The 288,358-nt window shown below is 41.6% G+C and overlaps 1 protein-coding gene and 1 non-coding gene across 2 annotated transcripts; both read right to left on the bottom strand.

The window, feature by feature from the left end:
• Window positions 1-40,929: 40,929 nt before the first annotated feature.
• CACHD1 (cache domain containing 1) lies at window positions 40,930-239,757 on the bottom strand. The gene is made up of 27 exons (XM_040627205.1): window positions 239,512-239,757; window positions 160,694-160,756; window positions 136,873-137,021; window positions 114,407-114,513; window positions 97,474-97,600; window positions 94,448-94,592; window positions 93,376-93,592; window positions 87,063-87,212; window positions 82,300-82,533; window positions 78,430-78,579; window positions 77,512-77,635; window positions 76,623-76,740; window positions 72,644-72,812; window positions 68,193-68,335; window positions 67,390-67,571; window positions 66,394-66,504; window positions 60,827-60,949; window positions 59,436-59,535; window positions 59,227-59,343; window positions 56,899-57,059; window positions 56,484-56,570; window positions 55,533-55,649; window positions 54,258-54,409; window positions 52,555-52,716; window positions 51,157-51,234; window positions 50,458-50,559; window positions 40,930-42,717 (listed from the first exon to the last, which is right to left on the bottom strand). The coding sequence occupies exons 1-27, from the start codon at window positions 239,755-239,757 to the stop codon at window positions 42,479-42,481; spliced, it is 3,873 nt and encodes a 1,290-aa protein (XP_040483139.1). The 3' UTR covers window positions 40,930-42,478.
• Window positions 239,758-244,666: 4,909 nt separating this feature from the next.
• Window positions 244,667-244,773, bottom strand: LOC121102110. The gene has a single exon (XR_005834204.1). It is a non-coding gene; the product is annotated as a U6 spliceosomal RNA (small nuclear RNA).
• Window positions 244,774-288,358: the final 43,585 nt, after the last annotated feature.

A 288,358-nucleotide genomic window follows, 5' to 3' on the forward strand; every position in this document is an offset into this window, starting at 1 on the left:
AACTGGATTTGGCAGCTAGGAAGCTCCTGGTGTCTTTGAATAGGAGCAACAGCAAGAAACTGGTAAAGAGGGGCGCCTGGGTGGCTCAGTCGGTGAAGCGTCTGGCTGCGGCTCAGGTCATGATCCCAGGGTCCTGGGATGGAGCCCTGTGCGGCCAGGTTCCCTGCTCAGCAGTGAGTCTGCCTGCTTTTCCCTCTGCTGCTGCTTGTGCTCCCTCTTTCTCATTCATATAATAAATAAAATTAATTAATTAAATAAATAAAATCTTTAAAAAAGAAAAGAAAGTGGTAAAGGGACAAGAGACAAATCTATGAAAAAGAACTGGTGAGATTACCTTTGTACCCTCTAATTTTCTCCATGAAGCAGAAAGAAGATCATCTTCTGATAGTGAGGAGATTGGGCAGGAAATTAGAAATTGTAGTCCACACAGGTGATTTGCATGTATAGAATTCTCACGACCACCCTTCCAGGGGGTACTATTATCCCCATGTTATACGTTAGGCAGCTGACGTAATGAAGTGAAGTCATGCAGCTAGTGTGAGGCAAATTTAGAACTCAAGCCCAGGTCTGTCACCAAATTCCCTGTGCTTCTTATTGCATTTAGTCACCAAGGGGAATGTGGAAGTATTGATGTAGTAATAATAGGTATAGTATTATAATTAATACTTCTGTATTAGTATATATCAGTGGTAGGAAGGATGAGTAAGATGAATCAGATGATGGTGGTGCTCATGGTAACAGAGAGATAAATGCTTTTGTTGCTTAAAATTTAATGACGAGCAATAGCCTCACGTCTAACTTTATGCCATAAAGCACAGTGACCCAAGTACCTGCAACTAAAGGGTGTTCCTTATACAACTGACTTTTCTGCGTTTCATTTCAGTCACCACAAAGAATCATTCATAGACTTTGCTTTTGTTATAATCTAAACATGTCTGTAAAATATTTATAAGCTCTAAATTTATATTTACTTTTATTTCCAGTTATGAAAGATATTTTGAAAATTATAAATATGTAAACTGTAAACATTTCCCTTGACCTTTGAACTGTATCAAATAATATAAAAAGAATTTTACATTTTGCCACTGAAGTTTGAATTCTTTCCACATCCTGAATTCAGAAGTCTATCACTTTCTAATACACTTAGCAAAAATGTAATTTTTAAAAATTGTAGCTATAAAGTTATAGAAAAAGCCATAAAACAGGTACATAAATATTTGAAAGATAATAAAGTATAACCCAGCTGCCTAGCAGGGAAATCAATCTTCTTAAATTGTAAAGTTTTGGGGTAGAATAAAGGGAGTTACCATTTCAGCAAGTGACATTTAAAAAATCATTTTCCTGAAAATCTTTTTAAAGTGCATATATAAGGGAGTACATATTTACTTCACAGGACAGGTGATACTCAACCTATCTTTTTGTGATGGTTCCAATAATAGAATATATTGACGACTATAGGATGATTTTCTCCTCATTAAATGGCTCCATAAAGCTATGCCTCCTTAATTCTTGTGTCTGATTGTTACAGATTTTTTTTTTTTTTGCCTCCTTTCCTTGTCAATGCACATTTCTTACTGCAGGCCCATTTATTCACAGACTCATTCATACCTGTTGTAACATTCAACTAGTCCATCCAACCCACACACACGTAAATAAAGGTAAAATTTGCACATGGCCATGCGTATCCACAATACTCCTTGGCTGGTTCCCATTCCATTTTCCAGCTGGCCTCCGGGTTGTGGCCTTTTTCCTTCCTGCTCTTGCCACTTCGACTTGATCGTGCTGCTATTCCACTCAGCTCTTCCTTCAAGGAGTGTATGAAGTAGAGTTGGCCATCAACCTCCAGCCAGCTGCTCTGTTTCTAGGTCTGCAGCATTCACACTGAGGCTGTTCTCCCTGCAGGAGGCTCCGAGTCAATAGCCAAAGCCCAGTGGGGTCCTACAGCTGGGCCATTTCTGCCTGACCCAGGATTTCTCTAGTGGGCAATCTTTGTTTGGGAACTCCTCAGCTGCCTGGGCAGACTTTCTCCAAGCTGCTCTGTGGCCCAGGGCTCTTCCTGCCTGACCTTCTCTCCTTTACAGGTGCCAGACCTGCCTTGTGGTTTGAAGGCTCTCCCCACCTACTCTTACTCCCCTCCTCTTTATCCTTCGCAGAGGTTTTCTCAATACCTCTTTTGCACATCTAATTTTGGTTTGGTATCTGCTACCCAGAGGACCCAACTGACACAGTTGGGAAAAAAAAAAAAAAAAGGTCCAAGAAAGCAGGCAGTAAAATTAGGTTTAGGGATTTAGGGATTGTTCACTCATGCTTGGCTGGCAAGTAGGACCTCATCCTGAGTGGACTGTAGGGAGCAGAAAGTTCCTGGCACAAGGAAGCCCCATGATTGCTGAAGATTTCACTTCTGGGGACTTGGGAATGCATCTTTGTAGAGGGGAACAGCTTTGCTAGTGTGATGATTTAGACATTTGAAAGATATAGGGAGAATAATGCCTACAAGTATGTGGTGGGCTGGTTATTTCAAAGTTCTATTGATGCCTTGCAGAGGGATAATGAGAAACTGAGAAAGCATGAAACAGTAAAAGGCACAGTTGTGAGAGACAGAGAGCCTGTTTGAGCACTTTCTTGGAAAGCGGGATTGAACACCATTGCGAGGACTCATAGGATGGGGCAAACTCACCGTAGGGTGGCTCTTTGAAACCTAGAAAAGGTGATAACTCAGGCTGAAGTTGAAATGCCCGAGTTGCCATGACAGATGGTAGAGGAAGGAATAAAAAGGCTATAGGAAGGAGTATGTGATAATGGCTTCATAACGTGAGACCAGAGACCCTACCAGAAGATTATGTTCCATAGCAGGGCCTGGAGAACACACTGTTCTCCAAGGCCATCAGCAATGTACTGGTGAGGGGGGCGCCAGCATCATTAGGAAGTCTAGAGGTAGCACTCCTTACAGGCCAGAGATAAAGCTGTCACAGATTTAAGCTCATTCATACCAATAGGGATGAAAGCACTTAAAAATATTAGAAGCCACATAACAAAACTTAACTGCCAGAAGCCGGGGGGGGGGGGCACCATTACTATAACCACCAGCAAAATTGAAACAGCTGTCAAGGGAGCATGACCCATAGAAAGCTGTGGAAATGGTTAAAAGAATCTGATGTCCTTAGTTGCAAAATAGGACAACCAATGAGGGTGCCATTTAACCTCTATAATCAGAAACAGGCAAGAACAGAGAAGCAGGAAGATAGGGGTAGGGGCCCCAATAAAAATTCATGCTCAGTTTCTGAACCTGAGGCAAATTTAAAATAATTAATTAGTATAATTTATTAATGGATATAATTATGGATATAATTTTTTAAATCCCTTGAGGTGACCACAAGGTGTCTCCCCTTTTTTTAATTCAACACTTTTCTGGTTTTATTGGGAAATAATTGACATACATCACTGTAGGAGGTTAAGGCATACAGCATGGTGGTTTGATTTACGTATATTATGATATGTCTGCCACAATAGGTTCAGCTAACATCCAATTTCTTATATAGATAGATAGATAGATAGATAGAAAGAAAGAAAGAAAGAAAGAAAGAAAGAAAGAAAGAAAGAAAGAAAGAAAGAAAAAGGAAGGAAGGAAGGAAGGGAGGAAGGAAAAATTTTTTTCTTTGTGATGAGAACACTTAGGATTTACTCTCTGGATAACTTTCATTTATATCCTCTAGCAACTTTAGCTATGGTCATCACGTCACACATCACATCTCTAGTGCTCGTTTATCTTGTAACTGGAAGTTTGTACCTTTTAATCACTTTCCTCCAATTCCCCCTCCCCCTCCGGTACCCACAAGTCTGATCTCTTTTTCCATGAGTTTGGTTTTTTTTTTTTTTTTCTTTTTAGAGTCCACATTTAAGTGAGATCAGACAGTATTATTTCACTTTGCATGATGTCTTCAAAGTCCATTGATGTTATCACAAATGGTAGGACTTCCTTGTTTTTTATGGATGAATCATATTCCATTGTATATGTGTGCATAATACCACAACTTCTTTATCCATTTATCTATTGATGGACATTTAAGTCATTTCCATGTCTTGGCTATTGTAAATAACGCTGCTGGGGGTGCAGATATCTTTTCAAGTTAGCGTTTTCATTTTCTTTGGATATATTCCCAGAGTGCGATTGCTGGATCATATAGTAGTTCTATTTTTAATTTTTTGAAGATCCTCCGTATTGTTTTCATAGTGGCTGCACCAATTCTGAGATGATTTTCAGACCGAGAATGCAGTAACCGAGAGATAGCTGTGTCCCAAGATGGAGGAACCCTACAAAACCAGGTCAAGAATTAACTGTAATGATTCCCCAGTCCTGCCCCAAAGGGACCTTCAGCCATTTCTGCAGGTGACTATGCACCGGACAAAAGAGGGAAACTGCATATATTGAGGACTTCCGGACAGACTTTCAGAGCTGACATTGATAACGGAAAACCTCAAGTGTCATCATGACCATCAGGGACTTTGGGACCCAGTTAATAAGTGTAGCCTGGGTCTACTGGGTTCATGACCCTAGCTGGTGGTCATTTCATTAATCCTCGGTGAAAAATTAGGATTAACATTCATGACAGTTTCACTCATTTGGGTCCCTGGCCAGTAGGATAAGAACCATCATATTGGGGAAGGCCAAGAGGAAGCTTCTGAAGCCACCACTTTCCCAAGCCATAATAGTAAATGAAAAATAATATTGCATCCTAAAAATGATGGCAGAGATTAGTTCTGTTGTGATAGTTAAATTTATGTGTCAGCTTGGCTAGGCCACAATGTCTAGATATTTGGCTAAACATTATTTTTGATATTTCTAGGAGAGTATTTTTGGATGAAATTTCCATTTAAACTGGTAGACTTAAGTAAAGCATAGGGTCGTGGGCTTCACTCAATCAGCTGAAAACCTGAATAGAACAAAAAGCTGATCTCCCCTGAATAAGAGGGAACTATGCTTCAGACTTCAACTGTAACATCTGCTCGTCCTGGTTCGCCAGCAGACTGCCTTTGGACTCAAATTATAACTCTTCCTGAGTCTCCAGCCTGCTGGTCTCTCTCATCAGATTTTTGGATTTGCCAAGCCTCCACAATAACATGAGCTGAATAAATATCTTTAAAAAAATGCTTTTGTTTTTTAAAAATAAATTTATTTATTAAAACACACACACACACACACACACAGCCCCTATCGATTCTGTTACTGTGGAGAATCCTACTAATACAATCACTATTGAAGATTTAAAGGATGCGTGTAGGGGTCCTTATCTTATCTCTGTTTAATTCACCAATCAGATACCTCTAAAGCCATACGGATCCCGCACGATGGTTATAGATTTCCGCAGACTCAGCCAGGTAGTAGCTCCACTGCAGTTACTACGTCGAGCAGGGTTCCGATGCTAGAGCAGGTCGGCAAGGCCTCAGCGAGGTAATATGCAAACATCGATCTGATGATTGTATTCTTTCCCATTTCAACCAGAAAAGAGGATCAGAAGGAAAAAAAGAAGAAAAAAAAAAAAGAGGACCAGGAACAGTTCACACTGACATGGAATGGATAACAAGATTCATTTATAATTTCACCCCAGGGCTGTGTTAACTCTCCACACTCTGTCATAAAATAGTTCAAAGAGTGGATCATCACATCAATCCAAAATATTAGTGACATGATGCTGATCTGGCAGGACACGCAAGAGCTGGTTTGTAGGCTGGAGGCCTCAGCGCATGAGCTTCAGAAGGTGGAAGATAAAACCTATGCAGCTGCAGGGACCTCCCACTTCAAGAAAGTTGTTAGAAGTTCATTGACTAGTGGCAGGTCAGGACATCTCCTCTAAAGTAAAAGACAAATTGCTACATCTTATATTTCCCGCTACAAAGAAAGCACAACACCTGGCGAACTTCTTTGGGTTCTGCACCTAAGAGTGGAACAATATTCCAGTCTATTGACCTGGTGACATGGAAACCTGCCAGCTTTGAGTAGAAACTGGAGTAGAAAAGAACCTGGCAAGACGTGTAGCTCAAACCGTAGCTCCAACAGTCGTGCCACTGGAAGACGAGAGATGAGGAAGTCCGCAGTGGAAGCATGTGGATGGACACATGGAAGTGGATATGAAGTATGAAGATTTTTGTATTATATGTTCATGCCCACCAAAAAGTATCTACATTGGGAAAGGCATTGAAAAAACAATTAGCCAAAATTACTTGGCTAATCAATGTTAGCCAGCCTTCATCACTGGTTATCCCAGAACTGACCCAGGGGGCACATGAATGAAATGACCATGGTGTCAAAAATGGCATCTATGTATGGGCCCCACAGCATGAATACCTACTCACAAAGACCAATCTAACTACTGCTGTTTCAGAATATCCAACCTACCGGTAGTAGAGACCAACAATGAGACCTGGTATAGCACGGTGATCAGTACCCACCCACTTGGTGTCATTGAGTTCTTCAGTCCTGGAAGAGCCAGCAGTTCATCCTCACAGTGATAGATACCTATTCCAGGTCTGGATTTTCCTTTTCTGCCTGAAGAGTTTCAGTTATCATCACTATTCAGCAGTTTATATAATGCTTGATTCATGGACATGAAATTCCATATTGCACAGCATCTGACCAGGAACCCCATGTTACAGTGAAATAGATCCATGATTGGGTCCTTGACCACAGAATCCAGTGATCCCTCACCATCCTAAAATAGCCAACCTAATAGAATGTTGGGACAGTTTACTAAAGCACAGCCGAAATACTATCTCAGAGGCAATACTCTGCAAGCATAGGATGACCTCATTCAGGATAAGTATATGCATTGAAAAAAGACTTCTAGATAGCACTGGATCTCCAAATGAAAGAATACCTGTGCACAGAAACTCAAAGATAGAAGCAGTTATGGCCCACTTACCCTCACTGCCAATGACCCACTGGAGGACATTTTGCTTCTTATCCCTACAACTCTAAGCTCAGAGTGGGTGAAGTTCTTATCTCCAAAAGGAGTACACTCTTGCAGGGTGACAACGAAGCTTCCATTTAACTCAAGCTACGGCTGCTGCTTAAGCATTTTGGACTCCTTGTATCCATAACCAGGAGGCAGAAGAGAAGTCACCATCTCTCCTCAGGTAATAGACCCAGAACAGCAGGAGGAGGTAAGGTTGCATTTCCACAAGGTGATCCATTTGGGTGCCTCTTAGTACTTCCTTGACCAATAATAATCATGAATAATCATGAATGGACACATGTAGCAATGTTAGACTGAGAAGGGATGATTACCAAGGAACTAGGTCCCTCAGGAATGAAGGTTTGGGTCATTCCACCAGGTAAGCCAACAGGTACCACAGGGGTGATAGTTAAGGATGAGGGGAATTTAGAAAGGACAGTGCAGGAGGGAAACAATACCAACCACTTGTAGTTTTTTTTTTTCTTTTAAGATTTTATTTATTTATTTGACAGAGACAGAGACAGCCAGTGAGAGAGGGAACACAAGCAGGGGGAGTGGGAGAGGAAGAAGCAGGCTCGCAGCAGGGGGAGGCTGATGTGGGGCTCGATCCCAGGACTCTGGGATCACATCCTGAGCCGAAGGCAGACGCTTAATGACTGAGCCACCCAGGCGCCCCCAACCACTTGTAGTTCTGAGGCCAACTATAGTCTCTGGAGATGTAGTTGGTTTTTGTTTTTTGGTTTTTTTCCCATTAACCGCCCTCTTTGAAGTGTCCTCTCAGGAAGAGAGACTCACAGGAACTGTGGAAGAGCTGATCCCAAGACATGTGTGGAGAAGTGTATCTGTGTGGCACAAAGGGTGGACTGTAGCAGCCATACAGGTATGACACTCAGACTTTCCTTCCAAAGAACTTGCTGTGAGGAGTATAGCGGGCTGACCGTCTCCAGCTGCTGCCTTTTGTGACCCGGCACATGCCCCCAAGCTGCTCCAGCTAATGACCGAGCACAGTGGTACTCCCCGAGCTGGGCTGTTTGTCCCCAGAGCATAACTGGTCCAGTAGGCAATCTTTCCTAGGGCACTTGCCACTGACCTTGCTGCCATGCAGTGCACAAGATTCCCCTTCCTTTCCTCTCTCTTTTCACAGAGGTCAGCCCTCTACTGTGGCCTGAGAGCCTGCCTCACCCACTTCTGCTTCCTCCCTCCTTTATCCTTCATAGGCATTTCCCTCAGTGAATTTCTTGCCTGTCTCACACTATTGTGGTATCTTGCTTCTTAGAGGACCCAAAATGAGACAAATTTTTTGAATTTTGGTATTTAGAATTCCCTATAAGCTTTGACATATGCTCGTTGTTTAGTTTAGTCTTCTGCCATTTTACATAATTTCCTCAGTTTCATCCCTTCAGTTTCCAAGTCCTGGCATATTTCCATGTTATGTTTGTCAATCCCTACCAGAATCTGGCGTTCGAGCACATTTTAAAGACCATATCTAATTAGCACAGTCCTGACAACAGTCTTATCACTAATTAGTGGTGGATTGCACTCCTTGGACAGTTACTGCTTTTGAAGCCAAACTAACAGGTGCTTCACATCATCAATGCATAAATTATCTGGTCTCATTTAGCAGACAGTTAAAAAAAAAACATATTAAACTACCCTTCACAGATTCTACACTCCTACCTCTCCTCTGAGCCAACTGAGGTATGGGTTTTCAAGTTAATTCCCCTCATTCCTTCCCAAATATATTGCTGAATAGAAATTCCTGGGATTCTCTAGTTAAAGGCTAAATTTCGTGTAGAATCATTAGCATTTGAACTGCCCACTCAAAAAGAGCGTTCCTACAACTGCCTCTGTTTTCAGCTAATTTTACATCCCTCCATTTTGCTGTATTCCAGTTCTCTTGCCAAGGCTTCCATTTCTTTTTTGGTTGTAATATTCCATTACCCCTTCTGCTTTTGCACTCAATTGTCCATTTACGGGCAGCATTTTGCTTTTCTTCATCCAGTAACAGAAACCCAACCTTTGAAGTTGTACTATTCTAGAATAGTTTTCACATGAGCACAGATCTTTTTCCTAATGTACTTTGCAGCTGGCGAACTTATTCCTTACACAGAAAAAGATTCCAAGATAAGGCATGATAAAGAAAACCCTAGTAAAGTAGGTTAGGGCTAATTTTGTACATACTGTTGAAAGTTTCCCAGGTACCCATAATTACAGGAACCTATATCTTTGATGCACATTTAATGCAATGATAAATATTTCACTTACAGAATGTCCATTCACAGAGCTCATCAAGTTTCCACTGAATTGAGTCTAACGTAGTACAAGCATATCTATGCCTGCTTCATACTGACCACCTTGGAGAGTCATATGCCTACAGGAGTTTTACAAATCAGCTCTGCTGTATTTGGGCAGAATTGTATATAACAACCCAGATAGGATGAAAAACTCCCAAGAAAGTTAATAACCAGTTAGCTCTAGTTTAACAAGGAGCACAGTCAGGAATTTCTTTCTTTCTTTCTTTCTTTTTTTTTAAGATTTTATTTATTTGTTTGACACAGAGAAACAGTGAGAGAGGGAACACAAACAAGGGGAGTGTGAGAGGGAGAAGCAGACTTCCCGCTGAGCAGGGAGCCCGATGCGGGGCTCGATCCCAGGACCCTGGGATCATGACCTGAGCCGAAGGCAGATGCTTAACAGCTGAGCCACCCAGGCGCCCCTGGGGAATTTCTTCTGTGAATATGGAAATCTCTCTGTTATGACTTAAATCCATTTTTTAAAAAAATATTTATTTATTTCTTATTTAGAGAGAGAGTGTGAGAGTAGGAGAAGTGGCAGAGGGAGAGAGAGAGAGAAGCAGGCTCCCCGCTGAGCTTGGAGCCTGATGGGGGGTTTGATCCCACGACCCCGAGATCATGACCTGAACTGAAATCAAGAGTTGGACACTTAACCAACTGAGCCACCCAGGTGCCCCCATTTTTAAATTATATATCTTACATAGAAGTTAAAAAACCTCATATGATTTTTTTTCTTTACAGAATGAGTCATATAGGTATCAAGTTGCAATTGTTTATTTCCTGTAGCAAATGTTTTTATGTAAATGACCACTTTCTATTTGAACCAAAGTACAACTCATTCATTCATTCAATAAATAAATATTTATTAATCTCAAATCATCTTTTTGGCAATATTTTAAATCACTTCTGTCCTTTGAAACTTCCCATGGACTCAGGGTTCCTTTGACGGACTTATCTTCCAATTACTCTGATTATTTTTAATGTCAAATTTGTCACCTTTCATCCAGTGACTACTCTCTCCTGTCAGGACTGTTTCTAACATTTATTGAGGTATTTATAAAAACATCTTGAGTTTTTGGGAGGCAACTGGCAAGCTCAGTTGGAAAAGCATGAGGCTCTTAATTTTGGGATTGTGAGTTTGAGCCCCATATTGGGTGTAGAGATTAGTAAAAATAAATAAACTTAAAAAAGCTTTAGTTTTTTGACAACAACAGGTCGTCTCAGGCTCTTCTTGCTCTCTCCTCCCCTAAGACCTAGTACCACATACTTTCCAAGGAGCCCTTCTTCCTTTACTGTACTGAAGAATTTTCTAAGGACAGAAACTATGAATACTAGGGGTTCACATTCTATTTTTCCTCATTACTAGTGAGAGTAGTTTGAACTAAGGCTGATAGGATAAGCAGGAGTTCGCCAGAGGAAGGAGAGAGGCAAGTGTGCTACAGGCAGCAAGGGGAAATCTAATAAGGCAAGACAACAATTAAACAAGGAGTAAAATAATGTATACTAGTTGAAACGAAAATGGATGTAAAGGCGCTACAGAAATATATAAGCCAACAGCTTACCTGGAAGTGGCAAGTGTTGTTAAGGAAAGGCTTTTTGAACAAAGTGACTTTGATTTAGGTAGTAGATATTACCAATATCCACTTCTCCCTTCCTTCCTGAGCATATGAAAAGCTTCACTTCCTGGATCCCCTTTAAATAATAGAGGCCATCTAGCTAGTATAGAGTGAGCAGAAGTAATGTGTATCATTTCCTGGCTGAGGCAGTTAGAAAATTCTCCACTAGCTTGCTCTTCCCATGACAAGGTGGCCAACAACATTCTAGATGGTGGAATCCCCACCATCTGGGTCCTTGAGTACCTAAGTGGAGCAGAACACCTCTTTATCAACCTACAACAGCCTTGGTGTGAGCAACAAATAATCTTTTAAGTACTGAGCCACTGAAATTTGGAGGCTGTATTATGACTAATGTAACCTCGTATCTTTCTTACTCCCCTTGGGGAAATTTGACCCTTCTTGGGTTGGCACCAGCAGAGAGAGCAATCGGGCATCAAGATATCGATTCACAAGTGAAGCTAACTCACAAAGCATCAGGAAAGTAAGGTTTTCTGTGTCTTAACCCAAGGTTCCTTCTAGGAAGTGATGCTTCCAGACAAAACAGTAGGTATGAGAAACACCTAGTCTGTTCATACTAACTATGATCCAACCTGTGCAATCTTCCATCCCCAGAAAGTTCTGGAGATAACTCCACCCTAATTATAGTTTAAGTCAGTTGAATGTGGCTCTTCTCACTATGGTATCATTAATATGGGCGATGGGGAGGGGGAGAAAAAGGAGGACTGTAACAGAAGCAAATGGAAATTGTCCCAAGGCAACTGAGCTTCAGCAGACTTCTTGTTCCATACTGTCAAATTCCCACTCTTAGTTTGTCTTCCTTGTGTGGTTGCAAAAATGTGAACACTTTATAATCTATTTATCTTGTCTAGCCCCAACATATTCTCCTAAGCCCACTAAACTAATATGTTCTAATTCTCTTAGTGTAACACACACATCATATATAGAAAAGTTCTGATATATTTAACTACCTAATTACAGCTTTTCAGCTTTTAAAATTCTTTTTTGACCACTGTTATAGATCATTTTGTTTGTTTAACATTTACCTTCCTCCCATTAAAATAGCAACTCCACAAAGGCAAGGACTCTAACTGCATTGGGCTCTGCTGCTATTTCCAGGGACCAGCACCAGGTCCTGAAACATGGTAGGTATGCAATACATAATTGTTGATGAATGCCTTATTTTATAAGGATCATTTGTTTGTAGCTATGATGAAAAGAATAGATTGGAATTCAATGAGACTAGAAGTGGAGAGTCCAGATGGAGGCCACTGGAGTTCTTCAAATGAGAGATGAAGATGATTCAGAGTGATGCAGTCACAGTGGGGTGGTAGGGGGGATGGAAAGAACTGAACAGATTTGAGACATATTTAGAAGACAGAGTAGAGAGGATTTGGTAATTGATTGGATATTAGGAGCAGCAGAGGGGAAAAAGTCAAGATTTTCACCATGGGCAATGAAATGATCAATGTCACCCTGAGGAGGAATAGGTTAGGAGGGCATAAGGTGGATAATATTGAGTCCAGTTATGGATTCTTACAAGGTACCCGAGTATCAGTGCCTAGTAAGCCGTCATGTCTATCAATTCTACAACTCAGGAGAGTGGCTTGTACGTGAAAAACAGGTTTGGGAAAAAGCATTTAGCCATAGAATTTTTCAATCATGTAAATATATGAAAGTAGAGTGTGAGAACAGGACTTAGAATAAAACCCTGAGGGTTACCCACATTTAAGACTTTTTGTAAAGGAAACAGAGCATGTTTATTGAATTGGCTGAACTTGGTAAAGTGCACTCAGCTTCATTTTTTCCCCCATTGCTCCTTTTAAACCATTCCACCCTAGACAATATCTTGGGCATCCTCCATTAATTTTTGTTAAATTCTCGGTATTCAAATAGTACTATTTTCATATGCTAAAATGTTCAGACCAATCTAAGTTATAACTTCCATCTAAAAGTGCCCACCAGTCTGAGCTTGCCTCTCCTTCAGCTCTAGCCTGACTCGGGTTCCCAGTCATGGAATGGAGGAAGGGTGTGGCCTGTTCTTTTGCTCTTTTTGTGCCGTATTTTCTTTATTCCTTCTGTGGCTCTTGGTCCCTTCTAGGTTACTGTAAGAAGGTGGAATAAGGAAAAAAAAGTGACAAAAGTATTTCTTTTGTAGTTGGCTGTCAAACGCCCTCTCCCATGACAGATGTTAAAATGTTCTTCCTGCTGCAGGGACGTCTGTGAACTCTCTAAAGGCACTCATTTATCCCTCATTTCCCCCCAACCATCTGGGGACCTCTACAGAATACTATTCCTTGACTCAGAAAATCCATTATCCAACTAACCTCTCACAATTCCCCTCAATGTTCATCTTTTTTTCTGCTGGGATAACCACCCCTCCACTTCTTGAGTTGGACCCTTGCAAGTTCATGCTGCCTTCTGGGATTAGTCAAGACAGGTAGGTTATGCTACAGCAGCTACTAAATCTCAGTAGAAATGTACTCTTACTCATGCCATGTGTCCACTGTGGCTTAGTAGGAGCTCTGCCTGTCATAGGCATTCAGGAACACGGAGTGATAAGGACTCCCTCTTGATTCATGCTCCCATGATCACCACGGCAAGAGGAAAAACCCATGGTGAATCCTGTGCTGACTCTTCAAGCTTCCACCCAGACGGGACACCTCTCTTCTGCCCATATTTCTTGGGCCAAAGCTGGGCATATTCCCAAGTCTGACTTGAAGGAGAATGAGGATGTACAATCCACATGCCCAAATGAAGAGAGCTGGAATATGTTTAAACAGCACTAATGACTACCACATCCTCACATGGTCCAGTTGGCCTGGAGGAAATATTCCAAACCCTGGTAGCATAGGCTGCTCCCACTGTCTTTCCCCATCCTTCCCACTCCCTCTGCTGACAGAGCCTTTCTGCTAGCCAGCTCCTGTTTTATCATGTAAACTCTCAAAGTCTTTGAAGCCTATGTCAGGCTCTCAAAAAACAAAAAACAAAACAAAACAACACAAAACCTAATAAAACTGTGCTTGGCTCCGGTATGAGCCTGGAAGTAGAATAAGGAGTTTTTGCACTTCAGTGACCATCTAGCGGAGAGTACGAGGCCAGTATTCATTTCTGGAAAGCATCCACCCTAAATTTCTCTCTCACTTACTGCCTCTCTCACTTGGCTTGAGATGAGGTATTGTGCCCCTCATCCTCTTTCACGGGAGGAGAAAAAATTGTTGCAGCACTCTCTGCTTGGCCAGCAACTCTCTTCCAAGAAATCCTTCTCCTCTAGGGAATCCCTAGATGAGGTAGGGGGCACAGAACAAGGTCTGTCCACTCTTAGAAAGTTATAATACTTGTCTTTTGAATAAGGGGCACATGTCATTTGGTTTAAGCTTTGGGTTTCAGCTGAAATTTGAGACATCAGGGAAAGTCCCATTTAGCATATTAACCCATCTGTAAGTGGACCGAAGAGATAGGAAGAAAACCAGGGGAATATATGGTTTTGGTAGCCAAAGATTGTTTCGGGAAGAAGTGCTCAACAGTTTTGAATCTGTTGAGAGGCCAAGAAAAATAAGGATGTAAAAATGTCCATTGGATTTGGGAGGCAATGTGATGACCTCACCGAGGCTGGCTTGAGAAGAAGGATGGGGAAGAAGTCACCTAAGAGTGGGGGAGTGAGAGGAAGTGAGAGGAAGGTGGGGAGATGGGGACAGTCCTCACAGCAAGTACACATCAAGAAGTGTGGCTGTGAAGGGAAGTGAGGGATAAGGAGGTGCTTGGGGAGAACATGAGCATAGGGCGAAGGTTTTTAAAATAAAAGATTGATCAAGTTTAAGTGCTAATAAAAAGGGAACTAGGGGCACCTGAGTGGCTGAGTTGGCTAAACCTTTGGACTTCAGTTCAGGTCATGATCTCAAGGTCCTGGGATAGAGCCCCTTGTTGGGCTCCTTGCTCAGTAGGGAGCCTGCTTCTCCCTCTGCCTCTGCCCCTCTCCCCGCTCATGCTTTCCTTCTCTCTCTCTCTCAAATAAATGAATAGAAATTTAAAAAAGAAAAAAGAAAGTAGTTGGGAATGGAGAATGAGAGATTAAGTGGATGATGAAACAGTTTTCAATCAGTAATTTTGCATCTTCAAAGGAAAATAAAGCCTCTTGAGGATGTTAAATTCATTGCAGAGATGCTGACATCCAGTGGGATGCTGTTCTATGCATTGGTGGTGGTGGTGGTAGGAGTGACAGCAAGAAATAGAATGCTTTTTCTGGGTGAATAATAATGGTTTTAGGGCAGCTGTAGCTTTTTACTCAACAGAATAAGTATGTTCATACGGCTCTAAAATGTTATAAACCTCTTTGTATCCTCAAGTACATACTTTTACTGCCTTGGTGGTGAACAAGAATCTTAACATGTTCCCCTGGTGCTATTGACATAGCTCATTAAAGTAAATTTTTAATTTATTTCATTGTTTATAATAGGAAAACCCCTAAGGGTACCAGTTAGTATGTGTAAAGAACTAATCTGCGAAGTGCTTTTATGTCTTCCAGCTCCCACTCAAGTACTTGGCTAGACCAACGACAATCCCTCCCTTCTGGATGTGTAAACCTTTTGATTTCTACACATTTCAAATTATTTAATTCCGGATGATTAAGAAAAAAAACCAACTTCCTATGGTATATGTAAAAAGGAAGTGTTTCCACAGCTCTATTTCAAACTTATTTCCAAATTTAGTTATGTGGATTACTAGGTTTTATTTGGAAGTGTTCATAGATCATAATTAAAAACCAGGTTACTTCCATCGCAGCCCGATATGCCTGCACCACAACCATCTAGTCCTTGCCTAGAAACAGTAGGCACTCAATCAGTGTCAGACTAAAGAACAAATGAAAAGATGGGTGGAGGAATGGATGAAAGTGCAATGAATATTATACACGCCACAGATCATATGGAATATCTCACTCGATCCCATTCCAACCTTGTTGTAAAGTGTCTTTTTTTTTTTTTTAAAGATTTTATTTATTTATTTGACAGAGAGAGAGACAGCCAGCGAGAGAGGGAACACAAGCAGGGGGAGTGGGAGAGGAAGAAGCAGGCTCCCAGCAGAACAGGGAGCCTGATGTGGGGCTGGATCCCAGAACCCTGGGATCACGCCCTGGGCAGAAGGCAGTCACTTAACAACTGAGCCACCCAGGCGCCCCTCGTTGTAAAATGTCCTGATGAGCAGTTGAGTCTGGAAAGCTCAAAGCTACATGTTCCAGACTTCCTCACAGCCCACTTTCCATACATAACCTCACTTTCACCGAGTCAATACATCTATGTAAAAATTGGGAGATGGAAGTGACCATTGTGCGATGGAAAGCACATGCCTGCCAATTCTCTCTGGAGGCTTTTAACTTTTCTACAGCAATGGAACTGATGTTCTAGTCTTGGTCCTTAACTCTGAGGGTATTTGGAAGTTAAGGATGTGCCTGGAAAACCTAAGATTGGGAATGTCCCAAAAAGAGTCCGACTGAGGCGATGTGGTCCTAGAGTCAGCTGTCATGGCTGCAGCTTCCCACTCTTGGCAGAGACAATAGCACTCATGACTGGACAGTTCTGCAGTGTTTTTCTGAGAGTCATTTGTGGAAGCTCAACCTAGAACCCCCTCCCCCAGAACTTCCAATAACTGGGCAATCAAGGAAGTCCATGAGTGGTATTCACCAGCTACGTTTCTGGTTTTCTGCTTTGGGGGCATATGGTATGACTGCTGTACCCCACCCTCTTGGAGTTGGGTTTGGTTGTGTAACTTGCTTGAGCTAAGGCAATGAGAACAAATTTTTTCTTTCTTTCTTCTACTGTCGCTAGTAGCAATGCTCAAGAAAGTGGTTGCTCCATTAGCTTGAAGTGAGGATGCCACAGAATGGAATCCCCAATCAACCCATTATGTTCACGTAGCATGAGTGAGACAGAAACCTTTGTTTTATAAAAAAGATTTGGGGGCTGTTGATTACGGAGACCCAGGCCATCCTGTTGATCCAGCAGGTCATCCCTTGCCTCTTGAACTAACTTCAGTGAATTCTGTTGTCTGTGATTGAGCCCCAAGCAATTATTTTCAGAAATATGATGCTGACATAAGGCTTAAAAACTAAACACTGTTAAGCTTATAAGGTCATTATTACAGGGGCGCCTGGGGGGCTCAGCCGTTACTCGTCTGCCTTCGGCTCAGGTCATGGTCCCAGGGTTCTGGGATCAGGCCCCACATCAGGCTCCCTGCTCGGCGGGAAGCCTGCTTCTCCCTCTCCCACTCCCCCTGCTTGTGTTCCCTCTCTCGCTGTCTCTCTCTGTCAAATAAATAAATAAAATCTTTAACAACAACAACAACAACAAAAAATATCATTATTACACCTCAAATAAGAGCAACGATCTTCTATGTCTTTTATTTCCCTATAGTACATGGAGCCTAGCAGTAGGACCGACATATTACACACCTCTGGGGGCATGAATCACAGTGTAGCGGTGCCCTGAGCCACACTGTGAATGACACTCCTGGACTTGGGCTATACCAAGGCCCAGCCAAGCAGAGAGCTTGGCGCATAGCAGAAAAATTATCTTATTTGGTTTGTCTCATAAGAAGGAAGTTAGGAAGTATACAAAACCAATAACCATATCATACAGTTTCACTAAATTGTTAATTAAATTAATATATATTAATAATGACAAAAAGACCCTGAGAGGAAAGGCTGATTACTTGGGACCACAAAACTTTTATTAAAATGCTCAATATAATTCTGATTTCTTTTTCTGAGGTTTTAAACTTAAATCCATCATACAAGAGAAGACAGATGGTGAATTTCTAGGATTCAGTCCAGTTATCTGTAGCAGAAAAATCCCAAATAACATTGGCTTATGCAAGACAGAAATTTATTCCTCTTTTACACAAAAGTTCACAAGGAAATAGTCCAAGGTAGAACAGCTTCATGAAACTGTCAGAGGCCTGGGCTCTTACCATCCTCAACCTGTGTCCTCCATGTTAGAGTAAAAAATGGCTCCTCTAGTCAAGTCACCATGTCTATGTTCCAGGAAGAAAGAAGGAGAAACAGGGGAGAAGAACCCTTCACTTTGAATTCATACCATACTTCTGACTACAAATCTTATTGGCCAGAATTTAGTCACAAGGTCAGATTCAGCTGTGAGACTAGGAAAAGAAACCTTTATTCTGGACAGCCCTGTGTATAACTAAAATTTGAAGTTTATGTTACTAATGAAGAAAGAAAGAACAGATTTGGGGGATGTTTAGCAATCTATATCATAAATGGTTAGTGTAGTAGGTCGAATAGTAGTCCTCCAAAAGTGATGTCAGAACCTCAGAATATGGCCTTATGTGGAAACAGTCTCTACAAATGTAATTAGTTAAGGACCTCGGGATGAAATCATCCTGAATTTAGGATGGGCCCTAAATCCAATGACTGGTGCCTTTGGAAGAGGGAAGGACCCAGAGACACACAACGGAAGGCCAAGTGAAGATGGAAGCAGAGAATGGAGTTAATGCTGCCACAAGCCAAGGAACACCAGGACCCACCAGAAGCTCAAGGAAGCTCACCGAAAGCTCAAAGGGTCCTCCCCTAGAACTTTCAGAGAATGAGTGGCCCTGCCAACACCCTCATTTTAGACATCTGACCCCCAGAACTGTGAGAGAATACATTTCTATTGTTTCAAGACCCGAAGCTTTTGGTAATTTGTTATGGCGGCCCTAGGAAACTAATATGAAATGTTGCTTGTAGCTGTTACTGAGGTCAAGGGCTTACACAGCATAGCAGTAATAATAATGGTAGTATATGTCGTTTGGGTTGTGGTTCTTGTAGTACTCCAGAAGCACGTTGGCTTTTGCTTTGGCAAACCGTCCATGGTTTGAGACCAGTACGTGATCTCTCATTAATCACATCACAGAACCATGATTTTTAGCCCCACACAGAAGAAAATAGAGATTTAGCACCTTCCCTGTAGCAAGCACTTAACATACATTTTTCTCATTTAATTCTTACAAATACCCGAGATGATCAGTATTTTACTTATTTAATAGATAGGGGCACAGGATGCTAAAGGTTAAGCACATGGTGGATATATAAATTGATATAGATATATAGTCAAGGGCAGAGTCAAGGCAGACCTGGGTACTGGCTGACTCTCAAGGACAGCTCTTTCCCAAAGCCGGCATTAGGCTGGGGAATATCTGACTCCCCTGCCTAACAGAACGCTTTGTGCCAAAGCCTGATTAATTTGCAGAGATGAAGCTTTCCAGTGACTTCGTGTTCACTTCCAGGCATGACTTCTCGTGTCAAAGCAACTCAACTCCAATAAACTCAACAAATCTTATGTGCTAGGCACTGAAGAGGGTATAATGATGGGTGAGACAATCCTTCGTCTCCGGTTGCTTACAATTTTAGCAGTGGCTAAGGACTGGAAGTCCACAGTAGAACCATATGAATGTCTTCATGCACTGGCTTTCGTATACGTTAAACATCAGAAGCAGCGGGACATACTTTAAGAAATCCAGATTCCTAGGTCCTAGCCTAGCCTATGGAATCAGAATACTTGAAGGTGGGCCCTAGAACCCTGCATTTTTTTTTAAAAGATTTTACTCATTCATTTGACACAGAGAGAGAGAGAGAGGGAGAGAGAGAGAGCATAAGCAGGGGGAGCTATGGGCAGAAGGAGAGGGAGAGAGAGAAGAAGGCTCCCTGCTGAGCAGGGAGCCCAACGTGGGGCTCGATCCCAGGACGCTGGGATCCTGACCTGAGCCGAAGGCAGACACTTAACCAACTGAGCCACCCAGGCGCCCAGAACCCTGCATTTTTTAAAAAGCTCTCTGGGCGATTCTTATCCAGCCGGTCCAGTCCCCATTCTAGGTAGAAATACTTTCCTTATATAGTGGCTTAAATATCAGTGATAAAATAAAAACACCAGCTACATGTAATATATATTATAATTTTCTCAGTAGTAATTGCATACTCTTTATATATCTGAGGAACTCTAATATAAGAGCACTATTTAGACAGTTCCTACGCACATGTCTAGCACCTGTCTGAAGAAGGAATAGTGTTTCTCATTTCTTTGACGAATATGAAAATAGATGATAAAGAGGTCGTATGATCTGATTTACACGCCATCAAAAGCATCAAGCAATAACCTAGCTCTGTGACATCTAGATATTTCTCATGGACCAAGTCCTGAGCTAAGGGAGTTTTTCACCTTACGCCACCCGTTGGGAATTCAGAATTTGGAGAGGCACAAAGATCGGTACATCAACTGCGTCTCAGTCGGATTCTCCACAGCTGAAGAAATTTGAATCACAAAGTTATAATTAGACTTGAAGCTCTTGCCCACTACAATCATATCTATTCACAATCCACTCCATTATGTCTTAACTTTCACTTGAATACGGGGAACCTCTTCACTCCCCAGGAGGGGAGGTTAGTTTTCTTTAAAGTTCTTTCCACTCCGCAGTGAGTGGAATGCTCTACAGATGCACTCTATTTAATAGGCACAACAGCTGCCAAACAGGGCTACTGGCAAACTTATCTAAATTTTTAATCATCATGGAAGATGAACACAGAGGGAAAGAACGATATAAATTCTCCCACTAGTGTAGTGATGAAAATATCCAAACAGCACTGCAAAGACCAATTTCCATTTTGTGGAAATAAGTTTTGCTGGGCACATGGTACCACTTTTTTCTCATAGTCAAAAAATACTTTCAAGGCGTATATATTCCTTTCGGTATTACAGGATATATATTCAGCTGGGTATTCTTATTAACAAAAATATCATTTTTCTTTTAAAAACCATGTTCCCATGAATGCAAAAACTGTTAAACCAAAGCAAGAATTTGATTTGGGAAAATAAGATATCGAAGGAAATATGTAATAGATGGATGCTGGAAAAAAAAAGTTCCTCCCATCACTAAGAAAAAGCAAGGACTTGTTAAATTATTGAAATAAACCTTTACTAACTTGATCTTTTACCATTTCACAAATGGGAAAAAATTCTGGTTAATCTCTTAATATTTGGGGGATGTTGTCCAGAGGTGGCCATTTCCACCTTCTGCAAACTTTGGTCACGCTACGTCTAGCGCCTAAAATAATCTATGGGCTCTCTTCCCAGAGTGCATGTGCTTCTGAGAGATGTAGAGAATAGGTGTGAAGACCACACACATTCTGGTTCTGGATTGTTTGGGTTCAAATCCTGACTCTGCCTCTCAGAAGCTGTGTGACACTAAACAGCATCCTTCACCTTCTCCGCCTCAGTTTCCTCCTCTATGGTAAGGACAATGATAGCATCCACCCTATTGGGTTACTGTAAGAATCAAATGATCTTCTGCCTGTGATGCCCTTAGAGCAGCGTCTGGCCCAGAGTGAGCACTCGGAAGTCTTAGCTGTTATTATTATCCTAACTTATTTGAGGGTTATTATCTTTTCCCTAGTGTACCAGAACAGGGGTCAGCATGTCATTGATGGGCTACTAAGGGGCGTGTATAAAATGCACCCTATAGTAATGAGGTAATTCAACAATAAATATTTACTACAAGCTAGCATCGTTCTAGGCACCTGGAATATATCCGTAAGCAAACATAAAAATCTTTGCCCTCATGGAGCTTAATTCCAATAGGGGAAGATAGAAAAGAAATAATAAATACGGTAAAGAAAGAAATTAGTATGTTATAAGATGACAAATGTTTGATAAGAAAAAGTAGAGCAGGATACAGGGAATTAAGAGTTCAGGAAGAGGGGACCAGGTACATTGAGAAGGTGACATTTGAGCAGACAGGAAGTGGATAAGCAGAGTTGACACTGCCGGGCTTCAGATGGAAAAATGGTCAGCAGAGGGACCAGCCAGTGTCAAGTCCCTGAGCTAGAGCACAGAGCATGCCTGGCACGTTCAAGCCACAGTGAGGCCAGTATGGCTGGAGGAGAGTGAGTGAGATGGGGAGTAACTGGCCATGAGTGATGTCAAAGGCTCTCCTGGGGGTAGGTTGGTAGCGTATGTGTGGGGAAATAGATTGTGTGGGGCCACACAGACGTGTCCGGACTTTGCTTTTCACTCAGTGTGATGGGAGTTCTCACGGGGTTTAAAGCTGAAGAGTGCTCTCATTGGGGCCATTTTACACACCCTGGCTGCCACACAGGAGATCAGTGGGGAAACAGGGAGACCAGTGAGTAGTTTGTTCGAGTAATCCAGAGAAGAAATGATGGTGACTTTGACTAGAGAGAGCAGAAGTGATGAGAAGCGATCACATCTGAATATGTTCTGAAAGCAGAGCCAACAGGATTTCCTGATGGATCAGAAATGGAACATGAGAGAAAGAGAAAGCAAAGGTGGCTCCCATATTTTTGGCCAGAAGATCAAGGAGACTTGATAATGAGGAATGACTCCTGGAGAAGTTTTAGGTAGCAGATGATTAGAAGTTCTGCATCATTATTTCATGGTTTTGCTANGGAAAGATTTGTCACCAATGGTTCACTTTCAAAGAAAGACACATGCCTGATTTCATCAAAAAAATCCACTATTACTGAATTTTTGACAAATGACCTGTAAACACACTAAATTAACCCATAGGTATCTTAGTTTATTGAAAAAATTGTTCAAAAATACGGTCGCTGTAGAAAAGTAACATTTTTATTACTTCTGAAAATCAGAAAACCTGATTAAAAAAAAAAAAACTTCCCCTGATTATAAACATAATGTATATTCAGTACAAAAAAATTAGAAAATATAATCAATTAGGAAGTAGGGAGAAGTAACCTATAGTTTTACCACCTAGAGAAAATTGCTGTTAACAATTTTGTACGGGGCGCCTGGGGGGCTCAGTCGGTTAAGTGTCTGCCTTTGGCTCAGGTCATGATCCCAGCAACCTGAGATCCAGCCCGCATTTGGCTCCCGCTCAGCGGGGAATCTGCTTCTCCCTCTCTCTCTACCGCTCTCCCTGCTCATTCTCCCTGCTTATTCTCTCTCTCTCGAATAAATAAATAAAATCTTAAAAAAATTTTTTTTCTGTAATGGCTTTTCTCTCACTCTGCCTCATAAATTCATCCACATAGTTACCCATAAGCACATATCTGCACACATATTACAACAATGGAGTCATATTTACATATAATTTTACATATTGCTTTGTTCCCCCGCCAATAAATATTTTTCTATGTTCTGTGGGCTCTGAACATTTTTAGATGGGTTCATCCTATCTCTTCACATGGATACCCATGATTTCCTTGTATTGATCACGTAATTTTCATCGTGAATGAAGATTCTGCTCCCCAGGACTGAGTCCTTGATCATCTCTTCTTCATTTCTAGTTACTCTTAACCACTCTCATGACTTTAATTGTCTGTGTGCTGACCACACTCCAATTTATGTTACGAACCGGAGCCTCTCTCTCCTCTCTACACTGTACACCCAATGTTTCTTTGTCACAGTCTTTTTTCACCTTGGTTGATGGCAACTCCATCCTTCTAGTTGCTCAGGCCAACACATTAACATCATCCTTTACTCTTCCCTTTCACGCTTCACATCCAACTGGTCAAGAAATTTTGTTGATTTGACCTTTCAAATATATCCAAGGTCTGGTCACTTCTCACCATCTTCACTGCCACCATCTCAGTCTGAGTGGCCATCATCTTTTGCTTGGATTATTAACCAGTTGTCCCAACGGCTCCCTTCTTCTACCCTTGCACTCTCTTGTGTGCCTTCAGCATGGATCCAGAGTTATCCTTTAAAATCCAATGAAGGCCATTTCACTCCTCTCCTCAGAACCCTCCAGTGGCTCTCCATTTCACTCACAGTAAAAGCCAAAGTCCTTAAAATAAGGCACAAGGCCCAACACAGTCTGCCCATCTACCACCTCCTACTTCTTACCTCTCTGTCCTTGTCACCCCCCTGCCTTGTGAGTCCTTCCCCTTCATTCACGAGCTCCAGCTGCACTGTCCCAGTCTTGCTCTCTATGAACAGCCACACGAGATCTTATCCTAGGGCCCTTCACTGGCTGGGCCTCTGCCAGGAAGGCTCTTCCCTCAGATGACCACATGACCCTCATCCCCTGCAAGTCTTAGATCAGACCTCACCTTCTCAATGAGTACCACTGGACCAACCCGTGCCAGCGATTTTTTTCCTCTACACTATGTTTTTATACCTATCTATTTTCTGGTTTTTAAAAAAAATTTTTCACTTTTCCCCACTAGACTATAAGCCCTCTAGTACCGAGATCTTTACTCTGTTCATAATTGTATCCAAATCCCTAGCACAGTGCCTGGCACATGGCAGGCTCACAAGTCTGTGTTCAATAAGTGAGCGCCGCTCTATTAAGCATGACATTTTTACAAGAAACTCTTTTCAGTTTCGCATTCGATATATTTTTAGTAGCGCTTATACTGATATTTCTCTGGGCAGTATTTATCCTGATTATATTTTTTCAGTTTCGATCACTCTAGGATAACATGTGAGTTAGGTACTGCTTTAAAATGTACCCAGGATTTTGTTTTTATTCAGGTATCATGAGACAACGCCATCAAGAGATGACTGCCATTTCAAAGATAATCTGATGGATGCTTACTGAACTTATCGTGGTAATTATTTTGCAACATGTATGTATATCAAATCATCACGTTGCCCACCTAAAGCTACTAAGAATGTTACTTGTCAATTATATCTCAATACAATATGGCGGAGGTGGGGTGGGGGGTGGAGATAGTTTGTTACTCACAGTTTCCAAGAGAGCGGGGCGTGCCATGCTGTGCAAGGTCACTTGGGGAATTACCAGGGTGGTCAGGAGGCCGAAGGAATACAGGGAAGAAATAAGCATGAGCCTTTAATTTGGTTTCTGTGGAAAAGGCAAGGAAAGGAAGGGTAAGTGGATTTAGGACTGGCTACTTTGAATAATTTCAGCAGCACTGGGCCACAGGGGTCATCCCTAGTTGTACCTGGCCTTGGGGGCTTAGGCCAGGAGGATAGTGTCCTAGACTACAGGAACCTCATAAAAGGAGGTGGGTGGAGGTAAGATCTCAGGATTGGTTGGTTTACATACGAAAAGTCATGTTTGGGGGCGCCTGGGTGGCTCAGTGGGTCCTGGGATCCAGCCTTGCATCAGGCTCCCTGCTCAATGGGGAGCCTGCTTCTCCCTCTCCTCCCTGCTTGTGCTCTCTTTAGCTATCTCCGTCTCTCTCTCTCTCAAATAAATAAATAATAAATAAAATTAAGTAAAAAATAAATCATTAAAAAAGAAAAGAAAAGAAAAGAGAATAAAAGTCCTGTTCACAGTCTTTAGGAATTGGCTAATCCTGGGAGTGGCAGTCTCTTCTTGGCTCCTCAAGACCTCAAGAAAGCAAAGCATCATAAAATACAGAAAATAAAAACTACAATTAACACAGGTAAATTTTTTTAAAAAAGGTTTTATTTTTAAGGAATCTCTACACCCAATGTGGGGCTCGAACTTACAACCCTAAGACCAAGAGTCGCATGCTCTATGGACTAAGCCAGCCAGGTGCACCAATATAGGTACATATTTCAAACTATAGCTCAAGATGTTTTTGGTTTCATTCTGGCTTTCTAATACGCTCTTCTCTTGCCTGGAACACCTGCCCTTTCCTTGTTCACATGACCATGACTCACCCTTCAGATCTGAACTTGAAGGTCATTTGTCAGGTGGGCTACATGCAAGAAGAACTTGTTCTTTTCCTTTATCACTCTATCTCCAGTGCTCAGCACAGTGCCTGGCATGTGGCAGAGGCTCCTTGAACATCTTCATGATTCTAGAGAGGAATTTAACACAAGTATTAACCCTCAACATATAAGGCTCTGTTTGAGTAAAAATTACAAGTCTATTTTCCAAAGAGTCAAAGATGAGCCATTTCAAATATTTGGATGGCTGGGATTCAGTTCCCTTTTTCTTGCTATTGACCCTACCAACTTTTCCCTTCCAGGTTACAGGCCTGTAGAAGCCATAGATGGGTGGGGGGAGCGTGGGGGGTTGGGGGGAGAAGAGTCTTAAATTGGCAATTGAATACATGAATAAACAGCCTGACACTGCAATTTGAAGGTAGTGCATTATACAATTTCCAGAACTTTGAAACCTCCTATTTCAATTTAGTAGGTCAGACAACTTCTTAAAGACTTCACACTGTTAGCGACATTCAGTAGTGCTATTAATACAAGTGCTTTCCCAGCTTTGAAACATATGCTCCTACTTCCAAAGTAAGATTTTGGAGTTGTTGGGAACTTTAGAAATTTGACCTGGTTTCATGATTTCAAAAAACCCCAAACTTTTACAAGTTACACTATTTATATACCGTACATATTTTGTCCTATTGCCTTGGGAAAAAAGACTCAATTCAAATGATTCTGCGCTTTCTTCCTCTAACTCACCATAATGGTTAAAATAGAGAATGGTCTGGAAGTTGCACACTGTGGCTGCTTTTAAATGACTGACCGAGGAATAATAAATTATGAGAAGTGCCATTGTATGACATCGTACATCAATCTGCATTCCTTTCCTTTGATGAGAAACTTTCTGTATTTTCCAAATGAAGCTCCTTGCCCCTAAGCAATTAAGGAGAGGTTTTCACCTACACCTAGCCTTTACTTACAAGTGAATTTGAACGCCAATAGAATTATTGTGGAATTTAATGAAAGATGACATTTCCCATGCCGCATATATTTAATATTTTTCCTATTGGTGAGAGGGGAATTTGACTCCAAAATGTCCTTTTCACCACCCCAGATATGCATTTTTGCCAAATATTAAATAGGAACATAGAGCAAGTGGGAGTAAAGGCACAGCTCTACCTCATTGATTCATTCTCCCAGGCTGCCAGTCAGGAAGGATGGGTCAAGCACCAGCCGAGTGCCCGGCGGGCTCAGTGATGGAAGTCTGAGTTGAGAAATGCAGTCCTGTCCTCACAGAAGAGCATCATTATGAAACTCTCTTGGTGGGCTTGCCTTCTCGCCTTATGCTCTCAAAGATCTTTGTATTAGACAGAGCTCCAGGTTTCAAGAAACAACAGCTAAGTTGATTGAGATTCAGCAAAAAAGGAAAAATTCTTATAAAGCATGTGGATATCTCATGGCATTGAAGGTACTGAGGACCTCAGGAAGGATGGGGAGTAGGACCAGCTTGGTGCCGGGAATGTGGCAACGCCTGGTTGTAGTCTCTCCCCTCTCTTCCTTTCTGCACAGAGTCAATGTTCTCTCTTCTCTGAAGACTACTTTTCTCTATCCTTAGTCCACAAAGCCGAAAAAATGGTCACCTCCCCAGCCCTCAAGTTTATATTTCTTCCATTCAAAAGGACTTGATTTGGGAATCTTTTTAACCTCCAAGTTTTCAGGAAATGTAATTTGATTGGACTAGTGTGGGGTAGATGCCAACTCATGGACCAACTGACTGTAGCCAAGGGGACAGGGTTTTTTGGTACATTCTTGGGTCCTTGGAGTCACCTCTAGAAACTTGTGGATTTGGAATAGGAGTTTGGGACATTTCCCAGACAGGTTGTCTGGCTGTACAAATAACCCAATGTGTGCTCAAAATAACAGTACAATTTTTTTTTCTTTTAGCCAAGAAAGCAGTAGTCACTGTTAAAAGTTTGGGAAATAAAGAAATACAGAGAAAAAATTTAAACATCTGTAACTGTGACATTAAAAAAACTACTGTTAGTTTTAGTATGTTTCCATTTTAGTATATTTACTTTAACTCTTTTGTCTCTGCCAACTAATCTCTATCTATCTATCTATCTATCTATCTATCTATCTATCTATCTACCTACCTACCTACCTACCTAGATAAATCTGGTGGGGCCCCTGGTGGCTCAGTCAGTTAAGGGTCTGCCTTCAGTTCAGGTCATGATGCCAGGGTCCTGGGATCAAGCCCTGCATCATTGGGCCCCCTGCTCATTGGGGAGCCTGCTTCTGCCTCTCCCTCTGCCCCCCTCCCTGCTCATGCTCTGTCTCTTGCGCTCTTTCAAATAAATAAATCTTAAAAAAATAAATCTGGTATTAAACACCCAATTTTGTATTTTTTTCAAAATTTAATACTATGACATTTTGTACATTTCTCCATGGAATTATATATTGTTGGAGTGCCTGGCTGGCTCAGTCAGAAGGGCACGCAACTCTGGGGCTCAGGGTTGGGAGTTTGAGCCCCATGTTGGGTATAGAGTTACTTAACATCTTAAAAAAAGAAATTATATATTCTTTAAGAACAATTTTAAATGACTGCAAGGTACTCTATTGCCACATTTCTTAATCAATTCTCTATGATTTTTTTCGCCTCTAATTTTTTACTTTTTAAAAAAAATGAGATAACACAATAGTAAATATCCTTGTAAATAAATCTTGATGTACTTCTGTAGTTATCACTTTTAGTCATTAAAAGGGAGACAATAACACAAGGTTTTAAAAATACCTGTAGATTAAGGGAAGTGTAGCAAAAGCTAATTGAACAACCAGGCTCATCAGCACTCCTGAGCGGCACCCGTTCCAGTATAGACAAGAGGAGGGTAGGATTGTGGGGTAAGAATCACCATCGACGCAAACACCCCCTTTTTTGTCTGTCACTGCTAAACTATTCCCAGTTTTTGCCAGCACTTGAAACTCTCCCCCGAGCCCCTCAACACCCCCACCTGTGCATGTGCGTTATACTCACACTGAGCCCCAGCTTTGCAGTAACAGTTACAACATTTACTATAGTTATGAGCTTGACATATTACCGACACAAGCTTGTGAGTTCCTGGAGGGCAAAGGCTGCGGATTCCTGTTCTCTTTATATCCAACATCTAGCACGGAGCCTGGTGCGCAGCATATAGTCAACGAATTTGTGAATCAACAGGCCGATGAATGATTAAGCAAATAAGTAACTTGACTGGTCAATTTCCTAACTTCCCACCAAACACAAGAATTTTTTCTATAGGCGTTTCGTGAATACCTCCAGTGTTGACGCTTATAGAGAAGATGTGGTGGAGTGAACGCCTGATGTATTTATTCACTAATCTAATAAAAAGCTAACCAGTGTCTGGTCCATGCTACCGGGGACTCCTACTTCTCTGGTGATTCTTACACAGCACACCTGGATTTCTGGAGATCCAGAGGTCTGAATAATGACTATGGCCTCCAAACATATTTTTCCCCCCATATAATGCTTAATATTAACACATTTCACAAATTGAAATCGAAATCTAAAAGCTGGCAGTCTACATGGGCATAATGTTAAACTCAGCTGCTCTGGTTTGCTTGGCTATTTATTTATTTATGAGAGCGAGTGCACGCGTGCACATGCACACACACACGTGTGAGTGGGAGATGGGGGCAAAGGGAGAGAGAGAATCTTAAGCAGGATCCTCTCTCAGCAGGGACCCCCCGGTGGGGCTCCATCTCGTCACCCTGAGATCATGACTAGAGTTGAAATCAAGAGTCAGACGGTTAACCGTCTGAGCCACCCACGCGCCCCCAGCTGCTCTAGTTTAGCTGGGAAGATTTATTAACTTCTTCAGGTTGTCAGATTTTTAATTCCCTTATCCAAGAAGCACCTCTGAATGTCTATCTTGAGCCTATAGGTTCTGGCAGGTATTTGACATTACGACCTCTGCAATAGGCTAAGTAACCTGGGGAGCTAGAAGTAGAGGAAGCAGAATAAATAGGGGATATGGTAGAAACCCCTCCTTGGGGACCGAGCTCTTGACGAAGAATCAAGAAACTGGATTTGAATTCCAGCCTTGCCATCATCTAGCTTTTTGCTAGCCTCCTGGATAAAACCTTTAGAAGTATCGATTTCCTGATCTATACAAATGAGGTGATTGCAGATGATGTCCAAGGTCCTTCTAGCCTTCTACTCCTAATATTCAATTATAAAAACATCATTTCTCAAGTCCGGGAGGTAAAAAGTACCCACATATTGGGGTGATGAAAGGTTTTGGAAATAGATCATGGTGACAGTTGCACAACCCTGTAGATATACTCCATACCACTGAATTCTACAGTTACTGTGGTTAAAATGGCAATTTTCATATGTATTTTATCATAATAAAATATTTTTTGAAAGAGTTTTTGAAGTCTATTTATTTGAGAGAGAGCAGGAGCATGACCGGAGAGAGGGGCAGAGGCTGAGCAGGGAGTCTGCTGTGCGGGGGCTCCATCCCAGGACCCTGAGATCACAACCTGAGCTGAAGGCAGATGCTGACCCACTTCGCCACCCAGACGCCCCTAAAAATGTTTTTCATATATAAAAACGTACAACAGTTTGGACCCCGTTCTCCGACATTGAAGTTCAGCCAGTCTATCCATTAATGGATGAGATTTCAGAGATCTTGAGGAGTGGGGGAGAAGAACCCATAGTTCAGCGTTGGCCTAAAACTTGGATGGTGCAAAGGTGCTTTGGCCTCCGTGCTTCCCTTAGCCTCCTGCCTGCCTCGATGCTATTTCACCGTCTGCCCCAGCCTCCCTCACGTCAAGGACTGGCTGAGTCTCCAGGCTGGCCACACCCTCCATCTCTAACCCAAAGGAGGAAACTACCACATCCCCTATCAATCTGGACCAACTTGTAAAAATGTTCTATTTTCTCTGCTTTTTCTTCCAACTGAGTTGGGTTGAAGTTCTTAAAACTAAAATTAACTAAGACATATTTGCAAAAAGCCAAAATAGTCTGAATTTCAGTTTGCTTCAAATTATTACTGCTGTAGCTGCTGCCATTCTTTCTAGATAACATTTATGCCTGCTATTTAATACCAGGAAATTTCCCCCAGTGCAATCATTCATTTAATACTCAGAACAACCTCCAAGTATTTTACCTTTTAAATCTTTTATCCATTCATTTGATGGGAAGTATGTCTTCCTTGTTAGGAATACCAGTCACCAGCACCCCCCCCCCTTCTCCAGCCTAGGTCCCATCTTTGCTGAAATTCCACATATGCATCCCCCCTCCCTGTAAGATCTTTGGAGGCCAGCAGAGAACAACCAGTCTCAGGCCACATCTTTCTCTCTCAAGAGCACATGCCCATTTGCTTTGTTTCTTTCCCGTTTCCAACTTTTCCATAATTAAAAAGCTGAACTGGTATCCTTTTCCTATTCATCTACTCTGCTTCCCATCTCTGTAAACTGACTCCTGAACATGAAACATACTGATCAGGTAGCACAGATGACTCATGATTTCCCTCCTCTGTCCCCTCCGTGGGGCTGGCCACACTGCACTCACAACACACGTTCTCCACGAACAAAACCTGTCCACCAGCCACATTGAACAAACTCCTCCTCCCACCGTGCTGTGTGTCACCAGAATCACCTGGCCATCCTCTCATGCAGTGTGAACTGAGTTTGGGTGACATCACCAAGGGGAGGATGGCAGAGATGGGAAAGACAGGAGCAGTGTGTTTCAGGAAGAATGCCTCAGTTTAACTTGAAGCAAAATGAAAATTTCAGACATGGTATCATGACAGACACAAAGCTAGACAATTTCATTCCTTTCATTTCTTGAGGTCAACTTACAGACATTGAGAGGCACTGATCCCAACTGTCCACTTTTCACAATGGATTCATCCACAGGAGCCCCGTCTTTCCATCACCCTAGTGCCCCTCACCGGTTTGCCTCCACCACCCTCAGAAGAACCACAGCTGTGGCTGAAATGGAAAGAATCGGAAAGCATCTCACTTTGCTTTGATTTTCGCTCCCACTGTAGAGCACTTCTGTTTGTCCTTCATCTTCATGGATTTCGTCCATGGACAACTTTGTCTCCGCAGATTTGCTTGGAATGCACTCCCTGGTGTCCGGCTTCTTCTGCTTAGTATATCATTAGTTCCTCTCCTCTTATTGCCCCAGAGTGTCTTCCTGTTATGCATTTAATTTCAAATTACTGTAAAATACAAACAGTATGCAATTACATTTGCCTGGCCAAAATTTGGAAGGCTATACATAAGAAGTCTAATATCCTTTGGCTAATGCCACCCCTTTCTCCCTCCACCTGGAGATAATTTGTTGGAATCTGTTGTGCTTTTTAAAAAATTCTTTTAACTTTGAGAGAGAGAGAGAGAGAGAGAGAGAGAGAGAGGACGAGCAGGGGAGGGGCAGAAGGAGAGGGAGAAGCCGGCTCCCCACTGAGCAGGGAGCCCGACATGGGGCTCGGTCCTGGGATGGTGACCTGAGCCTCACAGGCACCCTCTGTTGTGTTTTTAACAGCAGGTATAACAGTACGTGTACCTCTCTGCAACTTACTCTTTTTACTCAACAATAAGTCTTGTAGATACAACCATGCTCATGCACAGAGATCAACCTTATCTTCAAACGGTTGCATAGTATTTCATAACACACATATTCCACTCTTGAGTCATTACTGAGGTGCTTTACAATTTTCTTCCATTTCAGCAAACGCTTCTGTAAATATATTGGTCACGTTGCCTTGTGCACACGTGTTTCTATAGGATACATGTGGGGAAGTGAGATTAGAGAGTGCACACATTTAAATCTCAGACTCCCCAAAGTAGCTACACTGACGTACGCGCCCCCACAATGCTCAGAGTGTTACACAACTCTGACAGTGATGCAACCTGGGGGTGCAAAACTTTTATCTCATTTTAATTTGTATTTCATTAATTCTAGAAATGTTGAACATTTCTTCCTGCGATTACTGGCTACTTGTATCTTCTTTGAGCTGAAGAGGGACTGGCTTAAGTTTGTATTGGGTAATTTCTTCTTTGCTTCATAGTGTAATTAGGTTATTTGTTATTATTAATACATTAGTTTTAATACGCATTACTGTCAATGCCAAGCCTTTGTTCTATTTCAGCAATTAAGTTTTTTGGGGGGTTATTTTTGTAGTACAAAGATTTTAAATTACACCAACCTTTGAGTTAGGACGTTTGCTTTTTCAGCGGGCCCTAAGAAAGTCTTCCTTATGCCAAGGTCACGAGCACAGGATTTTACTTCCTTCTGATATTTTTATGGTTGACGGGTTGCTTTTGATGTGCTTATGGGACATTCTGATAAGGCAATTCCAACCTCTTCCAGTCTTTTAGCAAATTAACTTATTCCGGTAAGTTTGGGCATCTTGAGTTTTCAACTATCATTTTTGCTCTATTTCCAGTTCAGGGGGGAGAAATAAAAAATATGAAATCACCCCATTTTAGTATCTTTTCTTCCTTTCCGAATCCACCTCCAATCCTGGTCAGAAATCAGTTTATTCACTCAGCAAATATCTTTATGTGCCCACTCGAGAGAGGCACCAGGATGCAGCACGCAGACAGACAGACACCCCCCGACTGCCCCACGCTTCGTCTGGTGGGAAGGCAGACATACAACAAATAACTCTGTGTGACGACAGCAAAGGAGGAGACGTCTCACTTGGGGTGCTGTGAAAAACCCACATGCGGCTCAGCTCCAGCTGTGCTGGGGGATTGAGATAAAAGTAACTCGGAGCTTTTATCCCGTGCCCTGTAGTCAATCCAATGACCTTCCCAAGGCTCCTGTGAATTCCTCAGAGCTTTTGTGGCCTCTGGCCCTGAGGTTTCATTCACTCAGCTGCGTCACTGGCCTCTTACTGCGCGGTCTTGCAGTCCTCTTCTCTCTGCTCTGGCCTGGCCCATTGCCCTTGGTTCATTCCCCTTGAATTCCTCTGAGGTCACTCACTCAGGGCTCGTGTCCGTGAATCTGCAGCAAAGGCCAGGAGAGGTGCAGGTGCACGCGAGACAGCCAGACAAATCCATATCTGACCCTCCCTTAGCCTCCTTGCCACCAGGCGCCCGGCACGCTCTCCCCGATCACCTTTCTCTGTGGGTGCCAGGGCTTTAACGTCTGGTGTCTTCCTCCTGCCTCAAGACTCCCCACGTGTCCCCTGCTTCTTGCTTTCCAAGCCCCTCCAGAAGCACCCTCCACCCCAGCTCCTGAAGCAGATCGATTTCACAGGATGGAGAGTCTGATCCTTCTGCAGCTTGGAAAAACTGGCAGGGGATTCAGAGTCTCAGGCTGTTTTCCCCTGCAAGTGTAAGGTCCTGTATAAAGATGGGTTTTCCCAGGAAGGATCAGGCCACCCTCTCTGTTAGCAAGCAGAGGCAGCTAGAGCCAGTATCGGGTTTAAATCACGCACCCGGGGAGGCCCGTGCTGGTGGGTAGTCCCTGAGATGAAGCACTGAAGCTGAGATCTGAAGGAGAAGCAGGAGTTACCGAGGGCAGCGACGGGGCTGGGAGGGGCGGGCTTGGAGAGCAAGTGTTCCAGGCAGAGCGAGCAGAGCGTGCACGGTCCCTGAGGTGGGCTAGAGCAAGGCGTACTCGAGAAATGGAAGAGAAGACAGCTGGAATGAAGAGTCTGGGGGTACGCTGGAGTTAGGTTGACTTTATCCTAAGGGCAGAAGGAAGATGGGGCAATGGGAAATGGTTTAAGTGGGTTAAGCAAGTAGCAGGTTTTAATTTTACATTAAAAATAAGATCATTCTGCTACAATGAAATATTACTTCATACCCACTGGGATGACTGTAATTTTTTTTTTGAAAAAGGAAAATAAGTGTTGGCAAAGAAGCGGAGAAACTGGAACTCTTGTACATTGCTGGTGGGAATGTAAAACGGCACGGCCACTCTAGCAAACAGTCTGGCAGTTCTTGAAAATGTTTAACATAGAATCACCATGTGACCAAGCAATGCAACTCCTAGGGATTTATCCAAAAGAATTAAACATTAGTATTCAAACAAGCAGTTGTATACAAACACTCAAAGCAGCACTACATGCAATTGTCAAAAGGTGGAGACAGCCCAAACGTCATCAAGGGATGGATGAACAAAATGTGGTATATCCGTATAGTGGAGCGGTACTCAGCCGCAAAAAGGGATCAAGTACGGATAGAGATCAACACTTGATCTATAAGGAATCTCTTAGGCACCCCCCAGAAGCCAGACACACAAGGTCACCTACTGTATTTATATGAAATGTCCAGATTAGGGGCGTCTGGGTGGCTCAGTCGGTTAAGCCTCTGCCTTCAGCTTGGAGCCTGATCTCAGGACCCCGGGATGGAGCCCCGTATCAGGCTCTCTGCTCTGTGGGGGGTCTGCTTCTCCCTCTCCCTTTCCCTCTGTGCACACGCTCTCTCAAATAAAATCTTAAGGAAAAAAAAAAAAAAAAGAAACGTCCAGATTAGGTAAACCCATAGAAATCTACAGAAAGCCAATTGGTGGTTTCTAAGGGCTAAGGAACAGGGGGATTGGGGAATGACTGCTTCATGGGCATAAGGTCTCCCTCTGGGGTGGCAAAACTACTTCGTAACTAGATGGTTGCACAACATTTTGAATGCGCCAAACGCCACCGAATTGTATACTTCAAAATGGCTAATTTTATGGTACGTGGCATTTCTCTCAAAACTAAGATTAGGTGGACGTCTGCCTCGAGAGTGAACTGGGGGGGGGGCAGAAGGGAGAGGAGAAGAGCGGGGAAGCCGCTGTGGTCACCCAGGTGAGAAAGGACAGCAACGTGGAGCAGGGCGGGGCTGGTGGGGTGCCTGCTGTTGCACTTGCCTGCGAAGCACCCACAGGGCACATCTCACGGGCCACTGGTCAGGAGATGGAGATTTGGGGGAAAAAGAGATGGCGCGTGGAGGCTCTTAGCACAGCCTGGGCAAGAGGGTGCCTCTGTAGCTTCTGGCTGAAGTCCCAGCAAAGAAGGAGCCTGTGGTGGGTGGGGGCGTGGGGGGGGTGGAGTTTGCATCCGGGGCTCAGCAGGGGAGGCGGGTGAGGGCTTGAGTGAACACTGCAACGTTGTTAACAGTGGCCCAGAAAGGCAGGGGGAACATCTCACCGTCCTTGGAGGGGACAGCGAGGTGAAGGAAGGTTTGTACTTGTAGGTGAGGGGATGGTCGGTGTTTCAGGAGCACCGGCTGGGCAAGTGGAGCTGACGATGTGCATTTGTGATGCAAGCTGGGCTAGCATCTGGGAAGGAGTTGAACATTCCTTCCTCTGAGAACAGAGAGGGTGACGTCTGAGAGCCATTTGACGTGGAAGGTGTAAAAAGTTGTGGGATTTCTACCCCAAATGTCGGCGCAGAATGAAGGCAGCTGTAGAGAGGCTGTGGCAGGGCAGAGCACAGGATAGGGGGAAGAGGAGACGTTCTGGAACAGATTTTGAGGAGAATGTACTAGAGAATAAACTGGGTCTGGACAAAGGATTGCCAAGGAGCCCTGAAAGTCAGGGACATACTTTTGCAGGGGAGCCAAGCTTCTTGTTACGTAATTTTCTTTTTCCAAAAGCACTAGACTGAAGTAGGAACTCAGGCAGTAATCCTGGTGGGTATATTGTTACACAAAACACTTTCATCAAGCAGCACCCAGAAACAGAATGAGTAGCATGGAACAAACCCAAGGAGTCTGATGAGAAGGTCTGAAGCACTTCCATATTAACATGACTCCTTCTTCAAATCAGTGCCATTTAAAACTATATTGGATAACTAAACATTTAAATTACACAGNAGGAATTATTTTTGCACTTAGATGTATGTACACATCAAATTATTAAAATTGATTTTTATATCAGAGATAACATTAAACAATTGCTAAACATGGAACATTGTACTAATTATTAGTGTAATGCACTAAAAAACTATTGCACAAAAAACCAAAGTGAAGTTCACGGTCATGGAGAACAGACTGGTGGTAGTCTGAGTCTGGGGAGGGGGGCGGGGTGGGCAAAATGAAGGTGGTCGAAAGGCACAAATCTCCAGTTATAAGTCATGGGAATAGAATGTACTGTATGGTGACTATAGTTAATAATACTGTATCGTATATTTGAAAGTAGCTAGGAGGGTAGATCTTGAAAGCTCTCATCATGAGAAACCTGTAACCATGTACCATGATGCATGTCATCTGGACCTACTGTGATCATTTTGAATACATGCAAGGACTGAATCATTACCTTGTATACCTAAAATATGTTATGCCAATTATACCTTAATTAAGCGTCTGCCTTGGGCTCAGGGCGTGATCCTGGCGTCTGGGATCGAGCCCCACATCAGGCTCCTCCGCTGTGAGCCTGCTTCTTCCTCTCGCACTCCCCCTGCTTGTGTTACCTCTCTTGCTGGCTGTCTCTCTCTCTCCGTCAAATAAATAAATAAAATCTTAAAAAAAAAAAAGTACTAATAGAGCAAATATTTTGGAGAAATCTACTTCATTTACTACTTTAAATACTATAATATCCGTTGTAACTAATTATAGTTGAGTCTTGAACACTGGTTTGAACTGCATGGATCCCCTTATATTTTTTTTCGATAAAGTACAGTACTGTGTGTTATTTTCTCATGATTTCCTTAACATTTTTTTCTCTACCTTATATTATAGTAACGGAGTATGTGATACGTATACAAAATCCATGTTAATCAATTCTTTACGTTATTGTTGAGGCTTCTGGTCAACAAGAGGCTATTAAGAGTTAAGTTCTGGGGGGGCGCCTGGGTGGCACAGCGGTTAAGCGTCTGCCTTCGGCTCAGGGTGTGATCCCGGCGTTACGGGATGGAGTCCCACATCAGGCTCTTCCGCTATGAGCCTGCTTCTTCCTCTCCCACTCCCCCTGCTTGTGTTCCCTCTCTCGCTGGCTGTCTCTATCTCTGTCAAGTAAATAAATAAAATCTTTAAAAAAAAAAAAAAAAGAGTTAAGTTCTGGGGCACTTGGGTGGCTCAGTCAGTTAAGCGTCTGCCTTCGGCTCAGGTTATGATCTCAGGGTCCTGGGATCGAGTCCTGTATTGGGCTCCCTGCTCAGTGGAGAGTCTGCTTCTCCCTCTCCTTCTGCCTCTCCCCCACTCGTTCTCTAATAAATAAAAATCTTTAAAAAAAAAAGTTTTGGGGGAGTCTAATGACTGTGTGGGGAGTCGGGGCCCCTCACCTCTGTGATTTTCAAGGGTCAACTATAATTATGGCTGTAGCTGATACTCCAGACATTTAATCTTCTCAACACTGAAGGCCCTCCCTGCAAATTACAGGGTATGGTGCCATGAGCACGACAAAGAACAGTGAGAAATAGTCCTTGCTCTTAGGAAGCTAGGGTCCAGTTGAGGCTATAAAAAAGTTCATACGAAAATGCAGCTAACATCCACGCCAAGATTAACCAGAAGCTCACGACTGGTGCAGTGGAGTTTTAGAAAATTTGAACGGGCAGAGCTCATTTTTTATCAGGCACAGGAGTGGTAAGTAGGATTAAGGAACCTGGTCATGAAAGAAGTTGTATTTAAATTGAGATTTGCGGAGGTGAGACGAGCAGATATTTCTCTTAAGAGAACATAAAGTAGGTCAAAAAGCATGATTATTCAACCATGAGGAGATCCTACCATTTGTGACAATATGGAGGGGCCCTAAGGACATTATACTAAGTGAAATAAGCCAAAGAAATATAAATAGTGCATGGTATCACTAGATACCACGTAGAATTTTTTTTTTTTTTTTAAGATTAATTTCAGAGAGTGAGCAAGAGAGTACACGAGCAGGGGCAGAGGAAGAGGAAGAAGCAGGCTCCCCGCTGAGCAAGGAGCCCGATGTGGGACTCAATCCCAGGACCCTGGGATCATGAACTGAGCCAAAGCCAGATGCTTAACCAACTGAGCCACTCAGGCATCCCTATACATAGAATATTTTTTAAAAAAGGTCACACTGCTAGAAACAAAATAGAAAAGTGGCTGCCAGGGGCTACAGGGGTGGGAGAAACAGGGAGAGGTTGGTAAAAGGGTACAAACTTTCACTCTAAGATGAATAAGGTCTGAGGATCTAATGTAAAACATGGTGACTATAGTTGAAATTTGCTAAGAGTAGAAGAGATAAATCTCACCAAAAATAAATCAATGAAGAAAGCGTTAATGGGGGGAATCTTTTCATAATGAATACTGATATCAAATCACCATGATGTAGATTTTAAATATCTTACAATTTTAAAGATCTTATTTGAGAGAGAGAGAGAGAGAGAGAGAGGGAGAGAATATGAATGGGAGCAGGGGGAGGCAGAAAAAATGTCAAGCAGACTACGTGCTGAGTATGGAGCCTGAACCAGAGATCATGACCTGAGCAGAAACCAAGAGTTGGACGTTTAACAAACTGAGCCACCCAGGCACCCCAGTATCGTACAAATTTTTTAGGTCAATTAAACCTCAATAAAACTGGGGGAAAAATGAAACCACACACACATACACACACACAGCACGAACAAAGATATAGATCACATCAAGAAATGGGTTCTTGGGGGAGGAAAAGAGATTATTACAATGGTCGGTAGCCTTCCAAATCTCCATCCCATCCAACAAAATCTTATCTACTAGTATTTAACTTCTTGTAAGGGTGAATTTTCTCCGGAGGAGGGGGGCAGTCATGAGTTTTTAAAAAGGTTAGGAAACACTAACATAAAGGGGGAAGAGGCCCTAATTAGCTGTGTAGGACAACGAAGGAGGTTAGAGGAAAGCCTAAACAACTTCAAATGTCTACAGATCTATCTATATTGATGATAAACACCTTAGCTAATAGAGCATCTTATGCTTATCACAGCCATTGAAATAGATCTTCCGACTTAATATTCTTTACTGAGAAGTCAGACGAAATTCTGAATATGGCATTGTATTTCAGCCAGGAAAGTCGCACTCCTCTCTTCAGAAACAGACCGAAGATGGCACAGATAAGACTGGGCTAATCCATTTTGATTATTCTACCAGATTTTTTTTTTGGAAGAGTAATCATTAGAGCAGTCCATCACCACAGGGAAACCAGCTTAAGTCATCTTCCAGGATTTCTTCCTGCATACCAGTCCTTCTGACGTGCAAAATAAACCTGAGTAAATTTGACATTTTTTTCGTTTTCTTTTTAAAGATTTTTGTCAGAGAGAGAGAGAGAACACAAGCAGGGAGAGCAGCAGAGGGAGAGGGAGAAGCAAGCTCCCTGCTGAGCAGGGAGCCCGATGTGGGGATCGATCCCAGGACCCCAGGATTATGACCGGAGCCAAAGGCAGACGCTTAACCAACGGAGCCATCCAGGCATCCCTGACACTTTTCAAATGAAGATATTAATAAGGGTTGAGCATTCAAATTCAATCAAAAGGCAGAGGAAGAAAAACGACGCTTTCCAAAATGTCTAAAATAAATGTCAGAAAAGCAGATGAGCGCGTACCTGAGAGCTCGATGGGTCTGAACCCTGTTCTGTTTGGGCCACGAATAGGAATTCCCCTTTTCTAGCCACCAAGTGACCTGGAGCAGCTTCGGCTGCTGAAACTTGTTAACGCTGATGGGAGCGTCGGTTACAGGCATTAAGAGGACCTTAGGGAACGAGAAGGCATTGCTAGGACCTCCCTCCCGGATTCCAGCGGCCACTCGTGTTTAACAAGCAACATTACCTAAGGGGCAAGAGCCACCAATAGAGGTCGCCATGATAGAAATTTCCAAAAACGGAACCGTCCTTTAAAACAAGACCATGAACCACAAATGTCGAAACAACACTTGGGGGAGAAGACGAAAGGGAACTTCGGAGGATAAAACCTTGCAAATCTGTGTGCCATGTTCTCCAGGGGCTGTAAAGCAACAGTTCTGGTTCCTTTTCAGGTAGAAGCATTCGATTACTGTCCCCTGAAGTTCCGGACAGGGGAGATATTTATCACAAGAGACACAAGATGCATTTCTGTTCCTACATTTGAGTAGGCTTTAACGTTATTTTATTAAGCTCTGTTTTGTGATTCTTTTCTCGAAAACCCCAAGTTTCCCCCCATCAAGAAGCTAGTGTCATCACACAAAGGTCCTCAACTTCAGGAAACATACTGGTATCTCACGGAGAGGTTTAACTTTCTGGAAAGACAGGAAAGTCACCCCTTCTCTCCAGGAATTCGAGAACAACCATCTCTTTATTATTGACATGAACGCAGATGCTCAGTGAGGGGGGTGGGCCCCCACACATTTTTTAACATTGACTTTTAATTTTATCCCATTATTTTCTTAAATGTTTTGCATATTCCAGATGTCCAGAAACCCCCGAAGTGGACGGCAGCATCGAGGGGAGGCCTACTTTCAGTTTAGTGACTGATCTGCTCGTTACAAAGTGGATGTAATTTGCCTGGAGGCGCAAGAAGGCGGACGTTAACAATCACTATGAACACTAAAGCTGTCCGTTCATACAGTTTATTTCACTAGACTGCAAATTTATACACAGTAGGAAGGGGTTTCCTGATAGCACGCACATAGTTTACTTTCCGTACTGCTGAAGAACCAATTGTTTTTTTTTTTTTTACATTATGTCATTAATACCCTATCATTAAAACGTTATTCAGTGAATTTTTTTTCCAACTACATATAAACGGAGTTTTACCACACACACGGTGCAAGAATGTCTTTATAACATATTTGAATCACAAAATGTGAATCTAAAATACATCACTGTAATTAGAACACTACTTCAAAATTACAATGCCCCATGTTATATTAGCCAGATTTTATTAATCTCTGCATACGCCACGAAGCGGTCTGGTGGGTAACTTCTTGGATAACTGGCAGCAGCTTTGAACTAGGATATCCGAAGAAATCTTTAAGAACCAACCGTGAATCTTCAGAACATCTTCCTTTAGGTACTCACTGTTCTCACAATCAGAATGCGACGTTTAAAAATTTATAGTCTCTAACGCAAGGAGAAGAAATCCATCTCTCCCTTAGCTGAAAGGCCGGGGTTGTAATATTAAGTTTTGTAGAAATCTAAGAAAAGCATTGTACAGGGAGTGGAAAGGAGTTAGAAAGAAACATTAAACCTTCCGTAAGCATTTTGGATTCCTCTGTCCTCCCCACCTCTGTCAAACACAGAGAAAGAATACTGCATTACAAATAAAGAGTGTTCCCATAAAACGATCTTCTAAAGAAAAGGCATGTAAACAGGTTGGAGAGAGAGATTTCTTCATTTTCCCATCTTGTGGACTGGGGCAGTGGGATGGTGTCTGTTAAATAACAACTTCTTAGTCCAAGAACCATTCGTCACACACAAAAAGGCTAGGCATGACTGCTGAAAATTTCTCATGTGTTTCCTTTTCTTTCCCCCAAAGTTTGAGAATGTTTGAAAGTTCAATAAATAGTAGAAAAATAATCCTTTACTTAGAAATTTTGAGATGCATCATTTAGGGCCCAACAGGAGTTCCAGAGAGCAACTGCGGTGTCTAGGGACCGCCACGAAACCTGGCGGAGTCTTCGAAGCTCACGTTTCTCTCTGGATGTGCCTCGCGCCCCGTCTCCGGCTGGGCACATTTCTCTCTCTTCCAGTTAAGGACAGCCGAATGTTTCTGGCTCCTTGGAACATTCCTCTGGCTCAGCTTAACGAAGGTTCCCCATGTTTCATTTACAGGTTTCGTCTCTGTTTGGAGGTTTGCCTTCTATTCCATTCCCTTAGTACGATGGCAGGTTCATTAATCAGGCTTCCTTCCCCTGCGTTTCGGAGCCAGCCTTGCATTCTCCCGTGAGTTTGTTGTTGTCGCTCCTTTTGAAACACGTGAACGGGCAGGAAAGGTCAATCACTCTGGACAAAGCTCGCTCACACACACACACACACACACACACACACACACACACACACACAAGGGGCCTCTTGCAGTGGAGTCTCTGATGCTGGCTCTTCTTCCCCTCCAGAACATTCTGTACCTCCCAGATTCCATCTTCTCGCGGAGGTGAGGGGAGTGTTAGCATTCCGCGTCGACAGTGTGTACTGTCACGGCCGCCTGTAAGTGGTGGCTGTGGTGCAGCGTGGGGTGGTGGGGGCGGGGGTGGTGGAACTTGTGACTTAGTAGGGCGGCAGTCTGGGGTGGGGTGTCCAGATCCAAGTCCTCATCGTGGTTTCCCACGTCGACCCCCGCTGACAAGGGGTCATTGTTGCACGGGGGATTTTCACTGTCTTCCTGCGGGCTCATGGTACTGTAACCTAGAAAAGGAACAGAACAGGCAGCTGAGAGCTTCCAGACGCAGGGAGATGTGACATCAGATTTCTGGGGCACTGGGAGATGTTCCTATCTTTGTGTTACCGGGCTGTAAACGTCTGCAGGTTGCCAGCAGATGTTCAAGTGACTTATTTCTACAGACATCTTTTATGAGCTATTCTTTTTCCACAATTACACAATAAAACCATAACGGTTTTAGACACCTGAGAGAGCACAGATAAGAAAAAAAATATACAAGCAGACTTTTCCCAAATCCCCAAATCAACAAAACAAAAACTAAAATCACCGCACATCGTCTCTGATCCATAGATAACTACCACTGACATTTGGGAGCGATCCTCCTACACCTTTCCCGGAGATTAACATTAGGACTGTTAATTTTATTTTAAAGAAAAAAAAAGGCAGCTCCAACAACAACAAAAAGTCTTAACGGGACTTGGATCGAGTTGGGGGGAACAGGGCTTGGACAGGCCTGAATGTGACATTGCAACACAGTGAGAGCAAAAACAATGGCCGCCATCACCCACACACCTGCTCCACGGCAGATGCCAGTGTCCTGGGGCTCCCACACACCAACAAGGCATGTGGTTTAACATCCATTTTACAGGTGAGGGAGGGGACGATCAGAGAGGTTAATGAACTTGCCCAGAGTTCCACCCCATGAAATACTAACTCCACATAGACCCATGGCATCCAGCAAAGGAATCAACTATTCTCTGTGTAAGCTGGCTCCTCGTATTTAAAGATTAATTTCTTTCGGTATTCTAAGTAATACATGTTTCAAAAGAAAACGCCCTTGCTGATCAAAGGATTCCATTCCAAGAACCCTGGCATGTTTTTAAATATTGCAAAAATCCCCTTTAAAAATTTTGAGAAGTGGCAGCTCATTAATATTTCCACTGCATCTACCGTTAGCATCAATCAGCGCTCACCCGTGCGTAGCGCTAGTCACATTTGTGGCTGCAAAATTGATGTGCTTGCATACAGCCAAGCAGGAATAGTTCGTGGTTGAAAATGTATGCTCTGTGCAAAAATGAGAAAGGCAATTCTCTGTCCTCAATGAAACATTTCTCAAATGACAGAATTATTTAAGCCAGTCCAACTCAACGAATATTTATTGCGCACCTACTATGTACAAGACACTGTGTCAGGCATTGCAGGAGACACCAAGGTGAAAACCCGGTCCTTGTACAAGGTGCTTAATAGCTAGTGCTTGAAAAATAAAGCCAATACAAGCACGGATCTGCCCAACTATTCATTGATAGGAAACCATTATGGGGCCAGACGGGGGAGACGATGAAACCTGAGTAAGAGATGTTTCTCTTCCTTGAGGATTTCACAACCGAACACGAGACACATCTTTGTGAAGCTAGATTTATATAACCGCGGACAACGGTAAGTGCCATAGCTGAGGTAGAACCGAAATCTAGAACACCGAATAACTAATTCCGCTGGAAGAATGAGAAAGCTTCACGGAAAAACTCCTATTTTAGTTGGGCTTTAAAGGATGTGCAGGAGTTTGGTAGGTGGCTAGGAGGAAGGAGACAGAGGAGCACAGCCACAGGGGTGTGGAACCCCAAGGCCATTCCTGCACCATGTGGCTAGGGCGGGTGCTAGCAGACAGCTGGAGAACGTGGCAGGAGGGAGGTGGAAAAGGGAGTTACAGTCTTATTATAAAGGCCGTGTCAAAGCAGAGAAAATGGAGAAACAACAGAACATTTTAAGCAGACTGAAAAAAATAGCATGATAGTTTCTGTGTTTCAAAGAGAGTTCTGATGCCAGCTTTTTTTTATGAATAAAAAGGAGAGAGAGGGGGACAGTTCAGAGGTTATTCTGACAGCCCAGATGAGAGACGAGGAATTACAACTAGGGGTACAGGATTGGACAGATTTAAAAGTATCTCAGGAGCGGAAACAAGAGAAGTTGGTAAGCTCTTACAAGTGAGGGGGTGGTGGGGGTGCTGAAGGGCAGTTAAAGGGACTGTGCCTTGGAGTCAGGATGCTAAGACTCGGAGATCCCCAGTCTCAGGAATGAAGATGAGTTTTGTTTTAGACATCTTGACTTGAGAGTCTGTGGAGATGTCTAGCCAGAAACACAGGAGTGTTGACCATGAGAAGTCAGCACAGAAGAGGAGGAGTTCATGGACATTCAGGTCTACCATCACGGAGAGTCTTCTTGGTGCCAGGTTGGGGGGCGCTCACCAGAAAAAGGGGTAAAGGTGAGGCCCCAGCTCCTGAGAAGCCCTCAAGAAGGGAAAACAGGTGTTAAAACTGAGGCATACCGAAAGGAATACCAAAGCTGGTTAGCTTGGCTTAGGATACCTGAGGAGGACACTTAGGTAGCCCTCATGGGAGAGAAGGTGTTCATTAGGTAGAGAGGGGTGGAAAGGCACTGCAGGCCAGGGGGTAAGCAAATACAAAGACACAGTAGCCTGAAAATCTCTGGTGGGCTTGGGGGATGATAAAAAGCTCGGTATGGGGGAGAAAGACACAGGAGACACTGCTAGACATGAGGGCTCAGACCAGATCAAGAAGGCTGGTGGAGCTAGAGTTGGGATTTAGGATAACAGGCAAGGGGGTGGAGGAGTGGCAATGACATAAGGTGCTTGAAGAGGATCCCTTGTGGCAAGAAGGAGGCTGGACAGAAGGAAGGAGGGATCAGAGGCTCAGAGGATAGGAGGGTGGCGTACTGGCCCAGCAGATGATGAGGACCTGAAGGGACAGCAGCGGTGTTAAGAAGAGCAAGGGGCTGGCTTCAAGAGACCACTGGAGTGCAGAGTAGGCTGAATTTGGTGGCCAAATGGACTTGCCTGGTGAAGATGCCAGGCGGGTTGGCATCCTTGGATAAGACTGAGGTTTCTAGGTTCTGGGGCTGGGGGAACAGTGATGCCTTTCCTCAAGAGCAAGCATCAGGAGCCCTAGTGAGTTTCTCAGCTTGGGCAGTGCTCAGTGTGGAACGTAAGACCGGACGGCAGGCTCCGAAAGCCCAGGTAAAAAGTGCTGTGTGTGCTTATGCTGCCATGTGCTTTACCCGTAGGGAACTTGAGGAGAAACTACACTTTCGGCAAAATCTTGGTGTCTTTGTTGATTATTGTTGGCCAGCCTTTAGCGCTGGGCTGTCTTTATCTTGCCTCCAAGCATATCCTGAATGGCTTCCCATCTCTACTCATTTACAAGCACCCATGGTAACTGTTAACTCATTTGCACATTCGTGACAGGCCTTCTGCCGGGCTCCCCCTCCTACCCTCCCTCGTCTGGCTATTGTGCTTCATGCTTCAGCTTTTAAAGGTCTTCTCTGGGAAGCAGTCCAACCCCAGCCTTCAGCCCGCATGCGGTCGGATGCCCCTTCTGCGAGTTAAATGGCATTCTGTGCACATCTCTCTTAGATTTTTACTATATAATAAACTTCAGGGCTGTCTTGTCCATTAGCAAATTCTTATCTCTGTACTCGGAATACTCAACACAATGCCTCACAGAAAGCAGGCACCTCATTTTTCAAAATCACATTACTGTGCTCCCAAAGCAATGGCATTAATTTTTTGAGTTATCTGTGGTTTTCTCTGCTGTGACATTTCCCAGGCTCACCGAATAATGAAGACAATCCAGGACTCACTGGGCCCTGCCCAGGGCTTCCAACTTAAGAGTCCAGGGATGCCTTCAACCTGGCTGGTCACAGGCTCAGGTGGTTTTGATGGTAGAGCTGTTCCCAAAGCCACTCAGGGGCACCCCCATTTCTCCTGTTCTTGCTTTCTGATGGGAACCTCCCCAGCAGAGGCTCTTCCAAAGTGAACCACTTGCTCTGGGGACATTGCTCAACCCCTCTGTAACTTACTCAGGCTTCCTCTTATCTCAGTAATTAATGAAAATCTGGAGGGAGGGATAGCAAGCTGTGGAGAAGGAGGAAAAATCCAAACACATGCTCTCACTTAACAAATGGAGTGTTTACTTAGCACCAGGCAATTCTGTTGAGTGCTGGGAACAGTGATGAATAAGACAGACTCAGTCTGACTCATGGAGGGGGAAGCACTATTGAAAACACAAAGGGTATCAGCAAACACTTTCAAAGGAAAGATTACTACCCAAACCTATACACAGTCAAGTCTTTGCAAAGATGACCTCAAGCAAAAAGTAGGCTTCAGAAAGGAGGCCAGGCGTTAAGAACAGAAGAGTCAAGATTAGGCTGTGGCTCTTTAGTATCCTGCTTACATATTTAGCTGATGGTTCCTGAGAAACCTCTCTTGATGGTTAGGGATGTTAGGTCCTTCTGGGGGAAGGCGTGGGGGACGACGACTCACTCTCCACCTTGTGGTCACAGAGAGTAACTGCAGGAGAATATCTGTGCACCTTTAGAAAACGGTCTCACGGTGCACTGTGTACTTTTGACACATTTGACAAAAAGGCTCAGCATTTGCCTTTTAAGCTTTTTGGAATTTGCTTCACTAGGAGGAAATTTCTCTTTTACAAAGAAAAAATGTGGCTTAATATATATTTGCATAACGTTTCCAGTGAGATAGTAACCAACACACGAATTCACAAAGAACAAATATACACTGGTGGTTTTTAACTTAAAAATAAGCCAGTTGATGATTAGAACATGCTATTTTCAGGAGCGATAATGGGTGGAGCATATATAGATTAAAAGCATCAGTAGGGAGTAATTTTTTTAATCACTACTTGTGAGAGTAACAATAAATAGTCAAGTGCTGAAAAACAATCATTCTAAGTGGTCTTCGAATACTGACAAAATTCTTTGTCAATTTCAAGAACTATTCCTATTTTGAGTAGTTTTTTTAAGATTGAAAAATGAAAATAAAATTCCTTTGAAACACAAAACTCTCTTGGCCACATTAACTACCACAGACCCTTGAACAACAGGGGTTTGAACTATGTGGGTCCACTTAGAGGCCGGTTTTCCACAAATACAGGACAGTACTGTAAATGCATTTTTCTCTTACGATTTTTTTTAACATATTCTTTTCTCTAGCTTACTTTGTTATAAGAATATAGTATATAATATGTGTAACATACAAAAAGTGTCTTAATCCACTGTTTATGTTACTGATAAGGCTTCCGGTCAACAGTAGACTATTAGTTGTTAAGTATTTGGGGAGTCAGAAGTCTGATGCAGATTTTTCACTGTGCCAGGGGCGGGGGTCGGTGCCCCTTATGCCCACAATGTTCAAGAGTCAACTATATTTCTAAATAAAAATGCAGCTTGAAGTCTCCCAAGTTTGGCTTGGTCACGTTCGGTTTTAATTCTAGGAATATCACAATTCTAAACCATACCATGAAAGTCTAGTCTGTTCAGTACTTACATATTTATGTATTTTATTCTTTTGAGTTTCCCTTTCGTGTATCAGACGGAAGGACTCATGTGGAAACACGCTCATTGGATTGCAAAGAACCATGGGGCTGGGATTTTACCAGTTCAAGGGCCAGCGCCAATGCCACCTTCCCCCCAGGAGAAGTCCATGATTTACATGCAGATAAAAGTGAACTATCTCTCTATCTTCTTTGTTCTGGGCCTTTAAGGACGCTGTCATATTCAGCCTTTTATCAGTCTTACGAATACACGCATGCAGTTACAGTTTCCTGCTAGACTGTAAATTCCTTGAGGGCAGAGTGGGTATGGAGGTGGGGAGGTCAGCCCTGAGCTCAACATGCCGGCCATAGGGTATCGCATTTAATGCTTACAACGTCACCAGGGAGAAATTTCTCCTCCCATTTTTATCAGTAGGACACTAAGGTCCCAGGTAGCCTCACTAAGATATCATAACCTGCAAAGAGGGGGACGGGGGCTCCCAGGCACCTGTGCTTGACCCTATCTGGTAAGCTCCCCCACACAGAAACGAGGCCGCCCCTTCACCAGGTCCCTCCACGGGCGGAGCAAAGAGCAGGTGCCCAGTACATTCACCAAGTAACAGAACAGAGCTGAGGAAGACGCGCGCTGACGAAACGATTCAATTAGATTTCCTGGTCATAACGTGGACCTGCGGCTTATTCTTGGCATCACAGGGGCACGGGCACTGGATGCCGCCACTTTTAGTGACCCACCGTACAGGCTCAGGGATATGACAACATGCAGTTCAAGGCTACTGATTTTGTGGTGCATTTGGAATTAGGGGGCGTGCCAATGCCTTCCGTTTTTTTGGCACTGCATTCTGTCTGCATGAGAAACTATTTTTCATTCCTTCGGGATAACGGGGATCCAATTATTGTGAAAAATGAAAGCAAGCAAGCCCTTAGCTAGATTCCTCAGCTTTCAGAGACTGACACTGCACTCCTCCTTTTATCTAAGCTGTTGCTTCATATGCCATTTTCCTAAGACAATGGGAGAGCTAACCGAACATCGCAAATGTCACTCAGAATTCCAATTCCGTATGGAAGCGATTTCTATCCGGGGAGAGAGAGAGAGAGAGAGAGAGAGAGAGAAAGGATTCAGTATTTCTGCTGAATAAGAAATTATTTCTGTTGAACTTTAGTAGCCTCAAACCTGTTTTATTATTCAAAGGAGAAGAGGCACAGAACTGCCTGGCAGAATGAATTTATGCAGGTTCAAAGGTTTTTAGGGAAAAAAAAAAAGCAGAAAGTCAAAGAAACTGAAAAATTTACATTGTGCTTTGACTCTCCATAGAAACCTGAAGTTTCTACTGAGTTGGTGGGAACAATGTCATTCGAAGCCCAAATTAGGAGCCTCCAATTTACAAATCAGAGTTTTGGCTTCTCCTGTTTTCCAAAGGGAGCCTGAATCCCTGGCTCTCATATAAAAGGCAGCACTGGCTGCCTTGATGAGTACCCACTCCTGCATTTTTTTAGCACAGAGGTGGAAGCTCACTGATTGAAGACATCCTTCCCTGCCCTCCCCCCCGCCCCAGGGTAGATGTGGAGGAAGAAGAATTAAAATAATGCATTATCTATGCATTTAAAAAAGACCTGATTCTGGGAAGAAAAAAATTTCTGGAAAATTAAACCACCCTACGAAAAATAAAAAGATCTTCCAATTACAGGAAAGGCCCCACACTCCTGCCACTCCAACATGTCCGCTGTTCTCTATGACACCAAGCCATACGAACCCTGGCAAGGTAAGAAGCTGGGTGGTGGCCCCAAGTCTTCGGTACAGCTTGTGGACTTAACTGACAGCCCGCTCAGGCTTGGTGTCTCTTCCCAGTCCAGCCCCTACCCTTTCTGAGCATCTCAGAGCCACCATCTACAACCACTGTGACTCACTCTATACACCAGTCCCTTCGCTGCTCATATCCTTTGCCCCCAACTTTTCTTTCACCACCCTTTAGGCCCAGTGCAAATTGTTGTCTGCTTGGTGAAGCCTTCCCTGAACTTCCAGGCAAGGCTGGGGAATGCCAGAAGGAAGCATGGACTCCCGCCATGTCCCAAGTATATGTGACTGAGAGTGCCCTTGAGGATGCTGGTGTTTGCCAGCTAACAACACCAAGGATCAAGCGGAGTGGTAAGCAGGCTCCGTTTAGACAATGTGAATCCTTAGGCATGCAGAAGACCTAGAAAGCAATCTGTGCGCCCAGAGGTCCTCTCACTTATGCCTGGGAGTGCCGAGACATAATCAGAACTGCCCTTGGCCATGTCGGAATGTGTCTTGTGGAAAACTATGCCAGAGTAATTAATTTGAGCACAGAACAGGAGGGAGAAGTGTGGGTGTGAGCACCGGCCCACGGGAGCCCACCGGGTTCCTCAGAAGAAACTAGACCTTACCATGATCGCTTTCTGTTCCCGATCGACCCCAGTAGCGACGCCTCCTTTCTGGGCTGTGTGCGTGTCGTTCGATGACCGCAGCTATAAACCGAGTATTGCTGACTGCGGGAAGCAAGGACAGTTAGTCACTCTGATGTCACTATCTCTATTTTATCAAGTACATTTGTTCTGAGTAGGCTCATTCACACGTTGGGAGAGCTATTCTTTGGAGAGAGAGAATCAGTCATTTTTTTAATTGTGAGGATTAGCGGCAGTGAGAGGTCCCTAATTACAGCCTCCGACATGCATTAAGAAGATATATTCTATAGAGTCGAAGGCCAAGGTATGTATTTCTAATGGAACTCTATTTCGATAAAGAAACACTCCCCCCCGAGGTATTAAAACAACGCACACCCCGATGACTGCCTTTCTGAAATACTACTACGCTGGAAAGCACGGAGGAGGAGAAAGAAAACGCAGGGCGAGGGGTTTTAGGCCAAAGCAATTCATGCAAAAAGGAACATCATGAAATCTTTTAAGATTTTCCTAAAACAAAGCAAGCACCTACACTTATTCCTAAGGAAAATCAGGGAGGAAAAACTCCGGTCACGTCAAAGACTCTTACATTCTAATATAAGCCCAAAGGATATAAGAAAGAACGCTTATTCTGGGTTAGCCTCCTGCTGGCACATTCCACAATGAGGCAGCTTGAATACTCACTGATGCCTCTGTCCTCATGGCTGTCATCGTCCCTTTCATCTCTGTCATTCTCCAGGTTGGACATACGCACTGACATTTCTACCCATCATTAAAAAGAGAGAAACATGACTATTTAATCAAACACAATCACCCACTTTAATACCCTGTGGAGCGTCCGTTTGATGGCTGGGTGACAGCATTCCATCAAGAATGAGTCCAAACTTGGAAGACAATAAACTGATGTCCCATCTAAATATATATATAATATTTATTTTTTTTAAAGGAGGAGGGAGAGCAGGAATCAGAAAAGGGAGGACCACAAGTGAATAATCAAGAGAGACACCTGAAATTAACTTCTAAAGAAAGGAGAAAATAAGTTGATAGAGGCTAATGGATTTTTAATCCTCTACTAATGTACCTGAAACAGAAGGAAGGGGTCTAAAGCCATGGCTGACTGTACTGATAAAATGGGGTTACGAAACCCTATCAGAGGCCAGGCATAAGGTAACACCGGATGATAGTCACGTCCTGATCAAGGGGAAATCTTGGTACCCAAATCTTACCAAGGGGAAGGAACTTTGTGATTAGCCCTGTTACTCACGCAGGCCACATTACCCCAAGATCTTCCCTCCTTCCCCCTCATCAGGGTTGCAGCCACAGGGAAATATTCCAACATCAACCTGCCTGTACTGCTGCAAGGCTGAGCAAAGCAGCTCCCGACCAAGTCCAGCAAGAATGGTGAGCGAGCCTTATCCCCATAAAGGTCAGGTTAACATATCCCTGGGGACTTTTAGGGAGGCCGGGGACGGCCATTCAACGGTTTTGTCCTCGGAAGCGAGCACAGATACCATATTTAACTGTTGGTATGGAAACCACGATTGCAGATTATTCATGTTGTATCTGACTTCAATTACTTATACGATTCAAGGGATGTGATTATTGCTTTGAATTGTGTTCATTCACAGTATGTAATAACAGTGGCAACAGAACGGATTCACGGTCTTGCCACTCGTGGCCTGGGCAATCTTTGCTTCACCCGTCTGGAACAGCAGAGACAGTACATCGGAGCCGAGGGAAGCACAAAACTCCCCACTCAGCATCCCAGCTCCCCCGCCTGCCTTATTCCAGACGCGGGCCGAGGTAGGCTCATGCTGCGGAAGAGGAGAGAGCATCGAGGGATTTTCTGGGGAATCAAGACGAAGCTCGCAGGGTTTAGACACTCAAGAGTGAGCCACGGGCTAACGGAGGAAAGGGAGCTTTGGGGACTTGCGAATTCTACTCCATGGAAGCGGAAAATGCAGCGTGCTGTTCTTTTAAGCGCTTGGCAGCTTACGCCATCAGCTGCTACCCTTCCAGCCTCAGGAGGACACGAGGGAGGCTGCTGCCCCCTGGAGGAGTTTGGATTCAACTGGAACTCACCTTGGGCAGCCAGAGGAGACATGTGCTGATGACTCCGGCGATGAATCTGATGGCGGTAGGCGTACACAGCAAGGACCAGGACCATGATGCAGCCCATGATGCCTCCGGCCACGGGACCCACGGGGGCACTTTTAATCATGTTCAATGTGACCACCTCATCACCTTTGTTCAAATAAACAAACAGATGTCCCTTGTAATGATTTCTCAAGTGTGGCAGGAAGTGAGGATGGGGGTGAGATGGGAAGGAACAGAGCAAGGTGGGGTTTGGTGGAGACGAGGGCAGCTACCCTAAGTTTTGAAGGAATCAAAGAGAACCCACCAGAACATGGGAGTAGGGCCTTCCTTTAATCCCTGGTCCTCAATGTAAATGCTGGTTGCTCGGCACAGCAAGAGCACCCCTGGCAAGGACCACTAAAACCAGTGAGGAGATGAGAATCACTTAAATATGAGCTGTCCAGGTCCGAAAGCCGTGCTCCCTGGGTGTGGACTACTTTTGGAAGAGAAGCCATGTAGTACAGAGGGGAGGGCAACGCGAGCCTCTTAGCACAGATTTATTGTACCTGGTGTCCTTAATGCCAATGGATCCATCACATGACCTCTAAAAAGGATCACGTTTCAAAGCTTATGGGTTCCCTTTATTTTTATTTATTTATTTTTTTAAAGATTTTATTTATTTATTTGACAGAGAGAGAGACAGCCAGCGAGAGAGGGAACACAAGCAGGGGGAGTGGGAGAGGAAGAAGCAGGCTCATAGTGGAAGAGCCTGATGTGGGGCTCGATCCCATAACGCCGGGATCACACCATGAGCCGAAGGCAGACGCTTAACCGCTGTGCCACCCAAGCGCCCCTATGGGTTCCCTTTAAAACACGATTTGCAACCCCACGCAGGAGACTGCAGGCGGACATACAAAGGGATGTCTTAGAACAAGGTCACTTCAACTGTGTCCTCACCTGGGTCAGGAGTAACATGTGAGCTCAGGACCCTTCCTCACATAGGAGGAGCTCTTCTTCTATACACAGGTTAATGTGGGGAGATGTTAAAAAAAAAAATAAACGTTTAAGTAGCTCACCTGCCAGGTAAGCTTTAGGGCCTTGTGCCAGCTCCAGAAAGACATTGAGGAAATCTTAGCGGAGGTAGGCAGGTGCTATTTTTGAGGTCTTGGGGCCTGATCCCAGACATGTTCCTCCCTACAGGGGCCCTGTCCCCCACCCTAAGCTACCCAGACCGCATTAGATAGCTGTGGCTTCTGCTGACCCCAACACCTTAAGAACTGATTTGTAGCCACAAGACTTTGGCTTTGCAAATGTTGTAAGGGCAGGCTGCAGCAGGAGACCGACGTGCAGTGGTCACTCCACCCACCACTGGCCCTGTTCTCCTGACAGCTGGGACTCACATTCAAACCAACCCCACAGTTCAGCCACGCAGGAATCAGGCCTGATATTTCTCAGAACAAGCTTTACGGGAACGAATTCCAGGCCTGTAAAATTTGGCAGGAAACATGGCTGCTTACCCTGCACAGAATATCTAGCCAGCTTTGAAGGTAATTATCTGCCTTGGTTTTGTAACTAAAAACGACTGGCAAAGGAAACAGGAAAATAGGGTAGAGGATCATTTTTAAGAGTTGTATCCTAGTGTAGAGGCAAAAAAAAAAAAAAAAAAAGTATTCAAGAATCAAAATATTCCGAGTTCCCAACAAACATACCTATTGCTCCCATGTCATCCACATAAGGACTTTTGGCTCCCACGATCCCCCCGAAGCATTCCTTCTGGGGAGCACAGTAGGATTTGTCCAGGTGAGTCTTTCCATCGCTGTCCACCATGCACCATTCACAATCCAGCACACCAAAGCAGTCCCTGCCAGAAAGACGATGCTGAGCGTTGCAGGAAGCAGGGCCGGGCAGGACAGCATATGGACTTGGGCATCAGACAGCTCTCAAGAGCTCCATTACTTACTAGGGCCGTAAGTCCTTGAGCTTTAGTTTCCTTCCCTTATAAAAGAAGACTAGCAACAGTCTGCCAGGGGATAGCTGTTTTATGTCTCTCAACAGCTTGGAAAGGAGAGAAATAAAACTGTTCTCTCTGTGGATCATACCACAAAATCCACACATCACGGATTAGTACAGGATTATCTCAAGTCATCTTAAAAGACCAAATGGCCCCAAGGTTTGTTAGATTTTGGCCTGACCCCATGTGTAGGGTCATTTAAAAGAAAAAAAAAAAGAAGGAAGGAAACATGGTCAAATAAGTTGGGGGAAATAGTAGATAAGAAAAACAGCTTTCCTTACTGCCAATTTCTTAGAACTTTGAATATTTAAGTGCATGACTTTCTAAAAGGATACGTGCAGTGTTTCTCAAATTTAGCTGATTTTGAGTTACTGCCTGACACCCCAAATTCTTCTACCTGATACCCGACCGTTTCTTTGCTAAAACACGCACTAAACGTAGAACTGGCTGCCCCTTCCACCCTGACTAGCCCAGCACAGCCACTCTCCCCATGACGGCTGGTCCCAAACAATCCAGAGAGGAGGGACACGGAGTAGGGGACATGTAGTTGGTGGTTCTCAAAGCTACCATGAAACCTATCTGCTCTCTAAGAAAGCCGAACTGATGAGCTATGATGTGTCACACGCAGAGCTGGGTTCTGCTTCAGGAAGCCAAGAGTACTGCCCCCTCACCCTGGCTTCTTCGGGTCATGTCCCCTCTCATTCCTTTTATTCCAAGAGTAACTTTCCCATCCCCAGATGAGATGACCAACATGCAGTACCAATGCCAAGTAGCTACAACAAGTGGAAACTGGACAACATTAAACCTGCCGGGTAAAAGGCTCATAGGAATCACTTTTGGGTCTGAAAATATCAAGGAGAATGCTCAATACCAGTCGGAAAAGCTCAACGAGGCTGCTGGTCACCATTCCTTACTGGGTTCTACTCCCGCAGCCATCGTGTTGATGTAAAAGCAAGCACTGGGCAAGGCTTACCCACTCTCCATCCTCTGACTGCACCTGCTGTTGACACACTGGTGAAGGGCATCTTGCAGGCCAGGGTCAAGAGCTGTGTATGTCACTGGCTCCTGGTGGACCTCGCAGCTTGGGTTTCTAGGCAGGAGCAAGTCTGGAGGTTAGGACCAACACCACCCCCATTCCAAACTCATCCTGCCTCTGGCCCTTGATAGCATCAGACAGAGGAGGGTTTGAATCCTGGCCACTTAACAAGATGTAACCTTGGGCCAATCACTTAACCACTCTGAGCTTCAATTTGTTCATCTTTGTGTACAATAGAAATGATATATATGTGTATATAAATAAAGGAAGTCATAAATATCCCACAAAACAGGAATGTATATAATCGGAAAGTTATCTCCCTGACTTACCACTCTAAATCTTTCTTTTCTGAGGTAATCAATTTAACAGTTTAAGGAGGGTCCCTTTCGACATGTTTTTCTATGCTTAAACATACACCTGTGTATCAGTACACACAGGATTCCTTCATTTAAGTTCTACAGAAGGGATTTACCCCAATTTATCTAACTGTGTTCTTAAGATTTGTCACTAATATAAAGAATGCTAGATTAGGCGGAGGCGTGTGTGCACGAGAGGTACCCACAGATTGATCACAAGGTCAATTTGAAAACGAAGAGATTTAATGTGCATAAAGCATCTAATGCATGGCAGACTCTTAGCGAATGCCTGTAACAGTCTAACAGTTTTCGCATGGACCATATATAATTGTAAACATTTTCATAGCATTTAAATGTAAACCTGAAAGAGGACTTCATTTTAAGGCTTGAAATCTGACCCAGTGAACAGTTAAGTCATTAGAATGAATCACCTTCTTATACCACAACCCAAAACAAATCTATAAAGGAGGCTCCCAGTGTGCATGTGTACAACATAGAGATTACACACATTCTTGTAATATGTGTGTTTTACCGGTTCTCTGCATTGGTGAGGTTGCCGGTGCACTCGTTGACCTCTAGAGGGCACTCACAGGGACATTCGCATTCATTTTGTTCCATTCTGAAAGGCAAAAGGAAAATCACTATGCAGAGGGTCAATGACAAACTTTACATTGTACATGTACAAGAAGGAAAACAGAAGACATTGTGAGCTAATTAAAAGGGACAGTTAAAAAGAAAGTTAGGACCAAAGGTTTAAACATGTAATTGGTCTCAATCCATGACTCTTCGGCAAACCGCACAGCTGGAAATACCTCTATAACCAGGACCTTCTTCCTCTCCAGGACACACCCCTGTGCTGTTAATTTTGCAGATGCCCCTTCAAAATGACTGGCATCAGTTCAGATATTCAACAGTGGAGTAAAGAGAGGCCCCCATTGCATTTTTACCGGTGACAGTTGAGACAGAGCCGATCCACCATGCTACAAGCACAGAAGGCGAGAGAGTCGCACGTTTCATTGACGATGCCAACGAACGCGTTGGTTCCTGGGATTCTTGCCAGTCTGTACTTAGAACAGTGGCTGCCATGCACGAGGTTCGTCAAATCTCCCTAGAGACAATGGAGGTGTCAGAAGCGACAGACAACAATGCAAAGATTCAGTCCTACCATGGTGAAAACAACCCTTCAACAACCTGCTGAAAATAGCTTACTATGAAACTTTATTTCTGACTATAAAAGTAACATATAGCTACTGTTGAAAGCTGAAAAATAGAATTTTTTTCTTAATACCATCAGAGATCATTCCCAATTTCCATTTAACAGCTGTGTATATTTTGTTCTTTCATCTACGCTTATACAGATACAACTCTTATAGCTGTTTTTGTAAACTTTTTTTTCTTTTAACACATTACAACATATTATAACATGAAAATAAGTGCAAGAAACAATGAAAGACAACTTTGGGTAAGGAATAGTTTAAAATGCATTCAAAGGCAAACCTAATCCACCAGAAAACATGCATTCCCTGTCCCACCTTGGATAACAAACCTCTGTTCTTCTAGAATAATAAAATTTAAAAACCAGACTTGTTAAGAGTCCAGTTTCCTGCTTCCAGAATATTCAAATATTAAATAATATTTGAACAGAATATTTAAAGAACTAAAGCAAGCATCCCTTTCTTCATTCATTCTGTAACAAGAAAATGTGATTTCCAGCTTCTCGAAACGCCCGATTCATCTACCATACAGAAAACCAAAGATTCAAGAGCAGCACTGTGAAGTTGAATATGGTCTTTCTTTTCTGCATGTGTGTCCAATGTTGCAGGCCAACCATGTAATCCCGTGCTCATTTCCATGCCAGTCATCCCTTATATGTGTGTGCTGAGGATAAGCCGAACTCTGAGAATCATGGCACCAAATGGATTCTTAGAGGTCTAGATGAATTTTCCACTGCCTAGAAGATTGCTGCCTCTACTCTATCAGCAATCATGTAGGCCTATCGTCCTGTTAGCTCCACAGGCCAGAAATGTTCCAGTTCCATTAAGAAATTACTCTAATTCATCTTCCACTAAAATTTTGCGTTTCTGAACAATTTCTCCCAGAGTAGCCTGGCTTTGTCTGAAGGCTCAGGAACTCACTGTACAAATGGTAGAAGATACAGAGGAAATCAGACTTTCCTAGAAAGGCCTTACCTGGAAGCTTCCTTCTGATCACACCCAAGTGTGTCAACGTCTCCTTTAAGGAACGTGTTCCTTAGAATGGGGTGAAGTCAAAACAGAGTAATGACGAGTTCCTTTGCTTTGAAAGCACAATCCTATTCATCTATTCATTTTTTTTCAATTTTTATTTATTTGATAGAGACAGCGAGAGAGGGAACACAAGCAAGGGGAGCATGAGAGGGAGAAGCAGGCTTCCCGCTGAGCAGGGAGCCCGATGCAGGGCTCGATCCCAGGACCCTGGAATCACAACCCGAGCTGAAGGCAGATGCTTAATGGCTGAGCCACCCAGGCGCCCCCATCTATTCATTTTTTAAACTATTCTGTTCCCCAATTGTTTTTGCAACTGCTTTTTTGAGAGCTGGATGTTCAATCAACCCAATACATCTTTAAAATTTTTAATTACACATTTAATGATATAAATACCTATTCTAAATAAAGAGCTTCCTTCTTGTGAATAACTTTTTGAATGCTGGTACTGTCATTACCCGTTTTAATTCTCTCCCAGCTAAGATTATTTGCAAATTAATAAGAATATTCGTAAGATCTTTAACCGTGTCTAGGTAGTTTGCAGTTATCTCAAATCGAATACTAGAGTACTCTAAGCTACCAAAAAAAAAGAAGTTATTTTTAAATGATCTATGTGAGAGTTCCCATCTAACTGGGTGGATGACCAAGAAATGACCTAATTTGGCCTTAGGAATGTAAGGAGGCTGCATGATCTCTAGAAGACAGGAAGAGGGGAACACATGATGCCACACATATTTACATAAGAGTGTGGGAACAGACTGCAGCAGACATTTCAAAGGGCTTCGGCTGGGTGAGTCTTTAAACAAACAAAACCAAAACAAAACAAGTGTGAGACCTTAAAACACTCACTTCTCCATTCTGGGCTTTACACTCTGTACCGGACAAGCTGGGGAGCTGGACTGAGGGCCTGCCCGGTCATTCTGTAATCCTCAGCCAATGACACCGGCCAGCAGTCCTATCCAGCTATTAACTAGGACTCTGTTTCCTATTCCATGGTGGGATGGGATGTGAGGACGCGAGGGATCAACTTACCACAAGGCTGGTGTTGAATTTGTAAAACCTTTGGACTGTTCTGTCACTGAAGCTGTTGCACAGGTTTTTCTTTACAAAGTTGGGGTGGTTCAGGATATCGTTTGCTACCAAGGGCTCCTAGCAAGGCCAAGCAGACAGAAGACACAAGCCATGTAATTCATGAGCCACAGGCTGTGGGAGCATGGAGCTTTCAGCCTTGCAACAAGTACCTTGTGGGTAATATGCTGTTGTTCCACAGGTGCGTGTCCTTTGGGGTCAATGAGGGTTGGATGTGCCACCAGATAACCCCTGTCCTCCATTATGAAGCACCTGTGCCCAAAACAAGTGGCATCCATCAGTAATACACACTTTCTACACTCTCAGAGAGCATTTATCCCGCTAGCTCCGAAACAAGTTGCATCTATCTCAGTAAAAATTCAATGAAACAAATTCACTGAAGGTCAGCTGGCAGGCAGGCAGATAGGTAATTCTTTTTTTTTTTTTTTTAAGTGGGCTCCACACCCTGCATGGAGCCCAGAGTGGGGCTTGAACTCACAACCCTGAGCTCAAGACCTGAGCTGAGATCAACAGTCAGACACTTCCTGGAATGAACCACTCAGGTGCCCCAACAGATACACTATTCTTGAGCTGATAGATTACCTAGTGTACAGTTTACGATAACGAAGTGACATCTGACTCTGAGGCTACCTACTTAGTTCCTACAGAGTGTGTCCACTTAGTCCAAGGAAGATGGACTCAAAAATCTTTTGCAAGGATATGTAAGTGGCAAGTTTATTTGTTCTTCAGAGGAGGGAGACTCTGAAAGAAGTGGCCTTGGGTATTCATGGGCACAAACTTTAAACCAGCCATACAATTTCTTCTTTTGATGATAAATATATATAAAATACAACCTTCCGGGACATAAAAAAATATACTTGATGGAAACACTAAATAAGCAATGTTAGAAGTGCTCTAACCAAGACTACACGCTGCGCTATTTTACTCTGCATTCGTTGTAACAGTTTGCTATGAATGCTGCATTTCCCTATTAAGGGCCAATGAAATTCAGCAGCGATATGACGCAGGGGCCAAGAGAGCGAAATAAGAAAGCTATTTTAAAAAGCGGCCTGCATTAAATCAAGGGAATACCCTGGCTTTGATCAGACAAGTTCTTTTGAAATTAGGTGAAGACTTTTTTAGTTCCATGAGCCTCTTTCTGGGGAGATGTAAAAAGGAACAGTCCAAGTGCCTAAAATTCCCACAAAGACTTTGGCTTAATAACTAAGTTAATATCAAAAGTACCCTCCGGGCTTTCTAGCACCCAAGATCTGGGAAACCTCTAATTATTGACTCAGAGAGAAACAAGGGCTTTCAGAGAATTCTGTGCCACAGTTATTCTCCTTGTTATGAGACAAGTCTGTTTATCATGCCATTTATCATAAATGGCATGCGTCTTAGGAAAATGAAAGAACAAAAACCTTCGCAATTGAGCACCCAGGCCATGGACTGAATTTCTGGTCTTGACCATGACAGTGTGGTTGCCATTCGACCAGAGATACTAGACATCATTTTCTTCGTATTTTGCAGCTAGCTAGGAAATGGGTATCCCTGAAGGGCTTACCGGATTTTGTTGCCACCATCTTGGTTACAAACTGGTAATAAGTCCATCAGAACCTTGTAGAAGTATCTAAGTGTGAAGTCGATGCCCATTACAGCCACAGTATGCCCGGAAGATAGCTGTGTACTTCACGTGGAAAAGATCAGTGAGAAAAAGAGGCATGTCTTATTTAAAGGTAAAAGTTATGTTCAATCATAAGCACATTGTATGGGACTAGAAATACACGCCTACTGTTCCTTCCACATTTTTCACCCCTATAAAAATGATCAACTAAATGACTGATTTAGCATAATACGGAGATTTGCTGAGAGAAAAACTTAAGGCTAAAGGTAGAATTTTCTAGTAAGAATGGCCCAAAACACGGGCAGCTATGGAATATGGCTAGCCCTGACTTTAGATGTTCAGTGGCTGGACTACTCTTTGGCAAGAATATGGGAGTGGCAGGAAGAGGCATCAGTGGGAAATTGGATGCATGACTACTATGGTTCCTCCCAACAGGGAACCTCTAGACAAGGAACCTGAGCGATCCCTTTAATTATTTCCCTCATTTTATTGATAAGGAAGCTGGGATCTCATAAAGGTTAATTGACTGGTGTTAGGTCATACAAAACTCAGTAAAAAACTAGGTCTCATTTTCTATGACACTAATGTTGGCTCTAATCAAAACAAAGCTCAGATTCTAGAATGAAACTCACCTGGTTCACAGGCCAGCTCCTTCTCCAATCTAAAATGCTACCCTCAGAAAGACAAGCACCAATAGGATAAAGTTGGGTAGTACCACATGGTGCTTGCTAACCCTTTAGCTCTGGAATCAAGCAGATCTGGGGTCAAATTCTGGCCCCTCCAAGTTTCCATTGGTGTGGCTCCTCGGAGGCTACTTGACCCTTCCAAGGCCCAGTTTTCTTATGAATATCTACCTCACAAGGCTGTCACTGATCTTCAACGACCCCATGTGTTTATAGTGCTTAGAAGCAGCCTAACCTATCCAAAATACCCAATAAAAAGAAGTTATTCTAAAGAAAACCAACTTAAAGCTCAGACCTGGACAGAGAGTCAACTTACTGTTCTTCCAGAGAAATGTTAGCTATATAAGAAGCATGGGCTTCTCACTTGGAACCTTGGTTCTTTCTAATCTATAATCATGGGCATTTGGAGGGGTTTGGGTTATTTGGCCAAGAAGCTCCAGTACCTTGGTGGCTGGGAATCTGCAGGGTTTACCCAATGTGGGACATTACAGGGGCCCGTCATTACTATCATCCATCTGCCTGATTTCTTATAAAGTACCAACAGAAAAATGGAGCTGTTATTGACAAAAATCTTAAAAATAGTAACCGGAAATCTCAGAAGAAACTTCCCAAAGTAAAATCACCTTTTGGAAAATAAAAACTGGGGAGTGAAATTAGCTTTGTTATGTAGACAACTGTCCCCTTCTGGTTACTGTCAACATTGATACTAACTTATATCATTCCCAACCCTCAACCCCCACCCCAACAAAACTCCCCTGAAAACCACTTGAAGGGACCTTGACCCACAACGAAATTTCTGTCAGAGCTTTGCCGTCAACATTGTGTTTGGAAGGAGATGAAGGAGGACCATGTTGTGGGATTATCTCTGAGAGGCTACTCCCTCAATAAGAGCTTTCTATTGCCCTGCTTGACTTATTTTACTTAGCAGAATCCCCTCCAGGTCCATCCATGTTGATGCAAATGGTGGGTATTCATCCTTTCTGATGGCTGAGTAATATTCCAAGCAGAGAAGGACAATTATCATATATGGAACATAAGGAATAGTGTGGAGGACCACAGAGGGAAGGGAGGGAAAACTGCATGGGAAGAAATCAGAGAGGGAGACAAACCACGAGAGACTCTGGATTCCAGGAAACAAACTGAGTGTTACAGAAAGGGGGGCGGGAAGGGTAGCTGGGTGATGGCTATTAAGGAGAGCACTTGTGATGACTGGGTGTTGTATGTAAGTGATGAATCGCTGAACACTACATCACAAACTAATGACATACTATATGTTGGCTAATTGAATATTAAAAAAAAAAATTTCTAGTGTTACTGAAGCCACTTAAATTCTACCACGGAAGAAATCCAAGACTTGGTTACCTTACATGGGATTTGTGTTTTGTAGCAAATAATGTTTTACTGAAGTATCGGTCCAAAGAAGTCTAAACCTCTCTTACTTGTCCAGGAAAGAGTGAGAAGTCTAAACAGCAGGTGTCATTATGATAATATTTACCGAGTGTTCACAATTTATAGGTGCTTTGGTGGGCATGTGAGTACATCATTTCAATTGCTGCTCACAAAAACTTTATGAGGTATTATCATTTCCAGAAGACTGAAGCTTGGAAACATTAAGTATTTGGCCAAAGTCACACAGTGAATATCTAGAGGAGGCAAGACTGTAAGCTCGGTGTCTTCAACCTCAGAGCATAGGCCCCTAACCAGTATGTCACACGGCACCTCCTCAGAGATGCAGAACATTCAAGAGTTTCCAAGCCATGTTACGTGACCTATTCAATTTTCTGTGACAACGTCAGGAAGGAATTATAGTTCCCATTTTATAAATGGAAAATCAGGCTTAGAATGGCTAAAAGACTTAGACAAGATTGACCACCTTTTACTTATGATGGAGAGGCCAGTTCTGGCTCTTCCTGCAGCATGGTTGCTGACTCGGTGAAAAATGCAACTCAGGTTTTTCTGGGACAAGTTAATTTTGTTTTTAAACTCCCCCTGTATACCTGCCATCGGCTCCACTGTGATCGACATGCTGAAGGAGAGGCATGCATAGTGCCCATGTAAGTCTAGCATTCATATTTTTACCTGCATTTCAAAAATGTGCAGTTACCATAGCAACTCATAGAGAATACCGTAGAAAAATCAAACCAAGCCTACATTTCAAGGTACAAAGGACCATGCTGTTTGCAGCACTTCTGTGAGATTTTCACTGCCAAAGACTCATTTGACCAGTCCCTTAATCGCTGACTACTTCGTCATCTCTGCTGGCATTAACATTCTCCAGACAAGGCACACTCAGATTCTCAGGCTATTAATAATGCTCACGGAAGAATCCCAGGGCAGTTACCAGGACAAATGAATGCTGAGTTAGAAAAGCCCCTCCCCAAGCAATCAGCTATCACTTCTGAAAACCAAGGCTGAATGAGAGTGTTTCGTGACTAGGTGAACACTAGCTTAAGTTCTTTTTTCTGACCTATTAAAATGCCAGAGGGTTAAGGCAGAAATAGCATGATATTAAAAGTAATTGTCACTTATTTGGCACTCAACATTGTCAAGTACGGTGCTAAACGCTTCACGTGCATCATCTGTAATTCTCATTGTATCAGTTCAACATAGGCACCGTCACCTGTCTCATAAATGAGGCTTTGAGAACTCATGGAACATCGTCATAATACAGGTATTCAACATTTATCAAGCCCTCACCATGTGCCAGGTACCGTTCTAAGAGCTTCACGTATATTATTTAATGTAATCCCTAATCATTTGAGATAGGCCTTAATATCCCTCCTTCATAGGTGAGGGAATCAAGGCAAAAAGGAATGTGTGTACAGTCACAGAAGCAGTAAATGGCAAATATAATTTTTCAGAGTAGGATCACATCTTAGGAGGAAGTTACATTCTCAGGTTGGCGCATGAGACCAAAATCACTGGTGATCGCCTGAAAAAAGCACCTTTCACACAGCCCATCTATCAATACACCCACTAAATGAACAGTTGCTGTGTTGACAACCAGAAGTTGCATTCTAAACTATGCTGAGTGAAAAATACACAGCTCTGAATAATAAAAGTCTGCTCAGTTATAAGGCAAATGTTCAAATGATCGAGTCCACGGGACTGCATATTGATCAAGGCAAGAGCAGATATTTATTCCTGGGATACATTCTCACTAAGGGACCAGTGGACAGAATCCAGGATTGAAGCGGCCATTTTTCATTCTTGTTAAAGTCACAAAGCTAAACTTGTATAGGTTAAGCACGTTATAAAAAGTAGCCAAATAAGGGAACTGAACTGATGGTTTTTCTAACTTGAAATCCCATCATATTTCCCTCTTGCTTCATTTGGGCTGACACCATAAATATTTATAAATCAGCTACATGAACCTTCTTCCACTCATCCAAATTTTAACAAAAACTTGTACACAAATGTAAAAGAGCGTTAAAATCTGCACCTCCCGGTGGCCACGCCCCCCCCCCGGAGAAGTACTGCATAGAAGGGAAAGATAATAGCACTTGATAACGAGTGGCAGGTGGCAGAGCCTGATGGAACAAATACCAAGTTAAGACACACACACAGGCAGTCATTCTCTTCCTGCCACCCCCGCCCCCAAGATCTGAAGCCCAGCGCTGGCCCATTGTCATTAAAGACCAAGGTGACTGCCATCTCCTCAAAGAAACCACCTTTGTTTACTTTTTTCCCAACTGATGAGAATACATGGGAGAGATGTCAAGTCTCACTATGCAGACAATAGTAGGTATATGCCTGACAGATGGTCTGTTAATGAGAACACTGAAAAGTTCTGTTCTAAATGAGTATTTCCTTGTTTATATGTGACAGAGCCACGCAGATATCGTGCCCTGCAAAGCAATCACTATTTGGCTGGCGGCAGGCCCCTGCTTTCCACGGAGACACAGGTCATGATATTGAAATTCCAACACAGTACTGCCTCCCACTTCTTGCTCCCAATGAACTTGCGTTAGAAGAATTCTCCTGAATGTCAATCATTTGATAAATAATGAGCACCAGTGAAAAGCATAAAGTTAAGCAAGAAAAATCTGTCTCCCATAAATTTTAAGGCATCATTACGGGTACCAGCCAAAATATGGGCTTTCTTGGTTGCCAGGGAATAAAACACCTATTTGTATAATGAAGGGATTAAAACAACATGTGTGACTTGTCTTTCGGCCCAACATTTCACTGCCGTTTGTAGCTTAAATACTGAAACCTCAAAGGCCTGAAATATAAGGCACCCAAAATATATTTACAGTGATACTGACATTTAACAGCATTCTTGGAAAATCAATTTGCAAAGTGCCTTTTTAGTTTTCAAGAGACAGTAGAAGGACAAAATGACAATAACCACAAACTCCAATATAATTCTAAAAAGTTAGACCAAAATAAAAGAGGTAATAACATTGGGGTCTCAATACTGGTTTTTCTTCACTAAAAATGCTCCTTTGCTTAGGAAAATGCTCTCTGGTAGTAATTGTCAGGTTCTTGCTGGGATTTCTTTGACTGGTTAAGAGTGGGATTTCTACAAACTGCCCTACTGAACCTAACATCTTTTTCTCCTTCATAAGAAGAGGGCTAAGAGCTTTTCATCAACTCAACCACACGATAACCTTGTGAGGCAGGTATTATCCCCATTTTACAGATGACAGGAGGAAGCTCAGGGAATCCTAAATGACGCAGCTGCAGACGATACTCAGACTCCAGATAGCCTCCCATCAAAGGTCATGCTTTTGCCACTAATCCTTGGTTGTCTACTGGACTTTCAAGTTTTCAAAATATCCTTGACGTGTTTAAAAAAGGACTAAGAAATTAAAGTATTACCTGGATGAATGGATTGTGTGACTGATGGTTACCACATAGCCGGCTCCTCCAACATCTAAGTAAGGGCCAGTCAGAGAAATCAAACCTGGATTAGCTACCGCATGGAGATACCTAACGGAGACAAGAGAAAGTTGCATTATTTTAGGGTATGAAAAACTACTCTGTAAATGTCAGACAAGTGAACCTGTAACTCTAAAACATATTTATTATAAATTGTGCCTATGTTACATGAGAGTTCAAAAGGATTCCTATCTTTTATCGCTGACTGTAGCAACACCAGAGGTCAAGAAAATCTGAAATTCTTCTGTAAGAGACGCTCAACTCAGCATACATTTGAGCTTTTCGTAAGATCTATAGATGTTTTAGAGCCTAACATAAAAAGAAATCAATAAACGAAGTAGAAACAAATACAATCTGGCCCATGAAACTGCCCCCTGGACTGGTATGGACAGTACAAATGACAGCCGACTCATGACTGACTCGGTTACTAAGTAGCACAAGACCAGAAATCCTGTTTTTATGCCCACGTTGCCCCCTGTTATATCCCCTGACAAGCTTTTGTTTTTGAAAATCTGAGTAAAAATAAAGCCCAGAGGTGTAAAAAAAAAAAAAAAAAAAAAGGATTTATACTTGTTGATTTTTCATAGGTCACAGATGGGCTGTAATTTGATGCCATCACCATGTGCAGGGACGTTAAATATCCCCACTACGGCATACTACACGCAAGGCAGGACTCAAACAAAATGCTAGGGACTGAAACGGCCAAGTACAAAATATTTCGGTCTCAAAATTTCAACGAAGAGATAAAAACATCGTCGACAGAGGAAACCCACAAAGCTGTTGTTAATACTGCATTAAGGAAAAGATGCAAGAATATGTTTTCACTGCCATGAAAGTATCTTCTTTACTGTGACTGCCTGAAGTTGCTTTATGTACTTCTCATGTCTCTCCAGGATTTGGGGGTAACCTTTGATAATGGAATCCCCTAAAACTCACCATTGTCTCCTTGTGGGATCAAATGCTTTGTCCATGAGGGAACCAGGATAAATTCTAAGGACGCCATTGGGCGTTGCTATGTAACGGCGGACAATGTACGTGTTCAGGCTACTCATTTCCATTTGTGTCATCCATTCATCTGTGACGTGGCTGGTGGCCATTACTTCATTCCTGACAGAGAACTGGGAAACAAAGGAAGACATAGCGGGGATCCTTTAAGACTCACATGAAAAGAGAGTGGGCTGCTGGCAGGGCTTCCCAAAGCTCTCTTGCAGAGAAGCCAAGCCCAATTACTTCTTAAAAATCTTTCCACAGCAGATGGATACAGCCAAACTTGGTGAAAACAAAAGCTTACTGAAACACAGTCAGTGGATTTGTGATTTACTCAATTGTTCATCTGCGTTTAAGAGGAAAGATCCCATAGTGAAGCATTACACACACACACACGCACGCACGTGCACGCACACACTCACCCAGCTAAATCTCTGCTCCTTCAACTTCATTTTATCTCAACAGACCATAGGGGCACTTTACTTCTTTCTCCTGGGAAAAATGGGGCTGGGAAAGTTCTACCGATCTCTACATCACACCCTCCCTACCTAGAAAACCCCTAGTGCATCTAAGGCCTGAAAGAGATCCTTCATCTGGCCCACAGGGCTTCTTAATCCGTCAGAAGGGTCATCGCCAACCAGCCTCCTGGGGGCCACACACTGCCTTTCTGGCTCTCTAGCTGAGAGGCGCAGGCCCAGAGCTGGGCTTCCTACTTCAAAGGTTCCCTGAGAGCACCCCCTCCCAGCACTCACTTTGAGCCCCGGGTTAGCAATGAGGCGGGTGTTGTCGCTGAGATAGGCCGTGTAGTGCTCCACCATGCGCTTTGTCTCCGGCTGGCTGAGGTGTTCGTAGGGGGAGGAAAAGCTGCCAGCAGACAGCATGACAGTTGGACTTTCTGAAAGAGAAGCAAACAAAGCAGGCCTGAGAACGCGGAGACTTCATCTCAGGCCCAAACAAAAGCATCACTAAGGCTCTGCCAATCTGTTAGCCATGGTGGCTTAAAGCCTTCCATAAGGAAAGCAAAGGACTCAACACGAGAAGGAGTGAAGAAGGAAAAAAACGCTCATTCTCTCCCTTCAGGGGGTTTGCAGTCGTGAGTGGACCACAAGAGACACGTGTACAACAAATACACATGCCTAAAATGGCAAATACTCAAAGTATCTTGGATCTACATAGGATATCTTACACTTCCTAGGACTAAGGAGGCAGCATAGGCCATGGAGCCACACTGGGCTGAATCTGGGCTCCACCATCTCCTGGCCATGTGACATTGGGTGAGGTTGTAACATATGTGATGCTTTTGTCACCTGCAAAGTCAGAAATTATAGCACCAAACTTACAGCGTTATGGTGAGAAGTACATTGGTTAGTTTATGCAAGCAAATGAGTCGACAAATGTAAAGCATGTAGGATGGTGTTTGGCACATACCAAATGGCTTGAGTGTTAACTACTGTTGTTCATATTAGTACTGATATTTCAAAAGAATGAAAAATGGAAGAGTGGGGTCAATGCCAAAATAAAAAGAAATTATTCTTTCAGACAGGGATAGACAAACTTGGCATAAACAAAAAATTATAGAAATAGAATAGTTACTGTATATAATTTAATTGCTGGTCCTATCTAAGAGGAAAACTCAGTTCTCTAAGACAGAAATCCTCACAATGAATTATATTATGAAACAAAAACCCTACATTCCTGTCTGTGTAATTTCCCGCTGTTCAATTAGTTTTAGAAGCTTTCGGAAAGCACTGTCCACTGTCCTGTGTCTAATCTCATTTAAATCTATAGGTCATTTTTCATTCCTTTGGTTGGTTCTCATACTGCCTTGTTTCCTTGTGGCCTGGCTATCTCTGACTGTGCAGGACATTGTCCTTAAAAACAAATTTGTAGGAAGAGTTTAGTCCTAACAGGATGGGGGAGGTCCTTCCTCTAGAAAGGACTGTTATTGGATTCTGCCAGGCACCAAACTCCAGGATGAGGCAGGGTGGTAAGGCAGACAGAGTTCTCAATAAGACAATGGATCACTGACCTGAGTGCTGCACTGTGGGATGTAGATATTCAACTAAACCACGACTAGTTACTGTGTGAGGTTCCTTTGACCACTCAGACAACAGGAATCCCAACTCAAGGGCTTCTTCCGTTTCAATTCACACTTACCCTAAAGATATAGTTCTTTAGGACCTCTGCTAAAACATGTATGCACAGTGGGTGAAAGGGAGGGTTTTCTTGTGTCAGCCTCCACATTTTGGGGGCCTTGCATGTGATTTCTGCCTCTCCTCCTAACCCTAAGAAGCTACTGCCTAAAGCACAGTTTAATTTCCTAGTTGTTTCTTCGGTATTGGTAAACAGGTGCATTGCAAATGCGGCTTTAAATACCGGCTTTCTCCTCTGGACACTTATATTCTCCTAGACTTCAGTCCAGTTCCTAGCTATCATGTTAGTTCTTTGATACTTTTCAGAAAGTTTTTTTTTTCAAGTTTCCATCCATTTTTAGTTGTCCTCAGTAGGATAGGTCAGAATTACGTAGTCTGCCATTATCAGAAGAAAGTGTTTCCAGTGATGCTATGTCTGATTTAATTCTCATGATACCACATGGGACAGCCGGGGAGATTAGTATTATAGTCCTATCAAGGAGAAGAAAACCAGAAGCTTAAAAAGGTTTGGTTGCCTAGCAGCGTGCTATGGATTCATGTGCACATGCTCATGGGGCCTCCTGGGCACAGATACACCAGAGAGAGAGGATTTGTCCCTTGCAAAGAGCTTAGGAACCAGTAAGAGAGACTAGAAATTTTTAAGAAGAGGAAAACAACAAAATAAGAACAATATGATAATATAATAAATATCGAAAGGCAATCCATAATACTTCAGAGACAAGGGAGTAGGGCCAGAGGTTAAGGGGACAGACAGTTTGCGAGTGGGCCTTTCTTGTAGTGACAGAGACTGGGCATTTGAGCAAAGGCTGCTGTAGTACGTTGGACTGAAGGAGAGAAAAAACCAAGACAAAGGACCCAAAGCTTTATGTCTAGGAGGTAGACACATGAAGCTACACACATACATGTATACTTAACCACAACGGATGATGTACACTTAAAAAAATTCCTCCTTGTGTATCAAGACAGCCAATGTCCCTCCTTCAGTCCTCCTGATGGGGGTTCTGACATAGATTCAACACCTTACCTCAAAGTCCCCATCACCGATGAAATTAGATGGAAACCACTTATTTGCCATGGTCTCCCTTCTTTTTCATTCCCTTTCCGTTATAGTTCAAGTATCTTGCTTCGTTTTCATTACCAACTGTTACTAACCTGTCCTCGGTGACCCCTTCACGTTGTCCCGAGGAGGTCCTACTGCCAAGGTGAGGTTGGGTGGTATAGTGGAAAGACTGCCCAGTGAAAGTCAAACCCTGGCCTATGGCCTGTCTGTGTGACCCAGAATTAATCCATTAGTCCTATGTCAAGTATTTGAGTGGATAAACTTGACGTTTTGTGAGCCTCTCTGTGAGGCAGTACTGCCCAACTGGAATATGACGCAATCCTCAAGTACACTATAAAATTTTCCAGGAGACACATTCAGTAAAAACAGGTTAAGCTAATTTTCCTAGTGTATTTTATGAAATCCAATATACCCAAAACATCACTTTAACATGTAATCAACGTAAAAATTAAGTATTTTGCATTTAAAGTAAATCCCAACTTGGACTGGCCGCATTTCAAGTGCTCAACAGCCACGTAGCTAGTGGCTCCCATTATTGAACAGTGTAGCTAGAAGGGATTGTGCAAAGGAAATTGAAAAAAATCTAAGCTTGAGCTTTTTTCTCATCCAGCAATACTATTGCAATTCCCGGTCTCAAATTTCAAAACAGTGACCTCATTTTTATCCGTAGTTATGTTGAGCTTGTTCCCACAGCATTGGAGAGAGTCATGCCCATCTCGGCTATTCAGTGAGCATTTCTTAAAAATGTGAATTAAAGGGCATACGTGCTGTTTTGTGTAAAAGCAAAAGACAAAACCTCAAACCTACTTGTTTGAAAACAAACAAACATAAAAGCCAACCTTTTTTGACCGACCTCTCTGGCCTTCCTCAAGTTGTCTACACTGCTGCCACAGACGAGACGACTCAGTCTGGCCTGCTCTCCAGATCTCATAACCAGGCAGAAACTCTATAGGACGGAATTTAAAAGATGGAACCCAAACACAAGGGTCCTCGTGTGGCATCTGGAGACTGGTGACTTCTATCCGTGATCCTCTTCCTGCCTGCGCCCCCTCTACTCAGTTTGCCCGTTGTCTAATGAGTCTTAGTTTTTTGAACCCAGAGAATTTTCAACAGTGCAAAAGAGAGCGCCTGTTTTACAGTACTGTGAGGACCACTCAAATGCCTAGTATGTGCCTGGCACAGGGTGGCATGCAACTAAAGAGGTGGCGCCTTGGCGTGGGAGGAGCGTGAGTCACACTTCAGCCTTGCTACTATCCTCCTCTATAATAGGTTAATTCAAACGATGAATGCAAAATACATGGTTCCTACAAATGTAAATTCCCTTTTCCTTCCTTGGAGTTATTTGCCTATTTCCTAAGCTCTTTTTGAAGACAGGGACCTGTGGTAGACCCAGATATGCTATATAGGAATGCTACCCTTGGACCCCCTTTACTATATTCTCCACCTCTTACCCTGTAGCCCTGTATCCCCTTATCTCTGTGTATCTCTGTGTTTGTCTCTAACGGGCCGTACTGGTGACTCTCTGACTTCAGGCTCCTAAAACGTCTTTGCCTAGCATTAGCAGAAAGCTGAAAGATAAAAGGAACACGAAAGTCCAGCTCCCTCTCTTGAGTCTGGGCAACTTTCAGCACATTTATACTCCAAGGCTTTACACTCCGGGATTAGGCTGAGGCTGGAACTTCACCTAAAATCAGACTCTTGCTTGCTTTCTCCTCCTTCGCTATCCTATTCCCCTCCCTTCTTTCCTCGTTTCTTCTTAGAGCCCATCCTTAATAAACTAACACACAAATCCTCGTCTCATTATCCGCTGGAGAACCAGATCCAAGGCAAGGCCTCAAATCATTTTCACATCTGTATCCCCAACTGGCACTGCTGCCATTCAGTATCTGGGTTTTTGTGGTTTGGTTTGGTTTTTTAATTCAAATGGATATTTACAGTGAGTTGCTATGAGGCAGCCCACAAAGGAAGCTGAAAAGTGCAAGGGCTTTACCTAGAGTGGCCAGCTGTTTGAAGTGAAGGCAAGCACTAGGCTGGCCCAGGAGGTCCAGCCGGTGGTACAGCAGCTTGCTGCTGGGGACAGTGTTGAGGTTCTTCAGTTGTTTGACAGGTATTTCCGGTTGTATCACCACAATACAGAGAATAAAGGAAGTGTCTTGTACCTGGAAAAATCAATAAAAAATTTCTAACACAGAAAATAAAGGTTCCTAGGGATAGTGACTTTCTCTACATCATTTTCTGCTCTGTCTCTGTCCCACATAGAAAAATATTTGATGAGTGAAAGAAAGCCATGAAGATGGGGTGATAGAAACTACCTCTGGCAAAGGTTACATTTCCTAGTTTCTGTTTTCCTTTCTGATGAAGGGAAATTAATGTCTGTAACAGAAAATCATGTAGCTAATAAAGGGATTAGAAAGGAGTCCCTTTGGAACAGCAATCTTTTTGCTTCTCTAGGCTAACGAATCCAAACTGGAACATGGCATAGGAATACAGCACTTACTTCTGTTTGGGTTTGAAATGCATTTTCGACACAGAGTTGGTTTTGCAATGAGTATTCCGAGAACTGACTGTTTTGAAAGCCAGTTACGAATATACACATGCCTCTCATACAGAATCTGGTTTATCCATGTACTCCCGACTAATGCTCTCTCCTTTCCTGGTTGGAGACGAACAGGATCTCGGACTCATGAAAAGTACAAAGCCTGTCTGACTTGTCATTTCAGAGCACAGTAGGCAAACATGCTATAGCTTAGCCTAATTTACTAAGCTCATATGTACAAATAGGAATACTTCCAAGTTCACTTGGCTTGTAGAAAAAGACGCTTAAACAAAGTTATTGGGAAGAGTGTCCCCCAAAGAATTAAAAAAACCAAGGCAATCTACTTAATTCGACTTCCTTAACTGAAAAGTACAAGATAGCCAAACGTCTGTAAGTCCATTATATAAAGAAGACGGGCACATTCTAGTTAGAAGATGGCTGGTCAATAAAGGGAAAGTGTGATAACCAGCTAAGTTAAAACTAAAGGACAGTGAGAACTAAAGCAGCCCAAAGGATTTACGTCATGATCAAGGAGAAATTTTTAAGTAGGCAGGTTAGAGTTAAGTGTAATTTAGGGTTTATGAAGAGGGCTGCAGAATCCTTTTCAGCACAGGAGAAATCTGCATCTCTGTGGGACTGCTTCCAAGCACTGCTGCCAAGGGTACTAGGTTAGATTAGCAGATTTAATCCTTCCCCCACCCGCCTGCTCCTCCATTAGAAAATGGTAGTGCCCCCTAGTGGCATTTATGATTTCCCCTCTCCCTATTTCACGTAGTCATCCTTGGTTTCCTGAGTTACATGTTCCAAGGAACTAAAAGACAAAAACTTTGCCAGAGTGACCAGAATATAATTGTAGAACAGGATAATAGACCCTCACTTGGGTCTATTCTGTAGGAGAAAAATTAAGAGGTCCCCTAAGCGTCTAAAAGCAACACTTCAGAAGCAGTTCCGAGCTGGAAAGGAAAACGGATTTCAATACAGGTCTTTTTATCATGTTCTTAGGTGAAAAAAGAGTCTTTGCATTAAGGACCCAGAATATACCTAGAAGGGCTCTCCATGATTGGGGAGTGGATTTTTTTGTTTTTTTTTCACTGATTGCCCATGGGATTCATGTTTTGAAGCGAGCCATGCCTGTGTCACACAGGAACACTCTAATACCTTCTGAAGTCAATCCTTTCTTCTGCCTCAGCATGCAGCCTCCTCAAATGCTCAAAGACGGACTGGGGCGCACAGTGACAGAGCAGTAATCTCTTAACGCTGCTAACATAATCTCTCACGTTCTATTTAAATTAATTCAGTGAAATAATCCATCAGTATCTGCTGTATCTATGGATGCTAAGCAGTTTAAATCATCATTCTCAACATAAGCTGAATCTCTTTGAATTATATTTAGTAGAAGAATCCATTTTATTCCTGAAGACAAGAGGAGTATCTGCTCCCCTGCTCCCAAAAGTAACAAAAAGGAACTTAAAATTTTATTTGTTCATATTGCAGGGTAACCAGGCAAGCCTCTTTAACTTCTATCTCATTGTTTATTACCTCTTTAAGTTTTCACTGAATAGTGATGTTCTTGACCACTTTGGAACTCTGAGAAAGCTAACACTTCTACCTGAAGTGATGACACGATCAGAGCCAAATTTGGCTACACGGAATGGCCAGAATTTATTGATACCACTGAAGAAAACCTTAAGAATACTTCTTTCCAAAATGTTAGCATTGGGTTTATTCACTGTGCAAAAAAGGTCTTAAAAATACTCATATCTCCTGCTTTCTCTTTATTTTCTTAAGGATTTTATTTTTCAGTAATCTCCACACGTGGGGCTCGAACTCACAACCCTGAGATTGAGAGTCGCATGCTCCACCAACTGAGTCAGCCAGGTGCCCCATCCTTCTTTCTCTTTGAATGCCAACACATATTAAGGGAGATATTTTCTTGGGATGCAACTGAGTTGCTTTCAATCAGGACAGACTAGAGGTACACGACCTCCCAATTTCAAATACAAAATATTTTTCAAAGAAGTGTTCTGGCGTGTGGCTTACCCTTTCTGATGGGAAAATTAAGCAATTCATCCTTATCTTGAAATTTATAAAAATAAGGGTAGATGGTGCAATTATTCTTAAAAAAAAAAAATCCTGAAAATGAGCTAAAAGAGTTTCAAAATAGACTCCGACCGCTTGCAAATCTCTATTACCAAACAATAAAATATCAGAATTAGGCTTGTAAATTGTGAATTTCTCAAAAGATTTATTATTTTGTTTGCTTTTGTTTTCCTTGTAGAAATCAATGTCGTCAGAATGATGCTTTAAGAATGGAACAAGAAGAAGAAGAAAAGAATGGAACAAGAAGGTCGGAGGAGAGTCCTATCTAATTAGGGGCCTGTTGGCTTCTGCCAAGTCCTAACATCCCAATTCCTATCATTCCAGACACAGACACTGGATCGAGTTGTCGGTCCGCATCCACCACTGGACTGGGTGCTGAGGGCAGAGAAAGCATCATTCCTCTTGATCCTTCTTAGCTCACTGGAAATGTTCAGTAAGTCATTCTTAAAGGGATGAGTACGCAGCTCCATTTGGAATCAGTGGGTGAAACACCAGATATGGCCAAGTAAGGGAATCTCTAATAGGACTGCATTTTAAATTTAGTGATTAAAAGGTGATGATAAAAAAAATCAAAGTCCACTCAGCTTTTGGCCAATGATAGGACAAAGGGCCTCACAACAGCATCTCTTTTCAGCTGGGAAGAGGGAGTAAAGGGCAGGCACATGGATAACACGGGCAGTGTGCGCTCGAACCTTTGATGCTTGACGCCTGCTATCTGCATGAGGCTTGTCAAAGGGTGCTGAAGGAAGTGGGGGCTACAGGCGGTCACGAGACTGTCCATCTGCCGTTGGCGAATATGAATAATCCAGATTCTAATCTGAAAGTTTCTTTGCTTTGGAGAATGTCAGTAGAGGGCATTTATGCTTTCGCATTTCCTTTTCAACCCCTAACTTCCACAATCTGAGTTTAAAATGATAAAAACAACAACAAAGAAAACACCTCACTGGATATAATCTCAAGGTATATTGATAAGAGGACCGTCCATCAGTACAGTGCAACACCGTACAGCCAGTAAATGTGCATGCACACGCCCAGATAGAGATGCCTGTGTATGAACAAAAAGGTTCTGGAAACTGATAAAAGTGGCGGCTTCTGGGGAACGGCAGGTCAAGGGTGGGAGAGGGGGAAGGGCGAAGTTCACTTTTTCCTTTGTATCCTTTTATACGGTTTTACTTCTTCCACATGCACAAGGATTGGTTTTACACACAAAAGAGGAAAAAATCTCTTCTTTTTCCCCATCGTTTTAAAATTGATGAGCAACATTATCAGATCTAAGTTGCCCAGAATTCCCGCATAAATAGCAGCTCCTCAAGCGAAGCGTCCTGCAACTCACCATCTTCCAGGCATAGCTCACATTGTAGGCCTCCTTTCCAGTGGCTCTCAGCTTGTTTATATGCCAAGACAGGGATGAGTTCACAGGGACTGCGATGATCTGACTGCCCAGAGGGAGGCTGCGTTGGCAACAGAATGAAATACTTCAGGCAAAAGATAAAATTAAGCACTTAATTAAAGGCAGGGAAGAAGCTGTGAGTCAATGACCACCTCCTGATTTTGAAAAGCAATGAAGCTCATCGCTTTTGAAAGAGATAATGTGAAATTTTCAATTTTGTAAAAGCATGATGTCAGCTCAGCACTAAAATATTCCTTGCTCTCTACCCCCCCCCCAAATTCTAATTCTTTCCAGAGACAAACTTGTCTCGAATCACTGTCATTAATTTACAACCAATGAGCACAAAGACCCATTTCTCTATAGGTTACCATCTGCCAAAATAATGTATCACGGTTGGAAAAAATCCAATCTGTTTTTTATTTCAAAAGAAAACGTTGTATATGATTGTGCTGTCAACTTGGAATGGACACTATTTTGCCAAGCTAGTTTTTGGCATGCTGGAAAGCTGGTCCTCAACTTAACCTTTTATTTCGCCAACATTTTTCAATTTAGTACAACTGGAGTTTTTCTTAAACGAGGTAACATATATCCGATTTTATAATTAATGGCAATGTGAACACAGAATCTGACTTACATTTTCCCTAAGTAATAGTTTTAAGAGACCTTACCTGTTGTTATAAAAAGTAAATAGAATTTTAGCTACTATTCTTACGAAAAATTTAGAGTATACTTTTAATAACATTAATTTATATACTTGTTTTATATCCTATAATAAACATTCATATTTGACCTCAAAAGGTCCAAAATACTACAACTTTCACCTTTTCCTTACCTTAGGATATTTTGCCGAACCAACTCAAATTTTGGGATATTTTCATAATGAATGATGTCAGTATGAAGTGGGGGTTCTGATAGTAAATATGGCCTGGTGAGAGATGGGTGCATAAGTGTATACCCTGAAATAAAACAAAAATACACGCTATGGGAAACATGCTGGGAAGTGCGGATTCTAATACAAGTACCTATCATACATTTGAAATGCGGGATACTCTGGGATGACTGCCCCATACGCAACATCTCAGCATGTAACTCACCAGTCCAATAAAAACTGAACTGGTTTTATGTGTTCTTGCATAAAACTCTTGAGGTGTAGAAAGATGCCTTGAATTATGGAACAACTGTCCAATCAAGAATATCTTCGAGGTACTGGTCATTGGGTTTTGTTTTATAAAAATGTTCTAAGCTATTACATAAAACTTAATGCCAGTGAATTTAAAGATAATGATACAGAAAAATAAAATCCTTTAAAAAATAAAAAGCATCACATTTTACATGTCATTCAATCCTCAAGTCTAATTTCCTGATGTTTAAGTCACTGTTACCTACTCCTTAGCACAATATAGAAACAAATGCGGTTTTGTTTTGTTTTAAAGAGAGAGAGAATCTTAAGCATGCTCCGTGCCATCATGGAGCTCAATCTCATGACCCTGAGATCATGACCTGAGTCAAAATCAAGAATCGGATGCTTAACAGACTGAGCCAGCCCCGTGCCCTAGAAACAAATGCATCATTTTTAGATTCATTCTGCCATCTTTATGGTTTCCACTACAGACGAGCAGTTATAGGTCATACTATTTTTCTATAAATACTGTAATTTTCCTACTTTGTGGGTATCAGAATATCTACAGATAATTTTCTTCAGGTTACAAAAAAAGTCATTCTTTCCCATGACTAATTTTTAGCAGATTACCTTTGTCATCTATGAGAAAAGTATAGGAAGCCAAAGAATCTTGGTAATACGTCACGTCTTCAAGGATGTAAGCCAAGTTCACGTCCACACCTACAATTCCCAGAAGTAGGTTTCCAAAATAACAGGGTTTACTGACAGTCATTATCAAACCTATGGGTTAAAAACAGAACAATCCAAAGGATAGCAGAGAAGGCACCGGACAAAGGCTGGAGCTGTGCTCTTGTGAATCATGAAGGCTATGATCTGCCATCTCAGTTCTGCTTGGAAGAGGCGACCTGTGGGATTCAGGAGCCGACCACTAACTCTGCAGACAGTGTAAGTGAATAAGATTGCAGGGCATGGAGAGTCTTCCGTGGGGTTCAGATACCCCAGCTAATTTTGGAGGTTCAGATACCCCAGTTAATTTATACATTTTCCACTATTTCTTCACCTAAAAGGACAGGACTTTCCAGATCAGTGCAAAACATCAGCAGCACTTACTACCTGATTCTGTTTCCTCACTGGGGAAGACCCAATGGAATGTGAAAGATCACTGCTCAAGGACTCTGAAAATTTGGGTTCTAGCCTAGCTGTGCCCCTTTATGTATTATATTATACATAAGGCATGGACATAACTTCTCTGAGCCCCAGTTTCCACATCTGCTTAAAGTACGCAGTGCTAACTGCTTTACTGATTTTTAGGGGTAGTTAGATAAAAAAAAAAAAAAAAAGCTTTAAAAATATAAATGGCATTCTCAGCTCACAGGCCATACAAAAACCCTAGGATAATCAGGACAGGGAAAAGCAAAGGCAAAGAAAATGTACAAGAGGAGAGAGCGTGAGTAGTGGGGTCAGTACGTAGCCCTGAGCATCAGGACAGCCGGGCTCTCCTCCTAAGTTAAGTGGTGCCACCTCTCTGAACAGAGTCTCTTCATGTGTCAGAGACAGAATGATCCCTAGCAACCTGAGCAGTGCCACAGTCCCATGGTTCTAAATAAAACTCGAAACAAAAAGATGGATGGTTTCTCTCCATCTTACACTTATATTTTCCTGTGCTTCATGGTAGGTTCACACCTTAACAGCATATCAGAAAGCCATTCTTCTATCAACACCCAGGAAAGGGATTTGGATACCTGCAAATAGACTTCCACACAGAGAAACCCATATGAGGTCCACTCAAAGTATCATTCATCTTGTCGTGGTCGCAAAGGCCAATTAAATGTATCACTTGGTAGGAGGAAGTGCATACAACACCGAAAAACTCTGTGAGAAGTTATGCCCAGTTATAAGATAAGTTCTGGAGATATGTAATATACAGCATGGTGACTATAGTTAACAATACTGTATTGTATATTTGAAAGCTGCTAAGAGAATAGTTCTTAAGAGTTCTCATTTCAAGAAAAAAATTTTTTAACTATGTGAGGTGACGAATGTTAACCAAGCGCACTGTGGTGATTATTGCACAACATATACATGTATCAAATCATTATGTTGTATACCTAAAATGAATGCAATGTTTTATGTCAATTTTAAATCAATATCAGGAAATAAGAAAAGTTGTGCACTATTAGAATTTCAAAGGCATTCTTTAGGCAGTCAACAGAAGGTTTTAGAAATGTATTTTAAGGAGGTTTTTGCCCAGGTATCCCTGGACACATGGGTTATAAATGACGGAGCAGCTCTTGAGGGCTAGCACTGAGACAGAGGTCATAACCTGCATGCCATGCTCCCCTGGGCTTATGTCTAAGATTAAAGCCGTTTTCATAGAGCAGTGAAGTACAAAAGAAATACTCTGAGATCATATGCTCACTTAAGATTTCTTTGGCTATTTTGAGAACAAGCCTGAAAAAAGAAACACAATCTTACTTTTCAATTATCAACTCGGACAGAAGACTCTTCATTCCACTGTGGCAAATAAAGTATGCTAAGCTCTTGCTACACTTAATGAAATCCCTAAAACGCCCTCTCTACTGTAACCTATAGTACATAGATTTACTTGTTAAAAGAAGTATGTCCAGTCACCAATATTTTAATCTGTGGGGGTTCTGAATGAGAGCCACGTAAACATGGGATTCCCTAGACTCAGTATCCCCATGTTGTGGAGTTAGAGGAGATGCCACCCACTCGTTCTGGGGACTGAAAATACAAACATGAAAGGCACGCCCTAGAAGGGGAATGCGACAGACCGGTAAAGCAGTCCCTGAAATACACCACAGAGGATTCAGAAAAGAGGCCCTGAGGTCGACACTTTGGAAAGCATCAGCCAACAAGGAACCAAAGATTTGCCCACAATTTGATTGAAAGCCTTTGGGTAGCTCTTGGGGTGGTGGAGGTGAATTTCAGAAAAGGTCTTACTCTACCTGATATCACTAATGGTAACGGGATTTGACAGCATAAACCCCTGTGCTTGTACAGGACTCAGTTTCCACATCTGCCTTTATTCCTCTGACGTAGTAGTAACATGATTCATTGATCTGTCTTTTCTCTTATCAGACTTACATGCTTGTTGAGGGTAGGATGTGTGCCTTACCCATCATTGCCTGACACAAGCCTTGGCTGGCACTCAATACTGTGGGCTAGATGCATAAAAGGTCACTTGCATTTAAAGCTCGACATTTCCCTGTGAAAGGAAATAACCTTATCTAAAAGTGGGAGTTTCTATGCTATCCACATCTGTGGGCTCTGCCAGAATCAGGAAGGATAAAAAAACTGACGTGGAGCAGAGGCTACCATATTTCTTCCTTATGGAAAAAACCTAATTTTTTTTTTTTTTACCTAATTCTTAGAAAACATTTTTTTTAACCTAATTTTTAGAAAACACACTCTATAGGCCTATTACCTTTTATACATGAGTATTCTCTGGATATCTTTATTTGTGAGAGTTCCTAGTTTTGGGAACATAAAAATAGGATCTCATGAGGTGATGGCATCTGTCTGGCTAGTAATCAGCTTCCTCTTCCATCCTCTCTGAGAAGAAAGGGAAGCACGGTGGCGAAATGATAAACAAGAATATGAGAGGGACCAAAAAAGGCTGTACTTTTAGTGAGAATATATGTTGGCCAGCCATTATTCTAGATGCTTCCCCTATATTAGCGCATGTCATCTTCACAACTGCCTTGATGGAAATATTTTTCCCATTTTATAGACCAGGAAAGTTAATCACGTGAAGGTTAAACGCTTTACCCAACATCGTGTTATGAGTAACTTGTGATGTCAGGATGATGAAGAGGATGACAGTCATAATAAGAAGGAAAGGTAATAAACCAGTAAGAGCAGTAATTATTACTGGGAGGTATGCCAGGCACCGATAAGTCTTCTCATCCTAATAACCTGGAAGATATATTAGACGAAAGACATTCCTACATTTTGAACAGGTGACCAAGTGGGAATGAATGAATGAGATTAAATAAATTATCAAGGACAACAATTTAAGGGGTAGAGTGGGGCCTGAAAACCTCTCATGCCAAGCCTGTCTTGTCTGACCACAGCATGTTGCTTTACCTTTCAGGCTGAATCCTAAGCGTTTCTGAGATTTACCACCTGCTCTGCAAAGTCACTCTTTTGTTCCAATTCAACAACTTTTGGATATTGGGGAATCCTCAGTAAGCACCGCCCTCCCCCAATAAACAGACCCATTATGTTGACTAAGGGTAAGGCAATGTGGAAAAAACAGGGCTGGGGATTTCTGCTCTAAAGTACAGTGCTACCGGACTGCTGGCATAGGGCTGTGCCACCCTCTGACTAGAGACAGAGATGACTGCTACCCTTGCCTGTGCAGACCCTCTAATGCTCACAGGCAAGCATCAAACAACATTTAAAAGCTACTGTCTTGGTCGACTTAGGTCCATTTCTTTTCCCCTTTCTTTAGTAGAAAGTTTCCCCCAGACTCACCATCTCCCATCTCATCAGAGAAGGGAAGGCTAAAGACAGCCTCATCAATCATCCGGTTGGGAAGGTTGGTGTAGAACCTGCCGACTGTGGTCTCCAGGTTACTCAGCTGGTTCAGCACCATCATGCTCCCCTTAATCACAGGCAAGGCCGTCCGGTCCAGCACGCCATACTTCCCTGAGTTCTGTTCAGCCAGATCTCTCAGAAAAGCTAGCTCTTTCAAACCAGTCACCCCATCTACAATGGAAAGCCAAAGACACACAGTATAAATCAAAATGGTGCATCTCCATTCAATAACCTGGCCATTTAGATTTAATAAGGGCACAGATGCAGGCTTGCAATGGCAAAGGAGTCTTGCAGAGTCAACCGGGACCCGGGACACAGTTACCCATTTTTGCCGAGGAACAAAGCATGAGGCATAGTCTTTCCTCAAAAAGTCAAGAGGGCAAAGGGATTCTTCAAAAGGCAATGATGAAAACCACATGAGTAAAAATAAAAGAGCCCCATTTGGCAACGATATGTTCTCCCCTAAAAATTTAATTTTTCAGCATTTAATATTTGAAAGCAAAAGTAGTGATTAACAAGTCTGCATTTAAATTAGATGAAGTTGTAAGAGTTTTAAAAGATAGAGGTTTATCATTTCACTTCTTACCTCTTTGCCTATTAAACAATTGCCAAAGTCTCATGGAACTAAATGGAAGAATTCTGTATTGCATTTAGTGATGCCTCCAAACCCCGTGTCTTTAAGTTAATTACAAATGCTTTCATGATTGATACTGTTAGGACAGTACTGGATCTGATTTATTTAATGTGTATCTTCTATGTTTAGAGGGTTTTAAAAACTTCCTAAAAGATTTAGGCATACTGGGATGTATTGTTCTACAACATCTGTAATCTGTAGCAGAAAAATAAATTTAATAAACCTTTTTAAAAATTTTGGTTTGCTATTGTTGGAACACAGTCAGAAGGATTAGTAACTGATCCCACATGGGTGCCACTGTAAACAAATTCAAATGATTTCAGTCACTCCTGAGATTCTACCAATGAGTTTTAAATAGGCTTTGCCTCATGTTAACTATTTCGCCTTTAAACAAACAAACAAACAAACAAAAACTGAAGAGTTCATGGTTCACCTACTTCTTATGTGACTTTATCATTTCTAACTAAGGAGTGTGTATACTTCTCGCCTTGGAAGCCCATGTCTAAAGTCATGCAAGGATCTAATGGATTTAATTTCCTTCTTAACATACTGTATTTAGATAACTTGGATTTTGCTGCAGCAATGATGCTAAGAAGTTAGAACTAGGTTATTGTTCCCTTTCCTGGACAGAGTGGAGATAGGGGAGATGAGTGGTAGATTTTAGAGTGAAAAAGAAAAAAACTAAAAAAACAAAACACACACACACACACACACAAGGCATGATTGATCCTGGACTTATACCCTTGAGAAGCTCACAGAAGTGAATGATAAAAGGAGACAATTCAAGGCACTAAACACATTTCCTTTCTTTGTCATGTACTGTTTGACTCTCTCAAATGTAAAAGAAAAGTAACAAATGGGAACATCTAACTAGGCAAAGAAGACTAGCGTGGGATGGAAGGTTGTCAAAGATTGTGTATTTTACGTACTACACCAGGATACAAACAGCAAAGGTGACAGTGGAATGGTAGACGGGTAAGTATGGTAGATGGTTCTATCACCAATGTGGTCATCCTGGGACTACATTTCCCAGAACCCTTTGCCTCCATGTTTCTAGGTTAAAGGTGGCCAAAACTGAACTGCTACAGATGTGAGAGGTGAAACAGACACAGAGGGACCAGGATGTTCCATTTTGTCTTACCCTTCCCCAATCTGCATTTAGTTCCCTTTCTCACTGTTGGCTGGCATGCTCAACAAGGGCAAACCTAGGCTCATTCCCGATGTTTCAATGAGTCTACAGGGGTATAGCAGCCATGAAGAGCCAACAACCTCCCACAGACTTCTAAGCAGACCTCCTAAGGGGTCTTCAATGTTCTTAGCTTTCAGACATCCCCACAAGCTCCAACTCGTTCACCCATACAGAGCTGGTTACTAAATGCTGGGCTGTCAACTCCTCTTTCTGGATCTTTACTTTCTCAGTTTTCTCCTCAATTGTGTATTCTCTAATTCTGGTAATAAATTCATTACACCAAAATTCTCATAGTGGCTCTGCTTCCCTATCTGAGGCAGAGTAAGGGCATGTGTCAACCTTCATGAATGATGCTTTGAGACAGCATTTGGAGAGGGAAACCTGACAGTGAGGATCTTGTGTCTAGCTAGATTAAAGGGAGGAAAAAGAAGAGATATGGGTGGTTAGAGGGAAGTAACCAGAGGTTTTAGAAGACTGGAATCAGCAGCAGCACAGCAGGTGCAAAGATTCTCTAGTGGGAAGATTTAGGACCAGTGAAGAGCTGGGTGATAGTGAGGACGCTTCTTTAGTCAGCATCTGCCTGGGCAGACTTTCAAATCTAATGGAAAATAAGTGATCACTTCCTTTTATGTTTTCTTTCTGTCTCTCTCTCTTTTTTTTTTTTTTTTTGATTTATTCATTTGAGATAGAGAGATACAGAGAGAGAGAGAGAGAGAGAGAGCACGCATGGGCACGGGGAGAGGCAGAAGCACCCTTTTGTGTTTTCTTACCCCTGGGCTATTGCACTGAATTCATCAGCCTTGTCTATCTTTCTCATGAAGTCACAAGCTTCTTGAGGACAGGGACTTTGTATAGTACAGCTCCAAAACCTCAGTGCCCTATGTTACACTCTGTAGACTCAACAAACTTTATTTTCTTCCCTTCCTGAGTCAAAGAAGCTAAACCACTGGGGAAACGAGTAAATGACACCCAGAGATAAGAATGAAATGGTATGTGCCCCAGACAAAAACAGGCCATCCTTGCCCATCTCAGCTGTGCTCAGCCCTGTGCTCAATGCTCAGAACACAAAGAGAACTAAGACACGGTTCATGTCTGAGAAGCTCACACTCTTGTGTAAAGTGGAGGGAGGAGGAGGAGAGAAGAGCACATGAGCACAACATTCAGTGTCATGGATGACACATTTAACAGAAACAAGCACAGCACGCTGGGGGACAAGCAATACTGAAATACTGAACAGAATACTGAAACACTGAACACCGAACACTGGTCCTGAGCCAGAGTGCGCGAGGAGCACCTCCGCCTTTGAGGTGCACCGAGAAAGGAGATCACACAGATGTTAACTCCCTCCTTTGACCAGCTTTGAGGACAAGTTCTTGATTGGGTACTGTGTTAGGAAACTTTAACACATCTTATTTATTAGCACAGTAACTCCAGGTACATTTTATGATTTTCATTTTACAGATATAACTGAAGCCTTAAGAGATTAAGTAACTTGCCATAAGCCACACAGCTAAGAGATGGAGACTGGAACTCAACCTCTAGAACTCAACCTGAGTTCTTCCATGGAAAGTCCACAAAATATCTGGAAAAGAATCATGCTGACCCAAACACAGATTCCTGGACTCTGCCTAAGCAGATCTGAATAAAAATCCAATTGTACTGCCTGGGAGTCTGCATTTAAAAAATAATCTCCAAGTAATCCCTAGCACATTTAAATGAGAACCACTGTCCCTACAGCCACATGGTTCTGCATGGAAATCTGGAAGTAGATGGGACAAATAAAAGCCCAAAGGTGGGAAGAGCTCCTACTTTAAGACATGGCCTCTTTTTTTTTTTTTTAAAGATTTTATTTATTTATTCGACAGAGATAGAGACAGCCAGCGAGAGAGGGAACACAAGCTGGGGGAGTGAGAGAGGAAGAAGCAGGCTCCCAGCGGAGGAGCCTGATGTGGGGCTCGATCCCATAACGCCAGGATCACGCCCTGAGCCGAAGGCAGACGCTTAACCGCTGTGCCACCCAGGCGCCCCAAGACATGGCCTCTTAAAAACAAGAGAATGTGGTCACCCCGAACACTGAGGGTAAGGGGCCTGAAGGCGACGCTCTGGGGAAAGAGCCACATGCATTGACAGGTGAAGAGACAGGACATGGCAGAAAAGCTAGAGAACTGGGCCGTAGTCAGACAGGAGGACATGCTGGAGAGCAGAGGGAAAAAACCAAGTACTTACTTCCTCAGATTTGCCGATTTACTAAACCCTTCCACATACTGATTTAATAGCAACAAAATCAACCTTCAGGAGTACCTACAAAGTGACACACACTGTCCTGCGTGTTTACATCAGGGTTAATCTCTGCAACAGCCCTGGCACGTGGGTAATTCTTATCTCCATTACACGGTTAAGGACGCTGAGGTGGAGAAAGTAGCAGAAGAGGCTTTAGGTGGTGATTCTGCAGAGAAATGTGATATTCACTGGCTCGGGTATACAGAAGAATCTAGGTCAGTACTTTGGCTTCCTGAAGCTTAAATCAATGAGCTCAGTTAATAACCTCCATGCAGTATCAAAATCCAAGAATATGAAGGAGAACTGAAAAAAAAAATGGAGCAGTACAGAATCCTCTGCAAGACCACATCACTGGAGAAGGTTTAGAAATGAGCAGTTGGCTGGAGAGAGAGAGGAAGACAGAGTGACATCCTAACACATGCCCTGAATAGGAACGTTAGGAAGAGAAAGGCTTGGGCAGGAAGCTGCTTGGTGGCCTCTCTTCTTACACCCTTCTTCAAAGCGCACACTGTTAGGGTTCTTTTTTATTTTTTCTGAAAGCAGCATGCACTTAGAGAGAACTTTCATCTGAAAGAAAAATCTCGAAACACTACCTACCATTCATGAGGGCATAGGTGAGAATCATTACGGAGTTGTTTAGAAAGCTATTTTCTTCATTGATGACACGGAGAGTCGCCTTTTTATCTTCCTCCGAGGAGTCCTTTGATGTAATGCCAGCTGACAGGTAAATTATGACCATGTCCGTATCTAAACAAAAACATACAAATTGAACGTTACGTTGGATTCCGGCTAAAGGCAGCAGTTGCGTTTCCTTTTCATTTCCTTTGGACTTTCCCGCCTTGAGGACCTGCCTGGCCCAGCGTTCGGACTCCTTCCTATTTGATGCTGGGGCTTTCATCTCCCTGCCTCTGCGCCCCTTCTGTCCTGCCCTTTGTGGGCAACGAGGCCTCATTTACGCAGTGTCAGCTGAAGAGATGTTCCTAATAAATTTACCAGATAAAAGAAGGGGATTTCTTTTAGGCACTCGTGGTGTGGTAATTTAGCCATCCCGGATGAAGCGCTCTCTTGCCTCCCGAAACAGAAGATTTGGGACCTGATTTATCCTCTCCTCACTGACCGAGAGGCTTCACCAGAAGGGGGGGTGACTAGGCTTTAAAAAGGTGGTTCTTCCACGGGCTCTTAACACATGAAAGGTTATTGGTTCCTACACTAAGTAGCTCCAGAAACATTTTTGTTTTTAAAACTCATCAGTGTAGGGACGCCTGGGTGGCTCAGTCAGTTAAGTGTCTGCCTTCAGCTCAGGTCATGATCCCAGGGTCCTGGGATCAAGTCTCTTCTCGCTCTGCCTGCTGCTCCCTCTGCTTGTGCTCTGACAAATAAATAGAATATTTTTAAAAAATTAAAAAAAAAAAAAAAAAGCAACTCATCAGTGCAGAAGAACAGTAAAAACACAGACATGGGAGCCGGGTTGCCTGTGTTAAAATCCCAGCTCTGCTACTTTCAAGTTGTAGCCAAGTCTGGGTAATTTTAGGCAGATTTCTTAACCTCTCTACACCTATATTTTGTTGTCTACTAAATGGGGATAATGACAGTACTTACTCTGTAGGATTGCTGTGAGGACTAATTGGTTAATTTAAGTGAAGAGAGAATCCAAGGGTGATGGCAAGTAGAGAGTAAAAGAGAAAGAAGCCTCAACACACCCACCCACCCACCCACCCCTCATATTGGTCTGAAGCAGCACCTATGACTCGAGATTAACTACTTCCCATCCAGGGCTCATGAGCAGGGAGACCAAGAAGGTCATTTTAGCTCACTGCGAAGAACTTCCTTCAAGCGGATTTACTAGAAAATACGAGTAGTGCATTTCCTACCGCCAGAGATATGTAAGCAGAGGCTACTGTAACGGAGGGAGGGAAGTAAGCGAGCTGGACTTCGACACTGTCTTTCTAATCTGAGATTCTTCGGTTAACTACATATTTTTTAAAGATATCCTACATGGAAGTTTACCCCTCTACTGAGAACTAAATATTCATAGGTTACATGCTTCTTCCTTCAGGTCCTTATTGCTGTCATCGAGTTGAGGCTGCTTTATAGTTACCATGGTAGGCAACCTCCCGGTCGGTCCCCTGGTGAGTGTGAGCTGGATTTCATGACTTGCTTCTCGAGAACAGAATGCAGGAGAGGGAGTGGGGGGTTACGAAACAGATTCGGTTACACGAAGCCAGGGGCTTTCACTCTGTGCGTGCTCTCTCACTCTGCAGGAAGCCAGACAGTATGCTCTGAGCCACCCCCGTCAGAGGGCAGGCGCTGAGGCCCTCAGAATTGAGTTCCCCCAGCAACCAAGTGAGTGAACTTGGAAGCTGGTCCTTCCCAAGTTGAACTCTGAGAGAATATCAACTCTGGCTAACAACAGTCTGACTGTAACCTCATTAGGTTACCCTCTTAGCCAGAGGCACGCAACTATGCTATACCCAGATTCCAGACCTACAAACACTGAGACAATAAATGTTTAATGTTTTAAGCCACTGCGTGTTGGGAAATTTGTTACCCAGCAATAGGTGATGAATACAATTAGTTACCCTTTTAAAAAATATCCTAACAGTAATATGGATACGATGATTGAGTTTCCTTCGGTTTGTAAATTTCCATTTTAGACTTTGAAGCATCCTTTATAAAAACTGCGTGGTTAGTTTATGTTGTATCAATGTTGTGGACCACTGAACTGAGATTAATAAAACTGAATCAAAGAAATACAACATGAGTTGCTATCTCTTATTTACTACCATAATTTAACATACAAATAAGTTTTAAAGCCATTTGATGCTTGAATAATTTCCTAATACTAACTGTAAATTTAACTGCACTATTTATTCATCAGAAACTAAGTGAATGCTGATGCAAAAAAAAAAAATCCATAAGCTTAGAAATATCCATCTTAAACTGGAAGTCAATATTTTTCCAATGATGTAAATACTGTCCTGTAAATTATTCTGTTAGGATGCCAAACATCTCACTTAAGCTTCGGACTGCGAAAAAAACAAAAAACAAACAAACAAACAAACACTACTTGACTCCCTAGTCCAGGGAATAGATATACCACGAGGCTGATATGGAGTATGAGACAAACCATCCCCCATGGCAAAGGTACCGTGTATGTTAAATGCCTGGACACCCGTAAGACTGACCTGAAAGAGAGCCCTTTGAGTTTTCTTCCTCCTTCGCTTCAGGACACTAGATAAAATATGCTGTCATGGAGAGCTGGTGTTAAGGCACAGGCCCACATCTTGAAAGCCAGAGGGCTGGCAGTCCGCAGCCTCCCGTAGCAGCCAACCACTTTTTCTTCCCGTCCCAACAAGAAGTCACACATCCTGTAAGCATCCTCATCGTCTCTGCCCTGCCTGCCTCTCTCTGTGCCCTATCCTTTTTAGATTGCACATCTGCCAAATTTGGTGTGATTTATTATTATTTTTTTTACTTATTAGGATGTTTCCTCTCTAGTCATTCAGAGGAACTACACCTTGTGATTAGTAATGTTAGGGATGAGTAATGATTATAGGGGCTTGGGGCTGAGCGAAGACATAGCATGTAACAGGAAGCAAATGCAATAACTTCCATTTGATAAGTCCTTGTCTAAGACACTGGCATGTCTTGGGGTCAGTATCGGAGGGGAAAGAGCAACTGAAATTTGGGCTTTGCCCATGCCATTAGATCCCCACTCCTACTGAACTATCTTATTCCTTCTGTTCTAAAATGACTTACCCACCAAATCACCCCCAGAACAGGCAACTCAAATATGTCGATGGTATCAGTGATAGATCTATCATGGGACTGAAAAAGAGCCAGCGCTGGGTAAAACTGTTAGTCTCTTTAGAGCAAAGCAAATTTGTACAAAGCCACCATGATTTATGACATGTGGCTTTTGTTCATATGGCTACTAACCTGGGGCCGATACTTCACTTTCATGCCCAGGCTAATCCTTACAACAATCCTACAGGGTAGGTCTTACTCATTAGAATAAGAGCACCAGGTACACGGTAGATGCTAAATAATTATCTAGGGAGTGAACAGAAGTAAGGATGTAGAGTGCAGGCTCCTACGACGAGGGCATAGACCCCCCACTATACTGTAGCCAAGGCTAGCGTGGGCCTCAGCCATCTCGGCTTGAGGTCAACTCAGATGTCTGAGCTATCTTTTCTAGTTTAGCCAGAGCTAGAAGTCTTACAGGAAACTGAATATCATAACAACCATGGCTACTATTTATTTAATATTTATGATGGAATCCTGGATCTTATTATCACCCCCAGTTTGCAGAAGAGGAAATGAGGCCTGGAGAGATCAAATAATTTATACAAGTTCGCAAGTTTAGAAAAATTTCAGAGTAGGAATTTGAACCCACCTTGGTTAAAGTCCAAAACCCACATACTTAACCGCTATGCTAAACTGCTTGAGAGCACCTCAAACCTCTCCTTACTAAGCTGGACAATGCTAATTTCTGCTGTGTTTCCGTAGGCAATCTAATTTGAGTTTTTCTCTGGATTGCCAGAAGCTATAGTGAAAGGCCCATGAGCTACAATTTAGGAATATCTTACTTGGATTAAAAAGGACTCCTCTGAGCATTTAAAAAAACAGTGCCATCACAAGTTGTCCAAGTCTGTGATGGTCACTCTTCTTGCCATGTTTTTGTTTGCCAATGTTAAGAAAAACCAAAAACCCAGAGGAGAAATGCCTCCCATCAAAGCAGGCTTCTATAATGTGTAGCACAGGAAAGTCTGTAAGAAGAGGTTTAATGAGGTCTTAGTTTTAAAGCTGGAACAAATGTCAACATTTGAAAACCAAGGGGCTCACATAAAAATCCAGATTTCTGGCTTCTCTTAAAATAGAAGATCTGGCAATGCTGGGCAAGCCCTCCTACATGGCAATCACAGACTGCCCAGAACAACTGCCTCTCCGTGGAGTATGCACCCTCTAGTTGACCATGCTCCGCCAAACGATCCTCATTAACTTGCTTTGGGTTCCCTTGACTCACAATCACTGGCAGGTCACAGCCAGTCTAACATTTCTCTCCATTATTTGAATAGCATAATAAACAAAATTGGACTTAAACTCTAAAGGTAGGTTGATGACTGAGGAATCAAGTAGAAAAATCACTCCTGATGAGGAATGCTGACAGGTAAATGGCACTGACCAAGTAGCCAATCTGTCTTGAATACTCAGGAGGTCAGCCTTGTCCACTGGCCTTCTTGACTTGTGGACAACTTAACACTCAGCCATCCTGTAATATTGGTCTGTGGATAGCTGATGCTTGCCAAGGCTGGTAGGCAAAATTCTAAGATGACCCCAATGACCCGCACCCTTGTAGAAGATGTTCCTCTCGAGGGGGCCTGTAACTTGCTTCTAACCAACAGAATACGGCAAAGGGGATGGATATCACTCCTGTTATTGTGTCATGTGGACGGCAAAGATGGAGAGTTTTGCAGATATAATCGAGGTTTCTAATAAGTTAATCACAAGGGAGAGAAATCAGATTAACTCAAAAGGGAATGGGTCTGATCAGAACAAATGAGCCCTTCAAAAGAGGGTCCAAGCCTTCCCTGAAGTCAGGGGCTCAAAGAAGAGATACTCTCCTGCTGGCTTTGAAGAAGCAAGTGCATGTGAGTTTTACAGTTACAAGGAAATGAATTCTGCCAACAACTGAACTTGGAAGAGGACTCCAAACCTCAGAACAGACCACAGACCTGGGTGATGTCTAGACTGCAGCCTCATGCAACCCTAATTCCCTACCTAAAACCCAGGTAAGCTATGCCTGCACTCCTGACCCATGAAATGGTCTGCGTGGTAATCAATGTACATTGTTTTAAGCTGCTATTTAATTTGTGGTAATTTGTTATGTTCAAACACCAACAAATATACCATGCCATCATTAGTTGTAATAATTCTAGTAGCTTCCATCTTTTAAGGGCTCACCATGTGCCAGTCACTACGCTTTGCATTCATCAATGCTGTCTTAGTTTTAATGCAAACATACTGAAGAACTTGCAAATATATTTCCTAAGTTTCCCTCAATAGGATACATTCATTTAAAAAAAAAAAACCCTACAAATAGATATTCGAATATAAAAGGGAAAATGACATAGATTCCTTTCAGTAGTTTCAAAGCATGTGTCTTATTTAAAATATCCTTTCCTTCAGTTTAGCATGCATCCTAATTCCAGATTTTCTTTAATACATGAAAATTAAATTAGAGTGCCTTTGTACATTTGAAGGGCTGTGCTCGTCTAAATGACAGCTGGTTACAAGAAGGAAGGATCAAGGCAAGAATCCTGCAGCCTGTTTCTGTGTGCACATGCGCACCAACAGACTTCCCCTCTCAAGTCAATGAGGAGGCAAGGCCAACAATTAGCATTAAAAAGGATGCGGACATTCCCCCCGGGGAAATAAATGGGGCTATGTTCCTAATAAAGGGGCAGAAAGAAGATACTCTGGGAGTGAAGAAATCCTGCAGGCCAAGTATCTTTGATTGGAAAAGATGAGAAAAATCTAGTGAGACCCTAGTACTAGATGACCATGATGACATTACATGAAAATTTTATCCCAGGTCAATTTTATTTATTTTTTAAAAGATTTTATTTATTTATTTGACAGAGACAGCCAGCGAGAGAGGGAACACAAGCAGGGGGAGTGGGAGAGGAAGAAGCAGGCTCATAGCGGAGGAGCCCGATGTGGGGCTCGATCCCATAACGCCGGGATCACGCCCTGAGCCGAAGGCAGGCGCCTAACCGCTGTGCCACCCAGGCACCCCCCAGGTCAATTTTAACAAATCCCTCTAGACGCAGTTGTGTGACCGACTGCCGGGACTCCTCTCACTACCCTTTATCTATGGTTCAGAAGTCCTCTGAGAGAGTGTGCTTACTTGCTTGGAACTTTGTGTTATTGTTTGTGCTTCGAATCAGCTGAAATGCCTTTTGAAATCCCACCGCATGCTGGGTAGGACTGTCCAGAGACTTGACACTGCTAACAAAGGTGGACATTTTCCTTTTTGTCTCACTGGTGGCTGGAGACAGGAACGTCTTATAGCACTGGTCGAGCGAGCACGTCCTGACGGTGTCTGCCACAGTCAGCACAGAGATCTGGAGGAGAGAAAAGGAAACCTTGTTATCTTAACCTCTGAAGGCTTTTTTATATTCTTGAAGAGCCCAAAGACTGAGACGGCCCGCAGAACAGTTCCTGAGAGTTTAAAAATAAATGCCTGGAGGCATAACACTAGCAAATTTGAAAAGGATTAGTTCAGGATGGGAAAGGGGGAGGGACTCTAGAGTTTGTGTATTGTTCCCAGATGAAGTCAGCAGCATGGGGTTCATCTATAACACTAAGAATGACTATCTCATGCAGAGAAAAAGCTTAGCGAGTACTAACCATCCTGGTTTTCCAACTAGAGGTGGGGTGAGGGTAAAGGCACAGGGTGTGTGTGTTTTAAGCAACTATTTTAGTCAGTAAACCTTAGGAGTTGGAAAAGTCAAAATGACGAAGCAGAAAATGTCCACAGGCAATAGATTATCATTAGCTGTAAACACACCTGTCTCTGAGGTATCCTAGAGATTAGTAAACCTCGAGAAGCCTTCGCTTATCCGTCACCTCTCATAAATCTTGAGATGAAGTTCAGCCATCCACCAGCCTCCAGCCCTTGTCCTTCTCCTTCTCAGCGTAACTTCCAGTGTGAAAGTCACAGCTAATTGGAAGTCTTGACGGGAGCCATGAAGGAAGTACAAGACTTGGCTTGGTGGGGGTGGTTTTTAAAAGAGATTTGGAGCCAGAGTCGGCAGCTGCGTCTCCTCAAACACTAGAATAAAAACGAAACCACTCTCCTTTCCCCAAAGTCATTTTAAATATGGATTTAAAACAATGTACCATAAAATACAAGGTACTTTACAAAAGACATTCAAGGAAGAGCCAATGCCACGTGGGTCACAGGGGATACTGGTCACCTTGTCATGCTCGTCGATGGCACTGAGGATGACCCTGGCAGCGTCCTTGGCGATCTGAAGCTGGGTGTCCGTGACAGAGGCCCCGTGGTCCAGGATCACTACTATGTGCTTGGACTGCGGCCGGACCGTGGAGACGTAGATAGGTCTAGAAAGGGGGAGAAGCTCTCTGGGGTCAGTCCTGCTTTAGGTCAAAGGACCTCAACCCAATGCAGCTGTGAATACCACAGACCTGAAGGCATTTGGTGGCTATGTCTTTTTCCAGGGATGGCAGAAGGATGGAGAGATCAGCTGGCAAGGAGAAAGGGTACCGGCAAAGTGAAAACACAACCTTGAGACAACAGCATGTGTCTGTAGAACAGGGATTGGTACCTCAGTCTTCGAAAGATTATAGCAACTGGGAGGAGGTTAGAAGAAGCCAATCCTTTAGGAGGCACCTGGCTGGCTCAGTTGGTGGAGCATGTGACTCCTGATCTTGGGGTTGTGGGTTTGAGCCCCACATTGGCTACAGAGGTTACTTATAAAATAAAATCTTAAAAAAAAAAAAAAAGCAGCAAATTCTTTGGGAGCCTGGCCTTTTTGGCACACTTGAAAGCCAATGCTCGCGGCGGTGTGCGGTGATGCCACTCAAGGTTACCCAATATCCAGCTATAGAAAATGGAACTGGTGGCCTCTCAGGCTGCAGAGACGGCATACGAGGGAGAGGAAGGTCTACTTGCCAGTGCTGGGTCTGCAGCCGTACAGAGTGAGGCTTTGCTAAAACGGAGGCGGTCTGTAATCTGTGAGCATGCTGAGCAGCTTTGAATAGCAGGTTTGGTTTCTCTCTCCCCAGACAAAGGCTACTGCTTAAGAGGGCCCTTTCCTTTCTGTACTGAGGCAATTCACACAGGTCAGCCACCAAAAGGCCCCTTATCGGAGCATTTAAAACCATGCCATCAAATTTGTCCAAGCCTGTGATAGCCACTCTTCTTGCCAGGTTTTTGTTTGCCAACATTCAGAAAAAGGGGTGGAGGGAGGGTGGGGAAGGTCCAAAGGAGAAATGCCTCCCATGAAAAGGGGCCTTCTGCTCATGTGCCGAACAGGAAGGTTTGTGAGAAGGGGTTTAATGAGGTTTCTCTTCACAGTTTTAAAGCTGGAACAAATTAGGGGAAGCTTAAGAAAGCAAATCAGCCTCAAGAGAATTCTCTCCTTTACTGACACCCCTAAAACACTAGATTTTTCTATGAAAAGTTAGATGCCAGTTGACTCAAAAAAGCCTGGGCACGAATTAAGGAATTAAAGTACAACCCCCCCCCCCCCCCCCCCCCCGCAAATAAAACAAAACCCAAAAACAAAACAAAAAAACCAAACTCTCGAAATCTGGCCAAGTTTATACTTTTGTTCTCAAGCCAATAGTCCTACATTGACACTGAAGTTCCACTGTATTTTCACCAGTCAATACCATTAAGACAGCAGGGAAATGTAATAAAAAGAATCCAGGAGAGACGGTTACAGAAATGAAAGACAGAATGGAAAAGAATGAAATCTGACTATCCCAACACTGACAACCATGTCAAATATTGAACTTTTTAGGTCCTCCAGGCAAAGTGAATTAAAAAAAAAAAAAAAAGGCATATCTCCTTTCCAACTCAACCCACATCAATGGAAAGAAGAATACATGTCTCACACTGCCATAGTAAATTGTTAAGCTGTTACAGAGGAATGCAAAAATAGTAACATGAAATGTATAGTCTGTGAGCCGGTCCCCACAGCATGATTGGTATCCACCATTTCCTTTCTCACGTGCTCTGAAAACCCATTCTACACTTCAAAAGATGTGGAGAACTTGTAAAAAGGCCTCTGAGGAAAGCAGTTAGGGTAAGCAAAGAGATGGAAACAGCAGTGTAGGAGGGGAGGGACCTGGATTACTTAGCCAAGGGAAGATAGAGTTGAGGGTTGGTTTAATGTAGATTCAGGGTGGGTATGCACGAAACCTTCCAAGTGTAGCTGAGTATTGATTTGTGACAAGGTCCTCCTTGTCCTTTTGGACTTTCCCTTATAGATCATTCATTAATAGCAGCATGCCATCCAAACTATCTTCTTAGAAGTAAATGCAAATTAGATGATTCACGGTGTCTTTGGCCTCTCCCGAGATAAGCCAGACCAGACCCAAGATCATGGCTTCTGGTCCAGTTTCTAAGACACAAGTCTTCACCAGGATGTCTAGGGAGGGAACTGAAGAAATCATACCAACGACACAAAGGTCTTTCTAGGAAAGGCACAGAAGTAGTATTCTCCTTGGGGAAAATTTTAGACACAATTTAAAATAACGATAAAGAGAGGCTAAAGCGATGGTTACTCTGGACTCTAAAAAATGGCATGAAAACTGAACACCCTGCACTGGCTCCAGATTTTCTGGCATCAAACATCTGACACTGCAAAGGGAAACTGTAGGGATTCAAAAGGGAAGTATCTTTGCCTAAGGGGTTCTGTAAATTGATGAGTCTTGTCATACAAATTAGCTCACCATTACTGCCCTTCTGGCTAAGCGGTACAAACTCCAGTCAGTGAGAAGAGCGGGATGTTAACCATCTTCGAACCAATGTGTTCTGGGCAACCTTAAAACTTCTAGTAGCTGAGAATGCACGTATTCAAAAAAAAAAAAATGGCCAAGCGCGTAATCACAGAAAGGTAAGCTGGGAATCACAAAGCCCACTCTGAGAGATGCTACGAGTCTTTTAGGGTTGCACTTAGGAGAAGGTATTATCATTCCCGTCTCACCAAAGATGCCTGAAGCTCAAAACCACTGGGGTGCCTTCGACAATTTAATTTCTTTAGTAAGTACCTTGTTAGATAGAGAAAAACTCTGGGCTTTATCATTTGCCCTTCTTAGCAATTCCGTATCCATGCATGCTCGATGGTGAAATCGTTCCTGAGTAAGTTTGTGAAACCCCAGCTTGGAGGCAGAGTCATGTGTGTAAATGAGGAGTCTGTTTCATACAGATCACTCTTCAGCAGTAATTAAAACTTTAGCAAGCAAGTCAACGTACCTACTACGGTGCTCATAGCTGCCCTTACACCGGAACTTGTGTGCTGGGAAAACGGTGAAAATCCCTTCTTCCGAGCTGAAATACTGCCACTTAATTCCAGGGTTGGATTTCAGGTTGTCTGCAAGAACTGGAGGAGTGGGGAAAAGGAAATATAACCACCAAACCCACAGGTGCAGGCAGGCACAGCTCCTTAGGCATCTGTTTTGCATAAGCTGCTTGTAGTATGAAGAAATCCCACTAGGTCTTAGGCTGTAAATTTTCCACTGTCCCTTAAAAATACCCATGAATAGAAAAATGTAATGAATGTTTTAGTCAAGGGAAGCTATTACTCTTAACATTGTATGGTGACACTATATGTCCTGGATTATTTTTTCCAGCATGAATGATTCGTTTGCTCTCGTCTCTCCCCTCAGGAGGCTGGTTCCTGTTGGACCAGTTTGTACTTGCTGGCTCGGGGTATATTCTCTAATTGTGGAAAACAGTGACGTTAAGAGGCGGGTCTCCAAGAGGGACTAGACCTGTGACCTTGACCTTGCTCACACCACAGTGAGGAAATTAGCATGGATGGTACTTGAAAGGTCAGAACCACCATCATTCAGCAAGAGCTCATGGAATGATTCCAATGTGCCAGCAGTGGGACACGCGTGGGCTTTCCTTCATGGTTGCTCATTTAACCCATAAAACAACCGCAGGACGTAGGTGGTATTATTGTTCCCTACTTTGGAGTTTAGAAAATACGCTTGGAGAGCTTAAGTGACTTGTCTAAGGCTTCATCGGTAAATGACCAAATTGGGATTCAGGCCTGGCTGTCCTGGCTGCTGGATTCTTACCATCATGCACTATTGCCTCCCTTCCTATGTACACTGTGTATCTGCCCCTGAGCTGCAGCGGGAGGGGCTGCCGCCTTCTTGGGGGCAATCCTGTCCCCAAATCTCCACGAAGTCTTTCTTACCCTCTCCCACAAGCAGAGTTCTCTCCCTTCTCTGATGCCCTTCTACTCTGTTCCCCCACCGAATCCATTATGAACTATACACTTACTATGTGTCGTGTCCTGCTTTACATGCTGCAAGAAATACATAGCTGAGCAAAAGACAAGCCTTATTGTAATAACGGATATACCAGAAGACTTCCATAGTGAGAAATGGGACGGAAAGCAATTCAGGGGGAGGAGGGGTCTGAGCAAAGGCAAAAGGCATATGTGAGGTGCATTTGGTAAGAATGTACATAAAGCTCTGAACGCCACGTGGCCATCCCTGAGTCTGGCTCGGTGGTCGGCAAATGTCTGCCAGTGTTGCCAAGTAAAGAACTCTGGCTTTGCCGACCACGCAGGCCCTGCCGAGACCCACCCAACTCTGCTGCTGTCATGTGAAAGCAGCCCCAGACATCCCACGCGTGCGGGTGTGCCAATGACAGCTTATTTACAAACATCAGTGGCAAGTTGGATTTGGTCAGTGGGCCTTAAAACTTGAGCGTTCGAACTCTGAACACACTGTGAAATGCACTGCACGGGGTACTTAAAGCATGTCCACCGCCTCCTGCCTCAAGCAATTACCCTGCCAAACACACACGGAGAAAGGGTAGCGGATTTTAGCCTTGCAAAAATTGCAGGAGTAACAAAGTATGACCCCCAAGTTACAGACGAAGAACCCGGCTCAGACTTTTCTGGCCTCCCTGAGGTTTCACAGTGGACGGGAAGGCAGTCAAGCGTGTGTGACCACAACACCGGTCCCCGCTCCACTCTGCCAGGGAACCTTATCAAGGTCAACACCTGGACCTGGGCGACCACACTTTCTCCTGAGACCTATGGCTGATGTGATTTGCACGTCAACATGGAGGCGGCTTTTTCTCTGGGGGTCCGAAGCCTTAACCTTGATCTCATGTTAGCATGTTCTTCAGGCAGCCCTGCCAAGCCCGCAATAAAAAGGCAAACACTGCCTTTGGAAGTAAAGCTCAATGACCTCATTTAAAAGTAACATCTGTAACAATAAACAGGCTACAGTGAGACTATTAAAAGGGGAGCCAATGAGAGCAAGAATGTTTTAAAAATAAATCAGAATTCATACACTGCATGATACATTTAGTCTAACCACAAAGGATCATTTTGGTTCCTTATAATCATTCCAGCACGAGAGCATAAGTGTCAGGCAAGGTTCCTCAAACCCTCCTGCTGAGAACTCCTTTGGCATCTGATTAAATTTCATCCATTATTCGGTACTAGCAGAAGATGACGGATATGATGGTAATGAGGACCCCAGGGCCCAGAAGCAATCTATCATTGTGGTGTGCACCCCAAGCGGGCCCCTCTCTGACCTAGATGTGGAGGTGAAGGAGAGCCCGACTTTCCACACAGGCACAAGCAACCTAGAGGCGGCTTCCCCCATTCCTGAGTCAGTGAGGTGTTCGGGCCACTGGATAACTTGGGCTGGGGTCCTGCACGCTCACTCTTTCCTCAGTAATGCTGGACGCTGTCCAGGAAAAGGCTGGGCACACGTCCAACCTGTTGGCCCATGACGCACAGTGTTAGGCTTTAAGCTATCAACGTGTAGGGCCTGTATTTGTCTCAACTACTCTGCACGCCTACCTCAGACAGATACATGTGAAGATGGCAATACATGGTTTCTTCCTCATTGGAGCTCATCCCCAAGATGGAAGCCACCACACCCTCTGAAATCTTCCAGCATCTTACTTCTCACACCTTTTAGTTAGTGTTACTGCTGTTCTGGGCAACTTTTCACTCTTCCATCTCTAGATTCGGAGACCCTTGAGTGTGAGATCTGGGTCTGTGCCCTGGGCAGAGTGCTCAGTTCTCTTCAGGTCAAGGCGCAGGCTCCGTGAGAGCTGCAGGGTTAATGTCTATAGCACACGGGCTCGGAGGGTCTGTGCAGAAGTCCTCTTTCTCAACCATTTATGATACTTTAATAGATTATAAAATCTTACTCTCTTCTAATGCCAAATCCAATTAAAAATAAATATGGTGACTCAATATAGAGCAATGATTTTTTTTTTTTTAATTTGTCAGAGAAAGAGAGAGAGGGAGCGAGCACACAAGCAGGGGGAGCGGCAGGCAGAGGGAGAAGCACGGTCCCCACTGAGCAGGGAGACCAATGCTGGCTCCACCCCAGGACCCTGGGATCATGACCTGAGCCAAAGGCAGACCCTTAACTGACTGAGCCACCCAGGTGTCCCGAGAGCAATGACAATTCTAAACAGATTTTAAAATGATCGGCACTCTGTTCTCCCAGCACCACTGCCAATACAATAGGTACATAAATAGGTAAATGGAGAGAGAAAAAGCCTGCTTGTCTGATGGTTTCAGTGGACAATACATGTCAAAAACATATCAATTGTATATGTTACACGTGTGAAGTTTATGCATATCAGTTATGCCTCAATAAGGCTGAATTGAAAGAACAGTGAAAAGTTACTGAGCACCACCATATAAATTAGTTTTATACATGGTGTGTGTTTTTCATAATTACTTTATGAGTTTGTTATTATACCCACTTTATAGATGCAGAACTCACTTGCTCAAGGCCCAAGTCATGATTTGATCGAGGCGTGTCTGCCTCCAAAACCCGTGCTCTTTCCAGAACACTACAGTGCCTCCACAAAGTCACTAAATACATGTTGAATGAATTAGCAATCAATAGATAAAGAGCACACCAAGTATTTCTTAAGAGGCAGAATAAATATATAAATATGTTGGTCTCTTTCAAGCAAAATAATCAGTTGCATTAGTTTGTAAAGACACAATGTAAAGAAAGGCAATTAAGAGGACACTTGACAGAAAGAAAGGCTATCACAACTGAAATAAGACACAGGCTAAAGCGAGCGTTTAATCTTGCGAGAAAAAGATGCGTGGCTGAACTGCTAAAACAGGTACCCACCAGCTGAGTAGTCCAATGTCATGGGGCTCGCCATTGACCCCACAAGCTGGCTTAACTGGAAAATGGCACAGACACTATAGCTCAGAAGGCAGAGTCAAGTTAATTACAGCAGTCATGACTCTGAGTGACATCGAACCATAAATAGCATATTTTACATAAGTTTTTATGTGACTGCGACACTATATAGCTGAGACCTCTTAATTATTCTGTAGGTGTTTAACAGATTGGGGAGGTAGTTCACTGTCAATGTGAATAAACAAAAGAAAGCCAGTTGGACACAGGCCCGATGCTGTTCTGCACTTTCTATTTAATTCGGGTTGGCACTTCGGCGCTAGAAGGAAGACCCTGATAAATCAGAATGGGCTGGGAACAGGAAGCCATAGGTTGGGGTCTCATCTCTAAGACTGGCAAGTGCTCTGACCTTAAATGTACTCATTACACAGCATCCAAAGGCATCTAAAATGGAAACCAAATCCTGTCATTGCTTTGCTCAGAACCTTTCCAAGGTTTCCCACTGCACCACAGCTGGCATTAAATCCAGACTCGATAAGGCCCGGCACCACCGGGCCCCTTTCTTCTCTCCAACCTCACTTTTACCCTCTTTACCCCACTACGCTGTACGTCAAGGGCTACTTCTTTCAGTGCCAAGCTCTCCCATACAAGGTGATCCTTAGACCTGAAATAACTCTTTTCAACTTCTCAGACAGACCTTTCCTGACCACTCCTGATTATTATCCTAATAGCACCCAGTATTTTCCTTCATAGCAAAAACTGGTAATGGTCAGTGTATTGATTTTTGCGGCTAGATTTCATGTCTCTCGTGCAGCTTGCTGCAAGCTCCATGAGGGTGGGAGCCAAACCCAGAGCCAAATTCACCATGTTGCCAAAGCCTGGTGCGTGCCTGGTTTTGAGGAGGCACTGAGTCAGTAACTGCTAGAGGGCCAAGGCTCTTCACCTCTGTCCCCCATGAGATTTCGCCATTTCCTCAACTCTCATCTCCGAAGAATGGATTTGGACAAGGTATTTCTAAAGACCCTTTAGAAACCAAAGATAAATTAAAAGGGTAAAGAATGAAGTCAATAGGAAGGAAGGAAGCACAAAGATTTGCAACTAGAAAGAGCACATTACTAACTGGCTTTGATCAAGTTTATGCAAAAAAGGGGGGGAAAAGCAGGAGTATTCTTACTTCCTAGGAACTTAGAATAACAGTAGGTCAGCACTAAGAGATTATTCTTATTGACCCAAGACTAAACAAAATGTACAAACGGTACCAAGAAATGTTTAGACAGAATGACAGAAGACTTCATATTGGCTTTTAACAAAGGAGGAGGTACCTTGATCGTTCCTTGTATCTTTAAAGGCAAGCTCTGTTCCTCCTGGTCTCCTTCTGTGAGCCTTCAAAAAAATTACTATTTTTCTCTTACAGTTCCTATGCTAATTCTAACAAAGACAGACAACTTCACAATACCTATTGGCTTATTTTTCTTCAGCCACACACACCCATTGTAGTCGGAAAAGCAGGCTTAAAAATGTGCCTTCCAGGGCTGCCCAGCTGGCTCAGTTGGTAGAGTATGCAACTCCTGATCTTGGGGGCCATGACTTTGAGCCCCATGTTGGGGGTAGAGTTTACTTAAAAAAATGTGCCTTCCCCCTTTTCAGGCATTCTTTATTTCCCATTTATTTGAGTCTCAAGATTCACCTGCATAGGGTAGTATACTGTCTGTGGGAAATTCTAACATATGCGCCCAGATCCTCTGGCCCCCAAGTATTTCCCTTCCAATTTCACCAGCTACACCTGACCAGTTCTTAGATCATCAGCCCCTCTAGTCAAAACAAAACCATGTCCCCAAACTCCTTGCTTAAACCATCAGGGTGATGAGAAAGGGATGGATTACAAACTGCTTGTAGTTGGGCTGTGACTTTGGTTTTTTCTGACAGTATTATCCACCGAAAGCAGAAACACAAAGAAGATGCTCTGTAGTAGAAAGCTTGTTGCCTCCCACCTCAAGGAACTCTGGCCTTTCTGATGCCCTGCCCAACACCACTCAGCGAAACAGACAAAGCTCTCTACCTCCCACAGCTTGCCAAATATAAAATACAAGAGCTGTCCTAAAAACACAGAATGGCAGGCAGGCAGGCAGACACACACACACACACACACACACACACACACACTCCCCCAAAAGATCAGAAATTGCACAGCACCTCTCAGGAACATTCTGTGCAACAGCAATCATTTGGGAGGGGAATAAACATTTTGAGGACTCCAAACAAAATTTCTGGCATTATATTCTATATCGCGCCTTCTAAGTTCTACTCCTAGCTCACACCCAGAGCGTCATTTTGCCACACATTCTGAAGGAGCTGTATTTCATGGACCCTCAGGTACTGTTTATACTTTTCAGTAGTGGTATGCATATTGAGTATCTGACCATGTACAGGTACTTTGCTACATCTTTTATATATATTATCTCAGTTAATTTTTTTAAACAACCTTTTGCGGTAGGTTTTATTATTGAGGAACCCGAGCATAGAGAGGTTAATTTTCCCAAGTGTATGATGGCTAAGCAAGAGCCAAAATAGGTGGAACTTTACCAAAGAGATATTATTCCCATCTTATAACTAAGTTTCTTCTGACTCAGGAAGGGAAAAGTGACCTTAGCTCCGACCCTTGAATGGGATCGAGACCATGTAGCCCAGTAATTCTTCTACCGTAATAACCATGCTAGCTTAAAGTCCATTGTTGAACTTAGATTAACAACAGCTGACCCAGCTAATCCCACTGTATTTATTTCAGTCTAATACTGAGGAGAGAACATCCTTACATCTTAGGTTCTGCTCCAAGCTCGCGGCTCTTTATGTCCATTCTAGGTTATCTACATAATGCAAAAATAACCATTCCATTATGTCCTTGATTCCGTTAAGACAGCCTGGTCACGGGCTCAGAGAATTCAGGATAAACTTCTAGGGCAATCCAAAATGAGTACAGGATCTACTACTCTATCCTCTTCCTTTTAATAGACTGCTTGCAGAGGACCCAAAGTTCCAGGTGATCTCCATACATTCATGGAAGGGGTAAGAGAAATTTAACAGAGTTCTCAAAGCCTGGCTGACTATCACAATCAGGTTTTGAAACCTATAGATTTCCAAGCTTTACCAAGCCAATATTCTGAGTCACCAAGTCTGAGTTGGGGGTCAAAGAATAAGTATTTTTTGACAAAGCCCTCCAGAAGACTCTGATGATCAGCCACATTTGGGACAACTGGCCAAAGACATTTAACTCCATTGCCCCATCTGTTTCCTTAGTTTTACTTTCTTCTTAGACTGTTTCTCTATCTTCAGCATATAATCATTTTCAAGTTTCCCTAACTTAAAAAATGATTAGCAATAACAATAAAACTCTTCCTTTACCCTATCTCTTCCCTAAATAATCAGGGACCTTTCCCCTTTTTCTCAGCCAAGTAAGTTGGAAGAGTGGTCTACACTGATCCTCCACTTCTTGTCCTCTCATTATCCATCCTCTAGCCATTTTGCCTATGCCACGGCCACCTCACTCTAATCCCACTTTTGGATTACATTTAATAGTCTACCCTGGTTTTCTCCTTCTTCCAGGCCAACTATACTTCCATCCATTTTCCACAAAGCTCTCTTGCTCACGCTGCTTAAAGTCTCTCAGTTGGTTGACTTCAAGCTAAAACACAAATCAAAACAAAAACCGAACCAAAATCAAACTCCTCAGGGTCATATACAAGTAGTTAAAATCTGGCTTAATGCTCCCTTCATTTCCTGTTACTTACTGCCCTCTTCCACAATGATCCCGGATTGTGCTGGCTGCACTTTCACAGATTTCTAACTGGGAAATATACTTACCTCAGGCACATCACCTGGATAATTCCCATTGTCTTTTAAGACGCAGCTCAACCTCACAATCTGGGTCAAGTACCCCCACTTACCTTTATCATTACAGCACTCAGCACTGGATGGTAACAGTAGTTGTCTGTTGATTTTCTCCTTCCCTTCACTTCCCTCAATACATATATACATATAGGTTGTGAGTTCTGAGGGTAGAACTTCTGTCTTATCTTGGTGTCTGCCACTGTTATATAGAGGTTATCTGAGAGAAGCTCTTTATGAGAAAGTACAAGGAAGGAGTCATGGTTGGTTGGGTCTCAAACTTCGGTAACGTGTTAAACGAAGCTGCTGTTAACGGACATATAGAACATGGGTGGGGGAGGTGGTTTGGGTTGGAAGTGTCGAAGATTATGGGTTTGATCTGAGACGTAAAGGGTTTGAAGTAACAGCAGGCAGAATACAGGGATGGAGACATCTCTCTGTCCTAAGCAGTCTATAGTAGGGGAGGCCCAGTGGACTAGGAGTTAGGACATACTGTTTAGTCATCTCAATACCAACAATTTGTCATCCGACTTTAGGTAGATCAGTTAACTTCTCTGGACCTGTTTCTCATCTATAAAATAGAGTAGATACTTGTCTTTGGTATCCACGGTAAGACAAAAATATAAAATGGTTTATGAGGTGTTAAGAAGCAGATTGGTTTTCTTGTGTACAGTGTGTATTTGGACTCAGCATAGTTTCACGCAAACGAAGGATGACATTATTCACATGCAGTCTGTGTCACTCTATATACTGAGATATGTATGTATGCTAATTTGCTGTGAAGCTACAGAACCCAGCGCTACCTTGCAAGCAAATCACAACCACATTCTTTTCTTTCCTAAGGTCCTTCAAAAGTCTTCCATTATAAAAATGAAACAAAAGCACCCAAGAAAATTCTAGTTTCATTCATTCATCAGTAAGTATGTGCTGTGTACCTGCTATGGGCAGGGCACTAGCTTGGGAACTCGACATACGAAAAATTAATTAAAAGGAGCAGAGGGTCAAGTAGATGCCCAAACCATAAAAGCCTAAATTTCTAAGAATGTACCATAGACTAAAATAATAAGGAAGAGAGGTAGTTGTGCCAACACAACACAACAAAAGCTAGCCTCTTAGCTCCCCTGGAGGTGGCTGAGGACCCCATCTCAGCCTCACTTCTCCTACTGCTCAATCCTGCTTCCTTCCCTTTCCCTACAGGCTGCCAGTCTCCATCTCAAAGTGTGACCCTACAAACCCAACCAATACAACAGACAAAGAATTCTACCTGTGAGAGTCAGGAAAGATGACAAAGATGTTGGGCCCTGAGGAATGAGGACTATTTTATAAGTCAGAGGAGGGAGGTATTATATTCTAGGATAAAACAATAACATGAGCAAAAGCATAGAGGAGTGACAGAAATTGAGGATGTGAAGAAATTAAAGTGACCCTCTGAGGGGAGAGGGAAGAGGTAGAGAAGAAGACAGAGTTGAAAGGCCTCCATCTTTATCTTACAGGTGAGCCACCAGAGGTTTTTAAGAAATGGAGTTACAGAGCAGATATCTGCAAAATACCTACAGTGTGCAGGATGTATTGAAAAGAGAATAAAAGCAGAGAAACTTTTGGGAGGTTTCTATATTAATTCACCTTCTAGAAAGATCTATGAAGATCTAAGTTTATGACATTAACGGTGGAGAAAACAAAAAGGATTCAAGACACAACTCTGAGCTATGGAATCTGAGCCAAGTTGCCCCTTCAATGAAGATGAGACCTATGTCACAAGTCAGCATGACAAGCAGGAAGAAGGACACACAGAAATGCCTATTGAGGTGACTCGTACGTAGTAAATACTTAACAAATATTCACTCACCAACACTCTCATTTGATCACTGACTTAAGGGAAATTAAATCTGTTAAAACCTGGAGAAGTGCTGGGTGGAAAAAGGTGAGGAAGAATTCCCAGAGTAACCAGGATGGAAGTACTACTGATTGGGACAGTCAGCCCAGACTGCGAAGTTTAGAGAAAAGTTTGTTTTCTGTTTAATTTTTGAGGTAGCTACAGAATCATCACAGAGACATGTGTGTCTTGAAGTTGGTTACTCAATAAATAAACTCAAAGAGGCCACGGCTGGGGAGAGAGATCTGGAATTCCGCAGCATGTGGCAGGAGCTGAGGTGCTGGCTAAATTGAGAACATTTGGGGGGATAATGTTTAGAAGTGAGGAAGGTGGTTAAGAGAGGACATGTGGGGACGTCTACCTGAGGAAAAAGGAACTTAAGAAGAAAAATGAAAAGGTCTGAGCAGAGAAGTAAGAGGATAAATGGCATAGAACAATTTTATAGAAACCAAAGGATGACAGAGCTTCAAAAAAGACATTTACCCGTCAACTACTACACGGGGTCAGGAAAACTGTGGAGGGGTCACTTGGAATCCTTCCAGAGGGCAGTAATAGTGTGAAAAATTGGGACAATCTGAATGTTGAACTGGAGTAGACTAATTCAAGGATGTTATACAATCATAACCCCCAGGATCTAGAAGTGTATTTATTTACATATATACAAAGGAATGTTCAGGATACACGTGTTAACTACAAAGACAGAAAACAAAACCAGGGGCGCCTGGGTGGCACAGCGGTTAAGCGTCTGCCTTTGGCTCAGGGCGTGATCCCGGCGTTATGGGATCGAGCCCCACATCAGGCTCTTCCACTATGAGCCTGCTTCTTCCTCTCCCACTCCCCCTGCTTGTGTTCCCTCCCTCACTGCCTGTCTCTCTCTCTCAAATAAATAAAATCTTTACAAAAACAAAACAAAAACAGGCTATATCCATTATAATACGTAGTATGAGAGTGTGTGTGTATATCTATATCTATATGAGACTATATGTGACTGATAAAATCTTCTGAAATCAGTATAACAGGGTTGTTGTGACAAACTATAAAAAAGACTAGACTTTGAAGTACTTGCATTATAGGAACAGAACTTGAAGGGATACTTACTTAATTTTGTGTCTACGTGTGTACACACATACACAAATGTAAACTGAATCACATAGCCTCAATCCAGATTTCTAAGTGACTGAACAGTTTTTAGATGTTATATCAATAATTATCCATCTCTTATGACACTGATGCAGTCATGAAGCTGGAGCAAATAGGCATAAAAACAAACTAGAGACTCCTAGGTTGGTTGATTTTTATTCTTTTACTTTACGTTTTTAGGGAGAACATAGCATTCACTGCATTAGCACTAGCATATGGAACAGGTAATTTTCATGGCACTTTAAAGCAGAGAAAGAAACCTACAACACAGAGCCAATCTTTGTCATTCACAGAAGGAAGTGATGAAGCCATTGAAAGCAGCGGCAGTCTCCAGCCTCCAGTGCCCACCTGTACCTCCTGCAGCATTTACCGTTGTAACATGACTTACAGATGCCCCTGACACCCCGTGAATCCCGTTTCTCAATGTAGACTGCAACACTACCAAGATCGAAGTTTGCAACTTCAAATGATGTCTTTAAATCAAACACAATAAAGAAAGTCCAGGCACTTTTTCTTTTGGCAAGAAAGACTAACTCCCACTCCACTCACACCTCAATTGCATAACTCAAGAGAGCAAGAGGCAACTTTCCTTGGACTCTTCAAATAAATTCTCTTTAGGGACCAGGCTACACACAAGAAAATAGCTCAGCAGGAATTAAAAAAGAAAGAGAGAGAGAGAGAGAGAGGGAGAGAGGGAGGGAGGGAGAGAAACTAGGGATAAAAAGCAGGAAGGAACCTGAGCAAAACATTACCAGCACCATAATGTAACGTGTGCCTTGTCAAATGCTAGTTTCTTGAATGGAATCAAGGACAAGGATTCAATTTAGAAAGTTGAGATCTGGCAGGGTTGGGTTTAAGAAAAAGAATACACACATGTGTTGGATGGATGGACACATGACCTAGTTTTGGGTAAATGAAGCTAAGAATGGTTTACAATTTATGTGAGTCTGTTTCCAGCTAGTCTGAAAGGCAATCTGAAACTGTGTTATCAATTAGGGACCCATTGATGGATTATATACAGTCTGAAACAGCCTGAGGCTGGACATCTTACAGATGTAAATATCAGGCATGTGATAGCCCAAGAAGTACATTAATTCTGCTCTGAAAAGGGGCATGAGCTGGAGAGGAGGAAAAGGGGGAGCTCTGAGGTCACCCTGCACCATCTACCACTCCTCTTATATTACAAATGACTTCTCAAGAATGTGGACTTTGGGATGCAGCCACTGCTTGGTGGAATGTCACACAACTTCAAATACAAGCAAGTCCGTTCTCAAATACCTGAACATTGCCAAAAACTGCTTGTAAATCTAGCTATGTCGACTGTGCCGAGAACAACTCTTGTTAGGTAGGATGTTACACCTGAGACGTGCTTTTTAGACACAGCAAAATTCAAGATCTGATCTTTAACCATATACCTCTGCCCTCACCACCTCCTTCCTCCCCTCCTCCTGAGTTTTACAAACTCTCTCCCCCTTCACAAATAAGTACTGTAATAAAGTAGCATTTTGTCAGGATTCCCCATTATGTGTGCAGCTGAGTTCTACTCTAAAACCTCATTTTGGGTCGCCTGGGTGGCTCAGTCGTTAAGCGTCTCCCCTTGGCTCAGGGCATGATCCCGGTGTCCTGGGATCGAGCCCCGCATCAGGCTCCCTGCTGGGAGCCTGCTTCCTCCTCTCCCACTCCCCCTACTTGTGTTCCCTCTCTCGCTGGCTGTCTCTCTCTCTCTGGCTGTCTCTGTCAAATAAATAAATAAAATCTTTAAAAAAAAATAAAAAAATAAAACCTCATTATAGAGGATAAACTTAACGTAACTAAGAGGTCTTCAATGCCTCTTCCTCTGCCTCACTGATGATCTTGGCTGACGACCTTGCTTCCTAAGTCTCTGGGAAAACAAAATCACTAAGAACGGAATGTCTCTGCGTTCCCAACACTACATCGATCCTTATGGGCATCTGTGCACACTTGCTCTTCCTTTCCTCCCCTTATTAAGAATGAACACTGTGTTTTTGGACCCTTTCGTTGGAATCTCACCATCTCTTGCCTAATCAAGGAAAAGTCTCCAGTAATTGTCTCTCCTCTTGCTCTTGGGTCTTTAGCTTTCTGCTACTGGATCATTCCCTTTGGCACATAACCTTGCTGTAATTTCTCTCAATTTAAAAACACTCTCTGGACTCCACATGGCACTCCAGCTTTCCTTTCAGCAAACCTTAGGAGTTCATGTACTTACTGTTTCCAGCTCCTCTCGTCCATTCTTAAGAGCCTGAACTAGCCAGGATCAGCCTGTCATTCTACTGTTATGTCAAACAACCCTTGTCAAGTTCATCAATGACCTCCATGTTCCTAAGTCCAATGTCAGTTTTCTTAGCCTTCATCTTACTGGGCCTACTTAATCCAGTTGATCTTTTTGAAATACTTTTTTCCCTTGGCTTCAAGAAGATGGCTCTCTTGGTTCTCCTATCAGATTGACTTCCTTCTCAGATTCCTTCACTGCTTCCTCTTCATTTCAGTGACCTTTAAGTGGTAAAGTGTCCCAAGACTCAATCCTGGACCTCTTCTCTTTTTTACCCACAGCCATTTGCTAGGTGACCTTTTTGGGTCTCATGATTGAAGTATTACCTGTACACAATGCATCTCAAATTTCAACCTCTAGTCTGACCCATTCCCCAGACTTCTATAACCAACTGCCTAGGAGACATTTCCACGTGGATATCTATTATGCATCTCAAACTTCGCTTTTCTACTTCTCTTGACTCCCTGTCTGCCACCAGTATTCCCCATCACAGTAAACGGCAGCTCTGTCCTTCTCTTTGATAAGGCCAAATATCTTGAAGTCCTTCCCAGCTCTTCTCTTACTCTCACAAACGCTCCCACCCCCATTCAAACCATCAGCAAATCCTAATGGTCTACCTGCAAAACATATTCAGAATCCAACCACTTCTCACCACCTCCACTGTTACTACACTATTAACGCCATTGCCACCTGCCACCTGGATTTTGGAATAACCTCTTAAACGGTCTCCCTGCTTCCACCACTGCCTTGCTATAACCTATTCTTGCAACAGCAGTCCATAAACCTTTTAACTTAGGTCAAGTCTTGACTCTGCATAAGCCCTTTTTGCTCCTTGTCCCCAACCTCCCTTCCACCATGATCTCCCATCTCATTCACAGCAAAAGCTAAAGTCCTTATAAGGGCCAGTAAAGTAAGGCTCTTGTATCTGGACCCCAGCTGCCTCCCTGGTCTCATCTTCTACGATCAAACCTTGTTCACTGAATCACAGTTATAGTGCCCTTCTGGCTGTTACTGAGCACAATAAACCCTCTCCTAACTTAAACCCTTTGCCTGAGATACATTTCCTCCAGTTATTCTTACAGTTTTATGACCGCACTTATTCAGATCTCACTGATGAGCCCTTTTATAAAGTAATAAGACTCCTTCTTTTCCCCCTTCCCTCCCTCCCCTCCCCTCCCATCCCCAGCCAAAAGTACCACTATGTTTCATCTCTGTGCTACTTTTCCTCCATAACATTCATCATCATCAGACATGTATATTTACTTGTCCTTTTGTTTAAGATTTATGTCTCCGAGCTTGCAGAATATAAGTTTTCTGCTTTGTTTACAGCTGACCTAGGACAAAGGAAAGTGTTTACCACATAGAAAGTGCTCGATAGGTAAACAATATGCCTATTAACGATGGAGATAGATCTCAACAATACACTCATTATTAGGAACAATGAATAGATATAAGACAAGGCAATGAGGATGGAGCCCTGGCTGCAGCAGCTTCCATCCAGATCCTCAAAGGTCTGGCTCACTGAGATGAGGGATCCTGGCAGGACAGTATTGCTCTGCTTCCCAAGTGAGCAAGCACTACCCTCAGTGTGGCCCCAGCCTACACTTTCTTATTGTGCCAATCACACAGTCAGAAGGGGAATGGAGCTTTGTCTAGAACCGTGACACCGATTGAGGGTCTATTGTCAGATATGTATTACGAAAGGTACTATCTACCAGAAAGGAGTGAAATATATTGGAAAGTAGTCTCTAAGTCCTTCTTGCTTTATTTTCCCCTGGTTATAAAAGAAATGCATGCTTAGTTTTAAATTAAGAGAACTGGGGCACCTGGGTGGCTCAGTCTGTTAAGTGTCTGCCTTCGGCTCAGGTCATGATCCCAGGGTCCTGGGATCGAGCCCCACATCAGGCTTCCTGCTCAGGAGGGAGACTGCTTCTCCCTCTCCCTCTGCTGGTATGCACACACTCACGTTCTCTCTCTCTCTCAAATAAAATCTTCAAAAAAAGTAAGAAAACTGATTAAAAAATACCCCACTATTCCATCACTAAAAGATAACTACTAACATTTATGTGTGAGCCCTTCTAGATCTTATGTATACAAAGAAGTAACAGTCTATATTTTTTCCTTATTAACTCAAATAGCCAGAAGTTAACATATACTGTAAAAATTTTAACTACACAAAATGTATATTTCTGGGGCACATTTATATCTGATTCTATTCAAAGACTGCTATTTTGGGGTGACTGTGTGGCTCAGTCAGTTGGGCCTCTGACTCATGATTTCAGCTCAGGTCATGATCTCAGGGATCATGGGATCAAGTCCCATGTCGGGCTCTGTGCTCAGCGGGGAGTGTGCCTGGGATTCTCTCCTCTGCCCCTCCACCCATGTGCATGAGCTGTCTCTCTAATAAATAAATCTTTTTTAAAAAATTGCTATTTCAAGATCAAATCTTCAGACCCAGCAACATGTCTTGTGTTACTGAGCATAACTGAAGGAAAGAGGTAAACACTGCATTTGGGAACTAGAAAATTCAAGTTCTAGCTCTGTGCCAGCTATGAAATCTTCCGTAATTCATTTCCTCTGCCCATTCCAAGTACTTCCATACTCTTATTTTTTTATGAAAAATATTTCATTGGGCTTTTCTCATAGTTAACCTCACCTGCTCCACCTGGATGGCCTCCAGATTCTCTAAAACAACAACAACAACAACAAAAACATCCATTATATATTGGTCTATACAATAAGTACCTGGCATATTTAGGTTGACCATTTAGCCAGCAGCTAGAGTTTTTAATATCCTTAAGTGACATAAAGCTTACAGTTCTTTCTTTCCAGACTTACTAGATTATCTGGTTTGTGTATACAACTCCCCAAGGATACAATTCTCCCCACAGGCCATGACTGGATGGAGCTCTAAAAGTTAATATGCTGTTCCTTCAGCTTCTCTAGGGTTTTACATGTCTGCAAGAGATCTGGAATTTGGGAAATACAGTTCTTCATGTTTAAGACTGGATCCTTTATCTCTCCAGTAGTAAGGGAACTCTTAGGATCCTTCTGAGCCTCAGATTTTTCCTTGGTACAATCTAAGGATTGAAACTGGTAGGTGATCTCTAAAGGTATTTTCAGCTCTTAAAAGGGGAAGCCTTTAGGTTCTCAGGCCAATCAACCAACAAGTGTACATAACAAGACAAATAGGTTGAGAAATATAGACTAGAACACCAGGATAAGAAAGCAGAGATACTATGTCCCTTTGGAACTCCATAGAACTATATATATATATATATATGGTACACACACACACAATGTGTACTCCACAGAACTACACACACACACACACACACACACACACACACACACACACACACACAGGTATCCTAGTAGTTATTACTACTGCATATGATTAAGTTTTAACAAAACCGAGAACAAAGTTCAACTTCAATAAATAGCATCTTGGCCTGTTTATTAGTAGAAATGCTCCCTTATTCTTCTTCCCAAAACACCAAAACAAATTAAAAATTACAAATAGGGAATATAAATTCAATACTTGCTACTGCAAAGATAACTGGGTCTCTAAAATAATCTTCGAAATAACAAATGTAAAACTCCTAACAAATGAGATAATGGATTGAAAAGTCTAGCCATATGTATACTATATAGTAAATTCTCAATACAGGTCAGCTATTTTCTTTTTCCTTCCCCTCTTTTGAGCGTCAACTTCCCTGAAAAAATATCCAATTTTACGTATATGATATTCTCTCTTCAGATCTTAAGGGAAAATGTTTAAAGCAATACATTATTCAACTTGAATGTGGTGGAATATAGTTCACCTTTATAAACCAAGAGATTACTGACCTGAATTTAAATCTCGTCCTGGATTGAAGGCCCGACTATTAACAGTTGTAGAAAGTCGATCACAACTAATCGTTCTAGATACATTGGTATTAAAGTTCCCATCAAATCTGAAACAATAGAAGAGAATCAGCAATATTTATTTAGTGGTTATTAAATTAAAAAAAAACCCAAACCAACAAAATAGTTCATATTGCATATGAGGGCAACTCATAAACAATAAATTGTGATTTAGATTTTAAATGCTGAAAAAAATCACTTCAGAACAGTATGGGAAAAAAATATCTGTTTCTAGAAGGCTTTAGAAATCAAGTTCAGTTCTAAGGAGATAAAATAAATAAATAAATAACCATCCTTTGATCCAATTCTCGCTGCAGTGAATTTGAGTCAGGTACTATTGATAAAATCATACAGAAAACAGATTTGACAAAATTCAGACTTAAGCTCTGATGTTATATATGAAACAAGTCTTTAAATTATCTTTTTTTTTTTTTTTAAGATTTTATTTATTCGACAGAGATAGAGACAGCCAGCGAGAGAGGGAACACAAGCAGGGGGAGTGGGAGAGGGAGAAGCAGGTTCCCAGCAAAGGAGCCTGATGTGGGGCTCGATCCCAGAACGCCGGGATCACGCCCTGAGCCGAAGGCAGACGCTTAACCGCTGTGCCACCCAGGCGCCCCAAGTCTTTAAATTATCTTATCTGAACACCAGTGACCAAGAACAAAACTGGTGAGTAGTGAAGGAAAAAGGATGTTTGTGGAGTAGGAAATATCTAGACTTGATTCCCTGCTCTGTTACTATTAAACATGTGACTCTCGACAAACTCCAATTTTTCTGAGCCTCAATTTTCTTCTCTAAGGAAGAAAATTGAAAAAAAAAAAAGATAACAAAGTTCCTCTCATGGTATAGAACACACAGTTTGCACATTCTGTATTGTAATGTAAATAAGGTCAAGGTCTTTTTGATTCCCAATGGTAGTGCAACGCTAGGACTGGGGCTAGAACAACACTAGTACTCTGGCTAATTGCTGATAAATAAATGCTAGTATAATCAACAACTCATTTGCTAGAGCAAACAATAATCTGCAAGAAAATAAGAGGAAAATATACCATCTCAATCATATACAGCCCTATAAGTATTTTTTTTCCTACGAGTATTTTTAAGTGAACTTAATCCAGAAGTAACAAAAGCAAAAAATCTTAAATTTCTAAATAATCCATTTAGGATTTCATATACTGATAAGACTTCTGAAATTTCTAGGCATTCCCCATGAAATTAGCTCAATCTGAAATTAGGGTTTTTAAAATTTGTGTTAAAATGCATACCTCAGCTAATAAATGCCATTGATGAAATTCCATTTACCCAGGTAGAGAAGCTATATGATCTAGAAGAAACACTTCTAAAAATCAAGATCCACTTGATTATTCACATGAACTTTGATTATCTGCTGATCACATCTCATAATACATAAGAATTATTACATTGAACTGATTGTATAAGCAAGGGGACTAGATCTTCACATGGTGTGTTCGGTTCCAAAAAGAGAGTTAAGCAGCTTTGTTTGGAATACATATCGTCTCAAAGGAAGAGGTTACTGAATTTTAAGAGAACTTTAGTCCTGCCTTCAACCCAGGACAGAATTCTATCAACATTGTCAACTGTGCCTCCAAGACACAGTTGCTTCACTAACGTGGTTGCTCTTCCTTGGACCTGCTCCAATTTGTCTAGACAGGAGACTGGTGATTCAAAAGCCACAGATGGAGAGAAAAGAAGAAATTAATACACCAGCAGCTGCCTGTGTGCATGCGGGCAAAGCAACATAATCTCACTCTCCCTCTCTTGTAGCACGTGAACATCCGTGTAGCAAGAGTGGCACTATACAAGGAATTCACCTGCTCTCCTTGCTCTAGACAGCCACGTTAAACCTATTCCCTCACATGCTTTTTAATAAAAGACCAGAGAATATTTAGGCTCTGTGGGCTGGCTATACAGTCTCTATCACAACTGCTAAAGCCCCGCCACTGCAGTGCGCAAGCCGCCGAAGAGCATTCGCAAAGAATGAGTGCGGCTGTGTGCCAATAAACCTTAATTTTCAAAACAGCCAGTGTGCCAGGCTTGTTTCACCACCCCTGGCCCAGATCAGGGCAGTCCAAGAGAATGCTCTGAAATGATAAAAATGTATTATTTGTGCATCGTCTGATATGGTAGCTACCCGTGGCTATGGAACATTTGAAACGTAGCTGATGTAACTTAGACACCAAAATTTTTAAAAAGTGTTTAATTCCAGTGAACATACCGAATTTTCTATTTTATAATCTTATCTTAAATGTAAATCATCACTGAATAGTGGTTACCATATTGGACAAGTAAAATTCTCTAAGTTTCTCTGGATTATAAGTCTCTATTCACTTATTACTCTCCCACAAAGTCTTATCCTGATTGTGGATGATTTCTCATTCAGTGTCAAGTGCTTCCACCTTCTCTCAAAGCATGTGCCATAATTTTTAATTATGGCTCCATCTGAGTATTTTTCATGGGTGGATTCTTATCGTTATATGAATAGACAAGATCTCCTCGAGGGCAGGCACTGCTATGTATATATAACACTCAGCATTGCTCTTGTCAAATCAGGCACTCCTATTCACTGATCTTCTATCAGCATCCATGGTGCCGATGCCTACCCGTTCCGGGCTCCCCAGAAGACTCTGGAAGTCCAAGCAGAAGAGGACCATAACTCAGATGTAGTGTACCTCAGATGTAATTCCTGAAAGTCTAGCATATCAGAATCACCTGGGATGCATTTGGAATGCAGATTCCTAGGATCTATCCTAGAAGAGTCCAACTTAATGAGTCTGAGGGAAGGCCCAGGAATCTGACTTTGGCAGGCTCACCAGAAAGGAGAAACCCACCAATCCTGCCATGTAGATTCCTTTAGAAATAAAGCAGTAGATTGGTTTTCTGTGTAAACATAGGTACTTCAAAGTATGCCTCAAAAACAGTATGCCTCAAAGACAGAAGGTCTTCCAATTTGAATCAAGATAACAGAACTTGCGGGTATGCCTGCAACTCACATCTGCTCTGTGCTGTACAAATTATAAACCCCTTCTACTTTTTTTAAGGTTTTATTTATCTCTACACCCAACGTGGGGCTCAAACTCATGACCCTGAGATCAAGAGCGACGAGGTCTTTTGATGGTGCCAGCCAGGCGTCCCCTTTAAGCCCTACCCACTTCACAGCTGAGAAAAGTGACACCACGAAGAGAGGCTTGAACCCATCACCCAACTCCCTGTCCAAGGATGAGCCACACACCACACTGCTTACTTTAAGTGACACATAATGAAGAACTTGCTGAAAGGGGCAACTCAGGAGTTATTGATGATTTCTCCCGGGAGAAGTATAAGTTTGGTGAGAACCCCTGTCTCCTTGGATGGAGTCTCCAGGGCCAGGACCTAGGCTATCGGCCCACCCCTTGTGAAGTCTACAGCCCTGTGCTATACTCAAATAGATTCCCCAGGTCTTTGTGAAATGAAAGGTTGCTCCCGGGGAGCACAGCAAGAAAACTATTTATATAGGTTGCTTTCCTTTCTGTACTGAAAAGATCATCTTGGAGAGCATTAAGAAAAACGTTTTTATAACAATAAAACACGGATGGGACTCGTTAACAAAAGTGCTCAGTAAACATCTGTGAGTCATAAAAAGGTTTCACAATGTCGTATTTGTCACCAATAATTTACCCAACCTTTTCTTCCCATTATCTCCCAACCTATAGTTCTAACCAGATCAGTCTTTCACCTGTCCGAGCACAACTCCGATGTTCTCCAGTGTCTACTGTGCTCAACAAAGCCCAGCTTTTCTTCTCCTTCTCCCTGAACTTCTGTAAGTTCCTGCCCATGATGAGCCTCTCCTCCTCCAACCTGACTAGTGCCATTCAGTGTCTTAATTCCATGCCCATGTCTCATTTTCTTAAAAATTTACTTTGAGAGAGAGAGTGAGAGTGCACGTGCACCCATGAGCCACGGGAGAGGGAGAGAATCCCACGCAGGCTCCACGCCCAGCAAGGAACCCAACACAGGGCTTGATCCTACGTCCCCAAGATCACGACCTGAGCCACAATCAAGGTCAGACACTCAATTGACTGAGCCACCCAGGTGCCTCTTATTTTTTACATTGTTTTGTAATCAGGCTTACCACAGTGTCATCATAGTTGATGTCTGGTTTTAGAATTCCATTTATAGTAACAAAATACCAGTCGACAAAAATTTAATATAAATATAATGAGGGGTGCCTGGGTGGCTCTGTCTTTGCTTCAGGTGATGATCCTGGGGTCCTGGGATCGAGCCCCGTGCTGGGCTCCCTGCTCACCGGGGGCCCTGCTTCTCCTTCCCCCTGCCGCTCTCCCTGCTTGTGCACACACTCTGTCAAATAAATAAAATCTTAAAAAAAATTATAATGAGCAAATTATCTTACTTTTTTCACCTTTTGTATATACCAAATAAGGATGTGTCAAGTGAGAGATGAGACGCGAAAGATTTTGGTATAGATGCTTCCTGTGTAAACCCTGCCACACAGAAACTGAACTCCCAATTCTTTCATAAAGCCTTTCACGTATTTGAGAAGTCTTAGTTCCCTCAGTGGGACTGTAAGTCACTTGAGGATTTATATTTCTCTCTCAGGTGTAGCACACTGGCAATGTGTAGCATCCCATAAATTCTTACTGGTGACTAATGGATGAGGAAGGGCAGAGAGCTATGTCACTGGAAAGCTCTGGGTACTATACCCAGTCATATCCGCTCAACATCTATGATGAACAAAGCACTACCAGCATGGCAGAACAGGATTAGGTCATGGTCAGGAGGGAGAGGTACACGGATCTGGACTGCAGGTTGGGTTTAAATTACATTCTGCTGTGTAACTCCTGCACATAACTTAGGATTTCTAAGCCTCGGTTTTTCTCATCCACAAAATGGTGATAATAGTACCTATTTCATAAGGTTCTGTTAAGAATCAAGTCAGAAAATGGCTCTTAAGAGCCTGGTACACAGTAAGCATTTAATGAACAGTAGGAACCAGTACTGGATGTATTAGTAACAGTTACCAGCTACTAAGTGCTCATCACATGTTCTGAGTACTTTTCATGGATGAACTCATCTGATCTTCACAAAGCCTGAGAAAAGAACTAATATTATCATCACTTGAATGCCTGGAAACTGAGGCACAGAAATGTTAAATCAAGAAGCCCAAGGTTGACAGCTGGAAAGCAAACAGAACCAAGATGTGAACATATATTCCAGCTCTTGTTCATAATGAATATACTACCATGTATCCCAATAAATCAACAAATTACCATTAAACATTATCTAAAATAGCTGAAGTAGAATTCAGTTCTCTCCGAGGAAAAGAGTACTCTGAAAGATTGTAGGGCATAGGAGAAATCATTGCATTTCACTTAATAGAAAATGACATTAGCTGGGGCGCCTGGGTGGCTCAGGTCATGATCTCAGAATCCTGGGATGGAGCCCCGTGTTGGGTCCCTGCTCAGTGGGGAGTCTGCTTCTCCCTTTGCCTCCCTCCTCACTCGCTTGCACACACTCTCTCTCTCTCAACCCCAAATAAACATCTTAAAAAAAAAAAGAAGAAAGAAAAAGAAAGAAAGAAAGAAAGAAAGAAAGAAAGAAAGAAAGAAAGAAAGAAAGAAAAAATGACAGCAGCTAAACATGAGGCTTCACAATGCATAGCTACAGAGGAAGAGCTCTATGGACAAAGGGAAGTATGTGGAGGAAGAAGATTTTAAAGGCAGGTATTCTTTATTAATGGTTGATAACTTAAATGTTCACCACAGGCATAGCTGTGGAATTGGCCAGTAAGAGAATTACTTTTTATTATTTCATTCTAGAAAAGCCTCAAGTTGCCCTCCATTCAGCACTGACATCTGAGGGGCTTCGGGGAAGCGGCCGACAGGAGCGTATGCATGCACATTCTCTGCACAGACAGGAGATAGATCAGACCGCTGCCCGCTCGTGCCAGCTTTCTCCTTTTCCTGGTACCAAAGTTCTCCGCTCAAAGACCCTGGCATTCTGATCATCTGAGAACCCGGAACAAATGGCTTATATACAACAAAGATAACAAAAATAAGACAATACCAAGAAAGAAAAAACTGCACCAAATTCTGAAAATTCTCGCATGGGGCAATGAATATAGGGTGCAGAACAACATGAGGGACAATGGCCACAGCTTAGGTGTTACTGGAACGACGGGCGAGGTCTAATACTGAAACACAACCCAGGAAAGCCCCAACTGATGTGGTGCAAACACACAGCCTTCCAGAGATCAAACTTGATCCAAAAATAAAATGTTCACTTCTGAAGGAATCCAGAGGACAAGCCTGATGTTTTAGCATGAAATACCCACCTTCCAGGAGAACCTTAGCCAGAGGGGAATCCGACCTCGGTCTTGTTAGCTCAAGGACATGGCGGTTCTCAAAGTTTACTAGTGAATGATAAACAGATTGTTACCTCATTTCGAAATCCGATTTAATTCTTGCTCTGAGTAATATGGGTGCGGTGAATGCCGGTGGCTTCAAGTTAATTTACTCCTATCAAGCCCCCACACTCAGAGAACTGTCACCCACACTCCTTCCTCCTGCTAGATGGCATTCTTTAAGTGGTTAACAGTCTCACAATAATCTCAGTGGTCTCGAGTTCCTTCACATGTGCTGAACCTCAGCCGTGGGCAGCATGTACTCCCCTGCTGGGTTGACATGAAATGCCTACAAATAAACCTCACTCTGCTTCTGTCCCTGCCTACGCCACTGACGCGCCAGTCAGGTAAGGAAGCAGGTGTCAACCAGCGGCTTAGAGATACAGGAGAACAGTGCATCCGGAGCTGGTGAGCCAGCTAGGAGATGTAATTACAAGAGCAAAAACCCTGTGATTATCACTCCACCCTCCACTCACCCACACTCACTAATGTCGCTTCTCTTTTGGACTCCGGATTCCTTGCTTAGCTGTCCTCGTTATGCGAGCCACCTCCAAGCCCCAGGGAAACGGTTGCCTTGCCTAAGATGGGAATGTATTATATGTACGTGTGCCTCTTTTAAATACTATTTATAAAAAGAAACCTACTATTCACCCTGATGTGGGCACTCAGAGAAACAGAAAGTTCATGCTTATAAAACTTTATAAAAACATGTCAGGAGCCATTAGGGGTTACCTAAAAGATTTTCTCATTGAGAAGTATATCAGCTGCCAGTCACATTTATGTAATTCCAGATTTATGGAAAAGGTCAAGCACTGGTAAAATCATAGACTGTCACATAAAATGAGCAGGGCAATTCAACTTATCTTTATATAGGTGCTTTAAAAAAAAGGAATTATAAGAAGAAAACGATCCTATCTAAATCTCCTATAGACCCTCACTCTAAAAAAAGGAGATATTGGATTATGACTGCTTTCAGTACTTATTTTCGTAAGATAAAACCAGTGCCTGAAATTCAGTTTCAAATAACTCTATCTTTCCTACGCCCGTAAGTTTGGAAAAAAAACAAAAAACAAAAAAAAAGACTTCCTTCTGGATTTACTTTCATGAACAACTGATCGAAACCGCATCCCGAGGGAGAAAACAGAACTGTGACTCCCACTTTGATCTCTTCCCCATGGAGAAATTCACTCCCTGCCTGGCTTGCAAGATGTTCATTTGATTGACGTTTGCTCTGATGTGCAAACTGCTTTGAACTTCAGACATTTAATTCCCATCAGGCTGCAGTCATTTTTATTCTCCTTCAACAGGATTTACAAGCAGGAGATCAGCAAATGTAGAAGATAAAATAAATTTGCAGAAGCTTTGAATCTTACATCAAAACAGTGTTCAAGTGAGTTCCAATTGGATTTCATTCAGCCGCGATTCACAGTGTAAATCAACTTTTCAGTGGAGTCCCAGTTTAGAAAGAAAAAGACATAAAGGAGAGAGACACATACACCAGTTGGGGTTTACTTCCTGAATCTCTTTTTTTGGTCTTTGTTTAAATTTCCTATGGAAGGTGATTTGCCAGGTAAATCACTCAGAACCCTGGGTTTTCCTCAACATTTCCAGTGAAGCCTGCCCAATTTATCACTTAACACACAAAAACCACACCCACAGTGTGGATTCCCAGGGTGATGGTGAAATGTGGTATTGTTCGCGGACACATTTTTAAGGCAATAATTTAAAAAGCAAATCCCTGAGGATCTCTCAGAAGAGCAAGGCTTACGCTGCTAGTGGAGCCCATTAACAATGCCACTACGATGACAGCTAATGGGATAGGGGGATATTTTTTACTTGTTTGCTTGTTCTTAATCACTGCTAAAATGCCAAGACAGGTGCAAAAGATTAAAAAACATCCCACTATTCCCTCTGGAAGCAGAATCTGGTATTAGATCAGAAGCTGGTGTAGAACAAATGTGGGGAGAGTCCGATGAAGCTTACAACCCAAGGCTAGACCTTGCTGCTAGGGCTGTTGAACTACCAAGTTCCATTTTAGGAAGAGCACACATCTTTCTGGAAAGCACAGAAAGCAAAATAACCTTGACCGGTAGCTGTAGGAGCCTTTCAAAGAAGGCCTGGACACTGAGGAATGCTCACCTCTAGCAGACCCCCGGTCCTAGGAACAGCCTAACAGTGTCTGGTCTACTAGAATAGGGAGGGATCACTTCACCTCTAACCAACCAGGTTCCTGCTCATTCTTTCTGGGAAGTGTCTGCTCTCCAAATATTTGAGCAACACCAGTTGAAAAGAATTAAACAAGAACCCCCTTATCTTCCACTTAACCACCCATGAGAACAAAGTTAAACAAAGAGAGAGCGAAGATAAAAATCAAACATCTGCACTGGCAAATATTTAAACTCTACGAATGGCAGAGGAAAAGGGGTAAGAGTAGAATCACTTCAAAAAGGAACTATCACATTTATAAAGTAAATGATACTTGAACCCCCCCCCACACTGAGTTTACTTATTCAAACACCTAAATTAATGGGCAAACTGAAAAGCTGTCAAATAACGTGTAATCACGTTCCGAGAAATGGTTTTTCCTTCCATCTCTGCAGAGATTGGAGAGATAAGTCACATTCTTTTTGTTCTTATCAGTATTAAGGATTAAACCTTCAGGCTTCAGCAACTCAGCGGCAGCAGAAACAGGGCCAGTGTCAAACGCCCTTGGAAGGCAAGGCTTCCAGAGCAATAAAACTTCTCTATTAAAGTCTAAGTATCCTACAAACCAGCGCTATCTCCTTTTCAACATTTTCCCACCCCACAGATCACGGAGAGTAGACCCTGGTGTGATCTCGTGTCTCATGGGGTCGATTCAAAGTGGCAGTATTATTTACTTTGCGCTCTCACGGAAGCTTGGAAAACTGCACAGGTGACATCTAGGGGGATTGGAAGTGGATGCATGACCACATTAAGCATTTATCCTTGACCTCCTCATCACCAGGTTGTGGCAGGGATGCATGAAGAAGAAAGAAGGGTACCTGGAAAAAGGAAAGAACACAAGCAGGTGGACAGAGGCCTGGTGGGAGCTGACCCGCAGCCCATCCTGCCACCTGACCTCTAAGAAGGGTTTAACATACCGTAGTTATTTATTTATATACTTTTCTCCCTTGCTAAGAAGACACAAAGAGAGATCCTTTCCTGTGTGTATCCCCAGGGCCTGCGGCCTGGAGTCGGCTGTGAAGAGTAAGACTTTTAGTCAATAACTGAGGTGAATGAATAAACGCATGAAACTTAAGAGGGTGGAGACTTCCCGGGACTAGAGACCGGAAATTCGTGTGGTTTCTTCCTTCGTAAATGGCTGACAACTGTGAGTGGTAGGACACAGACATCAGAGAGAAGCACTAAGAACCTCAGACGTAGCAAATGACCTTGCAGATGAACTGGTTCGATCTCTGAGGCACATATGCAGTGGAGAGGCAAGAGGCCTGTCCAAATCTCCCTGGGCTGTGAAAGAAACATGAAATGTAAGATGTGGAATACTTAGGGCTGGGTCCTCAAAAACCATTATTGACATGGTATTACAAAGTTAATAAAGCTTTGCGCATACATCAGCATACTAGGCAAGTGGAGCCCCCAGAAAGAGATTATAGACAGAATGGTTTTTAAATCTTGGCATTCTTTGAAAACACTTTGATATTATTTGCACAATAAACATACGAAAAGCTCAAGGAAAGCTTCTGGTTCTCTGTGACTATAGGGTCTTTTTTTTTTTTTTTTAAAGATTTTATTTATTTATTTGACAGAGACAGCCAGCTAGAGAGGGAACACAAGAAGGGGGAGTGGAAGAGGAAGAAGCAGGCTCCTAGCGGAGGAGCCTGATGTGGGGCTCGATCCAAGAATGGTGGGATCACGCCCTGAGCCGAAAGCAGACGCTTAACGACTGCGCCACCCAGGCGCCCCATATAGGGTCTATTTCTTAAAGCTGGTATAGTCTACCAGCTTGTTTCTCTTAGAGACTAGTTTTTTGTTTTTTTTTTTTTAAAGAAGGAAAAAAGAAAAGACAATCATAGGATCAGCTCTCCCTAAAATCTGCAAAAGACCACTGGTGAAATTCAGAATTCTAAGCAGAGTGACAGGTCTCCCTTCCTTGAGTAAGGGGCACATGAGGAAAAGCCAGAGAGTAGGACTGTCAGCTGACCCAAATGCAGGTGTGCTTTCTGCCGTGAGGGTGTTTATCCGTAGTCTTTAAGGTACAGATACCTACTACCTGCACACACACGTGCACACACATGCACAGAAAGGACACAGGTTACTGCAGGAACATGGTTTTAAGACTGAGAAAGAAACTAACCCGACTATGGGAGGTTTATATTCAGCCAACTCAGAAATTTTAGAAGGTCATACAACACCTCAAGTGAAATTCTAAGAAGGAATACAATGTTCAGCGTTTCAATTGGCAGATAAGTCATTCCAATTTTACCACAGGTCAAAATACTTTGGCATTAAAAAAAACACAAAGATTTGAAATCAGGTATCCCAGATGACAAATCCTACTCCCTGAGCCTGGAAACAACCTCTCTGAGCCTACTTCGTCATGGGCAAAATGGAAAGGGGGGGGAGGGGAGGAGAGAGTACCTACCCCACCACAGTTGTTGAGAGGATCATTTGAATAATCTAGGTAAAATAACATTTACAGGGGCGCCTGGGTGGCACAGCGGTTAATCGTGTGCCTTCGGCTCAGGGCGTGATCCCGGCGTTACGGGATCGAGTCCCAGATCAGGCTCTTCCGCTATGAGCCTGCTTCTTCCTCTCCCACTCCCCCTGCTTGTGTTCCCTCTCTCACTGGCTGTCTCTCTCTGTCGAATAAATAAATAAAATCTTAAAAAAAAAATAACATTTACAGAAGTAAAGCCTAAGAAAGTATTCTATTGAAGTGTAAACATAGTAACTTTTACAGAAGTTAAATAATGTAACTTAGTTGGCCTACTGAAATGTAAAGCATTCTGTAAAATCTTTGCTGAATTTTGAGCTCTACTGAAGTCCTTCTGGCACTAATATCCATAAAGACTGGATCTGTAACATTTTACCTGCCTGCAGGTAATAATAAGTTTTAAAAGAACTAGAGATGAAAGTTTGAGATAAGGGAGAATAACTTGAAAGGCTAAGATCTGCCATATAGCACTTTGAGGGCAAAACCACAAAACACACCTTCTTGGGGAAAGAACGGGACCTGCAATAAAATTAAACTCCGTTGTCAAGGACCAAGCTTGTCACATTAGTTGACCTTGTGACATGGAAAGAACAAAAGAGCAAGAGTCATAAGTGCAAAAGCACCTGGCTAAGTCACAATGTTCTATTTTTCATAAAAAACATAAGAGCAGAATAATTCTTATTATAAGAAAATGTATACAGGGTTAAACACTTTGCATCGTTTTTTCACGTGCACTACCTTAAAATAGGACGGGGCCAAATAGGAGTTGCCCACATGTGGGTCAGCATTATGTCTAGAAACATCATTTTAAACAAAACTTAGCTATACATTAGCATAACATTAAAGCTATACGTTTCAACTTGGCCCCCTCTCCTGAACTGCCATGCATATAACATTGTTCTGTGTGTGTATGGGGGGGCGGGGATTGTGGGATGAAAATAAAATGATGCTACAGGCTAACCTCAACTTGCCAAACACCTCCCCAGGATGATCTGCGTGAACTTGAAATCAAATCAGCATGTTCATACTGAATGCACCTTCCTCTTAAAAAGTCTTCTTTTGCTAGGGTGCCTGGCTGGCCTAGCTGGGAGAACATGTTACACTCTTGATCTCATCGTGAGTTTAAGCTCTACATTGGGCATAGAGCCTCCTTTAAGCAAAAAATCATTTATTTTTACCTTTTATTATATTTCTATCCTCTGAGATGCTCAATTTAAAATTTATAACCATCTTTTAAAATCTTCTTCCCTACCCAATCTCCAACGAAATCTAGTTGGCAGATTTTATATACTCCCTCTCTAGGGGCTATGTACATTCTATGTAACCCACCACCGCCCAGGACATCCTTTACTCTCCTGCAATCCTTCCTTGAGGTGCCATTCCTTTTCTCCTGGATGACTAGGATGGCCCGATTTGACAAGCAACTTCCTCTCTACCACAACTACCGCAACCCTTTCTTTGCCAGCTAATTTGCCCAAATCTCAGACTGACCACAGCCTTTGTTTTAAAATCCACTGGTTACAGAGAACAATGTGTCCAGTTGGCCAAAGACTTTGAGCCCTGCACAGTACATCTCTATTCACCGCTGCACACTCAAGGCTGTATGATGCTTGCTCGTTTCCATCTGAAGCATCCTTCCCTAGATCTACCTGCAGGGGTTCTGCTGTTCAAGGGCCTAGCTACCACTTCTCCACCAAGACTGAGTGCTCAGAGGCCTCTGTTCATAATCGCTTTTTCTTCTAAAGGAGACTTTGGATTTTTCATGGCACTTGACACAGTCCGCTTAGCTTACTCTAATGTCCTATGAGCTCCTGAAAGTACAGACTGCTTTATACATGTTTGTCTATCAGACAGTATCTAGTACAATGTCTTGCACATTAACTGCCTTGAACAGGATCCAGACAAGTGGAGTTGAAAATGATATACATAGGTATTTGGAAATTTCATGTTTTTAAATTTACCCTGCATATAATCACTAATATTATATAATAATTATTCATATCCATTATTACTATATTAATGATTAATTCTGATAATGGAGATAACTAAGTCAAGATCAACCTACATTTCCTATCAGAGCTTCTAACAATGGAATAATACTCAGAAGAAAACAACTATCATAAATGGGCATAAAGGTACTTGAATTCCCGTCCAGAAGTGAAGTAGCTCAGTAATTCTATTATCATCATCACCACTCTTGGCACGCAAAAACTAAAGGCAAAATCAGATTTGCTACTATGCACTAACTCCTTCAGTAGATCTGTAATGGGGACCTGTTCATGTCCCTAAATTCAAATGTAAGAAGGATGAGAGTGAACATATAGTACAAATAGGACTTAGAACCTGACATCAACCAGTCTCACAGTTACTCAGAATCAACCTCAGCCACCTTTGGCTCCTCCCTCTTCTAACTCCCAAGATAGTGGGTGCCGATAGCCAAGTTCATGCCCCACTTGTTCTTTGCCTACTTAAATGCAATCAGACTAGGTCCTCCAGTTGTTACGTGGTTGATGGGTAAAAACCCCCTTAGAGGGGATCTTCATTTCATTCCTTTTCTCAAAAATCTTTAATTCTATCATTCAACCAACCATTATTTATTGAATGCCTACTGTGTATCAGACAGTAAAGATAAAGAAGCACAAGAAGAACTGTCCTTGGCTTCATTTAGTCTCTAAAGTCTTCTGAATAAAGTTCAAATCTTCAGCCCAGGGGCGCCTGGGTAGCGCAGTCGTTAAAGCGTCTGCCTTCGGCTCAGGGCGTGATCCCGGCGTTCCGGGATCGAGTCCCACATCGGGCTCCTCCTCTGGGAGCCTGCTTCTTCCTCTCACTCGCCTGCTGTGTTCCCTCTCTCGCTGGCTGTCTCTCTGTTACATAAATAAATAAAATCTTAAAAAAAAAAAAAAAATCTTCAGCCCAGCATTTGAGGCTCTCTATTTTCTGAAATTAACCAACTTCTCAGATGCCCCTTCCATCATTTGCTCCAGAAACAATATACTCTTCAGTGCTCTTGGCCATTTCTAGCCATGGGATTTTCTTCATATGGACTTTTCTCTCCTGGAAAGTTCTTCTTCCATATTCCTATATGTTCAAATCCCTTTCTTACTTCAGTACTCAGCTGAAATGCTTCTTCCATAAACCATTCCACAAATGTTTATTTTTTTTAAATGATTTAATGAATGAATAATTTAATCTCTGTAGGCCTTGCTACATAATACCATTCCCCCCCACCCCAGGTAGCTCTCAAAAAGATGAAGATAAATACTCCCATAAAATCTAGAATTTACAAATTTGGGCAGTAGAAAAATTTGCCTATAATGGCAAATGGCTCCAGTTAAAAACGAACCTTCTAAGAAGGCTGGGGGAAATTAACCTTGAGAGCTGGGTCTCTGGAGTATAGTTCAAACTGCTCCTTTTACAGCTGAGGAAACTGTGGACTTAAAAGGTCAAGTGAACTTTCTAAGATCACATGGCAAATTGGCAGAGCAAAGGCCCATTTAGTACTATGCAAATTGGCAGAGCAAAGGCCCATTAGTACTATGCTGCAATGATATAACCTGCATCACAACTGAACTTAAATGGAAAGGAAAACTGTCTTCACTGCTTAAGGTATTTCTTTTCCACCAGGGATAAGACTGAGAGGATTTTAAAAATTAAAAATTAAAGAAGCTTGCCTCCTTTTAAAAATGAAAGAAGGCTCATCTCTGAGTTCAGCTTTAAAAAAAAAAAAAAGGCAAACACAAACTTTGACCTGAAGCTAGTAAGTCCCGAAAGAATCCTAGGGATCCTAGTTTTGGAATCTGAACATTATGGGTCAGCATGTTAGCCATCAAAATTAAAAACAACTCTCTAACTTATTTCTGGCTCCCATGGTGTCAGCAATACTTGAACTTAATATGTGAGCATAGAAATCTGCATATATAAATCATACCACAAGATATACAACCAATTTACATGAAAAAAGACATTTAAAAAAATATTTTTTAATCTATCCATTTTTTAGAGAGAGAGAAGGAGAGAGAACACAAGCAGGGGGAGGAGAAGCAGGCTCCCCACTGAGCAGGGAGCCTAACGTGGTGCTCGCTGCCAGGACCCTGAGATCATGACCTGAGCCAAAGGCAGATGCTTAACTGACTGAGCCACCCAGGCACTTCTACGTGGAAAGACTTATGCAGCTGCCTGCACTCCTATCCAGGCAGCTATTAACATGAACATTAACTTCTTAAGAGAAACAGTCTAGTAGAACACAGCATAAAGTTTGAAGAGTGATCATCTGGCATCCTCCAATCTAAATGTGAGTGCTAATAAAAATTTAACTTCAATGGTAAGTTTTGCCACCCAATTTTCTATTCTTTCTCTAAGAGTGTGTGATGGTAAATTTAATGTGTTAATTTGGCTGGGCCAGGGTACCCAGATATTTGGTCAATCATTATTCTGGATATTTCTTTGAAGGGACTTTTTGGGATGACAGTGGACTTGTGGGTCCAATTACTTGAAGGCCCTAATAGAATAAAGACAGACCTCCCCAAGCAAGAAAGAATTCTGTTAGCAGATTGGAACTGCAACACTTCCTGGGCCTCCAGACTTCTGGGCTATCCTACAGATTTTTTATTTGCTTCTGCATAATCATGTGAGCCAATTCCTTAAAATAAATCTATCTTCCTCTCCCTCTTTTTCACATATGTCCCCTCTATTGGTTCTGTTACTCTAGAGAACCCTAAGACAGGGTTATAACAGTGGCTGTTCATGAAAAACACCATCAGGAGCCTGTGTTCTTGCATCAGGACCTATATGCTGGTTGCTTTGTCCATAACACAATACCGCCAAATAAGTTCGGTGGCAAGGCTTAACTCTTGAAATCATATTGTTCTAGTGGGTGGCAGCCAGGGATGCATTAAGTTTGGGTTCTCAGAAAATGAGATGAGTGTTCCCTGCCTTCCCTGGTGACTACATCAATCTCAGTGGATGCTCCGTCTCAAAGAACTCCTTGAAAAATAGCAGGAATCTAATCTGACAATGTTTCCCAGAGTTTCTTCTCTTTTTGGAATCAGTGAAGCTTTTAAAGTCTTCCCTGATGGATAGGAGAGAATTCTCTATAGAGCTCAAGTCTAGCTGCAGATGGCAGGCTTCTGAGGGGCTTGAAAACAATTGCTTACTGACTCTAACCACCAGAGTATCACTTTGCTCATCTCAAACCTGGCCTAGATGCCTTAAATTCCCACCACAATTAACCAATTCACAAGCATTAACTGAGTGAAGAAAACAGCACTGAACCCCACACAAAGACACACACAAAAATAAAAATCTAAGTTCATTTCCTCAGTATTTCCTTCTTAGTTTACCTTCACATTGTTCCCTTCTTCTAAAAACAACAAGAAAAAAACCAAAAAAGCCCCATAGGAATAAAAAAAACCCCGTAATAAAAAAAAAAAAAAAATAAGAACGCCACCAGGCAGAACACCTACAGAAGAAATTGGGGAAGGGAGGAAAGAAATGGATTAAGAGACATGGAAGATAAAATTACTGATTGGTTTATATAAAAGCCAAGGGTTAGTGGGTCCTGCTGAGTAAACAGTAGGTTCAGAGGTGCTCAACAGAACCCCATCTCTGTGGCAAGCCAGGTTTCAGGGACAGATATTCTAAATGTTATGCATAAAGGAGCTATATTCTTTAAACTTGACATTTTCTTAAGTAAAATTTATTAGTATTATACAGTCCTTTTAGACCAGGAGTTGCAAACTCACAGGTTAGTGTGGGCCAAGCAGGTGTTAAAGTCAGGGGAATGGGTTGGATGTAATCCACAGGGACTAGCAGGAACTGTGTGAAAGGGAGAATATGGGCCCTGTGCTCAAAGGGGAGTCATGCAAGCTGACTGCTGCCTAGTGGGAATGTGGGCACATTATTGCCAGATCTTCTGATTTCAGAGAAGACAGAAATTTGGATTTTTAAAATGCGTAATCTCCCCAAATTTAGATGTTGGCAACATATTTTAAAACTTATAAATTTAAAAACCTTTAAAATATCCTGTGGGGCCAAGATAAACACATCTGTTGACCGGATACAGTCCCCGACCGTAATTCTGTGTTTGTGTGTCTGTGTCCTCGTCGTCACGGGTGAGCCCACTCTTTTGTGCGCTCTTGTCAGCGACCCAACATAACACGAGGGCAGCTGTTCATTAAATATGCAAATGAACTCGTTGTCAAAATTGTTATTTTAAGTGATACCACTGAAAATGAGTTGTCTTAGATTAAGCCATAATCTAATTTTTTTCCATTTTAGAGGAGTTTGATTCTTCTGATCATTCCTTCAGCAAACACTGACAAAGAACCTAATCTCCATGCAGGGTCTTGCACAAAATAATTAACTTGTAGGACTCCTGAGTAGGAAAGAGTTGAGTGGTCTGAGAAGGAAAGTATCTAAATCATCTGAAAAATCAATTTTCTGCTGCTTTGCAGGTTCTCTCTGTTGTCATCATAGCATAAACCTTCAGAATCCCTAATAGGACATTTTAAAGCCCTTCTCTCTTCAGAACTGGGCATTTTATTAAAATAAGCATGATCAAGACTTTGTGAGAAAAGTAAATGGATTATAAATCAGTAACAATGAAATTCTAGGCTTGAAACAAAAACTGGATATTAGCCATTAGTTAAAATTAGTTGTCAAGATATTGCCCTAGTACTAACTCATCTATGATGTCTTTGGAGAAGCAGCCAGGTCAATGGGCCACAGGCAGGCAGCTAAAATGTTAGTACCAAACAGCCTGAGCACCACTGGGCCAGGGCTAGGTGTCAAAACATGTTTACAGAGCCCAGATGTTTAAGAATGGACAAAATCCAGATCTAAGACTGGGGTCCCTTATCTCAAGTTAATTGCTTATATTTCTTATAACAGCAGTATTAAGACATTTGCATGTGGCCAGATACAAGCCACAGGTGCCAGAGCCTGCTTTACAGAACTGTAAAATCTCACAATTTGGAAGGACTTTAGCAATGCCCTTGAGTCCATTTTTAATGACCTTTAGTTATTACCCTATCACCTTCATGATTTTGGTCACATTCATGTAATATTGTCATTTAAGTGAATTCACTTTTTAAGCATATTTATCACCATAAGAGAAAAAAGTGTATCTCTTGACCTAGAGGATAATATCCATACTTACCAAATAAAGAAGTTACAGCCTAAAAACATCTCCCTACAGTGACCCTGTGAGGTATGTATGATCCTTATTCTCAGCTCACTGATGAGGAGACTGAGGCTCAGAATTAAGTGACTCCCCAGGGTCAACTTATGAGTGAAAGAGGCTGGATTCAAAACCAAATCTGCTACCGTTTAGGGAAAAAAAAAAAAAAAAAAAGTTCATAGTTGTGTCCTCAAAGTGCTTCCCAAGACTGGGAGTTCTTCCTTTCTGCACTTAACTCCAACGTGAACTCCCTGAGATTGAAAATGTAGACCTTTTTGGAGGGGACGGAATATATACTGAGAACGTGTTCAATAAGATACCAAAACAGAAGGTGTTGAGAAAAGCGTTGTATGAGGGACTGGAATAAAGGCAGCAGAGGGTTCCCATCCCGGCTCACCCCAAAAACTTATTATTAACTCTTCCCATTTTTGATTCTTCATTAAGGTGGAGAGAGGGGCGCTTGGGTGGCTCAGTTGTTTAAGCATCTGGCTTCAGCTCAGGTCATGATGCCAAGGTCCTGGGATTGAGCCCTGCATCAGGCTCCTTGCTTAATGGGGAGTCTGCTTCTCCCTCTCCAGCTCCCCCTGCTTGTGCTCTTCCTCCAATAAATAAATAAATAAAAATTTTTTCTTTAAAAAGTGAGAGAGAGTCTCATAATTTTAGAAAGTGTTTGTGTCCAGCCAATTGCTAGAAAAGCATCAGCTCGGAGTCACTGCAAAAACTCCTAAACACGAACCCCTGGGTAAGTGAGCTCATTCAGAACCAGGAAGACTCTCAGAGAAGGGTAGTCATCTCCGCGACTCCCTGCTGTGAACAGTTTTTATTAGTTATCTCTTTAATATGCCACCAGAGGGAACCTGTTTTTTACTCATCTATAAATCTTCTGATTACCCAGCTTCATTTCCAAACTGCCCTGGTTTTAGAAGCTTCACCCCAAATGGAGCTGGTTCTGTCAATGACTCCCAGTGAGAAGATAGATTGCATGCCTCTCTCCAGAGTCCCCATGCAACATTCACTACCAATCTCTGAAGGAGGGAAGGGCCTCCTACTGACCTGCTTACTCAACATGTATCCTCCTGGGACAACAGAAGTCCCTTGGATGGTAAACTGAACTGAGAAATTCCTGAAGGGCAGACACTACACTTTATGTTTTATTGTATTCAGCAAAAGGTAGACCACTGAATTTTGCCAGATATCTACATGGCCTGCATCTCAGACCTCAACTCTTACCTCAGCATATTTAAATGGAAATCACAGTCTTTACCCCAAAACATTTTTTTGAAGATTTTATTTAGTTACTTTGACAGAGAGAGAGAGACAGCCAGCGAGAGATGGAACACAAGCAGGGGGAGAGGAAGAAGCAGGCTTCCAGCAGAGCAGGGAGCCCAACGTGGGGCTCAATTCCAGAACCCTGGGATCACGCCCTGAACCAAAGGAAGATGCTTAACGACTGAGCCACCCAGGAGCCCCTACCCCAAAACATTTTGATGGAAGTCCTCCCAAACTTTTAATGTGCGCATGTATGCGTGGCCATTTTCACAAGTCAGCAAATATTCTTTTACCATCTCATGACTACATCTTACCATCTCATGTTTGCGGATGTGATACAATCCCCTTGACTAATCAATCCCCTATTACTAGAAGTTGAAGGTATTGACAATATTTTCTATTCTAAAGGGCACCGCCATGACTTTCTTTACAGACTTCTCTTTCTAAACATGTCTTATTATTTTCTTGTGATATTCCCCCAAATGAGATCAAATAACATGCATACTTCTCAAGTTCACAAAATCTTTTGTGATGTCATCCACCTGATACATTTCTCTGCTTTGAGGAACCACAGTACCTTTCTGTGTCATATTTTGTGCCATTAATTATGTTCAGTATTTGCCCTCCACCCCCAAAGTTTTAATTTGTTGAGAGTAGACATCCCCTTACTCAATTCAGATTCTGACAAGTAGTAATTAAATACCATCGCCAGGTGCTGGGGTAAAAACGGATGAGGTGCAATCCCTGCCCAGAACAGCAGGGGAGGCAGAGTCACCACCAACAACCCATGATACATTAAGTTCTACACTGTAACAGAGGTGTTTGAAACTTACTATGGGAACAGAGATGAGGGGGCAAGTGAATCCCTCCAGGGGCAAAGGGAAATAAGGAGAGAGAGAGAGAAAAAAAAGAGGTATTAGGAAGCTATGGAGAGAGGCAAATGGTTGAGTTACTTCTTGAAACATTAACAGAAATTCACAAGGTGGACCAGTAATGGGATGAAGACATACAGGATAGATTTCCAAGTAGAGACCAGTCAATTTGAGCTTGTTTCGACTAGAGCAACAGTTCCACTTAGAAATTTATGAAAACCTTTTGAGGCAGGGTTTTTCACCATCTGCACTACTGACATTGTGAACCAGAGAATTCTTTGTTTGGGGGGGTCTGCCCTGTGCATTCCAGGACGCGGAATAGCATCCCTGCCCTCTCCTCACTAGATGCCAGTAACAACTGTTACCCACCTTCCAACTGTGACAACTGAAAATATTTCCAGACATTGCCAAACATCCAAAGGGAAAGGGGGACAAGGCGAAGGGTGGAAATCACTCCCCAGTCGAGAACCACTGTTGTAAGCATAATTCTAGCTTTAAGGATTTCTCTCTTACTGTGTATTAGTTCTTCTCCTTGTCTTGAAAATGACTTTTTCTTTGGTTCAAAACCCAACTGGGCCCTCATTCTCTTTTTAGATAAGAGATAAGTTGTCAAAAATATTCAATTACTGATGACCCAACTACAAAAAAGGGACATCTTCTTTGATTACGCCTGAGAAAAAATGAGAGGTTCACTATGATATGGAAGTGTGTGTGTGTGTGTGTGTGTGTGTATTAAGGTTAACATTTGTTCAGAAAATTATGAAGTATTTTTCACATTTGGTTTCACTGAATGCTCACAACACTCTGTGAAGTATTCATCATCGATTCCATTCTAGAGATGAAGACAGAGTGGCTAAGACATCAAATATCCAAGACCATCTGAGTGTTAGGGAGGATTCTATCGAGACAGGCTCAGTCTACATTGTATACATTTTCCCACTTAGTTTAGTAAACAACTAGTAGGAGCTTCTTTAGGCTGCAGGCAGAGTAAGCCAGAGAAAAAGGCTCATCTTCATATCACATAGAGAATAAAATGACTTAAGGATGCCCTGCTATTTACATAGCTCACCAAAAAGACTAGAGTAAGTAAAAAGAAATTGCTTCTGGAGGCAAAACATTTAACCACCAAAAACTATGTTTTATCTATCCGTTGCATGACTTTAAGAGCACTTAATGTGCAAAAAGGGGAGTAATACATACTAATTATAACATTTACACTCAATTTTTAAAGTACGTTCACAGCTTTTAGTCACTCTCAATAGCCCTAGAAAATTGGTCTAATAAAGATTATTATCCACCGATAGAAAATTGCACATAATTAATTAATTAAGGTCACACAGATAGTTAGAGACTAAGTAAAAATTAAGTTCTTTGTACCTCTAGGTAGGTATTCTTTCCACTACAAACAATTTCCGGCATCAAGTGACCCTACACCCCTCCAGACAGGACTATCACTAGGCTAATAAATAAAAATATCCTTAACTGTACACATACGAATTCTGTTGCAATATTATCTGAAGCCATACTTCCCATTAGTGTAGATGCTATCTTTAAAACTACCAAAGTGTGAAGAGGGAATTTTTGCTACTCTTTCCAAAGACAAAAAGCACTTCCTTAAATTAGGCAAATCGCCAGAATCAGTGAGACTGTTTTATTCATGACCCACTTGTTGACACAAGACAAAATGTTTGCAATTTTCTTAGCTTAATTCAACCTTGTACTCAGCTAATATTTGATACTTCTGAACCTGAATTCCAGCATGACGACAAAGTGAGCAGGGAGGGTCTAGGAATTTCCGGGACATACAACATTGAGTCCCACTTCTTTAAAACTTACTTCTCTATGTAAAGACAAAGGGCTTATTTAAGGTAGAAATACTATACACTTTGCAATAAACAAAGCACAGGCATTTGACTATGAATAGAAAGCAATTCAATTCCTGGTTTCAACAACACAAAAATATTTTAAAAGTCTTACTCCATCATGGAAGGTGGGATAGTGCAGCAGTCTTGAATTGCAGTGAGAGGGGAGGTTAGGTGAGCTGTATAGGACGCCTCCACGACTTGCTTGTTCCGGTTGACCACATCTAAGTACCGGTTGAACTTCTCTCGGATTTTTTTGGCTAGCTGCGAGACAAACAGTAAGCAAAATAAATCAAAAGCCCACCACAATAACCCACCGAGTTACTTCTAAGAAGCTCATCAATTTATATCATAGGCTGCATGTATTACACATTATACTAAATACTGCACGTATTTAATGACTACTACTTGTTGTAAAACCAACAATATACACCCAAGTCTCATTCTACTGTGTAAATTTAAAGGAAAACTGCAAAATATCCAGAAGCCCCAGAAGGGATAGTCAGAAGACAATAAAACAGTACCTGCTGTCTTATAATAGCTAATGGCACATTAAGACTTCTCGTGTATGAACTCACATAGAACAATACTGATCCGTAAAACGCTAGATAAAGGAAAACAAAGTCTATTGATATTATTGTCAGCCTGACGGCATTAGAACTTACACAGCAAAAACGATGATTGTAAGAAAACAACCCACTCTTCATGGTTCTGGATTCACACAGATTTTCAAGAGAAAAATATGTGAAGAAGGGAAAGGACAGACAGTATCTTCTGCTACACAATTCCAGGAAGACTGTGCATGGTGCACAGTGAATGGCAAATCCCTGGAGTTGTACAACGTAGACATCCACATAAAACAAAATATACAGTTAAAAATACACTCATGTTTGGTCTGTTACACCTTTAAGATGGACAAATGTCTTTCTTAACTGCTGCGAACAGAACACTTCATCATAATTTACTTTCATGTGGGAATAACAAAAGCAAATTGATAAGCATACTGCTTTTTCCTCCATTATTGCTATCAAGTATCACAGCTTAATTACAGATCTCCAAGGAAAACAGTGTTGTTTTTCTTCCCCTTAAACAAAATGTTACCCAAATGAAATGACTGATAGAATTATAGCTAATTGGTTTTGCAGAGCTATTCATTATCAGCACACTAGAGGAGAACTAATCATCTCCTCTGGGTCATGCAACTCACACGATCCAACAGCTTACAGGCTGAGAACATGGAGCCAAAGCAGGATATCTTCATTTGTTATTTTCAAGACAATTCCAAAATCTGATTTTGTTCCATTGATATTTGGGAGCTTTCAGAGTTTCACTTAAATAATGGAGGCTTCTCAGCCTTCCTCAACAATGCACAAACTATAAAGTGGAGAAAAATTTCCAGACATAACAAGAGTATCAGAGTAACATTTCACGTGATAAAGTGTTGTCCAAATTTATGTTAGCATTTTCAGAGGAAGAATTGTGTGTCCTTCAAATTAACAAATCCACCTGCCATTCTAATCTCTGAGCTAGAATTATTTTTAAAAATTTTATGTTTTTCTTACTGAGGTCTTCACAATAAAATGTATAGACATAGATTAATCTCCCATCTTAATTTAAACCACTGCTGATTTTGCCACGCTACCCACCCCCCGACATTTGGCAAAGTTTGGAGACAATTCTGGTGGTTAGAATGTGGTAAAAGTGCTACTGACATCTGGTAAGTGGAGGCCAGGGTGCTAAATAAACCGTGCTCAGTAAAGAGGCTATGTTTTTTACACACAAGTTCGCACTAATGTAATAATCCTTTTTTTCCCTAGACTCTTACAATGGATTAGTGTTGAGGATGAGAGAGAGAGTCCAGCTTAAAAACCTATATTCTCATAGTGTCCTGCATTCCCTCCCCATAACACACATTACACTTCAATGCTGTTATCTGTTTAATGTCTGGATACCCCGCTAGACCGGACGCCCTGTTAAGGGCAGGTACTACGCATGTTGTTTTTGTTCATCTCTAAATCTTCACCACCCGCCTGGCATTGCGAGCAGATAATAAATATTTAGTGAATTAATAAAGATGAAAAAAAATAAAACCCTAACCCCAGAGTCCTCAACCTTATCTTTTGGTCTAAGGATCAACAACCTCTTTAAAAACTTGGAATGCTTATTAAAAACAACAACAACAACAAGTATCTGGAAACTCCATCAAGAAGAGTAGGTTCTATCTTTTTTAGATTCCGAAATAGTAAATATCATTCATTTTCCACCTGTAATATCAAGAGTATAGCCCTTCCTTGCCCTTGGGGACAAATGTTCTGTAATAGTATAAAGATAAGGTGTGCCTGAGGGGCGCCTGTGTGGCTCCGTCAGTTAAGCATCCGCCTTCAGCTCAGGTCATGATCTCAGGGTACTGGGATGGAGCTCTGTGTCAGGCTTCCCTGGCCCTGTCCATTCCCCTCTGCTCGTGTTCTCTCTCTCTCTTGCTCTCTCTCTCAAGTAAATAAAATCTTAAAAAAAAAAAAAAAAAAAAAAAAAAAGATAAGGTGTGCTTGAAAGAACTGCAATTCTAAATAATATCTTCACAAACTCACTTCCAAAATTAAAATGGAATTCTGGTCGTTTGTCTTTCTCTCACGTATGTATAAACATACACACAAAAACATCTGATAAATACCCAGTATTACTTTTACATATCTGGAGAATTCTAACTTAAAACAAAGTCAGATCTAGTTAATCACAATATTCTAATTTGGCTCGCTGTCCATTTTTGTATGAGCTAAGAATGATTCTTAAATTTTTTTTAAAAAGATTTTATTTATTTGGGAAAGAGAGAGAGAGCACGAGCATGAGCAGGGGGTTGGGGGTGTGCAGCGGGAGAAGCTGTGATGTGGGACTCGATCCCAGGACCTCAGGATCATGACCAGAGCAGAAGGCAGATGCTTAACTGAGCCACCCAAGCGCCCCTGATTCTTACATTTTTAAATGTCTTTTTAAAAAAGGGATTTTGTGATAGCAACAACTATAGGAAATTCACATTGCAGTGCTCATAAAGTTTTAATGAAACAGTCATTTGTTTACCTAATTGTTTATGGCTGCTTTCATGCCAGTGTGATAAAGTTATTGCAACAGAGGCGATATAGCTTGCTTCGCTATAAGTAGAAGTCGGAAGCCCTAAACGTGTCCCAAAATAGAGCCATAATCCCCGTAGTTTTATAAAAATTTGCTGTAATTTTTTTAAACCCTCCCCCGTCCCTGACAAGTGGGGTCTATGTTCCCTCTCCACCGACTCCTCGAATCTGGGTAGGGTTATGATGGCTTCTACCAGTTAAGTACGGAGAAACTGACACTACATAACTTCTGAGGCTAGGTCAGAAAGGGCCATGCCACTTCCGCAGGTCTCTCGGAATGCTCTCAGCTACCACGCTGAACGACGTCCAAGACACATGGAAAAGCCACAGTTAAGTGCTTGGTTGGCAACTCCAGCTGCTCAAGCTTTCAAGTCATCTCAGCCCAGGTTCTGAATAGGAGTCAAGAAGCCTACGGATGAGTCTCCCCGATGAAGCCCCAGACATCACAGAACAGAGATAAGCCATCCTTGCTGTGCCTGACCTGAGCTCATGACCCACAGAATCCACAAGCATGAAGAAACTGCTGTTTATGCCACTGAGTTTGGGGTGTTTTCTAATGCACCAACAAATAACTGGAACACCCAAGATAGGTTAAATTCCGTCCCTAGATAAACGTATTGAAGCTAAGCTATCCAAAGCTGCTCAGATCCAGGTACTACCATCTGCATCCTCAGAATTATCAAGACTAGAACTTGTGGAACAGAAACCTGTGGCAAAGAAATTGCAGGGTTCTTCACAAAATTATATAGCTACTGTATAATGGTACTTACTACATACTACACACATGTTTAAAAATATGATAAACCACACAATCTGAGGAAAGAAACTCCCACTAATCAGCCAAGGCAGAGAGTCAGGGCACAAAGCCCCCACTCCTGGGCTGGCCATGAAATTAAGGAGCTCCCAGGAGAGGCGTGGGGCGGAGGGTGGGGGAGGAGAGGGGGAAAGGCACTGTCAGAAGTAGTGGGGGCAGGAGCAAGTTGGCAATGCCTGCCTAGTTAGGATGCGCCTCGAGCTGCATTTTTCATCAATGGAGGCAGTGACCTACACACAGAACCCAAACACACATGACAATTAAGAGAAGGTCTCAAATGCCAGCTCCTTCCACTTTGGATTCATGCCTCTCAGTCAGAAACTCCTGTCTTTCATGTAGTGATACCCCATCTTGCCTTATTAAAAAAAAAAAAATAATAGCCAGGACACCTGGGTGGCTCAGTCAGTGAAGTGTCTGCCTTCAGCTCAGGTCATGATCCCTGGGTCCTGGGATAGAGCCCCCGCATTGGGCTCCCTGCTCAGTGGGGAGCCTGGTTCTCCCTCTGCCTGCTGCTCCCCTTGCTTGTGCTTGCTTTCTAATAAATTAAAAAAGTCTTAAAAAAAAATAATAGCCAACATTTGTTGAGTGCTAACTACGTACCGGGCACTGTTCTAAGCACTTCACAAGCATGTATCAATTTAAGCTTTCAAAGAACCCTGTAAGGTACACATCTCCATTTCTCCCCCGCCCCCAGAAGCAGACACTAAAGGTTCAATAACTTGCTCAAAGTTATAAAGCCAGTAAGTAGTAGAGCTGGCACCCAAACCCGGTAGTAGTCTAACTTCAGAGCCTAAGCGTCAACCTCTATGTGACACTGTTTCTAACACACACAAACCAATAATTCCCTCCTTTTCAAACCCGTTTTAACAAATGCTGTGAAATTCTTGGCAGAGTACCGTAAGCCACGCACCATCTCATTACCTTAGAATAAAGATTAGCTTCTATAAATACTTACATTTAGAATTGTACATAATTCCTATGAAAATCAAGAATTTGAGGAGGTTTAGAATTGAATTCTACCATTGATGAAAAAGGGATAGGGCCAAAGTTGAAACAACGTATTCTCCAAAAACAATACCTATTATTACTGGACTACTGTGGTATAAGTTATATCAAACTCACTTAAATTGTTCCAATTACTCCAGGGTGTTTAACTTTGTTCATAACCTGGAAAGAGAACAGCATGGATATACTGCTCCTTTCCTTTAAGAAGTGACTTTCATAATTATTTTCCTTGGGATTTTCATCAATTAATTCATCTGCCATCATAGGGTAGAAAGATGCAACTGTTAATTCCCATTTTACAGGTGAAGAAACTGAGGCATGTGGAGCTTAAGGGTCCCTTGACTCCCATGTGAGGCTCCGGCCTCCCTTGACCCCACTGCCTGAGATGACCTCCCTGTGCCCTTCTGACAAGGACGGGGAGAGTGACTAACTAAGGAAACCTCAACTCCTGCTCCACTGCAGGGTATCTTCTCTCTCCCTCTAAAAGCAATCTCTTTCAGCATGCCAACCAAATCCAGGTTGCTTGGCGGGCATAACAGAATCCATCAGAGTAAAGATAGCCCAAAGAGAGATTAAATCCTGAATGTATGCGTTAACCTGAGGAGGACCCGCTACCAATACAGAACCTTCTGAGAGGCCAGACGGATTCTGGGTCTGCATCCTGCCATGATCCCTGCAGACAGGAGAAAACAAAGGACGCGCTTAACAAAAGCTACAGGTGGACCCACAATCCTCCTCAGTGTAATTAAAAACATTTTTCTTTCCACAGCTCAGCTTTCATCTTTTATCCTTCTTTATCCTCTCCCCTTCATCCCCTAAGGGGTTCCTGAATGCTGATGAGACGACGGGACTAAAACCATCTTGTCATCTTTTGGGTCAATTCTTTGGCTAGCCAACATCCAGCCATGGGTCAAATGATCAGTAGGTAGCATGCCGGTCCCCATGGGAACGGATTCTAATTTGTCATCATCTCCAGTGACAACGTTTCATCACAACATCAATGAATTTCTTTCTTGCTGAATTCCACCTCCCTTAATTTTCCCATAGACATTTCTGTCATTTGCATACTTCCCCAGAGCCCCCTTTTTTTTAAAGCTCTTTTTACCTTAGCTTTATCCTTCTAAAGACTGGGGGTGGGGTAGGCACACGGTTAGAAAAAGGTAAAAGAAAACAAAAATGCAAACGCACAGTACACGCTTTATTTATGTCTCTTTCCCAAAACTCCGGAAGGAGTTTTGAATGTTAGGGAAAGCTTTATTTAAAATGCTTAACAATGAAGCTGACAGGCACAGACAGGAAAGGTACCCTAGGGGACTGAAGATTCATAGCAAAATTCCTATTGAATGTAGAAGAGTTTAACATTTGACATTCAAAAACCTTTGTGCTGTGGTAAGTATTTAATAGCTGATCCCCTTTTCCTCCCATCCCAGCCTTATTACTCAGGAATTATTATTCCCCCCCCCCCCAGTTTCAGGATTCGGTTATTTAAATGTGACACAGAAATAATTTTAAGAATATGCAAGCAAACACATTTAACGTCACACTACGGCATTCCAAAGGTCAAGTAGAACACATTCTCACTGTTTCATGTTGCACACCGTAAACAGGATATATAAAATGCTGTACCCTCGCTATTAGTAACTGGTAATTCCTTTTAGTAATTATTAACAGTTGTAATAATCTAAACAGCTCACTCAATTATCAGCTAGGAATTTGGGCAAGTTGACTTCCCTTAGTCTCAGTTTCCTCATGAGTAAAATGGGAAGACACCCCCTTTTCAAGGGCTTATTGTAATGTTCAAATAGTGAACATATAAAGACCAAGATAAGTACAAGGAATTATTCTTATTGTTGTAGCCCAGTCTCCACACCAGGAAATATGCATGATGGTGACAGGGAGTAATGTGGGGTCTAGGTTTTCCACTGACCAAGCTCTATATAAAGGGAGAGGAGCTACCTGAACACTGACCATTTTATTCTTTTAACTCATCCTCATGCTTAATCCTCCATTGGAAACCTGGCCCAGTGTCGGCAGGGAGTTATTTCCCCCTGTTAGATTAAGAGCAAATGGCCCAAAGGGCTTAAGCTTTGGAGTCAAATAAATTTGAGTTAAATCCAGCTCTGTCATTTACCAAAGGGAACTAGGCAAATTATTTCTCTAAGCCTCAACTTAATTACCCCTACACTGGGAATAATAGCAGGTGTTTCATGATGTTGAGAACTAAAAGGGATAAGGTTTGTGAAGTATTCGGCAGACTAACACATACTGTAGGTAAGTGCCAAATAAATGGTGCTGATTGTTGTTTTACTGCTGCTGTTATTACTGCAGTGGTTACTGTTTGGGGGACTTTACGTATTGACACAGGCACTCTGAATGCAGAATCCTGAACATATTCTCGGCGATCAGAGGGGAGTCAGGCTGGAGGTGTTAACACTGGGCTAGGACCCTGGGAGGGCTGTCAGTGCCTTTGAAAGCACCATGTCCTGTAGGTTATATAGTTACAGTCTGAGATAACGCGGGATTTGTCTAGCATGTTCTCTTTCTAAATTTCAGAATCTAATGAGGACTTTACTCCTGTCTTTTGCCCCTTTCAAAGCATTTCACAGGACTCATCTTAACGTGTGCCTTCCAACAAGCCTGGGAGCTGGGCAGGGCAGGTACTTCTTGTCCCGTTGCAACAGTCAAGGAATCTAGGCTCAGCGGTGTGCCCACACTCACGCAGAGTGTAGGAAGTGGAGACCGTTTCTTCTAATCCCTAGCTCCATTTTCTCTGTGTGCTACAAACTCCCGAAATTGAAGGAAAAAAAATCAACTCTCCCAGATCCAACTACGTTCTACTCATTCTTTCTTTCAGTCCCAGCTCCATTTTTGCCTCTTTGAATCCTCCTCAGACTATTTTACAAAATGGCCTTGATCTTGTCATCTGGACCCCTCCTATCCTGCTTCATATCGTTCATTTTTCCTATTTAAGGATCCCATTTTCCCCAACAGATCAGTAGCATAAAAATTAGCATTTATGGATGGCTGGCCATGCGCGGGGCACTTTGAAAGTGCAACTGTACTTCGGGCCTTTTAACTCTCCCAACAGCTCTCAGTAATTGCCATATGCTATTTTTTTTTTAAAGATTTTATTTTTATTTTATTCGACAGAGATTGAGACAGCCAGCGAGAGAGGGAACACAAGCAGGGGGAGTGGGAGAGGAAGAAGCAGGCTCCTAGTGGAGGAGCCTGATGTGGGGCTCGATCCCATAACGCCGGGATCACGCCCTGAGCCGAAGGCAGACGCTTAACCGCTGTGCCACCCAGGCGCCCCGCCATATGCTATTTTTAATAGATGGTTCTGATATGCCCAAGGTCACACAGCTAATAAATAATTAGATCAAACCCATGTTCTTGAACTCTATACTATGTATTTTTATTTAACATAGCACCTAGCATCTAGAAAAGACTTAAAAGAGGTCAACACTGTATTCATTTGCCCTCACACACCATGATTTGCAATATTGGAGGAAAAACTCTGCTTCCCGTTCTAGGAAAGGGCAGATAACCTAGGACTACTGCTCCTAACTGGTTCAAGCCAAACTCTGGGCCTGTCTAGTTCCCTGTCTTGACCTGCCTCCTTGGTAGTATTAGCTACTCCGGAAGAAGTCTTAGCCAGAAACAGAACACAAGCTCAGAGAAGGTAACCTGATGGCCCATGGCCATGGTTGTGAGGCAGATGCTCATTGACCACTAGAGTTTGGGCTTTGTGTAATCCCGCAGAGCATGCCGCCTGGGCATGGCAGCAGGCGAGGACACAACACAAGACAGATGAAGACGTACAGATGGAACAGGGCCAGTCTGACTTTCCAATGGCCCAGAGGCTTTGGGGTTGTCTGACGGATGTGTGGGAATAGCACATCCAGGGGAGAAGCGGGGCAGCCGCTGACAGACAAACTGCAGGTGGACGGGGAAGATTTATGCGCAAGGCTGTCTGGGCTCCAGGGTCACATACCCTGATCCTGTGAGAGGTGGGGCCCCTGTGGCCGAGCTGGGGAGGAGTGCAATGGAAAAAACAGAAGGCAAGTGCTGACATGCCAGAGAACCAGAGGAGGCTGAGCTCTGGGAAACGGTGGAGAATGGCAGCTTCTCTCGAAGCAAAATGCAGGCTTGCTTTTAAGGTCAGAATGGGGTTTGCTTTGGGCAGCAGTTTGTGTTAGGTATTTCAGAAGAGGCATGGAAATACACACCCAAGCCTCCTGAAAGCCAAGGTTATCAACTCAAGGGCTCAATAGGCTCTTGCCCTGTTTTTCACCCCACTCTCCCCTTAACAACCAGATCATAACAAAAGAAACAAGGGGAAGGGCAGGCTTCAACCCACTTCTTCTCACTTCATTCTGTAATAGGAGCCCATGAGCGGAGGTTCCCCTTAAACCAAAATAAGCAAGTCCTCAGGCCTTCAAAGTTTACAGCCTGTTCCTTCAGGAGGAACAAGAAGTTCAGCTTAGTCTTGACCCTAGAAAGAATCAAGAGGCTGAGAAATGGGGATTGGGGGGAGTAGCAGGAGCTACAGCAGAGACTAACTGCTACCATTTAATTCACAACTTCTGAGATAAGTTTGCATGGGAAATTAATCAGGGAGGAAAAGGGGAGAAATATATTGGGTTTGTGAATTTAGGAATTTTCTGGTGACTTATGAAGGACACACAATCAGAAAAGGAAAGAAAACTCAGGCCCTTTACTCTTAGTTAGTAAAGCCCATATTTAGAGTACAAATATCTGTGCACAACTTATCAACACCAGGTGTAACTTTAGAAGCATTCCAAGTAACGGGAGGCCACGGCCACTAGAGAAACTGGGGATCAGCTGGGAGGGCTCTGAGCCCCTGAAAGTTTCCTATGCAAACAGTATCTCATCTCCAACCAACCCTGCAACATGGGCCAGAGCCTGGCACACTGTGGGGACTCAGGAAGTCTCTCCTGTATAAATGAAAGTCAAAACCTGGGCTAACCTCCAGTTGCAGGCCAACTGACCAGTGTTTTAGGGTTTCTTCACAGGCCCTTTGAGAGCAGATCGATCAAACACTTGCCGGCAAATGTCAATTAGCTCAGCAATGAAGCGGAAAGAGGACGCTGGCAGCGAAACAAAAATCTTCTACTACTAAACACTTCCTTACCCTTGACCTGGCAAGAACTTAATAAATCCATTTCTTGGGAAGACAATCTTGAGACACCATGGGGGGGGGGAGGGCGGAAGAGATGTTTCCATTTCCCCCTTTTGAATATTAACTTATCTTTCCAATGGAACATGCCATTTTATGACTTTATTAATACACAGTTCTAATGACAGTAGAGCTCAATACAGTAAGTAGGAGCTCTCTCCTAGTCCTCCATTAGAAGACGATAAGTCAGTGCAAGACACAGCCCAATGCACAGCGTATTTCATATTTGGACTAACAAACTCCCACAACACAACATAGATTCCCTTTAAAACTGAAGGGGAAAACACAGTACAAGAGAAAGCATTTTTTTTTTTTTGAAAGATCTTATTTATTTATGAGAGAGAGAGAGAGAGAGAAGCAGATTCCCTGCTGAGCAGGAAGCCTGATATGGGACTTCATCCCAGGACCTGGAGATCATGACCTGAGCCGAAGGCTGACGCTTAACCAACTGAGCCACCCAGGCACCCCAAGAGAAAGCATCTTTTTTTTTTTTTTTTTTTAAAGATTTTATTTATTTATTCGACAGAGAGAGACAGCCAGCGAGAGAGGGAACACAGCAGGGGGAGTGGGAGAGGAAGAAGCAGGCTCCCAGCGCAGGAGCCTGATGTGGGACTCGATCCCAGATCGCCAGGATCACGCCCTGAGCCGAAGGCAGACGCTTTTTAACGACTGCGCTACCCAGGCGCCCTGAGAAAGCATCTTAATAAATACTCGATTTCTTCAGCTGTTGAAGATTAGCCTTGACTATCCATCATCATCCAAGTCTTGAGTATGGTGTGACAACCTCAGGAAGGAAAGCACTCTCTCCTGGTCCTACCTTCCAACAATGAAGCCAGCTTGTAATATACTTATCTCGATAGAGAAGAGGTACTTCTTAGCTTCAGTTTCAAGATACTGGAGTAGTGGCAAAGCAGCCTCTGAGATCTAGGGGTCTTTACAATGTAGGTATAGAGCTCTAAGTACTAATACAGAGGTATGAGTTTATTGTTGTTGTTGTTATTGTTGTTTTAATTAGGAAACAACCACAACGCCCACATAGACCCATTTAGATGAGGTGCAAATCCTGGATGTTAGGGGGAAATGCTATTAAGACTTGCTAGAAACAACAAAAAAGTAATGTTTCCCACGTGGGTTCCAAACCAGAGGAATGAGGATATTTGCCTCAACCACAACACTTTTATTATATCCTTCTCTGAACTATTCTGTCTGTTCCCTTGCCAAGCCGCATCAGATCTCATTCTCCAACTCACAGTTGGATTTGGGAAGGTCTTCTCATCCCCTATCTGATGACAGGGAGGATTGCAAACAGAAGACCTGGGGCATGCCTGCTCTCCATCGGCTGTGTGTTTGCATAGGATTCACTGCTAACACCTTCCTCCAGAGGGAGGGTGCCTGACATGGGGATCAGAGGATGTGACAGTGACACTTCTCCATGGGTTTGAAGAACCTGCATGCACTTTGCAGCTATAAAAGGACTAAAGACTGCTTAAGTACCAACCAATGAAAATACCCATCAACAACTAGTCTTCTAATATTAAAAGAAAGTTGTAGCTCCTCCTAAGAGTCCATTTTTATCAATGTGTTACTTCATGGGTCCAGATTTGCAAAGGGTTTGGCTAATTCAGAAGCTCTTGATATTAGCAGTAATTAATTCCTTCACATCATTACCACACGTATTTCCTATCGCACCAAGGAATGTATTAGGGAAGAGGTGGTCCTTGCTCTTAAGTCTCACCAGCTTTTCAAATGCACGCTGAGTTTCCACGCATGCATTCTGACAGTGCAGATGATCGGAGGTATCTTTCTGTAGGAGTAGCAGTTTTGGGTGGATTTGGAGAAATCTTGGCTACTACCTTCTCCCCAGCATTTCTGAGTACTATCCGACCTAAGATACTGGAAACGTGTGTATAATGGACTTGTTTCCATTTTTAGTGGAATGTTCATTTCTCGAATTCTTCCTGGCTTATAGAATGAAGACGTACACTCAGTCCATTCCCTTCTAGTTAAATGCAGTTTGAGTAGGAAGCCCAGGCTCATACTTTTCAAGATTCTGCTTTACTGAAAGAAGGTATCTGCACACATATGGATTGCAGGGTTATGTGAAAAGCTGGAGCAGGGAGAGGCGCAGGTCACGGAGGTGTGGGGGGCGGGCGTGGGGGCCTCACATTTCTTTTCTCCATCCTGCCCCAAAGGCCTCACCCTCCCACTCCTGGCTGGGAACTATTCTCCAGCTAGTCTCCAGCAGTGCCTGCCGGCAACACTTCTCCCTGTCTTTGCTGATGGCGACACAGTACCCGGCCCCCTTCATTTGCTCCATCTCAAACACAGTGAACACAATGTGTGGGAATTAAGGGACTGGGGAAAAGGACTACTCTGGGTTTTTGCCAAAACAGCGACAAAAAAACCTAGAACTAGAATTTATAGGCGTTAAATATTAGTGTGTGGTGGAGGTGGGAGGTAAAGATATCCATTTTCTACCATTGGGGTAGGAGTACATATACAAATGTAAACATAAACACTGGGTTATAAATACTGTAAATGTGTGTAGAGAATACATATCTGTAAATAACAGATACTGCATCTTTGTGTTCGAAGAAAGCATATTATATGAAATGCGTGAGTACTCAGGAGAGGGGTGTGTGTGTGTGTGTGTGTGTGTGTGTGAGACCAGGATTATCTCCACTTACCTCAACACGAGACACATGCATTGGCTAACGTACAAGACACATATGCCTGCAGTCAGCCAGTCTACATTTGGTATAGGAATTAAACCTTTCATGCATGCACACAACCATATTTTAACTTTCAAATATAAGCAAGCATATGGCACATATGCTGCATATATATTTTCCTTAAAATATAAACAAGATAAATAGTTCAAATTCCAAATTGCTATTCATTAAATAGTGAGACAGAAAGCCACCTGGCTACTTTCACTCTCCTGGGCCATCTCCACACCCCCATCCCTCAAGAAGCTGGCTGAGCAGTTCCTGATTATTAATCAGTAATAATGACAGTATAGTAATCAGTATTCCTGATTACTGTGAGAGCTTCATACTGGGAGAGAACCCAGGAGTTCTGAGAGGTAGCAAAGGGTTTGCTACATTCTCCAGGGAAACTATACCAACAAAAGCTTTACCAACCATAGTTCCACACTAGGAATGCAAAAGAGTTAACCAAGTTCTACTCACGTGTAACAGGGCGCTCACTCTGTTAGACTTTAATCCTGAGTACTAACCCAACAGCTGCAGTTTTTCACTTACTCCATTAGCTACAAGTTCTTATTTAGGGGGTACTCATTTACAAAAAACACCAACAACAAAACAAAAAAATCCAAAGCCCAAAAGAAATTCCATAATGGCACACACTTATAACCAACCGTCTTAGGGTTATGTTCGTAACAGAATAATGATGAATTGTGAAAGAGAAAAAAAGAGTCAAAGGTTTCATTTACTTTTATATCTTGTTTATGTTCCTGCAGGATGATCCATTAGTAACATAATGCTCTTCCTCATAATGCTCAAGTTACATCCTTGTGATTTATTAGAGTTAAAAGGCTTGTCACTAACAGTCCAGAAGGCACCCCGTTCTGTGTTTTACCCGTGTCAACTGAGCATTTAAACTCAATCTTTTCCTCGTTTAGCAGCTAAGTATTTATCATAGTACTTAAAATGTTTAGACATACTCCTTTCTTACTTTGGTGATGTGTAATACTCTCAGGAAAGAATAAACCGCCTTCCTTTTAAAAAATTGAAGACCTATAGAAAACCGGCAGTGGAAAAAGTATAAAAGGCAATATCAGACCCCACTGAATAAAATCTTGGTCATATCACCAATTCAAGAATGACTTTGGGGAATTACTTAATAGCTGAGTCTCAATTTCCTCAAATCTAAAACGGGAAGAGGAACGGTATTTGTATCACAGGTTTGTGGTAAAAATTCAATGAGGTAATTCACATTAAGCAGCATTTGTTCAAAGAAAACAAACATCATGTCAAGTAAATAATCTTTCCCCAAACGTAACACCGTCTAGGTACATACCAGTTCTTGCACCCATCCCCCAGTTATTAGAATTCTAGGAAAAATACATAATCTGAACTGAAAGTACTGCCATACTAGATGGGATCGATAATCTACTCAGACCACTGTTCGGTCTCATAAATACAGTCAGTCAGTATTTTCCAAAGAGGGCATTTCTGTCCTCTAGGGCATCACCTGCAAGAGATTAGCGAGATATACCAAATATATGAACACATGTCTCCCGGGACTTAACTATGTCCTTGGGATAAGCTCTTTGTTTCTCTTCCTACAATACCAAGTATATAGTAAGTCCTCAACAAATGTTTGCTGAATTCATCAACTGCCTACTACTTATGAGAGGTATGCTCAGAATCTCCCCTCCAAGAGATCATACTCTAGTTTACCCATTCATTCCCAGTATCTATAAAGCACTACAGCATTATTCTGACATGGTTTCTGCACTTAGGAGTTTATTTTTAGAGGACCTACAAATACCGCAAGTTTTCTCTTTGCTTTAAGAACATTTAATATATTCTTATCTCTCCCAAAGTTTAAGGAGTATCTCCTAATCACAATATTTTTGCATTTCTTTTAAAACAAATTCAAACTCAACCTTGCATGATTATTTTTGAAAAGCAGAATGATGTAGCATCACCATTTGTAGAGCTTTTGTAAAGTGACAGACCACTTTAAAAAATAAAACTTCATGCTGAACTCTAATGTATCAAACAAGTAAGGTGAATTGTTAGAGGAAGAAAGGGAGAGAAAAAAAGCTAGAACTTCGTCCTTACATCCTACAACAGCCTCTGCTGTACCTCCCTCACACCTTAGTAAACAAAAGTTTGAAAATAGGCCGTGGAGGGATTGTATCTAAATTTACTTTAATTCATAATCTAGTTCTCTAACCTCTTAGGTGACCCTGGACAAGATATTTACCTGTGCATAATTTTCCTTGTCATCAAACCTTATAGAGCTGGTTTGGAGGATTATGAATTCATGTAGCAAATATTTACTGAGTACCTACCATATACTACATGTAGATACCTCTTCAAGGTACCGAGGGCACATCAAGGAATGAATTAGCTCTGCCCTCATAGAGCTCAGGTTCTATTAGGAAATATATCCTTCAACAAAAAAGAAATACATTCAACAAACAAGTGTGTGTGTGTGTGTGTGTGTGTGTGTGTGTATATGTATATATATAATCTCCTAGGTGATAAATTATAAGGAGACAAATAAAACAGAGATGGGGGTAAGAAGTAAAGAGGGGTGCAATTAATAAAATTTATAAAAGAGTGGCCCACGAGGGCCTCCCTGAGAAGGAACACTGAGCAAAGTCTGAAGGTTGTAAGGGGGGAAAACCATGTGGCTATATAAGATTTAATGACAGTACTTAACAATATATTTTCAATAAATGATGCTAATTATTATCATAACCAATACAATATAAAGAAAACACAAAACTAGGAAAATTCTGTTTTTGCCACTTTCCCACTTATAATGACCCCTCTGATACAGTTTTCTCATGTGGAAAATGGGATAAGGCTACCTGCACTTTTTATGATGTCATTAAGAAGATAAAATGAAAAAATATACATGGATGTACTAAAAAATAAAGAGCCACATAAATATTACAACTATCACATTCTCACACTTTTTCCTAAAATGAGAGACCACCATCCCATCTTATGGAACAAGGAATAAGGAGGCCAGGAAGAGAGGGTATCTAAGATAAAAATGAACTTCTCTTTTGCAAAGTCAGACTAAGAACAGTAGAGCTGAAACATACCTAGATTAATTTCCAATCAAGGAAACCTAAACAACCAGCTCAATTTGCCAGGACTCTGGTTTGAGAGAACAATCATCTGTTTGCTCTGAGCCTTGGCTGATTCATTATAAATTCTCCATCTGGGTGGCTTCACTAGCTTTCAACCTTTCTTTTACCCTCCTACAAATTCAGTGCCTTTTGTTCACTCATTCAACAAAAATTTCATGAACACTTAGACAATAAACACAGAGCCAAGTGTAGATTTCGGTAAGTGGGGAACTAAACCAGGGCTCAGCCTAAATAAATCCCCCCGGGACAGGTGGGGGAAAGGTTAGAGGCAAAGAATGGAATCCATGTACACCACCTCCAGGATTCCTCTACTCTGGGCAAGTCTGAGCCTTGAACATACTTAACTAGGTAATTATAAACAAAATGAGAGCCTTCAGGCTACTACCACACTAGGTTATGCTTGGCAGGGCAACCCAAAATAAATCCAGATTCTGGAAATATGAATATTGAGGTGCAGAGTATCTCTAGACACTTTTTTCAACAAATACTCGCTAAATGCCTACCTAGTACAGGGCACAGGGAGCCAGAGTTCAAAGACACGACTCCCAAGTGCTCAGCGCTTCTACGCCTCCTCTCATCTACCACTGTTCCTTTCTCCCTGTGGTTCAGTGCATAGGTTCAACAACATAACCAGGTTTGCTACAGTGAAGAGTTTCTCGTAACTCCCAAAGAGTAAAGTTTCCTAACCTTTCTGGCCTTATACCCATGGTCTCAGAGGTCCCAACTCTAAAATTCTGAAACGCCACACTACTTCCAACTGATTATTTACTTTTTGGCATATAACGTATCATTTCTCTAAGACTGACTACCTCTATTCATAATCTCTTTGAAGAAAGAACTATTCTGTGTTTGTTCTGCTACAGAGTATTTTTCTTCTTCTACAAATAAAGGGATATAATTTCGTGCATGGTCTAGATATTTCTTTTTACACGGATTCTAATCCATTGCTTTGACCTGGTCCAAATTCCTCATGACTGGGGACTTGAATTTATACTTAGGTACAGGAACAATTTGGAATATTAGCACCTGCTAAGTATTAAGTTCTAATAAAACCAATATGTTCCTTTACTGTACTCCAATGAATGGTATTTGGCAAAATAAAACATCAAATTTTAAATCTTGTAGGTAGAATTGTCAGGATCAAATAACAATTCACAAAAATAATTAAGAAAAACTACAGACTTGGGGCGCCTGGGTGGCACAGCGGTTAAGCGTCTGCCTTCGGCTCAGGGCGTGATCCCGATGTTGTGGGATCGAGCCCCACATCAGCCTCCTCCGTTATGAGCCTGCTTCTTTCTCTCCCACTCCCCCTGCTTGTGTTCCCTCTCTCCCTGGCTGTCTCTATCTCTGTCAAATAAATAAATAAAATCTTTAAAAAAAAAAAAAAAAGAAAAAAGAAAAACTACAGACTTCAACCAGAATGTATTTTAAATGCTAGAGTGTTTTGAAACACAAGGAACAGACTAGCAGTTTGCATCCAATCAACCTAATTGCCTAAAACAATCAACTCTCCTCACAGAAATATAATAGAATCCAAAGTTTTTCAGTCTCCAAAGTACAATCCAAATTTTTTGACAGAAGAAGAAAAACCAAAGTGTGACCAATTTTCACGAGTAAAGAATCAACAAAAATCAAGTTCAAATATTTGCAGATGTTAGAACCAGCAGCAGGGTTCTAAAGCAGCTATCATAACTATGCTCAAGGATACAAAGAAAAACATACTTGTGATGATTGAAAAGAAAATCCTGGAAAAATACTCTATCAGAAAGAAACAAATGGAAATCCTGGAGTTTAAAACCATGATACTTAAGTTTAAAAAAAATCCATCTGTGGAGTTCAACAGCACGTTGAGACGTTAGGAGTAAGCTTAAAGGTTGATCAATAAAAATGATCTTATCTGAAAGTCAGACGGGAAAATAATTTTTAAAAGGAGGCAGCATTATCTCAGAAACTTGTAAAATATCAAAAGATCTAGCATTTTTGTAATCAAAGTCCCAGCAGGAGAAAAGAGAACGAGGCAGAAAAAATATTTGAGGAAGTAATGATCAAAAAGTCCCCAAATTTGATAAGACCATATATTTATAGATTCAGAAAGCTCAACACACACCAGGGAGGTTAAATAAATATAAAGACTGGTATGTCTAGATAGTTATAGTCAAATTGCTGAAAACCAAAGATAGAAGGAAAAATTGTGAAAGCATCCAGGGGGTGTGGGTGCGGCAATGATATCACAGACAGTGACAACTTTTACAGAGTTCTCATCAGAAGTGAAGTCCAGTACACAGTGGAACATCATTTATGCATTAAAAGATTTTAAAAAGTAGTCTAGAATTCATTCTCAAGCAAAAATATCTTTTTGTCATAATTGTCAGATAAAAATGCCTCAACTATATTCTGTCTACAAAAGATACACTGTTACCAATGGAGACACTACAAGTAAATGCTTATGAAAAGACACTGTGCAAATAGTACGCATTGAAAGGCTGGAGTGGCTATATTAATAATCAGGTTAAACAAACTTCAAGGAAAGACCACTGTAACCAGACATAAACAACATTTTATAATGTAAAAAACAACTCATCAGGAAGACCAAACACTTTTTTTTTTTTAAATTTATTTATTTGACAGAGATAGAGACAGCCAGAGAGAGAGGGAACACAAGCAGGGGGAGTGGGAGAGGAAGAAGCAGGCTCATAGCAGAGGAGCCTGATGTGGGACTCGATCCCATAACGCCGGGATCACGCCCTGAGCCGAAGGCAGACGCTTAACCGCTGTGCCACCCAGGCGCCCCAGGAAGACCAAACAATTTTAAATGCATACATGCCCAATAATGAAGCCTCAATGGGCATAATTAAAGTAAAAAAATATACAACTCCACCAATACAGATATTAACAACCCTCTTAGCAACGACAGAATTAGACAAAATGATAATCAGCCCCAAAATAAATGATCTGAATTATCAATCTGCTTAATCTAATGGGTATGTAAAGAGCCTAACAGTCAGCAACTGCAGAATACACATTCTTTTCAAGTTTACATGGTATAGTCACCAAAATAAGTCATATGCTGGGCCACAAAACCCAAGTTTCAATAAATTAAGAGGGACTGAAATCATAGAAAATGTTCTCTGACCACAGTGAAATTAAATGAGGAATTAGTAACAGTAGCTAAGAAAACCCCAAATGTTTTGGAAGTTGGACAACACACTATAAAGTAACCCCTGGGTCAAAAAAGAAATTAGAAAATATTTTAAAATTGAGCTTTAAGAAAACCATGATCTCCAACCGTGTGAGATGACAAAAGCATGCTTAGAGAACAGTTTATAGTGTTAAATGCCACCATTTGAAAAACAGAAAGGTGTAAAAATCAATGACCTAAAATTCCAATTTAAGAAGACCAAAACTAACCTAAACACAAGGAAAAAAATAATAAAGAGCTTAAATCTGTGAAATAAAGAGTGGAGAAAATTAATGAGGCCAAGTTTTAAAAACCTGGTCATCACCAATTTACTATGCCATTTGTTCTCTCTCATTCTCTATCAGTCCAATTTATCCATTTAACAGATTTTTTTTTTCAAAGAACCAACATTTTTTTTTTTTTTTTTTTTTTACTGATTTTTCTTTATGTTCTTCTTTTAGCCTACAGGTATTAAAAGGATAAAATACTATAAACACTTTCATGACAACAAATTTGACAACTTAGATAAAAAAGACATTTCTTGAAAAAAATCCACTTACTAAAATGGATACAAGACAGAAAATCTGAGGAGAAAAAAAACTAAACCTCCCCCCCTTAGCCCCACCCACAAAACCCAAAAACCTATAGCTATTAAAGAAACTGATGATCAAAAACCTGCCCCCAGGGGCGCCTGGGTGGCACAGCTGTTAAGCGCCTGCCTTGGCTCAGGGCGTGATCCCGGCGTTATGGGATCGAGCCCCACATCAGGCTCCTCTGCTGGAAGCCTGCTTCTTCCTCTCCCACTCCCCCTGCTTGTGTTCCCTCTCTCGCTGGCTGTCTCTATCTGTCGAATAAATAAATAAAATCTTTAAATAAAAAAAAAAAAAAAACCTGCCCCCAAAGAGTGCTCCAAGTTCAGATGGCATTCCTGGTGTATTCTACCAAACGTCAAAGGAAGGAATACTACCAATGTTATATACTCTTTTTGAAAGTAAAGGACAAGGAAATGCTTCCAAACTAGTTTTATAAAGCAAATACCCTAAAACCACGAAGCGACAAGTGATAAGGGGGAAAAAAAATAAAGGAAAAGTAGAACAAGGTAAAGGAAAATCAGGAGTTTGGCAGGCAGGGTCGGCTGCATTTTAAAATATGGTGGTCACCTCTTTCAGCAAGTGACTTCTGAGGAGAGACTTGGAGCAGGTGAAGGCCGTTGGGGATGTTTGTCTGAACAGCACCAGTGCAAAGCCCTCAAAGGCAGGAATATGCCAAGAAACAGCAAGGAGGCAAAGTGGGGTCCAAGACAGGTAATTTTATCAACGGAATGGAAAGGATCAACTCCTTCATACTGATGCTAATCAAATACAATGAGGACCTGGATTTAGCAAAGTGGGCATCACTGATGACCTTGAAGAGAGCAGTTTTGTGGGACTTGTAGGGCTGGAGAAAGTTTCAGAGAGAATGGAAGAACTGGATCTAGGGAGTGTAGACACCTTGGGATGGTTTGTACTTCAAAGGGAAAGAAAAAAATGGGGCAGCACATGGAGACAGAAGCAGGGTCAAGGGTTTGTTTGTGCTTAAGACAGGAGAAGAGCATGTGTACATGCTGAAGAATCGGATCCTGAAGAGAGAAAAATGGACTAAGAAAGGAGTATTTGGCCCAAGGTCAGGTACACTGCACACATAGGTATTGCTCTTACCACGACTGCCCATTCCAAAAAAATTCTGAAGTCTTCTAAAATCAGCCACTGCCATCAATAGTTTATGAAATAGTGCATGATGAAAATAGGTTTGCTATCTCATTGAATAAATGATTAACCTAAATAATTACCAGAGCATTTGTGAAAAAGTTAGACCAAACACTTGAAACATGTCCAAGGTGCCTCTGGTTTCTTTAGTGATCCAATTAAGTGCTCCAAGAGGCTCTTTCTCCTTTTGTTTCTTCTTCATTGCTTTGTGTTTATGGACCATGTTTGGCTCTCTTTGGGGCACTTGATAAAAAATTTATTTTTCTTGATTCAGGTTCAATTTCATATAATGGCTTTATGTGCTCATACAACTTCATTTCTCAAAGTTTTAAAAAGCGGAGTCTATGGGAAATGCTCCACGTAAGAATGTGTGCATGGGATTTTTATTTTCCTGAGGCTGTTGCCATAGATTTTTGGCAGTGAAACTACAGATACTGAACTAATTAAAGATTTAAAACACATTGTTAGGCATTTAGAGCCATACTCTGAAGGTTTATTTAAAAGAAATAATTAGAAAAAGCAAAGTCTATACCATAGAGAGTTTTGTGGTAAGAGTCAAGAATCACAAAATGTTTTTTATTAGTTTTAAATACTTTGCTCCCCTAACCAGAAGATATTAACAACACATTAGATTCACTGCCAACTTAGATAGTATGCACAAGTCAGATCCAACTCTCAATAAGATTTGATTAGTAAGCTGGGAGGATAAGAACCCATGAGGCTCTAGTTTTCATTACCCCAAGGGAGGAATGAAGGCTAGAAAACTCAAGTCAGGATTCCATATCCTACAAAATACACCAAAACATGAAGTGGTCCACTAAAGGCTGTGAGCTAAAATGGAGTATAGAAGTCAATAATCTATGCTGAATAACTAGTCTGACTCACCAAACAAATCTGATAAGCAGTTATGATTGTTCTTATAATAACGATGACATGATAATTACCTCCACATACTGGATGCAAGAGGCATGAGATCTATTTGTTCAGGGTTCTTCCAGAGGGCAGACTGGAGAGATTTGAGGAAGGTTAAAAGTACATTCTGGGTCAACATAAGAGAACCTTTTGACAATCAGAGGGGAACTGCGTGATAGAACTGCGTGATAATTCTTCATTTGAATTACTCAGGAACAGAAAAAGAAGATTAGCAGAGGCTACTGTTTTGAACTGAAAATACAAATTTCAAAAATGAATTCTTACATATATATACACATATATAAAACTTTGTGTCAAACTCATTTTGAAAACTAACTCTCTAACGTAGCAGTCATGAGACTACATACGGGTAACTTATTTTATCTCCAGGAGCTTCAGTGTGCTCATCTGTATCAAGGATATCTTTCCTTCAAGGTTATTTGGAGAAAAAAGAAAATCAACGTGATAAGCACCAGTGTCCCATACGTGCTCAATCAGTTGCTGTAACTTTAAAAAAATTTTAAGGGCTTCCAAACTTGTGCACAGCTTGATAAATAAAGCAATGACATCAGTCCAGGAAAACAAAACAAGTTTCACATTTGAAAACAGCTGAAGGAAGAACTTGTATCTGTTACTTCAAGGAAAGCAACAAAGCTGATATCCCTGGGTCAGTTTCTTTAAAATGTTATCAAGTGGCCTTTGGTCTCCCAACGTTTCCTCAAACAGGCTTTGTGTAGAAATCTTCCCTCCCATAAAAACCCTTTTCATGACCTTAAAAGCACTTCTCAGCTTGCTGGAATAAAAATTAGACAGGAATTATTAAGATTAAGTCTTGATACAGCAAACCACATCACATTCACTGTAATTTGAGGCCATTAGTTTTTAAAATCTAAAGGTAAGAAGAAGAGTACAAACGTAAGTACGTACATCCTCTAAATTTAACCTGCAGAAACCAATAAAACATTTTAAGGTCTATACACAGGAAATGCTGAACTTCAAAATGAAACCACAGTAATTTATTATAAATAAATAACCATCCCATAAATAACTTCACTCCAATGACACTTGCAAGGCTTTTGCCTCTTGTATAGCACTTCTGAAGTTCAGATCAAGTCAAGCTGTTTTCCACGAATAAAATAAAGGCGGCATTGCCGCGTCTGAATTGTTGTGTGTTCTACTATTCGTTATCTTTTTTATTCCGTGGAAGCACTCTGGTTTTCAGCGTGGTTCTGTTTTTTACTTAAGTTTCCAACCAGGCTTCAAATTACCAGTTGACGGTCACATAATGTAATGAAGTTGGAGGATAGCTGAAATTAAAACCCAGAATCCTCTTTACCACCCTTCTTTTCAAGCACTGATAGATCAATTATTTATGACCAAGTTCACCAACACTTTGTTTTAATTTAGGAAGCCGTCCATCTGAAGGCAGCTATAAATAAATAGAATCTGGCCTCAGAACTTTTTGACCCCACACAGCACTGAAAGGAGACGGAAGGAAAGAAGCAAAAGAATACAAGAGGAAAGAAAAATTAAAGAACAAAAGAAGCCAATATCCACTGAGCTGCTTCTATGCCAGAATCTTCCACATAAAGGATTTCATTTGTTCTCAATTATCTTGACATTACTTCATTTAATTCTCACCATCTCATAAAGGAGATATTGTATTCACCTTATTTAAAACTGAGAGACAGCAGACCAAAAGGCCAACTTGCTTACTGGGGGTCGTGGAGTAAGCGAGAAAACCAGAATTTGACCTGGGTTGGTCTGATTCCAAAGCCTGAGCACTTCATCCCAATATCAGATGGAATGATTTCTAATATTTTTAAATTTGGGTCAGTTCAGGAATTTTCAAAACAACAAAAAGAAATTAAATTATACTTCCAAAGTATAACACAACTAGCAAAAAAAAAAAACCATCCACAGAACCATTATTTCAATGGCCTTCAAGAACTTCAAGTGCGAGGTTGTCACTGTGACGCTTAAGAGATGAGATTCTACACAGAGCGGCGGGAAACCTCACACGGAGATGGCCTGCAAAGAGTAATGAAGCCTTATCCAAAAGCAAGAAAAGAGAAGGTCAAGTACTAAATAACCTCTTACCTGCTGTACCTCGCTTTCTCCATTTGAGATTTTCTCAGTGTAAACAAAGGAGTTGAATATCCGCTGGAACAAAAAGAAAATGACCAAACGTTAGATCTTCTAAAGAAGGCAGCCATTTTCTAATGAGTGCGTGTGTGTGCGTGAAGAATTTGTTTACAACACAAACAGAATCAAGCAGAAAAAATTTAATTAAAATACTGTTATTCTACACAGAAATCCACATATCAGCCAAAGTTAATCACACTTATATAAGCAATACCCAGGCACTTCTGTAGTGAAATAAACCAGATGTTCCACCGTATTTTTCATTTTCAAAAATACATTTAATTATAGATTTCCGGAGCCCATGCCATTTTATCCAAGTGGTATAATCTGACAAAGTTGTGTTTCTCATTTAAATCCTGCACTCCCTGAATGCTGTAATTGTTTACAGACACTAAAATCTAATGTAATAAAGGTCTTTAAAAGGGATTCTTTCCATATTCTCTCATGTCCCTGGTCCCACCAGTACCTACCCAATATTATCTATCACCTTCATTACCCAAGCACTCCCTCAGGAGGGTAACATAATAGGGCTTGCCAAATATGTGCGGCCTTAAGATCCAGTTCTTACATGTCAGGAAATGGGACAGCCGTGCCAAGACATTAGTCCAAACTGTGACACACAAGCACACATTCTTCCACTACGCTCTGCCTAGCTAGTACCCACCCCCCCACACACATTGCCTGCATTTAAAACATCCCTGCAGACTTATGACTTTACCAAACCTTACCCATTCCTGAGCAATCACAAGAGATTAATACATAACAAACTAAAGAAATTAGAATCCAAGATACATATCTGTTAGAGACACAAAAAAAGAGCAGGGGCCCCGTCATTTATCCTTAAACTTTAAAGATACCACTGGAACTCTCCAGATGAGTAAGGAGTCAGACTTGGAGATGTCAGCCAAAACTTCCCTTTTCCCTTCCTAGCCTACTGCCAAGGACTTGTCAGCATCTGGGACAGCTTCCAGGACAGCCTAACACACCTGCATGGTTGTGGTGAGGAAGGCAAGTGCCAAGTTTACCAAGTGCTGTGCAAACGGGGAAAGATAAGGTTCTGGGGAAGAGGGCGGGGGAAGGGAGCGGGGGTGGGGAAGGATTGTGACAGAATGGGATGGAATTACAGTCTGGAAAATTCTAATTATGAATTATCATAATTTTACAATACACCAGTCATTCATCTAACAGATGTTAATTTTCCCTTTCTTCCTATAAAGGACTCTGCTGAGGGGCGCCTGGGTGGCGCAGTCGGTTAATGGGCCAACTCCTGGTTTCGGCTCAGGCCGTGATCTCGAGCCCTGCATCCGGCTCCGAGCTCAGCGCAGAGTCTGCTTAAGTTTCTTTCTCCCTCTCCCTTTACCCCTCCCCACCTCAAATAATTAAGTCTTTTAAAACATTGATAGGAAAGGCACAGGTTTTTAGTAATAGTGCCAGTGCTAATGATCAGGATCCTGGCTACTGTGTAGGGAATGCTTACTGTGGGTAGGCATTATTCTCAGCATGTTACTCTTTCGGACTTATTGGAAAACGTCTCCTCAATCACCTTTGTGACAGGCACTATTATCTCCATTATACAGAGGAGAAAACACGCAGATTTGTTCAGTGTCTAACGCCAGGCACACACGGTACCTTTGTGTGCATATCCTATACCCATCTTTACAAGGAAATCGCTGCAGCTCCAAATACGAGAAACGACCACCTAGGAAAGGTTAACGGTCTTTCCCAGAGTCGCTTGGCAAGTTTGGAACTGGAGCCCAGGCAGTGACTGCAGATCTGACGCTCCTAACTCCACGGTCTCGTGAGAATTTGCCACATGGCTGCCTGACACATATTTAAAACCAAAACAAACAGCAGCAGCAACAAAAACACACACACAAAACCCACTTCTGTTAGGAGCTAATACCCAACCATACTGCAGCTCAGCAGTCCCTTACGTGTCTTACCAAAACTCAAAAGACTCTAAAAATCAGAATCTCACATAACACACTGGTTAGCAAAACAGGGCATGATCTGAATTTATTAGGTTATAAACCCTAACTCCAACTGAAGTGCACGTACAGCCTTTTCTAAACCACGTAATGCACATGTTCATTAGACCCGATGCAGATGTATTAGTGAATGCACCTGATTATTGGGTTCTGTTCCAGATCTCACTGGCAGTGCGCTTTCATGAAGGAGCATCGGGATTCTGAATCCTAAGACCGATCCCATTGTGAAAAAGGGTTCAGGAACCTGCAGACCTCCATTCCTACCATCTTAAGTTCCCAATTTTCTGGTGAACACCTTAGTTTAATAGATTATATAACATTTTTGGAACCTGGGTTGCTTGCTATCTACTTCCCAGACCATATTCCATATTTTTAAATAATTTCATCTTTAAAACCTGCTCAGGACCATGAGAACACAGACTAAAAATGAACATTAATTCGTGTAGTGTCTCCAGATCTTGATGAGTGTGGTCAATTTCTTATTTCATTTCTGACAATCACCTTCCAGTTGATACATCATCTGGCCTGTCCTGGAAGGTGCCTGACGGACAAGGCATGAACAGCCCCAGGAAGCATGCCAGATCCACCTTGCTCAAGGCAACACCCACCAAGGGCCAAACTTTTTTTTTTTTTTTTTTTGGTTTAAAATAAAAGTGAATTCCTCACTAGTAATAAGGAATATGTTGGGACGTGTTCAGAAGGCCGTGTTTTAGTCCCTGTTTTACTCATTATTTTAACAGTTATTAATAATGATTACAAATACTCTCATGAAGATCTTTTTATGGCCTATAAGCATTTTTATGTTCTCTGCACTTAATAAATGTGGTGGATAAAAGAAAATTTAAAAAGAAGTTTTGGATACGAACAGTAGTGACTCTGTAGACTACCTACTTTATACAGCCCTCTAACCACCCCACAAAGGGAAATCACCTGCAAGGGTAATAGTTTGGGTCTATTACCAAAGCAAACAATTGTTGCCCCTCTCCTTCCCCACACAGGGGAAGGGTGTGAGGGGCCGGGAGAATTTATACACATAACTCCCAACTCAACAGGTCAGCCAGTCCTGTCTGGTGCAAGGTTAAAAGTTCAGGCTTGTGTGTGCACACAAGCTCTCAAGGTACAAAGCGAGTTTCCACTATGCTCTAGGTCGATGGACAGTAACTGTCTAGCTTAATATGCAGGGCCTGCTAAGCCCAGCTCTCAAAGGCTTAGGCTTGGTACTTTTAAAGTTTACAATTTCACAGAAATGATCACATTTGATCCCCACAGCAACCCTATGGGGCAGGCAGGGCAAAGATCTGAAACCAATTTTACAGCCCAAAAGCTACAGTTCAAGCATTAGAAAACATATTACAGGTTTAAAAAAAAAAAAATTCAAGTGCTGAGGTCTGAACCCAGATCTTGAGTTAAAAACAAGCACCGATTTTAGCAACGCTATTAAATGTATTCATTCACATCACCTTTTTGTTCAGGATAATCTAGGAATCCCAATACCTACATATAGATAAAAAGGCCTATTGGGGATTTTTTTCTACCATTTTAAGCAAGATATAATGTGCTGGCATAACAATATATGTATCCGATGCCAATATATATTTAACCAATGTCTGGAGTGATTCAGGGTCCCAGACAAAAAGTCTTATTTTTTTTATTACTTTCTCCTGCTATGTGAAGCTGTGAAAGGAATAGAATATAGGGTTCTGGGGCAGGGAGGAGGTGTTTTTAATTTGAGAGCCCGGCATTCCAAATGGTATACCTAGCTGACATTTTGGTGACCTCAGTGTAAAGAGTTTCTTGGTTGTTAGAGGGACTTGAACAATGAAAATGAAGAAGTTGTCCTAAAACAGGAAAACGGTGAGCAATCCCAAAAGGTCCTACTGGCCAGTCCTCTTGGATGATTTGCTCACAGTGACAGGGTTGGGGTATGGCTCTGCGGGGCGGGCATTCTGCAATCTATTTCCAAGTTGTCACTTTCTGTGATCCCAATTCCCTGGAGAACAAAAGGAATTCCAGAAATTTGAACTCTTAAAATTTGGGCACAACCTGGAGGAAGTCTGAAGGAACTCCCATGGTGTATGAATCCCTGGAAGTAAAGGCAAAAATAATGTCCACCCCCCACATATTACTCTTTCTCAATCTCAAATACTGTGAGTAAAAATATGTTTTATTGTACAGTGAAAAGATCATTAAAATGGGTGAGGAGTTTTACGTTATTTTAAGTAAAAATATTTCACTGAATTCTTTATCAATTGAATTTACTTCCACAACCAAAAGAAAACAAGATCTCTTATTTTTATGCTCATGAGAACAGAGTCCTCTGGACAAAAATGACCTTTCATTAATACACACACATTGGAAAACTAGCAGTATCTTCTAACCTTAATTATATGCATATCTCATGACCGAACACTTCCCAACTCTGGTATACACTGAGCAGAAATGTGTTCATATATTTATCAAAAGAGAAGCGGAAGAATGTTCGTTACAGCACTGATACTCCTACGAGCCCCAACCTGCAAAATATCCAAAAGCCTATCAGCAATAGAACAAACTGGTGTAGCCACACAAGGAAAGGTTCTGCGGTGGGAATGAACACCCAACTGCAACCTGCATCAACATGATGATACAGACAATATCGACTGAAAGCAGACAAACACTAGGATGCAAAGTGTCTAATTCCATTTACAGCAAATTCAAAACTGGGCAAAACTCATCTATTCTGTCAGAGTCAGGATAGCGGTTACCTTTTGTGAGAGAAGGAACGGAACAGGGCAGGAGGTGGCTTCCAGGATGGTGCAACGTTCCATTGCTTGATCTGGGTGCCGGTTACAAGGATATGCTCACTTTTACAAGAATTCACCAGACACCTCTGTGTACTTTTCTGTATGTATGTTATACTTCAAGTTTACTTTTAAACATACATTCTAGGCAGTCTCTTAAAATACACCCTCGTAAAATGTTTCCTACATTTTCAAAATTAGTTATGCATTAAAAAGGAAAAGAATCTATTAACTGGATTATTATAAATACCCAAAGAAGTGGTGACACCTAATCTGTAATCCAGATGAAATTGGGACTATACCAACTGCAGTCACCTAGCAATTCACAGATAAGGTCTCCTGAGCCTTGCCTGAGGCCACATATTAATTGCTCCCTCATATTCTAAGTATGTAACATTACTCAGTTCTTGAGCTTGCCATCCAGTGGCACTGTCCTAACCTGAATTTCCAGCAAGAAAAAAATAAGGGTGTCGTTATCTGAGTTTCATCCAGCCTGGATACTCTCAACTTTTTTTTTTTTTTTTTAAGATTTTTTATTTATTTATTTGACAGAGATAGAGACAGCCAGCGAGAGAGGGAACACAAGCAGGGGGAGTGGGAGAGGAAGAGCAGGTTCCCAGCAGAGGAGCCTGATGTGGGGCTCGATCCCATAACGCCGGGATCACGCCCTGAGCCGAAGGCAGGCGCTTAACCGCTGTGCCACCCAGGCGCCCCATGGACACTCTCAACTTCTAACACAATTTAATCCAATCTCCTCTTTGCATATTCTGTTCTTTTATTTTCCTAAGCCCTGCCTTCCTCCTCCTCCCCCAAAGAGAAGGTTTGACTTATGAAGTTAGAAATTAAAGAATTATGTTAACAACTGAATACAATCCCCCCCACCTCTACTGTGAGAGGGAAAAATGACATCCTGCTGTGTTTGTGTGTGTGTGTGTGTACACATGTGCATATATGGTGTGTAGCCTACTTCCCCCCCACCTCTTAAGGGCTACACCTTAGTCCTTCTCTGTCCCCACTTCACCCACTCCCCCTACCTGCCATCTCCTTCCCTTCCAAATGTATTTAACTGAGCCTACTTAACAGATGGCAAGAGAATCCCGCTTTGCTGGAACAGGAACAATTACATAGTGTTTAATAAGATGGTCACAGTCCAGACAGTTGGTTCCACCTTCACGCCTCCAACAGCTCTGCCAAATCTTAACTAGATATTTAAATGAATGGTTTAGCACAACAGCACAGTGAAGAAATAAATACCTCTACAAGCCTAGTGACATTGTGTTGGTCTCCCTCCCTGATCTTTGCTAAGAAAATGCAGGACTGAATTTTTATTCAAAGCTTTATTCTCTTGATGTTTACAGGTCTCTGTTGCAAGCCAATTTGGCTGACAGTTCACTAATAGCTTCATTCAGCTCTGGATCTCTTCCTAGGATTCTAGGAATTGTGGCCAAAGGGGAGGAAAATATAGATCACCACCGTTATCTCAAGAAGTTGACCAACATTAGCCATGAAAAGAGAAAGTCCTGTCATTACAACAAACTCCAACAATCTCTGGGCAGGGAAATTAATGGCAACTTAAGCGTTTCAGAAAAGAAAACATATGCATGACTTTATTTTCCCCTAAGCATACCTCATGCATGATCCTTTACGAGGTTTTTAAGGGATCCCTCCTGCTCAGATTAGACCCTGTCTGATTTTTACCAGACTATTTAGCCTCACATTGTTAAACATATGTAAGGTGCAGAAAAATGACCTTCTCTGTGGAGGCTCATTGTTCTGCATTCTAAGGTCACGAATCTGTTGCTACAAATCTCGGTCATTTTCTCAAATCTCTCAATTTGTTCATTCTGGATACAGGTGGCTCAAGAAAACAATTTACCGAGAGTATTGAAAAGGTTTCCACTAAAAAGCAAAATAAAAAATAACCTACATGTCCAGCAACAAAGTACTGATTAAATTACTCTTCATCCAATGAAATCTATTGTGCAGTTAATACAAGTATGTTTACAATGATTTTTGTTAATATTTGTAAAGCAACATTTAAATATACAAGTATTGCTCTAATTACATGTGCGTGTTGGTAGAGGGTACATTACACATAATAATGTTACCATGTGTATTATCAAGGACCTAGAATGGATTGAGGTGCTTTACAACATATTATTTAAAACTCACAACAACCCTTCATAGTAGTTACTATGTACTCATTTACAGATGAGGAAACTGAGTTTCTAAGAGACTTAACTTGCCCAAAATGGAACTTTAGTAAGTAGGTGGCCAAGTCTAGATGTAAAATTTGCCTCACCCTCAAGTTTATATATCATCCTCTAGGTAAATACCATCTAAATAGAGAAAACTTATACAAAAGCTAGAAATGACCCAAATAGCAACAAGACTTCCTCGTGAATAGTGAATCTAGAATATATTCTTTCCTCCCCATCCCACTCTTATCTCAAAATGGAGCATGTCCTTCCTTTATAATGGATAAGGACACTTTTCAGAGTTGCCACACTCATGAAAAGGGGCATACATTCAGTTACAACTCAACTCCAGAAAAGACTAGATCACCACCTTGAGAGCTTTCAGAGGGAAAAATAAATGCAAGGGCTGACGCTCGATCCTCACTATAAAAATCCGATCTGAAATACCATACTGACTCGGGAGAACAGGCTACTGCCGTTGCATGACAGAGGGCAATGTTAGGAACTGGAAACCACGGCAGAGGAAGAGGCCTAGATGGAGAATTTCAAACAAATCACTACACACAATAACGACCTTGTGGCAAATGGTGCCCCAAGTACACATGTCCTGACCCAACAGACTCATTTTAACATTGTATATATATAAAAAAAAAAATAATAGCTGTTTATAAAGTGCTTACTATCTGTCTGCCACTAGGTACTTCACATATATTACCTCGTTTAACCTCATAAACATGAAGAGGAATTTATAAAGACTGCACTAAAGACATTATGAATGTACTTCACACACTAAGACAGTTATTCAAACAGTCTTGTTACTCTATTATTGTTAGAGTAGTAAGAATATTTTCTGAATGATACTGAATGACAACTGGAGGTAAGGGCGAGATCAAAAATACCTGTGTAAAACTTAAGCCCTAAGCTCGTTCTGAATAGTTTCCCACTAATGGTCATCTTTCCCTTCTCTGAACTTCTGAAGCAAAGACTCTATATGACAATTAAAAAATAATTCACTGTAGAAAATGTGAAAATATGTAAAGGAAGAAGGGGGGGGGATCTATTGTCTGACTACTCAGTAAAAACCAACTACTATTTACATTTTACTTTATTCTCTTCCACTTAGGTTCTAACTTTGTTGAAAATTTTTGCTAATTGGTCCATGCCACGATTTCTTAGCACAGTGTGTTGTAACTAGCGAGCATAAGTAAGCATCTGCATGTTCATTAATCTGGGCATTAAATCACTCACATCAGTATTTTGGTTGGTTACTCAACCAGCTAACAAAAACGGAGGGAGGTACCCTTTCTTTTGAAGATAAAAAATATTCGCCCTTCTCTCAATTTATTAACAAAGCTTCCGCGCCCCCCCCACACACATCCTTTTTCCTTCCCTTTCTTTGGGCCCTAAGTGTGTGTACACACACACACACACACACACACACACACACACACACACACACGGCAGCCTGCATACTTCAAGTTTGCAAAAGAACTCAAATTATGAATTCCTTAGTCTAATGCCATTTAACTTAACACCCTTCAAACCAACATGAGCTCTGAATAGTAAAGCATGTGGGAGAGTCACAAGTCAGTGACAAGTGTCACCTTTACAAAGAGCTGCCTGTTTTGGTCCACTCTATCCCTCAAAAGAAATTACAGGGAAAAACGAACGGCCTGTAGTCTGCTTTAGCAGCGAAAATCTAAAGCAATAATCTCAGCAAGCGAAATTCCTCGTCTTGATCACTTGATTTCCTGTTGCAGCATTCAAAACCAGACGAGCGGGTGAGTAAATGTGAACCCGGGAGAACAAAGAAGGCAAAACAAGAAGGAAACACTTTGCCTCCAACGCAATCAAACCTCTGAAGGGTTACCGGATTGTTGTTGTTGTTGTTGTTGTTGTTGTTGTTGTTTTGGCTTTCAAAGAGACTAAGAGGGAAAAAGGCAAGTAAATCAGCTCCATGTGTTGGAAAGATTCAGCCTTTAGCCGATGTAACTTGACTATAAGTAATATTCAGGACAATGCACATGGCAACCTCTCAGAAATGGAAAGCTGAGTTGCCCAAACGCTTTGCAGATGGTGCCAAATTTCCACTCCCCTACTTCTACTCTCCTAACTCCTAATTCCTGCACTCTCCACCCCCTCGATCTCCATTAAGGCTTTTTTGTTTCACCTTAAAAGAAAAGAGGCGGGGGTTATTTAATGGCTGTGCATTTATTCTTGGAGCAGGCGGCACTTGAAGGGTATAGCCCTCAATATTCAAGTGTTCTGTGTGTGCACAAAGTCATTCAAATGCTCAGGTTTTAGGAATCCATCCGTTAAAGACAAAGGGAACTAGAAACCCTGTAATGCCTAACTTTCCAGACCTAAGCAACGATGTTTAATTAACAACTCAGGCAATCAATCATGTCCTTTCTGAAGGAGTCAGAAACCATGTAAAATATGGCCCCATATTCTCAAGGAGATCAGGGTCTAGTTGGAAGGAGAAGTTAAAAATAAAAAAAAAGAGTAGTCAACAATGCAACACAGACTTGGTTTGAACTTAGTATGTTTGGCACAGGCCCAAGGTGCTGGGGTGGGGGGTGAGGGAGGGACAAACTCCAAAGAGATGGGACTTGAGCTTGAGAGAGAACATTTCAGAGTGCTCCCAGGCAGGGTCTAGCCCTAAGTACTAATCACTTCAGGCCAGGCACTGTTCCACATGCTAGAGATACAAGAAGGAGTATAACAGACAAAATCCCTGCCCATGTGGACCCTACATTCTAGGTCCTTTGGCTTCAAGAAAACCCTTCTGAAGGGCTCACTATGCACTGGCCCTGTATACTTGAGAAGGGGTGTTCAAAGATAGAGACATGGCTTCTTTCCTGGAAAAGCTCATATTCTAAAGAGGGCCTCTGAAATCAGTCATTGTGATACAAAGACAGTTTCATAAGCGAAACTTTTTGCGAATGGAGCTGAACTGAAGGGAATCGGAATGACGGTGCTAGACTCTGGAGGCTTTTCAAGCCAGCAAGAGAAGTGGGATTTTATGCGTATGGTAGGCACTTAGTAAATATTTTTTGAATGAGTAAATGAATAAATGCATATTTGCCAAGAAATAAAGAGCTGTTAAAAGGATTTTTAGCTGGGAAGTGACATGATGAAATCGGTGATTTAAGAATGTTTATATTCCACATGCTCAGAACCAGGCACCCACTTTACTAACTTCTCACAAAGGAGAAAAGAAAATCTAGGCCATTTAGAAACCAGTTCCCATCCCAAGAGTCTGGGACAGCTCTAAGAGCCAGATGAACTGGATCATCCAGCATGACACTCGGACCCTGAACTGAAGTTTCCCATGTGTCTTATCTCCGTAGGGGGAGTGTTTCATTCAGTTGTGCAAATCCCAATAGCACTTACACAGAGTAATATCACGGAAGGAGACTGAAAAATACTGGTGCAAAAACATAATTTAAAAATAACTTAATGAAAAACAACTGTCGGGGTTTAAAGCACAGTGGCACTATCGCATTCAGAGAGGAAGAGGGGTTTTTCGACATTTCAAAATACACTACCTTGGAGGCCGTTGTGGCTGTTTTTCACATGAAGTGTTCATTTGTACCACACCCAAGTAGAGATAATTTTCATAAATGCAATGCTGGTACGATTTCTTATTTAAAGATGCTTTTTTAGTACAATCATGAAGCACAGGAACTATACATCAACACATCACGAAACCTGAATAACTAAGAATGGCGAGCTGCAGCTCGGTACAAACTAGTTCTGTGGCCTGGTGGAGTCACTGAGCCTTCCCCAGGCCTAATGTCCCTCACCTAGAAAATGAAAAGCAGATTATAGAAAACTCAGTGATCTAAAATTTCCATTCTACTCTTGTGCTAGAATTTTAATACCAATTTGAGAAGCCACTAATGCTAGCAATGTCTGCCATAGGAGAGAGGTTTCAAGAAAATTGCATTTGCTGATGAAATCTGACTTGAATTGTTAAAAAAAAAAAAATTATAAACCTATCTCTGAAACTTGAGACAGGAGCAGAGGCCAAGGAGTCGAAGGATTTTAAGATGAAAACTTAAATAGAGAAAACCAATCTTGAGAATGGTGAGTTTAAATGTGGATTTTAAGACATGAATCAAAGCAGTTAGCTTTTTCAGAATAAATGTGATGCTAATATGATTACATCAATATCTCCCAGGTCCTCCTGCCTGCATCGGTTCTTCAGGCTCTCCCAGCCAGGGTGCCTGTCATGCATATCGAATGCCATGGTAACAACCCTCGCCGGCGATGGCTCCCACACCACATGCCAGGATTCTCAATAATTATTAACTAACGTTTTCATGAATAATGGTTCTCCAGGCTCAGACTCACAATATAATTTTAATGACTAAATAAATGCTGGCTAGAAATGTTCTTCAAATTTTAGGGGGAAAAAATTAGGAATGTGAAAGGGAATTAAAAAAAAAATCCTGTAACCAACCGGGTGGTCTTGGAGAGGTTAATTTACCTCCATATTCTAAGTTGTAAAATGGAGGCGATCAAAACACCTACCTTGTCGGGTTTTTGTGAGGTTCGAATGATGTACAGCACTTATTCCTTGCATACAGTAAGAGCTCAATAAACAGTAACTTTCGAAAATCCTCCAAAGAGAACTATTCCCAGGAATAAGGAGTCATTTGAGATTACCCATGTCCCCATCCCAACGCCAGAAACTCTTCCACATCAGCTTTTCAAAAGCCTTCTGAGGTAACAAGATGGATTTAAAAAACGATTTCCAGGAAATGGCGTCCACATTAGCTCCCGGTGCCTTTACAAGGTTGGCTCCCAGTCTCAACCTCCTGGGGTCCTCAAGTTGATTTAGAAATCCACATGCAAGGTGGGTCCTTGGGAAAATGACTTTTTCCCTTGATTGTTGATGGTACCACCTAGTGGGAACATACCCCAAATCTCCAGTTGAGTCCAAGGCTTTGAACACATATGCCAAGGAGGTCAAAGGAGTAACCTGAAGTTGGAAAAAGTTGCACAGGTGCTGGCCTCTCCCAATCTAGTACTACAGGATTGCTCTATAGACAGGGTTCCTTCCATCCTGCAGGGCAATGCAAGTACTGGGGGAAGTAAGTAGTCCTAAAAATCCAACCGGCACCTACTATGCACAGAAGGGCTGCTGGAGAGAAGCAAATACACTAATTAGCCGTACCTTCAACAGAATCCATGGGCTCATCCAGCCCTACCTAAGAGGCAAAACGATTAAACCCCCTTCATTGCTGTCAAACAATACTTACTGTCCCATTGTACTGTAGGTATTTGTTTATAAACATTGGTAGTGACCTCACAGGGGGCAAAACCAACTGCTCACCTGGAGAGGAGCGTGGGGGCTAAGGTCTGGGCTGTGGAATCCTCCAGACCTCAACTACCTCAGCTGCGTGACGGGTGCAAGTTATTTAAACCTTCCTCTTGTAAATTTAAGCAACATACCTCCAACCCTGAAGAGACAGGACAGAGTGATAATCAGCATTTACTAGGTTTGCTGTTAGAATTAAATGGGACAGTGTCTGGCATACTGTTTTTGCCCAATTAAGCATAGCTGGTAGGAAAATGGTTATTTTCCCTGAATATCCAGCATAATTGCCAATAGATGTCCAATAAGTGTTTAATGGGTAAATAAAAGATTTGGTACAACTCATTGCTTTGACAGAAGACGAACCTAAGTCTCAAAGAAGGTATGTGATAGGTCACCGAGGGATAGAATCAAAATGCTGGCTTCTTCCAGCTTTCAGTCTCCCACTATGACATTTTTAACGTGCTGATTTCTCATGTAAGTTTAAAACTCTGGCTGTACTGCATACGTAACTAAAAACTAAACCCTATTTATTTACCCCAAAATGCCAGTTGGAACGGGAAAGAAAAATATGTTATCTAAAACTACTGAACAAGGACAAAACCAGAACATCAAATTATTCTCCCCAAGTAAATATTTAATTTGGCTTGAGTTCCTGGAAGGGAGCATGGTATAGTGGAAAGAGTATGGGTTCTGGAAGCAAGGCTGTCAAGACTCTGACCCTCAGCTCTAGTACGTACTGTGGGGTTGGAGGCATGTTGCTTCAAGTGTCCAGAGCCTCAATTTCCCCAGCTCTAAAAAAGGGTATTATAATGTCTACCTTGGGCAGGAACTGCTATTAGTTACTTCTTTGGGGGATGGTAAAAATGTTCTAAAATTAGATTATGTTGTTGGCTGCACAACTCTGGAAATACACTGAAAACCAATTAATTACACACTTTAAATGGGTGACTTATGGAATGCAAACTGTATCTCAATGATATCTGCCTTATCATCATAGCGATGAGGACTTACTATGCGAGGAATAGGACAAAGCACATACAAGGTGCTCAATACAGTTACGTAAATTGAATTTCCAGCACTAAGATAGTGGTTACCCAACTTGAGAGGCAGAACACAAATCCTGGTTTGCTTGGTAGGAAATGCAGATTCCTCGGCCCCACCTCCACAGATTATGAGTCCACAGGCCCAAGGGAGGCCAATACGTGTGAGAATCATCCAGGTAGTTCTCATGGAGATGGCCTACTCATCACAGTTTGGAAAGTTCTACACTCGGGAACCTTTCAAATCACAGTACTTCTACTGTGAGTCTCTCTGAAATGTCAGTATGGTCTTTTCTATACTGAATTACTGTATAATTCCAAATTTCTGTGGAGTATACTTTAAAGTATGATCCGGCTAAAAGAAATTTCTGTAAAAGGAAAAAACAAAAACAAAAAAACAGAAGGTGAGAGAAATACCCATTACTGCTGGCCACTTCCAGGGGGGCGGGGGGGGGGGAGGCTATTCCAAATCTTCAGACACCAACAGCTGCTCTCCACTTGCAGTCACAGTGCTCAGGATTAGAGATGGAAGCGGCTTTGGGTGGGGCTTCCTGAGGGGACAGGAGGAAGGAAAGCAGGAAAGCACTCTGATTTGTCATGTCTGTCTCACCACCACCCTAAAAGGTATGCGTTAGTATCCTTCTTTTATGAAGGATGAAACTAAGGCTCACCAGGACCAAGCAGCTTCCTCCCAAGTCATACATCCCACCCACAGCAGGATGGGGCTGCTGTTCCTTTGACTCTGGGCTTTCCTAGAGGCTAGGACTCGAATCTCGGACCAAGAGCTCTTGGTCCCCCAGACTTCTGGAGCAGCAAGTGAGCTTCCTTTGTCCTAGCTTTAGCATTGTCCAACTGAATGTTCTGGAAATGCTCACCTTCCCATGGTGGCCCAATTTTGTTTTCTGTTAGTGAACACAGACTGAGTTGATTCCAAGCTAAACTCTAGATGACTCGGCATTAAGACAGTCCTATCCTAAAAGCTCCCAGAGCCAGGGAGAAGAGGGAGGCATAAGCAGAAGTTGCAGGTAGTGGCCATCAGGAGGAAGGGATATCTAACCCAAATACAACACAAGTGACCTGGAGCCTCAGTCCCAGCATTCAACAGGAATTAGAGTCTCGTGTGCAGAGCAGGGGAGATAGCAGGAGGGTTGGTTGGTTTGCTTGCTTTTGACCTGGGATTCACATTGGTCAATAGCCCCAACTCTGTACTTTTATCTACTAATAAGACTTTGTACACAGTCACAGAGATAAAATGACAGAAAGGGGAAAAAAGGTATCTATCATATAGCTTTGAACTGTGCTCCATGAATAGAACACACCAGGCATAGATAGTATTCTCTAAAGTAATGCTTTAAAGAAATACTGAGACTGGCTTATACATGGCACAGTTAGACAGCATTTTCGTGCTAAGAGTTATTTTGCTAAATAAAACTATTTAAAATGGAACAGTGTTGGTAACTCTAGTTGTCATTTCTTCATTTATTAATACACAGCTTTAAAACTGGAGTCAGGCGAACAGCTCAGTCTCAAAGGTCCTTGAGCTCGTGTGCACAGTTGAAGCCTTGCTAACCAAGGGCTTGCATTATCTCTCAATGGCAACAACCACGATGCAGTGTCTGCCAGCCTTTGTTTTGGAGCTCTGTTCAGAACCCCAACTCCATGTAACTGCCTTCCCCCTGCCAGAGTCACCTCTCATTCACACCCCATCTCTCTACAAGACACTTATAATAAAAACAAATCCTCTTCCTGTTATCTTCTGTGGCTACTGCCTTCCTCCTCCTGACTTCCTCCTCCTCCTTCTGACATAGCTTTCAAAGTAAGAATAATACACTTCATTTTACAGAGGAGGACTCAGAGCTAGTAAGTGGCAGGGTGAGATCTGAACTCAGATGCGTCTGACTTCAAGGCCACGGCTCTTAATCATTTTCAGGTCCAAACTCTCCAGGTGCTTTCCAAGCACTTCAGACTAAAGGCCATCTCCTTGCCTGGTTCCAAAACCACTAACTAGGTCACGCATGCCCTTTACCTTCTCTCCTGCCCTCTTTCCAACCTCAATCTGCTCTAGACACACTGGCCTCCAGGATGCTACTCAGACTGGCTGGTCGCTTTCCAGCCACCGGTCCTTGGCACTTTCTTGTTCCCTTTTTCTGAAACATGTTGCTGGTGAATGGACTTGTTCCCTGCTTCCGGCTTCTGCTCAAATGCCATTCTGAACAAAACAGCAACCTCAGTAGCCCTGGTCATATCAGACATGTCCTATATTTTCTGCTATGCTGTCTCCCCATACTGGCATGTAGGACACGTGAGAGTAGGATTTTTGTTTTGTTCCCAGTGTCCTCCACACCTAGAACCACTCAATGAATTCATGAGAGGGACATACCAGGAGAGAAACCCCCTGCTGGAAATTCTCAACAGAGAGAATCATTCAAAGAGGGTGCTTCCTTTGCCTAGAACGGGCTTTGTCTCTAGTTTTCCTGGTCAGTTCATCATTAAGGCTCCTTGGAAAGTCTTTCCTGATCGCTATGCAGTGGGGGTATCACACTACTAACACTTAACCCACTGCAATTTGTTTACATATCCACCTCTCACCTCTGCTACCTTGTCAGGCTCTAGAAGACCAGGAATGGATTCTTGCTCATCTCTGAATGCCCAGCACAGAGTAGGCACGTCCTTGTTGACGACGTGGTATAACACGACCTTCTACTATGCCCCCCAGAAGCGGTCGGTATTTAGGTTAACAGTATGAGAGTCTGGTATTAACCGGAATCATGACGGAGAAGATTTTCTGGCCACAGAGAGTAGGATCACCAACCAAACCAGCCCATGGATAAACACGCTCCGCCTGTACTGGTGTAGCAAACATATTTCCTATGTTTGAGCAATAAAGAGATATCATGGGTAATAAGCAAATTAACAAGCAGAAACTCACTCTAAACACCTCTCTAGACAGGAGTTCTGCCAGAGTTTATGTGCATGTTGACCTTGTTTACCTTCCCCAGATAAGTTCAGGGTAGGCCTCTTTGCAATTGCTCTAGTTTCATGCCTGCACGTGCACACATCCCTACATGCCTTTTTATACCCTGCATTATACACTCACTTTCATCCTAGTCACTAACAAAAACAAAGGGATAGTAGAGGGTAGAGGTATTTGCTAGGCATCCCAAGCCCTGGGACTCCATTCATGGAAAATCAGAGGTTTGCCTGGATTCCTCCCTTCCTAATCTCTTCAACCCCAATTAAAAACTGGAAGAATCCATAAGTACTATGAAAATGCAGGCAGGCGAAAATTTTGCTTAATGTCTGTTGAATTGTATCAGACCTCAGCGCACTAGATTTCCCGTAGTTGTCGGATTTTTAGATCTCTGGAATATTTCCTTTCAAAGGGGTCTGGGGCAGCATTAAATAAGGGGGCTTTTCATTTTGTCCACAATGCATTAATTCCAAGTTTAAGGAATGAAGCCAGTAAAGAAACATTCCATGCAATGAACAGACTTGCTCTACGTTACACAAATAGTTGAATGTGATATACAATTAACTGCCAATAAGATTTCCTCAGACTTTTTTTGAAACAAATTCCTGCTAAAGAATGAGGCTTAGGGGGAAAGTATTTGTTTTATTTCATTCTTCCTTCCTTTAAAAAAAAAAAAAAAAGGATGTAATATTGACACATCTGAGCTCCTTCTTTCCACTTAACTACTCAAGGAAAGAGTTGACCCACTAACAATGATGGGGAAAAAACCCTGTACCACTTTTTTGCCATAACCAGTTAAATAAAACTAAAAGGTGTGTCTCAACAGCTTCACTATTTTTAATCTTGGTGTTTCCCTAATTTTTCCCCTAGATGTGTATACCTAGGGATTTTTAAGACCTTGTCAATGACTTTGATTTTCAAGTGTCATTGCTTAAAGCTAAGTTTTCACCTGTCATTTAAAAGTTGCTAGTCTTCAACCTCTGGGAAGGAATGTTGACATTCATTGTGGAGGAGAGACGGGGCAAAGTCAAAAGGCCCCAGGGAATACTAAATTGTTCTGGCGCCAGGAATCAGCACTGAAGCACCCAGTGTTCTTCCAATTAAACTACAGGGCAAAGTGCTGAATGTAATTTAAGTTTGAAAGTAAGAGTTCTGTGCTATCAGATCCTGACCACAAAGGACACAGCAATCTTTTACTGCCAGGCGCTGTGTTACTTCAGGGGACACCAAATGATCCTAATTATAGAATCCTATCAAAGTTAGTCTCAAAGGCATCTTTTCCTCTTTTTATTTTTATTCTAGCCAGTCAATCCTTATCATAAACAACAAGGATGAAAAAGTTGACTTGGGTAAAATCATGGAGGATCTAGAAAGCAAGACTGTGAAGAGTTAGAAGTATCAGGGACCCCCTGAAGTAAGGTTATACAGCAGAGGAATAAACTGATCTGATATAGACCTGAAGTAGGATAACCTGGCAGTGATAACCTGAAGTAGGATAACCCATCATCTGCAAACTGCAACATAATACACAGTTGAACATGAAGACTAGGGTCAAAGGCTGTTGTGGATTCAAATCCCAGCTCTGCCAATTAGTAGCTGAGTAGCCCAGAGCACATCACCTAACCCAAAGACTCTCCTCTCTGCCCAAGGTGTCCTACTTCATAGAACTATTGTTAGTATTAATAAGATAATTCATTTATCTCAGTAACACAGTCAGCATATGGTAAGTATTCAGTAAATGGTAACTTTTGTTGCTATTAAAATAAACCAAAAAGGGGTGGGGGAGATGGAAGGCTAGAATAAGGTGATGTTTCCAGAACAGAAAGACAGGAATGTTAGGGGCGCCTGGGTGGCGCAGTCGTTAAGCGTCTGCCTTCAGCTCAGGGCGTGATCCCAGTGTTCTAGGATCGAGCCCCACATCAGGATCCTCCACTGGGAGCCTGCTTCTTCCTCTCCCACTCCCCTTGTTTGTGTTCCCTCTCTCGCTGGCTGTCTCTGTCAAATAAATAAAATGTTTAAAAAAAAAAAAAGACAGGAATGTTAAAGGGGCATTTCTGAGCTCTCAGTTGTTGATCGGTTGTGAGGGTATTGACAGATGCATCAAAAACGCTGAAGAAGTTTGAAAGCTGGGTAATTATAATACTAGCAACAATAGATTCCATTTTTAGGGTGCTAGTTTTACCTAGTCAAAATGAAAAAAAGAAAAAAAAAGAGGCAATGTTCTCTACGGTAACTACAAAGGCAGAAAAAAAAATAAAAGCAAAGTTCCTGAAAGTTACCCCCATTCTTTTCAAACAGATAGGGTACAGACATTAAGCCCTTTCTTTTAGAAAAAGGGTTTCTCAAGAAAAATTCATGGAATTTAAAACATTTTTTGGAAATATATGAAGTTTACATTCTTTTTACAAAAGCATCAACACTATACACTCATGAATTCAAATCTCATTTTCCCATTTCAAAACTGATCATTGAGATAGCATGCAACTAGAATGGGATATAACCTAATGAAAGGTAGAAAGATATGGCAAAATACAGGTAAGATTTTTTTTTTTAAATGTCAGATGTCAGCATTATAGAATAAATCCAAGGGTCTATTTCATTCCCACACCATTAAACCAGAGGAATATCATCATTTTTTAGAATGTTTTTCAGTGCAAAAATATAGATGTGATTATAAATTCCAATGTCAAGAAAACTATTTTTGAATAGTAGTAACGATAATGCGTCTTTTCAGAAAGTCCACACACACACACACACACACACAAAGTTTAAAAGTACTCTAAATCTCATGACTCTACAGAAGTAAAGCACTAGTATTACCAAAGCAATAGACCTAGGAAAATTCTTTTTTTCCAATAAAGGAATTTTCTCTGGTCATTTGACTTTACTCTTAACTTTAAACAAAAAACTACAAGGGGATAGAGTGACTAACTTCCATAGAACTAGTAATTTATCCAAAGTAAATCTCTGCTGTAATATTATTCAGAAGGATCCTGTTTTGTAATATTATTCAGAAGGATCCTGTTTATATTAACTTCATTATTTAGGATGTCCCCATGCTGATCAAATATATAATGTCATCTTCATTAAACATAATTAAGATTCCCTAGGCAGACACACTTGAAATGGGGGGGAAATCTCAATTTTTTATACCACTGTAAGGTTTTCTAAAACTCATTCATATTTAATTTTTAAGGATGCTTTGCAGCACATTAAATATTTAACATTCAGAGGAATTTCAAACCAGAATGCTAAATGTCAACCTATTCCTCCAAAATACTTCTTATTTCATTTGCAGTAAATTAGCTGGACCTCCCTTCAGAAACAGAAAGCGGGGGGGAGGGGGGTGTCTTTAAACTTAAACTCACATTAGGACATTGAGATAGTAAAATCTACCTACATAAGTAGACCATGTAAGAGATGTGATTTTAGATATCAGGCTTATTGTAAGTATTACAGAATTCTATAGTGTGGCTCGCATTATAAATGGAGATAATCTTTGAGAAACTCATCCCCCTTCTCCTTTCCAGAATTCACTCTGCATCATGCCACATATATTAACATACAGAACGGATGTAATAAGTCAGCACTAGCAGGAGCAGACAGTAAGATTCCACAGCACTGGGCCAATTAACAATACAAAATGACAACTGGGGAAGACCACTCACTGTCAGACCCTAATTAAGAAGGGGACTTAGAAAACCCATTTTGGCTTTTGTAAGGAGTTAGTATTGTAAGGTCATAGACCATGTGGTCATCAGTACTCACCGATAAATGCCCCTCCCCACAACAAAAAGCATATAAAGTCTTTTTTAGGTTTGTATACTCAATTCCAATACTGTGATAGTAAAATCTGCTTTATTTTTGAACACAGAGAAAGGAAATGGTTTTAAGCTTTGATAACAAGGAGAACAGAAAACGTATCTTTTAAAAAAAAGGAAGAAAAGAAACTCTCCAAGGCCCGGAGAATCCATGAGACTGGATCATGTCAGGTCAAAATTCAGTTCTCCCAGACCTTAGGAAGTCGGAAACTGCCATGGCACAAAATGATCCCACAAGAGCACTGTGGGGAAGTGTGTTCCTACAGCTGCTACACAAAACGTGTGATCACGAGGCCTCCCGAGGAAAGGCCGACTCTCCCACCTACAGTCAGAAGGAAGGGGGGGACACTTGCTGCGATGGCTGAAACCAGGAAAAATCTATCAGCTCCATAATGTTTCAGTGCTAAGAAGTGAAGAGCACACTTGAGAAATGCCAACAAGAGTACTGTCTAGCTGGCACATGGGTTGACTACGACTTTTGGATAAGCTGGGTTTACAACAGTGTCTGCAGAGATTCAAGGGTAGACCGCGAAACTACTCCAATCCTTGCATGCAAAGAGATCTGCATCTGTCTCCCCGCACACACCCCACTCCTGCATGTTATGCCATTTAATAAGAATCGCACTACTTTTCTAACCAATTTTGCCAAAGTAAAAGAGAAAAAAAAAAAAAAAGCCAGCTCTGACTCCTTCTATTGATCTTCCCCCTCTACCCAACCAGAAAAATCAGGTGGGATCTACAGACTCCAAATTGCTTGCCACACACCACGATATACTAAGTGCATAGAAAAGTTCCATTACTTGATCCACTCATGACCCTCTAGCTAAATGACTCATGTGGTTGTCCTTTTCCTCCAGGTTTTATGAACAAACTGTAGTAATAAACTGAGGCCTATATGCTACCACCCAGAGATGTAAACCCAAACCAGAGGCTGTCAGAGAAAGAAGGGGTGTGGAAGAAACGGTCCCTACATCCGGGCTCCTGACAGCCACGAGGAAAAGAACGGGTTTCTGACTCACATGGAAAAAATAAATAAAACTGCAGAGCTTCTCCCATTAGCAGGAATGGGAAACTGCTTCACTTCATCAATTTTGAAACTTTAACTTAATTGCTTCTTTCCCTAATGCTCTCCTCCCACCCCCAGTCTCTCTAAACTTCAGAAGTCTAAAAGAATCCCTGTTACAGAGCAGTTGGCCTCCTCAGGACTTTTCAAATTCCAAAACAAGTCCTAGCAGGCTGGAACTTTCTTCTGGGAATAACATTGTTAATGTTATTAACTACCTTCGTTTGTGTCTCTCTGGAACTGCTTAAAAAAAAAAAAAAAGTCACTGGAGGGCCTCCTGGTCCTTCCTACAGACATGGGTAAGCTATGAATCATTTCTTACAGTTTACCAGTGAAAGATGAATGAAGAAGAAAGGAGCAGCTGAGAAAATACCCTTAACTCAGAATCCTGCACACACCTCAAGTATGGCTCAGGACCCCATGCCATGCAGGGAGTCCTAAAAACAGAAAGAGAACAGCTCACGCCGAGAAGGATGGCCACCACTGCAGTTATGCCCATTCTTACCAACCGACACATATGGGCCCTAAGGGACGTGGCTTGTCCAAAGCGAGAGGAGCGCTAACTTCTGACCCTAAACCCCAGAGAGACGCACAGTTCATACACCTAATAAAGCCGTGCTGGGGCGGGTTTTTATTTGGCCCTATTAATAGCACTTCATCCTGACTCAATTCTTTCCATTTTCTAGATCATCTGTCCACTTAAAAGCAATAGTAATTTTAAAAGTAAGCACACACCCGGAACAAAAACCAAAACCAAAAAATTGGTTGCTTACATTCCTAAGACTTCCATAACTTCATCAAAATTGAGTAGATGGTGTCCTCAGCCTCACCTACAGTTTTCTGAGATAGCAATATAATTAGCAATGGCCAGTGGTCTTCGTAGCCTTCCCCTGCTTCCCTCTGGCATACAGGTCTCTCCCACGTAACCTCACGGGCGGGCTGAAGCAAGCAGTGTTGGCATTACCTAATGAAAACCGAGAGTGTCCACGGAGCGATCTCACGAGTTAAAGCACACTTGCACATGGGAGATCAATTAGGTGGGGATGACCTTTATATTTAGGAAAGCACTGAAATGCCAGAGAGCCCCCTTAATGTCTGACCTACATCTGAAACTACGGAACAGCGGTAATTCTCAAGATTTAAACACTTCGGACTACTGTATTTGGTCATCAGGAGTACAGTGTGGCAGAGAAGAAGCCAGGATGAGGAATTAATCGAGCTGCGTTGAGAACCAGCGCATCAAAACCAGACAAGATTTTTCAGAGCATCTATTTGACACACTCATCTTGAAGAGGCGGCAAAGAATGTTCACATAGGTTATCAGTTTGGGAATCTTGGATAAATATCTGGATGACATTCTTTGACTATGTATTAATCATTGAGAGATTTTTCATGATCTCTGTCATTTTAAGCCCTTGGAGGATCATATTTTTATTCCCTCTGTCTCTGGTCGTGAATATTCATTTCTCAATGCCATTCTTGACAGGAGACCTAATACCAAACTTTGCTGGTCTAGATTTACAGGACTTTCAGAAGAGTTATAAAGCAGAACACAAACTAACGTTAGGATTTTATAATAGGATATTTGTTTTCCGCAAAGAGAAACGAGTGGGGAGACACTGCTGAGAATGTCCACTGGTGAGGGGACTATGGATCCAGGGGAATAAACACAGGGAAACGTAGTTAAGGCTCTTCATTCACGTAAAATTCTAATTCTGACTCTTCCCGCACTAGCAATGCAAACTTGGGTCTAGTTATTTGGCCATTCTTGCTCAATTTCCTCAGCTGAAAAATAGGAATAATATTCTCTCTCCCAAGGGATTGCTGTATTAAAAACAACAAAAATGAGGTATGGAAAAAAGTAGCCAGGAATATAATAAAAACAATAAATAAAGCTATAATCATCACCACCATGTGTCTTTGTTTCCAGAATTTTTCCTGCATTGAGCATGTTATTTTTGTAAGTTGAAAGCATGATTAAAAACATTTCAAGGATAATGGGGCGCATGGGTGGCTCAGTCGTTAAGCATCTGCCTTCGGCTCAGGGCGTGATCCCAGGGTGTTGGGATCGAACCCCACATGGGGCTCCCTGCTCAGTGGGAAGCCTGCTTCTCCCTCTCCCACTCCCACTCCCCCTGCTTGTGTTCCCTCTCTCACTGCCTCTCTCTCTGTCGAACAAATAAATAAAATCTTAAAAAAAAAAAATAAATAAAAACATTTCAAGGATAATGTTTTTGCTGCCATTCCATTGTTCTTACAAGATAGTCATCTCTGCAACCATCTTTTTTTTTTTTTTTTAAAGAACTACTCTTTGGATTTTGGTAATTAATTACTAGTGGTTATTACCCTCAAAAATCAGGTAGACTAGCAAATAGAGTGTACTTTGAAGTACTTTTTGCAAAGTTAGATGCTAAATAGTGTTATTATTCCTATCCCCCTCTGCCATGAGCTAGGAAACAGGCTGGGAACTGGGGAATGTCATGCAGTTAAGGGTTAAAAACCCAATGTATGATGCTATCTGGGATCTTGAACCATGAAGCATAAAAGCAGACATGGAGCCAAACAGGACAAAAAGCTACAACGGGCAATTTCTGGAAAAAGGTGAAAATCTTCTTGCATAGGAATTATTCACACAGCAGTCAATATTTGTTCTTATATTTCTCATTATTCAAAATAGTAAAATAGAGCTGCTCAAAGGCTGCTTCTCCTTTCAGCAAAAACAGCACAGATAGTTTCATTGAAAGTATGTAAAAACAAAAACAAAAAAGTCAGCAAAACCTTTACAAGCCTTTTCAAAGCCTGGCACCATTTACATCACAAAGTTTAACAATTACGAGAAGTTGGAATGCTCGTATTTCATTATGCTAGCAAAACCAAGAATAAAGCATAGAATAATTTCCAGATGGCGTCCCCTTTTTTGTTCAGATTATTCAACGTTGTTCTGAAAGTCATCTGAATACAGAGTTGTAACAATTCTCTTCAAGAATCTTGTTTTTGAATAAATCAAGATTCATACACCCTATTTATGGAGGTTCCTAGCCATTAGAAAGAGAACGAGAGAGAATAAAGCATGTTAAAGTCTCCTCTACAAACAGCAGGATCAATGACTGGATAAGGATATAGTTCGACCCCCAAGTGACCAAATTCTCTATGGACTATTGCTAACTTTTTCTAGTTATCAGATCTGTGTGTTCATGTATATAAATGTGCATTGTCTATATAAACTTCCATTTTAACAAGTGCACAGATTTACAGAATCCTGGGTTTAAAAAGCTTCAGAAAAATAAACTTGTGTAATTATGAAACAAAGGGCATTACAGATGAGCACCTATAGCATACCGAGCAAAGAGGGCACTGGAAGCAATCGATGAATTCCGCTGGGGCTCTAGCAGACCTCACATGGGTCCATAAAGCCTCTGTAAACCAAGGTTTGCCTCGGAGAAGTTAGTTCCAGGAGTTGCTCCTAAGTGTTCCTCCATACCAGGGCAGGCAGGACACCCAAACACAGAAGACCCACATCTACGTAAAGCAAACACATCTACGTAAAGCAAACACAGCTCCAAGTGGAAATGCTGCATTAAAACATTGTATTAAAAATAAACTCATCCAAAACTATGTTTTTATTATGGAAAAACCTATAAAAGACAGAAGAGTATAACAAATCTCCACAGACCCATTACCTAGTTTCAACCATTACCAACTCAGTTAATCTCGTTCATTCCTATGCCCACTTTTCCCAGCCTAAGTTATTTCTGAAACCAATTAAAGACACCCTATAATGTCATCCACAAATAGTTTATATAAAGCTAAATGATAAAGATGCTTTCTGTTTAAACAAAAAAAAAAGCACAACACCATGGTCACAGTGATAACGATTCATGAATATCATTAAATATCCGATCAGGTTCAAGTTCAAGCGTAGTCTTTTACAGATGCTCTGCTGGGAAGAAGAGGGGCAGCAGTGAAAGGCAGGACATCAGAGTAACTTATGCTTTTGTTTTAAAACTGTGCTAGCACTTAGGGCATCATAGCATGGTCTGGTTCCTTGGAGTCAAACCATTCCAAAGTTTACTAAGGGTCCTCTCTTTCTCTTGCCGCCCAGATGCCATGTTCATTCACTTGAAAAGGAGGCCATGCCAGCGTAAAACACAGGAAGCCATTTTCCTCACTCGTATTTTCATAATTAAGAGGAAACTATCAAATGAGTCCGAGTCTCTTGAATGTTACCTATGCCCCATTTCTTTTAATGTTTTCTTTTGAAAAAATTTCACTCTCACAAGCTGCAATTACAATGAGTTCCCATGTACCATTTACCTACCCCCCCCCACATCTGCATCTTTCATAACTTTTAAGAACCTGCACCAAGCTGTACATAAATTTTCATGACCTTCTTTTGGCAAAAGACTCTTAGGTATGAAACTAAAAACCTGAGCAAAAGCAACAACAAAAATATATCAGACTTCACCAAAATCAAAAACTTTTGGGCTTCAAAGGACACCATCAAAGTGAAAAGACAGTCTACATAATAAGAGAAAATATTTACAAATCGTACATAAGGGACTTGTACCTAGAACATATAAGGGAGTCTTACAACTCAATGAGAGAAATAATTTTAATATGCAAAGGTTTGTTGTTGTTTTGCAAAGAATCTTAATGGACATTTCTCGGAGATATACAAATGGTCAGTAAGCACATGAAAAGATGTTCAACGTTGTTAGTAATCAAAGACATAAAAATCAAAACCACAGTGAGATACCAATTAGCATCTACTAGGAGAGCTGGACAAAAAAGGTCAGATAACACAAAGTGTTGGTGAGGCTATGGAGGAATCAGAACCTTCATACACTGCCGGCCGGCATGTCAAATGGTAAATACACTGTGCAAAACAGTCCGGTAGGTCCTCAAATGATTACAGAAATACCAAACGCCTAGCAATTGCCCTCATACACAGATACCCAAGAGAAATGAAAACCTGTGTCCACAAAAAGACTTGTATGCAAACCTTACAGCCAGCAATATTCATGGTAGCCATAAGGTGGAAACCACCCCAATGCCCATCAACTGAAGAACGCATGAACAAAAATGTGGTGTATCTATGCAATGGCATATTATTTGGTCACAAGAAGGAATCAAGTACTGAGACATGCCACCCACGACAGACCTTCAAAATATTAGGCTAAGTGAAAGATTCCAGTCACAAAAGATCACATAAGATTCTATTATTAAGAAATGCTCAGAACAGGGAACTCTATAGAGAAAGTGGATTACTGGTTGCTTAGGGCTGGCGGAGGGGGCCAGAAGGAGAAGGGAGGAAGAACAGCAAGGGGATAGTTAAATGGTACAGGGTTTCTTTTTGTGGGGATAAAAAAGTTCCAAAATGGACTAGGATGATGGTTGCCAATATTAGTGAATGTACTAAAAGCCATTGAATTGCACACCTTAAAATGGGTGAATTCTTGGATATGTATCTCAATAAAGCAGTTTAAAAAAAATAAAACCCATAGATTCTTTTTTTTCTTTCTTTCTTTCTTTTTTTTTTTTTTTTAAAGATGCTGCACTACCGGCTTCCAGTCCTTAATTCTATTGTTTTTAGTCTTTCCCGGCTGCAGCCAGCACACATCACTTCCCAAAAAAAGGACAAGGGAAGTGCAGGTGGCTCTGGGAGATACCGGTGCTTTTCACAAGTTCTAAGGAGACAGCCAAAGGACAACATCAAAACTTTTCATTTACTACCTCTGAAATAAAGAAGTGTCTGGAGCACAAAACGCTTAATTCTTTATATCCTGTATCATCAGATATAATGAAAATGCTCTGCAGGGAAAAGACAATGCTTTCCCCAGTTGCATCAAAATCTCTGTTTAAAAGTTACAGATATCTGTAGGCTAAATAACAAATTTAAATTAAAACTTTAAAAGTTACATATATGATGGTACTCAATATGTACTAAATGTGTTAGATTTGCTTGACTGACAAACGAAAAGACTTGGAATAGAAAATCACCAACGGCTGCCTCAGAGTCTTGGACAAGAAGGCATCGTTGAACCTCGTGCTTTAAGAAATGGTCTACTAGAAAGGTCTGCTCCAAGGGTACAGTATCTTCTGGAAGCAAGAGCACACAATTAGAAATCAGAAATCTGGGTTCTCCTGTCTGCCCAGATTTTAAGTCACAAGATCTCCTTCCTCTCCTCCTCCTTGTCTTTCTGTGAACACTGGTGCCCCTGGAAAGAGAGATTCACTGCGAAGTGGTGCAAGGGAGCCTTCAGAGGTGCTGGAAATGTCCTTTACTCTGCCCTAGGTGGGTGGGTTACACAAGGATAAACATATATAAAATTTCATCAAGCTGTTGGTTTCAGATTTGTGCACTTGACTGTATCTTTTATCTCCATTAAAAATAAAATCAGGAAAAAAAACGGTTTCTGTAAAAACATTTCATAAATTGCCAGGTGTTATGTAACTGAAAGATACTATCATTTTAAGAGGTTGCTTAAAAAAAAAAAACAAACTTCTTTTTAAGTAAAGGTTTCTATGGTAGAACACATATTAAGTAAGGAATAAGTAGTCACACATTCTCCAACAGTCCTCAATTCAATGGTATTTACTGTGAAAGACTATGTTATAGGCACAGCAAGGGCACTAGAGATACAAAGCTACTATTCACTGCTCTTAAGTTGATTCGCTCCCACCCACGGTATTAATTTTATGGAACAAAACAAAACCCATCTCATGTAATGAGGAAATTAAGCCCACTTCCCCAACTAAGGCTCATTTGATTCTTGCCTAGATCACATTCTAAGATCTGTTACTGTACGGTAATTTTCAGGGTCAGCTCCAGGCAAAAATGGTAAAGCAGAAAGAACTACCTTTGGGTCCCCTATCTAGGTACGTGCAGCCTCAGGTTGGTTCCTTCCATCCCTCATGGTTACAGCTCCCACGTAACATTAACCCTGGGAACAGCATCAGCACTCCTGTCTTCCTTTCAGATCAAATTCCTGAGCAGGGTTTCATGTGTAGAATGCTAAGATAGCCCCAAAATTTCTGACCCCTGTTTGTATACACCCTGCATATTCTCAGAGACAGAGATTTTATTCCCATCATCAGGTTATATCATATGGTACAGCTGAGTTTCAAAAAGGGACATTAGCCAGTGGGCCTAACCGAATCACACCAACCCCTTCAGAGCACAGTTTTTCTCTGGCTAGTGCCAGAAGGGGAATCAGAAAGACATTCCAGCTGGTCTAGAAGGAAACAGCACCCATGTTGTCAACTGCACCTGGAAGCCACGTGGCAAGGTACTGAACAAACTTTGGGAACTCAAAGAGGTCCCCACAGCAGCTAGGGAGAAAATGGGGACCTTGGACTTACGACCACAAGAATTCTACCTATAACCAGTGATGCGGGATAACTCCCAAACCCACACAATCATTACAGCCCTAGCTAATACCTTAATTTCAGTCCAGTGAGAACCCAGCCATGCCAAGCCCAGAGTTCGTCCCTAAAGAAACTGCTAGCAATAAGCTGGTGTTCTTTTAAGCCACAAAGCTGGTGGTAATTTGTTACGCAGCATTAAGAAACTAACCAGGGGGTAGAGGACAGCCCCACCCGAATAGACGGACCTACCTTTGCATAGGGTTCCACGCATCTTTTTTTAACCTCGTTTTCTGTCTATGAAATGGAGCCAAGTCTCTACTGCACAGATTGGATGAGAAGTAGAGACTGTGTACATAAATTACTTGACACATAGTGAGCATACAGTAAATTGTAACCAATATGGTTTTACACCCAGTGACAAGATGGTTCTGAATATGTAGAAGTTAAACACTTTTTGAACAAAGGAATCCTGAAAAATCATTCCAAAGTCCTAACTCCTACAGAGTGCCATTAATAACAGTGGTTTCCACCATGGGGCTCCAGAAAGGCAGTGTTAAGATGCTTAATTAGGTTAGCAATAATTCAGCACAGGTAATGGGATATTGTGTGGGACTTAATTAGGTTAAACTACAACTCAAATGCAGTTGGCATTACATTCAGTAAGGCCCTCTCCAAGGGTAGGCAGCTTGTGTTCTAATCATGAAGACATACTCCAAAAAGAGGCACTGCAAATGTTTCTCTTATCTGTTTTAATCAACACCAGACCATCCGCCAATTAGCAAAGCAAATGTCAGAGGTGTGTCTGTGCGTGCATGCGTGTATGTGTGTGAAATGAGTGGCTTATAAACAGGCATTACAAATGTTAGAAATGGGCCTTCGCTGGTGGAATTAAAGATATATTTAAGTTGTAAGAATTGGCCAAAATATTTAGAGATACCCCTACCTACTCTTGCATGAACAAGAACGTAGCCTTCATAATTTGTTCCCTAAATGGCCCCAAGTCCAGCCACGATTGGAAGACTGCCAGTTGCTTGATGCCGGTTAAGGATAATAGAACGCTTCTCTGGAATGCTGCCGTGTCTACGAGCGCAGTTTTCATGCAAGGCATTGATCAGAGCAACCAAAAGATGAGAGCTGGGATGTCATCAAACATACAGGGCAATTTTGCACAAAACTACTTTGTGCCTGCTGGCTGATAATCAATGCCTGTATGTGTAGCAGGACTGTGTCTCAGCCGTGCTTTAGTTATAACAGTTGGCAAAGTTGTGGGACAGTAGCTAAACCTTACTCCCCTCAAATAATTTGGCTGCTATCAAAATCTACCTCTCAAAACCCCCTAGGAGTTGTGCATAACCAAATTGGCTTAGGTCAATTTGCAACAGGTGGCAATGATTGGCACCTGTTTGCAATACAAAAAAACAAAACAAAAGTATGCTTGTCATTAAGACTAAAATATCAAGTTTTGGGGTTTGCCCAGGAATGATACCAGTTTAGTACTCTATATCTGGTTAACTCGAGTTACTTGGAGCATCTGATTGACAGTTAATGGGAAATCACTGATAACTTTTTGCTAGGAGGGAAAAAAAAAAGTTAATTCAGACTTGAATGGGTTGGTCGGTATTTTTAAAATACTAGAAATAATAATGCACACCCTATTACGAAATTAGTCAATCCTTTTGTTTTAGAGATAAGGAAACTGAGGCCTGGAGCGGATGAATAATTTTTCTGAGGTGTTCCACATGTTTCCATTTCTGAACTCAACCCTTCTTGGAGTATCTGATGTGACTATCTCTTGTAGCAATTCCTGGCTGTGCCTCAAACAAAAAGCTCCACCGCCTCAACCTGCTGGCCCCAGGTTATTCAGCATCTGGAATTTTCCCACATTTCCATCGCTGCAGGCAAAAAGTTTATCAGGCACAAGAAGCTATTAGTGGCTCTTTGAGACTTTTGAGCAAATTCTTCCATTAAGTCTATTATCAAATAGGTCGCATGGGGTTAATGAGATTAAAAAAATTGTTCCTGCTAATGAGTAACCCCTCAAATGTAAAGCTTTAACTCAATTAAGTGATGCCTATCTCCAAAATTACCTCAAATAACTAAGAGAATGAGGGGGAAAATGGGGTCTTGTGAGGAGTAAAAAGATATTAATAGTGGGACCAGCAGGTAGAGGACAAGTCTTATTAGGGTGTGGGTCTGAATGCACCAGCTCAGGGTCCCAGCAAAGCCCTTATCTCTGCGGTTTTCAAACACAATAGGTTGTAGATAACCTTAAAGGAAGACAAAAGCTTCAACTCCCGAGGAATGAGGCAGTGAAGAAATAAATACCATGCTTGGCATGCTGGTGTTCTCTACCAAAAGTAAACAAGAACCGTCCCACACTCTTTCTGTTCCCAAACAGTAACTTCACCAGAAAAGTGGTACTCCACATTTGGGATCACAATACTAGTACATGGGGATATCTGTCTACCTATTTTCTCCCTATCCTGTAAGGCGAAAAAGTCGCGTGTGACTTAACCCATTTCAGAGAGGAGGAAGCCTGAGCTCAGGTGTCATGGTCACACAGCTACTTTGTCAAAGGCAGGCCACAACTGAGGCCCTCTGACACCAATCTCATGAAATCCTGTGTAAAATTTTGCATCATGACCTGCTTCCATCCCATTCATCATTCCCTAATAGGACCATGTTCCCATGCGTGAATTTAAAAACAAAAGTATTTCAAATTAACGTGGCTGAGAAGACCTGGACACACATGAAACACGGGAAGACTATCCTGGATATTGAAACCAGGTTTAAAGGTCATTGATTCTCTTTGGAGACAGAGCGCAGAAAGCTTTCTATCCCTCTGCGTGATGAGGGTAGACCTGCCACTGTTACTTTGGAGGAAAGAAGTTAAGCAAAGGTCACGAGCTGACAAATTACCACACTTAAGCCCTTCCTCTTCCCCCATAATGGATCCTCCTCACTGTAAGGAGATACAAACATTTTAAAACCACTAAACCAACCAACACCTCCCAGGATCCTCTCCTGAAGATTTCCTGGTTCAGTACGAGAAGCCTGGAAGACATCACATCCTGTTCAAAGAGGATCACAAGCTGTGCTACCACAGGATTCTACTTGCCTCCCCTCTTAAGATCTAATCATTTCCTTTGTTTCCCAAGGAATACAACCATTACAGCCACAGGACTGCCAGGTTCAATCAATGACAGAGTAGGCAGGGCAGCTACCCTGGGGTGGTCGAATGCACTTTTCTCCCCCATACGTTTAAACTGTGAAAGGTTAAGCTAATAGGAGAGAGGGGAGCAAAGAGCTACACTGTCCAGGCCCGTCCTCCTGATGAGAAGCAGCATGGTGATGATGATCACATCGTTCCTCTGCTCAAGACCTGCCCCCCATGGCTCTTCCTTCCTCTCACAATGGCCTCTGAGGCCCTACTGATCCCTCTCAGTCCTTTGGCTACCCTGGCCTCCTTGCTGTTCACCCCCAGCATAAGCCCTTTGCCAGGTTCTTCCCAGAGATCCACGTGGCAAACTCCCTTACCTCATACCTCCTTCAAGTCTTTGCTCAAGTATCAATTATTTTCTCAATAAGCCCCATAGTAAATTCTCCATTTAATGGCAATCTCAAAGGCTACCCCAGCCCACTACACACACTCTCTTGATCCTCCTTACCCTTTCCCCCTTTATTCCTCTTTTAATAGCACCAACTGGGCTCCAACATACAATTTCCTCCCAATATTGTCTATTGTCTTGCTTTCTCCTGTTGGAATGCAACTGGAATGCAAATTCCATGCAGAAAGGCATTTTTGGTAACAGATAAATTAGTAGGACCTCAGTGTGCCTAGCACATACTATGCACTCAGTAAATATATTTGCTGAATGAGTGAAATGTACCCATGTGGTAATAGCAACAACAGCAGGTACCATTTATTGAGCACTTACTACATCTCAGACATCTAGCAAGTGCTCTACCTGTATTACCTCATGGGATTCCCTTAAGCCTGAGATAGGTCGTAATAGTATCCCCAATTTACCTAGGACAAAACTGAGGCTTAAAGGAGTTACCCAAGGTCCCAGTGCTAATAAACAGAGAAATGAGATAAGAAAGCCAGGTCTCTGGGTTTACTCCAGTTAACCCCAATGCTATATTTTCCATTCCAGCTCTGCTACACAAGTTTTTGTGTTTTTGTTTTTGGTGGAACTCCACTAGTGTTTATTAGGGAGAAGCGTCTGAAATACGAAAAAGAATTGCCCTAGCAAGTTCAAAGAGAGACAAGTCTCTAGAAAAAAGTTTGGATGAAAATGTTTTCTGTATTAAAGAATGTCTTCCTGTGGCATTGCAGTAAGAATAACCAGAGGATAAAAACTTGGGTTCAAATCCAGGCTCATTCTCCTAATCAGCTCTCAGATCAATGTGGGGCTAATAACCTATAAAGCAGATAATGTTTATTGTGCAAGATTGTTTGAAGGATTAAATGAGATAATTCATGAAAGTGAAAAAATATATATGGCCTGTTATTTGGTCCTTTCTTCTTTCCAGTGTTAACAGCCTCACTGACAAAACCTTTGTTCTTAAGTGAGCAAACTTATTAAGCACCTAGTGTGTGCCAGGTGCCAAGCTGGATATCGTGGTTACAAATGCAGTAGGATGGTCTATTACACAGCAACACTCCCAGTGTGGAGATGCAGCAAATCAGCAAAGCAGCTATTTGGGAACCATGTGAGGAAGGACACAGCAGAATTATATACTGGACAACGAGACAATGCTGAAATGAACAGCTTTGGCTAAAATAAGAACAGAGAGATACTGATAATTGATTGCAGAATTACCACGGAAAATAAAAATATGAAAGGATAGGCATATTAATAATTGCGACTACCTCGCTGAAAGATCCCAGTTAATTTCGAATTAATCTGAAAATGTTTAGTGTCTATGTAATTTACATGCTACTTATCAAGAAAACGACTACTTGAACAATCATTTTCTCAAGTATCTGTAGCTTGTGAGAATCTTAGTAACTATCTCTTCTACCACTTCCTCTCCAATCCTATGAAGCCCACTCTCAATTACAAAAACTTCAAGATCTCAAAATCTCAAGCTTGACACACACTAAGTTCATGAAGTAGGACAAGGGAGGGGATGTGGAAATCAATACCCTCCTTAATTTTTTAAATTAAAACCAACAGTTGGAACCATGAATCCCAGCCACTTTTCCATAAACATAGATTACTGGGTTAGTTTAATTTCTGTACACCACTTCAGACTACCTGCATCCCCAAATAGTGTCGGATAACAGGCCTTTCTTCATACATTAATTTTACATTACCCTCTCTCCCAAGCAGCCAGGGAGCTAACAAGAAGTCCCCACGGCTCAATCGAAACAGAATTGGCATGCATTCAGGCAACACAACTACAGCTGTTGCATAATAGCATTTTTCATATGAGGAAGCCATATCACCACGAATACTAATAGTCAAAATGATTTAAGAAGGGGGAAGAATGCTTTGAGATATTTTGAACTTGCAAGGACAGAAACATTTTAGTTTTTAATTGCATAAGCTTATATTCCAAAGGTCCTGGACCAATGTCAAACCAAGCAGACTGGAAATGCATCTGGTTTGAGGAGACTCTTAGGGTAATTTAAATTCAGCCTCTCGCACAAATTGGGAGGATCTGTATTACTTCCTATCTGTTTTCATTATAACCTGAAAGTCTAACTTCCACAGCTCCCCAATTCTATTTTCTAACATGTACACCAAAGAAATTCTTTTTCAGAAGTATACTGTTCGATCAAGGTGAGCAGAAATAGTAATCATTAAAAAGTTTGTATTAATGAGTTCAGGGTTCATTAGAGAAATGAAGAAAAAGTTTAAGAATTTATACCACTCAGATTAATCTATATCCCTAATTTTTATCCTTTTGGGTCGTGTGTGTGTGTGTTCTTCCCAAATCATCCAGTATGGTGACAAAAATCACATGGATACCAATAGGTCAATGAAGAGACCTGTAGAGTCTGAACATGGGGGGATTAGCTTCATTATGGCCAAAAGAGAAACACATGAACTAGTCAACTTCATGTTCTTTATCATAATTACAGAATATTTAATTATAACTACTAAAAGTAAAGACTGTGTTAGAACAAATCGGACCAGATTATACCATTTACTTTACTATACAAGTAAAAATTGTACAAACTTCTATCTTGATTCCTCAAGGCATTTTACAAAGTATTTCTTACGTCATCCTTGACAACAAGATGGCGTACTGAGCTAGACTGTCAGACATGGAACTTAGATACATCATAAAAACATTAACTATCACCAGAGACTTCAAAGAATATAAATAGGGGCCATCACATAGCTTTGCTGGTGAGGTAAATGCCAATAATCCTACGGTCAACTGTGAATCTAGTTCTGCTGCCTATGAATACAATCCTCCCCCAACCCACAGTTCAGTTTTCAAAAACCTAGAAGAGGAAGAATTCCTTCCTTACAGTGCTAAACCTAAAAGGCTTTTATGTAAAACTACAAAAAAGAAAATTCACAGTCAAGCTGGCAAGAGTCATTTTTAGCTAGATAGCCATATGGACACCTCTTGAAAAAAGCCATATGGTTATATTTGTTATTTTTGGCCTCTTTACCTTTAACTTCTTTCTTGTATATAGAGTTATTACCACCAAGTGATAAATCACTTTGAATTTCCAAGGCTACAAAAGGCATTTACTGGCAACCATTTCAGGTTTCACTTTTAGCTGAAGACCCTGGAGAATTCTTAAGTGAAAGATGTTCACATTTTCCAAAAATGTTATTTTATTTAACCTAGGTCAAGACGTTAGATCTACACTTTATCTTGATAGCTGAAGTTCAAATGGTGAAAGTAAAACATGGGTAGAACTGAGTAATATACGGTATGAACGAACGTACCAGCTTAACTTTTTCTCCAATAGTTTCTAAGAGAAAGGATGGGAGAAGGCCTCCCCTAAAAAGATTACCTAGAAAAGACTGCAAACTTGGCAACCTACCTTGACCAGCACAAGGTTATTGCTGTTTTAAATTGAGCCAATGTTTAAAATATGGGAAATGCTGAAAATTCGGATTCTTGTAAAATGTGACATCTTTCAAAAAAACCGGAAGATCTGGCAACACTAGACTAACGTTCCCACGGTCAGCAACTGGCTCCACTGAGCAGCAACGGTTTCCTTCTGGTGGGTCATACAATGTTCAGTTTGCTACATGCATTTAAGACCCACTTCACTAACTTCAATTTTCTGACTGGCAACCTATCAAAAGACTAGAAATAAAGCACTGGTTCCTTCTTGGATTTCTTTCCATTCTCTACTGTTCCCTTTAAGGTAGCCCTCAAATGCCACCTTGCCTTTGAACCTTGCAAATTTATCAAATTCCCCCTTGTAGCATCTCCCCCAACAGTAGCTGCTCGGAAGCAGTAATAGTAACTTACTTTTGGCTTGTGTCTCTGTTCTCCATTGCACTTAGCACAGTGCTTTGTTTGAAGGAGATATTCAGTAAAATGTCTAGTAGTTATCTTACAGCTATTCAGCTTGCAAACAGGCTTTTACATATATGAGTATTTCAACTTTAAAGATTTTTATTTATCTGAGAGAGAGTGCAAGAACATCAGTGTGGGGTGGCGGGGGCGGGGGGAGAGGAGGATCAGAGGGAGAGGGAGAATCGGACTCCCAGCTGAGCAGGGAGCCCAATGCGGGGCTCAATCCCCAGACTCCGGGATCATGACCTGAGCTAAAGACAGACATTTAACCGACTGAGCCACCCAGCACCCCCAAGTGTTCCGACCTTAGAACAGTATTTCTCAATGAGGGCAATTATGTTGTCATACCCCCCCCCCACAGGTCATTTTTAGTTATCACACTGGTATGGGGGGGCGGGGAGGCACTGATGGCATCCAGTGGGCAGAAGCTAGAGATATTAAAGATCTAAAATGCGCCGGGCAGATCCCACCCTCCTCCAACGGTAGTGACCAGCACTTCTACCACCCCACCACGACCAGCCCACCTGTCATTAGTTTCAAGGTTAAGTAAGCCTGCCTTAGAACAATCGGATAAGAAATACTACAACACTGCAGGTCGAGAATCTCAGTGGCTTACTCAAGGTAAACCAGCTTGCAGTAGAGTCAAGATTTGAAAACGAGTGCCAGGAGCTCAGAATCTTGTAAGAGCAACTGATAATAGAAAAACAAACACCTCAAGGATGGAATTTGTGCCTGTCTGGCATGAACTTGTGGAAGAACGTTCACAGGCTAGAGACTAACATTCAACTAACAAAGTTGAAAGTCTTTGCTTTTGTAAAAAGATGGCCTGATGATGATAGTCTGGTAGACACTTGGTGAAAAACAACAACTTAATCCTATCTCATGTCAAGTTTACCACATATGTACATTGGAAAACAAGGTTCCACTCCCCAAAGAGACTTTTTATGTAAGTCATAACAAATATACAAAGTGACCCCTCATGCATCAGTACAGAATACAAACCGACTGAAAGAAGTTTCAAAACGAAATTCCTCTTCAGGAGGAAAAAAAAGAGGAAGGTACAGCAATTTGAAGTGCGGAAGTATTGAACTCAGCCCAAGATGGTCACACATCTACAGGCTGTTGTATTTTGTCTCAGTTACTGCTAGAGTCACCTCTCTCCATTCAGAGCAGGGGAGTGGTAGGAGGCATGAAGATCGAAAGAGCACAAATTGAATCATGTGCCTTTGAACCTCACGGCTTCCATTTGCTTTCTCAGGTGGCTCCTTCAGTTCCAAGATCTGGAAAAATGGAAGTGATCATGTCAACCTCAAAGAGTTATAGAAAATAATCATCAGGAACTGTCTCGCTATCTGCCAGTGACTGTGTCAAATGCTTTATCCCATTTGATCCTCTTTACACTACGAGGTGGTCGCCATTTATGGATGAGAAAACCGGGGTGACTTGTCCATGGTCACAGCCAGTAAACAGAGGAGTTAGGATTCAAACCAAAGCAATTTCTAGAGCTGTGGTTCATAACCACTTTAAAGCTGGCTAGCGTTATCAATCCAAAGCGCTATTTAGTGGTTTTAATTACTAGGAGGTTATTACTAGCGGACACAAACTTGAAGCCGAAGGAAATCCTGGGGTTTGTAGAGAATAATTTCCTAATGGTTAGAGCTTCCATCAATGAAGGAAGATGCTCCCTATTGCTGTTGCAGGAAGAGGCTGGGTGACCACATTGAAGGAGCAGTAAGCAGCTGGAGAATCTGACGAGCTTAAAGTCCATTCTAATCTTGCAGTTTTAGGATTCCTGGTCCCTTGATTTCTCAATAATCACCGGAACCTAATGGTTCTTTATTTCCCTAAGTAACCTCTGTTCCTTTCTCTGCTCTCTCTTCCATTTCTTTCTGTTTTCCTTTGCTCCTACCATGAATAGCATGGGAAGAGCCTGGGCTTTGCAGTATAAGAACTCTGGACGTGAACGTTCAATCTCCTGTATAATACCTAACCGGTACAGGGCAAGTTACTAAGACTTCCTCTCAATGAGGATCTCCTGATCCATAAGACGGAGGAAATAACATGACATGAGAAAAAAAATTGGAGTCTAGTGCCTTGCTCTGTGGAAGCTCAGCAAATATTAGTCTTCATTTGCAACGTCCTCTCAGCCATACTTACTACAACACTGTCATACTCGCCCTGCTCATGTGTCCTACAGAGATCTAAGTTACACCAAAAAAAAAGTGCAGTCCCAAAATATCTGTGCATTTTACCTACCACAGAGTTATAAGCAAAAGAAAAATGCCCTGCATCCTCTGGCTCGATATGGATTCTCCACGGCAAGGACCGGAACCATCACCAAACCCTAAGCCCTTCTTTGACATTCTAAATCACAACAGTACCCACAACCATATTAATTCCATAGATTTTTCCCCTCATAAGAACCTCCAGAAATAAAAAGTTATGAATGCATTGAACTTTCAAGGTCCCACAGCAATATCTCCTCTAGTTCATACAACAATCCTGCAGGAAGACTTATAAGGACATGTGGCATTGTCTGAATTTATCTGTATTTGACCAGTGGGCCAATCTCTCTGCCAATTTCTGCTTTTTATAGTTTAGAAACTACACAGAGTTGAATGACTACCACCAGAAAAATAGATCAAGACAGAAATTAACATAAGCAGAAAAGGAATTTGTTAGAAAGACATGAGAAACACAAGAGACAGAATCTCAGCAAGGTTAGATCTCTTTTCCATATTTTTTTTTTAAGATTTTATTTATTTATTTGACAGAGAGAGAGACAGCCAGTGAGAGAGGGAACACAAGTAGGGGGAGTGGGAGAGGAAGAAGCAGGCTCCAAGCGGAACAGGGAGCCCGATGTGGGGCTCAATCCCAGGACTCTGGGATCACGCCCTGAGCCAAAGGCAGACGCTTAACGACTGAGCCACCCAGGCACCCCTCTTTTCCATATTCTTAACATCACCAGCTGCCCCTCGTCTATTGCTACCTAAATGTTCACAGTCCCAGGCAGGAGTCTGATCACCTAGTCTCGGTAACACACCCATCACCCTAGCTGCTATGGAGCAGGGAGACAGTGCATCCACCCTTCCTTTAAAAAAAGGGGGGGGGGGGCTAGGATGCAGGACAGCCAAAAACAGCAATAAATGTCCCAAGATCTGCTGATCCTCCATCACAACCCTGTGGGAGCAATACTATGTACCTCTCCACTCGTTTTTGATAAGGTACTGACTTGCTCAGGTTCATGTAGCTGGTCAAGTGCCAGCACTAAGAAGCCAAGGCTCCTGGTTCCTGACTCCCGGCAAAAATGTGTTTAAAAAAGCGGATTGCAACAATATCCTAAATTGTCCCAAATACAGGCTTTTTAATGAATGTGCTAATCCCTCTTCACTCTTCTGTCATAAACAGGACCTTATGCATGTGGAACGTGTACTATCTGGGCTGTCAGGTTTTCAGCAACCTTTCTTTTTTCTTTTCTTTTCTTTCTTTTTTTTTTTTTTTAATTTAACTATAGTGGACACGGTGTTACTTTCAGGTCTGTGACCTAGTGATTTGACAAGTCAGCAACCCTTAAAAAGCTATTTTTCTGAAACCTACCATTTCTTTATAATCCTGAACTTAAAAATCTTTAACAGTAGTTGTGTAAGACTAAACACACCCAAGAGTTTGAGACTCAGTCTCTGACTTAAAAGCTTTCCTATTATTAGCAAAGAAAAGATACAAATGTCACTAACATTAAAATAGGTGTATATATTGGGCTTTGAAAAAAAAAGGTCTTCACAAGATTCACCTGATAGCCTTAACTTCACATATATGTATAACGTTGTAGTGTTTTTCTTCTATCCTTGTAGATTTAACAAAACTCCTCTACTTTAAAAAGCCCCCGAGGGCCGATTTCATGGTCAAAGAAAAATAAAGCCTTATAAAATAACTGAATAACTCAGTGTTTTACCTTAAGACCCTTTTCCTTCCTATTTAAGCCAAGAAAGATAAATGAACTAAAGCTGTTCATCTTCAGTTGATGCAAATCTACCTTTAATAGCACATGGCTGATGCCAAAGGAATAATTAGAGATGGCGTTCTTCCAGCAATTCCTTATTACCACCTGGGATTTGCTTTGCAATTACTCTCTCCTGGACATAGCCAAGGACCAGCGGACTTACGCTACCCAGTCTGAGAGAGTTCTAAAAAATGAAAACTCCACATTTGCTACAAAGGGCAGGTATCACAGGCATGAAAGGCGCCACGGTGGAGGAAGTTATAAGGCCTTTGCTAATGACTGTTTAAAGAGGTGACGAGCCCCAACCCTCAGGAATAAAAGCGAGAGTATTTATATTTACCATCCATACAGGTAACAAGGACAAAGAATGAACTTCATTAAATTCTGAGTCCCTCGAAGTTTCAGAGTCATCTCTGCAATGCCCTACTGCTTTCTCTCTCAAAATTAGCAAGGGAAAAAAAAAAAAGATCTTTTCCACAGTTTTTGCCTTCTGGGCAAGGATGGGTGGGGAGGAGGCGCCAATCATGAAAGGAGAAGAACCTTGTGAAAGAGACCGAAGAGGAGATGGCAGGGGTCACCAAAGGAAAGGCAAGTGGTTGGGAGTCCAGGGCTTTTTTCCAGGACTGAAAGAACCACCAGGGAGACAACTTCACTATGTTGAAGAAGCCATCTTGGGCTTATGAGTTTAAAAACCAAAAAAGCAATCTGTAGAAGTAAACCAGTTTTGGACCTGAATGTCCAGTCAGAACACGGACTACGGTTCTCTGCATGACTCACACTTGTCTTACCTAGCACACTATCTGACCAGTGAGAGAAGCAACAACTTGTCAACTTAGTAGGACCACATCTAAGTAAGAGCAGCAGCTGTTGAATGTCAATCACCAAAACAGGTGTTCTAGGATAGTCCCAACTCAGGTTATGTTCCTTGGCTGGCAGACCTATTACCTGGGAGGTAGGCATCATCATGCTCACTTTCCACATAAGGAAACTGAGGCTTAGGGAGATTAATTTGCTAATCTGAGGTCCCAAGAAAGACCACGTGCTCTCAAGTCCTCCGAGTCAAAATCCAGCACTCTTTCTTCTACAAAAGACTCTTGCTCACCCACCTCCACCCCAGTATGTGTGTTGCACTTTACACATGAGACAAGCAAGCTTCCATCGGCATCCTTACATAATTCCCATGAAACATGTTAGGAAGGCAATCGGACATTGTAAAGAGACGGAGGCCCCTACTTTAAGCGACTTGGCCAGGCATATATAAAGCAAGAACTCAGGTCTTCTGACTCTTGAAGGTACACGCTTTCCTATAAATATCACATTTTTTGACATATCAAAAGAGTTATTTTCTCTGTGCTATTTCCCATGGAGTTCAAGTTCCATTCTTGCTCCTAGCCCCTGAATGCGCACTCTTGTCTTATTTCTGGCTCATCTTCCTAATTCAACCTGAGTTTCCACATTCCGTATCTCCTGGCTGTCAGCAGATTCCTACTCCAGTTCCCCCATACTCCTGCCTCAACTCTCCCCCCGAGGCCTCCGAGCCTGTGCTCTCCATGTCTATGCAACGTGTTCCTTTACTCTGTGGGGTGAAAAAGAACAGCAACAAAAACTAAAAACATCACCTTTCATCTCAACATTACCTAGGCAGCCCATTACTTTAGTTCGATTGGCAGGTGCTGCGTGCAGTCTCAAACTCAAAAGCAAAGAGTAGGGCAGTGCCCGGCCCGAGGAGCTCCTAACCTAGTGGGACAGGCAGAAGCAGATCTAGCTACCAGTCACGCAAGCAGCTGATAAGGGGTACACAGAGGCACACAGAGTAGCGTACTGACAAATGGTTTCTGCCTAGAGAAATTTAGAGAAGGCTCTGACCCTGGAAGTCTGTTCCTATCTGATCCTTGCACATTGGGAACAGCCTTCAAAACGGGATTCGTGAAATACATACTGATTTACAGGCAATGAGCTTTCAACACTTAATTGCCTAGGACCTCAAAGTACTGAACATTTCATCTCACAAGAAGAGATGGTAGAGTTGTTTGGAACCCCATTTTATAGATGAGTACCTTGAAATCCTTAACAACGGTCAAAGAACAGAAAAGCAAATTCAGCTCCTATCAAAGGTTTTCAACCACTTTGGAACTGTACTTTCCCAACTGCTCTAACAAAACATTCTCTAATAGGGGAAGCTCTTCCCACAGAGAGCAGACAATTCAGGAAAATTTAAGCCACAATACTAAATAGCTTCACTCCATTTAAAATGTTTTCTGGGGGGCGCCTGGGTGGCTCAGTCGTTAAGCATCTGCCTTCGGCTCAGGGCGTGATCCCGGAGTTCTGGGATCGAGCCCCACGTCAGGACCTTCCGCTGGGAGCCTGCTTCTTTCTCTCCCACTCCCCCTGCTTGTGTTCCCTCTCTCGCTGGCTGTCTCTCACTGTTAAATAAATAAATAAAATCTTTAAAAAAAAAATGTTTTCTGGGTACCCATTGAGCTTCTTCTGTAAATAAGCACAGTGTGTACTGGACAAGAACACCACCGTGATACACCACTCAGGATAATGGACACCTCCTCTCTGTATCCTTCTTGACATATCACCTTCCACCAAGTAAAACAAAGCAGCAACAACAACAAAACACGTTTCTTCCCACTATGCCCACTTACATCCTGTCCGGCTTTGACTTCCGGCTCTGCATGTGACCCTGAGTAAAGTAATTTCATCTTCACCACGCATATCCTCCTCTGTATCAGTAACAGTACTTCTACCTCACTGGTGGCCGGCAAGAGTAAGCAAATTAATATACATACGCTGTTTAGAACACTGCCCAATGTATCATAAGCACTCACAGCACTGTACCACTTCATTAGTCTCATTTGGTGTAGTGGTTAAAAGTACCTGGGTTTAAATGCTGGCTCTTACATTCATTAACCATAATTAGAGGGTCAATCACAGCATCTACCTACTAGCAACATTGTCAGGATTACATAAGGTAATGCAGATAATATTTAGCACTGGGTAAGAGCTTGATAAAGGATAATTACATGACCTATCTGCATCCAGGAGGCGCTTCAGCCCCTGCAATTTTTTTTTTTAAATTCCTAGAACTCAGTACAAGGCACCAAGCACAGCCAAGAACAGCGTGAAGTGCTTTTTCCGTGTTAAATGAATGAGTGGCAGGCAGTTTAGTTAGGACAGGTGAAGCTGGATCACTGGTTCCTCCTTGGCTTTGTTTGTCTGCCAGAGAATCACTGCCACCTGGCACTTAGCGGGGACGAAGGAAATAATGACACAGCAGTGAAGCGCCGAAATTATCTGGCAGTGCCTCAATTCACTGCCGTGTTTTGGGTGGAAAAAACCCTCCCCATTTAAAAGAACGGCTTTTTCAAATCCTATCATTGCAGTAACCAGGGCAGCCCAAAGAGGGGAGGAGTGGGAGGGACTGGAGGTGGCGCCCCAGGTCACCGCCCTCCTGAGGAACGGTCCCGGTTGGCCAGGCAAAGCTCTGCGGACCCTCTGGAGCACCAAGCGAGGCCTCCGAGTAGAAGACAAAGGGCAGAGAGTGGAGGGGAGAAGCAGGATGGCCGGGAGTGCAGAGGGGACCCGACCAAGGAGCGGCACAAAGCCCAAGGGAGGGGACAAAGAGCCAGAACGCCGGACGCGGATTCCGCGTAGCAGTCAGGAAGCCTCGTCAGGGGGAGGGGCTCGGGTCAAAGACCCCGAGCCGGAGATGACCAGCACCAGGCGGGTCGCGGATGGGGCGCAGTCAGGAGGGGGCGGGGACCGGGTGGCAGGGGGCAGGGCTCGGTCCGAAGAAGTGAGCCGAAGCTTGGGGGCGGGGCGAGGGCAGGAGGGGGCGGGGCGAGGGCAGGAGGCAAGGCTGGGCCCCATCCAGGGGCAGGGAGGTCCCATCCCAGGGACATAACCTTGGGCACCTGGTGAGACTTCTGAGATAACTGACAGCCTTCCCCAGCTCCTCACTCTTGATATGCCCAGAGAAGTCTGTTTTTTCCACGACCACACCCTGCCTCTTAAACAGGATTTCAGTGTTAACAACGATTTTTACCCTTCTATTTAGGGAAAGCAAAATGAAACCAAGGAGAGGTACATATGCAGAAAATGGAAGAATTAAGGCAAACAGGGAAATCCGACAGTATAAAACTGGCAGAGACAGAAATCTGGTACACCCAGACAAGAGAGGTGGAGAACTACTAGAAAATTCATTAGCTCAATGACTATGTTCCTCAATATTCAGATGTAAGGAAACAAAGTTCTAATATATACCATTCGTTTCCTGTGGTAAGGAGGCAAAAATACCAGAGTAAAATGCATGTTTTCTTCATCTTTTAATTTTAACCTTTTAACACGCATTTCTATTATGCTTATCACCGCATCCCTGTTACCTCTAGGTTAGTTGTCAAAACTTGGCCTACATCTAAAAAATACACAGATTGACAGAACTGTAAGGATTGCCTCCAACCTCTTCATTGACAAAAGAAAGGGAGAGTGTCCTAGAGAAAGAATCAGGACACTGGTTAGAGCCTAAGTCTCCCAGCCAAGGATCTTTCCAACAGTACACAAGAAACGTTACCTATTAGACTAACAAACCTGTGGCTTAGTTGCATTTAATTCTCCAGAGAAGCTCTTCAGCTGCAAAATGCAACTGAAGCCTAAGTTTATGTATGTAGTGGGGACTGGTCAATAAAAACATTTCTAACTGAATGTCTCAATTTGTTTAACAGACGTTATATTTTTGATCCGCCCAACACAACTCAGCAGCTCTACCCACTACGCTACACAAAGGCACGTTTAGAAAATGTGGACTGAAAAAGTCATCTAGCGGGCAGTCTCTTTCTTCACATGCGAGAGCACATGCAGACAACTTAAAACTACAAAATTGCTCCTTGAATGAACAAAGATGATTCCTAAAGGCATCACTTAGTATCTTGGCTCCGTAAAAAATTTGTGTTGTCTTTTTGCTTTTCCACATAAATATATGCTGTATTTTCTCTAAAGTAAACCAGTGCTTTGACAGATTTTAGATTTTTCCCCTTAACTAAAGGCACTATTCAATTTCAATGTCCTTGGAGTGTTTTATCTGGGGATTAGACAACTGTACCAAAACACAGCTGTTCCAGTTTTTTCTCCTTTATTTTTCACATTAAAAAACTCCCACTATCAGCCAGTCCAATTAGTTACTCACTATCAAAAGCCGGCTTTGGTCTTTCATCTTCTGGAAAACTGGATCCAAGTGACAGGGTGTCATGGAAACTGTATCTCGGGTCATTTCCTGTTTCAATTGTTTAGCCACAAAAAAAGTTCAGCTCTATCAGATGGAAATTAATGAATACTTGCTGTTGCCTTTTGAAGAGCATGCAACTAAATAAAAAAGTAATTATCCTTTTTGACCAAGTTTTCCCAACACCAAGGAATACGGGGAGATCAGTGCACCCAAAATAAGAAAAGTACTTTGACTGATGCAATGAACCAAAGCCTTTTCCAGTTCAGTTTCCCGAAGTCAGTAGTCAGTTTTCAGGCTGTCACTTGGGTTTGGGAAAACTAACTTCAAGTTCAGTGGTTTTCAGAGTAGTTAACTTTGTTCTTTTTCCCTTCCACTTCCAAAAAATTTTCACCTCTCCTCACTTAATGTACTTCACTCTAATTTTGACATTCACTATACAGAGCTGGTATTCTCTTTACCCCCAAATCCCCTCATCATAAGGGAATGTGTAATAGAAACAAAACATGTAATATAATCTAAAGATTTCTTGCTGTACCTGTTCTCTGCAAACAACACACACACACACACACACACACACACACACACACACACACACGAGGGACAAGTAGAGCTTAAGGCCTACAAGCAATACCAGGCAAGCACATGTGTTTAGGAAATGAAGTCCTGGCTGGAATTCAGTAATAATGAGCCCCTTAGTGATCTAATGTACACCAGTGTACATTGTGGATGGAAACAGAGTGCCAGAGAGGACAATGGGGAACTCAACCTGTGTTTAATATGTTTCAGCTCTGTCTAAATAACTGTTGGCAAAAAACGTGGAAGCAATACAACAAATCAATTTTAGGGCTCAGGAGGATTTGCTCAAATAAGACAGCTATGAAGTATACATTACTGGATAAGTTCACAGCTCCATTGTGAGAAAGGCACCTACTTGCAATGCCTTCTATCCTGTTTAACTTGTTATAGGTCTTCTCTATTCAAAACGAGGAAGTATCTGTGCTTTTTCTTAAGATTTAAAACAGAACTGGGAAAACATCCAAAGACAAATTAACTTTATTATTAGCGTAAGCTAAGCCTTACAGGACTTACATCCATTGCTACGTGGACAATTTCTATAGAAAAAGAATGCTAAGAGGGGGGAGAAAAACACCATCTACCAAGGACACCTGAGTTCCAGACCTTTTTATCTGTCATTAAGTCACTATTTATTGAGTCCATGCCAGCAAAGAGGCAACCAGGCCAAACTTGTACACCATTTTGCTCCTGGAAGTTTCTTCACACGTGCTGCCCAGTTCTGCTCTCAAAACCTACACTTAATGCCTCTAAGAACTGGCTGTGTTTCATTAAAAATAAGATGGAGCTGAGGCCCCTGGGTGGCTCAGTTGGTGGAACATGCGACTCGATCTCGGGCTTTTAAGTTCGAGCCCCATGTTGGGTGTAGAGATTACTTAAAAATAAAGTCTAAAAAAAATAAGATGGAGCTGATGATTTCTAACTGGAAATCACTTATATTTCTTTTTGTCAGCCTTTGAGGAAAGTAGAATATCCATCTTTCCATACCTTTCAGGGAAAAGCTTTCTAAATTAGGAGAAAGGTACTGGTAGGCAATCTTTCAAAGTGTTTATTTATATTATGCTTATTATTTGGGTCTTTAAGCATACAAGACACCAGAAATAGAAATAATGTTACCAGAGGTAATTTTTGCCAGGAGCAGAAGTAATTTCTAGAAGCCATCCAGGTAGTATTTTCTCACCAAAACACAATTTAAAATATGGAATTAACTGCTGAAGGCATCAACACAAAAAGGCATAAGTCAGTTCAAAGAGGTAGTGAACCTAGATGAAAATAAATTCAAGAATACAGCTACCAACCAGACTTGAAGGCCTCTGGTCATGATGAGTGAAGTTGGTTTTATCCCAAGAGAAAGAATACATAAAATAAAGATGGAGCTGGGAGAAGGGGTTGTGAACTGTAGGAGAGGCAAGAAATATAATCAGTACATCAGGACAAATCATTTTTATATTCTGGTCATAACTCACTATTTTTCTTTTAATTTCTTTCCCCTAGAAAATGAAATGGTAGTGAGCATGTTGTACTTTCTACCTGATTTATTAAGATTCTCCATTTCCTTTCCCTCCATTTGTAAGTAGCAAGTCAATTACAGAAAAATTCTAATAAACTCTCTACATAGGGATAGGGTAATTCTCATAATTAGTGTAGAAAATCCTATTGGATTTTATGAAATTTCAATTATGGGTTTCATTTGGTTTGCATGCCCAATCAAGGATACTACTTAGAACATAGATATTTATCAGGCACCTTCAATGAAGATACAATGTTTAACACTTGTAGCCAACGAAAAGCATACCATTGTGAAACAGACACGTATGCCACTCATTGTACATCCCAAGTGCTCATACCCCAGCTCCTTTGAAGTTAGGTGGGGTCTTATGACCAAGTATTTATCCATTGGGTTGTGATTAGAAGTGACCTGTGACCACGGGTAGACAACCAGATGGCATGAGTCCTACCAGTAAAGTAACAAAAACTCATGGATGTCAAGTAGGGGAGCTGCCAAGCTGGATACGTACGCAGGATTTCATCCCTAAAGGCACTGCTGGAGCATTTCCAAGCTGCTCTGATAGTACGCGTATGTCAACGTGAAGAAAGGGAGCATCTGGAGTTTTTTAAGGTGCTGGCAGCTTACATGTTTACTGCCTTTCTCACCAGGAACTCACGTGAATGGTCACAAAAGTAGTACCAAGGAGAAAACCAGCAAAGAGGACTACTCTGGATTCCTGGCCATGACCTTCTTTGTCTTGGCACCCCCTCCTTGAGGAACATAATCATCGCTGAATCCTTTCCTATGCTGGGAATTAATGCCCCCAAAATAAAAAACTCAAATGTGTAAAACAGAACAAAACAAACCAGCCAAAGCCTACAAGAATGAGGGTTCTCCATGCCAATCTTGCCCTGTGAAGGCCAACCGGATACTAAAATCAAGAAAGAGGAAAGCCACATCGACACCTAAGAGACACTGACAAGAAATACATTTACACTGGGGCGTCTGGGTGGCTCGGTTGGTTAAGTGCCTAGCTCTTGTTTTTGGCTCATCATCTCAGGTTCGTGAGATTGAGCCCTGAGCCAGGCTTCCCACTCAGGGGGCAGTCTGCTTAAGATTCTCTCCCTCTCCCTCCCACCCTCATTCTTGCGCTGTCTCAAAAATAATCTTTAAAAAAAAAAAAAAGAAGAAAGAGAATATGTTTATATAGTGATGAAGGGATTTGCTCACGACCACAGCCTATCCTAGGCCAGAGATTTTTAGCTTTTTGTGCCACAGAGCCTGGGGCCAGCCAGTGCAGTGAAGCGTGTGGTCGTCTTTTGAGAATCAAGTGTTTGAATGCATAAAATGGGCAGAATTTTAAAGACCAACTATAAACATTTTTTTAAGAGTTATAGGATAACATGTCCTTCTTTATTAACACGTTTATCAAGAAGATCCCGCAGTGTGTCAAAACATTGTAATTTCAAAGGAGTGTGGATCATGTTATTTCACAGTTATTTGTGATACCTACACAAGTTATGGAAGATCTTTGATTTGTTTTGGTAACAAAGTCCCAGGTACTGCTAATACTATTTGGATTTTTTGTCTGTCATAAGGAAAAAATGCTAGGTTTCCATTAGAGGGGTTATAACTTTTTTCCTTCAAGTTTATGAATTCCGTGAATTCTGTGAAGCCCAGAAGAAACCCCGAGATGTACCTTCTCCTAGGACAACCATACTACAACATCAGGAGAGCATTCTATTGGGCGCTCAGGTTACGTGCACTGCAGTGCGCATGGCAGCGTCTCCATGGCTTCTCTTTTGATTATCTGGCATTTTTTGATTCTCACCAACTGTTTTGAACATGATGTCAACTGACTAAGAGTATTGTTCAGGTTGTTAAAATGCAATTTATTGGAGGTTTAGGTGCCTTCAAGTAAATGATCAAGAAAATGGGAGGGGCTCCTGGGTGAGTCAGTTAAGGTTAAGCAACCAACTCACGATTTCAGCTCAGGTCATGCTCTCATGGGTTGTGAGAATGAGCCCCATGCTCAGTGGGGAGTCTGCTTGGGATTCTCTCCCTCCACCCCTCTCCCTCCATTTGCACTTGGCTCAATCTCTCTTTAAAGTAAATAAATCTAGGGGGAAAAAATGGGATAAAAAAATCAGTCCATAAGGGTTTGGTCAAATCTTCTGACATCATAAACATCACCTCGTCCGGGAAAACGGACTTACAGTTGTACAAAAGGCAGCTGCTCAAACAATCTCTCCGGAGGTTTGTCATGACTTTCAGAAACATGAAGACACCTGGGGTTGCTGGGTCACTGCATCAGGATGCGGTCCAGTCCTGAGCTGGGCAGGAGTGCCTCCAGGAATGTATACCCTAAACTAATTGGGAAATCAGGTCGACTTAATAAGCCTCTGAAGGCTGGGCAAAACAAAATGGAAATCATTCACACTTTGTGAGGTATACCTCCATTCTGTGAGTTGCCGAGAGAGAAATGATCCATTTACATTCACATAAACCATTATCACCCTTTCTTCAATCAGCCTAGCATAGCTGTTGACGCCTTAACTCAGGAATATGCGACATAGTAGATAACCAAGCTCTAGCTCTCAGTTCGGCCACAGAAACAAAGGATCAGAGAATCAAGCAAGTGTTTGAAAGCAAGTAGTAAGTCTACAGGCAAGACTTGAGAACCAAGATGTTGAGGCTTGGGAATTCATCTTGTTTCACATTTCAAATACTAAGATGTAGTGTAATGCAGTACAAGTGCCACTCGACCAGAGTCCACACGGGGCTTTTCAGTTAGATCCCATCACCAATTATCTGAGCAAACGTGGGCCAGAAATCACATTTCCCCAAACGTTGGATTCCCCTTCTTTAAAAGGGGAAAATTAATCTCAAAAGTCACCTTCCCACACAAAAATAAAGATTCGGTAACTTTTGAAATCTCGAGAACGATTTAAGTATTTGAGAGAGCGTGTGTAAGTAGGCATGAGCAGGGGGAGGGGCAGAGGGAGAGGCAGAATCCCAAGCAGAGCCCCTGTGGAGCATGAAGTCCAACTTGGGGCTTGATCCCGTGACCCTGAGGTTATGACCTGAGTGGAAACCAAACGTTGGATACCTAACTGACTGAGGCACCCACGTGTCCCTCAAGAATGATTTAAAAAAAAGGGGGGGGGTATTACTGAAAAGATATAATCAACTACGGATGTAAATTGAATGTTTGGTGAAGCAAAGGGTAGTTTCAGACGGTGAGAAAATAAAGAAATGCAAATTCCCGCGTCCTGAAGCAGCACGCTGGGCCCGCACTGTATTTGGTTCCATACATTACAGGAGTTTAAAAGTTGTACTAGTTGGGCAACGGGGTACGGGGCGGGGGACTTGGAGGAAGGTGGTTGAAAGGTACAACCTTCCAGTTACAAGACACCTCAGTCCTAGGGGTGTAGTGTACAGCAATACTGCTGTATATACAGTACGTGCAGTCGTTCAGAGTGAACCCCAAGAGCTCTCATCCCAAGGGAAAATTGTTTTTTCTTTTTGTATCTCAGTGAGAGGATAAAAGTTAACTGAGCTTATGGTAATTAAGCTTATACAGTGCTGTAGGTCCATCAGAGCTCAATAAACACCCTCCCCTCAAAAAAACGTTGCCCTAGTCGTATCTTGATGCTCTTGGGAGTCCCCCAGGCGTTCTCTTTGGTAGCTCTCTGTGCCGCACCGAACCACTGGTTTAACTGCCCATCAGCTCCTTGAGCGTATACTGCTGTCTTGTTTAGAGCCATATTCCCCCAGCGTCAGAACCAGGCAAGGTTCATCTGAGACAAGAATGCCTGAAGACCTGTCAAAGGGTTGGGGATCTGGGCCCTGCTCATTCTTGGCCTCTGGTAAATTCCCCCTGCCCCTTTTTGCTGTCCCTGTGCATCCTGTCATTTTGATTATTTTTTCCCAAGGGGCTGACTCATTTAATAGGAGCAGAGGACTCTCCCGACTAGCAGGAGAGGAAGTCAGCATTTAATGTCTGCGATTCTAGGCTCTTTCCCAGGTATTTTTTTTTTCCTGAACCACCTGACTCCAAATAACTTCAGTTCTCATAACCATCACGTTAATTTTGCCAGACTTTGAAACCTCTTTATCTTCCTGGCTAAGGGTCTCCTTCCCTGCCCTTCCCTAGTCTCCTTGCCAAGCACTGCTGGCCGTAAGTGTGGAAATGAAATTTCAAAACTGGGAAGAAGTCTAGCCCACTGGCTCAGGAAGCAGATGTAGGGTCTGAGTCCTTTCCTCAGTTTACCCCAGAGCCTTCCAAAGCACTGTGGAGCACACAGGAGGAGCTAAAAAATGTTGGCTGAATGAATTTATGATTGAAGGAGCCCTGCTGACCCAAGCCCTTGCTGCATCATGGGCAGACAGAAAAGGACAAAAGCTCTGCCTTCATACCGAGTGCAGAAGCACTATAAACCCAGATTATAAATTGTTAACTCATAAGTAGCCAACGGCTGATAGCTCCTTGACTCTCAACATTTTGGGAGAAAGAGTAAACTTGCACGTGCACCTCCCCCCACACACACACACACGAGTTGAGGGGGAAGGGAGTACTAAATTTCCACCCTGCTTTGAAACATAAATCTTAAGACCCCTCAGGTTAAAAATGACAGCTAGAGTCCTTTAATCTTGAAAATGCTCTCTCCATGGAAACCTTAAGGACAGGAAACCACTTAGGCAAAGCCTTTTTTTTTTTTTTTTTTTTTTTGAGGGAACTTCTAAGGAAAGTCTAGGTTTTAAAGAAATTGAACTTCACGCACAACTATCCCGTAGGAAAGTAGTCCATGCCATGTGATTTCACTGACCCATAAATAAAGCCTTCCCAGTTCAGTTCAGCTGGAAGAGACAAATTCACTTTACGTAACAGATTCTTGCTCTCAACTCCCAGTGTACCATCTCCACCATTAAAATTCTTGTTAGGTAGAACAAGGATTCTATATGATGGTCCACTCCATTTTTACCCAAATCAGTGAATTTTGCAGGCTGCAATTTTCAATTATGAGAAGCACCTAAATGTGACGCTTCTGGCTATAAAAGACTGGAAAAATTCAAGTAAGCACATAATTCTAGGAAATTAGACCTGGAAGAGTGTCTAGTAAGTACAAGAGAAAACTATAGGGCAGAGAGGTTAAAGCAATTAGCTCAAGGCCCCACCAAACGTACAATATGGTTTCCTACCTTAATGACTGCTAGATTTCTCTAAACTCCCTAGCACACCACCTCTTAGATATTCCAGGCTGGCTACACTTCAAAATAGTAATTAGCTAAAAATCAATAAAAATATTTTCAATAAAAATAAGGTGAGGCAATTGTGCAAATTTTCACATCGTTTCTGGAATCTTGAGCCTATTAGGAGTGAAACAGTCCACAGATTTCAAAGGATGGGTCTAAAGTAGTTCAAACAAGCAGCAAACATCAAGTCACTTTCCCAACCACCCAAGCTCTAGGATGCACTGTCTGGGAGAGCAGCCAGGTTGGCAAACAAATCATTATAAAATGCAAAGGTATTAAGTGCCCTCTTGCCTTTGGCAGTACACTCAAAGCTATTCAAATGTATTACAGCAAAAGTAAAATACAGCTACCAAGGTCTCAGCCAACAAAGAGGGAGAGAAGTCCATGCGTAGTGTTTTGTTTGTTTTTCAATTTGTTCAGGTATTCCAACTTTTGTTCCATTTTCTTGTGAAAGAAAAACCTAGGAAGAAATGGAGAAGGGGGAGACCCAACCCTAAGCTTGTAGAAAAAGGAGGGGAAAAAGGAGAGAAAAAAAGAGTAGGTTGAGATGAAGAAATCTGAGGACTTCAGTGTTAGGGGCCCTTTGAAAATTCATTACAGCAACTCTGGTTCAAAAGGAGTCCAGAAAAAAAAAAAAAAAGCTAATTCCCTTAGGGCTAAGTCAAATAGGAAATTTTATTGCCTTTCTGCCTTTCCATCGCTCTCCCAATCAACAGGAGGGACAAAGTCCTTCCACCAGCTTTAATCTACGCAGACAGATCAAGTACGTGGGGAACACACTCTTGAGAAGAATAAGTCACCTGGAAGACAAGGAAGAACCGTCAAGCATATGAAGACACTAGGTGAACAATGACAGCAGCCACTTTATCTGTTTTAACAGAGGACCAAGAAGAAATAAATTTAGGATTATACAGGAGAGCTCTTCCTAACACATCAGGAAGAAATTCCAGAATATAGGATATTCACTGTATACTGTATCTGAGACTAGAATTTGGCATTCTGTTCTCAGGTTTTCTTCCTATTCTGTCCGGTGCAATGCCAACGGCCCCACATGACGATGGCAACATTTATATTCACATCCACTTCCAGTCTTTATTACTTCTACATATCCATTCCTTCCAAGCAGGGCAGGAGGGGTTCCCATACAAGCCTACTAGGGACAGAGGAATGAACTAAACAAACGTGTCTTCGACCACTGGATCTGTTGAAGATTTCCAGCTGACTGAACTACAGTAATGCCCACACCCACTCTCCCATATTCTCTAGAGCCCCCTACACAAAGAAGCAAGATTTATGCAGACAGCAAATATTAAGAAGCTCATTAAATGCTGAATCAATTAATGTAATTAACTGAAGTCTCAGGCAGAAGCTGACATGGATTTGAATTCAAGCTCTTCCACTTTTAACTTTCAAATCCTAGACAAGTTGTTTGCTCTTTCTGAAGTCAGTAACTGCTCTGCGTTAGAAATAAAACTCTACTCCTTGGCATATGCCTGGGACATAAAAGGTGCCCCACAAAAGTGCACGATTTTAAGTCCTACTACCAATAAAATGGTCCTTTTGTGGGGGTGGGGGTACTTTTTCCTCCTTTTCCCAGCAATTTAAGGAACCTCATAGTTTCACTGATAGGTAACAGGTAGTGAATAAAAGCGGCTCCTATTTGGTTAAATTCTAGATTGAAACTTACAGAATAAATTCAAATAAGTATAAATCCTTTGTCCAACAAGGCTTGGGATGTTGTTGTTTGGGAACTCAAGAATTGCGATCCTTTACAAGTAAATCCTCTCTGACAACTGCTCATGATATGGTCATTAATATAGCTCAACTTATCCACAGGTGTGAATAAAAAAAAAAAAAAACAACAATTCAAATTAAGAGAAACAAGGGGGAAGAAAAGATTATTGGAAAAGATGAGAAAATGTCCTGGGTCTTACCAGGCAAAACCAGAGTCACAGCACCACTTTAGAAACCCCTACCTGGTCTAAGAGAAAAGTTATCTAAAGCATTAACGAAGAGGATAAGGAGCCACCATTGTTGCAGGCTTAAAGTGATCCACTTTCACTAGAGCTTAGGGTAGTGGGGCTCTCATTGAAAATGCAAAATCCCCAGCTGGGGGTAAGAAGAAGAGAAAATGTTAAGATGCTCAGCTCTGGAGTGCCAAGACCAAGGGTCTCCACATTTCAGCGCTCAGCCTCCTCCCTCCCCTGGCTCCAACACTCCCTTCCTTTTATTCCAGCACAGGTCCTTTCCAGCTCGGCCTTTCGGTGTCAGGGAGACTTGGGAAGAGCCTCAGGAACTGCTGAGAAATGGAGAAATACACAAAGGCTCTCCTCCACAAAGGCCCCTTTCATAGAGGTAGTCGTGTCTATTAAAAACGTGCATACACTTCTCTAAGGAGATTAGGAGGACCACAAGCTCACTGAAATGGGTTGGCCCCCACGAAATGTGTTCAAACCTACTGCAGGGCGGAGGAACGGTGGGTGTGGCAGGAGGAGGGAAGACTTAAAATTAGTGGCAGGGGCCTCCCTTCTCCTTGATAAAGGGTGGGGGGGATGGACAAAACTATCCAAGAGGGCTGCTGCAGCCCCTGAGTGGAGCTAGTTGGTATCCATACAATCCCCTTCCGTCCCTTGCATTCTTGTATTGCCCAGCTATGGGCCATGACACATACACAGTATTCCTTCCCATACAGAAGTCACAAGAGGATGAGCATAATAATTCCTTGCATGGTAATATGCACTTTTCAAACTGCTCCTCAAATCTTTGGAAGTAGGAAGTACAAAACAGAAGCAATTTTCCAATAAAACTTATATGGTTACATATTCTGAGAAAATGCATCATCATATGTGAGGTGCCCGACTATAAATTTAAGTTATTAAACCACTCATAGGCCATCATTGGTTTAATGAATGATTAAGCTTTCACCTCATTCATTATTTCTTCATGATTACTTCTTCCTGGAGAATGAAACAGGTACACAAAGAACAAGTCCACCCATAGTCATAAATGGCAATTCCTTTTATTCACCTAGACATATAAAAGATAAAACAAGAAATCTTTCACTTAGAGGTTATTTCTGAACTCTTAGAATAGGTCAATGATTTTATGATTCACAAAGGGATTTTGATAAAACAACAGTTCTGTGAAGTATTATTCCCCACCCCACCCCGTTTACCATGTTATAGGTGAGGAAAGGGACTGAGGTGGAGCCTCGGGTATTTGCTTCCAAACTCATTTGTTCGTTTTTTTTTTGTTTGTTCATTCATTCATTCATTCATTCAATCATCCAGCACTCACGGAGGGTCTACACGTTTCCTGAGAACTATGCCAGGGATGGAGAATTCAGGGAAGCAGACTTGTTTCTACTTATAAGTAGCACCCAAGGGCAAGTACAGAGTTCTAAGGGGTTGGTCACAAGGGAGTGCTCAACCCATGTCTAGGTGTTAAGAAAACAATCTTCTAGAGAAGGCAATACCAGAGTTGAGCCCTCAAGGATAACCCCAGTGTTGTCTTCACACCACAATGCCTTGCATGACTTGCCAGTATTAAACTAGGTAGCTAGAAGTGGTCCTGAGGACAGCATTTGTTCCAGAAGACAAAGAACCACGCAGTACATCTAGAAGTCCCGGGGGCGGTGCTGTCTTCTCCACTTCCGTTAACCCTAAAGAGAAGGTACTATGGGGCTGTGTACTCTGTGAAAGGAGCTTATTGCTCCTGTGTGCCTTATGATGGACGATTTCAGAACAGAGGATGGTATCTCCAAGAAGGAATGTAATGAGCAGGAAAAACACTCCTGTGGATGAGCTTGGAGAGAGCTGGAGCCGGGATCCCCCTGGTGTTGTCTGAAGGCATTTGACGGACATAAAGACAAAGGCTGGGGAAGGGGACGCAGGCCAGAGATGCTGGTCAAAGGCCTGTTCTAACAAAATAGTGGGAGAGAACCCAGCCCCATGCCATCAAAATAGAGAGTTATCCTTCCCTGTATTTTTTCCTCAAGTTATAAAAAATGCTTTATTCCTCCAGCCAACCAAGAATCTGAGTGGCCTTTCACCAAGGATCAAACACCCCCGATGTACACAGGCTGTTTATACCCTACCTACAGAACATATTCAACCCTTTTCCCTCCCCCGAATAATAATGCTGCCCCGGTGAAAAACGTTTTGTTGTTTTGACTCCCAACTTCTAAAAAATCCTAGTCTTTTTAAATTCATGGGGAAATATTTGAGAGTTTCAGACTTTCAAGCCACCTTTAGTCAAGAAAGAAAACTAAGGCAAGACCTTGGAAGGAAAGGGAGTATAGGATTTCAACACAACAATGCTAATGTCTTACTGCTAATTTTCATAAATAAAACAAATGAGGGCATAGTCCTTGAAGAAAGGTACCTCATTTCCCACTGTTTTGGGTTACTATAGAGAGGACCTTCTCATTCGTGGACTGAACATTTACCGTTTGGACATTTATTCGGAAGCCAACTCCTGCTCAAGCCCTAAAGCAGAGTAACAAATTTAAGGCGTTACTATCTAGTCGTCTCAAACTGGCTCCATACAATAACCCTAAAAGTAAACCTATCTTATTTAAGCAAAGTCTTCCTAGATTCCATCTTTAAATTCTTACATGAGGATCCCACAGGGTAGAAGATTCACTGAAAATGGGCAGGAGCTTTCAGTCCTACATTTGAAAGAGAAAATGTGGCTCTGCACCTGTCCTCTCACCACTATTCTGCTGACCTCCCCTAAGAACAAGACGTTATCACGGAAAAGCAGGATATAAAACGCTTTTACATACATGCTTTATTGGGTCTTCACTGTAGTCCTCTGAGGTAGCTACAGTCCCCCTTCGCAGATCAAGAAATGGAGGCTTGGAAGCCTAGTCACTCCGCCTTACAGCTACTTCGTAATGGTTCTTGGAAGGCTAAGTATTTTTGAGACTCCCTGAATGAGGAACAGCGTGGGAGCAAAGCGCTGCACCCACCACAAAGGGTGCTGCCTTCCCTCAGATGTCTGAAGGGCACACACATCTTCTGAGAAGATGGAAACTCATCAGCTTGAGGAGAAAATGCCAAGTTTAAAGGGAGCTTGTTAGAGAGGGAGCTATCACAGATTATTAATTTAGCCTTCTCTCCCAGCAAGTGTTTGATGTAAATGGCAAGGGTTCGAAGGTCAAAGAGGAAGAAGTATGTGCTTTAATTTCTCCCCCCTAGAGGTGCATGAGTGTTTTCTATTAACAAAAACCCTGTAGCCAACAAATCCTGGGCTTGGATCAAACGACCCTCCATCTTTTAAGTTATAACATCACAGGGAGACATTTCAAGAGGAAACCGGGTCCAGTCAGACCTGCAGTACCAGAGAGAGGGCTGTTCTGCCCTTTGGGAATTTGAAAAGCATCTTCCCTTTCGCTGAAACTGCTTAGCCACAAAAATGTGCCCAAATAGTTATTCTTGATCTATAGGCAGGGGTGAAATTGGAAAAGGGGGTAAGAAAAAGTAGCAGCAGCCCTGGGCAGGGGCTGAGCTAGAACTATTTGTACCTAGAAGACCAACCCCTTTGGCCGAAGTTCTTAGGGACCGACATTGTAGCAACAAGCTTGATCCACTGGGCGATGTCTGAGTTAGATAACAGCCAGTACTTGACATGCGCTTGGCAGAGTATGCGGTACATAGTAAGTGCTCAATAAATGACATTACGCACTTCTTTCTCCATGCCCTTAATAACACAGGAGGGTCATCCTATTCATTTCTTATCCCCACATCCACCCAGGACCCTCGCTGCCGCTCCAAACCTAGAAGTGGGGGCTGAAGCATTAAATCCTGAGGACCCAGCAACACCGCTCTTCATAAAGGCTAACACTTTGGGAGACCTCTGGCATCAGGCGTTATACCAGACACACCCTCAGACCTTCTCTTAGAACCCTACAGCTATTAGGAGTGCACCCCCAGTGTTTAGGGTAAGGACCTTTGAGGCTAAGAATAGGAAGCTTAGATTAGAACCCTGGTTACTCTAAACAGGCTTTTGTGAGTTGGCCTGGGAACTGGGTCTGCTTTTATAACCCCTCTGGCTAATGTTGCTCCAAACAACAGACTTGGAAATGAGCTTTGGAAGCCAGAGTGTTTGTAAACTGAGGATAGCTGGAACTGTTCACATCTCTTGCCATCTTTGGGGAATGCCTCTGCACTACTTAAAAACAGCTTTTAGTTTGAAGCACACCCACAAAACCTACAAGAAGCTAAGCAGACCTTTCCTTACAGGACAGTCCTAGGAGACTGGAGAATGGAGTCTCAGCTCGGGGAGGGGAAAAATAAATAATAATCCAAGTTATAAATAAATAATAATCCAAGTTAAGAGTTGACAGGAAACACACAGAGGAAGAGTAAAGCATAGTAATGGTTTCCGGGCCACTTGTGAGTTTTCTAAAAATGTCATAAGGAAGAACGGTAGCTTGGGAGAGAGAAGCATGCGAAGAGTTAAGTCCTTAGGCAATCCTTGCCGGTCACGTGACCCCTCCACAGCCAGCCAGCAAAGTCTTGACCACTGCACAGGCATAATTTCCCTGAGCTCCCCCTGATCCCCCTGCTGTTCCCAGGCTGCTTTCACATCTCCCCAGGAGAGCGTCTGCTCCAGGAAAGCAGGCCTGTATTCTGTGGACTATCGTCAGCATCCTTGCGGATGCCTGGCAAGTAGTAGACATTATCTAGACGTGAAATGAATTTTTTCATCATTTACCTAATTTCCCTGGTTATTTTGTTTAGACACACAAGAATCCCCTCTGAAGTTTTAAAGGGGCTAGTTACATAGCGATACGAATGTTTTGAGGAAAAAAAGGCATTTATAGAATTCTAATAGGACAAAACTATGAAGAAACAGTCCAATGTCTGTCTATACAATCTTGATCTTAGCCCGACTAAAAGAACCAATGTTTAAAAAATCAAATAAATGGAAGATACCTAAAATGACGCTGTAGGACACACTGCTCGGTATTTTAAGCATGTTGAAAGAACAGAGGAACAATGGCAGTTATGTTACCAGGTTTCTCATTTCTCAATTCAGTGTCAGGGAAACGGCACCACATACCTTTACTTCCATAGTTTAGGAATACGCTAAAAGCAATTTCAACAAGAAATTCATTGTATTACATTCGAATTCTGTAACTCTTGAATCAAAGAGAAGACAAATTTTTGGAGGGTAAACTAAAAAAAGGATATTTTTCATACTTCACCTCCTTCATATTTTACTGTGTTGTAATGAGAGTCCCTAAACAATCTATTTGATAACTTTTTCTAAAAGAGATGGTAATTGTCCTTATGAGTAAAAAAAATTATGCACTGAAATCCAGTAAAATTTGTATTTGTTTATTGAAACTTAATAGGTATATTTTCAAATACCTAAATGAACTAAATGCAAGGGGCTTAATAACCACATCCTAGAGTAGCAATTTTCTTTTTTGCTTTTCTAAATGTCATCATGAAACAAATAAGAAATCATGGGTGGGCAAATAGAGATTGGTCAAAAACCTGAGATGAGCAAAACACAGATTCTAAATAATCTGTCACCAGATGCTTAGAAATAGGGTTCTGTCGGGGCACCTGGGTGGCTCAGTTGTTAAGCGTCTGCCTTCGGCTCGGGGCGTGATCCCAGGGTCCTGGGATTGAGCCCTGCATCGGGGCTCCCTGCTCCACTGGGAGCCTGCTTCTTCCTCTCCCACTCCCCCTGCTTGTGTTCCCTCTCTCGCTGGCTGTGTCTCTCTCTGTCAAATAGGTAAATAAAATCTTTAAAAAAAAAAATAGGGTTCTGTCCACAGAAGATAGGTAATTAATATGTATCCGTAATAACAGGTTTACAAAATGTAAACTCCACCAGCATGGATAATTCCAAACCCAAATCTCCTCACATAAACATAAAATTATATTCTGATACATAAAGTATCAGACCTGCCTCCTAAACTAATTGATTTGGATTCTTTTACTAACCAAAGAGATGAAATGGACGCAGATTATCATGCTGACATGAATCAAGTACATCCCATGTTTCACACAAGTGCTCAGTAAAAATTAAAAAGTGAGAGAGGAGAATCCAGCATAACTAGGGCACTAACCGAAAGGATCAAAACCATTCTCACATTCTACTGCCATTGGAATGATCAGTGAATGCAGTCAAGGTTTAGGTTAGCTCTCTGCCACCCACATCACTGGATTAGGTAGGAGTCAGGAGATACAGGTGGCATCAACCAACTCCCAGCTCTAGGAGTAGGTCCTGACCAGCACAAACTAATGGAATCCCATCCTCCTGCATTCCGCTATCAAGGCCCAATAGGGTAAGCCCAAGGCACCCTCCACATGAGTGCAGGAGGGAAGGGTCTTCTGAAGAGTAGGATGTGCTCCTGAGAGGCCTGGAATCCCAGCACTCATTTTCCTACACAGGCAAAACCAGCCTGAGGATAAGCTAACACCTAGAGGAGAGCAGAGCCTGGAAAGAAAGGGGGTAGAGAGAGGTAGCCAGGGCTCTAGATCTAACTGTGCCTGAAGCTCACTCTATCTGTAAACCTTTTTTCAGCTATTTAAGCCAACAAGCTCACTTTATCTTTTGAGGCTGTTTCAGTTGGGATGGGTTGTTACTTGCAATTCAAAACATCCTAACAGAATCAGAGGGGACGCGTCTATGATGTACATACATTGCCACCCTTACAACAATCCACAGTTGAAGCAGGTATGGTTTTTCTGCTAATAAAGTGAGAAAACGAGGCTACGGAGGAAAAAAAGACTTGTCAAAAGTTACATAGCTGGGGGCACCTGGCTGGTTCAGTTGGTAGAATATGTGACTCTTGATCTTGGGGTTGAGTTTGAGCCCCACATTGGGTGGAAAGATTACTCAATCTTTTTAAAAAATCTTTAAAGTTACAAAGCTGGTAAGCGAAGGTCTCAACTGCCTTTAATGATCACCTGGCAGAGAATATCTTTAAGTATGAACAAGATTACCACTGTTGTCTCCTATTTTTTATATGAAAAGTCTTCTTTCCTTGATTCTTTTTCTCGTTGCAGCTGTCCTACTCTTTTAATAATAGCCTTGGCCCAGTGGGCCTTTGGTGATATACATCATTAACGACTGCAATTTCATATTTAAATGTAATCACAAAGGCAAATGGGATGTTATCTTTCCCTGAAGAATAAATACCTTCATTTCTCTAACTGGTCTCCCTACCTCCATGTCTGCTCTCCCCCACCCCCACCACATACATACAACCAGGGCACCCAACAGCCAGACGGATATTTCTAAAGCTAAAGTCAACCACATCACTCACATGCCTAAAGTCCTCCATTGGCTTCCCGCTTCAGCCAGAATAAAATGAAAACTCACTGCTCTCCACAGTGATCTATCCTTTCTCCTCTTCCTCCACTCTTACCTTCCTTCTGTGCCTTCTTTCAGCCAGCCTCTCAAACACACCAAGTTTGTTGTTTTTGCCTCAGACCCTGTGCTTTCTACTCCTCCCCCCAGCTTCTCCCAAGCAGCCCCCAATACGTCCTCACCTCAGCTCAAATACCAGCTTCTCCAAGAGGCCACTTTTGAAACCCACATTAACCTACTTCAACTTCACAGAACTGATCAGGGTCCAATGTCCCCTTTATTTGATTTTTGCATATTTAAATATCTATCTTCCTCTTGTAGAAAGTAAGACCCTCAAAGGTAGGGACTTCGTTCTGTTCATCCCTGGGTCCCACAACTTGAGCAGTGCTGGAACATTACAGGAGTGTCATCAACAGTTACTAATCAATTGATTGACAATATCTAAGAACCTACATAGGCCACATTAACCAAAACTCCTCAATAGGGCTTTGTTACTAGCTGAAAACAAGAACTGCAAAATCCACAACTCTCTTTTAGAGATTTTTATCTATCCTGGATTATGGTTTATTCTTTCTAATCCTGGTCATTATTCTTTACGAAAGCATATCTTTTTTTTTTTAAGTGATCTTTTTCTCACAACAGATTTTGCCCCCCCTCAAGGAAAATAAAAAGTACATCTGAATTTAAAAAAACAAACAAACAAAAAAAAAAACAAAAAAACCCTCAAAACTCAACAGGCACACTGGAACTTTTGGAATGGAAATGTTCTAAAACTAGATGGTATCTACTGTGCAAATCTACAAAAGAAAACCAATAAATGTTTTTTTAAAAAGTCAACAATAAGGAAACAACCTAATTTTAAAATGGTCAAAACGGGGTGCCTGGGTGACTCAGTCAGTTAAGCATCTGCCTTCGGCTTGGGTCATGATCCCAGGGTTCTGGGACCTAGCCCCACGTCCCTGCTCAGCAGGGAGCCTGCTTCTCCCTCTCCCTCTGCTCCCCCTGCTTGTGCTCTCTGTCAAATAGATAAAATCTTAAAAAAAAAAAAAAAGTCAGAAGTCTTGGCATTTCACTAGTATATATATACATGTATATACATATACACACACATACACACACTAATGGCAAATAGGCACGTTGAAAAATGCTCAGCACCGTTATTCACTAGGGAAATGATTAAAACCACAATGACTTATTACTTCACGTTTTACAATGGCTAACGTTACAATGTCTGGCCCAATCGAGTTCTGGTGAAGATGGGGAACAACCATGCTGTTCATACATTGCTACTGGAATAACAAAAGGATATAGACCCAGGGGCACCTGGGTGGCTCAGTCCATTAAGCGTCTGCCTTTAGCTTGGGTCATGATCCTGGAATACAACCCCCAACCCTCCCTAACACCCCCGCCCCCACCCTCCCCACATCAGGCTCCCTGCTTCTCCCTCTGCCCCTCACCCCACGTGCACTCTCTCACTCTCAAATAAGTATCTTTTTTAAAAAATGATAAATGATACAGACCCTCTGGAGGGCAGACTAGCAGTTTCTTACGAAGTTTAAGATATGACATAGTAATCCCACCCCTAAAAATGTGAAAACATGTTCAAACAAGAACATCTATGTAAATGTCTATAGTACGAATGTTTATAGATTTATGACTTTAAGAAATCCAAATCTTTTCAATTGGTAAATGGATAAACAAACCAGCATGTTGGTACACACAATGGAATTCTACTCAATAAAAAGGAATGAACTATTCATATACACAGCATGGATGAATTTCAAATTATGCTAAATTTAAAAACCAAGCCTCAAAATGCAAATCATAATGCATTTATAGCACATCCTAGAAACGACGAAACTACAAGATGGGGAACATACCAGTGGTTTTCAGGGGTTCCAAGTGGAGTGAAGAGAACTGACCACAAAGGAGCAGAATCAGAGAATTGGGGGGGGGAGGGGTGATAAAAAGTATTCTGCATTTTGACAGCGCTGATAGTTGCTTGACTGTTCATTTATCCAAATTCGTGGAACTCTACACCACAGAATACATTTTCACACCCATCAGGATGGCTATTTTACAAAAAATAAGTTTTGGCAAGGATGTGGAGAAAGGAGAATTCTTGCGCATTGCTGTAAGAATGTAAGATGTCAGTGGGGTGCCTGGGTGGCTCAGTTCGTTAAGTGTCTGCTTCCAGCTCAGGTCATGATCTCAGGGTCCTGGGATTGAGCCCCACATCAGGCTCCCTGCTCAGCAGCAAGTCTGTTTCTCCCTCTCCCCCATGATCTCTCTCGCTCTCACTCTCTCTCAAACAAAAAAACAAACAAAAAAAACTTTAAAATACATAGAATGTCAGTTACTATGGAAAACAGTAGGACTATTACTCAAAAAATTAAACATAGAATTATCTGATCTAGCCATTCCACTCTGGGTATATACCCAAAAGAAATGAAAGCAGGGACTCACACATTTGTACACTCACATTCATAGAAGCATTATTTACAGTAGCCAAAAGGTGGAAGCAAGCTAAGTGTCCATCGATCGATGAATGGACAAACAAAAATGTAGCATACACATACAATGAGTAATTATTCAACCTTAAAAAGGAAGGAAATTCTGATTCATGTTATAACATGAATGAACCTTGAAGACATTATGGTAAATAAGTCAGTTACAAAAGGACAAATATTGTATGATTCCACCCCTTATGAGGTGCCTAGAGTAGTCTAATTCACGGAGAAAGAAATTAATAGTTATCAGGGGCTGTGGGGAGAAGATGTTTAATGGGTACAGAGTTTCAGTTGGGGAAGACGGAAAATTTTTCAGAGATGGATGGTGGTAATAGCCACACAACAACGTGAAAGTAGTTAATGCCCAGAACTGAACAATTACAATGGTTCAAATTGAAAATTTGATGTTATGTATATTTTACCACAGTTTTTTAAATAACATGAAAAAATATTTGAGGTACTGCAAAGGTTTGGTTATAAAATGTCAAGGCCACATGTTTTAAACCATGATCATTACTATCTGCAGGGAGGAAAAAAAAAAGACTATTTTACTGTATGTAACTAAATGAATGTAATGCAGTGTGGGGAAAGCACATTTGAATCATTACTGCAGAACCTCATTACTGTACCCAGTTGCCTCCAGAAGGGCTTTTGGCAGGGGGGGTTGTTTTGTTTTGGTTCTTTTGGCCACGAAATAACACGGGAAGCATGAGTATTTTTTAAGTTATAAAGAACTATGAAGCTACATTTACATTTTTCTCCATGATCTATCTGAATGAAGCTGTAGTCTCTTCTCTCTCCTCTCCCTCACCTGGAAGAAACAGATGGCCTACTGCAGATTTTCCCATTTCCAGACCTCTACAGATCCAGGGTCATTCACCCTGAATCCTCACCCTTCTAATGGGACCTTATCAGGAAAGTCATGACCAAAGAGTTAATGGGAAACAACTATACTTGAGTTAACTAGGAATAAGAATCCAAACGCTTCACTTGCGGCACCTTTCCGCATGCGTGCTGTCAGCCCCTGGCTTTTTTTCAGTTCTTCAAGAAGGCCACAGTCCTGCCTCTCAAGACCTGGATGTAGGCTTTTCCCTCTATTGGGAAGCTAGTCCCCGCCAACCCCTCCCTGCATTCTCATTCTTCCTTTGGCGGCTCCCAACTCCTCCCGATTGGCTCCTTCTTTTGTGAAGCTCCCCAAACCCTCCCCCCCGCACTGGCTCCTCCCTTTTTGCAAACCCCCTCAACTCCTCCTCTGAGGAGGTGCTGGAAGGGAGCCAGATTCTTTCCTATACTACCCAGTCCAGAGTTGTCACTCCCACTCACCCTTGTCCAGTATTTATTGAGTGACTCTAAGTACCAAGAAGCAATACATTGAAATCAAAACCACACTGAGATACCACCTTACGCCAGTTAGAATGGCAAAAATAGACAAGGCAAGAGACAACAATTGTTGGAGAGGATGTGGAGAAAGGGGATCCCTCCTACATTGTTGGTGGGAATGCAAGTTGATACAGCCACTCTGGAAAACAGTGTGGAGGTCCCTCAAAAAGTTAAAAATTGAGCTACCCTATGATCCAGCCATTGCACTACTGGGTGTTTACTCCAAAGATACAGACGTAGTGAAGAGAAGGGCCATATGCACTCCAATGTTCATAGCAGCAATGTCCACAATAGCTAAATCGTGGAAGGAGCCGAGATGCCCTTCAACAGATGACTGGATTAAGAAGCTGTGGTCCATATATACAATGGAATATTACTCAGCTATCAGAAACATGGACGGCACTGGAGGAGATAATGCTAAGTGAAATAAGTCAAGCAGAGAAAGACAACTATCATATGATTTCTCTCATCTATGGAAGATAAGAACTAGGATGATCAGTAGGGGAAGAAAGGGATAAAGAAAGGGGGGGTAATCAGAAGGGGGAATGAAGCATGAGAGACTATGGACTATGAGAAACAAACTGAGGGCCTCAGTGGGGAGGGGGGTGGGGGAATGGGATAGACCGGTGATGGGTAGTAAGGAGGGCACGTATTGCATGGTGCACTGGGTGTTATATGCAACTAATGAATGATGGAACTTTACATCGGAAACCGGGGATGTACTGTATGGTGACTAACATAATATAATAAAAAATCATTAAAAAAAAAAAAGAAGCAATACAAAGCTACCTGTAGGAGGTTAGGGGGCATGACAAACAATAAAGTAAACAAGGTAAGGAGACAGAGTGAGGAGAGGCAAAGCAGGGTACTATTAAAGGTGACCAGGAGACCTTCTAGCTATTCCCAGGCAGAGGGAACAAGTTCAAAGGCTCTGGGGCAGGTGTGTGCTTGGAATATTAGAGGAACAGTGTATGTGTGTGTGGGAAGGGAGGTAGTTGGGTGCGATGAGGGGAGGTACGGCCACAAAGATATCAGGGGCTAGGTCCCATGTGGTTGTAAAGGCCACTGTAATTTGGGATTTTACACTGAGTCAGACAGGAACTTTTCCCCCCAGAAAGATTTTCAAACATCTCCCTGGTAATCTTTCTAACAGCCTTGGTTTCCTTCTAATACTATACAAAAATTAATAGTTTATTTTTAGTTACATGATTATTTCTTTAATGTCTATTTCCCCTAGTAGATGGTATATTCCAGTACTTGGCATATAGTACATGCTCAATAAAGAGTTAAGGTAATTAGGGGCGCCTGGGTGGCTCAGGTCATGATCCCAGGGCCCTGGGATCGAACCCTGCATTGGGCTCCCTGCTTGGTGGGAAGCCTGCTTCTCCCTCTCACACTCCCCTTGTGTTCCCTCTCTCGCTGTCTGTCAAATAAATAAAATCTTAAAAAAAAAAAAAGTTAAGCTAATTAATTCTGGCCTCTAGGATAAAGTAGCCCTAAGCACATAATCCACAAATACACACATTTTTGTCTTTGTTATATTCCAATATACGTATCTCAACTTTCTCTCACAGGAAGAAATTAGACATCAGAACCAATCAATACTTAAGAGTCCTAATGTGCTTGATACTCTGCTAGACACTTTCACTAACCTGAAACATTTTAAATCTTTAGTAGCAAGTAAAGGCTCAAGACATTCCACTGTAAGCCTAAAGTAATGAAATTGACACATGAAGCAGTAGCAAAAGCTAAATTTGGAGTAAACATGAGAATGTTACAAAGTCTACTGTTGAAAGCTGGCCACTCAATTTCTATAGTCCAGACATTTTTTGAGTCCTCACCATGTGCCAGAAACAGTGCTAACCCATACCAGGACTATATGATGAATAAATCTGGGCAGCATTTCATTATGGGAGTTCATGCTCTAATAACTCACACCTGTACAAAGCTTTATTGTTTGCAACTCTTGCCCACATTTATTATCTCAATATACATGGATGCAAAAAAGTCCAGGCTTCCTTGATGGTCATATTAATTTACACTAACTCCAGGGATCTCAACCCATAACAAATATGATTGGTTCACTATCAGTACAAAGTCTGGTCCCCTGGCATGCATCCCCTAATGCTGCCCCAAGACTATAGAAGGGTAAATACCCCCATTTCATAGGAGGAACGATGAAGTCAACTCTGGATCCAAGAGTCAAGATTGCCAAAAACCTCAATTCTCCAGGCTTCCTCCAAAACCTCCTAGCGCATCAACCACCTAGTGACTTTCCTGTAGGGAGAAGAGAGAACAAGAAGCAAGGAGCAAAAAAAGAGGCTCTCTCCCATAGTGGCCAAGGGTAGGCCTCATTCAGAGGCGACACTGTCCAAGCAGAACACGGCACACACCTCACTTCAGCACCTCCTGTTTCTGGGCTGCCAGAAGAGGCCCTGGCTTTGGAAAAAGCCAACCCAATAAAAATGGATGAAATTAGGACAAAGGAGTCCAGTATTTGGGCAGGGGCACAGGGAGCAATCCAAATGGACAAAAACATCCCATAAAGTTTCATTTGAGTTAGGAAATAATTAAGGATGAACAAGAAAGCCAACAGGTCCTTCTATACCTCTTATTTCCTAGAGATTAAAGTGATGATCACAGAAAAACTTTTTTTTTTTTTTTTTTTTTTTTTTTTTAGAGATTTTATTTATTTATTTGACAGAGAGAGACAGCCAGCAAGAGAGGGAACACAAGCAGGGGGAGCGGGAGAGGAAGAAGCAGGCTCATAGCGGAGGAGCCTGATGTGGGGCTCGATCCCAGAACGCCGGGATCACGCCCTGAGCCGAAGGCAGACGCTTAACCACTGTGCCACCCAGGAGCCCCCACAGGAAAACCTTAAAGAATATTTAAATATATGCACGTATTCTACCAACCAGGCAATATATATACTCAAATCACTTATAAATATTGTAACATGTATATTAGGTGGTCTACTTCAAAATTTCTTCTTCAAATGTCTTTTTGTGGTTGGACACAGCACAGTTATTGTCAAGGCTTTATATGGCATCCCTGTGACTCTTTTTTCCTATATAGAATCCTCACTTTATTTTCAAGATACATGGGAATACGAAGACTATTTTAAGTTGGTTAATTATTTTATATACGGAGTCGGGGCAGACTGATGAATCTGTACTTCCCTGTATTTATGGATCATTAATTTCTAGCCATTCCTCTTTGAATTAAGATTTCTTAAAAGAGAAAGAAAGTTGGCCATTATATACCAGACTCAGTTTGTCTTGTTCCCTTAACATACGCCTTATCAGCTCTGCCACAGCTGAAGTGATTCCAAATTGCTTTATGACACACTTGGATTTTCTCCCACTAATAATTCCTCCTTCCTGCCCATGACTGGCAGGCTTCTTCCACACTGCAGTAATGTGGGACAGCTAATTATCTACCAATCCACCTTGCTATTCCGCACTTGGCAACTTTTATCTGCACAGGACAGCTGCACTCTCCACGTTTGAAGTAAAATGTCAGTCTCTGCTAACGCAACAAGACTTACATCACTAATGATGTCTCTACACTTTGAAGAAACAACTCAAAGCCTAATTAAAAATTCAGATTCATTCTCACTGGCTTGCTGATTTTCATTGCCCTTCCACCAGGCCTCGAAAGTATTTTTTTTTTTAATACTCCATGCAAAAATAAAACTTAAAAAAATATCCAAGGGGAATTAAAAGAAAAAAAAAAGTGTTACAGTCTTGGGCCTTGACAGAGTCTCTAAAATAATTGTTATGGTTGCAACAGAATCAAGACGTTATCACACACAACAGATAACAATTTATCCACTGGCTTCTTCTCTACAATTACAATAAAACACACAATTTCCAGGGAAATATGGACCATAAGTTACATTTCAGCAATCCATGCTGGTATTTAGGTGTCTATTTTTCTAACTATAATTAACTCAGAAATCATTTGACTATATAAATCTGAAGGAGGAGAAACGTCCTTTTGAACTGAGAACAAAGTGGACGTGGTAAAGAGGCATTCAAATGACATTTTGTTTCATTATCAAATCAAATACTTCTCCAAAGTAATACTATTTTTTCTTGGTGAAAATTGCAAAAGGAAAAAAAAAAAAACCAAACCCTTCATACTCCTAATGACTAGGGAGATGCAAGTCCTTAAAGTCCAAAATAGAACTTAGCCTGAAAATTACAGGTGGAATTTCCTTCTGTAGGCTTTACATAAACAAAAACCAAAAAACCAGTGTTCCTCCCTTCAAGTTTTGTTTTCTTTTTATGCTTTACCTTCTTAATAAAAAAATCACTCTGGTGGTGGTGGTGGTATAGTTCGCAATTATAAATAAACTGACCATTTAAAATTACTCTTAAATAGACTAACATTGTAGAAGTCTCAACATTTTTATTTCATCTGTAGCTCATGACTTTTAGATATTTAAATAACAACTTATCAAAACAAAAACAAAAACCCAGTCAGTGGTCAAAGTCAACTATCAGCTTTACATTCTCATCCATAAACCCCCCCCCCAAGAAATGTAAAGGTCCTTAAGTTTCCTTCCCATTTTAAGGCAAAATGGAGCTCCAACAGGATAATACTGTGTAAAGGGTCAAAAGGCAAGAGTCTTAGAACCAACACTTGAGTTCTAAGTCTACCACTTACTACTGGTGTGACCCCCAGAGAGCCACTTCCCTCACTGGTCCTCAGTTTCTCATCTGTAAAACAAGGGATGTGAAGGTGATGTGCTCTCTAGTCCTTCCCAGTCCTCGTGGCACCCAGTGATCTGAGGAGCTAAAAGGTCAGGGAGAAAAGGTGTGCCAAGGGCAGGCCTGCTGAACCTGGATTTGTACAACACCTGAGGGCAGACCACAAGACCCCAGTGGAAAGCCAGACAGCCGGCCTGCCTTCAAGCCAGAAGCAGGGAGACCACAAAGCAGGCCCTCTCTGAACTAGACTTGGGGAGGCAGAACAAAGCTACGGAGCAGACCCCAGCAGCTGGTGTCAGCTGGTGTCTTAATATTAAATCACTTCAGCTGAGCTTTCTAGGTACCGAGCTTTCTCCAGATTCCTAGTTCCTTTTCCCCCAGAGTACATCTCCAAATACAGAATACTCAGGCATGGGAAGCGGCAAGTTCCCAACTCAAACACTGCTAAGCTACCGCCCACCATGTTGAAACAAAGGGGAGGACCTATTTAAGAAAGTAGGCAGGCAGAGAGAGAAACTGTGTACTGGCCCTATTGTTTGAGCTCTCATCTAGTGACTGCCCAAACTGTTCAATCACTTAAGGCAATAGTTCTTGTCCAGCCAGTGTAACTGGGTGTTCTTTACTTCCCATATAAGAAGTACTGACTGACACGAAGGATCCAAGGATCCCACAACCTGACCTCTGTCTACTTCTCCGACCTCTTCCCACACCCTTCCGCCCCTCTGGCTTTCTGAACTCCAAACCTTAATGCCAGCTTTCCATTCCTCAAAGCTACCATCACAAAGGGGTCTTCTGGGAACTCTACTCTTTGACTAAGTGACTCATTCCTTCCATGTTTTCTGGAAAGCCTTCGAAGAATCCCACTCCATCCCCTAATGGGTTAACATCCCTGACATACTTTCCCCAGCATCTGGTAAACCCTCTCTCATTCACTGCATTGGAAATTAACTGATGGAGATCTCAGACATCACCTAGTGCCTGGCACCAAATACTCAGTAACTATTGACTTATGGTAACAGAGAGCTCATCTCCCAAAGCAGTCCAATTTAGAACTCTTATCAGAAAGTTTTCTTTTCTTGGGGTGCCTGGGTGGCTCAGTCATTAAGTGTCTGCCTTCGGCTCAGGGCATGATCCCGGGGTTCTGGGATCGAGCCCCGCATCAGGCTCCTCTGCTGGGAGCCTGCTTCTTCCTCTCCCACTCCCCGCTTGTGTTCCCTCTCTCACTGGCTGTCTCTATCAAATAAATAAAATAAAATCTTTAAAAAAGAAAGCAAGTTTTCTTTTCTTTTATGCAGAAACTTGTTTCCCCATAACCTTTACACCGAAGCACTGATTTTTTTACCTCCTGGAACCCACCAAGTCATGTCAATCCAGATACTGCAAATTGGTGGCCTCTGGCCTAATCCGGCCTGCAGACACGTTTGGTTTGGCCCACAGTTTCTGTGCATTTTTTTTTTTAATCTGAATTAGCTGCCAACACTTAAGAATCTATAGAGTTTCATCTAAAAACCAGATCTCCACCTCCTCCTGAAGAACAGTCACGTGGCATCACCGGACCCACGTTGCCAGTGGACAACAACTAAGGAGGAGAGTAGTAGCTGCCAGTTACAAGAGCCAATGCCATTCCTCACTGACCCACACCTGGCCTACCTCGCTCATTGGGTCTAACGGACCTCTGTTAGCCCCAGGTGTAATCTAGATCCCATCGTTCAGCACTTTCTATTCTGTCTTGACCCCAGAAACTGGTTTAGCCTCCCTGAAAAGACATGAGCTCTCAGAGGGGAAGCACTGGGTGTTCTAGGCCTCTCCTACACACTCCCAGCCTCCAATTCTGCACCAAGGCACCCAGTGAGTATCTGCTGACAGACTCTTCAGAAGACTAAAATATGTAGACAGTCCACCTTTCCCTCTTCAACCTTCTCCTCTCCCTCACTTACAGTTATCTTGAGTTGTCCCTTTCTCACTCCTGCCTCCTCTGGAAGGGGCAGAGAACAGGGGCGAGAAGATGTGGTCCATGATGCATCAGTCAAATACATATGCAGAGACTAGAAGCTGCTCACTACAAAAACAAGGATCCTCACAGCCTTGGGCAGAAAGCCAGACATGAAAATGGGGGCCAGACCACTTGTGTAAGGGAGGGAAGGGTCCCAGAGGCATCCCACCTCCCAAAAGAAGCTTAGGCATTACTTCTGGAAGCTGAGGAGGTTGCCGAGCAAAGGTACTATTTATGAAGACTTAGGGGGGCACAGTGATGGTTTTGCTCAAAAACTTAGGCAGGTCACCATAAAACACTTTAAGTATATACCCTTCAAATATTTGTCTTTATCTGTGGCTCGTAAATTCTATGTACTAGTATACCATTATGTATATTAGAAAACATTTTAAAATACAGAAATAAGGATGCAATTTTAAATGTTCTGTATGAAAAATATTATGGATGAAATTAGAGGAGATCTGGAATTTGCTTCGAAAATAATTGGGGAGTGGGTGGAGGCACGCGCAGAGAGAGAAGCAGCCTGACCAGGAGTTGCTAACTGTTTCAGCTGGGTAAGAGGCACATGGGCATCGCTAGGCTATTCTTTTGTTTTTTCCCCTCAATCTTTGTAATGAAAAGTTTAAAAGTCCATACTACTGATAACAGGGTAATATTTTCTTCATAATCCCCAAAGGATGGTTTTGCACCACATCCCTAGGTCTGTACACCCCACTTCAGCAAACCCTGGGACAAAGGACTGGCCTCATTGAAATCTACAGGTTCTGAAGATTTGATTTTGGCTTCATTCAGGCTCAGGAGCTGCGTGCATGTTTGTTGCCTTCCAGGTTCTGTGCCCTGGCACTAAAAAATGGCCCCATACTTCTGTTTACTGACTGTTCATATGTTAGACCTTGTGCTAGCCACTTATTTTAATATCTATTTCCCTTCGTTACCACAATGAATGAAGCATGAAGACACTAATGTTCAGAGCAACTTCACATGCTGGAAATTAGAGGTAATAACTTAGCTGAGTCAAAATTGTTGCTTCTGTTGTCCCTTCCTACTTGGAATTTCAGTTATTTTTTTTTACACCAGGTTCAAAGCAGATCCAAGATAAACCCCACTGCACATAATACCAAGATTCCAGAGTTCTGCAAGGTTCCTGTCTGCTCATCCACTTAAGCTCAAGGAAGGAACTCCTCAAGCAGCAACCAGAAATAGCACCCAGTTATAAAGTGTGAAACCATCTCCTTCCCCTCCCCCCCACACCTCCAGACTCGAGCATGATTGGCAGGAAAAACATAAGCACAGGCTCCAATGCCAACTAAGACAGGTATTAGTAGAGAGGAAGTGGAAAGAGTATTCAGCACCATAGGGATAGTCCACCAGAAGCCATTCAACATGCCTTTCCTTGGCTCACTCTTACCAAGTTCAACTCAAGAGTCATCCACCAACGGTCAATTTTCTTCTACTCCAAATACTCAATTTCAGAAGAAAGCAGGTGGCAATTTTCCCTGCTACGGCTTATATTATACATAAGGCATAGAATAAAACCACATTATCTGCAACTAGAGGTGATTCTTCCTACCATAAGACATTCAATATTCCTTAAGTACACAAATTATCCTAAAATATGCCATTCCTGGTACAATAGACAGGACTTGAGAAAATACAAATCTAACCTAAACATAACTGCAAACCAAGATGTTTGTGTCCAATAACCATAGAAGCTCCAGAGTGACGGCCAGCGAGCTAAGACGGGAGGCCATGTGAAGAGGTACAAGAGTCACAGCCACATCCCTACTCAGGGCTTTAAGGTCCACCAGCTCCTTCGTCCAGTGCCACCACAGGGTAGGAGAACTGTTCAGTGAACTCCCGATTTGGTCAGCCTTCATGTTTGGGGCAGACTTTCAGGACTGACCTGTGTTCACAGTTCACAGGAAACACTGAGAAAGGAGCAACCAACTTCCTGGATTTCCCCAGATGGGCTGGGGCAGCCCTCCTCTGTGCTCCCATAATGCCTTGCTCCTCTCTCTACCTCCACACCACCCACTGCATTCTACAGCCTCTGCCTCCTGCCAACCTCCTGGATCATAACGCCTCTTTTTGTATTGGTCTCCATCACCAGTTCTGAGCTTAAGGGCACAGACCAGACTTCATCCACCTTGAATTCCCACGGAAGTCTAGCCCTTCACAGCAGAGAAGCCCCCCTGCCCAAAGCTTGCTGAATGTCTGCAAAATGAACAACGCATTTAGGCAATGCTGTTCTGGTACATACAAAGGCCTTCCCTTTCACTTGCAGCTGCAGCCACTCATTTACAACTTTGCTCTAGATTTTCGGCCAGCACCTCAGCCCAGCTGAGCCCTTCGGTTCCTCCAGTCGCATCTGTCCTAGCTGTTGATCTGGCTTGAACTTGAGTTGAAGCTCTAGTTTGTTCTTCTCGTACCTCTTCTGTCCCACCTGGAAGGACCCTCCCCTACCCACCCCCACCCCACCATCCCTTCCAGGCCCCAAACAGCAGCTGTCTCACCAACCTGCTGGTGTGTCTGCCAAGTTCACAGTGACTACGCCCAGCCCAGCAGAGCTGTGTCAGAGCTAACATCAAGGCGGGCACACTGGCCAGGTGCCAGGCCCTTGCTGTTAAGAAGCCTGTATTGTCATATAATGTTAAATGGGCCTTATAAGTGCCTGGTGAAATGGTGGCCAGAGCCAGATAGAAACAAGCAGACATTGTTATTTAACCATTTTCCCTGTACAATCTTTCCCTCCTCCTCCAAATTATAAACTCCTCCAGGGGCTATGCCGAATACCTCCTTGTAAATCCCTTAAACACCTAGCATAGGGTTCTGTGCACAGTAAGCTTTCAATTAATAGTTCTCCATTTAAGAACCACCACATCCACCAACACTCCCAGCTTCATGTGAACAAATGCCTACACACGCACTATTTCCATTAAGTCCACAGAGCCAACCTCTAGGAGGAACCATCCTCCCCTGTCTTGCAGATAAAGATCGCCCAACTTGTGAGTGGCAGAGCCCAACCCAGGTCTCCAAATACCCAATGTCAAGTTCTTTCCACTCCACCATGCTGCTTAATCAAAACTTGTTGCAGGAGCGAATAGGCAGAAACAAGTCTCCCTTGCCACAGCCACTCTGCCCCCCACATCGCAATGCTGATGGCTTCACTCCACCAGACCCCTGAGGAGAGGATGATTAGGTTTTTGACTTTTACCCATGATGTCTGATGTCTGCTGCCAGGGGGATGCAGTACTCAGTGGCAGCTTTCCCAAGGCACAGGCAAAATTAGTGCAAATCGTTTAAAGATATTTTAAATTTTGTCCATTACTATAAATGAATGACAAAATAAAAACAAAACCAAAACCAAAAAAAAACCCAACCCAGGAGTAGGCAGCCTTCAGGAGAAAACCTTTCCAAGAAAATCTTTATGATAGAGAAGACAGTTTGAAAAGCTGTCTATCAGCAAGCACGACTATGCCACGGGAAACTACGGTGCTGAAAGGCGGCCTGATTTTTGTTTTTGTAAAATTACCCCTTGTAACCTCCCGTGAGCAGTACGTGCCGCCATTTGAAATACTGCAACAGGCCTCGTTTGAGGGCTACTTTGCAATTTCTCAAAATTAAAAATGGTTTCTGGAGAATTTCTGCAGAAGGGATTTAAAAGTCTGAGAATAGATTTTTTACACATAAACTGACCTGCAGAAAGTTTCTCATCAATGAGGTGCTCTCCTGAAAGGTCTGTGCTGTGCTCCAAATGCCAAGGTCAAATAATCCTTAACTAAATCGGAATATTTTTTTCTTGCAAAGAGACCTAACCTCTTCCCAAAACCGCTCTTATCGCATATCTTCTCCCCAAACCCTCATATCTGCATATGGAAGTCTGACCCCGCCCACCGTAACACCCACAACAAGGCTACCTACCCCTGAACGACAAAATAGCACAACAGCTATAAAATCCAACATTCCACAAGGGAGGACTCTATAATCTGCACTTTAAATACCTAAACCCACGTAATTTCAGACCCATTGAACAAATCCCAGAGGTTTACAGAGGAAAATGTGAGGCTCGAAATCTTTGTTCTAAGGGCCAAAAAAATCTAACCTGCCTTAGATTTTATTTTACAAGTATTTCTCCTCCCCAAAGCTGGCAGTCTAACAAAATTAAAAAGAGACTCTTTCCCAATTTTCCCAGATGGAGGCAAGTGGCAGATCAATGTACAGCTCAAGGAGAGGAATTTAAATACAGTATGTGCTTCTCCTTTCAAAAAAGGAGAGAAGCCACTTCACATTTTGCCAGACAAAACCCTGTCCCCAGGAGGCCAGTTTCCACAATGAGGTTGCAAAGGTGCTAGAAAGAGGCCAGTAGGGAGGAGATACAGGGCCATTTGGGCACAAACCCCCCACAGATCAGAGCTTTTTTTCTAAAGTGTCTCCTTTTCAACAGGGAAGCCTTTTAAAAGTACATTTGCTTTGGATCCCTACCTGAATGACAATGCGTTGGGATCCAATTTCACCTTTTGTCAAGGATTGGGTGAGAAACAGTAAAACTGCAGTCAGCATCTTAGAAAAAGCCAAGTCCTTAGCTGGGGGGTGAGGGGGCTTAAGATCCTTGTCCAGCCCTAGTGATGGGGTGAAGGTGACAAATGCCTCCTAATCTTACAAACAGTCCGAAATTCAAACATATCAGACGTCCTTTATTTAAAAAGGTGTCCATATGCAAAAACAGAATTGTTTGTGCTCTGAATTGAAACATTCACCACTGGGGGGGGGGGATCTTAGTTCCTTCCTAACATTTTAGTTCCATTTCCGCTAAAAGTCACTTCACTCCTAAGAACTCTGTCAACAATCATCAGAAAATGCATGCGGAAAAAAGGATAACAGAACCAGAACCTGAAAACTCTGCACAGAAAAGGACAACTAAATGATGGATCCTAAAAAGCTTGTCTATTGTTATGCAAATGAAGGAATATCCGACTCTATTGCACTTCATGGCCAGGCGTCTACAAATACAGAATTACCTTTCAAGCAAACCATCCACTCCTCAAGCTCATCTCAAAACAAAACAAAAAGCCCAACGTCTTTCACTACAGTGGAAAAGGTCTGCAGGAGTGGCTTTAGGAAAATTTTATCATCCTGAGAGAAGACTGGGTTGAGGGGGGAGGCGTGGTAGGGAGGAAGGTTTTAAAGGGGGGAAAAAAAGACGTCGGAAACCTGAATCCCAAAGTGACTCAAAACACCTCCCCCGGTGGGAGGTGGAAGGATGGTTGGTCACAGTAGAATCGAAATCAGAAACCTATTCCGAGAGCACATTCCTGGAAACTTCGCTCTTTCGAAGACCACATTTATCACCATTATTGTTGTTAGAATGCATAAGGGAATAAGGTTATTTTAGGGAAGGACGTGATAGCAAAGGTTTCAGACTCTTAAGGTCATCTCAACCTTTCCTAATCGACTGGGCCTTTTTGGCCAAGAAGATAAAATAATGGCAGGGCAGAATCTCCAGGTGGTTGCTGTTTAGCAGTTTTTACCACTGTTATTAGTAACACCTTCAGGATTCCTTCCTAGCCACGGGCAATCTTTCTGTTAGCCCCCTCCTCCATTCGGGAGGGCCAACATGGTAAACAATCTAGAGAAATGGAAATCTTATTCACTGTTTCCCCTTTTTCCTCCCCCCAAAAGGCACACACGAAACAAAAATCATATAGCGGAGAGTGCGCAAACGGCAAACAGCAACAGCGGAAAGCAATAAAAAAAAAAAAAAAGTCCCCCACACCGAACCAGAGTCGGGAATCTACCAGACCAGCCCCTCCCCCAATGCACCCTGGCCGGGAAAGGCAGCGCAGAGTCCACTCCCGAGGCCGTTCTCCGCCGGGACCCAGGTGGCCCGGGAGCAGCTGCGCACGCTGCGGTGCCTTCCTTCCCGGCGCCCATCCGTGCGCCTTGGTCTGGGGGACACAGGGAGGTAGTCAAGGGGNNNTGCAAAGGGTAGGAGCCGCTGCAGAAGAGAAAAGGAGAGGTACCTGTGTGCATGAAAGAGGAGTTGGGGGTGGGGGGAGGTCTGTGCAGAGGGCAGATGTGTCTGGCGGAAAAGGGGCTCCCTACATACCAGAGAGATCTGTACGTGGTCAGTGGGACCTGTACTGCAGAATGGGACCGGGCTCTGCGCATAGGAGAAAGGCAAGATGCCTGGCAAGTTCGGGGGAGGTGGAGGGGGCGCAAAAGGAGCCACTTACCTGCATGGTGACGACCCCCAGTTCCTCGGCCGCCAGCCTTCGCATCTGGCTCGCCAGCACTTGCGCCTCGTCCAGGATGGAGAAGTCGGCGTCGGCCACGGAGCACAGCAGCCAGCACGCGCCCAGGCAGAGCAGCCAGAGGGACGGCCGCCGCGCCCGGGCCCCGGCCGGGCCGGACGAGCCCCGGCAGCCGCGGGCCAGGGCGGCCGCCCCCGCCGTCTCCTCCTCCTCCGGCTCGCGGGCCATGCTGCCTCCCCCCACTCCCCGCCGACAGGCTCCAGGCGCCGGGAAGCGGGGAGGGAGCAATGGGAGGTGCGCCCAGGGCCCGCTCGGCGCACCCCGCAAAACTTTCTTGCCCTTCTTCAGACTCCTCCGCGAGCCGCGGCGGCTCCCAAACTTAGGGGGCGCCCGGCTACAGCGCGCGAGCGCGAGCGGCCACCATCGCCGGGCTCTGGCGGCGGGCGGGAGAGGAAGCGCCGCCCGAGCGCTCCCAGGGACGCCGGCGCGGCCCCCGCAGCGCGGGGCGGCGGGCGTCTCGGAAGGTGGCGGCGCCCGCACCCGGCGCGCGAGCCGCGGGGTTGACAGTCGGAGCGGCGAGCCGCCGAGCTTTCGCTTCCCCGGAGTCCGGCGCGGCGAGGCGGAGGCGGCGAGGGCGGGCGGCGGCACCGGCGGAGGAGGAGCGGCGCCCGAGCTGCGAGGCTGGGCAGCCACCCGAGCAAGGAGGGAGAGGGGGAGGTTTAAAAAAAAACAAAACAAAACACCAAAAAACACTGAGAGAAAGAAAGAAAGAAAGCGGTGGGGGGAAAGGGAGGCGTCTGGTGCCACCACGCTGCACTCCGGCTCCGTGCACTTCCCGGCGCGGCCGCAGCCGCGGCTGCGGTGATTTATGGAAGGAGGGAGAGAGGCGGGGAAATTCCCCCAGTCGCCCCTCCTCTCTTTCCCTCGCTCCCGCCTCAGAACCGGCCCCCCAGAGGCCGGGGGCCGGAGAGCCGGCTCTCTTCTCGGGTACCAGCCTTGCCGGTGGTGGGGTCACTCGGACCTTCTTGTGGCCGGGGACGGCCACCCACCCCAGCTCTCACTGCCATCGCCACTGCGACGGACTCCGGGATCCCGCCCGTTCCAGGTTCTATCCAATGTCCCTTTATGTCCTGGGACGCCGGCTTTCTGCCTGGCAGAGTTTGGGAAGGAGGAGACCGCCGTTTGTGTGTCCATTGCTTCTCTTCGGTGTTATTAATAACAATCACTCGACGGACCAACAGGTTTCTTTTATTAACCAGCTACTGTGTGCCCGGCACTGTGCTCTGGGGGTTGTATACGTTAGCCTTTAATCCCATCACATCCCTATGAGGTACATATCTTTATCCTAAATTTTTAGGTAACAGACTGAGGCTAAGAGAGATAGAATAAATTGCCGAAGGTCGCTCAGGGGACAAGAGGCAGATCCAGAATTTAAGCAAGTCTGATTCCAAGGATCTTGCTCTTAAATACGACTTAGTTCTTTCTGTCTCTCCTTGGAAATGAGCCATCTGATCCCATCAAAAGCAAATCAATACCCACAAAACTACCAACCGGGAGTTGGCCCCACACATCTGCGAAGCACGGGGAGGCAAGGTTAACCCTCCTACTTCCTCCTGGCTCAGGCTTTCTGAGAAATCACCTGTTGAAGCATCTGGAAAAAGTGGATGGTTGGGGTGGGGGAGGGGTATGCTAAGGCCGCCCTTCGTCCTTCCAAGTGTTGGCGTCGTTGCAGCTCCCACGTTCCTAGAGAACAGGGCCATGCCCCAGAAGGTGAAGGTGCTTGCCCAGGGACACCTAGCAGGGGGTGGTAGTAGAACTACACCTGGACTTAGTGCTCTTTTGCACTTTATAGTAAAACCTTCTGCTGTACTTCTTTGACTACACTGTATTAAAAACCCACCTCTTGTAAGTTTTCCCTGGCCCAGTCCCTCCTTGTGATTATTTCTCTATTCTGAATTTCCCAATCAGTGTGGTGTCCTATATATATATGGATATATATCCATATATATATATCCATATATATATATATGATATATATCCATATATATATATATATATATATATATATATATATATATATCTCATATATATCCATTTTGTGACACTCTTCACTCTATCCGCTCCTGAGACAGGGCCATCAGACTTTTGCTGCACCATCATTTAGTATCTGTGATGTTTGTTTTACGTAACTTGCACGTGCTAGAACTAAAGGAAGCTTGTTGAGGGCAGACACGAATCCACCTCTCCATCATGCACACTTAGCTCAGTACCAAGCACAAAGAAGGTGCTGTAAAAATGAAGCTTTAATTGATAGGATTAAAAAAGAACCTACCTGTTGTCTTCTATCCCAAGTTGAATTGACATTTGGCAGAGAAATGATCCTATAACTTGTTTTTAATTATATTATTGCACATGGCAATCAGTGAAACAAAACATTTCGGTCTGCGTGGTAAATGGAAGAGAAAAAAAACAAAAATAATGGCAGTTAGCATTATTAACGTTTTGTACTGGATTCTTCAAGGTTACTGTCACCAAACTTGTCACACATCTCTAAGCTATCCTTCTGAAACTCCTTCAAAATGCCTTTGTATATTGGTATTTCTTGGGGTCCTATTTCTTGAAATTCTAATCCTATGTCCCCTTTTTTCACTCCAAGTTTCTTTTTTGAGAACTCTCCTGTATACTCATGTCTTCTATTATCACCAAGACATCAGAGTTTTACACACTTCTAAACAAAGCTTGATCTTCCCTTTGAGCTGGATTTCCATTTTTCCAACAGTTCACTAGCTTCTCTAATAGCAATACCTAACTAAAACTCATTACTTCTTTCTCTCCTTCTCCACCTAAATCTGCATCTGATTGCATACCTGGGTGGATGTCACCTGCTCTTCAAGCTAGGCTTCTTACTCCCTGCCTCCACTCCAGCTCCCTGCCTATGTCTCATGCCCATCCCGGCACTCCATCTGTATCCCATTGGCTGACGTCACTTCTGTCACTTCCGTCCGTTCCTCGGGACAGCTGACCTGCATTAGAACCACAGTCTCCTCCCCAGTCTCCATGCAGTCCTTCTTATCCCCGTCATTCTGTTCTTCACACTGAAACCAAAGTCATACTTCTAAAAGTCAAGTCTGAACTTGTCACTCAGTAACCTAATCATTTCTGATGCCCCATCGCAGAGGAATAAAGTTGAGACAATAAAAAAGCTCTCTGTGCTCTGGTCTTTCTAGGTTTATTGAAGCCACTCTGCAGCATTTAACAAGCAGCATTGTGATTATCCAATTGAAAGTCTTGTTTACTACATCCTAATGTTTCTCATTAGGTCCACCACCACCTGTAGCCTTGAGGCACTCTTAAATGGCAAATCCTGAGCTCCATCCCAAATTTACTGAAGTGGAATTAGTGAAGGAGAGCTGGGTCCTACAGTATGCATTTCACAGACCTCCCCTCTCCTCCCACCAAAGGAATCTTTCGAACTGCTTGCTATTAGACTGCAAACAAAGCTCCCCAAGATGGTAACTGCAAACAAAGCTCCCCAAGATGGTAACTCATCCATCCTGGAGCTCTAATATTTAGCCCAGTGTCTACACCCAAGAGATTCTCAATACCCAGGAAGACTCATGCGATATCTCCTATGTTGCCAATGGAGAAAAGGCTCAGAGAAATAATGTCATTTGCCCAAGGTAATACAACTTTTAGGTGGTGGTACCAGTATGCAAACCTGGTCTTTAAACACCAAATAGCAAGCTCTGAGCTATTAGTCTGGTGTCAGAATGTTCACACATGTACCCTGGTATGTGATAGACCAATAAAAGCTTTTTGCCTGATAAACTACTAATCCTTAATGTCCCCAGCCCATATAAGTGAAATTGCCCCCCACTGACCCCTGCTTAGCATTAGTTGATTATCTTTCCAGGGAGGCAACTGATTGGACAAGGGTGGCCATGTGACATGAAGCTAGCCAATCTATCACATGCCAAGGCATGACAAAAAGATTAGCTGGATCAAACAAATTTTTATTCTCAAAATTTTTAGGAAATACTAAGAGGAAAAAGCAGTTAGAAATAGTAGTTGAAACTAAAAAGACATAAGGAGTCATGGGAGCCTTGAGTCCCATAATACATATTGCAGGAAATATATAGCCATATATACATACAGAATCATCTCTCTGTGTGTGAGTGTGTGTGTGTGTGTGAGTGTGTGTGTGTGTGTGTGTGTAAGCACATAGCCATATAGCATGGTAGCTAAGAGCATGGGTCTTGGGATCAGAAAACCTGGGTCCGGATCCCAACGATAATGCTTATTACCTATGTCATCTCTGTAAAGCTTAACTTCTCTTGACCTCAGTTTCTTCATCTATACAATACAAACAGTAGTACCCAAAGTTTTTGTGAAAAGGCACTCAGGATAGCACCTACTACATAGAACCACCAGAGGGATGCCTCGGTGGCTCAGCCGGCTAAGGATTTGTCTTTGGCTCAGGTCATAATCTCAGGGTCCTGGGATTGAGCCCCATGTCAAGCTCTCTGCTCAGTGGGAGTCTGCTTCTCCCTCTCACTCTCCCTCTGCATGCTGTCTTTCTCTTTATCTCTCTCTCTCAAATAAAAATAAAATCTCAAAAATAAATAAAATCTTAAAAAAAAAAAAAAGAACCACCCAATAAATAGTGGGTATGATTCTGTACACTGAATCTAGGAAGAAGCAAACATCACAAATGAATGAGGAAAGCCAACAGGAGAGAAAAGAGAGTGGATATATAGAACACATGGCTTATAAGAGACATCGGCAAGACCTAGAACTAACTTTCTGGTTCCAATTCCAGTCCGCATGTTCTATTAATAAGAGACCCCTTCCCTTTGTCTTGATATAACTCTAAGGATCAAGTTCAATCATCCATTCTATATAGTGAAGACACTAGTGACTATGCAGCTATTTGAACTTAAAAAAATGATGAAAAGACTGGCAGGTGGGCCACAGCTGTCCCTAGGAGACTGTAGACCACCATGAAACTTGCCTGATGGCTTTACCTTCTCATTAGAGTGCTCCTGTACTCCTTGCTTGTGACCAAGGTGGACACCTGTTCATTACTTTTTTCCTCCCCAGAAGTTCCAGCACTTAACGTGTGACCTTGTAATTGTCCATTTGCAAGTCTGTTTTCTCCATCTTAATGTTTCCCCTTGCGTAGGGGCCATGCTAATCTCCTCTGTACTGTTCCAATTTTCGTCTATGTGCTGCCAAAGTGAGCACTTACTGTTTCTCTAAGTGTGGTCTACAACCACCTACAACAGAATCGCCTATCAGGGACTGTGTTGGCCTCCCTCACTGTCACAGAATCTAGCATGATTCCAGACCAGAGTAGAAACTGGAACAAAGAATTGGGGAAAGAGTTTTTTCCCCGAAGATTTATCTATTTGAGACAGAGAGAGAGAGAGCACACGCACATGCATGGGGAAGGGGCAAGTGGAAAGGGAGGGAGAGAATCTCAAAGAGACTCCCCACTGAGCTCAGAGCCAGACTCAGGCTCAATCCCAGGACGCTGAGATCATGACCCCAGGCAAAACCAAGAGTCTGACGGTCAACAAACAGAGACACCCAGGCACCCCGAGGGGAAAGATTTTTAAGAAAATCTATAATCATTCACTCTGTGTAAAGAGGGGCACAACCATTTTGTTCCTTGACTGCTAAAAATGAACAGACCAAGATTCCTCATCAAACTGGTTGCTCTTCTATTTTGGGGAGGTACCAAGACACTTCAGTGATGGACCAGTTCATGGTACTCATTAGCTAAGATTCTCACCACAGAAAAACTCCATGTCAAACTGCTTTGAGGAACTCTTGGTCAGATTTCCAAAACCATGGCGTGGAGTTTCTAAGCCACCGCAATTCCCCTTTGCATGCTTTCAAGTGGAAACAAAGCCCAACTTCACAACAAATTCTCCACCTAATGCTGCTGGCAGGCCTCCCACTCAAAACAATAATTGGCTGCAAACTACACTGAACCCGTGAACTCAGGGAGCTCAGGAGAATAGGGTAGGTAACTCCAAGGGCAGATTCTAGCACTTGCTCCTTAACTTCCACAGGACTTCAGATCTCAGCAAGTATACTTTATTGCTAAATGAATGGAAACGGCTCATTGTCTAGACAGAATCCTAGCATGCAGAGCACCCCTGGTTTTCGTTTTCTTCCAAGTGACTTTAAAAATTGTCAGATTTCCCATTCCCCTTCAAATGGGGAGCTAGCAAAGACAGAATTATAGTAAGAGATATAAGTCTCGGAACCCTACCATGGGTTGGGCACTATATACAGCACAACATATTTCTTGAGTGCTGAGTATATTCCCATGTTTTTTTGAACTTCAGCTTCAAAACAGAGAAGACAAAATATTATGATTTCATACACAGGGAAACTGAGACTCAGAAAGGCTAAGTAAGTGGCCCAAGGTTATAGGCTAGTAAGCAGCAGAGCTGGAATGAAAACCCAGCTTGACTCAAATTCTGTTCTTTTGCCTCTCTGTCATGCGTCTTTCTCTAAATGAGAGAAAAAAAAAAAAAAAGGAAATAATACCTGGCACCAATAGATCCCTGCCAAAGATACATTCTAATTTCCAAGGGACAATTATTTTTTCCTGTTAATTTCAGCAAACATTTATTGAGAATTTGCTATGTACTAGTGGTTTCACTAGGGATACAAAGATGAGTAAGATGGGTTGTCCTTAAGAACTTCATAGTTATTGGGGAAGTCAGAGAATTTTAAAACAGAAAATATCACATTCAGCAAGAGACTCAGGGCCTTTGCACTTGCTGTTCCCTACGTACGAAATGTTCTTCTTCCAGATATCTGCATTTCACTGTCAAGAACTGCGAAAAGTCTGAGACTTACCCCATTGGCAAGCCAACAAGTCAGCCTACCCCGATCTCAAGGATGCTGGCAGAAGACACGAGGCTGTGGGGTTAGAGACAAAGGGCTTTATTACCCAGCAAGAGCAGTAGCCAGAGGGGGAGCATTTATGCCAGTTCTCCAAGCCCCAAGTCCCCCTGGCAACAAGGGAAGGGCCAGGAGACACCTGTACCCTTCGGGTTGCACTGAACAAGAGGAACCCCTAGCTTAGGTAACCCAAATCTTATTTATAATGAAATGCAAACAAAACTGCCCTTTGCTCCAGAGGGAGATATCTTCAATGTACTGGACAGAGGGAAAATTTTCCCTTTGCTTCAAATAGAGACACTATCACTACCTGACAAAGCTGGTCACTAAACAGACATCATTGAAAATACAATGTGGAATAATAGGGCACTTAGTACCTACTCACAGGGCATACAAAGATGCAAGAAATCCATGGACAATTGTCTCCCCACACCACCTTGTTCTAGTCTGGATTCAAATGGGAGGGGAGGCCTTCCCTCACCATTCCATTTAAGACTGTAACCCCTATATCCCTCCCTCCAGAACTCCCTATACCTTACCTCTCTATCGTACTTACACCGTCTAACATGGTGTGTGTTTGCTTACTTGCTTTGTTTATTTCCAGCTCCATGAAGGTGATGATTTCTTTTAAGAATTTATTTATTTATTTAGAGAGAGAGCAGACAGAGAGAGAGAGCACAGGAGAAGAGGGGAGGGGCAAAGGGAGAAGCAGAATCCCCACTGAGCATGGAGCCCGATGCAGGGCTCGATCCCAGGACCCTGGGATCATGAGCTGAGCCCAAGGGTGGCACCTGAGCCACCCAGGTGCCCTGGTGATGATTTTTTTTTTTTTGTCAACATATCCTTCGTGTCTGAAATAATACCAGGCACATAGTAAGTACTCAAGAAATAGTTACCGAATTAATGAATATAATATGGAATGCTCTAGAGAAAGAGGTTATACATCAGGTACAATGGAAGGAACATTTAATCTAACCTAGAAGGGAAGTCAGAGTAGGCTCCCTGGAGGTGATGTTGCCTGAGAAGTGTCACCAAGGATAGGTAGAGGTACTCAGGCCAAAAGAAAACATCCCTGGAAGAGAGAAAAGCATGTAAAATGTACAAAGACCAAAACAAAATATAAAGAAAGGAACTAGAAGTTGGGGATTTCTATAGCAGTAGGTGGGAAGGGGCAGTGGACAGTGCTGTTGGTGAAGACAGAGGCCTTGGTCCTGGCCAAGGATTGGGATAGTCTCCTGTGAGGGATGGGGAGCTACAAAAGGTTTTCAGGTAGAGAAGTCACATTTTAGAAAGATTACACTGTAGTTGCATGGAGGATGGAGTTGAGGCAGGGGCACTTCACTCAGATTCACTGACTGAACTAAATAGCAACTCGAAAGTATCTAAATATTTTTAATTAGGATGTCAAAATTTCTTAAGGAAAAGTGTGATATAGGTTTTTAGTTTAAAAAACAAGACAAAAAGAATATCCGAAGCTTTAACAGGATTCCTCACGGCTTTTTAAAAACATAATAATAATAATTTAAACTTATGGGAACAAAGAGCAAGAGTTGACTCTCCGCTAGTCATTTGTGTATACTGAAATCAGATGACTTTCTTTCCATGGGCTTGGTGATGCTCTGACTGGACATAATAAGCAGTACGGTTCTTTTCGTCTTACCAAAAGTTTAAATTTTTTCTAGAAACTATTTAAGAGTAATAGAATTATGTATAAACCAAATCAAAATAACTGTAGGGTGAGCATCTACTAGATGCAAGGGACTGCACTAGTGCACTGAGTTTATACTCTGGCCAGGAAGGCAAGACTTGGAAATATACAAAGTGAAATAGCAATGAGAGGTTTAAACCACAGATCAAGGCTACAGTAGAAGAAATGAGTTACACAAACACAGTAGTTTGCATAGTGAAGAGATGACTATATATGGAAATGATATTAATAGCTAACACTTTTGTGTGCTTACAAAGTTCTAAGCGTTATGCTCTGTGTTTTAAATGGAATTTTCTCATTTAATCCCTAAAGCTATGAGACACAATAATAACAGCTAACATTTGAGCTCTCACTAGGTTCCGGGCACTATTGTGTTTTTAATGGATTACTTTATTTTATTCTTGCAAAGACCCTACTTAGGAGGTATAATCATCCCCATATGACAGATTAGGAAACTGAGGTTTAGCAAGATTGGGTACTCTGACAAATGTTTCACCAGTATTATATGATGGTGTCATTATTTAAATCCAGGCCATCACTCCTAATTACAGTGCTCTCTTGCCTCAACATACCAGGTACATATTATTATCAAATCCATTTTGCCATGGAGGAAACTAATGTCAGAAAAGTGGAGCTATGAACACGTGTCTGCACAAAAGCCAAAACACAGGAACTTAACGATAACACATCTTGAATGATCAGAATCAATGTCATCCAGCTGGCTTGCACTTGGATTACTATATGAGTAACCTAGTGGTAAATGGAGCAAACCAGATTCAGATTTTTAAAATCTTTATCCTTCACTCATGCCAGGCACTTTGGTACATGCTAGAGAGCAAGGATGTGACAGGCACATCCCATACTCTTACGAGTTAACAGCCTGCTGGCAAAGACAGATACCGAACTAGCAACTGCAAGAAAAAGTGACTGCAAGCGAGGAATTTCACAAAGGGCAGACACTTTCAGATCGGTGCTCCTTTAGTACTCAAGTCCTCCCAAATTCTAGAGAATTTTAGGATGCCTACCAGAGTGGATGCATTACTGAGCATTTTACCCTATAGCCTCAGGGGCCAGGAATAGGGGAAAGAAAGGAACATACCTATTTGTATTTTATCCCCCTCTCAAATGCCCAAAAGAGCCCTTGCTAGCACTGTACTCAAAACTTGGCAATGGAAGCCTCAAAAACAAGCTCGAAGACCTCTCATTTCACCTGCCCCCAGTCCCTCTAGTTTCCCCTGATCCATGTAAGTCCACTCTTGACCCCAGACTCCCACCTTCAGGGTCCCAGAGTTTGCCATGTACGGTGGACCCACTATTTCCGGGTGTCACCTCAGCCACATTTGGATTATTCACTCTCTGGCACTAGGGTATCTTAAAGTTGGGTATCCTTGCCCTGAGCTCACAGCACTGACTGACTGGGCAGACCTGCTTCCTGCCTGACCTCAGGGGAGAGGATCACACATGTACAACCACGGGTGTCAAGGTTGAAATGAAAAAGTCATCCTTGACGTCTTCTTTTAATCTGGTTAAATCATTTCCTTTCTCCAACGTTTGTTTATCAATGATCCCACATGAGCTTCGGGATGAAATGGAAATTTTTAGCACACAAGGACTTGCGTGATACGGACCCGGACGTATCTCCCTGCTTCCCCCACTCCCTGCTTCCCCTACTGCCTGCACACCCCTACACCCACAGCCAGAACAAGCCACTGGAATCTCTGACTACAATCCCTCACTGTCTACCTTTCTGGAAATACCTTTGTTCTTTTGATTTCATCTGCTTGGAATATCTTTCCTTACCTTTCCACCTGGCTAAGGCTTTCTTACTTTTGGAGATTCGGTTGGAACCATCTCCCCCCTAGGAAACCTGTCTGATCACTCTGCCCTCTACCCTAGATTGAGGGAGATGCCTCTTCTTGGTGTTCCTTCAGCCTGTCAGTGATCACCTTTGTCACTCCACATCACAACCGTTAGCTCTTGACGGTCTTAGAGGGCAGTTGCTTCCTTGATGGGGAAAGCAACTTGCTTTTAGCCTTTTCTTACCTCTCAGCAGCCAATGGCACGTGGTGGGGAGTTAACGAACATTTATTGAATTAATGAACACTTGGATCTATCACTTTTCTACTTAGCCTTCTTACTGATTTGGAAACTATGTGGTGTTTGCAGAAATGTCACATTCTTATACGAACCAGGCAAATACTATAAATGCATTAACTGGCCATGTGGGACATGTGTCCTGTCTTAAGTGACCTCTGGTTTAGGCACATGAGCTCTTTGGAGATGAAGAAGAAACCTTGGCAGATTATCTACTTTCTCCTTCTGCCAATAGATGAACGTGTATCTTTTTTTCATATTTCTAAATAAATAGGTTTCACAACTTTCTCTGAAAGTACTGTGTCAGTAAGATTAATATTAAAAAATATATTAAACATCAAATTTACCTTCATCCTTCCTATTGAGTTCTCTGCCGAGTTTGTCTGCCCATCACCGTGAGAGCAGAAACACTATTGCTCGCATGTTCTGTTTACCACTTAGCACATGGTGGGTGTTTAATTAGTGTTAAAAGAGTAATCATCAGATACAGAAGGTGAAAGAAAAAGTTATGTATTTTTAATGAAAGAGAGTGACAATTATTTTCCTTTTGAAAATATGTTCAACCTCAATGTGATTTCTTATTTATATAACCTTGTCTTTTCCATGCCACATCAGCAACAGGAAAAAAGAAAGTTTATGTGATAGCCACAAACTATTTAGCTCACATCTTCTCTATTTTGGTCATTCACTCATTCATTCATTCAAAAAATAATCTAGGCCCACTCGGTGCCAGGCACTGTGGGTATTATTCCAATTCTACTTGAATCCTGAGAATTGCTTTAACTTCACTCCTCGATTTCCTTCTGAGACATCCAAATGGTAGCTGTTTGCCAGAATGAGGCTCTGAGTGTGGAGAACAAGCTTGTTGTATGGCACTGGCTTTGGAAACCCAGATCTTGATGAAGGTCTTCCCTCACCAGGTCCCGAAGCCCTCCTTGGAGGATTCCAAGTGCTGAAACTTGCTGCCTCTTTTTGTGGGTGACGACCTGCTGCTGGTCAGTAAAGAGCCCAAGGACAAGTTCCAGATGGTTCCAGATAGTTCTGCTGTTCTCTACCATTCCTCATTGCTGGTTGATATCCCATTCCCGGGCCAGGTTGCATCTGCTGCTATGAACCAGAGGGGCTTTGCCGTGAATTTAGCAACTGCTTCCACATCAGAATGAAAATTGGCTGGAAACAGTGCACCATCACACCGCTGCCCTCCCACATACTCTGCCTATGGGCTCCAGTGCTCAGAGCTACACCCAAAGCCCTGAGCTCTTTATAGGTGTCACATGCTCTGCCAGACTGTTGACACTCATCTTCAGTCAGTCTTTCCAAAAATTTAATGAGAGATACACTGTTATTATCCTTATTTTATAGACGAGAAAACTACTTGACAAAGCAGTACTCACACACAGACTGTCAGGGTCCAGGCACTAAACATGTCATCACTAAACTTCCAAGAGTCACTCTCTGAGCGAGATGGCTCTTTCAGCCAATAGTAACAGTCAATAGTAACAGTAAGAGCAGACAATAGTCATCATGAGTCTATGTGGTAGACTCCTGGTTGTCCCTGACTATTGAAGCTCCCCTTGCTTTTGTAATAATAAAATCCTTAGTGTTAGCTGGGTGAGAAAGGTACATTTTCCAGTGTTTCTTGTGATTCTCTACAGCCATGTGACAGTTCTGGCCAATGGGATGAAACCAAAGTGGAGCAGGAAATTTTTAAAAATGCTTTCAACTTTGTTGACAGTATCCTACATAAGAAATACATTTTATGTTATATAATGTTGTGTTTTGTTTTCCTGTGTTATCTATATCACCCAGACACTCATATATATTTCTGAGACAAAAGTTTGAAGTAAGAAATCCTTAACCTTTACTGTGTAGTAAACACTTTGATATCATCTATTCTATTTCGTTTTTAAAGTTATCCATTATATTGATTTTTATGACCCATTAGTGAGTCATGACCCACAGTTCAAAAAACGATTGCTCCACAGACAATGTATCTGTGCCTCTCTTTCCCTTTTTGTTTGTCCATTCTACCGTCCTGAGGCCTGAAACACAGATGCCTCCACTTTAGACCACGAGATCAAGGCCACACGCAAAGGAGTATCAAGATGAAAGACTGCTGGGTCTCTGATGTTATAAAATGTCATAAGAGCCCTAAATTACCTACATGGGCTTTTACGTGAGAGAGACACGAGCTCCTATCCTCTTTAAGCCACCGTTACTTTGAATCTTTTATCCCTCACGGCCAAAACGAATCCTAACTGATTGTGGTAATGAATTGAGTGTTGGCTTTCAGCCTCATTTCTCTCTGTCTCCCTGCTTTGCTTTTCATTACAAAGGGACTGGGTTCAGACAGTGGGGCATGCTGGTGAGGGACAAGAGGGCAGAGGGAAAATAAGCCAAGGTATTTCTGCTCAGGCTTTCTGCCTTAGATGGCATCTTCTCCAGCAACAGCTGTGCCTCCTCCATAGTTCCAGTTCCTGCTGGACGTGGTTTTGTCTTCTGTTGGGTGACCTCAGCTCTTGGTCTCCGGTAACACTGTCCTTTCTCGTTATCTCTGAGGCTGCTCCCTACGGTGGTCGATCTCTGTATTTCCTCACCTTCCCTCTTTGGCTTGCAGTTCTTCCACTCCCCATTTAACTAAGTCTCTGCACTAAATCTCAGTTCTAAGGACCTGAAATAGCTGCACTTTCCCTGACCGGCCCCTGACTCGCACACTAACATAGCATACAAAGTACTTTAGGTAAAATTTCCCACTTCCCCCTCATCCTGTAAGATAGGCACTGTTCACCCCTCCCACGCACCCCACCCCTCACTGTCCCCTTGCAAATGATGAAACTAGGCCCAGAAACATTATATGACCTGCCAAGATCACATGGTAAGTGGAGGGGTGTCCAAGCCCAAAGCCACTACCTACATATCCAACATTCGAGGAACTTAATATTCTTTTGGATTTTTCTGACTTTCAAAAAGTAATCACATCGTAGCATGTAAGTTTTCAAAGGTCTAGACACAAAAGCTATTTGTATGACATCACTCCATCGTACCCAAGCAGGTGGTCTCCATTCTCCAAGCACCTCCCCAAGGCAGGCCAATGTCCTTTAACTTCTCTCTGTTTTAGAAAAAGGTTCCAGCCTTCCTCAAAGTCGCTTCCCAGCCCAGGTTAGGGGAGGGCTCTCTGTCACCTTCACATCAAAGTCTTAATTACTATTCAAGGGCTGCATTTACTCATTCATAAAATGTTTATTGAGTGCTTAGTATATGCCTAAGGGCTAGGGTCTGGGGCAGAGCGAACGTGAATGAGACTCTGAATGAGACTCAGTTCCTGGCTTAAAGAGCTCATTGTCTAGGAGGAGAGACAGGTATATAAAATAATGAAAGCAGGGGCGCCTGGGTGGCACAGCGGTTAAGCGTCTGCCTTCGGCTCAGGGCGTGATCCCGGTGTTATGGGATCGAGCCCCACATCAGGCTCCTCCGCTGGGAGCCTGCTTCTTCCTCTCCCACTTCCCCTGCTGTGTTCCCTCTCTCGCTGGCTGTCTCTATCTCTGTCAAATAAATAAATAAAATCTTTAAAAAAAAATAATGAAAGCAGACACATAAGAAATTTTTAAATGAAATCCAGCACAATAGCAGCATAGTGGAGGTGTGGATCTTGAGCTCGTTCTTGAAGAATAAGTAGGAGTTTGAGAGGTGAAAGAGGTTGAAGGAGCATTTCGGGCTGAAGGAACCAACATAGGCAGAGGTTCAAAAGCATGAATCATTTCATGTGCTTCAAATGTGTGTATGTAGCCTACACTTTAATATGAACCTAGGTATTTTATATTTGCCTAAGTGTATGTATGTATGTATACATGTGTGTGTGTAATTTATATTTATATTTACCTACAGTCTACACACACACTACACACCTGTTATTTTATATAAACATTATATATATTATGTGCTTGCATATAAATATATACAGACATGTATACGTTTAATATTTGTACTATATATGTAAGTATAGACATATCTTTTTTTTCTTTTCCTTTTTGCCATTATATTAACCTAACACTGCATTAAAGATAAAGACAAACAGAAGAATTAATGCATTATTAAAATAAGGAAATCTAACTGCCTGGATTATATCTGTAACTGTATTCACCGCAATACAAATACCCAAGGAAAAACTATTGAAATACAAACCACAGACACATAGCTTTGTACAAGGACATTCCTTCATAGGGAAAAGCTTAAATGTATCTTGTAGGCTCAAGTTCCATTAAAGAACATGTCCTATACTTGCTATGTTTCAGCCAAAAGTAAGATGTGAGTAATAAAGGATATTTTTGACTGGGCTAGAGTTAGTTCACATTTATCACTTTGCAAAATGACAGTCTGTCCAAAATTCTTTTTTGCTCAGGGCAGTATGTCTCCGGGGGGGAAAAAAGGGAATTTACTTAATACGATGCTGCCCAGAATTCTTGAAGAACCTTTTGCTAACCTACTGAATTCCCACCTGATGCTCACCTGGGCCCCCATTATGGCAGTGTTTTGGGGCTGGGGGGAGGGCTTCACATGCTGCCCTCCCATCAGCTGAGCCAGACACGGAGAGACTATGACATGGGCAACACTGGGGTAGCTTTGGCATTACATTATTTTTTACATATTGTCTTACCTCTCCGATTAGCTTTGAAATTCCCCAAGGACAAGCAACCTCTCAAAAACTCAGTTCGTTAGGAACAATTATATTGTTTTCTAAAGTAATACCTCCTAGCAGGTTTTCCCTTTTGGTTTTTCAGTTTTCTTTTGCCATTTTGGTCTCAGGAAAGGGAGCATATAAATCACCTTGGGAAGGAGGAGAAAATAATGTACATGAAGTCCCTTTCAGAGAGGAGGAAAAGAGAAATAATCCTTTTGACACCAAGAAGTAAGGCCTTGGAGGAGAGGAGAGAAGAGTAAGGAGGGGAGGGGAGATGTGTGTCTGGTTGTCATCTCTGGCCTAAAACCCCAGTGGGGAAGGTTGGAGAAGTAACTAGAGAATAAACAGAGAGGTTTGACCCAAGTAGCCCTGCATTGATCAGAGTACCAGGAAGCTGCAAATAAAGGGATAGCCAGGTGCACGAAGACAGATCTCCCTAGTTTCATAAGAAGCCCAGGTTGCAAAAGAGAGTTCCTGGGTTTGCTGTAGATACAGAGAAGCCTGGGGAAGACAGTAGGGGCATGAGCCATGTCTACCAGCTCCCCAAAAGAGGTTGTAGGATGGACCTGCCACTAGGAATCAGAAAGCCCGTGGTTCTGCCTGGGTAGAATTGCTAATGCCTAGATTGGAGAGGAAAGTCCCAAGAAGGTGAAATTGGGGAACCTGCTAGAGCTGGCAGCAAGATGTCACCAGCACCAGAGACAAGAACATGTGAGGACAACAGCAGCTGAGGACATCACTGATGTTTCTTTAGCTGCAAAAGGTAGCAGGGCATGCCAGCTGGATGACAGGGATAACAGCAGAGCAACCACACTGTATCAGAGGAGGACAGAGACCCAGACGACAGGCTAGGTCAGGGAGCCCCCCTATCACCAGGGGAACAGGCAAGTCTTCCAGCTAAGACCACGCTTGAGAAAGTTGAGCAGTTACCCTCAACAGAGCAAGTTTAAACCAAAGAAACAGATTTAACTGAAAGAGATATTGTTGATTGATGCATTTAAGCATATTTTTCCTTTTACCCAATGGGATGTGGGCTACTGAGGAATTTTAAATTCATCAGAGACAATCAAAAAGTTACAGGTTTCTCGAATATTCTTTTTGTGCTGTGAAATATTTGAATTGGCTATATTTACTAGTGGGGATTGGCTCAGAGGACCTTACACATAGTAGGCATGCAATAATATTTTAGTAATTGACTTGAGTGGATAAATAGGAATCCATTATTAATTTTGCCCAAGTAATCATTAGATGTATTATCACATTTACTATCCATAGCTAATGGAAAGTTTCCATAGCTTCTTAAGTAACCAAATTTTAATGTCCGAAGATAATGAATTATTGCTTATGTCCAAACTTGAACCTACAAATGAACAAATTCTGCATTTTCTTATGCATCAATTCCATTTCAAAGATCTGTTTTACTTGTGTTTACTGCACTTGTCAACCACTCCCATCCACTTCCTAATAAGGTACGGAGACTTGGACCAGATGGAGAAAAAAAAATTTTGTTTTTGCAACCTCGAAGTATCCTTTAGATGTGTCTCTGTCATGATCTGCCTGTCATCAACAGACCATCTTAATCTGCCAACCATTTACTTATCCACACCAACCAGCCTGAAGTATTGAGGTTAAGTACTTTTTACTGGAATGATCAGTCGTAACAAAATTATCATACAGAAGCCACTTCACAGTCCACGGAACTCTTCTAACATTTCGTCTCTTCTAATTTTAACAACTCCAAATCTCTCTATAACCACTCTAATCAAGCGTTAGTAGGTACTACTCCACTGATAATGCTCTTGTCAAGGTGGTCAGTGACCCCCATCTTACAAAATCCAGTGGGGAGTGCTCACTCCTTATCTTACTGACCTCTCCACACTACTCACAACACTTTCTGAAGGCATTTTCTTCACTTCGTTTTGGGTCATCTGTATCTTCCTAACGTAGTGGCTTCTCCTATCAGTATCCTTTACTTCTTGAAAAGAAGGGTTGAAAGTCTCCACATTTCAGTCCTTGGCTTTTCTTTATTTTCACTTTCTCAAGGAGCTTATTCAGTGCTATGTCTTTTGATACCATGCTGGCAAGTACCAAATTCATTTCTCCAGTTCTATCCTCTTCAGTCTTGAATATCCAAGCTTGCTTGGCATTTCTGCTTGGATGTTCAAAAGGCATCATAAACTTAATATGTCCACCTTAGCCAGCCCTCCCAAATGTGTATTTTTCAGTTTCCTTCCTGTTTTTCTAGTTTTTTGCTAAACGACTATCTTGACTCTACTTCTTTTATGGGCCAAGATTCTGCCTTAACCACAGGTTCTGACTCTAACCTTAAATTGATCTATGATCTTGTCCTGCTTCAAGCTGCTCTAGACCGTTGTCTTGCTTTGCTCATGGGCTTCCAGGTTCTGCCCTTTATTTGTTCCTTTGTTGTGGGAAGTAGCTTCAACTTTCCTCAACCACACCAGCTCTTTGCCCTACGTCCAAGGCGCTGGTTGTCAGCAATTCTACTATCTACCTAACAGCTTACTTTTCTTTTTTCCTTAAATGTTTTTTAAGATTGTATTTATTTATTTGACAGAGAGAGAGACAGCCAGTGAGAGAGGGAACACAAGCAGAGGAAGTGGGAGAGGAAGAAGCAGGCTCCCAGCAGAGCAGGGAGCCTGATGCAGGGCTCGATCCCAGGACCCTGGGATCACGCCCTCAGCCGAAGGCAGACTCTTAATGACTGAGCCACGCAGACGTCCCTAAAGTGTCCAAATCTTAAGTGTTTAACTCTGTGAATTTTTACAGACACTAACTCTCATGTAGCCACCATCCATGTCAAGATCTAGAACATTTCTAACACCCTAGGAGGCTCCCTCATGCTCTTTCCCAGTTTCTACTCCTCCCTACTAGCAGCAATCCTGACTTCTATCACCATGAATTAGTTTTGTCTGCTTTTGAACTTCACATAAATGGAATCATACTGTCTACAGTGTTTGTGTTAGGTTTTGATGGCTAATCATTATATCTGTGAGATTCATCTGTGGTGAACAGACCCTACAGTGACTCCCAATATTCCCCATCTAAATCCTGTGCCAAAAAGATGTCTTTCTTTTTTATTTTTTTTAAAGATTTTATTTATTTATTTGACAGAAAGAGAGACAGCGAAAGAGGGAGCACAAGCAGGAGGAGTGGGAGAGGAAGAAGCAGGCTCCCAGCGGAAGAGCCCGACGTGGGGCTCGATCCCAGAACTCCGGGATCATGCCCTGCCAAAAACATTTCTAAATGGCAGAGATCATTCTGGCTGGCACAATCAGAGTTGTGACACTGGGCTTCAGTCTTGAATGCTGACAAAGGTCTGCAGGGGCAGATCAGAGCAGGACAACTTGATTTGGGTAGGGCAGGCCAGTTGGTCAAGGGACTACATAGCCACAGTTCTGGCTGAGGGGCAGAAAGCAGCACGTGAGTCCAGAAAGACATCCCCTCGTCCCTAGAGATGTGGCTAATGGCATACTGTAGGAGGCAGGTCTACGTAGTATTCCACAGAGAGCCTCTCTTCTCCAGCTATTTCAGTGATTCCAGTTTCTGGTTTTTAGAATCCAGCATTTCTTTTCATTAATTTTTATTTGTGAGACTTTAAGTTCTTTATTTGCCATATTTAGTTATATTTATCTTCTTGTCCTTCTTGTCCAGAACATAATGTTTTTCTAAGAAATTACCATTATTCTGGTATCCACTAATGACATATTTCAGTCACATCCAGCCAAGAAGGAAGCAAATGTCCTCATAAGCATACTCTCTGCTATATTGTTTCTCTCATACTCTTTGCCTTCTGCCTTCACAAATTTCCTCCCAGATTCATTTATTTCTGATTGGCATGCACAGTTGTCAACAAATGTTGTCTTAAAAATAGATTTCTGTATTTTCTAGGAGTGCCTTGGGACTGGGGATGCAGCATCAAAGGTATGTTTTCAACACAATCTGCTACTGAGGGAACCGTGATACACAGCGAGCTTTTCAGAAATCTGGGGAAAAAATCTTTCTAATGGCAAAACTGACTTACAATACAGAAATAATAAAAAACGTGCTGAGAAATATTTTTGCATTCATCAACAGTTTAATCAAGTATCTTCTTCTTCTTCTCTTTTTTTTTTTTTAAGATTTTACTTATGTAGAGAGAGAGAGTGAACAGGAGCAGGGAGAGAGGCAGAAGGAGAGGAAGAGAGAATCTCAAGCAGACTCTGCCCTGAGCAAGGAGCTCGATACAGGGCTACTTCTCATGACCCTGAGATCATAACTTGAGTCGAAATCAAGAGTTGGACACTTAACCAACTGAGCCACCCAGGCACCCCGAATCAAGTATCTTCTAATTTATCCTAGTCCTAAGATGATCAGAATACTCAGATCAGTTCCAATGGAGAACTGGATTGAGCTGGACAAATTCTAACTTTCTGGAGAAAGAAAATTTTAGGAAAAATAGCAAAAGTTAGAAGGGAATAGAACTATGTTTTCTGGCCCAGATATGATTAACCAGACCCCGCTTTTAGCATCTGTGGGTTGTAGATACTTTTACCTTACTTGTATAAATGTACCCGTAGTCCATATGGTAGCATGTGGTACACCTTTATGCCTCTCCATGAATATCTCTCTTTCCTGTTCTCCTGCCTTCTCTACTCTCTTGATCTCATCTCCTCTACCCCTGACAGTATCCCTTGGACCTTAAGCTCCTACTTCTACAATCTGCCACATGCTGACTCTCTTCACTAATCCCTTCTGCCTTCCCTGCTTCATTCCTGGCTTTTCCTAAACCAGACTCCCGAAAGGAATTTATATATTCGATGGCTTCAGTGTGTGTTGTCAGTTCTTGTTTCAGGCCAGGACTTATCTGGGTGGGGTGTGAGTTTAAGGGCTGTGCAATGTGAAGGGGAAGTCTACTTTTACTCTGAAAATGTGGACAGACTGATCTAAAGATTCATTTCCATCAGACGTATCTGGTCACCAGTTAGAGAAAGTTATAAAGGAAAATAATTGGAAAGAAAATAAACTTTGAAAGATAGCCAGAGCAGGTGGATGACATTCATCTTTTATTATCACAGGCCCACTTTAATCGTTAGCAATCCCTTGTTTTTCTGTCACCCCATCCATCCTAGGGTCAATCCCATGGGTAGACAAACTTGCAAGCTCTTTACCTCACTTTTTATAATGGCATGCCAAATACTGCTACTTGCCATCAGTCCTCTGCGGCAGCCAGACCATTAGATTTAACCATCTCCTGAATAGTCATGCATGTTCCAACTCTGTTTTTATTCGCCTCTTGCTGGGATTCCCTCTCCCTCTTCTCCATCTCTCCAAATCCTTTCCATTTTTAAAAACTTGTTTGAATCCAAGTTTTCTGCAAATCCTGCCCCGACCACCCAGCAAAAATGAGCTCTTCATCCTCTAACATTGCTTGTATAATTTGGCAATTAAAATTTTTCAATGCAATAAATATTTATTGAGTGTTTACCATGTGCAAATTACCATATAAGGTACCATATGGGACTCCAAGATAAATAAAACCCTTTTTCTGTAAATAGAGTATAAAACAAGTACTCAAAGTTATAACCAAATGCAGAACATGCTATGTACTATGAGGCATGGTAGACAGAGCTGTAGGGGTTTGGAGGAAGGAGGCGAGAAAGGAGCTAACATTTGCTGAAAGGGTATTACAGGTTAGACCAATAATGCTGGATGCTTTATGTTGTCATTTATAATAAACCCATTTTATAAAGGTGGAAGATAGGGTTCAGAAAAGTTAAAAAAAAGTAACCGAGATTGTATAGTTGATTAAGTGGTAGTGTAGAGTCAGAATTTGAATCCAGGGGACACCTAGGTGGCTCGGTTGGTTAAGCATCTGCCTTTGGGTCGGATCATGATCCCAGGGATCAAGTCCCACATTGGGCTCCTTGCTTGGGGGGGACCTGCTTCTCTCTCTGCCTGCTGTTCCCCCTGCTTGTGCTCTCTCTCTCTCTCTGACAAATAAATAATAAAATGTTTTAAAAAAGGAAAAAAAAAAGAATTCAAATCCAGGCCTCTTTGGCTTCTAAGTCCCATTCTTTCCACTACCTCTTATTTAGTTATAAATTTAAGAAAGTTTTCATGAAGAAGGAAGCATTTGAGATGAGGCTTGAATCACAGGCAAAATTAGATAAATGAGAGGGAAGTACATTCCCCAATGCTTAAACTTCATCAGCAAAGTGCAGAGCCAAGAAAGAACAGGATGGATTTGGGTAATAGTCTAGTTAGACTGGCTCATAGAATATGTGGAATGGGCTAATAATACAGTAATAACTGTCTTTTATCATGTCAGACACCATTTTACATACTGTGAGATGATATATTAGTTAACTTTTAGTGCTTTACATATCACCCCCAAAACAATGTGGCTTCAATTAGCTCACAGCTCTGTGGGTTGGCAGTTTGGCTGTGCTCCACTGGGAGGGTTCTCACCTGGGTTCACTCATGCAGTTTGTAGTTAGCGCATGAATTGGCTGGAGCTTGATGGTCTAGGATGGCCTCAATTATGTCTAGGGATTGGCAGTCAGTTGGAGGGCAAGCTGGGGAGCTGTAGTTCTCCTCATGGCCGGTCCGGAAAGCTTGCTTGAGTTCATTTACAGGGTAATCCTAGGTCTTCAAGCATGAAGAGTGGAATCCTCAAGGCCTGTGGAAGCCACAGCTCATCAATTGCACAAGGTCTGTTACACATATTCAACTGACCAAAACAAGTCACAAGGCCAGACCAAGTTCAAGGGGTAGGGAAATAAGGAACCATGAAGGATTGTTATCTACAATCTGTCTCAGATGAATATTCTTATCCCCATTTTTATAGATTTTTTTAAAAGGAGGCTTGAAGAGATTAGACAATTTTCCTAAGGTTGCATGTGAAAGCCAGAAATGGCATCCAAGCTTGTCATAGCATAAAGCACAAGCTGAAAATGTATGTAGTAGCTGTATGACAGAGTCTAACGTGACTGACAAGGTGAGGCGTTTTCATGGAGTTCAGAAAGACAGCAAACTGCCACTGATAGGTTTTGAGTAGGAAAGCAAGCAAAATAGTTATGCTTTAGGAAGATTTCTCTGGCAATGGATAGATTGGTGAAGGACAAGTTAGGGTGACGCCAGCACAGGAATTCATATAATGGTCAAAGTGAGAAGAAAGTAGTTTTCAGAACTAGGGGGGCTGCTAGTCGAATGGTAAAGCTGAAAATAAACGTGTCTCCTCTTGGAAAAGAAGGAATGAGTTCAAGAGACATTGTGGAGTTAAGATTTATAGGATCTGGCAATTGACTGATATGACGGAGGAATGAGTGAAGAGAAAGAGGTGCCTCCAAAGTTACAATCCTAAGTGTCAGGGGAAAAAGTGATGCGGTTAACAGAGTTAAAGAAGATCAGGAGAAAGAATTGGATTAGGGATTAATGAGGAGTCTGGTTTGGAACTTGCTCAGTTAAAGTGTTAGCAGAAGAGCCACAGAAAAATGCTTAACAGGCGCCTGGCAGAGGAGGATTAGAGCTGGGGAGAGACTATTTCCGCAGGGCAGGTTTGGAAGTTACCCGCCACGAGGTCGGGTAGGAGCTGTAACAGCAGGTGAATTTGCCACAGGGAGAGATGGCCAAGAGATGAGGTAGCTGGACTAAAAAGATTCTAATGTTATCCACTTTCAGAGGCTATCCAGAGAAAACAAGACCAAATACAGAGTAGAAGAATGGTCGAAGAAGTAGATAGAGGACAAAGGCAAGAGAGAGTTTCAAGAGATTAAGGAAAGAAAGAATGTCAAGGTGGAAGAGGTGATCTGCATACAAATGCTACCAAAATCTGATCGCGGTTCTGCGGCGGGTGGTTTGTATTATGATGATCGGAGCTGGAGGAGTGTGGGGTAGATAAGGGACTGGTGATTGGATCTAAGAGAGAAATTCTTAATATTTTGGGGGTTGGGATCCTTTTGAGAATCTGATTAAAGCTATGTATCCTTCCACCAAGAAAATCTATTTCCATAAAATACTTCAAATTCAGAGGCACCTGGGTGGCTTGGTTGGTTAAGCATCTGCCTTTGGCTCAGGTCATGATCCCAGGTCCTGAAATCGAGACCCGCGACCCGCGTAGGGCTCCTTGCTCAGCGGGGAGCCTGCTTCTCCCTCTCCCTCTGCCTGTTGCTCCCCCCGCCTGTGCTCTCTCTGTTAAATAAATAAATAAAATCTTAAAAAATACTTCACATTCAATTTTGGGAGGTTTATAAAGTCACACATAATTTCAGGCTGTTTATAAAATCAGTGGGCTACAATCGAGCAAGAAATAGATTTCAGATTTTGAACACCTGATCTAAACAGTTTTATTCACATGAAAGGGAGAATAGGAATTAATTGATTTGAAGAAATACTGGTATTAAACATAGTGCCTAACTCCTCTACATAGACATATGTGCAAGTCACAAAAGGGCACATGTGAGGGGTGGGGAGAGAGAAATAGAGAGAGAGAATGAATTATGGTCAAATTAAAATAAGAGTAATAATAATAACTACCATTTATTAAGGTTCTGCTATATATCAGATATTATATATACAATATTTTAATACTCACACAAATCTTCTAAGGTGGAAATTATTACCCCAGAAGAGAAAATTGAGATTTAGAGCAATTAAATGGCAAACTCAAAGGGGTCACTGGCTGAAATGGGATTCAGCATAAGCTCTTTTTGTCTCCAAACCCATGCTTTCCCCAATATGCCACACTACTCAGGAACATAGATTAACAACAAACAAACAAACAAATAAACAACCCAAAATAACAAAAACTCCCATTTTCCTAAAATGTTAGGAAAAGAAAACAATTTGTCTTAGGCATTATCTAATACAACCCTATAATGAAAGCAAGTTTAAAATGCCAAAAGAAAACATGTGCCAAGGGAATGTTAACTGAAAATACCATCAGAATCATAGAAGAACCTAATGTATGTTGGGAAGTCCGCCAGTAAACTTTACCCTTTATTCTTGATGAAAACTTTTTAAAAACTGGGTTTGGAAAGTTTATGAAAGAGGCTGCGCAATCACTATGACAACTCTCAAATGCAGCAACTTGACAAAGGTTTACTTCTTGTTGGCATCACACTTGGCATAGTATGTGTGTGGTGTGCTGAGAAGGGGGATGGGCAGGGCTCTTTTCCACTTAGTCATTCAAGAGACCACTTCTATCTGGGGGTCCACCTTCCATAGGGCCTCAGACTCCTCTGCTGAGTCTTTTGTGTTAGCCAGCTGGCAAGCCAAGGGAGAGAATAAGAGGGGATCCCACTAGCTCTGCTCACATTCCATTGGCTGGAGTGAGTCACATGGCTCAAGCCAGATGCAAGAGAACTGGGAAATGTAGTTCAGTTGTGTGCCAAGAAGAAGGAAACTGATCTAGGTTTGTGCCATTGAGCTTCTTAATATACATGATACATATTTAAAACTAAGATCAACATTTATAGTTATTGTAGATCTGACAGAGTTATTTCCTCAGGCATGAATATAAGAACAAATTCTGTTTCTAGTCCTACACAACATACCATGAGATACTGATAATAATTGTTTAAGAAGAAAAGAAAACAAGAAATGAAAATACAGGAAAAAGGAAATAAACATACCTATAGATGACATATTTTTTATCCGTGGAATTCAAACAAAATTATAGTAAATTACAAATTATTCACAAATAATCTCATCATACATTTAGAGTATAAACTACACATCTGTATCAGATCAAATCTAATGCACCTTTCATTTGTCCTGGATGGCCTCTTTCTGATGATGATGCCCCTGCTTCCTGCCTGTGCCACCTTTGCTAAACTCCCTAAGAATCAAGTCGTAGCCCCGACTTGCCGGTGCCACACTCCACACAAAGCATTACTGCCTTTACTCACCACTTACAGACATGGATGTAATACTGCTTGGTAGTGTGCACGTTAACTTCCAAATAAGCTCCCACCACAGGGTTGGATGACACAACTCAGAAGTGCAAGAGAATTACTTTCCTGTGGGATAAACCTTGACCAATAGGGTATGAGAGTCCAAAGCGATCCATGCAAGTAACTTTCTCCTCTCTGCCCCTGTGAACTATCTGTATAGTTCCTCTTTGGCTTTCTGGAAAGATCCTCCATACTAAGCAACACCCTTTGCAGCTCATTGTTAAGTAGCTCACTGTATTGCATTGCCTCTGTCCTTACTTCATTTATATTTTTTTTCCTTTATTCTCTGGGCCTGTACCTCCCAAAATTTCAGCATTTTATCCTTATCTAAGGCTTTGTTTCCTAGAGGACCTTGTCAAAGCTTGTGTTCATTCACAAATAAATCATATTACTATATGCTAGTGACCCATCTAGAAAATAAGATGAAAAATTAGTATCTTTCAAAATAATAATTAAATATTGCTTTGGCTCAGATAGATATACTTAAAAGGAATTATGCAAACACTCTGGAGAAGTAAATGAAGAAATAATAAAGGACCTTGGGAAAATGGAAAGAATTTGAGAAAGAATTCTTTCTAAGGTAATATATATTTAATGGAACATCACTTCAACTTCCCATGAGATACTTTATGTAACAAGATAAATGGAGTGTGACAATTCCACTGGAAAAAATGAAAAGTCAGAAATATATTCATGTAAATGATATAAACTCTATTAGATTAAAAACCACCTTATCGGGGTGCATAGTTGGCTCAGTCAGAAGAAAATGTGACTCTTGATCCCAGAGTTGTGAGTTTGAACCCCATGTTGGGTGCAGAGATTACTAAAAATAAATTTTAAAAAAACTTATAATAAAAAATATTATCATCTAGGGGCGCCTGGGTGGCACAGTGGTTAAGCGTCTGCCTTCGGCTCAGGGCGTGATCCCGGCGTTATGGGATCGAGCCCCACATCAGGCTCTTCTGCTATGAGCCTGCTTCTTCCTCTCCTGCTCCCCCTACTTGTGTTCCCTCTGTTGCTGGCTGTCTCTATCTCTGTCAAATAAATAAATAAAATCTTTAAAAAAAATATATCATCTAAAAAAAAAACCCCACCTTGGGGAGCCTGGGTGGCTCAGTCATTAAGCATCTGCCTTCGGCTCAGGACGTGATCCCGGCATTCTGGGATCGAGTCCCACATCAGGCTCCCTGCTCCACTGGGAGCCTGCTTCTTCCTCTCCCACTCCCCCTGCCTGTGTTTCCTCTCTCACTGGCTGTCTCTCTCTAGGTCAAATAAATAAAATAAAAATCTTTAAAAAAAAACAAACCCACCTTATCAGTATGATGATAAAATCGTTTTTGGTTCTTTACTATTCATAAAGTTCTTTCACATATGTTTTCTCATTTATTTTTCACAATAACACTATTAGATAATTTGGAAAGGACTAGTGTTATCTGTACTTTAGAGATTTTTATTTACTTTTTGAATTTAGTTATAGGTGGTCTTGTTCCAGAAAAAAGTTGAGATGCTTCATCTCACAGTTGAGAGGTTTGAAGTTTGGACAGCTCTCAAATAAAGGAGTAGTAAAGGGATACTGGAACTCCCACTCAAGCATTTTGACTCCAGAGCCCATGTTTTTTCCCACTATACTTGACAGGATTCTGTTACAATATGACAATGAATCAAAATACATGGATTTACTTTAAAAGCACAACATTTTTAATGGAATGGAACAGATTCCAGAAACAAATTTAAATTCTTATAAGAATTTAGCATAATTTAGCATTATTTTCATGGTCCTATGTGTTCATATCTTATAAAATTACCTCAAATTATTTTAGGAAGTGGGAAAAATATAAACAAAGAATGAAAAAAAAGAATGAATGAAGTAAAGAATATGCCAAAAGAAAATATGTGCCAAGGGAATGTTGAAATAATATAATACTTAGGGGGAGAATACTTAGACACATTTTGTTGGCATAATCAACCATAGTATAGTACTGAAAATTAACTCAATCACCCATACTTCACACTCAATATTGCAAAAAAAATATTTCCAGGAAAGTTAAAATATTAGCTTGCTTCATAGTAGGCTCTTAAGAAATACTTACTAATTGAATAAAAATCTCAAAAATGACAAGTTCCTGATGGGTTCATAGGTGAATTCTAAATCCAATAATTTATAAAAAGGATTGTATTCCATGACCAAGTGGGATTTATTCCATGTATGCAAAGCTGGTTCAATATTCAAAAATCAATGAATGTAATCCATCATATCAACAGGCTAATAAAGAAAAAACATATGATCATATCAATAGATGAAGAAAAAGCATTTGACAAAATCCAACAACCATTCATGATAAAAAAAAAAATTCTCAGTAAATTAGGAATATAGGGGACTTTACTCAACTCGATAAAGAATATCTGAAAAAAACCTGCAGCTAACATCATACTTGTGAGAAATTTGAAGCTTTCCCATTAAGATCAGGAATAAGGCAAGGATGTCCTTCTTCACTACTCCTTTTCAACACTGTGCTGGAAATCCTAGCTAATGCAATAAGAAAAGAAAGGAAATAAAAAATACATTGATTGGGAAGGAAGAAATAAAACTGTCTTTGTTCACAGATAACATAATTGTCTATGTAGAAAATTCCAAAGAATCAGAAAAACCCCCCAAAAACAAAAACAAAAAAAAAACCCTCCCTGGCACTATAAGCAATGATAGTAAGGCTGAAGGATGCAAGGTTAAGATACAAAAGTCAATCATGTTCTTATATATCAGTAAATGGGACAAGTAGAATTTGGAATTAAAAACACAATCTCATTTACATTAGGATCCCCAAAATGAAACACTTAGATATAAATCTAACACAATACATATGAGACATATATAAAGAAAACTACAAAATTCTGATAAAGCATATCAAGGAGGAACGAAATAAATAGAAAGATATTCCATATTCATGGATAGAAGGTGGCTTTTTAGGGCAGCAAAACTACTCTGTAAGATACTATTATGATGAATACATGTTATTATAAATTTGTCCAAACCTATAGAATGGACAACACCAAGAGTGAATCTTAACATAAACTGTGGACTTTGGGTGATAATGATGTGTCAGTGGAGGTTCATCAATTATAACAAATGTTCCACTCTTGCAGGGGATATTGATAAAGGGAGAGGTTATGGCTATGGAGGCAGGGGGTATATGGGAAATCCATGTGCTTTCCGTCCAGTTTTGCTGTGAACCCAAAATTACTCTGCAACAAAAAATAAAATTAAAAAATAATTTTAAAGAATTAAAAAGGAAAGGAGGCTATACATCATTCCCAAATGTGAAAGAGGGATTCATGCAGGTGATCAGAGACAAGGTGGATTTGAATGTATGTGCATTTTAAACATTTGCACAACAAAATGTCTTTGGCTTTCAGTCTATCTCCCCCTTACTAAATTCTCTCCAACAGCAGAGGAATTGCTAAACTGATTGGTTAGAGTCTAGGACAGGCGCTGGGCGGTGCTTACCAGTAAGTCATGTTACTGTGTACACCTGCAGTCATACATCTAATACTTGCTCCCAGCCCACTTTCCCTCATTTTCTTTTCTATGTCTTTTATGTAACAGGAGGGTTTGCCTTTGCTGGACACATCGGGTTCTTTTCTAACTTGCTGCATCCATATGCTAAGCTTTCAGTCTCATACCGCCTTCTTGTTTTAGGCACACTGTGTTGAAGCCTGGCCCTTAGTGGCCGACCTAGCTATTTCCTTCCACCACTTCCTGCTTCCAAGATTATATAAAGTATAGGAACTTTTCTTTTTTCTTTCTTTCTTTTTCTTTCTTTCTTTCTTTCTTTCTTCCTTCCTTCCTTCCTTCCTTCCTTCCTTCCTTTTTTTTTTTTTTTTTCCTTTTTGAGGAGTCATGACTTCATCTCTTCTGCCCTCTCTTTTCCCAGGTGGAAACCAAAGCTCTGCTCTGACTCAAAGTTATGCAGCTGTGCAGACACTTATTCAAAAATGGATGTATGAAGGGAATAAGATGAGTTCTAGGGGCGCCTGGGTGGCTCAGTTGTTAAGTGTCTGCCTTCGGCTCAGGGCGTGATCCCGGCGTTCTGGGATCGAGCCCCACATCGGGCTCCTCCACTGGGAGCCTGCTTCTTCCTCTCCCACTCCCCCTGCTTGTGTTCCCTCTCTTGCTGGCTGTCTCTCTCTCTGTCAAATAAATAAATAAATAAATAAAATCTTTAAAAAAAAAAAAAAGACGAGTTCTATGTGTGGAGACTGCCTCCACAGCCACATCTGTTCTACCCATCCCCTCTGGCCACAGCCCTTCTCCCTGACCAAAAGAGTGGGCACATGACTCATGCTTGAACAATAATATGTGTTGGGTACTGTTCTAGGTGTTTTCACAAATTAACTCATTTAATCTTCACAAAAACCCTATGAAAGAGGTATAGAGAGATTAACTATCTTTCCCCATGTGACACAACTAATAAGTGAATGAATGTTCTGGGGTCTAAAATTGGTAGCTTTGTTCTCAATTTCTCCTGATTTCAATGACTCAAGCTGGACCATTCAGAGTTCATTCTTGGGATTTTTCTAACTTGTGCTGGGGTAGGAAATACTGTTATGTCTCCAAGACCCTGTGATGTGAATCTAAAGCCATTTGTGTCTGCCATAGAACACAATGAAGTTAAGAATTGGAGACAAGCAGGGATGCCTGGGTGGCTCAATTGGATAAGTGTCTGCCTTGGGTTTAGGTCATGATCCCAAGGTCCTGGGATCAAGTCCCACATCAGGCTCCTTGCTCAGTGGGGAGACTTTCTCCCTCTGACTTCTGCTCTTCCTGCTTGTGCTCATGCTCTCTCTCTGTCTGACAAGTAAATAAATAAAACTTAAAAAAAAAAAAAAGAATTGGAGACAAGCAGAATTGCTTGATAGGTCCCTAGAAACGTCAAGAACAGCTTCTAGTTATCTTCAGCTTTTTTTAGTTTCATTAGTACATGAAACGCATCAATTCACTTTTCTGCTTATGCTTTTCCAAGCTGTGTTTCTGTCATTTGCAACCTAAATGGTTTTGACTATGAGAGAAATTGGAAACCTGATTCACCAGGTTCATGTGACAAAGTAAGCAAGGTCATTAAAATGGGAATAAGGTAGGCTTAATAGTCCCTGTTAGAGAAATTGCTAACAGAAGATCTCAGGTAATGTTAATTAGTCATAGGTTCACAGAAACAAATTTAACAGAAGGCCTACTAAAGTTTTGATCTGTATAACCCCAAACACACAAGCTCTGGTAAACAGAGGCTTAATGTAAGCCATTGTACTATAGAGTCACATCCTCCCATCCATTCCCAGATCCAAATAAGCTTCCAGACCCTCAGAATTTCTAGGACCTTACTAAAACCTCCTCTGTGCCTGCTATGAATCTCCTTTCCTCAAAATGATATGTAGCCTATGTGACTATGCATTTAGGAGAGAGAAATACCCACATTTGGAATTGAGGGGTAGAATACTATTGGATTTGGGCTCCAAACGCTCACTACTTTGTGGCTACCTACAAATACCACCATGGGTATTATGAGATCAGATGGTCTGAAGCTGAGTTCTAATCAGAGTTCACCTCATAGATGGTCCAGTGCAACTTGAATCCATTTATAAGGTAATTTCCCTAGTCCCTGATCTTGAATGAATATCCCTGGCTATTGAACCCTACATTGGATCCTTGACCTATGAAATAGCAATCATGAGAGGAAAAGCCAAGTAGAAATGTTAGAGATTATCCTCCATAACAAAGTAAAAAATCAAAGTGATATGAATCTCTTGGAGAGTTGCAAAGGGTAGTGACACATTAAAAGACAAAAATTAGCCCTTTGTCACTGGGCTAAAAGTTGATTACACGTTTTTGGCTTCTCTAAAATCATTCACTCATTTTATTTTTTTACTTAGATCCTGAATTTTGAAGCCACGTTAATTTCTCTTCACTTGTTTTTGATATTGTTTTAGTGTGTTACTTATGTTTGGTATTTGTTTATGAGCTAATGGTTTTAAGATTTCTCTTTTTTTAAACTATATTTAAAAAGCTGAACATGCACAATAAAAGTCTTCTTACTCCAACACATAAACAGAAGCTACCCAAGAGAAAATGTTAGGGAAAATAATTGTCTTGAATATTTAATGACATGAGTCAATAGGGACAATGACAGCTGGCTCACAGGGCTTAAGCAGCACACATTTCTTACCTTCTGAGTTGTATATCAGTGAACCTTTGCCTGCTAGTCGGTTTCATCCTGAGGACTGTTTAGAGATAAAGTTTTGAGATAAGTGCTTAATATAGAATGTGAAGGGAAGAAAATCCTGTCAAATATTTCAGGTTTTGGGAAATCTTACTTATTTAGTTAGTCTATTCATCCAGGTAAGAAATCTATGTTTTAAAACTGTCATTTTAAAAAATGATTTTGTGGATTTTATAAAATTCTAACCAAAATCTTAATTTTACTTTTAAGAACTTATCCAAATAATTCTAGAAATTGTCTATAAAATGGAAGAGATATAAATAACAAGGCAGTTATTGAAAAACATGACTGTTTAGTGGAACATTACCCACTACCAGTTACAGTGAAATAATTAAAGTGGTATAGTATTAATTCAGAAACAAATAAAGAGACAGAAAAATGTGCTCCACAAAACAGAAAGGACAAAACCTCAGAAAAGGAACTAAATGAAACTGAGATAAGCAATATGCCTGATAGAGTTTAAAGTAATGATCATAAGATGCTCACTGGACTGGAGAGAAGAGTAGAAGAACTCAGTGAAAACTTCAACAAAGAGGTAGAAAGTATTTTAAAAAGAACCAATCAGAGTTGAAGAATACAATAACTGAAATAAAAAATACACTAGAGGGAATTAACAATAGATTAATGGATGCAGAAGAATGGATCAGTGATCTGGAAGACAGGGTAATGGAAAGCACCCAGGCTGAACAGCAAAAAGAAAAAAAAGTTTAAAAAAAATGAGGATAGGTTAAGAATCTCTTGGACAACGTCAAGTAAAGAGAGAGAAAGGGACAGATAATTTATTTGAAGAAATAGTAGCTAAAAACTTCCCTAACCTGGGGAAGGAAATAGGCATCCAGGTTTAGGAAGCAAAAAGAGTTCCAAACAAGATGAAACCAAGGAAGTTCATACCACCACACATAATAATTAGAATGTTAAAATTTAAAAATAAAATATAAATGGTTACTTTTCTTTATCTTTTCATCTTTCTTCTCTCTTGCTGCAAAACAGAAACAAAAAGTTATATACAAGGGAAAAACCCACAAGTTTAGCAGCTGATTTTTCAGCAGAAACTTTGTAACCCAGAAGAGAGTGACATAATATATCCCAAGCTGAAAGTAAACAAAACAAAACAAAACAAAACAAAACCCAAACACCTACAACCAAGAATACTCTATCCGGCTAGGTTATCATTCAGAATCAAAGGAGAGAAAAAGAATTTCCTGCACAAACAAAAGTCAAAGGAGTTCATCACCGCTAAACTGGTCTTACAAGAAATGCTAACATTACTTTTTTAGGTGGAAAAGAAAGTGAAATGAAAATGAAAGCAAATGAAAATGAAAACTCAATGGTCCAAAATTTTGGGACACATCAAAAGCAGTACTAAGAGGGAAATTTATAACCTCAAGAAACAAGAAAAATCTCCAATAAATCGTCTAACCTTATAACTAAAGGAACTGGAAAAAGAAAAACACACAAAGCCGAAGGTTAATAGAAGGAAGGAAATAATAAAAATCAGAGCAGAAATAAATGAAATAGAGACAAAAAAAAAAATCAATAGAAAAGATCAATGAAACCAAGAGCTGGTTCTGTGAAAAGATAAACAAAACTGATAAACCTTTAGCCAGAGTGATCAAGAAAAAAAGAGAGAGGACACAAATAAGTAAAATCAGAAATGAAAGAGGCTAGGTAACAACCAACATCTCAGAAATACAAAGGATTATAAGAGAACACTATGAAAAATTATATGCCAACAAATTGGATAACACAGAAGAAATGGATAAGTTCCTGGAAACAAACAATCTTCCAAAACTGAATTGGGAAGAAATAAAAAATCTGAAAAGATCCATTAATAGTAACAAAATTGAATCAGTAATCAAAACTCTCCCAACAAAAGCCCAGGATTAAATGGATTCACAGGTGAATTCTACCAAACATTTAAAGAAGAGTTAATACTTATTCTCCTCGAACTATTCCAAAAAAAATAGAAGAAGGAAAGCTTCCAAATATGTTCTAAGAGGCCAGCATTACCCTGATACTAAAATCAAAGACACCACAAAAAAGAAAACTATAGGCCAATTACCCTGATGAACATAGATGCAAAAACCCTCAACAATATATTAGTGAACCAAAACCAACAATACATTGAAATAGTTATTCACCACGATTGAGTAGGATTTATTCCTGTGACGCAAGGGTAGTTCAATATTTGCAAATCAATCAATGTGATATATCACATCAACAAGAGAAAGGATAAAAAGCATATGATCACCTCATAGATACAGAAAAAGCATTTGACAAAATCCAATATCTGTTCATGATAAAAACCCTCAACAAAGTGGGTTGGGAGGGAACATATCTCAATGTAATAAAGGCCATATATGAAAAATCCACAGCTAACCTCATACTCAATGTTAAAAAAAAACAGAGCTTTTCCACTAAGATAAGGAATAAGACAAGATGTCCACTCTTACTACTTCTATTCAACACAGTACTGGAAGTCCTCGCCACAGCAATCAGATAAGAAAAAGAAATAAAATGTATCTAAATTGGTAAGGAAGAAATTGAACTATCACTATTTGTAGATGACATGATACTATATATAGAAACCCATAAAGAAAACCCACCAAAAAAACTATTTGAACTAATAGATGAATTCAGTAAAGTGGCAGGATAAAAAATTAGTACATAGAAAACTGTTGCCTTTCTATATACTAATAATGAAGTAGCAGAAAGAGAAATTAAGAGAACAATTTCATTTACAATTGCAACAACAACAAAAGAAATAAAATAACTAGGAATAAACTTAACCAAGGAGGTGAAAGACGTGTTACTCTGAAAACTATCAAACATTGATGAAAGAAATTGAAGATGATACAAATAAATGATAAAATGTTCCATGTTCATGGATTGGAAGAATTGATATTGTTAAAATGTCCACACTACCCAAAGCAATCAACAGATTCAATGAAATCCCAATCCAAATACCACCAGCATTTTTTCACAGAACTAAAATAAATAATCCTAAAACTCGTATGGAACCACAAAAGACCCTTAATAGCCAAAGAAATCTTGAGAAAGAAGAACAAAGCTAGAGCTATGACAATCCCAAATTTCAAGATATACTGCACAGCTATAGTAATCAAAACAGTATGACATTGGCACAAAAATAGATACATAGAGGAGCCTGGCTGGTTCAGTCAGAAGAGCATGAAACTCTTTTTTTTTTTTTTTTAAAGATTTTATTTTTATTTATTCGACAGGATAGAGACAGCCAGCGAGAGAGGGAACACAAGCAGGGGGAGTGGAAGAGGAAGAAGCAGGCTCATAGCAGAGGAGCCTGATGTGGGGCTCGATCCCAGGACCCCGGGATCACGCCCTGAGCCGAAGGCAGATGCTTAACCACTGTGCCACCCAGGCGCCCCTGAGCATGCAACTCTTGATCTCAGGATTATGAATTCAAGCCTCATGTTGGATGTAGAGCTTACTTTACAAAAGGAAAGAAAGAAAGAAAGAAAGAAAGAAAGAAAGAAAGAAAGAAAGAAAGAAAGAGAAAGAAAGTAAAAGAAAAAGAAAAAAGGAAGAAGAAAGGAAGGAAAGAAAAGAAAGAAAGAAAGAAAGAAAGAAAGAAAGAAAGAAAGAAAGAAAGAAGAAAGAAAAGTATATACATAGATCAATAGAACAGAATAGAGAGCCCAGAAATAAACCAACACTAATATGGTCAACTAATATATGACAAAGGAGGTAAGAATATAAAATGGGGGAAAGATAGGCTTTTCAATAATGGTGCTGGGAAAACTGGACAGCTATATGCAAAAGAATGAAACTCAACCATATTTTTATGCCATACACAAAAAATACACTCAAATGGCTTAAAGATCTAAATGTAATACCTGAAACCTCAAAACTCCTGGATGAAAACACAGGTAGTAATTTCTCTGACATCAGCCTTAGCAATATTTCTCTAGATATGTCTCCTTAGGCAAGGGAAACAAAGATAAACTATTGGGACCATACCAAAATAAAAATCTCTCTCTCTCTTTTTAAGATTTTTATTTATTTATTTGACAGAGAGGCAGTGAGAGAGGAAACACAAGCAGGGGGAGTGGGAGAGGGAGAAGCGGGCTCCCCGTCAAGCAGGGAGCCCGATGCGGGGCTTGATCCCAGAACACTGGGATCATGACCTGAGCTGAAGGCAGACGCTTAACGACTGAGCCACCCAGGCTCCCCAAAATAAAAATCTCTTGTATAATGAAGGAAACTATTAATAAAACAAAAAAGGCAACTGCTGAATGGGAGAAGATATTAACAAATTATGTATTTGATAAGTGGTTAATATCCAAAATATCTGAAGAATGTATACAATTTAATACAAAAAAATCCCCACCAAATAATCTGATTAAAAGATAGAGGATCTGAATAGACGTCTTTTCCAAAGACAACATACAAGTGACCAACAGACACATGAAAAAAAGCTCAATATCACTAATCATCAGGGAAATGCAAATTGAAACCACAATGAGATATGACTTCATACATGTCAGAATGGCTAGAATCAGATAGACAAGAAATAATAAGTGTGTGTGAGAATGTGGAGAAAAGAAAACCTGTGCACTGTTGGTGGGAATGCAAATTAGTGCAGCCACTGTGGAAAACAGTATGAAGGCTCCTCAAAAGATTAAAAATAGAAATACCATATGATCTAGTAATTCCACTTCTGGGTATTTAACCAAAGAAAACAAAAACACTAAATTGAGAAGATATATGCATCCCTATGTTTATTGCAGTATTATTTATAATAGCCAAGATATGGAAGGAACCCAAGTGTACATTGATAGATGAACAGAGAAAGATGTAGTGTGTGTATGTATGTACACACACACACACACACACACACACACACACACACACGATGGGATATTACTCAGCCATAAAAAGGATGAGATCTTGCCATTTGCCACAACATGGATGAACCTAGAGTTTATTACACTAAGTGAAATAAGTCAGACAAAGAAATACAAATACTATACAATTTCACTTATATGTGGAATCTAAAAAGAAAATAAATTAATAAACAAACAAAAAGCAGGCGCAGACTTAAATACAGAGAACAAATGTGTGGTTACCAGAGGGGACATAGGTAAGGGATGCGCAAAATGCATGAAGGGGAGTGGGAGATACAGGTTTTCAGTTATGGAATGAATAAGTTATAGGGATAAAAGGTACAGCATAGGGAAAATAGTTAATGGTGTTGTAATAGTGTTCAACGGTGACAAATCATAGTTGTGATGAACATAGCATAATGTATAGAGTTGTTGAATCACTATGTTGTACATTTGAAACTAATGTAACATTGGGTGTCAACTATACTTAAATTAAAAAAAAATAGAAAGTCAATTAAATAGAATAAAAAACCCAAGAAGCTGAAACTGGAACGTATCAAAAGTTAATACATAAAGAAAAATAGGAAGTAGAGTGTTATAGAAATTGGCTACTCTGCAAAAAAACCCTACCATTCTTACCTCATGCTATTTATCAAAATAAATTAAAGTTATATTACATTTAACTATCTTAAACAAACACAAGATTATTTTAATGTATAGTGTTTTAGTCTCAGAAAAAAATTGAATATACTGAACTAAAAAACAATGGAGAATTAAAAAACAAATTGAAAAAACAAAATGATGCTTATTTTATAAATCAAAAGCAATCATAAATATAATTTAAAAACTAAAAACAAACTGGGGAATGCAGTTTCTAAAAACATGGCAGCTAAAAGATCAGTGTCCATAGATTTACAGAACTAATGGATGGTGATTGAAAAAAATGCGTGAAGTCCCAATTAAAAGATGGGACCAAAACATCAACAGTCAGTTCACAGACATATATACATACACGCAAAAAAATAAAAAAGACAAATGCTTAACAGTATATAAAAATATTTAATGTTATGAATTATGGCAGAGATGGCTAACAGACCATCAGAATTTATGCTCCTTTTCCACAGCAGCTTTTTAGTTAGGAATTACATTTCTTAGCCACCCTTGCAGGACCATATGCAGGACCATATGACTGGTCTTTGTCAATGGAATGTTAGTGAAAAGTGTTGTGTGTCCCTTTTAGAGGAAGGCTTTTAAGTATTGGATTGAGGCTTTTTCACATTCTCTATTCCTCTTCCACCTTCTGGATTTTGACTTAGCTGAAATTATGTGGCATTTTCAGCTCTATAATGTAAGGTGGTTTCTTTTCTCCCACAAAATTCATAAAATAGGGAGTTCTCTAAACAGAGGAGGGTTCAGAAAGTGGGTATAAAACAAGTAATGCTACTAGGTGAGTATTAAGTTTTAAGTGAGCATTAAGACTATACTCTGAAAAGCAAGGAAGAAGACATGGGATATTGGAAGCTGTGAATCCATTTTAGATAGAATTATGTTTCTGTATGCAGACAAAAAAAGTAATGGTGATTTAAACAGGACAGAGATTTATTGCTTCCCCACATATAAGAAATTCAAAGACAGGCAATGTAGTACGAATATGATGTGTACACATTATCATTTAAGACCTAGTCACTTATCTTTCTGTTCTACAATCCTAGCATTTTGTTCCCTTACTCAAGGTCACATAATGATTCGAGATGGATAGTGGGATGCCAGCTGCCATAGCTACAGCTTGAGGAAGGAGAAAATGCAGAGAGAAAAAGCCTGCTGAGTCAGTTCCTTAGAAAGCTTTGTGACGAATAGCAAACTATACTTCTGGTTCCATTTCATAGGTCAGAATTGCTGCATAGTCACACCAAAATATGAGGAAATGTGTTTTATAGCAGGCGACAAAATATCCAGTTAAAACTTGGGATTCTCTTCCAAAGGGAAATGAGGATGATAGGCAGCTGGCAGATCTCCCATGGGGCCCATCCTACAGAATGGTGAAGGGAAGTTCTAAGATAGCCATTGCCAGCAACTCTAGGAAAAGCTAGGCCCCACTGAAAGGGATGTAGCTCTTTGAGGGAAATATGGGGGTTCTGTGCTTTAGATGATATGATTGAGAGGGCAGAACAACTTGAAAATCTGTAAGGACTTTTTTTGTTTGTTTTTTTTGAGAGAATGAATGAGAAAGTTATAGTAACTACAAACTCCAGGAAAAACAAAAGTTGTACAATAAAATTATGTTGAAATATAAAATAATAGTATAAGAAAACAGAGTTCACTGAATACTTTTAAGGAAGTATATTCTTTTTTTTAAGTGTCCAGGGCTCAGATGGGGGCCATGTAAAGAAAGACGTAATCCTAGCATACTTCTTGAACCAATGTGAGAAAAAATGTTTACATAGGTATAAATATGAAAACTCTACATATTGGTTTTTAACATTTACAGTCAATCTTCAGACAAGATATGGATCAGCTGTAGCTGTAAAGCAGAATAACTGTTAATATTACAATGTAAAAGTATAACTGACAGAAGGTGAAAAGTGGGAGCCAGGGGGGAAACAAAGTAAAGGGTTTTTTCATTTCGCATTTACAGAGCTGAGTCAAGATACTGATTAATGTTGATAGAAAGTAGGATTTTAAATATTTTTAAAGTTGTAATGATAACCAATAAATGAACTAAAAATAATACATTGGGAGAAGGAGGGAACAGACAAAGCATCATGTGTTCCCAGAAACTGGGTCTTTAAAGTTAATAATTTCAATGAAGTTACATTTTTAATAAAAATAATGTTTTAACTGGTAATTAAGTACCAAATAAATTCCATGAACATGTCAGGGAAGCAAAAAAAGAATTTTCATAAATTTACATGTTAATTAAAAATAATTTATCTGTATTACAAATGGGTACATTTTCACTGATATTATTTTTCAATGGTTCTAACATAATAAACATTATTACAGATCTTATTTAATTTGTGATGTGATTACGTCCCAATAATCCCATTATAAGTTGGATATACTGTAAGTTGAAAACATATTTAATACGCCTAACCTACTGAACATCATAGCTTAACCCAGCATACTTTAAACATCCTCAGAAACTTACATTAGCCTAGAGTTGGGCAAAATCATCAAATGCAAAGCCTATTTTACAATCAAGTATTGAATATCTCAAGTAATTTATTGCATACTGTACTGAAAGTGAAAAACGAAATGGATGTATGGGTACAGAAGGGTTGTAAGTGTATTGGTTGTTTATTCTTCTGGTCAAGTGGCTGACTGAGAGCAGTGGCTCAGTGCTGCTGCCCAACATAAGAGAGTATCAGACCACATATCACTAGCCCAGGAAAAGACCAAAATTTAAAGGACAGTTTTTATTGAATATGTATTGGTTTTGCATTATCATAAAGTAAAAAAATAATAAGTGGAACCACCATAAGTTGGGGACTGTCTATACTAGCTAGAAGGTAGACCTCTATAAGCTTTAAAAATATATGAATTGGACATATTTAGTTTTTAATTTGCTTGCTGTCTTAGAATTTTGAAGATATTTCAGTAGCTTTGGATGGTTCCCTTCTATTCAGGAAGGGAATCTTTCCAGAAAGATTAAGATAATGATTTTTCTTTATATATAAATTTGCTGATAATAAGAGAGGACTTCAAAGTAATTCTGCCAACCCTACAGCAACTCTCAATTTGAGATTACTGTTTTCATTAAGAGGTTGTGAAGTCTCTAAATATTTGTGAACACCAATGTGGACTTTGTGAGATTGTGGGGTCCAGAATTTCTCTGAGGCAGCACTATTATTTACCTTCTTTTCATTTGTTTCTCTTCCCAGGTCCACCTTGATCAATATAAAATGCAGACTTGAAAATAATGCATTAAAAGATGGAATTGGGAGCTGGTAGAAAAGATAAAGCATGACCTTTGTCAGAATTCTTTCCTTTCTTTGGGGGTACAGATGAGTGGTAAGTTGGGGAGGGTGAGTTATTTTCAGGGTGATGACGAGACTCAATATTTTGTACATCCCCTGATAGAGAAATCCTTGTACTTTTCTGAACCAGTGCCAGCAGGGCATCTACTCAAAGCTGCTGAAAAGTAAAAAAAAAATTGATACAGAGACTAACAAAATAAAGCACAAAGAATTCCCGATTTTCCTGTACTTCAAATTTTATTTCCCTGGAAGCTATGTATCCATGTATTAATGGTTTCTATGTAGTACAATAGAAGGTGACTTTCTTTTCTTTTTTAAATTTGCATTTTCTAATTTTTCCATGATAATTATATAAGATACCTATGAAAATAAAAAGGGGGAGAGAATGCTAAATATAAAAATGAAAATCATTTGAATGTATTTCCTTATTTTCTTCATTTTATTTTCTTCGTCTTGTTGTCGTCCTTTTGATATCCCTGCTACAAGGCAATCTATAAACCAGCTGAGCCACAAGTCAAGATTTCAGGCTTTGTGCTACATACTACTTTGGCTATTCTCAATTCTGAAATATGTGAAGAAGTTCAGGTTATTCTTTATCACACTGAAAGGTTCTACTAACAGGAAAAATATTTCAGATATCTATGTTATATTTTTAAAAAGCAGGAGGTAAATTATATGGACAAGTCTATACTCATAAGAAAAGTCATGAAAAAGAAATATACCAATATGTAAATAACTTTAGTTTTTAACATAATGCCTGAAAAAGCACACAAGTTGTCCAGTTTGTAGGTGGTCAATTAATGTTAGTTGAATTTCAATTTGTAATCTTACTTTTAAGGCATCTCTCCTAAGGACATACTCCAAAGGCGTGGCAATTTATACAAAAATGTATTCAGCATACCCTTAAATGCATGAAAAATTGGAAATGAGCTAAATATTTAAAAAAAATAGGAATATGGTAAGTAAACACATTTGGAAGCAATCTAGTTGGTGTTTAGTCTCTGGGTGGTAACAATTTTGCCTTTCATAAATTGTACAAAAGTCTCCCATTTTCTAAGACAATGTTTGACAAGAGCCATAAAAAATGACACATGGATATGCACATAGAACATTCGTTGAAAAAAAGAAAAGAAAAATATGTACACAATGATTGCAAATATGAAGCAATCTATATCCAGATTAAGGTTAATTAATAATTTACAAGAGATGAAAACAAAGGTTTTTTTTTTTTTTTTTTTTTTTTAAGATTTTATTTATTTATTTGACAGACAGAGAGACAGCGAGAGAGGGAACACAAGCAGGGGAAGTGGGAGAGGGAGAAGCAGGCTTCCCGCTGAGCAGGGAGCCTGATGTGGGGCTCAATCCCAGGACCCTGGGATCATGACCTGAGCCAAAGGCAGACGCTTAACAACTGAGCCACCCAGGTGCCCCCAAAACAAAGTTTTAATACTAAGTGGATTCCTTTTGTCCCTTGCAACCTGTGAAAGCATCTACATGTATACTAATAATTTTTATATGTATCAACAAAGGAACATTTATTGAAGCCATTCTAAATAAAGTGCACTGAGAGATTACTGGGTCTGTCCTATTACCGAGGAGTTTATAGCTACTAGATAAGTAAGGATACTTGAAAGAAATGAAAAATCTGCTTTTGTTTTCCAGTCTTGGAGGCATTTTCAGAATTCTCAGAATTTCCTGTAACGTGGCTTAGATCCTCACAAAGTTCTGCAGTAACCACTGGAATTCTCTTTAGTAGATTTTAGTATATAAAAAAACCCCATTATAGGGGGTTTTATTATGAGATCTGGGCTACCACAGGGCCTCAGCAATTTTTTTTCTTAAATGCATCATACTTTAGATATGTTTTAAATTCAGAAAATATGCTCTATGGCAATTTCCATTTGAAAACAAATAAAACACGTTTCCATGCCTTGAGAGCACAGCTGAATTTACCATTTTCTATTACGAGTCAAAAAAAATTGTAAATAAATTTTTGTTCATAACTGCTTTAAAGATTATCTCAAATTAGAGTATTTTTTCTATAAATGTTTATATTAACTTGTCAGCAAAATGCATTAATTTTTTAAAAACCTGATCATTAACATCTCAGCATTTTTTTCCTAATATTCATAGAAAGGCTTTTACACATTTTATAATGCTAGTCAGTGAATGCATTGAATTTTGTGTCCTGCTTTTTCTATTTACTATTATGTCAAAAGTATATTTCCATATATGAAGATTTTTCATGTTTGTTTTAAATCAATATTTTAGCCATATATAAATATTGATTCTTTTTGAAAACTTAGTGAATTGTACATTTAATTGAAAATGCACCTTTTACATCTCAAAAATGCAGAGATAAGGTATTTATTTTTATCTATGAGAAATATTTTTATAGAAAAGTCTCCACAACCTGGAACATCTTCTCTCCCCAGGCCATCTCCTACTAATTTTGCTGCTTCGACTATAAATTCAGTAAAGATATTCACAAATCTTTCTCTGTAGCTCTGATCTCTTTTTGGGACTCCAGTTTGGATGCCAAACTGCCTCCTAGACATGTTCATTGAGATGACTTATATAAATTAATTTTCTTTTTTTTTTTAAAGATTTTATTTATTCATTTGACAGAGAGAGAGAGACAGCGAGAGAGGGAACACAAGCAGGGGGAGTGGGAGAGGAAGAAGCAAGCTTCCCGCTGAGCAGGGAGCCCGCTGCAGGGCTTGATCCCAGGAATCATGACCTGAGCCGAAGGCAGACACTTAATGACTGAGCCACCCAGGGCCCCATAAATTAATTTTCTTGATTAACATATAAAATAGACTCTTAACAAATGCCTATTTGCTTGTCAATGTTTGTGTTTTATATGTAGCCAAAGGAATTCTTGATTACATTCTCATCCCTGGAGGAGTGAAAAAGTTTTTGGGAGATAGATTTTTAGCAAAACATACCTAAAAATAACAACAGAAGAGGCAATCAGTATTATCAAGAAAGAAGTTTGTTGTTTTGTGGGTATTCCCATTGAAAAATGTCAAGATTTGTCATCATCCTCCACGACAGTTAAGAATATAAGGTCCTTGCCATGATGACAGGAGGTGGCAGCAGTGTAATGGAGCTTGGAATCCAAGGGGAGGATAGAAGATAAAAAAGGAAGAATAAAAAAAAAGGGACTTCCAGGTCTTCCCTTCTTCTTACCAAATATGATCTAATTTCTTGAGATGACATAAAAGACTCTATCTTTCCTGTGGTTTTTCTCCAGTCTTCTAGGACTAATCAAGGGTACTAAAATAATACTGCATGTGTATTGGAGTCAGATAGACCTGGATTTGAAATCTGTCAATGATATTTGCCAGCTCTGTGATCATGGACAGATAATTTCAGTTCTCTGAGCTTCTATTTCTTCACCCACCAGTGGAGTTTATAGGAACATCAAGTGAAATAATTATTTGAGACACAAACCTCAGTGCCACAAACACACATCATGTGTTCAGTAAATAAATGTTATCTATTCTCTTCCTCTAGACAACTAAGCAACCTGAGAGGAAAATACCTATAGATATTGGTATTTGGCAGAAAAAATTGTCAAATGAAGTATTAGGACAATGCCAAGAGAGCAGCCAGTGTAGGTAAGAGCAAGAGGACGGAGAGGTACAAGAAGGGTGTCCTGCTATGAAAAAAATGACTTGAGAGATTATCTACTGTGCTTGAAAATATGGAGAGAAGACTTCTTAGTTCTGTGAGAAAAGTTAGGGATAATTAAGACAAGTAATTCACCAGTTTGGGTGATTTTATTAAGAGAATCTTTATGGCTTAGCTGAAAATAACATTTTGTAGTCTTAATAATGAAAACACTGAGTGATAATCTAACCACAAATGGTGATGTAACTACTCTGAAAACATGAAGAAAAAGGAAATGTGTACTTCTGTGAGTACTAGAGATCTGAGAGTCTTCCATCACAGGAAGTTGGTAGGCAATACTTAAAGACCAAGAAATAGCACTTAACATGTAATTTAGAAATATAGAGGTAAATGCCAGAAGAAATGGCTGAAAGAGTTGGAAATACTTCCTTATGCAGAGGGAAATTAAGAATAGAGTCCAGCAGGACAGACAAATGCCCTAAAATACTTGTAGTATTACTTGAATTTTTTAACCAGTACTAGAATTACTTTCATTCCAAAAAAAAAAAAAAGAAAGAAAGAAAACAAGAAAAAAAAGAGAAAGAGTTGCAGTGCCTATCCACTCTTCTCCCTCACAGATGATATGGTTTTTTTTTTAAAGATGTATGTATGTATGTATGTATTTAGAGAAACAGAGAGAGAGAGCGCAAGCACAAGCAGGGGGAGCAGCAGAGGGAGAAGCAGGCTCCCTGCTGAGCAAGAAGCCCAATGTGGGATTCGATCCCAGGACCCTGGGATCATGACCCGAGCCAAAGGCAGACGCTCAACCAACTGAGCCACCCAGGCACCCCAGATATGGTATTTTTTTAAAAAACAGCTATATGTTTTTGTCCTAAGCATAAATGGCAATGCTACAAGATCTTGAAAAATTGAAATTCAGAAAGAAAGGGAGTAAATGATAGGGGGTATTTAGGAGAGTTCCCAGAACCTAGAGATTGAAAAAATTTAATGTGATCTGATTATTTTAAGGTGAATCGAGGTTGGGTGGTGGTGTGGTTTAAAGATCACTCGTATGACAGGATTTTAAAGTGACACCAGCAGAGTGATATAAGAAGCTGGCATGTGATGGGATGAGCACTGGGTATTATATGCAACTAATAAATCAATGCACACTACATCAAAAACTAATGATACACTATATTTTGGCTAATTGAATTTAAATAAAAACAACGACAACAAAAACAAAAAGAGGCTGATTTACAAAGTTGGGGCTGACATCTCCTAATCCAGTTATTAGTAACTAAAAGTACCACTCTATCTTCTAAATTCATGGTGTTTGATGACTTTTCTAGTTTTTCCTTCTAGAACATTAGTTTCTTTGAGCTCAGGTACCAGGTGTTCCACATATATGCATCCCACATGAAACTTGACATGGTATTGGGCACATTGACTGTAGTAAGAGAACATTCAGGAAAATCAGTATTACACTAATTCCTTGTGCAATTCTGTAAACTTTGTATATACATTCCCTGTAAAATTTATTTAATGTTTTCATATTAGCATTTTCATTAGAAAAAGTGGGCATATTAATTATCTCACCTTCTTTGCTCATTTCTCTATCTTTTAAAAAAAAAAATATTGAGGGGCGCCTGGGTGGCATAGCGGTTAAGCGTCTGCCTTGGGCTCAGGGCGTGATCCCGGCGTTATGGGATCAAGTCCCACATCGGGCTCCTCCGCTAGGAGCCTGCTTCTTCCTCTCCCACTCCCCCTGCTTGTGTTCCCTCTCTCGCTGGCTGTCTCTATCTCTGTCGAATAAATAAATAAAATCTTTAAAAAAAATAAAAAATAAAAATAAAAAATAAAAAAAATATTGAATTTATATTAGTTCTTTACATATTATTTGGTATATCAGACAAGTATTTACAATACCTTTATATAGTCAATGTCTTTAAAAATTACTCATTTGATTATTTGACAAATATTTGTTGAGGATTTTTATCGTGTCAGATCCTATGCCAGAGGCTTATAGCAGTGAAAAAGAGATAGTTGTCTAGGAAACCAAAGATTTCAAATAAAAAGTCGTACAACTAATATGTAAGTATGAATTGTGCTTAAAGAGGTTTAAAGTGAGAATTAAAAGGGACATTCTTTTCTGTATCCCTGGGTTCAGAATTCTGGATCCAATTTTCTAGCTTAGAAAATTCAATTTCAAAAAAGTGGGTATACAGACTAGCTTTCTTTAATGAAAGCATAATAGTGCGCTGGGAGGTAACAGACACCTATTATCCACATAGCTTTTTAATCTCTTCTGTATTAATTCTTCTATTTATAGCCACTCAATATATAAAATGCAGCTGCCTGTAGTATTTCTCCTGGTTGTAAACAACACAACAAAGTCTTAGCTTAATTAAAATACTATAAATAGGGGGAAGAATCCCAATTCCTTTCCCTTTTCTTCTGCCATCAATAGGATTAGAATATTTCTCCATCCAACTTTGCCTTCAGATGCTTATCACAGGCATTCTCAGAACCATCAGCTAATGAGAGGTATCAGCAAGTCAGGGGGGGAGAGAAAGAGGCTTATTTTCCAATTATGAATGTACTGATTCATTAACACTGAGTCAAGCATTCATTTCAGGCATTCAGGTTGTCCTGGACTTGCATTTAAGCAATAGTGGCATGTGGATATGCCATTTTTCATCAATGGAGTATGGGGATGCCATTTAAGAAATGGCAGAAAAAGGAGCTGAAAAGGAGCAAAATGAGCATGGCCACGGCCAAAACTACATAAACTTGCTGGAGAATCATAATTATGTTTTACTCATCATCGGCAAATCTCAAAATACATTATAACATTGGCTTATTCTACAAACTTTAAATTAGACACTAAGAAATTCAAAGTAGAGAGGTGATTATCTGGTCTAATATTACAACTTAACTAAAGACATGGAAAAGTTAATGGCAGTATTAGTTAAAACATCAAATTACAGTATTACTATTAATGTTTTAACTCTTACTATTATTCCTTAAAACCTATGAATGTACTCAATATTTTTCTAAAACTATACCTCCTTAGTAATACACCACTATAGTCGATTTTTAATAAAAAGGATTATATTATCTTAACTGTTTGTTATTGTTCAAATAACCATCTCAAACACATTCTTTTGCCTTACCTAGATGTGCTTTGGACTTATGAGAATAATTTATACTACTATTTGTCATATATCAGTAACCTGGATACCACCCTCAGAAATTTTGTCCATTTCCAGGCATCAATTATACTATTATTTTTTTCATATTTTTCTTTAAATTGACAAATTTTATTTTAGTTAACCTGACTTAAGTAATAATATGATTAAAATCAAGGGATTGGTGTGATAACTGTATTTTTTTCAAATAAACATTGAAATAAAGCCCAGAGTCTACAGTCCATAATTGTTATCACTTGGAGTGTTAGTTTGAGGCAAGCTACAACTCTCATTCCTTTTAAAGCTACTGAAAACTGAGATTTTTTTAGTTGTTCATCGCAGATCAACTTAGCCTATCCAGAGTGATGAGGAACACACCTTTTATATTAACAGTTGTGTACTACCCTTCAAATTCTTCATTCAAATTCCTTTCAAATCTTTTAGTTGACTCCAAAACTGTAAATGCACGGAGTGAGAATCTAAGAAGCCTAGCAAAAAGCAGCAGCTGGGAGGCCAAGATTTCAGGAGCTGCAAGGACCTGGGGACAAAGAGTTTGAAATTCAAATTTTGCCAAATAAGAAGAGTTTGATAAACATCTTAGACTTTTCACTAAAACCTCAGAAAAGCCACATCTTATGAGTAAGCTTAGGACTAAGGGCTCCAATCTAGAATTAAATGCACTATATAGAAATAAATCCACTACAACAAAACCTAAAACAAGCTTCCATTTAACATATAGAATACAGACACGTGGTTACTGGACACAGGGGATGGGAGGAGGAAAAAAGTGGAGGAAAATTGGTTGGTCAAAAGGTACAAATTTCTAGTTATAATGTTAATAAGTACTAGGGATGTAATATACAACATGATGACTACGGGTAACACTGCTACATGATATAAAGGAAAGTCGTCAAGAGAATAAATCCTAAAAGTTCTCATCACAAGGAGAAATGTTTTCTTTTACTCTTTCTTTTTTGAATATTGTATCTCTATGAGCTGATGGAGGTTAGCTGAACCTATTGTGATAATCATTTCACAATTTATGTAAGTCAAACTATCATGCCATTCATCTTAAACTTACATAGTACGTCAATTATTTCTCAATAAAACTGGGAAAAGTAAGATTGATGTGATCTGCCAATAGCTCAGCTGTCTGTTAGTACAAACTCAACTTTCTTTAGACGAAGGATATAAAAATACATTATCTCTATAATGTATCATCCACAATATCCAGGATAAAATATCACTAGACATTTGGAGAAGCAGGAAACAATCAGTCAAAGAGAAAACCTAGTCAAGAAAAGCAAGCCCACAGATGACCCTTACATTAGCATTGAGACAGGACTTTTAAAACAGCTATTATAAATATATTAAAGGATTCCAATTAAGAGATGAGCAAAATGCGTAGGTAGGGAATCCCAAAAGAGAAATAGGAATTGCAAAGTAATCAACTTGGGATTCTAGAGCTGAAACATACAATATCAAAAAAGAAAATTTTACTGGATAGATTTTAAAAGATTAGACACTGTAGAAAAAAAGTACAGTCAATTTCAAGACAAGC

The sequence above is a fragment of the Ursus maritimus genome, unplaced genomic scaffold, assembly GCF_017311325.1.
Source record: "Ursus maritimus isolate PB19 unplaced genomic scaffold, ASM1731132v1 scaffold_12, whole genome shotgun sequence".
Lineage (NCBI taxonomy): Eukaryota > Metazoa > Chordata > Mammalia > Carnivora > Ursidae > Ursus > Ursus maritimus.

Coding starts and splice junctions, on each gene's coding strand:
- CACHD1 (XM_040627205.1), bottom strand. CDS start 239,757: ATGGCCCGCGAGCCGGAGGAGGAGGAGACGGCGGGGGCGGCCGCCCTG. Junction 160,757..239,511: donor TGGGGGTCGTCACCATGCAG/GTAAGTGGCTCC, acceptor TTTTTGTTCCAG/CGGATATTCAACTCCTTTGT. Junction 93,593..94,447: donor CCATCGACGAGCATGACAAG/GTGACCAGTATC, acceptor TCTCTCCTCCAG/ATCTCTGTGCTGACTGTGGC.